At 38.0% G+C, this 237,193-nt stretch overlaps 1 protein-coding gene across 11 annotated transcripts; it reads right to left on the bottom strand.

The window, feature by feature from the left end:
* Positions 1–93,917: 93,917 nt before the first annotated feature.
* ZNF438 (zinc finger protein 438) lies at positions 93,918–231,277 on the bottom strand. 11 transcript variants are annotated; one of them, XM_074193094.1, is made up of 6 exons: positions 231,212–231,277; positions 193,064–193,157; positions 121,989–122,056; positions 115,087–115,174; positions 98,439–100,290; positions 93,918–97,787 (listed from the first exon to the last, which is right to left on the bottom strand). In XM_074193094.1, the coding sequence occupies exons 4-6, from the start codon at positions 115,103–115,105 to the stop codon at positions 97,169–97,171; spliced, it is 2,490 nt and encodes an 829-aa protein (XP_074049195.1). In that variant the 5' UTR covers positions 115,106–115,174; positions 121,989–122,056; positions 193,064–193,157; positions 231,212–231,277; the 3' UTR covers positions 93,918–97,168. The 11 variants fall into 11 exon arrangements, 9 of the variants coding, with proteins under 9 accessions (XP_074049195.1, XP_074049187.1, XP_074049191.1 ...); XM_074193086.1 differs by lacking the exon at positions 115,087–115,174 and adding an exon at positions 142,711–142,957; XM_074193090.1 differs by lacking the exon at positions 115,087–115,174 and adding an exon at positions 165,533–165,613.
* Positions 231,278–237,193: the final 5,916 nt, after the last annotated feature.

Consider the following 237,193-nt stretch of genomic DNA (forward strand, 5'->3'; position numbering starts at 1 on the left):
AAGGCATTGGGATTAAGAAGGACCGGGAATGGGAATAAGAAGGCAAGGGGACAGGAAGAATGATAGGGGAGGGGACAAAGGGAGTGTGGGGGAGGGGAAAGAGGAAATGATGGGGAGTCACTGGGATGCTGGGGAAGGAAAAGGGAAAGTGAAAGGGAGGAGACAGAATGGTGGGAGAGGGGAATGGGGAGTGATGGAAAGGGACAGGGAATGATGGAGAAGAAAGGAAAAGGATGAATGAATCCTGGAAGCAGAAAGAGCATATTCAGAATCCCAGAAGGTCATGGAGAAGACAGATTAGACTTTCAGATTTATCCAGGTAAATGTATTCTAAATCTGGGATCCATGAAAATTGATTGGTTTTGTTTTGTTTTGAGCATTCTCTCCTCTCTCTCTCTCTCTCTCTCTCTCTCTCTCTCTCAAATTCAATAGAATTGATCTCCTTTGTAATGTAATATGTTTTATTTCATGCATTTAAAATCATCATTCTGAGAAGGGCTCAAAAGCTTTACCAGACTGTCAAGCAGGACCGTGCCACCCATGCCAACCCCCTCCCCCTTCCTGATCTAGGGCCTGGGAAGGGATGGAAATTTGACCCCTGAGGTTAGTTTCTCAAACCTTGACCCTGGGTGCTTATGTTGCCCTCAGGAACCATTTTTTTCACACGTACTTTCAAGCTCCCATCTCCCATCGTCACCTGCAGGGAAACACACCAGGGCCAAGTTGGCATGTGGGGCCCTGTGGGCACTGCCTACTGAACCCCACAGTCCCCCTCTGCTCAACTCGAGCCCCAGCTTGCAGTTTGGGCCTCCCCCCCCACACACACACTTGCCTTTTTTTTCTTCCCTGGGAAGAAAAGAACCCTTGTTTCAGGCCACATAAAGGAGTAGGTGTTAGGTAGAAGACAAGATGTGAATGTTAATTGAGGCTGAGCCCAGAAACCGGCTGTCTGAACAGCCCAGCGGGAATGATCTCCCCCCACCCAAGGAGCATTGGAGCGGGCGGGGAGAGCTCTTTGTGCTCTGGGCAGGAGAGGGTACAACAAATCACCGGCTGGTGCAGCCCAGCCCCGGCAGCCAATCATGGGGCGGAATACCAATGGGCTCTGCAGGCCCACCTGGCCGCCCTCTCCCTCCTCGGAGGGGCCAGGATGCTCCGCACCGCTCCGGCTTCTGCGCAGGCGGCTGGGCCAGCTTCGGGCCTGGACCAGCTTCGGGCCTGGGCCAGCTTCGGGCTTGGCCCAGCCCGGGGCCCGGGCCCGGGCCAGCAGGATGCTACGCAGCGCGGAGCATATGTTACGCATTGTGCAAACGTCGCAACAGACGCCTGAGCCTGGACCAGCAGGTCCTGCCCAAGTATTTTAACCATCTGTTTTTACTTAGCTGTTTTTGAGCAAATTATGTTTATTATGTTAATTTATTTTACTGTCAACAACACCAAATGACACAGTTGCTGCTAAACACCATCATTATAGATCGCGTTCTGGCATATTACCAGCAGGTTGTTTGGTTGGGGATTTTTTTTTTATTGCGACTGGAATAAATGCATATTAAAATGTTAATTTGTTTAAAATCCAGTTCAGAATGGGAAATGCATCTGCAGAGAGCTGAAACAATCCAGCGACGCTTGCTATCAGAATTCTCTCCTGACCTAGGCAACAGCCAGGCCAAAGGATCGCTAGCCACATAAACAACCTGCTCTTCTGGAGAGCTCTGCCCTGACAGCCCAGGATTAAGAATACAGCGCTTTCTAGCGCAACCCTGGACTTTCCTTTCAAACATAAGCCAGCACATAAAACCCACCTTTTCTCCAAATGGACTATCTTAGAGGCCTAAGCTACTTCAGTAGATGGTACAGTGGAAAGACTGGTCCTAAAATCAGGACTTGAGTTCAAATCTGACCACACATACCTACTAGCTGTCTGATCTTGGGCAAGTCACATAATTCCGCCTTGCATCCAAAGTCATCTCCAGCCATCCTGATTTATATTTGATTACTGGATCCAGATAGCTCTGGAGAAGAAAGTGAGGTTGATAACTTAGGAGGGCACCCCTCACTTAAATCCAAGTCATGTACTTGTCATGGCATCACTTCTCCAAAGTCATGGTCTTCTTTGATAATGAGGGAAACAAAAAATTACTTCAGTGGTTGAATTTTCAATTGGCTCCTTTACTGATCCACCCTTCACACTGCTGCCAAATGGATTTTCCCAAAACATGGAGGACAGCTAGGTGGCTCAATGGATAGAATGCTGGCCTTGGTGTCAGGAGGATAGGAGTCTGGACACAGACAACTGACACTCACTAGCTATGCGACTTTGGGCAAGTCACTTAACCCTGAATGCCTTACATTCCAGGCCATCTCCAGCCATCCTGATTCAGGAAGAGAAGTCATTTTGACTCCAGATCTGGCATTCTACCCACTGTGTCACCTAGCTGCTATAATGCGCACACATACACACACACACACACACACACACACACACAGACACTGATGTGTGTATATGTATATATTATTCATATTTAAATATATACATTCATAAAATTATGTATATATATATATATATATACATACATACTGTTAGCCTTCTATTTCTTTAGGGCTAGGAGAACAGCACCCCCACAATTTGGAAAATCTATGTAATATTTTTTGGTCCTCCCTTTGTATCAGAGAAGAAGTCTAAATTATTATGGTAGTAAAAGATAAAATATTTATATTGCATGATAATATATATATATATATTATGCATTTCTGAGTTTCTAAACTTCTTCTGTGTTGTCTACCATCCTTTGTGCTCCATCTGTGGCTTCCACAAAACTCCCCTCAAATTCTCATTTAATTTCTTATAGTGCATTGCAACATATCAAATTTTTGTCCTTCATTTTCAAAGAAGACCTGAAAACTGTAACCAAATGTGGACTTGGGTCAGGAAAACAATTTCTAACATTTTCCTATTTTAATAGAAATAAAGAAAATAAAGAAAAGTTCTAAGTTTATTGAAAGCTGAGTGTCTGAATATATCTTCCACCATTCCTCAAAACAACAAACATCAGAAACATATTTTGGTGTCAAGTACAATAATGACATACAACTATTTGGAAGAAATTTGCAAAGAAGACCATGACATCAAAGAGGTGATGCCATGACAAGAATTTGAATTGGAGTTGAGTGAGGGAGAGGCTGTGCTAAGTCACTACACTCCCTCACTCAACTCCAATTCAAATACATATGCTAAGTCAGTGGTCTCACTTTCTCCTCCAGAGCCATCTGAATCCAGTAGCCAGATATGAATCAGAATGACTGGAGATGACCCAGGATGCAAGGCAAACAGGGTTAAGTGTCTTGCCCAAACTCACATAGCTAGTAAGAGTCAAGGGTCTGAAGCCAGATTTGAAATCCTGTCCTCCTGACTCTAAGGCCAGTGTTATAGAGAAAGTGGCAATGTGGAAGGGATAAGTGTACACACTTACATATGTTCTTTCTATGACAGGGTTTAGCACTAGAAGGGCCCTTAGCAAGAAGTTCAATGAGAAAACTGAGGCTTCTAGAGGTTGTGACTTGCTTGGGATCATACAAACTTGGTAAATGATCCAGGAAGAATCAAAACTCAGATGTTGCCCTAATAACCAGTTCTGGTGAGCAGACCCTAATCCCCCTCCCCCCCACCCTTGTCTCATCTGTTAGAACATGAACAGTTTTTGATTAGTAGTTTTTTCACTCATCATCATTTCCTTCCCAGTACCTAGGACAGAGTCTTGCCCATAGAGAAGGATTAATAGATTTTTTAATTATTGATTTCATCTTTATAACAACCCTGTAAATTAATGTGTTATTTTAACTCCATTTTACGGATGAGGAAACTGAGACTGAGAGAGGTTATAAGACTTGATATATAAATATCTAAACTCAGTTTCCTGGTGCCTAGGCTGGTGGTGTATTTATTATGCTGATTTTCCTGGCATGAATAGAGGGAAAGAAATAGGAAAAGGGAGCTCAGAAAAAGGGAGGGAGGAGATAGAGTAGAGACAGAAAGATAGGAAAGAATAGATCTTCAAGCCTACTAAACAAGTGTATTCATTCCACCATGAAATGTATTCTTCTCCTTTGAATCCTCAATGCAAAATAATTCTTACTCATGAGCCAGGGCTGAGGGATCTCAAAATAGTGCGAAGCAAACTCAAATACTTCATCAGTTAGGTAATGACCAACATGAAGTCAATGGAGAATCCTAGGAGAAAAACAGAAGGGACTCTGAAACATTCCCAGTGTTTCTGTGGGAAGGAACAAGGCTCCTTTCATAGAGCTAGAGGGCCCAGCTGACATGCTGTGACATATCTAATGACCAGTTCCTGGCTGGTGACTAAGGCCACAGTTGTCTGATAAAGTTAAGAGGAACGCTTCCTACGCCAGTACCGGAGTCTGAGCCGGCGACCACAGCCACTGGCAAACCCAGGCGAGTCTGCTTGTTGGACTGACTGCTCCAGTCTAGTTTTAGGGAGTGGGTCCTTCAGCTAAAGAGTGAAGGAATGGGGCGGCTAGGTGGCGTAGTGGATAGAGCACTGGCCCTGGAGTCAGGAGTACCTGGGTTCAAATCCGGTCTCAGACACTTGATAATTGCCTAGCTGTGTGGCCTTGGGCAAGCCACTTAACCCCATTTGCCTTGCAAAAACCGAAAAAAAAAAAGAGTGAAGGAATTCAAATCTGAGGGGGGAACCTTTATCCCAATCACTTGTTCTCTAAGCTCTGCTAGATAAACCACAATGCTGGTGGACATTTGTTTCCCAGTGTGAGGACAGGGAAGGATAAAGACAGTAATGGGAAGGCTAGAATCCTGGTGGATGTGTCTCAGACGTTGTGGATCTTTGGGAAATGAAAACTCAAGTGTGAGCTGAAGGCCCCCCCCCAAGCAGTAGTCTAAATTTGTGTGCCCCCCTCCCCAGCTAGAATTTGCAAAGAACTCTCACCCTCAGGCTATGACCTCATAGAAAGGCCCAACTTTTACCCTTCAGAACTGCTCTGGTTACAAGGAAGCTTGGTCCCCAATATATAGTAGACTGAGTCTTTGTGGTGACAAATATCAGGCTTGCCTACCAGTAGGGGGTATGGGAGTTAGGTCAATGTGCAATTTCCCAATTGTCATCTGTGATTAATGTGAAATCTAATAGTTTCAAAATCATAACACATAGAAGTGAGTGTGAGGATGGAAATGGGGTGCCTATTTAATTCTACTCTTTGCCTGTTGTCCAGACAAACCCCACTATAGATGATCTTGTGGGCCATACTGTCTATAGGGTTTTTGACAAGTAAAATGGGAGTGGTTTTGCCATTTCCTTCAGGTAAATAGAGACTAAATGACTTGACCAGGGCCTCACACTCAGTCCTCACAGCTTAGTGAGGGTCAGATTTGAACTCAGACCTTCCTGACTCTAGATCCAGTACTCTATCCACTGAAGATAAGCTGGCAAGAGAAGCTACCAGACACTCAGGTCCTTTCTCAAGCTACATTGCCAAGCATTCCAACATTACTACAGAGAGCACAGGGTTGGTTGTGTTGTTAGAATGCCAGACATTAACTTGCCAAAAAAACTATTTTATGGAGAACTCACACAGTGCAAGGGGCTCAGAAGAAGCAATACCGAGACACCCTGAAGGTCTCATCGAAGAACTTTAGAACTGACTATACAGGACCCAGCTTGGGTCCTGTACACTGGCACGAGATTGCCAAGCATGACATGCCCTCATCAATGAGGTTGCTGCGCTCTATGAGGAAGGCAAAATGGAAGCAGCTTAAAGAAATGTGACATCTGTAAATTTAGAGTACCCACCCCAGGTATTCCCATGGATTATTTGTGCCCAACCTGCAGCAGAGCATTCCAAGCTCCTATAGGTCTGATCAGCCACATTCAGACACACTGTAATCTGTCTCATAGTGATGGCATTTTGGTCTTCATTGATAATGAAGAACAAGAGCCAACCAACCAACTCCTTGTCTGTTAGCAACATCTGGCTAATGGGGAAGATGTTGCTAACAGACAATGAGTTGGTTGGTTGGTAAAAAAAAAAAGGGAGCCCAGATGGAAGGAAACCAAGAGGCTCAAATTTGGAAGATGAAAAAGATTCTATTTGAGTTTCATGCTAGAAGGAATGTGCTGGAGGTGGAAGTGGTATCAGACCTTCGCTCTCATCAGGGGCTTTTTCCTCTGAAGAAACTGGAGTGCAATGTCCAGCTAGAATTTGTGAATTACTCATCCAGCTTTAAACAAAAACAGGAATTGTTTCAGACCAACCCAAACTGAGTGAATGGGTTTAGATGAGAGACAGATAGACAGGCAAACTGACAGTGACAGGGAAAATACAGAGAAAGGGAGTCAGGGAAAGAATAAGAGAGATAAAGACACATAGAAATATATAGAGAGAAATGGATCCAAAGAGAGAAATAGAGAAAAAACAGAGGAGAGAAAAAGTCAGAGACAGGACAAGAGAGTCAAAGAAAAACGCAGAATTACAGAGAGTGAGCATATAGAGACCAGAGGCCAAAGACCTTCTGGAAAGGAGGGAGGGAGGAGGAATATGCATAACTGAACACAGAACCTTTAACCCTAAGGGGAGAATTCTTGTGAGGAACAGGCCAAATGTGTTATTCATCCAAGGCCTCAGGCTAAGACTAGAACTTCATAAGTTCATGGCAAGGGAGAAGAAGGAACTAAAGTGAAATGAAGAGGGAGGAGGGAATGGAGAAATTGAGGTTTCCAGAACCAGAACTAAGGGCTAGAGGAGCAAATTCTCAGATGACTGAAATACTGAAATCTTTGCCAATCAAATTCATTCCCTCGAGTCTGAGGTAACATAAATGGACTGAGTGTGAGGAATGATCTAAGAGAAACAAGCCAGAAAGGACATATAGAAGAGTGGGGATTGCTGGAAAAAACCATGTGAAGCTAGAATGTTCCTGAGTTTGTTAAGTATATCCTGCTGTACAGGACTCAAAAGTCCTCAACAGGATGGTCAGTCTTAGATGGGTTGCAGTTAGCACCATAGAAAGGAGCATCTGCATGTGGATCCATGTTTTAAAATATTTAGGATGCTGTTTTGAGGGATGGAGGAGGAGGCATTTTGAAAATTTGATTTCTTCACCCACAGGTGAACTGGATTTGAGAGATACAATCCAAACATAGTATCTAAAAATTCTTAGGGGCTACTGGCAAGTCTAAGTGGAATTTGTGACCCCATTTAGCAGGTCCTGGTATGTGGAATTAGATTTTCTTGGAAATCACTTGCTGTGCCTTTCCACCCCTCTTCCCAGTCTAAGTATTCAAAGTCTTCATGTCCTTTGAAATTCTCTAGCCCCTGACTCAAAACTTTATCTCAGGAGCCAATCTAATAAATTCAATAAATGAATGCTGGATGAGGCTTAAATTGTGATCCTTTCCAGGGATATTTACTTTTAACTGAAAATTAAGCCTTAAGGTGAAAAATGAAACAATAATTCTGGGTTTCTTAATCTCTTTGTGTGTGTCACTTAGACAATCTGTTGAAGTCTATAAATGCCTTCTTAAAAACAATGTTTGTAAGTTCATAAAAAAGTATAGGAATACAAAGAAAATCAATTATATCAAAATTATCTTTAAAAGTTCAGATTCCCCCAGTTGAAGAAATTCTATTTTAATTAAAGAATTTTAGGCATCATGAATCCAGTGGAACATACACACACATACATATGCATACACACACATACACATACACATACATGCTTTAGAAACCTGTATGCACAAACATCCACATAACTAGCATTTGATTGTTTTGCTCATGCATAGGGATGCACATGCATTATTGATGGAATGTATGATTTTAATTTTTAATTAATTAATTTTAAATTTAATTAAATTTAATTAATTTTACTCATCTTTATGTTGTTGTTATTGTTTTGTAGAATAGTGGGATTAAGTGACTTGACCAAGGTCACACAGTTGGCAAATATCAAATGAGACCAGATTTGAATTCAGGTCCTTCTGCCTCCAGAGCTGGAGCTCTGCCCCCCACTACCATCTTTGAAAACTATACAAAGTAGATGCTTTATGAGCAGGATGTGCTGGTTAATGTTTCTAGCTCTCTGGAGAGAAAAAAAATGGGTGTAGGATATACTTTTAAGTTTAATCTGAATTGTTAACATTTTCTTTCTCACTTTTAGTCTAGACAATCAAAACAAGAAATCAAACCCTGGTTTGTAGCTTTTGTTGTTTTCTAATATTAAAATATTCAATGGAAATTTAACAATCAGTTGACATCTTCAGCACAAGGAATGTCATCTCTGAGTTCAGGCAACAGTCATATAATGGAATGTGGGCTGAACTAGGCAACAAACAGTCAGTTGATCATTCAACAAATTATTAAATTATTCCTATGCCCTAGGAGATCTGAGATCTGAATCTAACTCTGAGACTATAGAAAATCATCTTGCTTCTGTTGGTTTCAGTTGGCCTCTCTAAAATGAAAGGTTTGGAATGGAATAGATGATCTATACAATCCATTCTACCATTCTACAAAACACTTTTTTGTTGTGTCTAACTTTACTTAAAAGTTATAGTTTTGGGGGGGGGGAGGGAAGTAAGATTGGGGGAAAAATTGTAAAACTCAAATAAAATATTTAATAAAAAGTTATAGTTTTATTATTCCCTAATAAAGTAATATCCTCAATAAAGTGATATATCATTGGCACAATTCTAAAATGGAGACAATGTGAAGTAGTTGAAAGGGTCCTGGAAGTAGAATTAAAGTTTCCAATAGTAGTTTTGATATTGCACTATGTGACCTTGAGCCATTTATTTAAGCACTCTGGACCTCAGTTTCCTGATCTGTAAAATGGGGGGGGGAATGAATTAAATGTCCTCAAAAGTTCTTTCCAACTCTAAAGTCCTATGGGGATGATTTTTCAGTCATGATTAGGGTCATGATTTAGATAGAGGAATAAAAGGAGAAAAATCTTGGCTGGAATTAGAACTGGAAAAAAAGAAGAGTGGGAAGTTAAGGAGGATATATGGCAGAAATAATTAGATAATACTGTAGAGATGGTGCTGAGCTGGAATTTATAAAGACTTGGGTTTAAATCCTGACTCAGATGTGTCCTAACTATGCTACTCTGATAGACTCAGGCAAATCTATCAACCTCAGTTTCCAAATTTGTAAAATGAAGGGATTTGAACTTAATAATACCCTCTGAGGTCTCATCAAGTTCTAATTCTATAATCCAAGAAAGTCTGTATAAGATTGAATAAGTAGAGTCATTACTAGTAAAAAAAGGAATATATGAATTTCACAATATCTCTCATGAGGGAAGGGAAATAGGGTCAAAGAAGTAATGTTGGGTTGGATAGTTCTCTTGGGTGACCACAAGATGGCGTCTTTAGGCAAGGACAGTTGGGTGGTTCCTTTTTCCATGGCATAGAGTGGGGATGAGCAGGGACAACTACTCTTCAAAAATTCATATCTAAGGAATGTTTAGAATTCATATGTTTGTAAGCGAGAAGGTGGTTATACTTTGGTGGTTGGACTCAAGGAGCAGGATATGGAATCTCTTCTCTTTAGCCTCAAAGATTTAAATTAAACCATTCAAATATCCCACAATGCTATCTCTCTGTCTCTGACTGTGTGTGGGTGGGTGTAGGATGGGATGACTGAGAATTTATAAGAGAGGGGAATGGATACCAAATTTTGAGTGGTCAGAGAACTTAAGGGAGGAGATGATATTATTTGAAGATGGGGGGGCGCAGATTTTTGTTTTCATAGCAGGGTAGCTTCTGCAACAGATTCTGTTTTCCTCCTTGTACTATGAAACTGTGATCCCTGATAGTTGTTTCTAGCCAAAAAGAAATCAGAAAAACATCCCTTTCTGTTTTTAATTCAGTTTGGTCTCTCTCTCTCAGTCCTCTTGCCCTCATGGTTCTTGGGACATTTCTCCCATCTCCAAATGGGACTCTATTACTCCAGATGTGCAATCTCCCTTTTCCCTCTCACCCTTGGCTTCCTCCTAGGGCCACTCCCCATCCAGGACTTTCTGCATACAGAATGATTACCCTGCATCAGAAAGTAACTGCTGGTTCCCGCATAATAGCTGATCCCTCTGCAAAACACACATTCTGGACAACAAAAATAACTAAAAAATCCCTAGCATTGCAAGCTCTTCTTGCTCCCTCCCTTTAAAAAAATCCAAAGTCAGTATCTTCTCCCGACTGCAGCTGGTTTCCTGTGTAAACTAAAACCATGTGATATTCCATAAATGCTTCCAGCACTAAATTACAGGAAATGAAAACCATCATGGAAAAGGAAAGCTTCAGAATATATTCCCAGATCAGATATCATTACAGCTCCATTTCAATCTGATTACAATTTGGATGCTGGGGAACATACCTGTCTGGTAATTCAAGTGACTGATAATGGTTGATAGAAGGCAGGACCACTCAGACCTAGTGCAAGAGGCCATTCTAAATGGGAATGGGACCAGTGGCCACACCCACAGCAAGGTCTCTAACAGCCCTTTAAGAGTTTCTAATAGGAACAAAAATGAGAAAGGGGGAGTCTTTGGCTATGCCCTCTTCACTGAGGGCAGGTTAAGACCTCTCTACTTTATTAAATTGATAATGGCATCCATATTCATGACACTCAATTAACTATGAATACTTATACTTCCATTCATTCTCCCCTTGGACAGGGAAGCTCAACTGCCCCTCAGAAGGGGCACTGGGGGAGCTGAATCCTTGTCTATGAGAGGGTTTCAGGAGCAGGCTAGGCAGAGCACATGTGTTCAAGAAGAGATGAGTCACTAGAAGCAAATGCACATTCAGGCAATGAGAAATAACTCATCATTTCTTGGAGGGTGAGGGGTGAGGGAGGGGCTTGCAACAAATATTTAGCATATTAGCCACTGACCCAGTTTCTGGTCCCTGTGGCTGTACATGGGAAAGGTATCATTTCTCCAAGAAAAACAAGCCTTTTTTTTTGGGGGGGGGTGGATGTTTCTCTTTTTTTACTAATTTCTTTGGGAACTGCCATTTTATGAAATGTACTTTTACCTTTCATGGGGTGGGAGCAAAGATTTCTGTTTCTGGGATTATGTATATACAGATTCCTATAGTCCCACAAGATGGTTTCAGATTGAAAATATAGTGCCAATATTGTTGCCATAACCCTAGAAAGATAGGATTCTAGGATGCTTGGCCGATGATAGATTTAACTCAGATGTTGTTCAGCAGGCTGAGATATCATCATGTTGACAGATTTAAAAGAGCATTTTAATGATCCTGGAAACTGAGATACATCATAGCAACCCCAAGTTTATACAGGAAACCAAGGCACTGGACAAAGAACAGAAACCACTGTTTCTGACTCCCAGGAGCCTGGCTCCTCCTGGCTCCCACCTCACCCTAGCATATGGAACCTTCCTTTGGTTTGGAGTAACCATAATGCTAAGGAAATTATGACCCTCTAGATGTTCTGCTCTCTCTGCTATGATCTCCAGAACTGTTACCCAGCTCTAAAGCAAGTCAGGAAGACATTTTGAAGAAATTTTTAAACATTCTTTAGAACTTTCCAAATGTCACCAGTGAATATTTGTACGTTTAATCATTTTTTTAAATGATTAATTTCCCTGTTTCTTCCCCTCTGATAGGCAAATGAGGGAAATCTGTTTTCTCCCTGAGACTACTGCATATGAGGCTTGCCACTCTTTAGTATTCTAAAGCATCACCAGGAGAAATGGGGGAAAAAGCCAGCTATTAGAGGATCACTTACAGCAGTACACACATCTTTGCAATCGCTATAACATATGCTCATCTTATATTACTTATAGTTTTCAGTGTGTGTATTGTGAGTAGAGTTCAAAATTGGTTATTTCACAGAATGGCTATACAATCTGGACCCTGCCTGCACAGAGCAGAAACTCATTGCTATTAATGGCATATCATAGCTCCAGAAAATGACTGGTATTTGGTTTTGCGATTTACTTAGAGATGATGTCTATGTGTGTAGAGATGTATGTATATGTATTTATGTCTCTGGTTACATGAACGTATCTTGGTTCTCCAAGATCTTGGATATCTGAAATTTCATATCTTTGTGCATATTAAAATTTTTAGCATAGGTATGACATAGAATTTCAGATCACCAGAAAACAGACTCGGAGGAAGGCACTAGGCATTGCCATGGAATAAGGCTTAGTTCATTTTCCCAGTTGGAAGCTGGGAGGATGGAGCAATGTTTACCAGAGGTCCCCAATCTTAATATGTTCCCCCATACTGGACTGTTTTCCTAGGGACAAGGAGCATCAGTATTTTGTTTTCTCAGTCAGTTTCCTTGGATTTTTAGAGACCTGATTTGAGGTTGGAATATACCTTAGAGAATATTGCTTTGGTCCCTTGGAAAGAATGATGGATTTGGAGTTGGAGGGTATGAATTCAAATTTCATCTCTCCTGCTTATTATCTGTGTGAACTTGGGCAAGTCACTAAATCTCTCTGGGTCTCAGTTTACTTCACTGAAAATTGAGGGGATTAAATTGGTTACCTTGTAGGGTCCCTACCAGCTCTAAAATCTACAATCATTCATGATCTGACCTGATTTCTTCATTTTACACATGAGGAAACTGAGATTCAGGGTAGTTCAGTGACTCGGTCCAGATCTTACAAGACAGAACCAAGATTAGAGCTCAGGTCCTCTGACATCATATCCAGTGAGCTTTTCCCTATACAATCCCCCATCTTGATTTTCCCCATTGCAGTTTTGATATATCTTGAACTGTGGTTCAGAATAAGAAATTAAATGGGAATTTTGGAGGAGGTTAATGGAAGCTGCAGATGCCACAGATACTTAACCCAAATTTCATAATAAAATTCTGTAAACACCCCATAAATGAAAAAATAAAAATATGCAGCCTTCTCTGGTATGAAGCAAGGGTCAAAAACTTTTATGAGAATTTTCCAGATTGCAGGGTCGTCCCTAATCCCTACAATGTGGAAGGGATAACTTTACTATGTGCCTTTAGTAGGAGGCCTCAGATACCTTATCTCCCTGCCTTTCTTTTTCCCTTCTCTCTGCCACAGAGTGAAGACCACTATTAACACAGGACCTACTTTTTCCTTGAATGATTACCTTCTCCATCCTCTGTAGAAGGGATAGGTATAACTAATATATAGACATATTCAAGGGGCCCAGTGGATAGAGTCCTGGACTGATCTTCCTGAATTCAAATCTGATCTCCGACACTTACTGTGTGACCTTGGGCAAGTCACTTAACCCTGTTTGCCTCAGTTTCCTCCTCTGTAAAATGAGCTGGAGAAGGAATTAGCAAACCACTCCAGTACCTTTGCCAAGAAAACTCCAAATGCAGTCACAGAGTCATACTCTGAAATGACTGAACAAAGTTAAACAAGAGAAACACTGAAAATCACGTTACTCCATGCCCATCACCCCCCCCCAAAGGAAGTAGGACAAATGGTTGTAGACTTCCAGGACCTTGATCTTTATAGGTTTGTCTAGCCTCTTCACTCCTCTTCCCCAATCACTCCCAGTTTTAAGGGAATGAATTAGCACCAGAGGCCTATCCTCCTGAGCCACCCCCACACTCATCCTCACCCCAAAGATGCCTGGTCAAAGGTGGGAAAGGAACAGACACAATATGCCTATGGTGAGTCTGCCCTGGTGTTCCTGGATCCCTTCCAGGCCCCAGAGCTTCCTTCCTGAGGTGTTCATCTGCAGAATCAAAGTGGAGACTTTTCTCTGACTTCAGGCAACTGAAAGTGAGAGGTTTTTGGGGGGATTCACCCAGGCAGCTACCTTGAGGACTAGTACATCTGGAAAGGAGGAAGATGTGAACTCTAACACCAAGAAAAAGAAATACAGTAGTAAACTGATCAATGGAAAGCATCTTTTTTCTTTTACCAGAACCAGATGCCTCCATGTACCAGAGAGAAACTGGGGAATGGGAAGGGGGAAGGGAAGGCAAAGGTTAAAAAAATACTCTGTGAATTTTTATTGCCATGCTAGTCAATGGAGTGTAGTTTATAAGTTCAGAACTGCAGCCCCAACCACAGATTGTTCAGGACAGCACAGTTGGGTCTAAAAACAGTGCAGCCAAATGGAAGTTGGGAGCTCCAAGTCCCACCTCTGGGGAAAACTGTGGCCCAGAGGCCGAGTTGTTCCCAAGGTGACAGAGGGGGGCTGGCTTGGGACAGAGTTGGGAGTCCGGTCTCTGGTGCCAGCAGCTGGCTTGGGCTTCTACTGTTACATATGTATAAGTAGAATGCACACAGAGACATCTAAAGAAAACATAGCAAAAAGGAGAGAGAGGATACTGCATAATTAGAATGATCTTGCTTAGCTTCTCCCTCTCATCTTTTTGGAGGGCAAAACTAGTGGGTGAAGAAAAGTACAAAGACTGAGGCACAAATTGATGTGTTGATTGCTTTAGTTAGACTGTTTTCTGGTCCTCTTCTAAATAAAATCTTTGCTACAAGGAATAGCTTGCTGGGGAGAGGTGCAGCCTGAGAGATGTTTGGAAATAGAAATGACAGAAAAGCAAAAGATATCAATAAAAATAAGTCTTAAAAAAATAGCTGTAGGCCACTGTTAGGAAATACATGTGGTCATCTTTTTTTGCTGTTTTTTTTTTTTTTTGTTTTGCAAGGCGATAGGGTTAAGGTGACTTGCCCAAGGCCACACAGCTAGGTAATTATTAAGTGTCTGAGGCCAGATTTGAACTCAGGTATTCCTGACTCCAGGGCCAGGGCTCTATCTACTGTGCCACCTAGCCATGCCTACATGTGGTCATCTGACTGGATATGAGGCTAATTAAACTTTGCCCGAGGGTGGGCAGGTGTAGTAAAAAAGGCCATTGCTTTTGGTCTTTCTCTTTTCTATTAATCTTGTTTGAATTTGAATTTGATGTATTACCAAGGTACTGAGTGCCTTCATTTTCCAAAGGCCCGAAGCCTTAAGTAAAATCTAAATTCCTTAGGCTAGCTGAGAGTCTACAGAATGTCTGACTGAATGGAAAGAAAGAGAGAGAGGAAAGGAGGAGAGAGAGAGAGATACAGAGGAGAAAGATGTGGGGGGGAGAGACAGAGACAGAGATGGGATCGGGGAGAGATGGGGATTGGAGAGAGCATGGAGGGGATGAGGGGAAAGAGAAGGGTCTAACACTCAATCAAGCCATAAGTGGATTTTCCATAGCAAGTGCTTAAATCCCAAGCTGGCTTCCCTATTTATCTGTCCTGCCTTTCCCTACCATCTGTGCTCAGATTTGTGCTCATTTTGATAGTGACCTGTGCAGGAAGATAAATCTAAATAACAGATTTAACCATGTTACAGATTCCAAAATAAAAAAGAAAGTAGGGAGCTTGGGATTATTGACTTCTCTATTAGCATGGATAATCAAGAGTCAAAAAGAGTATAATCACCCATAGTGAATGGAACAGCTCAAGGATCCTATATCTGCATCAATCATTCGGTACTGATATTGTCCACACCTGTCCCCAAATGACTGGAAAAACAAATACCGTAAAAATTCTCTATTAGGCGAAACACTGTTGCCAGGGGCAGTTATATAGAAGCTATGGATCTCAGCTTATCAGTGATATGACATTAATAGTAGAGTTTCATGACATCGTTTGATCATAATGCAAAGAGATCTGATTTTAAGTTGCCCAGCTCTTAGTATTTACAGTTGTAATAGGTTATCAGCTTGATACCACTGATTAATTTTTTTTAATGCATTAGAATATGTAGGATTACAAAGACTTTTCTTTAGATCTTTAGCACTTAGAATAGTGCTTGAACAATAGTAGGTGCTTAATAAATGCTCATTAATTTGGCTTGATAAAAGAAAACAAACATGAAATATAGTTATCCCTCTATGTATAGATTTGCATATATATATGTATTTAAAGGTCATGGACTTCAGATTAAGAACCCCTTAAGAAAAGGGATGGTGGAAGTTCTGGATGAAAATCATTTCTTATGAAGAATGACTGAAGCAACCGGAAGTATAACCTTAAGAAGACCAAAAGGAGATGGAATAGCTATTTTTTTTTTTTTTTAGTTTTTGCAAGGCAATGGGGTTAAGTGGCTTGCTCAAGGCCACATAGCTAGGTAATTTATTAAGTGTTTGAGGTCGGATTTGAACTCAGGTACTCCTGACTCCAAGGCCAGTGCTCTATCCACTATGCCACATAGCTGCCCCCTGGAATAGCTATTTTTAAAAGCTTGAAAGATTATCTTTTTCTGTCTTTCTTCAGGGGTAGAATTATGAGAGAGAAGTTAGAGAAAAATATTTCAGTTAAACTAAAAATTTCTCAATAATTTTATTATCTAACTGTAGAAACAACTATTTTATAAAGTAGTGAATTCCTTGTCAACACTGAATTTTTGTTAAAGCTACTTTGTCTTTTTATTTTAACCCACAGCTCAAAGGCCATTTGAATTCTCATTTCTAGAAATTGATTACTCGATGTTCCTCCCTTGTGAGGGATAGACTCAATCAGAACTCAAAAAAGAAGAGAGATCCTGGTCTTCAGGCATGAGCTTCAAGAAAGAAGAAAGGAGTTCCCTAGTCTCTTCAGGTTCCTGAAGGGAGAGAAAGAATAGAGAAAGACGCCCTTATATAAACGAGTTGTCACCTTGATCAAGTCCTTATCCTCAGTTTCACAAACTAAACTTCAGGGAACTTTTCTTTGAGCGAGTTCAGTGAACCTCTCTTGGTTCAGCTAAGATAGCTCACTTCCAAGAGGAGAGAATTCATTCACTCTGGGTGTTGTCTGGTATATTCTTATCTATACACTTTTTCTGATATCTGTGTATTCACAGTAAAAGTGGATTTAGTGGAAAGGGAATAAAGCCTTGATTATAGAGCTTTCCCTGTTAAGGAATAGTGATCAGAAGCTCAGTTTGAACCTAAAAATTATTTCTCCCCACCAGACTAACTATTTAGGGGAGCAGAGAGAGAGAGTTATCATTCTTGCCTGGCACCTTTTTTTTTTGAGTGGAGCAGAGTGACCAGACTCTGGTACCAGTTTCTTCTGCCCTTCTCTCCTGGCACTTGGAGAAAGGTAGCAAAGAAGATTCTAGAAATATCTGTTCATACCTTCCTGTGAGCCCTGTGTGGACACACCTACCTGAGCAAAACATACCACATCCAGTCACAGAAATCTTGATTCTTTTTTTTTTTAGGTTTTTGCAAGGCAAATGGGGTTAAATGGCTTGCCCAAGGCCACACAGCTAGGCAATTAAGTGTCTGAGGTCGGATTTGAACTCAGGTACTCCTGACTCCAGGGCCGGTGCTCTATCCACTGTACCACCTAGCCACCCCTCAATTTTTTTAACAAGATTTAGAAATTTCTTTTTTATTCAAAGAAAGATTTTATTTATTTTGAGTTTTACAATTTTTCCCCTATTCTTGCTTCCCTTTCTTTAAAAAAAAATTTTAAACATTTTTATTTAAAGTTTTGAGTTTCAATCCCATCTCTCCTCTCCCCCAGCCAGAGATAGTAAGCAATCAGATGTAGGTTATACATATGGAATTATGCAAAATGTTTCAATATTAGTCATTTCTGTACAAGAAGATTCATATTAAAAATGAAATAAAGTAAAAAAATAGCATGCTTTGGTCTGTATTCAATCAATATCGGTTCTTTCTCTTCATCATTAGTCCTTTGGGATTGTCTTGGATCATTGTATTGCTGAGAATAGCTAAGTCATTCACAGCTCTCCATTATACAATATTGCTGTTACTGTGCACAATGTTTTTCTGATTCTTTCACCAGATTGCAAATTCTTTAAAGGCAGAGATCATATCTTGTGTCTCATTATATTTTAAACACTTAGTATAGGGAATCAATCATCAGAAACATTTAATAAATGTTTGTTGCTTCTAATGATGTATGCACAGCAAACCTATTTTCAACACCTACAATCTCATCTTAGCTCAGGAACAATTACACTGGAACAAAGGGAATGTTTCTTGGTTTTGAATCAATACTAGGTAAACTCAAGTAAGAAGCCCAGGGCTCGATTGGAAAGATACTGGGAACTCTTGTATAAGAAAACTATAGACCATACACTTATTTATATGGACAAAGCAAAACTGAAGGCAGTAACCCTAAGACTGGGAAAGTATTCTCATCTTAACTCCTGGAATGCCTTCTTCACAAATCCAAATGTTTTCTTCAAGTTTCTGTAAAAACCCCACTTCCTTCCCAGAGTTTTCCTTTTTTTTAATGCAAAATCCAATTAATCTCTCCTTTCTCTGGATTTCTACACTGCTTATAATAAATAATATTTTCTAGCTCTTTATGTCTTGTCTTATACTAGTCTCTAGTTGCTTTACCTCTTTTTCTCAATTGGCTTTCTCAAAGTTTTTCAAAGGCAATGGATTATTTTCTGAATCAGTAGAAAGTATGATAGTCATTGGATACAGAGTTGGTGTTTAATTTGTTAATTTGGAAGTAAACATGAAATAGTTTACCTAACTCTAAATCTTGTGGGATTACTGGAATAAGGCAGAAGTCAATCTAAAAGTTAAGTCTAGGGGGTCAAATGCAGCTGTAAATATAAAAATAATTCTTAACTTTTTTGGGGGGGCGGTTTGCAAGGCAATGGGGTTAAGTGACTTGCCTAAGGTCACAGAGCTAGATAATCATTAAGTCTGAGGTCAAATTTGAACTCAGGTCCTCCTGACTCCAGGACTGGTGCTCTATCTACTGTGTCACCAAGCTGGCACAGTAATTCTAAACTCTTGCTATGCCAAAGGAGGCAGGGACATTTGACCAATCATAGTCAGCTGACTCCTACCATACAGGGTTGTTTCATTGACATGTTTTATCTATGATACATTAAAATTTTCAGCTATAGCATTGTGGCAAACACTTATAATGCATATGGGACTCATTTAAGATAGGTCATAAAGCACTAAAATTGGGCTTAGATTGAACTGGAATTTTGCAAGTAAATATGAGGTAAAAAGGGAAACTTTTCAAACCCTTGCATGGTACCTGTGGCCTCTGGCCGCTCCTGTCTGCTGGCTTCATTTTCTATGCAAATCACTGGGGATCAAAATGAAGAACATGGATGGACCTGGAGCCAGGAAGATCTGGGTTCTAATTCCATCTGAGCCACTATTTTAACTGAGTGATTCTGGACAAATCACTTCACCTCTCTTTTGAAATCCTTAGATTATTTTTAAATTGCAAAATTGGGATAACGATACCTGTTACATTTATCTCACAAGATTGTGTTAAGGACCAAATGATTAAATACAGATGAAGGGTATTCAGACCTTAAAATCCTAAATGAATGTTAGTTATCGCCATCATCAGTATTATGATGATGACATTTATAATGATGGTGAAAATGATAATGATGATGATGGTGATAATGTTGATGATGTCCTCTCCACTTCAGGGAGGCTCTTTAGCACAAGGAGCTACCTCCTTTTGGATCAAACAGAATCAAGTTGATCCTGAGGGTGGGCTTGACCCAGGCTTTTCTGTCACTCTCCTGGCTTGTTGCCCCCCTCCCCCATCCAGATCCCAGAATGAATCCGGGGGGAAAATCTCTAATACAAGATTTAGATATGGTTCTTGTATAGCATCTCCTCCAAAAAAGGACTAACAAGGTTGCTTTTACAAGTGATAAACATGGTACATTATAGGTATCAGGGATAGGATGGCAGTTTATTTCCTTGACCACTGAAAGTATTTGACATAAAACATTCATAAGAATACGTGAAAAGTACAAAAAATGTAAAATATCTCATTTGACTCATTGTATTAATTATATTCCTCCCCTCATTTCTCCCTTCCCCCCATGGGGGAAAGTTAAATGAGTATTTTACATTTACCTAGGCATTCACTTGACTAAGGATTGAGGGTCTCCTAGGCAAGTCCCATGTTTTTGCTGCGATATTATTGTAGTCACCATTGCCACTAGGAGGGAGAGGAAAGGAGATATGAAAATTACTAGGCTTAGCAGTGAATAGAGTACTGGACCTGGAATAAGGAAGACCCGAGGTAAACCACTTTGGTCCTCCTTATTTTCCTCTACTGTAAAATGAGACTGGGGGGGGGGGTAATAACAGCACCTATCTCCCAGATTGTTATGAGAAGCAAATGTGAGATATTTGTAAAGTGCTTAACACAGTGTTTGCAAATAGTAAATGTTTAATAACTCTATTTCTCTCTCCCCATACATATCTTTTACCTGTCTTTCTGGAAATATAGGGAGAGAAAACAGTAAGTTCATCCAAAAAAGAGGCAAGGCCCAAAGGAAAATCATAATTCTATTTTTATTTTGTTTGTTTTTTAGAGGCAATGGGGTTGAGTGACTTGCCCAGGGTCACACAGCTAGGCAATTATTACCCGTCTGAGGCTGGATTTGAACTCTGGTCCTCTTGACTCCAGGGCCATTGCTCTATCTACTGCACCACCTAGCTGCCCCTAATTCTATCTCTTTTAAAGACTTCCAAAGGAAAAGATTGACTCTGACTCTATCGCCAATATGATGACACAATCTCTTAGTCATGGGGACACATGGAGACTGATCAGAATTGCCATTTCCCCCTTGAAGTACATATTCTTTAGAACTGAACTGGGGTTCCTGTTCACCTTTTAGGGAAAAGGCCACTTTTTGAATTCATGAAGTGCATTGGGAGAGAGAGATTCAATTGGTTAAGGGTTCTCTGATCAACCCCCTATTCAAATGATCATGATTACTATTACTACTAAAGGTCCAGTGGCACTGATAGTCAACTTATATCCCTTCTTCTGCCAGGAACAACCTCTGACTCAACATGGGAAATGGAATTGATCATCTTACTTGAACAAAACATCCACAAATTATTCTCCCCATCCCCATCCCCCCCCACCTTCCTCTGCCCAACTCGCCAAGACAAATTCAAGGTTCCATCCAAAATTTTAAATGAGGAGAGAAATAAGTGTTGTGTTAACTTAATGCATCACCGAAGACGAGGGTTGAATGTGCTGACCAAATTTATTCTAATAACTTGGAGGAGAAAATCCATATTGCAAATCACTTCACTTCAGTTTGGCTGTGTAAGAACTATTTATTCCACAAGAACTGCAGTGTGTTCATCATTTTCATTCTCCTTGAAGCCCCATGAAATGGCACAGGGAAGAATTAAGAAACTTTTTCCCCCAGTCATAAAAGGAGGCCAGGAGGGAATGAGTAGAGACATTGGAATTCTGTTAAAAATGACTTATTCAGAATGAGCCTCTTGGGCATTACATCTAAATGAACTCCATGTTTGGCAACATTTACCATCGGTCTTCTCCTCCTCCCAGGGAAAGGGAAGAATCTTACAAAGACAGGAGTTCTTGAGCTCTAAAGAATGGATACGATTTGAATAGGAAGGAAGGGAAGAAGGAAGGAAAGAAAGAAAAAGGAGAGGGGGAGAGAGGAAGGGAGAGAGGAAGAGGGGGAAGGAAGCAAGTTAGGCAGAAAGATTGGGAGAAATGAAGAAAGAAAAAAAGAGAAGAAAGGAAAGAAGATAGGGAAGGAGGAAGGGAGGGAGGAAAAAAGGAAGGTAGGCAGAAAAGAAAGAATGGGAGAAAGGAAGAAAGAAAAAGAGAAGGAAGGAAAGAAGAGAGTGAGGATAAGAAAAGAGGGAAGGAGAAAGGGAGGATGATGTATAGTGTTTTCCTGGGTCAGCAAAGAGGCAGTTCAGAGTAGAACAGAAGGTAAATGCTTCAGAGAGATGATTAGATGTCAAGATTAGAAGAGCTAAAGATGAGTCTTCCTAATTTCAGGCTGGGCAATCTAGCCACTGAACCACCTAGCTGCCTCCATACCTACTTACTAAACAGGGTTATTGTAATTATCTAATGTAGTAATAATGGATGTGAAAGTTCTTTGGTTCTACCACACAATAGAGATGTTATCATACACACACACTTGCAGTGCCATCTATCTAAGCCACCACACAGGAACAACTTTGAAGTAGGAGAAGTAATGAATCTCGGAAGATGATAGAGGACATGAGGTCAGATCTCTCTTCCTCTCTTTTTAATAAAGGAGTAAATGGGGAGTTTCAAGAAAACTTCCTTGTATTTTTTGTTTTCTCTCTCTAAAACATCACATTTTATGCCAGCTTGCTCCAGAGCTCTTTTCAACCCAGAAACCTATTTTGGGTTGAGTGGTTTTTTTCAGGGCTCTAAGAAGTGAGTTTACATGCCATGATCAGCTCCAGGCTCCACACACTCAGTAGAGACTGCACTGAGTTTAATGTGCCAATTCAGAAAGTCAGAGAACACCCATGCATGAAGAATTGGACTACCAATAATAGAGAATTATTGAGTCAACCTAGATTCAAAGCAAAGTCTGTAACTTGTGTGGGGTGACAGGGGCTTTGCTCCAGAAAAAAAGCCAACAGTAGACCTGGGGTCTGCTTCCACCGCAATTTCATAGACAAGCAACACCCTCATACCCTACCGTCATTTTCCCCTGGTGTAAAAGTTCCTTCTTACTGTTCTTGCTACAGAGAATGTTCTAGAAGAACATTCATTTCAGGGAAATCCAAAAGGCAGTATTGCTGTTCAGACTGTCTGCCCCCAGATTAACTTCAATGAGAAACCAACTGCATGAACTGCAACTGGTGTTTGGATAAGTGAGGATTATGTCCATTGAAGTCTTTCTCTCCTTACAGGGAGGAGTGGGGGTGGGAGGGGGCAAGTGTTCATTTAATCAGTGTGCTATGTATATGGATATACCTCCAGATGTCACAAAATTGCTAAGAGAAGCAGAGAAAACACGACAGAAAGAGAATTGCAGGGACTTAGTCAGTTTTTCAGCTCTAATTGAATAGAATGCTTTCTCCAACACCACTGATGAAGGTTTCCCTATTAAGAAGAGAGAACTTGATTTTTTTTCCCATTTTACTGGGAAGAATTAATTTTTAACCCTCTACCATCTAGTGAAAGTAACTTGGGGAGGCTTCTTATTAAATAAATCCAGAGACAGTTTACAATTATGATGCTTTTGGCCACTTGGGGTCCCTGGACTTTCCTGGTGAAATTTTAGGGACTCTCCTTCCCCTCCCCCCTATATAATACCTAGTTAGAAATTTCAAAATTAGAAATTTATTCTTTAAAAAACTTCCTCCTATCTTTATTTTTTCTAATTAACAAGAATTTATTATTCTCTCCATTCTTCCTACTTTCAAACATCAAAAAAGGAAAACCTTCAAAGAAATATATATATCATCCAATAAAGCAAATACCCATATTGGTCAAGTCCAACATTTCATGTCTCCACTGGCAGAAGAGAGGTAACATGATTTATCTTTAGTCCTCTGAAATCGTGACCAGAGTTTTAAAGTTATGGCATTTGTCACAGTTGTGCTTTCTAATTGTTGTCATTATATAGATTATCCTCTTGCCTCTGCTCAAACAGGGAAACTGCCTGCATTCATAGAAATCTTCCCAGTTTCCTATAGAACTTGTCCATTGTGTCATTTCTTATAGTTCAATAATATTCCATTACATTCATGCATCATTACTTATTTACCATTTTAGCCATTTCCCAAATGTTGAACAGTTTTTTTAGTTTCCAGTTTTTCCTACTATAAAAAGAACTTCTAGAAATATTTTTGTATATATGGGTCCTTTTGCTTTTTTCTTTAGAGATTCATTTTCAGTTCAGCCTTAATTTCTAGGCAAAAATGCAAAATAATTGCTGAGAGAGACACCATATATTTAGTTTAATCCATCATGTTCATCTTTATGGAAATTAATTTGTAATATCCTTAACTGAGGGCATTTGATAAAGATAGGGAGCAGGGCAGAATTTGAGTGTACTAAGTGCCTGAGATGGAGCAGAATGAAGATGTGGGGAGTTATAAGAAGTCAGGTTATTTCCCACAATTAGAATTCCTTTGTTTTAAGGTAAAAAATGATTACAATACAAGGAAACCCTATCAAAGAAAATAGATTTTCTTCTCAATCAATAAATAAAAAGTCTTTATTAAAATTTTCATTAATAACCAGAATGGCATATTTCTTTAAGTTTCATCAATGTCTTTTTTTTTAATATCACTGTCTTCTTCTAACCCCTGTCCTAGATAGTCTTTCTTTGTAATAAAGAAAAACTGACCAATAAATGGGGTCTTCTCTGATAGCATATGCAGTATATTATACTTGGAATCTCACACTAAGAAGAATGAGATGTGTTTCACCTTTTATTCTCTGGGAATCCGATCAGTCTTTGTTATTCAACTGTTTAATTATCTTTTCCATATTATTTCCTTTCACATTATTGTAAGCATTGTTCCCTTGGTTAGCTTTACTTTGCTCTTTATCAGTTCATACAAATCTTCTCATATCTCTTTGAATTCCTCCTATCACAAATGGATTTTTCTGAGTGTTTTAGCATATGGCATTAAAGTTTTACTTTTAATTTTGTTGCATGCGAGTTCCTTTCATCAAGCAGTAAGTTAAAACTACATTTTCTTTTTTTTCCAGTTAGATGGTAGCAAATTATAATTTCAAAACTGTAAATATGGAATAAAATGGAAGCTCCTTGAGGATAAAGACTGTTTCTTTTTTATCTTTGTATACAGGTGCCTAATTCACAATAGATAATTCATAAATATTTTTGATTGATTGCTGATACTTGTAAATAATTTTTTAAAACTCTATAAGTTATGCAAATTTGTGGTATTATCATAGTCATTTCTACCTTTCACAGTGTCCTTAATGCCATCATTTCATTTATGATTTCTTTCTTTTATCATAGGCACCCTTGATGCTAATCTTATCCAACTTCCACCCACATTAGACTATTATATTTATGGCAGAGGGCCCAACTTCTATTTTTGCCTTGGGTCACACCTTCATGGTAATGGTCTTATTCAGAGAGGAGAAAATTCCTGATGGAGATGTAGTATAAACATTACAGTCCATGAAGGCATGCATCATTAACCAGAAAAGTCAGATTGGAGTGGAGCAAGTAGATGGAGAAATGGTAGCAAGAATGATTACAATATGAAAATATCATCCTAATACATTATCATGAATAATAACATAGTTTTTAAGAAAAGTGATTTACATGTCTACACAGAAGGAAGAAATTAGAGCTCAAATCCCATTTGGCACATTGAGAAACATATAAAAGGTACCAAAAGTCTTGAAGCTCCTTACAGGTGATGGAAGAGTCCAAGAGTATAACTGAAACCTCTTGCCCACTGAACTGGCACAACAATTTTGATTCAACTACAATATTTCCCATGATTAAAAATACACCATGAGTTAATGGGAAATCATGAAGGACAGGGTGGATTCTGAAGTTGGTGTGTAGTTTTTCTTCAACAAAAGGGCAATAATAAACTGAGTATGCTTTATTTAGCTATCATTTCATTGATAGGGTACTATTTGAGCCTGGAAAGACTGTAACCTCTTTGTGCTTTAATGTATTGATTTTGAGATGTTTTAAAAAATGAAATTGAGGCCTCTGATCTTATTGGCATAAGGAGTTTCTGATATGAAAATTTCTGCCACTAATGTAGACTATTCATTACTTAGTGTTACAGAATTGCAAGGGAACATGGAAAGTTTATATTTGCCTAGATTCACATAGCTAATATGTATTATAAGCAAGACTTGAACCCCAGGGTTCCTATCTTTGAGTCTGATCTTATGTTACTTTTCTTTGGGAATTTCTAAGGTTGAAAAATTTATCATTCTGAGACAAAGCTGGTGATGAACCTTTTAGAATATCAGTAGGTTGGTCCTCAGACAAGTCAAACAAAGTTATCTCTGAGTCCATAATCAAACTCCCTTTATGCTTAGTATAACTTGGCAGAATTTGCTCTCTATTGGTAGGCTTGATATAGTCTTTGTGAACCCTTTGTGACCATATTAGATAAGGTGGAGGATGACTCTTTAAAATAAGAAAAAACAGGTACTCAATTACAAATAAAACTGTAGAACTAAATTTGCTCCTCAGTAATGCAATAGGCAGGTAGGTGGCATAGTGGATAGAGTACCTGACCTGGAGTCAGGAAAAACTTATCAAATATGGTCTCAGACACATTCTAGCTATGTGATCCTGACCAAGTCACTTCACTCTGTTTCTCCTCAGTTTCCTCTTCTATAAAATGAACCGGAGAAGGAAATGGTAATCTACTACAATAATTTTGTCAAGAAACCCCCTAAATGGGATCACAAAGAGTTGGATACAACTGAAACAACTGAACATCAATAATGGAAGGGTGTCCAAATGGAGGACTTCTAAAATTCTCAACAGCTCCAACATTTGTTATGTCAGATAATATCTAGATTTTCATGAATAACAACCCAGTAGCATAGAAACCAGAAAAACCTGCCAAACAAAACTTTACTATTTCATCACGGGCTAAATATCTTTCTGAAAATTTTTTTAAAAATTCCCATCTTAGGACCCAAGTCAAAGAGCACATCTAGAGTCATATGTCTTGGGTTTAAATCCCACCTCTGAGGCTCATTACTTGAAGAATCCTGAGCAAAATCATAATTCTCTCTAAGTCTCAGATTCCTTATTTTATAAAACAAGGGGCTTAGATTAGATGATTTGTAAAATCCCTCACCACTCAAACTATGGTCATATAATTCTTATTTCAAAACAGATCAGATTTTATTAGAGCAAATATACTTAAAAAACTATATACAAAATATCAACATTTCCAGGTGATTACCTAATTATTTGAAGCCATTTCAATGTCCATCTAAAGTGTCTGTCAAGAGATATGTACTGATGGACTAACTTAATGGGCTACCCACCCAACCACGTCATTGTCTGGAAACAGGCCCAGAACTGAAGAGATTGGTTACTTTTGAGGAAGTGCAGAATACTTTTCATGGTCCCAAGATGCTTCTTGACATGTAAAGCTATCTTTCCAACCTCAATATTCTCTCCATAAGACTAAATGTCAACAAATTCTGGAACTCCATAACCTCCAAGAGGATGAAAACTGGACAGAGGGATGCATCCTGAGTAAAAGATACTATCCAAGAAGTATCATCAGGAAAGAAGGTGGATCAATCATCCAGTAAAAGGGAGGAATAACAAATGGACAACTCAAGTTCTGCTCTGCCTTACATGGAATATTTAAAAAAAGCCTTAAATGAATCTATTCAGTATGTTGGAAAGATCCTCTATGGAGAATCCATGGGAAGACATGGATAAGAATTCTGAGACAGGAAATGGATGTGTTGGGCTCTGTATCAACAGAGATTGGACTCAACCTTAAATATCCCCTTAAATATCCATGACTGAATTCTGGTGCAACCAACAATGAGTATGGATAGATGCTTACAATTAAAATGGAATCTAACTCATATGAACATTTATTTTAACCCACTAGTACCATAGAGGTGCCATGAAATTTAACCTAGAAAAAGGATAACACTCTGTCTCTGTCTCTGTCTCTCTCTTTCTATCTGTTGATCTGTCTCTCTGTCTCTGTTTCTCAGAATTGGGGACTGATTTAGCTATCTTTAATCAAGATCAGAGCAGATATCTGGGCACCTAAATTTGAGTGAATTCTACACCACAATAATAATAATAATAATAACCAGTGTTGAAGCAGAAACCTTGGTGTGTGGAGCTAGGAATAGAAGGCAGAAAACCAAACCTGTTATTTCATCAGCTAAGGAGTTCCCACTGAGGATCTTCCTCTACCAGTGCAATTTGCCACATTCTCTGAAGCTTTTAGTCTTAGAGAGTTCCCCTATGGAACCCAGAATCAAACCCAGGTTTTCATTCTTTTGTATTTTCCTGGCCTACACTGTTGCTCAACAAAGTCCATATCAGTGCAATATAGCAGGATAACACTACTGATTTGTTTTCCTCATACTTTCTGGGAGCTCCCTTCAGTTCTAAGGATAGGTCCTCCAGAGAAGCTGACTAGGTTCAAGGTTCTCCGTAGCTATATAACCACTAAAATAGGTCAGGAATTATTGCCAATGGGTTTTCTGGAGGTCACAATAAGTACAGAACAAAGGCTAGATTCTCCCTGATTCTTCTTCTTCTTATAAATTATATTATCCCCCTATTAATCACCAAAGTGCACAGGGACTCAGGATAGCTTTTTTTGTTGTTGTTTTGTTGTGTCTTTTTTTTGAAAGACATTAGGGTTAAATGTCTTAACTGAGGTCACACAGCTAAGTAAGTATATTAAGTATCTGAGGCTGGATTTGAATTCAGATTCTCCTAACTCTAGGGCTTGTGATCTATCCATTGTACTACTTAGCTGCCCCTGGGTCTTCTTTCTTATCTTACTTTCTTCTTATCTTCCCTCTTGTCTTCTTTTTTTCCTTTCTTCCTACATTCCTTTTTTTTTCTTTTTAAATTTCCTAATTTCAAGAGCCTTTTCATTTCCCATGTAGATGAATGGGTAGAGGGACAAAAAAGTCCAGGATGCCAGGGTCCTTGTCTGTCCTTCTTAGCCAAATTCCTAGACCTTCTATGTGAATATAGCCAGAACAGTTCATCCCTATATTTATATTTATATTTATACATTTATATACTCACCTCTCCTTGTTCATATTGCTATCTCTCATGGTCTGAATCCCTCTATAACAATGTTTTTGGGGGGTAAATGAAGGTCTCTTCTGGTATTGCTGAATTCTTCCAAATCACTGAATATAAGAGAAATGCAAAGTAAAATAATGCTGGTATCACTTCATTCCATACCAGTTTGCAAAATACAAAAAAATGATGGTAATGAATGATCAGTGATGGAAGGACAGAGGGAAGACAGGCATACTACTTGTAAAATGACAGAATTGTGAGGTTTTAGTCATTTTACACTCTGGTGTGACCCTCTGACCCAGAACTCCCACTACTGAACACATAACTTGAGGAATTCCAGAACAGAAACAAAAGTCCAATATGTCCCAGTTTATTTATAGAAGTATCCCTTGTGTAGCAAAGCACTGGAAACAATGTCTGCCCCTATTTATTAGAGAATGGTTTTTGGTTGTTTTATTTTGTTTTGTTTTGCTTTTGGACTTTGATTTATGAAGGGGCAGCTAGGTGATCCAATAGATAGATCTATTGTCAATAGATAATAATGTCAAATCCACTCCAGTATTTTTGCCAAGAAAACCCCAACTAGGGTCACAAAGAGTGGGATGTGACTAAAAAAAAAACCTGAACAACAAACAGTATATGAATGGAATAAAATAGTATGATGAAATTAAGAAATGATAAATGTGAGGGATTCAAGAAAATATGGGAAGATCTGTATGAACTGAACCAGAAAAAAAATTCAGCAGAACCAAGAGAATAATATGCACAAACACTACCACAATAAATGAAAACACCACTAAAAGAAAGCACTGAGGAATGGAAAAATCAGTAAAAGCCCCAAAGAGGAGATAATGAAGCCAGACCTCCTCTTTCTCAGTGGAAGGATACAGGACTTTTAGTATTATATTGTAGATGCCTGTTCTAATGTATGCTATGTAGATGTTGATTGTTTTAACTTTTTTTTCCTTTTATAAGGGAGAGTCCATTCTGGCAGTAGGATTGGAAATTACTGTAATGCTAAAGACAAAAGGCACCAATGAGATGGTTTTTAAATACCTTGAAGACGTGAGATTTGGTATTCGTGGGACCTTTAGTGACTGAATGGCCATGACTGTCCACAATCCCAAATTCTGGAGTGACACCAGAACCACTGGAAAGGGTTAAAGGGAAAACAATTTTTGGAGGAACTTTGAAAGGCTTCTACATCTATGCATTAAACAGAGACAACAGGTAATTGTGCAAACTACTGTCTCTTAATTGGTATGTGAAAAGAGGGAGGGAGAAATCCAGTCCTCAAATTAAAGTCAATAATACACTGAGAACTTAATTTGTGGTTTTATAGTCACACTAATCTTTGTTCCCTCTAAAGCCATCGACTTAACATGATCATCTGCAGAGCCAATGCACAGTTGCTCGTCTAGGCAGCAAACTTGTAAACCCAGAATCTGGACTGTTTCCATAACAGCTTTGTAACATCTCCCACCGAAAGGGCGTCTTGATGGACTGCAATGAAGCCAACTGGCCATTGCAGTGTTTTGTGTCAAAAATCTGCTTATTCAAAGCTTCAGACAGCTCGCCCCATAAATCAGACCAGTTACAATGTTTTGTTTTCATTAACATCTCCATATTCCAGATTGACACAATAAATTCTAGTGGTTGTTAAGAGCTGTTCGGGGGCTTTGTATCCTGTGGCTTTCACAGTGTTTTCTCCCCTGCTGTTCTGCTCCTGGGGATGCATTGTCATCCATGAAAGCCACAGGGGTTCCTTTGGAAGCTGAACCCCTTGGATTAAATTTGTGGAGTGGGCTTGAAGGAGGGGTAGGAGGGAGGCTAACATTTTTCAAGGGTAAAAAATACAAGTTGAGTTTTTTCCTTGTCCCTGGTGGTTATGCTTGCATATGCTATCAAACAAAGAGAAGATGCACAATTTTTAAAGTTGTTCTTTTAAATCCTGATTCAAAAAGAAGGAGAGGAAATGTGAGCCCTGGCTGGGATCCCTTTACTCTAAAGCCCAATATCCAGGAACCTTAAGATTTGGAACTCGAACTCTGACATGTTCCAGATAAGTGAACTGAGTCCCAGAGAAGTTAGGGAGCTTGCCTCTAGTTAGAGATCTGGAGACTGAACTAGGGTCCTCTGGCTCCAAACTCAGAGTTTCGAGGGGCATGGATCTTAGGGGTAGAGCTGGAAGGGACCCTAGAGGCCATGAAGAGCAATGCCCTCAATTTACAGGTGAGGAAACTGAGTCTTAGAGAGATGGCGTAATTTGTCTAGGATCACACAGGAGTAAGTGGTAGAGTGAATATTTGAATCCAGGACCTCTGATAACAGAACTCCTGTGTGATTTCTTTTCACTTCACCATGTTCTCCTGAGTTCAAGTAGGACCTAGATCTGTGCACAAAGTCACCTCATCTCTTTGTCCCTCAGTTTCCAGATCTATAAAAAGGACTAAATAATCATGAAGGTCCTATCCAAATTTTATGATTCATGCTTCTATGATTCATGTTAAATAAGACTCATGTATTTTGGCATGCATCAAGATGAACAAAATCGGAACAACTAATTGAAAAGTGAAAAATGCAGATAGCTTTAGCACTTGGAGTCACATATAGATGAACAAGAAAATATCTACATTTGGCCTATTTTGAAGGGCTTCAGGTTAGTATTTTTACCAAATTCAAATGAACTGCCTCATGCACAACAGAAACAGATTGGTTGTTGTCCTTTGTTCTCAAAGAGCATCAAAATGGTATCACCATGTTGGGGTCAAAGTATAGTATGTTCACTTGTGGCTGAAGAGACCAATATGAGCTCAGAAGGCTCCACCACGGTTAAGGAACAAACAATCCTTATAAATAAAAATAAAGAGAGATTAAAAGAAGCTGTAAGAATCTCTTTAAGAGAGGGCAGGTAGGTAGTTCAGTGTGTAGAGCACTGTCCTGGATTCAGGAGGACCTGAATTCAAATCCAACCTCAGAAACCTAATACTTTGCTGTATGACCTTGGGCAAGTTACTTAACCCCATTGCCTTGCAAAAAGAAAAGAAAAAAAGAATCTCTTAAAGAATTTCACACTTTTTTTTAACATTTCTTATAAAAAGCTTTGAGTTCCAAATTCTATTCCTTCCTTTCTTTTTCTCCTCTCCCCTCCCTAAAATGCCAAACAATCAGAATATATTATACATGTATAATCATATAAAATATTTCAATATTAGTCATTCTTTATAAGAAGACTCAAATAAAAAAATAATGAAAGTACAAAATAACATGTTTGAGTCTATATTCAAATAATATCAGTTTTTTTTTCCCCTGGGACTATCTCTCATGAGTCTATTGGGATTGTCTTTGATGATCGTATTGCTGAGTATAATTATCATTCACAGTTCTTCCTTGAAGGACATAGTTGTTACAATGTAGACCATTCTCCAGGTTCTGCCCACTTCACTTTGCATCATTTACGTCTTTCCAAGTTTTTCTGAAATCATCCTGCATGTCTTTTTTATAGCACAATAATATTCCATTATACTTTAATGTAAAAGTTCTTTTTGTAATTTTAAAATTTTATTTAAAGCAACAGAGTCAAGTGACTTACCCAAGGTCACACAACTAGGCAATTATTAAGTGTCTGATGTCACATCTGAACTCAAGTCCTCCTGACTCCAGGGCTGGTGCTCTATCTACTGTGCCACCTGGCTGTCCCAAATGCAGAAATTCTTAACCTTTTTTGATCATGTATTCCTCTGCCAAGGTAGTGAAGCTTATAGTCCTTAGAATAATCACTTACTACCTACATTCATTGAACATATGTTTTTGAATAAAATACTAAATTTCAGTTAGAAGTTTGCAAAAATAAAGATCTAGTGTTTTCTACAGTCAAGTTCACAAATCACCTGAAATCTCTTAGTAGATCCATTTGGTGTCCGTGGACCTCAGTTAAAAAAAAAATGCTCCTGCTTCATTGTTCTTCATGTTAGTAAAATAACTGAGTCAAACTGACTATGAGAAATAAACTAGGATAGTTTCCTTTAATCTTACAGATCTTAATCTTTCCCTTTATATCATACAGATTCTTAACTGCCTTGTTATTTTATTTGTAACTACCTTGTATCACTATCACTTTAAAGATCACTGGCATCATTACAATTAATCATAGAATTGTAGATATGAGGATACAGGGCAAAGAAATGGGACTCCTTTAACACCTATTTGTTGTTAAGGAACTCTCAGAGGAGAGGAGGGGTAGATCTCTTTATCTTGGGACATTTAGTCAAAACTTTAGGGTACAAAGTAAGCTAGGAAAAAGAAAACTCCAACTCTCCAATGCAATTAATTTTCCCAGTGTCTGCTATTATCTGCATAACCTCCTACTGTATTTTCATTGACTTGAATATCATAAAAGTGAGCAAAAATTGCCCCACAAATCTTCTGAACCATCTGTGTCATCAATATTATGTTGCTTCAAGAAGGATTTTACATTTCAATATCTTCTCCCTCCCAGCATCCCATTGTACCTCCTGACTGTGACAATGCATCCAACAGGTCTCTAGTATTGGTCAGGCATACACAGCCTGCAATCTGAATCAGATTAAAATGTAATTGGGAAATGCATAACAAAATAAATAAATATTAATATGTAGTTTTCTAAGTCAATATGAAGGCAGTTAGATGGCAAAGTAGATAGAGGTGAGGGACTGGAGTCAGGAAGACTCATCTTCAGGGATTCAAATCTAACCTCAGACACTAGCTGTGTGACCTTGGGCAAGTCACTAAATCCTCTTTGCCCCAGTTTCCTCATTTGTAAAATGAGTTGGAGAAGAAAATGGCAAACCATTCCAGTATCCTTACCAAGAAAACCCCACCAAGTTTCATGAAGAGTTGGACACAACTGAAATGGTCAACCATTTCAACAAGTCAGTATGAAGCCTGTAGGGATCCTTAAGAGAGTTTGACACCATTGTCTAAAGGCTCAGGAAAGCATCCTAGCCTTTTCCCAACTGACACTTAGTACCAACTTTTTTGAATTTCTTTAGGTCAGCAGGATAGATATTCCTTCAGACAGCTTCCCATAGCACCTAGGGGAGCCAGAATCCCCACTTGTATGGTTGTACACTAGGGAGGAAAAATGTTTGTGGTATCACTTTGGCAATGATCTCAACTAGCACACCTGAGAATTATGAAAAGTAATAATTATTTTACTGCTGTTTTTTTCTGTAGTTATAGGGATTCTAGCAAGTTGACTTTATTAATTCTGTAGCATTGGCAATCTTTAACATGACGTCCTTTCCTTGGGGAACCTCAGTAATTGTTGGCTGACAAGGTCAACAAGCAAAGTACACAATGCACCACCACATCTCACAACTACAACAGCTTTCACTTTTAAGAGAGGTATGATCCTTCCACCTATTTACTTCAGTAAATAAAGGCCCAACCTACAGTGAGCATGTCCTTCATGACTCAGGCCAGTCGAGGTTGAAAGATGAGCAAAGAATCATCCATGGGCAATTCTCACATTGTTTATGAGAGTTTAAAATACTTGATTCATGTCCCAATAGCCTCTAGCTTGGGTGGCAAAGCCAAGTGACAGGAGATAAGGTTTTAATAAAAAAAAAACCCTCAAGACAGTTACATTGTGCAGATGCAAACAATTGGGGATCGGTTTTCCCAGATTTCCTTTTTGAGCCCATAAAGAAAATAAAACACCCATGTGGGAAATCCAAGCTGGAGTGTGCTGTTCTTAACATTTTTGTATTCAAATTAGGGATGAAAATCTAATCACTTTGGGCCAAGTATTGAAATTTTTATGATGTTCTGAAGACAAGATATTTATCATTCATTTTATCCTCACATTTCTTTCATCAAAATCAAATCACTGGTTATTGCCCAACTTTCTCTGAAGCAAATTGTCCCAGAATCTGTCCCTAGCGGAGGCAAATGGTTAAAATAACAGGTGGCCTATGGGATTTAACTTTAATTAACCATTCTAGGCAGTCAGGAATTAGCTTTCAATTTTGGCCCTAACCAAAGCTCCAATTTAATTGAAGCCACATTATGAATATCCTTCCCCTCTCCTTTTAATCTCGTGTCCTCTTAGTCTTTCTCTGTTATCCCATCAACAGTTTTTCTCATACATGTTAATAAAATGAATCTGAGATCTACACTATAGTTTTATTTCATATGCAGCCTCAGTTCACATTGATTTGGAAAACAGTGTGCTGTAGCAAAACGACCACTGGGTTCTCTTAGGGCCAAAAGAGAAATCTCCGTGTCCTGGCTCTGAGGCTTAATTCCATATGTAAAATGGGAATCATAATATTTATATAATGGATCTCACTGTGAATAATAAATGAAATAATACATGTAAAGCATTTTTTCTCTAAATGATTATATATAGTATATGTAAGCTATCACTAAAATTACTATAGGCATACAGATGGGACATACAGCTGATTTTTCTAACTAGAACATAAGTACTTTACATATTTAATGTAGTGTAACAAATACTACTAAAGCCTCTCTAGGGTTATCCCAGCTGACTTTTCCAGAATCATTGTTCATTGCCCTCTTTCCTTGCTGTTCCCCTAAACAGTATCAATCTCTAGCCTTCTTTCCTTTGCCTCTGCTCTGTCTCTCAAAGGAATGTCCTTCTGCCTTTGCAATACTCGGCTTCTGTTAAAACTCATTTTTATCCCAATTGCCAAAAGAAGCTTCTTTCTATCCCCCTCCAGTTACTCCAGAAAGCACTTTACTTTGCATATTTTTTGTATGAACTTGCGTATTTACATGTTGTTTTTCCCTCACTCCCTAATAAGATATGTCATTGTGGGCTAGGGTTATTCTTGTTGGCATTGGTAGTGGTCCTTGAATCTTTAGAACATAGGGGCAGATGGTGACATAGTGGATAGACTGTGGAGCTTGGAGTCAGGAAAACTCATTTTTCTGAGTTCAGATCTGCCCTCAAATACTTATTAGCTTATGACCCTGGACAAGTTAACCCCCCTTGCCTCAATTTTTTCATCTGTAAAATGAGCTGGAAAAGGAAAATGATGAATCCCTCTAATACCTTTACCAAGAAAACTCAAAAAGGAATCAGAAAGAGGCTGATATTCCTGAATTAAAATACTTAGACCCTAGCACAGTGTCTAAAAGAGTAGAATCTTAAAAAAATGCCTTCTTAATGAATGAAGGCCTGACATGAATCAGAGGAGGGTAGGTTATCTTCCTGGTATATATATATATACATATATATATATATATATATATGTATATATATATATGTTTGTTTATACACACATAAATATGTATATACATATGTGTCTATGTAGACATACATATGTATATTTATACAAAGGCAGGATGAGATAGATTGAACATCTTAAAATGTGTCAAACCAAACAACTGGTATCTACTTCTAAAAATTCATTCAAGATTGATTAAATGACCAGAAGGAAACCAAAAGCATCAGATTACCAAAGTTGGGAGCAAGAAACTGAAGACCCAAGAAACACAGATGGTCCTTCCATTACAGCTGCTCAATGATGGAAGGTAGGGGTTCTAAAAGTATAATGAAATTGTGGGAAGTGAACAGCTTGTTAAGAATGTGCTGTCTGTGAATGGGATTTGGATTTCTAGACCACAACTTATGATACAAAAATCAATGGATCCCTGGTGAGGGATGGATATGATATATCTACTGATAGTTCATGAAATAAGTCTTTAACCTTAGGAATTGAACACATGTAATGAAATTAAATTTAAAAGAATTCAAAGTAAAGTTCTATACTTGGGTTTTTAAAAAAAATCATCTTCATCAATAGAGGATGAGCAAGGCATAGTTGGATAATGGTTCCCATGAAAAGATTTAAGGGCTTAAGTAGGAGTCAACAATGACCTCCTAGATTTAATATTCCAAATGAAGGAAATGATAACCTCCCAATATTGATATATAAAATTTTAGCCAGATTTTGCTTAGAGCTCTGAGTTCAATTTTGGGTTCCAAATTGTAGGAAGAACATTAATAAACTGGAGAGCGAGTATCCAGGGGATGGTGATCAGAAAAAAAAATGAAAGGATTAGAGAGCATGACATATGATAATCATGTGAAGAGAATGGAAAGATACTTCAAGTACACTTGAAACAAGAAAACTTTGAGTGAATAAATATCATAAATTTGTACCTTCAAAACTAGAAGCAATAAATTAAAGCTACAGAGAGAGAGAGAGAGAGAGAGAGAGAGAGAGAGAGAGAGATTGACAATCAGCCCATTCTAAGTAAATATTTCCCAACAATTTGAACTCTCCAAAGATTGAATGGGCTACCTTAAGAAACATGAGAGAGTTAAGAGGTCGTAAAGCAGAGATTGCATTAACACTTGTCAAGAAATTGGAGAGATTTCTATTTAGGAGTAGAGTTTGACTAGCTGACCTCTGAGATCATTTTTTTCCTCTAAATCTATGATCCTGTGATCCTTCTGAGATTTCAGACTTCTGTGACTGCTGTGGGATAAAACTGGAAAGACTAGAGTACAATTTCATTCTGTAGAAAGTATGAATATTTTTGAGTTGGAAAATGGTCAGATCTGGTCATTAGGAATATTGTTTTGGTGAGATTAGAGTCAGAGAGAGTAACTAGATTTGTAGACTGGGTAAGAGGTAATGAGAACATGAACTATGGTGGCGGCAATGTGATTGGACTGATAATGATGAATGCAAAACATGATATGGAGGGGGTTTAGTTTAGTATTGTGAAAACAGAGACAGTTTTAGATTAAGAACTGGGTTCAAATCTCAGTTCTATAAACCATGCAATCTTGGGCAGATCTCTTAATTTCCCCCATTTGTGAAAATGAAAGGTATTGAACTGAATGTTCTCAAAAGTCCCTTCTAGTTCTAAATCTATGATCCTACAGTCAACAAGTCTTGCTAACTGATTAGAGAACTACATTTAACCCCATGATTATAGGTCACAGGGTGCCAGAATCCTGCTGCTGCTGAATAAAGGGCTATGAACAATGATAGTAAATGGAAAGAAACCACCACTGTTCTAAGGCCAACTTGAGGTCTGATAAAGATCTTTGCCCATGACAGAAAGGAAGAAGGGGGCCTTGAGTTCACTAAGTAGATTAACTGCCCTCTTAAATCTTGAGGTGTAGGATTCTAGCTGTCAGCTTTGTCATCTGATCAAGGTTGGAGGATGGGTCTAAGACAAGATGGAGAATGCTGGGCCATTAACAAAATCAACAGAAATCTAGGTGGTTTAATGAGAGAACTGAAAATTTTAATGCTATAGTTTAGGGGAGAAAGCAGTCAGTTTAAAACTAGGATAAAGACACTTTTTAAAAAAAATTATGAGATCTGTGATTTCATTTGTATAGGGTCCAACTTGCCTGCAGTTTTTAGTCTTAGACAATTTTCTGTCTGTGGCTCCGAATGACTGAGTGATTTGCCCATTAACTCATCCTATCAGCTTTTGTAAGAGAAATGATTTAACCCAGGCATTTCTGACTCTAAGGTTGTCCCTCTAGCCCAGGATTTCTTAACCTGGACTCCTCAGACTTTCAAAGAATCTATGGATAGATTTCAGGTGGTCAATGAACTTGGATGGCAAAAAAAAAATTTTTTTTCATTACAATAATTGTGATTTAACATTTCCTTCCATTCTGTGTGTGGGCAACAAATATTATTCTGAGTAGTTCATGGATTTTACCAGCTTGCCAATAGGGTCTTTGACCAAAAAAAAATTAGGAATGCCTCCTCCAGCTACCACATACTACTGCCTCTTGTGCAGACATTGCAATTGAGTATATCTAGAACAATTTTCTGCAGAGGACCATGAGACATTACTCCCAAGGAGTGCAGGAATAGCTCCATATTGGAATATTTGGTTCTAATGGGATGATACACAATTTAAGAAAACTCATTAGGAAATGTTGATGAGGTTATTCAGCTTAGAAAAGAGAAAAAAGCTCAAGATAGATGAAAACTGGTCTTCATTTTGTTCTAATCCAAGAGGTAGTGATCAGGTTCTCTTTACCTTGGATTCTCAAGGAGTCTAATTTGAGGCTTTTGTGTTTGTGTTTGGTATAAGGATCACTTGGTTGTTGTTGTTTGTCCTTCATTCTTTTTTTTTTAGGTTTGTTTTTTTTTTTTTGCAATGCAAATGGGGTTAAGTGGCTTGCCCAAAGCTAGGTAATTATTAAGTCTGAGGCTAGATTTGAACTCAGGTACTCCTGACTCCAGGGCTGGTGCTCTATACACTGCACCACCTAGCTGTCCTTGTCCTTCATTCTTGAAAAGTACCAATGATATCACAATGGTGTTATCTATTCTGAGAGGCTAAACCACAATCCTGTTTAGACTGCAAAGCAGAGAAAGATTTTCAAATCATCTCTCTGGAGATCTCTAAAGAGGAGATAAACAGAGGTGGTGGTACCTTGACAATAGTGGCTTTTCTGTATGGACCTAGACCTTGCCCCGATAGGATACTTCTATGCCCATCCCCACTCCACCATGTTCAACCATTAAAATTGTGCTTTCAAGGTACATTAGTGGTGTGGAGGTTGGTGTCACATTTGTTCCACTCCAAAGTAGACTCCCGAGTTTTATTTACCAAAATGTGGTGGTATGATATTACTAAAGCAACTGGTAAAAAGAAAGGGAAAAGAATCACAGGGAATCTTTTTTACATATACTTAGTTTACATTTTACTTATATTTTTTATGTAAAGACACTCTGCTCCCTAACCATCTTCAAACCATGTTCTCAGAGAAATTATGTGACTTGCTCAAGGTCATATACTTAATAAGTTTAGTAGAATTTGAACCCAATCCTGTGATTCTAAATTCAGCATTCTTTCTGTTGTACTGCATTGCTACTCATTTTAAAAAATAAGAGGTATCTTTATCTAAGGCGATTTAAGATTGTGACAAGTCTTCTCAAGATTGTTCTTAGCTCTCTTCCTAAGGGTGATCAACAGAAGCCAAGGGTATAACCTCAGAGCCAGGGGTGAAGTGGAAGGTACTCTACAATTTGTTGATGCTGTTCCATTGTTTTCACATGTCTGACTCTTTGTGACCCCATTTGGAGCTTTCTTGCTAAAGATAAAGGAGTAGTTCGAAATTTTCTTCTCCAGTTCAATTGACTGATGAGGCAAACAGGGTTAAATGAGTTATCCAGGATCATACAGCTAGTAAATATCTTAGGCCAGAGGGGCTCTCAGGTCTTCTTGCCTCCAGGATTTGCACTCTATTCACTATACCACCCATCTGCTCTGGATAAATAGCCAAGTGTTCTATGGGCAGACCAGCTCTGCAGATATCAGGTACTAACTCATACAGTCAGGATGTTTCCTTGATACCTTACATCCAAATGCCTCTTATTAATCCTCTTCCCTTCCAAAACCCCAGCTGCTAAGAGACAGGTGGACGTTCTATGCCCTGAATGTGTAATACCAAGCCCTTCTCCTTGGCAACCCCCCTGCAGTGCCATAGTTTTGAAAGCTGTGGATCTGCTGCCCTACATATCCTCCAGTCACTAGGTCCTGTGCAGAGCTAACAACCTTTGAATTAGTATCAAAGGACCCTCCTGACTTCATTTTCATCCAATTCTTATAAACTCAATTAAAAATCCATTCCGTTGCTCCAAAATGTGATCGTGCTGTGACTGTTAGTGACTGGCTACAGAGAGATGTGCTTATTGTAAAAATAGTCCAGTAAGTGGCTTAAAGTCTTAGAACCAGGGTAGAAGATTCTACTTCCTTATTAGAAGTAGACTTTCCAGGGCAAATCCAAGAGATGGCATAGCACTCCTCTTGCTTGAAAAATAATGCCTTCACTTTAAAATTGAAAAAATCAAGCCACATGATAAACATTGACAAAGATGGGCTATGATGTCTCATTTCATTTCCTAGTTCAGATGATCTGTGAGTAGAAAAGTTAGGTGCCAAATTGGGATTTAGAATCAAAGCATCTAGAATCAAATCAAACCAAAGAATATAAATGTCCCTGCTATTCCAGCAACCACAGGAATGGCTCATATGCATCACCACACTAAGCAGCTCTTCCAAAGCAGTCTTCCTGGACTGGTCCCGTCCTTTGACCTTGACCTCGCAAGCACCATTCAGTTTTTGACTCTTTCATCCTCTGCTGGCAGATTCGAGGTTTGGTTTACGGTCAGGGGTCACTGAATTAATCAAGCTAAACAAGAGCTTTGCTGATGTTTGAGAATTTCTCAGTGTGACCTAATTCTCAGTTGCTGCTTTCCACAAATTTTCCATTTCCCCCCCTGCTGTTGTTTATAAGAGCAAGTCACTAAACTGAGATCAAATGGGTAGCTGAGCCAAGAAACAACAGAAGTTGCAGAGGGTCCTGAAGAGCAAAGGAAATCGGATCTTCGAGCATCCCTGGCACCCTCCCCAGGGTGCCCAAGGTGGCCTGGCAGTAGAGCCCTAGAAGGCTGGTGGGGACCAATCGTCCAATTGCCTGAAGAGTAACTTTAGAGAACATTCACTCAGCATCTGGTCTACATCAAGTAGCTCCATGGAGACGCTTCTTACAGCTGTCCCAGGAGTGCTTATGGACGCCATGATACAGACCTTGGCGTGTGGCCACTTGGACTTGGACTTAAGTGGGTGATGATCTCAGTTGCAGTTGTTCTAAATGCGTGTTGTTTTTTTAGGGGGGAAGGGAGAGAATGATGGAAGACCAAGCAAGCGGAATGGGACTGAGGGTTACCTCATTTGGCTAGGTAATATTTGGCTAGGAATAGATGGGCGAGTTAGCGACCTAAAAAACAATCATATCTATGTACTTTATGTCTTCTAAATTATTTAATATGTTGATCCCTCCATTTGACTATAAGCTCCTTGAGGACAAAGACACTGTGGCTTTTGTCTGTTTCCTCATGCCTTTTGAATGGATGAATAAACTATCCTTCAGTCCTGGAGCATAGGACCCACATTATGTTATCCCCATTTTAGAGATAAAGAAACTGAATTCCAAAGATGTTAACTCATTTGCCCAAGGTAACATAATTGGCTAATATGGTGATCAGAACTAGAATGAGGATCTCATGATTCTTAGTCCAATGCTCTTTAAAAAAATACTGATCTGTTTAGATATTTCCCAATTTTATTCCTCCTAACACTACCTTTTAGAGAGGCATTCTTTATTTACTTAGTTTTAAAGAGCTTATTTATTTTGAGTTTTACAATTTTCCCCCTATTCTTGCTTCCCTCCCCACCCCCCCAGAGAAGGTAGTCTGTTAGTCTTTACATTGTTTCCATGGTATAAGTTGAATGTGATGAATGTGAAATCACATCCTTAAGGAAGAAACATAAAGTATAAGAGATAGCAAAATTACATAATAAGATAACATTTCCCCCCTGAAATTGAAGGTAATAGTCTTTGGTCTTTGTTCAAACTCCACAATTCTTTCTCCAGATAATGATGGCATTCTCCATTGCAGAGAGCCCCAAATTTCCCTGATTGTTGCATTGATAGAACGAACAAGTCCATCAAAGTTTATCATCATTCCCATGTTGCTGTTAGGGTACACAATATTTTTCTGGTTCTGCTAATCTCAGAGAGACATTCTTTGTAATGAAGAATAAAAAAGAAAGGGAAAAAGGTAGACCAGCAAAATTACCAACATATAAACCAAGGTTGACCTTATATACTAAGTTTTATTTCCACAGTCCATTATCTCTACAAAGAAGGGAGAGAATACCTTCTTGTATCTCTTCTTTGGTAATTATACATATTATTCAGTTCATAATTTTGTTGTTCTTTCCATTAGCATTGTTGTAGTTCTTGCATATATTCAGACATTCTTTCTTTTGTACCATATCACCAGAAGACCCACATTCTGAATTTCCACCTCTACTTTCATCATTCAATTGGAAGGAGGAGCTGCATATGGACTAGTTTGTGATTTCACTATGATTTTGAAGCCTCTGGCTTAATGAACATTCTTCTTTTGTCCCTTAATATTCACTATTAGTTTTTTTTTAGGTTTGTTTTTATTTTTGCAAGGAAATGGAGTTAAGTGGCTTGCCCAAGGCCACACAGCTAGGTAACTATTAAGTGTTTGAGGTTGGATTTGCACTCAGGTACTCCTGACTCCAGGGCCAGTACCCTATCCACTGTGCCACCTAGCCGCCCCTTTCACTATTAGTTTTGGGAGGTTTTTTGTTGGTTTTTTGGTTGTTGTTGGTTTTTTTTGATGAGGCAATCAGGGTTTCATGACTTACCCAGGGTCACATAGCTAATAAGATATTCACTATTAGTAAAACAGGAGTAACTAAGAAGTTTTACCCCAACATAAAAATATCAGCCCCTTTTGGGCTATGATGTTCATTTCTCTCTCCTGGGCCAATGGCAAGCCCCATTGGATATGTATCATTAAGTGTATGTCCCTCTCCTATGTAAAAGATAGGAGTTTCCCCAGTAGAGTGGAAGTCTTTCCTTTTGAGGAAGGGGTGTATGCCTTCCTGAAAAGTACCTCAGTATCTTACTCCTGGGAGAGAAGTAGCAATAAAATGAGAATAACGAAACATTATACCCCCCCCCTACCATCACAATCCCAGGAATATGATGTGAGGATGAATGAGGTCATGTCTGTAACATGCTAAGTTCCTAGAGAAAAAAAAAGATATAAAATGTCTTTTATTATCATCATAAACTCATACTTGTTGGTAAATTCCTCTAGGGACTAGCAAGTTGAGTTGAACTTTTGACTTCATTCCAACATTACATATCCGGAAGTAGATGATGGCCTAGATATCATAAGTTGGATGATTGTATTCAAAGAGTTGTCATCAATAACATAACAACTTGGCAACCTTTAGTGATGAGACCTCTGGGGGATTGCCTATGACTCTCCTTTGGTTTCTTTATAAATCTGACTTCTGGGTTGAAGTTGGGAAGGAAGAAACATTCTCAGGTTTTCTGAGGATGCTTCTGATTTTAAAATAAAATTCAAGTTTCCTTTGCCCCAACTATCCAGACGATAGGTTGCATCCCTTGCCTGTCAACTGATTTAAATGACAATCTTACATCGCCATTTAGGAAATTCTGGTGGTTCCCTATTGCTTCTAAGAAGAACTATTTCTAGCTGTCCTTTAAAGCTTCTTCAATGCAAATTTCAATCTTTCCAGACTGATGTCACATTATTACCCCATCGTGCAACCTGTGCTCTGGCTCCCTCCCAGATCTTTGCACAAATTTCTCCTTGCCTGAATTACTATCCCTCCTCACCTTTGCTTATTTCCTTCTGAAATGAACTCATATGCCACCTTTCCCCCAGTACCAAGATTTAGCATTATAACTCCATAGCAGCTGGATTCCTTTCAGTGCATTTTAGAGTCAAATTATTAGTATTTATTTTATATTGAATATATTGTGTATTTACATATATATATATTTGATCATGTTGCATTCTCTTGTATTTACATATTTATGTGCATGTTTTTGTTTTGTGTGTGTGTGTGTGTGTGTGTGTATTTAATCATGTTGCATTCTCTTCCTCCCCCCCAACCCAGTAGAATAAAAGCTTCTTGAGGGCAGGGGCTATCTCATTTTTGTCTTATTTTAAATTTCTCATCATAATATTTAGTACATGATGGACACAATGGATGGATTCTGGTTTAAATCTGGTTTAAATTGAACTGAATCTTTTATCTCACTGTTGAATGAATGAATAAAATGAACAAACATTGAAAGCCTTTATGGAATGAACTTCATGAAGTAAAACCTTCTTTAGAATGTGTAATTTCTTGGTCACTTTGGTGTAAGGGAGAGAACATCAGCCTGGAGTCAGGAGGACCTGAGCCCAAGTTTGGCCTCAAAAAAAAAATGAATACATTCCTCTAATGGAGGATGGAAGCCCACTCCTAGGGAGTCATCAGCCATTCTAGATTGAATTTCTGGCTACAGTAGGATACCCTATTGCAAGTAGAATTTCATTTCTCAGCTCAATAAAATGCGGTGGCTCCCCATTATCCCCAGGAAAACACGTAAATTCCTTGCATTTCCAACCTAAGTCCAATTGGTCTTTCCAGTCTTATTACACTTACATACCTTTGCACACTTTCAAGTTTCATCAACTGATCACCAAGCAGCTCCTTATACAAGACAATCCCATCTTTCATCTCCACACTTTGCACATGCTTATCTCATACCCAGGATATACTCCTTCCTTATTTCTGCCTCTTAGAACTTTCCTTCAAAGTTCTGCTTGTGTGAATTGGTTCAAGCCATTCTGGAAAGCATTTTAGAATTGCTCTTTGACCCAGCTATGCAAGTATTTATGCAAATATTAGGTCAATATTCCCAAAGAGATCATGGAAAGAGGAAAAGGACTCATATGTACTAAACTATTTATAGTTGTATTTTTTCCACAGAACCCAAGAATTATAAATTAAGGGATATCTACCTATAGAGAAATGGCTAAACAAATTATAATATATGAACATTATAGAATATAACTGTGCCATAGAAATGACAAAATGGACAGTTTCAAGGGAAACTGCCAAGACCACTATGATCTGTTGAAGACAAAGCAGAAATAGGAGAACAATAATATCATAGAGGAAAAACAACTTTGAAAAACTTCAGAACCCTGAGCAATGAACTGATAAACCATGGATCAGAAGGTTGAATATGAAACATATGTCATCTCTTGACACAGAGGCAATGAATTTAAAATGGAAAGAGACAGACAGGAAACTATATGGTCAGGTATGACCAATGTGAGAAATTTTTTTCTGGACAATGAATGTTTATAGTGAAGTTTTTATTTGTTGCTCAATGAGGGGAGAAGTGGGTATGGGAGGGACAGATCATTAGAAATGCTGATAAAGTAAATTTTAAAATGTATTTAAAAAAGTAAAAGTTGAGCTCAAATAACTTCCTACATGAATCCTTTCTTGGTCTTTCCAGTTTCTTGTGCCTCTCCTTCAAAAATTCAAATTCTTTTATAAATATTTTGTTTACATTTATTTTGTATGTACTTTATATGCCTACATGTTGTTTCTTCCATAACAATGGTCTTCAAACTGTTTTTTATTGCCCATAGCTCTCTTTTTAAAAGTTTTTAGAGGACCTAACCATAATAAATGTATTTAGAAACTATAGCTTAATATATTATATACATTAGAAAACATGTGAGGACATAATGAATAAAAATGAAATTGACAAAATTTTAAAAATCATTCCATTTTATGTATTAATAGAAGAAAACATTCCTGCTTTCAATAAGATATTAGTGATAGAAGATTTGAGTGAGAACAATATAATTGAATATATATTATCATAGTTGACTTTTTAGCTTAGCACTTTTTTGCTATTGTGATTCCAAGGGCTAAGTTCTAAGTTCAATTCTAAGTTCAGTTTTGGTACTTTTAAAAAAATGACTGTAACATCTGAAAAGATGCCTTGCAAAGATCTGCAGATCCCAATGGTCAGCTGCATTTAATCATGATGTTCATTTTTCCATTCTATCCATCAATTATACCAAGATTTCTGGTGAAATTTTGTTAGTAAATTTCCATCTTCTCTGATGTCAATCATCTTTTCTTTCAAAATACTCAGGTCTCATATTTTTATATGTTTAGCAAATGGGTTTCAGAATCCATTGAAATTTTCCATGTAGAAGAATTTTAAGTAGCTTGAAAAGTCTGTTAAATGAAAACCATAAACCCACTTTATGGGGCATGTGTGTATATGCAATGTATTGTGATATGCTGAAAGCAAATTAATGGATGAGAGTGCCTCTGTTAACCCCCCAATGTGTCAGAAAGTCTAGTTCCCCTTAGAATACCTTGGCTATATGATAGTAGGAAAGTCAGACCAAAGGAGGCTGCCAGTGTTAATTCATATAATAAATATTAATATATCTCAATTTCTTTTGTAAATAAAATTACTAAAAGAAAATTCTTTAGTTAATGTTAGTAAAGCTAAATGTAAACAGAAGTTTTATCATTTTCTTCCCATATCTAGTGGATTGTCTTGTCTTTCCCTCGAAAGACATTTGCCCTTTTTTGGACACCACTGCCTCATAGAATGTAAGCTCCTTGAGGGAAAGGGCTGTTCATTTTTGGCTTTGTATCTCCAATACTTAGAATTGTGTTTGCCCCATAGTAGGTCTTTGTGCATGCTTATTGATTGATTGGTTGCTACTGAGACTCTGACCTTGGAGGCAGACTTTGTTAGCTTGTGGGAAAATGAATTCAATCAACTAAGAGTCATCCTAGGATGGGAAGAAGCAGTGTTGAAAACTTACTTTGAAAGAACTTAAATTAGTAGGCCCTCATCATACTTCCTATGCATAGAGATTCAGCCCTCTTAATTATGACAACCAATCAATTGAACGACTGCCTAGAAAAGGGGACAGGAATAGCTCTCACAAGCTTGAGTCAGCTGGAGAATTCAGTCTTCCCCATGACTCCCCAGGATGACCACACAAAGCTTTCCTTGACCTGTCCTTCCTGGGTTGGTGGAACTAGTCACCTAGCTTTAGGGAAATTGGGTCACTGTCATTCATTCCTGTCAACCTCCAGGAAGGAAAGGGGAAAGGGTAAAATAACAAAGTGGGTATAATTAGTTACCACATTTAGGAAGACAGTGTAGTTGAGTTGTAGGGTGCGAAGGTAGCAATTGCTGCTGCTGAAATCTAATGAAGGATCTAGAATTATTCTTTTAATTTCCTAACATGAAGTCTTCAACTTGGTTTTCAGGAACTTGGGAGTGAACTGAATCTATTTGAACAGTTATTGGCCATTCACTCCAGGAAAAAAAAAACCCATACTCAAGAAATTTGGGGCTGGTTATATTGGCAGAGGGTTTTTGGCTGCAAAGTCAGAAAAGTTTTTTTTACCAAATATGAATTTCATATTTATATATCTTGCTGACTTGGGAGAATCAGCATCTACATTTGGATAACTGGCCTTACAATAACCTCCTTGCTTCCTTATGGAAAATGTTGAGGATATTTTATTTAAAAAAACTTGTTTTTACATGGTCTCAGTAGTCTGTGTTTTTCTCATTGTTTGAAGAGATATTTACAAGCAGACAAAACTTTTGTTTCTGGAGCTCATTACTCCTAGTTACTGACTCTCATGTGAATTCAGAAACTTTTTTCCCCCCTTGATGCATTATAGTTCCTTTTAAGAGTTCTACTATTGCAAGCAGCAGAAGTTGTAATTTGGTGCATTTGGTGAAACTGGCATAAAATTTATTTTTAGCTTGTATATTCAGAATGCAGATGTTAGTGAGGAATCCAAAACCTTGAGCTCCCTGTTTTAGGTTTCCCAAAGCCAGAGAGATTCCCCTTTCATAGAATATATAAGCTATATTTCCCTTAGAAAATTTGATCTTCAAACATTTTGATACTAGGGAAGTGGCCTGACCGGTGGCTTTGAGACTTAGGTGAATGAAAGCTTTAATTCCTAATTTTAGACAGACCAAAAATGGATAACAGAAATAGAACATTGGCATCACCAATCCTAAAAATAACTAAAGGAAGCCCTGCAGTAAGTAAAGGAATTATAAAAAATCATAGCACAGAAATAAGAAAGCATAGAAGGGATGTGTTCTACATTGGTCTAAGGAAAACCCATGGTGATTCTCACCTTTTTCTGGAAGTGACTAGTCCTCTCTTGACTTCAGTGTCTTCATTCATAAAGTCATGAGAATTGACTAGATAATCTTTAAAGTCCCATCTAGTTCTAAAATTTTGTGGTTCTATATTATGCTGATTCATGACAAATTCAGAAATTTCTTTGGAAAGTCCAATTATTCTCAATTCAATTCAGCAAAAAGTAACTAAGACTTATCCAAAATATGGCAGCACTGTTGCTATGTCTGAAAGATATAGAGATGAACAGTGATATGAGCTCTGCCCTCAAAAAATCTTATATTTTACTGGAGTGATATGACATAAATAAGCATAATGTGGGCAGGAACAAAGTAGAAATTGACACAGAGTGATCTAGAAAATTGGAGGAGAAAGAATACATTTTCTGGGATGGAGGGGAGGGGAGAATCAAGGAAGGCTTTATTCATAAAGTGCCAACTGGACTGAGACTTGAAGGAAAAGAGATTTCTGGCTGGCAGAGATGAATGAAGGGAATATTCTGGGCATGGAGGATTGGACCTTCATGAATGCAGGGAGACACAGCAAATTCAGGGAAATGCTAGTAGTCTAATTTGGATAGAATGTAGAATGAATGAAGGCAAAAATGTAAAATAATGTCAGAAAATAGAAGAAACCAGATTGGGGAGGGTCCTTAAATACCAGACTAAGGAGTTTGTAGCTTATCCTAGAAGCAATAATGTTCTACTATGACCATGCCTCAAGAAGATTATTGTGTAAGTGGTAGAGAAGTTGGTTTGGAGAGGGGAGAGTCTCGAGGTCAAAAGACCAATAAGAAGATTCTTAACAATAATTCAAGTAAGAAGGGATATCTGCTTGAATCAGAATAGAGAAAATAGAACAGGTATGAGATGTGAAAATTGAATTGTGAGGACTTATCAATTGATCACTTAAGGCTTACCATACACAATATACAAGTCTTAATTAGTTAATCAATAATTGCCTTTAATTTAGGAAAAAATTTGATATCTTATTGTCTGATTTTGCTATCTCTTATACTTTAGGTTTCTTAAGGATATAATTTCTCTTTCATCACACTCAATTTGTATCAGGGTATACCATGGAAACAATGTAAAGACTGACAAATTGCCTTCTGTGGGGGGTAGGGGTAGGGATGTAAGATTAGGGGGAAAATTATAAAATTCAAAAAATAAAATCTTTATAATTCCAAAAACAATTAGTCAATAAATATTTAGTAAGCACTTCCTCTGAGCCAGATACTGTGCTAAGTGATGGGAATACAAAGAGAAACAAAAGACAATCCCTCCTCTCAAGAAGTTCACAATCTAATTCTAATTAGAGAAGAGTGAGTTATAGTAGTGGGTAGAGAAAGTGGAGGCTACCTTTAGATATGTCAATAGTCTAAATAGTTCATGGGGTGCAGAAGGCAATTTATGCTTATTAAAAATGTTAATTGGATAATTGATTGATAGAGAAAAGTTTGATTTTTTATTCTTTTTTGTCCATGATCTTCAACACATTCTATTAAAGTGGGGGGGGGCAATGTCCAGTTTTCTGGACATATAGGGCCTGTGAAATCATGTAATTTGATGTTGGCAAGGCAGCCACAGTTGGGACTCTAAATTCAATACATCTAGGAGGTTTTTTTAGGGGGTAAATTAATTAAATTTTAACCAAACATAGCAGACTAATTTTTAAATTTTGGAAAAACTGGAAAAAAGTTTCCCATCCCTGTTCTAAAGAGAGAAGAAAAGGAAAAGAAAGGGAAAGTGATAAAGGTACAAACTTTTATTAAGTGCCTACTGTGTGCCAAATTTAGATAAAATATTATTTGTTCTAAAAATGTTTAGAAAGAATTTTAGACAAGAATAAAAATTATTAGTATTTTCAGTTGAACTATAAAGATGGTTTTTATTATGCTTCCACATATCCCATCAAGTAGAAGCTCTTCCTTATAACAAATATGTACAGTCTAGGTAAACAAATCAACACATCAGTCAAATATAAAGATACATTTCTTCTTCTTTATCTCTAATCCATTGCCTCTTTACCAAGAGATGGAAGAAAAGCCTGGTCAGTTCTACATTTTCACCTTCATCCATTCTGCATTCCATCCAAACCTTCACAAGGTCCTTTCTACAACTTCTTCAACTCTGGGATACCAGAATACACTGACTTAGATGAGGAACTTTAAGGCCAAGGCAAACCTTGTTGTAATCATCTTGAGTAATCATCTTCCAAAAATAAGAAGGTTAAGTGAATTGATTAGGACCACCCAACATATATCTGAGGAGGGATTGAACTCAGGTTTTCCTACTGTGCTACAAACTTTGTTTTTAGAAAATGTTATTTCCAAGCAACATTGCTAAACCTCACCAGGGTTGCCCACCACGTACGAACCAAAGGGAAGAGAATGCTACCCAGTGGTAAAGAAAGGATGAATTTCCACCATGTTGTCTATAGCAAGTAGCATGGAACCTCAGGGTCTAAACTGGAACCATGTGTGTGACCTGTATGATTCAAGGCAGCTCACTAAACCTCCCTGTGCTTCAGTTTCCTCATCCATAAAAGGAGAGGGTTGGAATCTGTGGCCTCTCAGGTACCCTCCAGTTCAAAATCTATGATCCTATCATCAGGTCCATGAAAGGAAAACAGCTCGGGCATTCCAATGTTCTCAGCAATAAAGAGAACCTGCTCTAATTTAAATGCCAGCAAGTTCACATGTGGATCATTGGAAAACTCAACCACCATGTGAGTAAAGAAACTGGAAAGAATGTTAGTCTTCCCTGGGATTTCATTTGACAGTTTTCTGGCTCTGTGGACTGGGGCAAGATCATCTCTCATTCTTTTTTTTTTAAAGGAAAAAAAAGGCAACCAACCCAAACCACCCAACCCTCTGAAATAACAGCTCAATGGAAAAAAATGTGCAGCTCAGAAATTACCACAGTCAGTTTTGCAACCTTCTCTCTTTTCAGAGGCGGCACATTTTCTGTAATTGGACAATGTGCTTGTTCCACTTCTTCTCTGCCAGGCAAACATACAGTAAATGGTCAGTTTGGACCATGTAATCTCTTCCCCATAAAGCCGCCGACATCTGTTGCCCAGTTGTTGCGTGGCTGGAACATTAATGTAGCTTCTAATTTCACTCTTTGAGTTCAACATAAAAAAGTTTTTAATGAGTACATGTAATTCATACTTTCCAACTTCAGAAAGCCCTGAAAGAAAACTCTTGGCTTTTGTGACTGACAACTCTGAAATATTAGAGCATTTAAAAAAAAATCCATTTCCTCTCCATTCCCTTTAATACCTTAACTTTAATGTGCTACCATCTTACCTTTCCAATCAAGATTTTCAAACATTAATTTTTATTTATGTTTTAATAGAGTTTGATGTGGGAAGAATATCAGATTTGGAAACTGAGAATCTGGATTCAGATTCTGCCATATGCCATACTAACTACATGACACCAGGAAATTAATTTATGTAAATTGTGGGGTTTGGACTGAATGATTTCTAAATTCCCTTCCAAAATCTACCATCCATCACAAAAATCTGTGATCTGATCAGGGACCCATCCAGTTAATTTTATTTCTCAGGTTAGATGCTAGATTTTAGAAGAGCTCCTGATAAAGTATCTTATGCTATTCTTGTAGAGAGGATGGGGAAATAAGATGCTATTACCAAAAATTGAGTTAAGAATTAGTTACGTGGCCAAACTTGTGCTAATTGTTAATTATTCAATATCATTGTGGCAATAGGTCTTCTGTGGAATACTGCTGGGTTTGGCCTTGTACTGTTTAACATTTTGATCAGTGATGTAGATAGAGGTATGGAAGAGATAGTTAACACACTGGATGAGAGTCAGGCTTCAAAAGAATCTTTAATTGCTAGAGAATTGGCCTGAATTTAATACATTAAATTCATAGGGATAAATGAAAAGTTTTACCCTTGAATATATATATCAATTAAAAAATGGAGAGACATGGTTAGGCATGTTTGTTTCTGAAAAAAAATTCTAAGGATTCTAATAGAATGTGAGTATAATATCAGTCAACAGGTTATATGACAGCCCCCCAAAACCAACATAATTTTGAGTACAACAAGAGGGAGTTTTCAGGAATAAGGCTATGCTCCTAAATGTTTAACAATTTACTCTCTGGCTCTCTTGAACTTCTTTCGAGGTGACTATCACATACCACTGGATGTGATAGTCCCATTGTACTCTGCCCATGCTAAGTTCATCTGTAGGACTGAGTTCCATTCTGGTCACCACAATTTAAGATAGACGTTGTGAGCTAAAGATTGTACAGAAGAGAGCAAAAGAGATAGCTAAGAGCTAAGTGTTTATCACATGAGTTTCTATTGAAGGAAATGGAAATATTTATCCTGAAGAAAGGAAGACCCAGGAGTGTGGATGGGACATGATAGTATTTGAAAGTGGAGGAGGGATTAGACAATGCCAAAAGCAATGCATGGAACTTGTAAAGAGAAAAATTGAGGTTTGCTAACAGGAAAAAATTCCTAACAATTGGAGTTATCCAAAAATGGAATAGGATGCATTGAAATATGGTGGGAACTCCCTCCTTGGGGGGATCTTTCCAAAGAGATCGTGGTGATGATTCCTTACATTTATGGTCTTTTCCAGTTCTCATATTCTATGAACTCATTTGCTATAGCAAGATTATTAAATAAAAGTTGTATGATCTCCCTCTCCCTACACAAACAGAATCAACATTTGGCCATTTATAAACACTTGAAAGTTAGCACTAATTGACTCATAGTGGGACAATTCAGTACTAAAACTTGCTCTCCTATCTATTTATTTTGAAGAAAGATGGAGACAGTAATGGGATATGATCGTTCCATTTAAAATTCACTTTTCCCATTTTGCTTCTGAGTATGGCCTAGAGTCTTTGGACCAAAAATTGTTTGATTCAATTATCAATTGACCTTTTGTTTCAAAGTTTTACTTACATTAACTTTAGGGTTTTGTTGTTTGTCCTTTTGTTGTTATTCTAGGAACATGACTAAGCAGACTAGAGCAGAACTATTCGTTATCTAATTTCCCATTAGCAGGTCTTAGTAACCAGACCCTTGAGTGATTTCAAAAGTTATGCCCTTTCTCTTTGGGGACTTTTTCTATTTAAAGTTTGATGCAGTTTTTAGAGTGATTATGGAGGTCCCAGAATGAACTTTAAAAAAATGTGGCATGTTAACTGCTCTTAAATGCACTGCAGATGTTTGGCAAACCCTCATAGCCTGCATTGCCAAGTGCATTTCTGTCCAACCATAGGAGGGCAATGAGGTGAATTCCAAAGGATGACTAGCTGAAAGGGTTAACATACAAACTGACTTTTTATGGAAGATTAAGGTATCAGTTTCCCTACTTCAGTCTCCAGCAAGGTTAGGAAAAAAGGCTGCTGACTGAACAATTAATTCAATGCAATCCTCTTTTTCTGAGCACCTGTGTCTATTTTTCACTTTTTCTGATTTTTTCTTATAATTATTTATCAATTTATTCATTTACATATATATATATATATAATTTTTTTCATGCAGAACATATTTCCATATTATCATGTTGTGGGGTGGAGGGAAGGACCAAGAAAAATAAAGTGGAAAAAATGTTGCTTCAATCTGTGTTCATAGATCATCTCTCTTGGGAGGTAGATGACATTTTTCACTTTGGACTTGGATCATTGTATGGAACAGAGCAGATAAGTCTTTCACAAGTTTATCATTATAAAATATTGCTGTTCTCTTGGTCAATGTTCTCTTGGTTCTACTCATTTCACTCAACATAAGTTCACCCAAGTTTTCTCAGGTTTTTCCGAAACCATTCTGCTTATTATTTCTTATAGCACACTAGTATTCCATCACAATCACATACCACAGCTTGTTTAACCATTCTCCAACTGATGAGCCTCCCCTCCATTTCTAGATCCTTACTACTACAAAAAGAGCTGCTATAAAAATTTTGTAAATCTAGCTCCTTTTCATTTTCCCTTGATGTTTAAGGTTCTGGTGGCATTCCTGGGTCAATGAGTAGCTACAGTTTTGTAGCCTTTCAGACAGAGTTCCAAATTGTTCTCCAGAATAATTGAACCAGCTCACAACTTCAACAGTACATTAGTATCCTTAATTTTTCTACATCCCCTCCAGATGTTATCATTTTTCTATTTTCATGTTAGCAACTTTGATAATATGAGAGAGTTATGGAATGTGACATGGAAAGAGTAGAAGAAAGGTAACAAATGGAGAAAGAGATAATAGCCCGCAGAGTTAGGAGAGAATCTAATAAATCCAGTTCAATTCCCTTATTTTACAGATGGAGTGAGATGTTGGACTTGCCCCGCCAACCCACATGCACACCAATACACGTCCCAAAATTTGTCTGGCCACACCTCCCTTCTGAGTTCCAGGGGTACCCTTGAGAGATGGGCATTCTCTTCTAATGCCATCAGCTAAAACCTCAATCTGATATGTTTCCCCACTATCAATCACCACCCAATATTTCCTCAGTATCATTGATACCAGGGAATAGTTCTACTAACAGTTTATCCAGTTGATATCTCCTTAATTTTGATAAACAATTTACATAAATTAGTTTGGGATATTTCCTGAGAAAATATAGTGACATTAGATGTACAAACACCTCCCCCCCCCGAACTAAGCAACATTCTTCCCTAAACGACATTGGTTCTTGAGAGTGGGTTTTAAATGAAAATGTTTCTTCTATTAAACTCACTTCTGAATGTAGCATTACCATGCCCTGTAGTCTCTTCCTAGATTGCAGGACACAACATGTTGGCTTCAAGAATCATGTGGGAATGGGTCAGTCGGTGACTGGCTTCACTGGCATTGCTAAAGCAGTTGCAGCAGTCTTTGTCGTTGCTGGACTTCTAAGAGCTCGACCTTTGGAGATCTCACAAGGCCCCGCACCAAGAGAGAAGGCACCTAGAGGAGGCGGCCCCATCCTAGACATCTGTATCCTCTCTTAGCCCTTTGGAGCTCAGGGAATCATCCTTGAACCTCATAGCCAGCAGGAAGGGGGGGAATGATTTTCTCTATTGCAGTCTTTTGTATGCATGCTTATTTATGGCTTAGCAGATAAACAAAAGTTTCTTCTTGGCGTTGTAAAGTCCCAGAATACCTATGGATGATCTGAATGCAGGCAAGACCCATGCCAGCATATCCTAACGGGGCGGGCTCCCCAAGCAGTCCCATAGCTTGGAAGAAGAGAGCGCCTGCTCTCAGGACTGCACCATCATTGGCCAGTTCCCTCATTATACAGAAAAAGGAGTTGAGGACTGAATAGTCAAAGTTACCTGACCAAGATCTTGGCGGGGGGGAGTGAGTGACAGAGCCAAGATGTGAGAGAGAGAAAGATAGAAGGGGGAAAGAAAGAGAACTAGGGAAGAGGGAAGGAAAACAAGAAAAAAGGGAAGGAAGAGAAAGACAAAGGGAAATAGAGAGAGGGAAGGAGAGAAAAGGGAAGAGAAATAAAGAAAAAAGTGAGGGAAGGGAGGGGAGGGAGGAGAGAGAGAGAAAAAGAGGGAATGAGAGCAAAGAAAGAAAAGAGGGAGAGAGAAGGAGAGAGGGGAAAGGAAGAAAGGCTGGGAAGAATAACAAAAATACAGAAACATGAAATCTAAGCCTAACTGATTCCAATCTGGAGCAAAGCTTTTGCCTTTCCATCCATCCATTAAGAGGCTCTGGCCTTGTTTCATACTCTTCATTTTCAAGGTAACACTGGCTCTGTTCCATCTCTCCCTCCTGTGGAGCCCATCCCTGAACTCCCCTTTGTCTGGGCAGCAGAGCCAGTGCTTCTGCCACGTGTGTGACTCTGTGGGTTTCCTCAGGAAGAGCTCTGTATCTCAGAAGGAGCATCAATAATGGAAGGGTTGCTATGCAGCATGCTTCAATTGAACACTAGTGCAAATAGCCATGTATAACATGCAAAACCAAACAGAGGATGAATTATCCCCTGCCCAACCAGCAAGAAATTTAGAAAGCCTCATCCTTGAAACAGTGAATATTTTTTTAATTGAATACATATTTTATGCATTTATACCATAAATACCCTTCAGTCTGTTGATCGGATCTGGAGTTTGGAGGGGTAGGACTGGGAAGTACAGGCAGTCCCCTGGTTTTGGACAGCTTGCATTTCACAGCTTAACCCAGCTACACCTTCCTTCCCTCCTCAACCTCTTTACACACATTTTGGGGGGGGAATGCCTCGGGGAGGCAGTGTGAGGAAGAGGAGGAAGAAGAAAAGGATTCTTCCTAGCTGATGGTATTTCAAAAACTGAGAGGCTAAGTTAATCAACTCAGCCTTTGTCTTGTCGTTATTTAGTCATTTCTATCATATCTGACTCTTTGTGACTCTATTTGTGATTTTCCTGGCAAAGATCCTGGAGTGGTTTGGCATTTCCTTTTCTAGTGCATTTTACAGGTGAGGAAACTGAGGCAAACAGGGTTAAATGACTTGTCTAGGGTCATGCAGTGAGTGTGTGAGGCTGAATTTGAATTCAAGTCTTCCTGACTCCAGGCTCAGTCCTCTCCACTTAGCTGCACAGTCCTCTACCCCCATCTCTGTCCTTAATTAACCACACCAAAGTAACCATCAAGCTGTTGTCCTTCCTTCCCTGCCCAGCTGTCCCATTTTCACTTAAAATCCTATCTCCTAGGATATACTTTTGTCACTTCTTTTTCCCTTAATATCTTTTTATTTTGCATGAAGGGAGAGAGAAGAACAAAGAAAGAAGATGAAAAGGATCATGTCTCTCTTAAAATAATTAGGTACAATTTCTAGAGTCCAATCGATTTGGCTTCAGATAGCTGTGTCAGATCCTTCTCTCTGAACCCTCGCAACTAAAGTCCTGAGTGGTGACTTCAAATATATATGTTTTCTGATGGACCTTTTGTTCATATACCTCTATGCACACATGCACACACACACACACACACACACACACACACACACACCTATTAGAATGAACAATAGCTATGTTTGTGGTGAAGCAATTTATATAAAAGAAGAGTCTCAATTCTAATTTCTTGAACAAGTTTTTTTTTTATTTTTAAGTGCATAGCTTATTCAAATCAGCTCTATGAATCCTTGGATAAATTCTTAGAGAAAGTGAAATTGTTAGTGAATCACTTTAATGTTTAGTATAATTACTATATTTGTTTTAGGTTAGATTTGTATACGCCTGTGTATATTATTTGCTCTCCCCCTTCATCCTTTATTTCTTCACACATATATAGATAAATTTAATATGTGTGTATAATGTACATATATCTCTATAATCTTATTTGATGCTCATAGTAATTCTAGGAAGTCAATAGGATGAATATCTCCATTTTACAGATGAGGACATTGAGGCACAGAGTTATTCAATACCTTATCCAGATCACACATTGACTCTTCTAAAAGGAGCAATAATCTTCCTTTTGCATCCTTTTAATGATGTCATAGCTTTGCTCTGAGAAGAGCCTTGAGTGATCACACATATCTACATAGCCGGTGAAGAGATGAGACCAGTCAGGTGCCCTCCTTAACTATTGCCTTTATAAAAGACTTGAAGATTTTTATGTATGTACAAAGTTTATGTGGAGTTGTTGTTCTGCATTTGTTTTGCTCTGAACCTGATAATTCATCAGCATAGGGAACTCTCATTTTACAAACTTAATCCAGGAAATCACACGAGGAGCTATTTTTTATATTCACATCCTTAGAGTTACCTGGGGGCAAGGACCCCAAGGTCATGGAGAGAATATTGTACTTGAGTTGTAATTCCAATCAAAGGCAGGGCTGGAATCTGGATCCAAGTCTGTCCACTGTGACATATTTCATCTTTTTTAATATGTGTAGTATATAAATAATATATAAATATATAGATATACAATATTCATTTATCTATATAAAATAATAGAGGGAATGATAGAAGAAAATAAAGACCATTGTCTTTGGAGAAATCCCGATCATGATTTGATTCCACCTGGCTGCATGCCCAGACTGATCAATGTAATAACTCTTTTTTTTCTTTCTCTGAGAGTCACCCAACAGACACAAAGAAAACCAAATTCCAAGAATGGAGGAGAACATTAATATTAACACTATAACCTTAGTATGAGGTAATTTGTGTGTTAGAAGCCATGTTCTAAGGCTCTCCCTCACCCAGTAATCTAACTTCACTAAGCTAGATGGGAGAAGTCAGAGACCCCTTTCTCGGGCATCTGGAATGACTAACAGCAGGCCCAGGTAAAGTATGGACATGTGCCCTCATCTATCAAAAACCCTGTCTTGAGGAGAGGCTGATCTACTGCCCCAAGAGCCACCCACCAGGGCCCAACAAAGCTCTTTCATGGAAGGATGACCCCCTCTCCCCCCACCAGGGGATGATGCTGTTGACCTGATCATCTAGGGAACAGATATAAACTCATAGTTGCCCTCAACCCCATGAGGCAGCATCTTGCTTCCCCAGTGAAAGTGCCAGAGAGGAGAAAACAGGACTGAGAAAGTATAAAAACTCATCTAATTCTGAGGTATTCTGCATACTCTGGCACTAACGGCAGAATCTCATCCATATTATTATTGTTGCAACAAATGAAGTGAGAAGATAAGGCGTTTCAGCTGGGTGGCAATGTGGCTCTTCCCAGAGAAGCAAATAAAGGAGTTTCAAGACTTGGATATACTGTTGTCTCCATCCACCATGTCATATTTCACTTTTTGGTGCTTGTAAGGAATATCTGGGAAAGAGCACAAGATTTAGAGTTTTGTGGAGGAAGCAGTTTCAAATCCCACTTCAGGCACATACTTGCAGTTTGCCTGGGTGACTTTGGACAAATCACTTGGTTTACATATCTACAAAGTGAGAAAACTGGATGGTCTCTGATCTCTGATTTTTAAAATTCAACACTTAACAGTTGTGTGATCCTGGGTCAGCCTCAGTTTCTTCATCTGTAAAATGGAATCATAGCTCCTCTCATGGGGTGGTGTAGATCCAATGAGATAATCTGTATAAAGTGTTTTGCCAATCTTATAAGAGTTATATAAATGTTTGCTACCTATAATTATCATTTTGTGGATCCTGAAAGATAATGGTAGCTGTCTGACACCATGCATAATGAAGGATGAAGAATTTGACAAATAAGTTAACAGATACCTTTATAATTGGTATTTCAATGTGAAAATGTGCCCATTAAAATTATATTTGGGATCAAAAATGATAAATATAGGAACTGTATACCCCTGAAAAGTTTCATACAAAACAACTATTTTCTTCTTCAAGAATATCAAGTTGGGGCAGTTAGTGGCATGGTGGATAGAGCACCAGCTCTGGAATCAGGAGGACCTGAATTCAAATCCAGCCTCAGACACTTAATAATTGACTAGCTGTGTGACCTTGGGCAAGTCACTTAACCCCATTGCCTTAAATAAATACATTTTTTTAAAAAAAAGTATATGAACTTATTAGATGTGGGGAGCATCAAAGGCATCATAAAAGATGGAACTGATTATATCTCAATGGACAGGAAATGACTGATTCCACAGTATACAAATGTGTTGTCCATGTAGTCAGATCCTCTGGGAGTTACAGCAAAATTAAGTGTAAACATCAAATTATTAGGTGGCATAGGGAAAGCCTGGCCTGGAGTCAGGAAAACTTCCTGTGTTCAAATCTGGCTTCAGACATTTATTAGCCATGTGACTCTGGCAAGTCTTAACCCTGTTTGCCTCCATTTCTTCATCTATAAAATGAGCTGGGGGCTGGGGGAGGAAATAGTAAACCACTCCAGTATCTTTACCAAGAAAACCCCAAATGGAATCAGATATGACTGAAAATAACTAAACAATAGAGATGAGAAGATATCATGTGTGACTACAGCAATTCCAACCCAATTCAAGAAATAAATAAGTTGTCAACTATTAAAAATGGGGAAAGCACAGAAGTAAAAGATCCTAACTCTCATCCTGAACTGATACAAAAGTCACCATAATAAGAAGGCTGAAAAAACATATTTTCAATCTCTTTGCTTAGAGAACGAAGCAGGTGGCCTAGGACAATAAAGTTTAGAGTAATGGTGGAACCAGCCCATTTGAATTTTACAACCTCATTATCTTATCATTTAATCAGCTCCGAAATTAAACACTTACTGAGCATTTACTGTGTACCCAACACTGACTAGGGGAAGAGTGGAGGAGACATAAGCTACTTCCTGCTTGGTTTTTATCCTCCCCTTTCCCTGGATTCTTGCCTAGTAGGCAAGTAGAGACTGAGGAGGCACCTTTGCCTGTGGGAGATTAGGTGATGCTAAGAGCATTTGGGGGTTGAGTTGCTCCCTTTGCCCATAGAATGAAGGAAGTCCAGCCTGACATTTAAGTTCCTTTACAATTTGGATCTAGCTTGGCTTCCTTCATCTGCTGTGGGTCTCTCTGTTCTAAGCACCATTATGGCTCTCATCTCAGCATCTTTGCTTTAATGGGCCATCGTTCTTAGAATGAGCCCAGACTTCTTGGAATCCGTAGATTCCTTTAGGGATTGTCTCAGGCACAACCCCTTGCTGGAAGCCTTTCCTGAAACCTCTAGTTATCTCCCCTCTCCTCCTCTCCCTCAAATGATAATGTTGACATATATCTATTTACATGTTGGAGACTTCCCTCCTCCCCAGTATAATATAAGCTCTGGAGAACAGTAACTGGTTTGGTTTTTGTCTTTATATTCCCAGATCATACAACAGTAAGTGATTAATAAATGCTTATGCAAATACATGATTATGATGATGATTTGTAGAATCTTTGCCAATCTTTGCTAAAAATGAAGTGGCTGTATACACAGTTGTGCCATCTTTCTGCTCCCACCACAGATTTGGCTTCCCTGTAACCACCTCACCCCTATTCCTCCAACAGCTTCTGCATGAGGGTTGAAGGCTGTCTCCATGTTTTTGTATGATCTCTGTCCCAGAGAACATACCCTGTGCCAGAAAATTGGCCTCAAACATATACCCCGGGAGAAAAGAGGCTTTGGCAATGGATGGAGATCTAGGGGAAAATTTCAAAAGGCCCCAGTGGTCTTTGATAAGCTTAATGAATATTTCAAACTGAGAGGGAAAAAAGCCAACAGGTGGAGTTAGGGATGGACGCTTGCCAAGAGACTGGATCTCAGCCACCAGCAGCTGTGAGTTGGGTAAGTCATACTGCTCTCTGATAGACACACTGTAGGGTATTCTCCCTCAAGGGAGCTTCATTAGGCTAACTGATGCCCCTCCTAGGCAGGGATATCTGGGGAGGGGGAGAGGGAGATTTCCACGGCTACGGGCCATTAGAGCCAAACCTGTACAACCCACTTGAAACGTCCCAAATCCCTCCTTCCTCTCTCTTCTCATGGGAACCTCAGTTTTGTAGGCAATGTCAGCTTGGAGTCCCCTGGCAGACCCTCTTTCCTTGGCCTTTACCAGTGGATTTTCAGAGGTTCAAAATATCTCTCTCAATTCAGTAAAATACAATTCAATATATGTTAACTGAGTCAGTGTGTTGTAGCAGACAGGGCAGCTAGGTGAGGCAGTGAATAAAATGGGACCAGGAGTCAGGAGGACTCATCTTCCTGAGTTCAAATATGGTCTTAGATACTATCTGAGTAAGTCACTTCATTCTTGCTGACTTGGTTTCCTTATCTACAAAATGAACCTGAGAAGAAAATTGCAACCCACTCTGCTATCCTTGCCAAAAAAACACCAAATGGAGTCACAAAGCATTAGATATGACTGAACAACAAAGGGCAATTGATATTGTGAGAGACTGGCAGGAAGGTAGATATGAGTGGTTCTGAGATCATGGGTGAGTCCCTTAACTTCTCTGAGACTCAGTTTCCTCATCTGTAAAGTGAGTTAATAATTCTTATAGTGCTACTTTCCGAGGACTGTTGGAAGGATTAGATAATATGCAGAATTTTCTGCAAACTCTGCCATTTATGAATAATAATAATAATAATGGCTAACATGTATATAGTACTTTTAAGGTTTACAAATTGCTTTACCAATGTTAACTCATTTGATATCCACAACAACCTGTGCACGGATGTGCTCCAATTTTACAGATAAAGAAACTGAGTCACTGAGTTGTTAGGTGACTTGCCCAGAGTGGATCATAGAAGCTGATACTTCTAAGTATCTGAGGCAAAATTTGAACTCAGATCTTTCTCATTTTCTCATTCCATGTCTCTCATTCTATCCACTGCACTGTGTTAAGATCTTCCCAGATACAAAGGACCAGATTGGAAGTGCAAAGATGAACTAAGCCATTATCCTGCTTCCCCGGGAGCTAATGATCTTGGAAGGGGGGAGAAAGACATAGCCCCAAATAAGTGTGGAAGGTAGAATAGGACAGAATGAGGAGAAAGCAGACAAATCAGGAGAAGAGATCACACTTCAAAACCTCCTTAAGCTTCATATCATCAAGTGTTTTGTTTTGTTTTTTTTTTCTCCACAGTGCTCAGGAATGTTTTTCCAAAGTGCTTTTAGAAAATCTGAAGAGGGAGAGACGTGCCATTTGCAGTTGGGAGAGAAAGTTTCTCCTAGAAAAGGGACCCTAGGGTTGGGCCAGGAAAGAAGAGACGGGGGCTGACATATGGGGAAACAGATGGCGTTCGGTTTGGGCACCAGGGCCGAGTTGTATTAACGGCCGGTGGTAGAGGGCGAGGGAGGGATGGGGTCCAGTTACTCCCCCTAGTTGGCCGCACCTCAGAGAAGAAGAGAATGAAATGAAGTGGATCCAGACTTCCAAAGAGGACTTGAAACGGACTTGGGATAATGAACTGGCATTTTATTCTATTATTTATGGTCTGTAGGCAGTTGGTAAGAAATGAGCATTTATTCAACACTATGTAGTGTTCTAGTGATTGGACTAAATGTGGGGGTCACAGAGAAGTTGAAAACATGGCCCCTGCCCTTAAGGAGTTTGTGTTTTAATAGGGGAGGCAACATGCAAACAGCTCTATACATATGTGTGGTGTGTGTGTGTGTGTGTGTGTGTGTGTGTGTGTATGTGAGTGTGTATGCTGGACCTGGAGTCAGGAAGACCTGAGTTCAAATCTGACCTCATATACTTACTAGGTAAGTGATCCTGCACAAGTCATTTAAATCTGTTTGCCTCAGTTTCCTCAGCTGTAAAATGAACTGGAGTGAAAAAATGGCAAAAAAAACCCAAATACTCCAGAATCTTAAAGAAAACCCCAAATCAGGTCATATCTATATCTATCTATATCTATATCTATATCTATATCTATATCTATGTCTATGTCTATGTCTATGTCTATGTCTATATCTATATCTATATCTATCTATGTCTATATCTATATATCTATATCTCTATATACAGAGATATAGAGAGAGATACAGTTACTTGCATGTGATCTCCACAATGGGATGCATATATATATATATATAATATTCTTCATATTATATGTGCTGAGTATGTGTATACACATATTTATAAGTGTATCCATATATGTATCCACACACATATGTATTATGCATATATATATATATATATATATATATATATATATATAATTGTATAAGTGTAAGGTAACAGGGAGAACAAGAAATGTCTCTTGCAGAAGATGGGAATTGAGCTAAGTCTTGAAGGAAGCCAGGGAAGTCTGAAGGCAGGAGTGAGGAGAGAGAGTTTTCCTGGTAGGGGAGAAGATCTAAAAAGCTATGGAATTATTGGGACAAAGAGAGAACTGTATGAGGAACAACAAGTCAGCCAGGGTCACTGAATTAGGGAGTACGGAAAGGAGAGTAAAGCATCAAAAGAATGAAAATCTAGAATGTGATGGGCCTCAGAAGTCAGGCAGAATCCTTTCTGTTTGATCCTGGTGGTCAAGGGGCGCCACTGAGGAGGGAGGCGAGGATCCCACCTAAAAGCTTAGGAAGTTCTCTTTGCCAGGGGCGGGGGTAGAGAGGGAAGGGGAGATATTTTAGGCAGAGAGATCAACCAAACCAATGAAGATTTGGGGACGGGGGATGTTCAGTTCAGGAAGATTATTTTGGCAAGTTGTGGGAAGGATACTTCAGAGTGGGGAGAGAAAGGGCACGAGGAGACCAGTCAGGATGTTATTCTAAATGACTTGCATCCTAATAACCTAATAATTTCTTATTGGTTGATCATCTTTCATGAGGCATTGAGGCTTTAAATGAGTTTTGGGGATAGTATTTGCAGAGGGGATTGTTGGTCAGACATGATTCAGACAAGATAAGCCCAGAGGACTCTCCTTACATCACAATTTCTTGATTCTGTGAGGGAGATGAAGGGACAGATATGAATCATTTTAGGAAGACTGGATCCACAGGACTTATAGATGATGAGGAATGGAAAGGAATGGAAAAGGTTAAGTGTCATCCTCAATTTTTAGTGGGTGGGTAAATGGGAGGACGGAGGAATCAATAATAGAAACTGGGAAACTGGAAAGGGGAAAGTTTGAGGAGGAAACGATGTTCACTTTTGGCCCTAAGTGCCAAGAGGACATTTAGCTGGCATTTGAAATGCGGAGACCTGAGTCCAAGATAATAAATAGATATCATGTTCAATACAGTGATTCTAGACTCGAGCTTTAGAGATTTTTAACTTTCTGTTAAGTTACTACCTTAAGCTTAGTGGCAGCTAGGTAGCTCCATAGTGTGCATAAAGCAACAGACCTGGAGGCAGGGTGACTCTTTGGTTCAAATCTGACCTCACTTAAATCCAATTTACTTGCATCATGGCATCACCTTCCAGATGACATGGACCACTTTGAGAATGAAGGATCAACAACTAGTTATGTCATCCTGGACAAGTCACTTTACCCTGTTTGCCTTAGTTTCCATAACTGTAAAATGGAAGAGAAGGGAATGGCAAACCATTCCAGTGGCTTTGCCAAGAAAAACCCAAATGAGGTCAACAAAGAGTTGTATAAGACTGAAAAACAACTGAAAAATGACCTAACTTCCTTTTAAATCTACAACCTATAAACCATTTCAAATATATCAAATGCATCCAACTTCTGAGTTTTACCATTTGTGTGGTTTTGACCAAGCTCCCTGACCTCCCTTTGCCTCAGTTTCCTCATCTACAAAATGAGGTGGTTGGATGAGATGGTTCATATGGTACCTTCTAGCTCTGGACCTGGGTATTGTCATTGTCATGAGCTTCCTAGAATAAAAGCTTCAAGAGGGTAAAGTCTTAATCTTCCTTCTATCCCCTGCATAAGGGAAGTAATCAATAACTGTCTGTGGAATGGCTGAATTTCAAATACATCATGAATAATCTCATTTACATGCCTCAAAAGTGAAAGTTTTGCCCTTGGCCATTAGTTGAGCTTTAAAAGCACAGGAGGGACACAGAAAAAATCACTTTATATGCATAACTGCCATATATTCAAACCACCAGAGAAGCAAGGAGAATGCAAGCTCATCGCTGTTCTGCTAGCTGGTACAAAAATGGATCCTCATTGTTTGTTAAGCAGAGATCCAATTATGGCATTCCCCTGCCCCCTTCCCCAAAACAGCAGGTACAATAAATAACTTTCTAGATGATATAAATGTGGAAAAAAATGTCAATCCATCCAAGAAGCGTGTCAAAATCTTAGGATTTTAACTAGAAAGTATGCCAGCCTATTTACAATTCCCATTCTTTCTCCTAAATATGTGGTATAAATGTGTACATAAATGCTAAATATTATTATTATTATGATATCTCTAGAATCATAGAATGTTATATATGATCTCTTTATAGATGCATATAATTTTAGAGATAATAACAATGATGATAATATCTAGTCTTTGTATAGAACATTAAAGTTTTCAAAGTACTTTATAAATATTATCTTATTTTATTTTACAACAACCCTGTCACATAAGGTTATTATCCTCATTTTTACACATGAGGAAACTGAGGCAGAATTAAGTGAAAATAATACTAACAATGATAGCTAACATTTGCCATATGATAAGAATTGTAGTAAGCACTTTAGGTAGGTATAATTATTATTACCCCCTTTTATAGATGAGGAAATAGGCAAACAGAAGTTAAATGATTTGTCCAGGGTCTTACAGCTAGTACATGACTGAGACCATATCTGAACTCAGATTCTTGATTCTAAGCCTAGTGTTGTGCCTCCTAGCTACCACTAGTAAAAACAGAAAGAAGCCACTGAAATTTGATGATTAGTGTACATAACTGTGGCAAAGTATGGTTGACATGGTCAGATCTGTATTTCAGGAAGAGAATTTTGGCAGTTGTATGTAGGATGAATTGAAATAGGGAAACTTGAGGAAAGGAGATCAATTATGATGCTTATTGATTACAATAGTTCAAGTGAGAAGAACCTGATCTAGAATGGTGGTTATCTAAATGGAAAACTGATATATATGAGAGATGTTATGAAGGTCACAGAGCCAGGGCTTGGCAAGAGATTGAATTAATGGGATGAGCATGAGTGAAAAATGACCCAGATTTGGACCTTGGGTGATCGGAAGAACAGGGGGATTCTTGACAATAGTGAGAGGTTTGGGACGTTCTGTTTGAGATGCCTGGGTGATATAAATTTGGAGATGTTCAAAAGACAATGGGTGTTCTCTGGACTGGAGCTCAGGAAAGAAGTTATCTGAATTGATAGATCTGCACATTATCTATATAGAGATGACAACTGAACCTGTGAAAGATGATGAGATCACCAAGTGAGATGTTAAAGGATGGAAAGAGAAGAGGACTCAAGAAAGATTATTGGAGGACATCCATTATTAGTGAGTGGGAGCTGAAAGAAGATCCAGCAAAGCAGACAGAGATCAGATAGAATAATTAATTAGGAGAGAACAAATGTCAGGAAAATCTAGCAAAGGGAGAATATCCAGGAGAGGGTCACAGAAAGTATCAAAGACTATGGAGAGAGCAAAAAAAAAGATGAGAATTGAGGAAAATTTGGCAATGATTTGATAACTTTGGAGAGAATAATTCATGTAGAAGTCAAGATACAAAGAGTGCTGAAGTGAGAGAATGAGAGAGGAATTAGAGATCCCAAGGGGAGATGGTCTTCCCAAAGAGTTTAACCAGAAGAAAAGATATTGATAATGAGAATGGTTGGATCAAGTGATGATGATGTTTATCTTTCGTTCTTGAAGAGGACCATGACATCAGGGAAATGATGCCATCCATGACAAGCCTAGGAATTGATTTGAGTGAGGGGGGTGTGTGTGCTAAGTCGCCAGGCTCATTTTCTCCTCCAAGCTATCTGTACAGTGGAAAGAAGAGTCATAGGTATGTTTGCACCATTATGCATCAGGAAAGCAATAAGTGGATAGAGAATGATTGAAGATTAGAGAGCAGGGATGATAGTGAGGACAATTTGCTGAAGAAGATGGAGAGGATTTCGTTAGCTTTGCTTTAATGGCATACAACCTCATGTTCTAAAAATCAGGGGAATGCTAAAGTAGACTTCAAACTATCACTGCGATTCAGTATTATATTGCTTTTAAGATGATCAATAATGAGTATGAAAAAAAGTTTAAAATCATGTAAAGAAAAAAAGAAACTATGCCAACTGTAACATTTTAAAAAATAGATTCATGTATGTATATGTTTAATCAGAGCTTGAAACAATATTTAAAAGTTAATATTTTGCTTAAATATAAAATATATATACATACATATATGTGCATATACATATAAATATAAAGTAGCTTTTTGCAAAGTTAAGTAAATCCTTAATAAAATTCTTTATCTTGCAGAAATTTAAGAAGATTTGAATCTAAGAGGCTGAGCTGTATACAATTCCAAGGCTCTGCAAATGATGCAATGGCCACATGCATATGATAGACAATCTTTTTGGTCTTAGAGATGTGGATGTGCTGATAGTAATCACCATCAACTGCTAGGGGAGTTCAGCTATTGATGTTCCCAGAGGAAGTTAGTCATTAGCAAGTGTGAAGATCACCTCCAGATTGTTTTGTCTCTATGGGTACTGGCCAAATGAGCTATTCCCATTAACATTTATGAAAAAGACCCAAATACCAGATGGGAAAACAAACCCAGAATATTGAGATTGTTAGTAGGGAAAAGATGACCTCACTTCCCCAGGGCTTAAGGGTCACACCAATATGATTTATTTTGCACAGAACTGCTTTTCAACACCAACCTAATGAAAAAGACCAGAGAAAGTGTGTGTTGGTGCAGTGGTGGAAGGAGGCCCCGGGCAGCTTAATTGTTCATTCAAAAGACATTGGACTGTGATTCCATACTGTATTCCTCATTTGGGCCCTGGACCTTTAATTGAAGCCAAGTGCAAACTTGGAGCAGTTTAAATGCTGGTGCTTAAAAAAGGACGACATAATCAGACCTGGAACCAAGAATATTAGGTAGCAGTAGCTTTTAAAGGTACCTGGTTATTTTTTTCTAAATAGTTAATCATGATTATTATATTTTAAATACCTGCTGCCTTCCAGCAGACGGAACTAAGCGCAAATGTGTTAAAAGACATCCAGCTCCTAAACGCCTAATAAGCTACTCAATAAAGTGCTTCCTTTTTTTCCTGGGAAAGCCAATGGGGGATTATACAAGTTACACAAAATTGTTGAACTTAAGGAATACTCACCAAACTAAATCACTGTTCATTCTAGTCTCCGGCTAGCCTTCTGACTAACATGTCACTCTGATATGCTGTTGCCTTAAACTGCGAGTTCAGATCAAGAGATAGTTTGGAATAGTGAAAAGAGTTTGGGATTAGGCATCAGAGGATCCAGGTCCAGATCTCAGTTTGGCTACTTGCTACCCTTTGATCTTGGGCAAGACATTTAATTTCTCTGGGCCTCAGTTTCCTTGAAATTATGTTACGATACCAATATACCAGTAATTCAGTCTTATTGGTCATGGAGGAGAGTATAATTGTGAGGCTCTCATCAAGTTACCGATTTCAGTTTAATGACTAAATGGCTCTCCTAGTTTATTAGGTATTATAAAGAAGGCAATATTATCATAGGAAAGTTAGGTTAGCCAAACTGAAAAGCCTTTAGGTGTCTAGTGATATCATCAATGCAGAACTAATTGAAACTTCCAGTCTCTAATTTAACTCTGTTAAATTCAATACTATTCCTTCAGGCATTGGAGATACAAAGGTAGATAAGATGCAAGTTCTGCCTTCAAGGAGTTTACAATCCTAGAATTTCAGATTTGGAAGAGATATCAAAACTCATCCCATTCAAATCAGATAGGAATCGCCTCCCTAACTTTGCCAACAAGAGCTTATTCAGCCTTCTAATTGTCTTGCTATTGTTTAAGGCAGACCATTCTATATTTGTGGTGGTTGTCCAGTTTTTCAGTCATGTCCAACTCTTCATGACCCCATTTGGGGTTTTCTTGGCAAAGATACTGGAATGGCTTGCCATTTTCTTCTTTAGCTCATCTTTACAGATGAGGAAACTGAGGTATACAAGGTTGAAGAGACTTGCCCAGAGTCACAGTATCTGAAGTCAGATGTGAACTCATTAACATGAGTCTTCCTGACTTCAGAGTCAATGTTCTGCTGCACCACTTAGCTGCCCCAAGTCTGATACATAGGTCCACTAAGTAGAGCTATGGGAAGCTGAAGCCAGGAGTTCTGGAGATGAAAGTGTTCAGTCCACTAGGTCACAATCTTTGGGCCAGGCAATAAGGGAGTTGACTAAAAGTCTACTTGAAGAGCTTTAGGAAGGGAACTTCTGAGAAAGGACATTCTATTTCTTAATAGCTCAAGTTTCCCCTTATAATGACCTGAAATCTACCTCTCTGCAGCCTCCATTCATTGCCTTTATTTCTGCCCTCTGGACCAATTCTTCTTTCATATTAAAATCCTTTTTATATTTGAAGTAGCAATTATATGATATTCATTCCACCATCTCCAGCCCCTAAACTGAACTTCTTTTCTTCAAATTAAATATCTTCAATTTGATCTCCTTGGTAAAGGCTCTAGTCTCCTTTCCACCCTGATCATCCTCTTTTTGATGCCTTCCAGCTTGCCAATGTCTACCAAAAATTTAGCACCCCAAATTGACACATTAATCCAGATTTGTTCCCCTTAGGGCAGTTTACCTCTTGCGCTCTAGAGACAAGGGGGACTGGTTAGGAAGCCATTAAATATCCATCTGAGAAGAGACAGGGACCTAAAACATGAAGAATAATGTAAAAATGTACAAACCATCCTCCTGACCCTTCATGGCCCCTTACTATTTACCATCTGAAATGCATCAGAATCACCCTAGGAAGCAAAAAAGAAGGGCTATGCATTGTTGCAAGAACTCAGACAACTTTCTCTGAGCAGTAAGAACATGGGACCCAAAGTTGAAAGGGGAGCTTTAGATTTGCATGAACTGATGCTGAGCGAAATGAGCAGAACCAGAAGACCATTGTACACCCTAAAAGCAACATGGGGGTGATGATCAACCTTGATGGACTTGCTTATTCCATCAATGCAACAATCAGGGACAATTTTAGGGTATCTGCACTGGAGAATCTGCATCCAAAGAAAGAATTGTGGAGTTTAAGCAAAGACCAAAGACTACTACCTTTAATTGAAAAAAAGTTATCTTATTATGTAATTTTGCTATCTCTTATTTTTTTCTTAGGAATATGATTTCTCTCTCAACACATTCAATTTTGATCAATGTATAGCAAGGAAACAATGTAAAGACTATCAGAATGCCTTTTGTGGGGGGGTGGGGGGAAGAAGTGAGATTGGGGAAAAAATCATAAAATTCAAAAAAAATAAAAATATAACAGAACATAAAAAAGAAAGGGGAGCTTTATATTTGAATAAATCAGAACAGTTCTTGACTTTTTGGGAAGGAACAAAATACTGTAAAGCCTGGAAGAGGAGGAGCATTAGAGAAAGGGATATGTGCCAAAATCACTATCAAAAATGAGTATTTTGAAGGGCACTCCTCAATGTATTATGGTGATTCATTATATCATCCATTTTAAAAGCATGGGAAGAAGCACTGCATTTTCCCCCCCTCCAAACTAGCTCTTGAAGAACAAGTATTTTTCTATGATCAACTCCAAGAATATTATTCTGATTTCTGCAGTTGAACTGTGATCATGCTGGTCAACAGCTTCTCCAGCTTGGGTGCTAAAAATAAGCCATGTCCCTCTAATGCATTCTTGACTGCATTATCTAGGCGTTAACAGTCAAGGAGCATCCAACTAATGCTGTTCTGTTGCCAATGTCTCTCCAATCTGAAAATTGCATTACACATCACAGTTTAAATGACCAGAAGATGGAAGATCAAACAATAAAAGCAATGACATGAGTGCCAACAGCATCTCTTAGGCAGAACCATTGTATCATGGATGAATGAAGGAATGAACTCCCTGGATGTTTAGTTAGCAAACAAATAATGCCTGGACAGATGGCTGGAGAACCAGGTGGGCAGCACTGTAGAGTGGCCTTGGAAGGAATGGCCTCCACAGGGCATGGAGTCCTTTGGTATCACCTTGTCTTGGGGGATAAACTTCTCAGAACGTAAACAGAAAAAGATGAGCAAGAAGGAAGCATGAGATTGCTGAGAAAGGATCCATGCTTAAAGCACAGACATAAATGCTGTGGAGCCTATTTCCTGAAAGACATCCCTTTAATATCAACTGCCCTTCCTCTCACTGCCTTCTACTTATTGCATCCCTAAACATTTTATCTGAGGTGTGGCCTGGATCCTTGGGGAGAGGCAGAGGGACCTTGTATTTGTTCAGTTGTTGGAAACCTTTGTTTACTCTTTAAAAGGGGGCACCCACTATGCTGTTCCAAAAAGCTTTTCCTTGGGGAGCTGGGCTGAAATGACCAGGAACCCTCTTTCCACTAGCTTTCACCTTCAGCATTAATAACAGTACAGTTTTCTATCTGAAATGTCTTTTATAATTGTGTAATTACACACCTCATTTATCCAATTGTTAAGCCAAGAGTCTGATTAAATATTAACAACTGCTTGGTTCTGCTGCTGTCATTAGTTGGAAAGCAACCCTGTAATCTCAGGTAACACATGATAGTAATTATCCTTCACATTCACACTTAGCTGGAAACCCAGCACAATCAATTCAGATAAGGCTGCCCAGCAGAAAATGCCCTACCTTTAAATTCTGTTTTATCTTTAAAGGCCCCAAGCAAGGGACATTTCAGGGCAGTCTACAGTTTTTTTCAGAGTAAACCTGAGTACCATTGTCTAATGAGATGTGTGTGGGTGAGGGGGTTGGGGCAATAATAAGCAGCTGAATGTTACCTCATCTGAGCCCTCCCAACCATAAATCGACCTGGGCTTCAAAAGTCCTAATGAGATTCTCAACCAAAGGGCCATGATGGGGATTTTGTATTATTACAAAGATTTCTCATTTTTGAAAACAGGTTGGAGTTCAATGCACCTTGGCATGTTTTTTTTTTTTGTGCCATTAAATGACTTGCCACAGGTCAAATAGATAGCAAACATCTGAGCTAGGATTTTAATGCAGGCCCTCTGCCTCCAGAGTTGTTGCTCTTTCCACTAATTCACAGGGACCATGGCACTCCCTGATGCTCACCCATCTTGTTTCTCACACTATGGGTTTTTTAGAACCCCAAGGATTGAATCATACCTATTTTACTAAGTGAGAAAGTTGAGCTGGAAAGACCAGGTGATCATGGATCCTAAAATCTACAGAAGAACTATCACCCTCTGGACAATTTCATCTTGTTTGCTGGGGTACATTACCCTGTTTTTTGGACTGGCTCAGGTGTAATACTCATTCAAAATCAATGGGGTCAAATGGAACAAATTATCCTTTAGAACACAAATGAGCTGAGGGAAGAAAAGAGGAAAAAAAAGCTTAGATGCTCAGAAGTGATTCATTGGTCCAGATAGCCCAAGAAAGATCTTATTTGGATGGGACTTGAGAGTTTAAACATGTTTTAGCAAGTATTAAACTGCCTATATCCCTACATATCAAACTCAAACTTCTAAGGAAATTTCTCCTACCTAGCATTAGGAACAGGATACTTTGGGAAATCTTAGAGATAGAAAATCAGAGCTCTGACTGTGAGTTCATTTGTTCTTTGGGCATCACTGATAACCCAGGAGGGCTTTTCCCTTCACCTCACCTTTCCTACTCTATGCTAAGAAATTATATCTTGCCTACTTAAGCTCTCTTGGCTGCTTAAATTGATTCCATTCTTCTTTGCTTGCTGTCCCAGACTCTCATGTGGTTTTTAGTCTTGGTTTGGGCATCCCATTGCTGAGGAAGCCACATTTCTGTGGCTATAATGCACTCAGGAACACTCCAAATTGGGACATCCAAAACAAGAGGAGTAGTTATTATGGGGCCATTTAGTAGAGCTGCTGGTATAGTCTCTTTCCACCCTCAGGCAAAGCTTGGGTGGTCGACCAAAGTTCTAGCAAACCTAAGCAGGAGGTCATCAGGACTGGCCTGGGGAGTGGTTGGCTAGAATGTCTGCTAGTCCGCTATTAGGTTGGAAATAGAAATTAAAATTCCATCAATAGGCAAGTAAAAGAAACCACAGAGGAGCATGGTAGTTCATTCTGAATAACAAACTGGATAGCCATTGGAAAGATATAGCTGACTGGTTTTCAAATCAACTTTCTTCAATATCACCACTTGTTGGGCTTTGGGGAACCATCTAGAAGGACCTAGATGTCATTTTAAAGGTTTATTGAAACAATGATGTATCCAGCTTCTCCAAGTGAGCAAGTGAAGAGTAGACGGATATCAGAAATTTTGCTATCATGAATGGCAAGTTCAAATTAATGGTGAATGATAAATTGCTTAAGATTTTATTATAAGGTCTCCATTCATGTTTCTATTCCTACTCTCTGTGGGCACTGAAGATTCCATTGTTTTCTAGACTTCACAGGGATTAAAATTCTGGCATCTATTTTCAACATTAAAACAAGACCTTTTGAAAATCTGGGAAAGAAAGGCAACAAAAAAGATTCCCCCCTACTCCCCAAAAGAAACCAATCCCCCCCCCACCAAATAAATTCCTTAATGTAGGCAATATCTGCTCACTTTGCTTGCCTGGAAAGAACAGACAGTGCTTTACAGCTTCCCAATCAAATATCCTGAGAGCAAAATGGAGTCAGGAGACTTCTGACAAGTCATCTGCTACATACTAAGGCTGGAATAGGTAGGGTTTGTTTTGTTGATGTTTTGCCACATGAGAACTAGGAAAATATAGATCAAGTGCAATGAAAACCTTACTTTTTCTGGGAAAGAACTCAGACCCCAAGTAGTTTCTCTGTCCACATCAGCAGAGAAGGCATTAGGGTTAACTTTGGTTATGTCTTTTAATAGAAATTTTTGATGCAAGGGCCTCTCCTAGCTCACTTTCCATCTGAGAGTGGATCTGCTCATGGATTTTGTTTCTGTACTTAGCTAAAAGGAGGCAAGTTTTAACTTAGGAAAGTAAGAGAGAAGCCAAACTATCTCAGTGTCTCTGCCTCTGCCTCTCTCCTCTAACATAGGTTGGAAAAGAAGGTATCCTTCAAAGAACTTCCAGGTTAACAATTTGAAGAAGCTTTGCTGTCAGTGCTGGGTCCCCTTTTGTATTAGGCCCAAACCCGCTCTGGGGCTGAGGAAACTGCAGCATGATACCTTATTTTCCCTTCTTGCTGTTCGATTTATGATTTTCCTGTGCTAGTATGTAACCACACAAAGGGAATGATTTTTCACGGCTGACAGTAGGTCTGTGGAGCCCAGAAGGCATTGAGCCCTGGAGACCTGACAAACCTGGTTGAACTATGCCTGAAAAATGTGAGTCATCTAAACACTGCAGAGGAGGAAAGGGGAGGTGGGAATGGATGAGTTTAATTGGTTCTGACTCCAAGAGTTAGATCCTACCTCTCCCTGGAGGGGTGCATTGCAGGAAACCCTGTTCCCAAGTCCAGGCCCCTTCTAAGAGGCCCAAATGAGTCAAGCCTCACAATCATGTGTAATGTTTCCAGGCAGGAAAGAATGAAGACACATAATTATAATATTTTGCAATTGCTAAATTACAAAATGCTCTTGGTGGGCAGTCCAAAAATTAATTACCTTGGTGAAGGCAGTGAGGCCACCTTGGGCATCTTCTTTCAACAAAATAAAAACAAGAGGAACTGACAAAAATGTATAATCAACCGATTCTTTTCTACTGTATTGTAGATATTTCAGAGAAATAAAATCTGGGATAAAGGTGAATGTGAGGCAGCAGGAAACAAACATACAAGCTCTAATTCTTCTTAGGTGACAGATGAAGTGAGCTTAGTGATTGTAATGTATTCTTGCTTCAGAGAAAACACTGAACATTTTTAACGGCAAACTGAATTCAATTAGCAGACCTTGTTGCAAATGGTTCCCAGAGTTGGAGGGCAAGGAGTTCATATTATCTGCCCATTGCAGGATTAGAAGAGAATCAGAGTTTCTGGTTGATATGAATTGGTATAGAAATGGTCTAAAATTGGTTCCCGTGTTTTCCTATCCAGATAAATCTGCCGAGCAGACACACCTAGAGCTGCAGTTGCTAATGTTTTCAATCTCTCACCTTATATAAGCTCTTAATTCATCAGAAAGATGTAAAAATGTTGGAGAACCCACTCTGTGTCAAAAGACAGACTACCAACATCATTGCTTTCTAATGCAAGCAAATCCCAGTGGTAAAGTTCAATTCTAAATTTTTCTCCATTAATAAATCACTATCGGCAATTTTTCCATTTGTCCTGTGCATGCTCCTAGCTGACCTGGTTACAGTTAGTGCCTGTAAGAAACTCAAACACCACCCATTTTCCCCTCTAGCTCTTGAGTGGCTGGGGCAGTGTATCTTGGGGATGCAAGGAGTCTCTTTTGCAGTATGCATGGGTTTGGATCAGTATCCCTGGAATGCATTTGCTGTTCTAGGCACAGCCATTACTTTTTCTCTTCTGCAAAACCATTTGTGTCATGGTTCACATGTTTAATCCCTTTATACAGCAACCTTTGACTTGATAGAAGTCAGTTCAAGGACAGGGGTTTTGATAGAAGGTTGATTTTTTCCCATGTGCACAGTTTTCTACCTCTACATTTGTTGTATTTATCTTTGCAGAAAGTAACAGGGTAAATGGGCCCTTGAGTTGAAGAGAGTGCAATTAGCTTAGAAAAATGGCCCTTGGTGCTGTATACTTAATAGCAGAATCCATTCACACACAACAAAAGACTGATTACTTACAGTGGCCTAATGAATTGACTAAAGTCCTACCATATCTTATTGTGATGTGAAGGTGACCCTGGGATCTCAAAAGATAGCAATGAAGTTTAAGGTAGAGAGCTTTTGAATGAGTACAAGGAATAAAGTTAGACTTGCATGACCTATTATTTATGCAGTCATGCTAATTCTTTGTGATTGCTGCTTCCTTTTCTAGCAGCTCACTAACCACCCCTTTAATAACATGTCTTAGAATTGTACCAGGAATCCAAGTTAAGATCATTATAATTTGCACACTTTATTCCCTTCACTTTTTTTTTGAAAATTGGGAAACATTGGCCTTTCATCAATTATAGAGCCTTTCCCCTTCCTGGTCTCCTCAACCTTTTAGAGGTCATTGATAGTGGTTCAGCAATCACATGTTTCAGCATCCTGGGACATAATTTATCTGGGTTCTCTCTTACTACTATTTTTCTGTTTATCTGGGGTATCAGCTCCCTATTAGACTAACCATATCTGCTTGACTTAGATATAGGTCATTCTTCTTTGTACAGGAAACAGGAGGATTTGAATAATTCTGTCTTCTCCGTTTTCCATTATCACTACCTCATCCCAAGCAATCATCTTAACCCTTTTTGAATCCTCTTCTTTTCCCCAAGCTAAAAAAAAAAATAAAACAAAAAATAACTTTTTCCCCATTTGCTTTCCTTAGCAGTCATCTCAGTTGCCTTGGAACATTCATATTTCCATCAGTATCTTACAGAACAAAGTAATGATTTCATTACAATGTTCTGCTTAGACCATTAAGACGTTGATACTCATTCATCAGATAGCATCAATCATGCTTTTGTAATTATCCTTCCTTAATTCCCTCTTCTATGCATATATAAGGGTCTTATCATCCATGAACCAGCTTTGGGGTCCATACTTTTAATGCACACAATTTAAAAAGAAGATGGGATATTTACAAGATAAGAATAAGAATAGGAGAAAAGTGAAGGTAGAAGAAAGATGAGAAGGAAATAGGAGTACTAGTTAGTCCATGCCAGAACCTGCACAAATTGCAGAATAAATGATAGTCCAAGGCTAGTGAGATACACAAGTTCTCAGGGAGATCAGTTAGGGCATTCTACATTGTAGCTGCTATGCTGGGAGGAGAACAGAAGTGATTAAATAGAGTCTATGTACCTTTCCATGAGGGAAGTGATTTTCCTCACCCATTTGTATTAAGACAGAGTGATTAGTTGAGGACTGAGACTAATTTTCCTGGGAGATGCTTGGAAGTGGTAGTCATTTGGGAATGGGTGCTAAGAGCATTTAATAGGTGATTCAATTCCTTGTAATCGCCTTGGTATTCTGTTTTATAGAATGTTGTTTGCCTTTAATTCTTGTGCCATCTGGCTTCCTATTACAAAAAGATACATTTTGGGAGAAACAGTCAAAGAGAGACTTGTGGGAAGTCCCTGAAGACTGAATCTGATCCATATGAACCTAGAGCCCAATGTCCTGGGACACGCATCTTCTAAGCTGGTTCTACAATGTCATTGAATGTGGTTGGTGAGTTTCCTATTCATTTTATGTTTCTCTCTTTCAACACTTATCCCTTTTCTTCCTTTTTGGAATGGTTTCTCCTTGTGACTTCATCATTTTTCCTGGAGTGATTTCTGGAGAATTTTAGCCCAGGGAACCCTGCCTATTTTTTCCCCTCTGAATGCTTTCAAATCTTCTCCACCACTAACACATACAAATATATTGGGTACACCTTCCTCTCCTCTATCACAAATTCTAAGCTAGAGAGTCACATCCCATCAAAGAGATTTGAGTTAGAATCCTGCTTTAGTCATTTCTGAATTATGTGATTATGAGCAAAGCATTTACTTTTTCAGCACTTTAATTTTCTCACCTACACATTGCTGATAACAATTCTGGGAAAACTAGAAGTTTTTTAATTTAATGTGATCAAAATCACACAGTTTGCTTTTGATGATATTCTCTATCTCTTCCTTGGTCATAAACTGCTCCCCTTTCTGTAGATCTGACAAGTAAACTATTCCTTGTTCTCCTATTTTGCTTATAATATTGTCTTTTATGTCTAAATTCTGCACCCATTGTGATCTAATCTTGATATAGAGTGTGAGAGTTTCTGTCTTGCTTCTAGTTTTCCCCACAGTTTTTAATGGAAGAATGAGCTCTTATCCCAGAAGCTAGACTCTGGGTTTATCAAACAGCAGATTACTGTAATCATTTACCTCTGACTCTTTTCCACCTAAGTCTATTCTACTGATCCACCACTTCTATTTCTAAGCCAGTACCAGACAGTTTTGATGTCTGATGTTTTATAATATAATTTTAGATCTGGTAAGGCTAAGCCGCCTTCTTTTGCATTTTTTAAATTAGATACCTTGATATTCCTGACTTTTTGTTTCTCTGTATGAATTTAGTTACAATTTTTTTCTAGCTCACTAAAGTAATTTTTTGGAAGTTTGGTATGGCATTAAATAAGTAGTTTAATTTAGGTAGAATTGTCATTTTTATTATATTAGCTTGGCCTATCCATGAGCAGTTGATATTTGCCCAATTATTTAGATCTGATTTTATTTGTGTGAAGAAGTGTTTTATAGTTGTTTTCATAGAGTTTCTGAGTCTGCCTTGGCAGTTAGACTCCCAAGTATTTGATCTTTCCTGAAGTTATTTTAAATGGGATTTCTCTAACTCTTGCTGCTATATTTTGCTAGTTATATATATATATATATATATATATATATATATATATATATATATATATATATAAATTCTGAGGATATGGGTTTATTTTATATCCTGCGACTTTGCTAAAGTTGCTAATTGTTTCCAATAATTTTTAGATGATTTTTTTAGAGTTCTCTAGGTATACCATCATGTCATCTGCAAAGAGCATTTTGTTTCTTCCTTCCAAATTCTAATTCCTTCAATTTCTTTTTTCTTCTCTTATTGCTGAAGCTAACATTTCTAATACAATATTGAATAGTAGTTGTGATGACAGGCATCCTTGTTTCACCCTTGATCCTATTGGGAATGCCTCTAGCTTATTCCATTGTATATAATGCTTATTGATGGTTTCAGATAGATACTGCTTATCATTCTACGGAACAATCCATTTATTGCTATGCTTTCTACTGTTTTTATTAGGAACGGTGCTGTATTTTGTGAAAGGCTTTTTCAAAATCTATTGGGATTTCTGTTTGGTCTGTTATTGATATAGTCAATTATACTGACAGTTTTCCTAATAGTGAACCAACTCTGCATTCCTAGAATAAATCCTGCTTTGTTATAGTATATTATCCTAGTGATAATTTGCTATAATCACTTTGCTAAGATTTTATTTAATATTTTTGCCTCTATATTCATTAGGGAAATTGTTTTATAATTTTCTTTCTCTGTTTTGAATCTCTCTGGTTTAGGTAACAGCACCATATTGATGTCATAGAAGGAATTAGGCAGAGTTCTAACTTCACCTATTTTTTCAAATAGTTTATATAGAATTGGAACCAATTGTTCCTTAAATGTTTGATAGAATTCACTTTGAATCCATGTGTTCCTGGAGATTTTTCCTTAGGGAGTTCATTGATGGCTTGTTAATTTCTTTTTCTGAGATAGTATTATTTGGCTATTTAACTTCCTCTTCATTTAACCTGTGCAACTTATATTTTTGTAAATACTCATCCATTTCACTTGAATTATCAAATTTATTGGCATACAGTTGGGCAAAATAGTTCTAAATTATTACTTTATTTCCTCCTCACTTTTTGATACTAGTAATTTGGTTTTCTTCTTTATTTTTTAAATCAAATTAACCAAAAGTTTATCTATTTTATTGTTTTTTTCATAAAACCAATTTGGTTTTATTTATTAGTTAAATAGTTTTCTTGCTTTCAATTTTATTAATTTCTACTTTAATTTTTAGAATTTCTAATTTGGTATATAATTGGGGGGGTTTAATTTTTTTTCTCCAGTTTTTTATTTGCATGTTTAGTTCATGGATTTCCTCTTCATTTTATTCATGTAATCATTGAGAGATATACTATATCCCCTAATAACTGCTTTGGCTGTATCCCATAAATTTTGGTATGTTGTCTCATTATTGTCATTGTCTAGGATGAAATTATTAATTCTATCTGTAATTTGTTGTTTGATCCACTCATTTTTTAAAATGAGGCTATTTTGTTTCCAATTCGTTTTAGGTCTATCTCTCCATGACCCATTATTGCACATGATTTTTATTGCATTATGGTATGAAAATGAAATATTCACTATTTCTGCCTTTCTACATTTGATTTTGAGGTTTTTTTTATACATGGTCAATTTTTGCACAGATGCCACATACTGCAGAAAAAAAGATATATCCCTGTTCAGTTTTCTCACATTCTATTTACCTCCTTAACTTCCTTCTTGTTTATTTTATGGTTAGATTTACCTAATTCAGAGAAAGAGAGGTTGAAGTCTCCCACAAATAGAGTTTTCCTGTCTTTGTCTTCCTATAATTCATTCAGCTTCTTCTCTAAGAATATGGATGCTATAATATTTAGTGCACACATATTTAGTATGGAAATTGCTTCATTGTCTATGTTACCTTTTAGGAGGATATAGTTTCCTTTCTTATCTCTTTTAATGAGATCTATTTTTGCAGCTAGTTCAGGGATTCTTAACCTTTTTTTTATCATAGACCCATCTGGCAGTCTGGTGAAGTCTGTGAACAGTTTCTCAAAAATGTCTCTAATCACTGAAGAAAAAAAAGCTAAAATTCAGTTAAGGTTGGTAAAAATAAAGATGCATTTCTTTCCTCAATAAAATTATTGGCCCCTGGGGAAAGATGTCCATGGTCTCCAGGTTAAGAACCCTTTCCCTAGTTGATTCCTTCATCTTTTAAAGGATGGACTTGTGATTAAAAAGCTAGATGATCTCTAAAGCTCCTAGCTTTAGGATTCTGGGATCCTATAGAATCTATAGTCCTGACACTGTCTCCTAAGCTTTAGAACAATGTCTTTTATTGCCTACAAGTGATGTCCCATTGGCACCTCAAAATGTCTGAAGCAAAGCTCATCTTTTTCCCCAATTCCTGCTCTTCTTTTGTGCTTCTCTGTTCCTTAGAAGTCTATGTTCAAAACCTTGGGATTATCTTTGAATTTTCCTTCTCCCTCACTGATTCTGTCTCCACCACTTCTCCACTCTCTTCCCTCCACTGCTACCACCACTGTATAAGTCCTCATTATCATTCACCTTGACCATAGCAACAACCTTCTAACATGTCTTCTTGCCTCTGTTCATCCTTTCTGTAATCTCTATTTTATCTCACTCTGAGAAAAATCTTCCTGATGATAGATCTGGGCATCTCCCACCAAGCAAAGCTCAAATTCTTTTGCCAGTGTAAGTTCCCTGAACTACAGGTTATTTCACTTTTGTCTTTGTCTCTCCAGCACCTGCACAATGTCACCTAACTCACAATAGATGCTAAATAAATGTTTCCTGAATGATACATACAAGGTCCTCCACAATCTGTCCATAAGGTTGTAAACTCATTGAGACCAGAGACTATCTTTTGTTTCTTTTTGTGTCATCAATGTGTCATCAAGCAGAGTACTTGGCTCAAAACAGGTGCTAAAGAATTCATTATTGATTGACTGATCAACCTCTAAACTAACACATATTCTCTCTCTGTCTCTATCTCTCTCTCTGTCTCTCTCTCTCTCTCCCCCAGCTCCTCCTTCCCTCTCTCCCTCCACCTTTTCCCTTTTACCCTCCCCCTCCTGTTCCCTCTCCTTCCTCCCTGATTCCCTCTCTTCCCCTCTATCTCTCCCCTCCCCCCAATCAAGAATATGTTGATTGAAGTCAACCATGCACAGCACTAAAAGAGTCACCAAATACTCTCTTCGGGATCAGAAAAGGTAATCAAAGGATTCATCTTTGGATAATGATGACAGAATTCAGCATCTCCTGTGTTCTAGGGACAAGGCAGTACTAGACAATGGATGAAGCACTGGACCCAGAGTCCAAATTCTGCTTTAGATACTACCTGGGACTAGTCATTAAATAATCTGAACCTCAGTTTTCTCCTCTCTAAAAGTGCTATCAAAATAACACGTATCTCATAGGATTTTGTTATGATAACATGAGTTAAAAGATTGCAAACTGAAAGCAACTATTTAAATAATAGCTACTGTTGCTGTTGTTATTATTATTATTATTTAGGTTAGTCAATTGAATGCCAGGATTAATAAGTCCTTGATCACTGTTTCTATCCTCATCCAAACAATCAGGTCATTGGCTGTTGCACCAAGTTTCTCACCACTTGTGGTCTCCTGAGATACATGGATTTATTTTATATATTGCTAGGGACTGGGCCCAATTAGTGAAGCTAATAAATAAGATTACTAGACAATAAAAGTTATAATAATAATAATTATAATTATTATTATTACTATGAAGCTGATTCCCCAAAATAAAGAAAGTAGTCTCTTCTGCAAAAAAGAAATTTGCTTTTGGGTCAAACTTATGTGAAGTTTCTTAAATGTAGTTAATACCAACCACTAAATTAACTTTGATATTCATTATCAGTGCCGGTGGTAAGAAAGGAAAATTCAGCAAATTCCATTTAAATTGGGCTGGGGACCCAGCAACCACAAGGTGGGGGATAATGTGGAGAGAAAGGAGAGGGCTCCCCTACTTCTAAGATTTAAGAAGATTTTTTTTAGCCACTGCTGATCCTCCTTACTATATGTCTTATATTAATCACCTACTGAAAGAACTGTCTGTTTAAAACATTTCCTCCTCAGCATTGTTAGACTTGACAGAAAATATGGAGATGATTTAAAAGCTTGCTACTGGATTTATTGGCAGCAATGCCAGATTGCACTTAGTGGGAAATTGGCAGGTATTTGCAATCGATTGGCTGTGATTCAGATTGTGGGCAGGTAGAAATTGTGAAAGGTTTAATTTAAACATCACGACATGGCAGATACCACTGGCTTTACTTAAGACTAATGAGGTCCTCGCAAATAACATCCTAATAACAGCCACCTACTGTAGGCAGCTCCCTTTCCTGAAATACGGTCAAGCCCTCTCCCATCAGGAGGACTAGCTCCTTCATTTTCTACTATATCTGACTTTCCCCAGCAATAATTCACTGGTTTCTTTCCCTGATTATAAGTTTAAGAGAATTTTAGCTTGGAAACATACTTCATCTCTGCTTAGCATGTTGTAATTTACTGTGCCCACTAAAAGACCTTTGTACCAGAATGAATTATTTGGGGAAAGTTATTACACCGACAGCTTTGGGGACCAAGACATTCTTCTCATCCCTAGGATGAAAGCCACTGCAATTCTCTACCTAAAGTCTTCATCTCTTGGAGAAGCCAGCAGACTGCTTACTTTCTGGGCCCTGAGTTCTCTCTTCAAGGCTGTCAACAAAAAGACCAATTAGTGTCCATTATAGTTATGGTTTCTGTGATGTGGAAATTTTCCCAAATGTACTTATATTGAGATGTGCAATTAATCCAAAAGGTTAAACCAAGGTATTTCAGCCTTCTGTAGAAATTATGTATGGTTCTCCCGAGTGTATAGGATGTTCAGGGAGGACTAGTGCCCTTGGGGAGAGGACTTGTCAAACCCTTTTTAGGGTTGTTCACCCATTTTTGGTGTCCATCTGTACTCATCTCTTACTGGAAACCACACTCCAGTAAAGCCATCTTGGCAGATGGGCTAAACCAGATTGAGGGTAATCAATCAATCTCCGATTGGTCAACTAAGCTAGGGGGATATCTACCCCAACCATATGAAGACTTCTCCTGGTGAACTGGGCAGATGAGAACAATTTATTCCAATGAAGCAGATGCTATGGAATACTTAGGGTTTGATTAGACACCAAAGATGCATACAAGGTCATTGCTAGTTCTTTTGACTTTGCTTTGCCATTGGATCTTGATGACTCAGGAAGAGAGAGTGAGGTTGACAACCTTGCACAACTGCCTTAATTAAATCCAATTCACTAGCAGGTCAAGTCATTGCCCAACGTGATGTCTTTGGTCTTCTTCAAAAAAAATGGACAAACAATAAAACAGTACAAAATGGCAAATATGTTTAGAGTTGCTCATCATGCTAACAGAAAAGGAGGCAAAATGAAAAAAAAATCCTCTGCCCTGCCCCTTCTTCAAAGCTTTCATTTAATAATAGCTAATATTTATAGAGTATATGCAAACATGTACTAATGTATATATACATTTAGGTTTGCAAAGTGTTTTGTACATACTATTTCATCTGACCTTCATGACGACCTTAGGGGGAGGAGTTATTCTCATTTTATGGATGAGGAATCAGAGGTTAAAAGGTTAAGCTAGAAAGTATCTGATGCAAGATTTAAATGAAAGTCTTCCTGATTACAGGTCTGGCATACATTTAAAAAGGGTCAGGTACTATCCTTATATTTGAAGGAGAGAACTTAGAAATGGCCGTAATTCTTGAAAGAATCCAAAGCTAGAGGTCCAGAAAGTTGTTCCTCCATCCAAATGAAGCTTTGCTATAAGCCTCACCTTTTTGAGGATGGCCCATCTAAAGTAGTCATGATTTGTTGAATATATTGTTCTCAACATTAAAAATAAGCATTAGGAGCATTATATGGATTTGGGACACTCCTTAGAGGATTGGCAAGGAGTCCAAAAATATTTTTTGGCAACTTGGGTCATATTTAAGCTGCTTTTAAAAAAGTGAAGTCAGGATCATTTTTTCCCTTGGCCAATCATTAAAAATTGAAAAATAAGGACCTCAGAGAAATATATATGAGTATATGAATTATTTAGACTTTACTTTTTAGAAGTTTTGTCTAAATGACAGCCATCTAAAAGGCAGAATTTTCTCTTCACTCCCCCCAATGGTTACTCTCCAGAAATGTGAGGCAATACCAATGAGTTAGATCTGTGAAGGCAGTACATCCCTGGGTTCAATTTCAAGCTCATTCCTTGGAGAGGTGACCTGAGGAGAGAAAAATATTCTGGGCTGGGTCTAACAAATGCAATCTAAACCAGTGAGTCAGATTTGGAAATTAGAAAGCAATGTGTGTGTCATATAATTCAACAAAACAACTTTGTTGATAAGACATGAAACAATATAATTTCTCAAGTTACAATGGATATCTACAGATCAGCTCCACCTTCACAGTCACCATAGCAAACCCACCAGGCTAAAAGAGGAAAATATTCTCAATCACTCTTTGGCTACCAAGCTCCCCTTAGGCTCTGCCAAATAGTCTACTTCTGTCCCCTGTGAAGGACAAGTTAAGCCTACATAAAACAGGTGTGGTTCCTACCATAATAGAGATGTCTTTGAAGGTAAAAATCCTCTTCATTTCATAATATTTAATCATTATTAACAAGGTAGGCAACAGACTTTGCCAAAAGTCAGAGAAAGGTAGAAAAAAAATCAGTGTGGTAAAAAAGCAAAGTGAGTTCTAGAGGCAGACACAGAGGATGTGGGGTCTGAATCCTATTTCTGCTACTTTCTTCCAGTGTGACCTTGATTAAGTGATTATTTTTTCTCTCTGGTTCTTGGTTTCCTCATCTGAAAAAATAAGAATGGGAGATTGGTCACTTAGGAGCTTCATTTGAAGCCCTTTTAGCTCTAAGTCTAGAATTCTGTGGAGCTGGCAGGTGGTAGCATCATCATAATAAGGAGATGGAGGATTTATGAGTGTGTCAGATTAGAATATTATAGATCTGTTTGGCACAGATGTTTCAGTGTTGGGATCCATTCCCCAATCTTGCAATGGGCACTTTTTTTGTTACCCTACCTTCTTCAATATGACAGGAGACGATTCTAAGGTACTCAAGCTTTAGACTCATTCTTGGCAGCCCCAAGTACACTGACTAGGAGGTCTTTTGGTCCTAGCTGCAAATGCTTGGTGCCAATAGGATGCAATGCCCAGGCAATTGTGAAGTGTGACCAAGTCAGCCTTTTTTCCAAAATGAAACGGATAAACATTTAATGTGTGAATTGAAGGTCATGAAAACATCTACCTGACATCAAATATGTTCCCTTTTAGGCCATAAATTCAAATTATAAGAGTCAGTATTTAGATTAAGGCCACTGTTTTTAGGAAGCCCCAGTAAGATGACATGTGGAAGGAGGAATAACACATGAATCCATTAAAACTCTAGCTTGAACATGATCAGAGTAAATAGCATCAAAGGTCACAGCCCTGAAGAAATGTGGTACTATCATAGCGGGTGGGGGAGTCATAAAGACACAAAGCCTGAGATTTTTTCAAAGAACAAATACCTAGAGGTGAATCAGCGAGGGTCTGGACCCAAGGAGAGCCCTGAGCACCTAGAGATGGAGGTTTAAAAACTGGTTTCTCTTAGGTTTCATAATTCCTTTAAAAGAATAATGATGTTTTTTTTAGGTTTTTGCAAGGCAAAGGGGGTTAAGTGGCTTGCCCAAGGCCACACAGCTAGGTAATTATTAAGTGTCTGAGACAAGATTTGAACCCAGGTACTCCTGACTCCAGGGCCAGTGCTTTATCCACTGCACCACCTAGCCTCCCCAATAATGATTTTTGATAGCAGGAAAAATGAGACACAATTTCCTTGCTACCCTTATGGTATAACAAAGTAAATAGATTCCTACCAACAGAAGAGGCTTAAGGATAAATGTTCCTCATTGGATATTACTTGTCTTCCTAATAAATATTTCTCCTCACTCTCACTAAAAGGAATATGCATAAAATTCAAAGAAGTTTAATCATATTCTTGAAATGTGACTTTTTAAGGGTAATTTTGTGGTAAGATTTCAGTTTAATGTGAGGGGAAAAGGACCAAGAATCAGAGTTGTCCAACAATAGAAGAGACACCTCAGGAGGCAATGAGTTCCCTGACAAGGGTGCCAGGGGTGCTCTAGTGTAGATTCAGGCATCTGAGAAGGCTGGACTAGGTGACCTCTAAGGACTCCTCTGACTCCAGAATTGCATGGTTCTGCTCTCTCTGTGGGGTCTCATTGTCCATTTCAAAATAAAACTGGAAGCTCAAATCTGGGGTTCACTTGGGTTGACCATACCTCTGGGCTAATGCAAACTCAAATCCCAAACTTGTGTGCTAGGAAAGGTTAGAATGATGTGCTACTAGAAGCCTTGGAGCTTGCTGTAGGTCAAGCAGGTTTTTAACAGCCAATTATAAGGACTCATAGTCCTGAGCAAACAATAGGACCCACCAAAGGCATGCTAAAGGGAGCAACATCTAATATGTTGCATTTGAAAGTGAACTCGGTGGCATGAATATTCAAAACAACCTCATATTAGCACCTACTCTCCCCAAGGACTAAGGTGATAAAAGAATGTGCCCTCAGGTGTTGGGGAAAAGATTGGTACTTCATTGTTATATATATTTCTAGAAAATATCTTGTGTAAAAGATGATTGTTGTTAATCAGTTAAATGAAATCGGGGTTCTAATCACTAGTGGCTAATATATATATTATATAAAAATATGTATTATTTTGTTTTTGCTTTTGCAAGGCAATGGGGTTAAGTGACTTGCCCAAGGTCACACAGCCAAAATAATTATTAAGTGTCTGAGGCCGGATTTGAATTTAGGTCCTCCTGACTCTAGTGCAAGTGCTTTATTCACGCCATCTAGCTGCCCCCAATAGTGGTTAATATTAAGAAGATCATGCTTGGGTAGGGGCTTGGGCAGATAGCTTTAGAGAATTATTCCATCACCATAGGAGCACTCCTAGAACCTCAAGGGGAATTTGAAGTTAGGAGAGAGTTGAGAACCTAGCCACAATGAATTATGACCCCATTGGCAGAAGTATTAAATAAAACAAAAAGCAATTTTTGGCAAACTATTATTTTGGGTTACAACTTAGAAATGATGTTGTGTCTGGGAAAGATCAGCCCTCATGTTAACAATTGGTAATGTGGACGTTGGAGGATGCTTCATTTCTTTCTTACCCAAAAAAACTTAGGACTGCTGATTCAGAATCAAAAGAATGGAGTCTATGGGGAGGGGGCACAAGGGCATTTTTTCAATTGTCTTGGCTTTAGCTTTTTTCATTTGTAAAATGAAAGATTTGAGTAAATGTCCTCTAACGTTTCTTTTAGCTTGAAACATTTGATGGAGGGGGCTGTTTGGAAGATGATAGACAAAAATTCTATGGCGCAACAGCTGAGTTATTTAACCTATACTGAAATGAAAATAGCTAACTTACATATCTCCCTTTTGACTACAAAAATCTTAGTTTCCATTAAGTAATAATTTTTCTAGTGGGAGGTCCATTGTCAATTCAACAGAGATGTCTTTAGAGAGTAGTCCAACCTCCCCATCTGGAGCGGGGATTCCATCATGCAGGAAACTTGTCTGATGTTGAAACTGCTTCCTCTGGTGCCGAATAGCAACCCCACCTAGACATTAGAGTCTAAGAGAATGGCTTGGAGTCACTGGAAGGTTATGGGACCTTACTCCTGATCACCAAGCTAGTAAGCATTAGAAATGGGATTTGAATCCATCTTCTTGGTTCCAAAGCCAGTGCCATAGCTACTCTGCTACACTTCCTGTTGCAATTGTGAGCTGTGACAGAAATATTTTCATGCTTAAGAGCTATGGAAAATGTGACACATACATCTGGTATGGTCAAAGACATTTTTATTTAAAGACAAGGACAATCTTTGAGAACATTTGCATAGACAGCTCCCCAAATGGTAATGTACTACTCTCCTTGTCAACATTAAAATCAAGGATTGAGCTTGATTCATAGAGCAGATGAGCCTGGAACCTCTAAACAGACATTCATAGTATGCCTGGAAAACTGTGTGTTTACAGTTTAATTGTAGAGCAAACTGTGACCCTTGCCAAAGCTCAGCGGCAATAAATATTTCGGCTCTGAAGGCGGATGCCTGTGTAGGTAGATGCCCTTATTAAAGAACTTAGATAAGTTGGTGATTCTCAAATGCCAATGTTTGTCCTAAGTTAGGGCTGCAAACCTAAATCTTTGCTTGTCCCCTCTGTGATGGAAGAGTGTCACAGTGAGCTCAGTAGAAAAGGATGTTATATGAAAGAAGGAACTAACAAGGCATGACAGCAGTTTGAATGAAGCAGAACGGCCCAGATCTGAATTCTAATAAATAAGGAAAGTGAAGCACTTACTGTCAGCAGTCAAATCAACCAAAGCATAGGAACCCAGAGCATTGCATCTGGAGAAGGAGAGGAGGCCTGGAGCCAGAGAAGGCAATGGAACTCCTCCAGCTTTGATTATTTATGGTGTGTTGATGAAGGAACAACTTTCCATATGAGGTACAGCTTTACCGAGGAACAGGAAAGCTCAGGAGAGGAAAAGGTCCAGGGAAAGGAGAGGACTGAACAGAAAGGATATCTAATGAAAAAATTGCAACTCTTAAAACATGTTTTCTTTTGTCTAAGCATGGGATTTCTTCAACATTAGAAACTGGTGATGTGGAAAGTGGCTTCCATCAAAGAAGATTGGTTTGTCAATGAGTGAAAAAGCATTTTTAAGTGCCTACTGTTTACCAGACACTGGGCTATATACAAAGGCAAAAACCAAAAATATAAAAAATATAAAACAAAACAACCCTAATCCCCCCACTCTCAATGCGCTCAGAGTCTAATGGGGAGGAAACATGAGATAGGCTATGTATGAATTATGTATGTATGTATATATGTATACAGGATAAATAGGAGATAATAAACACAGGAAAGGTGTTAGCATTGGGAAAAGCTTCCTGTACCATTGGGAAATGGTAGCATTTGGGTTGAGACTCGCAGGCAGCTGAGAGAGAATTTCAGACATTAGGGACAACCAAGGATTGTTTTATTCCATATATTAAAAATGTAATAAATAAATTTTTTTAAAAAGGAAATATTTGGAGTCAGGAGATGAAATATTATGTGTAAGGAAGCAGCATGGAGCCAAGGTTAAGAAGGCTAAGGCCTGAAACAGTCCATCATGACTAGCAATTAAGGAATCATTGATAACATGGAAGGGGCAGTTTCAGTTGAAGATATAATTATGGTTTCAGAGTTGTCACGGACCCAGAGAGGTTAAAATATATGCTCTCAGTCACATAACTAGTGTGTGTCTGAGATAGTACTTGATAGGATGGTCTTCTAGGGCCAGTGCTCTTTCCACTGTGCCACCCAGCTGCCCCTTGGTAGCTCTTTTTGTATCGGCAAAAAATTGGAAATTGAGGGGATGCCCATCAATTGGGGAATGGCTGAACAAGTTATGGTATTTGAATGCTTTGGAGTACTCTTGTTTTGTAAAAAATCAAGAGTGGCAAGAACTGATGCTGATTGAAGTGAGAAGAACCAAGAGAGCATTGTACACAACAATAATGTTGAGAGATGATTGACTACGATGGATATAACTCTTCTCAGCAGTTCAGAGATCAAGGACAATTCTTAGACCTATTAATGAAAATGCCATCCATTCCCAGAGAAAGAACTATGGAGTCTGAATGCAGAGCAAAGCATGTTATATTCACTTTAAAAAAACTTCAAACTTCTTTTATGTTTTTCTTTTCTTTCTCATGGTATTGTCTTTCCTCTTAGTTTTAATTCTTCTTTCACAACACGACTATATGTTAGATGTTAATTAACATGTCAATTAGTTATCACTAATCTTATATTTATTACATTATTTATTATAATATAATACTAATTATTAATTTATTATTAATTAGTTAATCAATGATGATTAATATGTTAATATGTTAAACCCAATTATACATGTAGAACTTTTACCAGATTGTTCATCACCATGGGGAGGGGGAAGAGAAGGGAGGATAATAGAAAAATTGGGAGCTCATATATTTGCAAATGGATGAATGTGAAAACTGTCTTTGAATGTAATTGGAAAAATAAAATAAAATTTCAATCGAAAAAATAATTATTTTTATCACACACAACCATTTTAGCATTCCACCTGTTGGTAAAGATCAACCCATTTATGCCATCTCATCCAGTGCCAGTTTCCATCTTGTCTATATTGAGCCTTTACAGATAATTCATTAGTGTGCTGGAGGCCTTCCTCTAGGTCCTTTTTGCACTTCCCAGAAGCCAGTGAAACTTTCAGGCTAACTAGCTATCTATTCTCCCTTGTTTTTGACATATGGTCATTTTCTCTCCTTTTCTGATCCTATATTTCCTCAATTATATCCTCAGGTTCACTCCCTGCTTCTCCATGGTGATGAGTCACTTTTTTCTAGGCTCTTTAACTTATCAGATGGACCTAAGTTTTACCATCTGCCCTCTGTAGAACCATAGGTCCTCTGGGCTTTTTCCATCTACCCTGAAGGGAAAGCTTCCTATATAAGACAAGTTAGGTTTCTTTGAGGTTTTTTTTTTAGGTTTTTTTTTTTTTTGTAAGGCAGTGGGGGTTAAGTGTCTTGCCCAAGGCCACACAGCTAGGTAATTAAGTGTCTGAGGCCGGATTTGAACTCATGGACTCCTGACTCCAGGGTGGGTGCTCTATCCACTGCGCCACCTAGCTGCCCCTCAAGTCATGCTTCTTGAGTAGGGTCTGCCATCTTTTCCTATTTGCGTCCCTGTTAAGTATCATGATGCTTCATACTTAAGAAAGGTTTTCCCATTCATTTAATTTCATTAATTCATTCCTTTACTGCCTCTTGAGCAAAGATCACAGCTGGAAACTTGCTTCTATTCTTGTGTTCACCATCACCAATCCATCACCCTCTGGATCACCTGCAAATGTGTGGTTTTTACAAGATTTGTAACCATATAACATCTCTGAAAGGACATTTCTGTTAAAAAGACAGATTTTTGTACTTGGGAGCCACTTACGTTTCTTTTTTGTTTTGTTTTGTTTTTAGATTTTTGCAAGGAAAATGGGGTTAAGTGGCTTGCCCAAGGCCACATAGCTAGGTAATTGTCTGAGACTGGATTTGAACCCAGGCACTCCTGACCCCAAGGCTGATGCTTTATCCACTATGCCACCTAGCCGCTCCAATTTTCTTTTTTTTTTTAATTTTTAATTTTTTTGGGTTTTTTTTACCACTTAGGTTTCTTAAAAGTATTATACAATTTTCAAAATGCAATTGTGCTCTTTTCCCCTCCCATTTAATTCTGTCCTTCTGTAGTACCTATCCCAAATACACAGTACCCTAAAAATCTTAGTACAAAAATTAGCTTGAATCTGAACTAAGCTTTTTTGGAAATGCTGTATTTGCTTTTCTATTTCTACAGAATTCTTTGCAGTTCTTTAGAATTTTCCATTCATTTAGTTTAATTTTTCCTGTACATGTTATTAGCCTGATCTCTTTTGAATAATCACAAATCTCACTGGAATCCTAGAATGCTCTACTCTGTAGCCTCTAGATGTATACTCGTGGGGCATTTCTTCATGACTAAAGGCATAAATACTGACCCCAATCTTCTGGTCTCTTTTTCTCCCTGAGATATCTTGCAAGATTTATCCTCCAACATTTTAAAGATTGTATTACCTCAGGTACAGATCCTGAGAATACTCAACAAATCATCTGTAGAAGATTGGACCAATCAATGCATCATAGTCTTTCTTTGGTGCAGTGGATAGAGCACTGGCCTTGGAATCAGGACAGGATTTCAAATCCAGCCTCTGACACTCACTAGCTGTATTATCTTGGGAAAGTCACTTAATCTTTCTTGCATCCAGGACCATCTCCAGTTGTTCTGATCCATATCTGGCCATTGGACCCCGAGGGCTCCAGAGGAGAAAGTGAGGTTGATAACTAAGCACAGCACCCCTCACTCAAATCCAAGTCATGTGCTTGTCATGACATCACCCCCCTGATGCTATGGTCTTCTTCAAGAATAAAGGACAAACTTTTTAATATTTCAGGGATACTAGGGCAAGCATTTGGGCTATCTAATGGCCCTCCTCCTTTCCCAATCATAAGTGATGTCCTTATTGGAGATTTTAAAAATGTCTGCCAAGAGTTTAATTTTTTTTTTAATCTACTCGGTCCTAACTATTTCATTCAAATGCCAGACTTCATTAGAAGTTAGCCAAGAAAGTAATGCAATAACTTAGCTTAGCAAATGTAATTGCTTTTTGTTATAGACAGTTTAACAAAGTAGCAAGAGCATTGAACTTGGAGTTAGAATGCTTCAGTCCAAATCCTGGCTGTATTTCTTATTAAAATTATAATGTTGGCAGTCTTTCTAGATGGGCATTCCTTGGTGATACTGGGGTCAATGCCCAGAAGCATGCTAGACCCATTGAACTCAGGGACTGGCTCATTAGAGCCAGATTTAACTGGCCCATAGTCCTGTTCAATTTTATTTTTAACTGAGAAAAAAGCAAATGCTACAAATCAGGATTTGATGTGTTGTTTGGTTGATTATCTAGACAAGAAATGATTGATAAAATGTTAATACTAATAAATATAAACTTGAATGTGGTGAATATATATATGAATATACACACATATATATATATATACATTTTTTTTGCAGAAAGCCTATTGTTTAAACATTTACTAGAACATCCCTGTTAATAACAACTCATCCAAAATTATGTTTTAACTGGAAATGTGGATGTGACACAGGAAAAATGAGGCAGAACAGTTCTTGCTTATAGTCCAATCAGACTGTAAGTCTGAGGAAAGAGGTCTCAGGAAAGAATTATCCCCAAGAAGTTACAGAAGTTTTTGTAGTTATTGTTTATTAATTGTACAAGAATGCTTTAGTTCAAAAAAATGAATTGAGAAAACAGCTTTCTACTTGTTTTACGTAAGAGAAAATAGGTCCAAACCTCTGTCTGAAAACTGACTCCTTCATTGAGTAAGTGTTGGTGGAGCATGGAACAGAGATGATAAGATGTTGTTTCTTCCTTGGGGAGGTGTAGGAAGTCACACCACTTAATCTAATTAGAAGTAGTAGGAAGGAATTCAAGGAAGGTTTTCTTGGGGGGGAAGAAGGGGATTTTTTTTCTCTTCTTGATTCTATTAAATAAGTTCCCCTCTGACTATTCAAGAGAGTAGGAAGTTGGACTGACTCTTTCATCCATCCCAAGTGACTACATGGAAGGCTCTACAGGACCTAAAACAGCCATCAATTGATGACCTATTACCTCTTTCCCTTTTGAAGAAAAATTATTTTAGAGTTTTAGGATTGCCATTAAGTATTAAATTCTCATTATGTAGGATGCATTTTTGAGAGATCAGTAAGTGTATACTGAGATAGGAACTTTTTCTGCTAATTCATGTGCTGGGTAACTTTCACTATACTGTACTTTTTTGTTCACTACTGAGTTAAATAAATTCTCCTATAATTTCTGAGGTCAATAATCCCAAATTAGCAAATGATCCTAAAATCATCAAGTACAGGAGATGGTAGGAGCTGTAGGTATAGAGTTTATTCATGTTATCCTCTTGATAGCAATTGATAGCAGATTCGGACAGGGTCTTCCTCCAAACACTCTCTCTTCCAGCCTTTCAAACAATAGGGCCTTTTCACTTTTCACTTTTTTTTAATGTTTTTGCAAGGCAAATGGGGTTAAGTGACTTGTCCAGGGCCACACAGCTAGGTAATTATTAAGCCAGATTTGAACTCAGGTACTCCTGACTCCAGGGCCAGTGCTCTATCCACTGCGCTACCTAGCCACCCCAACTTTTCACTTTTCCTCAACTCTAAAACAGAATGGTAAAAATATGCTTTCTGTTTACCACTAGGATTACTGGCTGAATAAAATGAGAAAATGTAGGTAAAGGCATTCTCTAAATTCCAAACAGAGGGATTAGATCTCAGAAGAATCTCAGGTGTATCAGGAGTAAATGGATATTATACCCTTCACATCCAATCTGTGTTAGAGATTCTATGAAGATAAAGTTGGTCAATACTGCAAAATTATTTTAAAGAAATGAAAGAGGTCATTTCAAACATTCTGTCATTCCACAACATTTATTTGAGTGCCTTTGTGAAAGGCACCTTGTTAGGCACTATGGGGGAAATACAGATTTGACCAAGACATGACTCCTGCCCTTGACGAGCTTACAGTCTTAAGAGAAATAATGAGGCATGTACACTTTGCAATACATGGCAGGACATGATATGCCTATAAGAGAAGTACAAAATTGCTATGAGAGTCCAGAGGAAAGATCCCTTCTGGTTTGGGAAATCAGGAAAACTTCATGAAGGGTAGCATGTGAGGAGCTGAGTCTTGAGGATGCGAAGGAGCCACAAAATCATGATGTGGAGGCAAATTCTGGGCTATGTTGGGAAAATGATAGGTGGTCAGTTGGATGAGTATAAATGTAGGATTAGAGAATGAGGAGTAGGAAAAGCAGGCTAAGCCAGATTGGTTTCTTATCCCAAATTAAGAGATGGAACCACCCAAGGGTTATGAGCAGAAAAGCAATGATCAGAGTTTGCTTTAGAAAGATTGATTTGGTGGCCATGTGTGAAAAGGAGAAGGACCAGATGTAGGGAGACCAGTTAAAGGCTACTACTGTTGAGGTAAGTTAAGGAGGGCCTACACTTGGCCGGTGGCAGTGGGAATTTAAAGGAAGGGATGGGTACAAAAGCCATTTCAGAGGTAGAATCAACAAGATTTAGTTATAGGGGTGGAGAGAAAGAGGGAGGAAGCAAAGGTGATTAAGGTTTTACAATGGGGTGAGCAGAATCATGCTGGAGTCACTAACAGAAACACAAGAGACAAGAGGTGATGCCGTTTAGGTAAATGGGGAAGTGAGGAAGAGGACAGGTTTTGTTTGAACAGTATTGCCCACACATACAACAGCCATAAGATTATTTTTTTTTAATCCAGAATGGACTAAACTCGAAACATGAACATTTCAGATTCTGCCAGATCATTCCCTAGTTATTAAAAAAAAGGAATTGTACTCATGAATTTGGGGAAGCAACAACAACAACCCGGGCCTGTTAAATTAGCAATACAGTGACATCCCTCCAAGCCACCATTCAAAAAAAGAAGCTAGATTGAGGGACAAGGGAAAGTAACTGAGACACCTAGGTTTCTGGCTTGAACAGTCTGTTTCTTTTCAGGCTATAAATATTTTAGCTCTGCCTGCTTGAAAATAACTTTACCAAGAAAATGGATTTTTTTTATTAGCTGGAGTATTAAAAGAATTTTGATTACTTTGAAGAGAGAACTCTGTACTTATAAGACATGCCAGCAAAGACTCTTCAAGGCAATGAACATTTAAGAAAATAGACGGTAGGTAGCATTAAGGGGAAAAAAAATTGAAGGACTAGATGCATGGAATTTAAATTAGGGCAAATGACAATCTTATTAAATACATTCTCCTAAAGCATATTCAAATAAAGCCAAGGATTTAATACATATCAACACTTATTACCATAAAACCTGGTTCTACTTTTGAGACTGAAATGAAGTTTTCAGTCTAGGAAGTTCTCAGATTTGTCAATCTATATTAATAGAAGGCATTTGTGTGTGTAGCAACATATACATGTTCATACTGCACAGTATATTTTAAGCAGATCTTATAATCTTCCTGATTTTTTAATCCACAGTTGGGTCTTTTATTTATCCTGATAAGGAGTCAAAGACTTTATCATTTAATAAGTGACATTTTACAATAAATCCAAAAATTCTGAGCTGCATTTGTTGTACAGTTTATAAGAAAACAAAATTGTATAAATTTTGCCTTTATTCATAAAAAAACAAAAAAAGTATTTTGACTGGCCCATATTTGTAATTAAGAGACACCAGAATAATATTAAACTCTGTAGGGAAGGGGAGGGCAAAAATTTCCTGCAATGTTTCATCCTCCACAGTGTTTCACTTTTCAGCCTCATTAGAAAATTCAATTACTCCTTGTGAAGATAATGCACTTAAAAGAGCCCAAAGTACAGAAGGGTCTTCACAGTTGTGCTGCTGTTCCCAATGAAGGAAAAGTTCTTCTTTCCTTTCAAGTATCTGTTTACAAAGCAGACAGTTAAAGCCCAAACTTGACCAGAGCTGAATCTTAGACGGCATGGCACCATCTGGGCTTGGCAGAGCCTTTCCTGGTTCACTGGCTCCCGGTGGCACTTCCTCATTCTTTGTTAATATGTCCAGGTTTTTCTGATGGAGAAGATATATCTCTCTTTTGAGCTGTATGGGAAATGCATACAGCTCCTCCTCCAAAGCATCCCTCCTTACCAGGCTTCTCCTTTCACTATGTTGTTTCCAGAAATGAGCGGCTCGCTTCACCACTTCTTCCTGGGTTCCTTTGCTGCCCGGTAAGATTCCTTCCTTCAGTTTCCCTTGAATGTCTTCTCCATGCACATATAATAAATGAAATTTCATCTCAGAAAAAGACTGAGCAGTGACCTGACAGCGGCCACACTTGATGTCCAACTTGACCTCACTGGGTTGTCCTGGGAAGAAGGTCTCCTCGAGGTTCGATTTATTTTCTCTGAAAACAGAAAAAGCAAAGGATCTGTGAGAGGTACTAGTCCAGATTGTGCTTTGCAGCCTGGCTCCCAAAACACCACCACCAACCCTGCAAATGTCCCAAACCCAGCTGATGAGGAGGAAGAATGAGAGCTAAGCAGCCTGTACAAAGCAAAGGATGAGTTTAAAGAGAATGCCTTCTGGCCTCAAGAATGGGTGTTGATCACCTCTGGTTGAGTGTGCTAACTTTCTGAAGTCATTAGTGTCCACCTGGTCAAGTCATACTCCCCTTAATAGATGCCCTATAAGGGGAGTGATTTATGCTATTCTTGTAGTCTGGTACAGTACACAGGATGGGGGCAGGGAATCCTAGAATAAGAGCTAGCCTGGGAGTCAAGACATCCAGTTCAACACCGAACTCTGTAGAACCTCGGGCAAATCATTCAACCTCACTTGCAAGACAGGCCTGTCCAAGCTCATAGTCTGTGACTATAGTCACATTTAAAGAATGTACCAAATGGGACTTGGCTAAACGGACAAGGATTTTATATCAAATCCTACATGGTAGGTGGAGGGGTAGGGAACTACCCAATAGCTATGAAACCTTGGAGATGTTTCTGAAAGCCCTAAATGGCCATTTTCTTTCCCATGTACCACTGCCATCAACACTCACCTCTCTCCTGCTTCTTCTGCTCCTCTTATGCCCATTTCGCGATTCTTTGGCCCTTTGCCCTGTGGCAATTCACCAGAGGAAGGTTCAGTGTTGATCACAACCCTATGCACTTCTTTCAAATGACCAAAATAGACTCTTATGTGACCAAATACTTTTGCACAGAATTCACAATACATAAGCTTCTTGAGACGACTCTCACCGTGATGCAGCTTCATATGGGTGCTGAGACTTCCAGAGTGCACATATGCCTTACGACAGATCCGGCAACTGTACGGCCGTCTGTTTGTATGTGTGTTCATATGGTCCTGGAGATGGTGTTTAAACTGAAAGTGGTGGTTGCAGATGTGGCATTTGTGCCAAGGTTTTTTTATGGCAGAAAAACCATTCTTGCACACAGTACCCGGTTTGGTGGAAGTACTATCACTCTGCTTAGAGATGAGAAACTTATTTGTCAGTGAATTATTTAACAAACTGTCTCGCTCTAAGCCTTCAGGTGATTTGGCCTGTAGAAGAGGGGCAGGGGGAGTCAGTGGAGCCACTGCTTGCATGACAATGACTGGCTTGGGCATAATGTTCCGATACTTTTTCACAGCCCCAGTTTTTCTGTCTCTGAGTTCCTGGGAGTCAGTTTTTACTCTTTCTTTACCATCTCTACATGTGTCAAGGATACACTTTCTCTTCTTTGTCTGAAAAGCCAAAATCTCATCTGGGATCTTTCGTTTTCTTCCTCTTCTCTTTGCTGTTCCACCATTCAATTTCTTTTTGTTGTCAAGTTCTACCTTTGAGGTTGAGCGAAAGGCATCTTCACAGGGCATTGGCTTGGATGCTTGTGTGAGTGAGACAGCAAAGAGCTTCTCAGATGCTTTGTTGGACACATTGAAGGTTTTTGCAAAGGATGCAACTTTGTCACAGTCAGACCTGTGCCAAGAAGAAGCAGGACCCATGACGTTGGTGTGTGGTTTAGTTTTACAGAACATTGCTGCCTTCATTCTGGAATATGGCAGGATGGGAAGTTTACCCTTAGGTGCTGTTGGCATCAGCTGAACTGTATTGCCCAAAATCGCTGGGGACAGAACAGTAATGGCTCTTGCAGAATCAGCTGCTCCTTCTTTGATCTTCTCACCACTGAGGGCCGACTCTCTGGTGACTGTCTTTGTGCCCAGGTCAACTTTTGCTGCACGACCCAGCTCAGCTGAAGTTTCCTTGGGCACCCATGGCTTTGGAATAATAACAGTGTCCCCTGCCTCAGGTTTGTTTGCCAGTGGAGGCCCAGATTCTGCACAGCTGCCTTCATCAAGCAGGGCAGTAACTGTGATTTCAGTTGGCACCTGATCTATTAATATCACATGCTCAGATGAATCAATGTTCGTTTGAAGTTCAGAATGGTTGGCTATTGAAGGGGATGGCTGGGCACATGTTTGTGTATTGGCTGGAACCTTTCTGATTACACTCACAGAAGAGTTTGGAATAGTTTCCACTTCTGGTACCTTCTTATTTCTTGTAGGCTGGTACCGAGGAATGGGCAATTTAAGATTTTTGGGCAATGATAGTTTGGGCTTCTGGATGGGTTGAGTTGTCACTGTTGGGGTAACCTGGGGCAAAGCAACTAGAGAAAAGGTTCCCTCCTGACCAGCAACTTGCATCAGGGCATAGTTTTGTGGTGGCACTACTAGAGGCCTAGAATTTGAGGAGGATATGGGGTGAACTTGATCAGAGAGTGATGGTGATTGATAGGGCAGCACTGGGGATGTTAGGACTTTTGGTGTAATTTTGGGGGCAATAGTCCTAAACTGAATTTTATTTTGTAAAGTTTTCCCAGTCTGTGTTGTCCAAGGAGAGATTTTAGCTTCATCTGTAATGATAATACAAAATGCAAAAATAAAATGTTATTGTATTATATTTATCCAAATTTTGGCAGTTCAAATAAGAACATTAAAAGCAATTCAAAGAAAAATATAATTAAAATGAGATGGTAAATAGATTTCAAAGAAGTGTCAAATCCTCATTTTCACATTTCTCAAATAGTATTCCTCTGGGTTGAGGTTTTAATGCATGAATGGTAGTCAAGACAAGGGAGCTAAGGAATGGAAGCGAAGTTAATAAAGGTTTATTAACAATCAGCTTTACAAAAACAGGCTGTGCAAGCACCCACTTCTTAGCCCAAACCTTTTACAAACAATTTTCCAGATCTACCAAGTCCACATTTTACCTACTGGGTTCATGTCTTCCCTGGCTGCACTTTCCTGTATTGATCAAACACATTAAAATGTAAAGTGACAAAAGTGACAATACCACAGATGCAGGAGCCAGTGACCGGGATTCAGTAGACTGTCACTGAGAACATTCCTCCTCTGTCCCAATGGAGGCTGAACCATTTGGCCGCCTGGCAACATCAGTTGTTTGCACAGTGGAAGATTCTAGATTGAAAGCCAGCCTTGTTTCTACTTCCCCAGGTGACTTGTGAATTTCTCTTGACACCTTTTAAAACTGTTTATGTGAGCTTTTGCAATTAAATCACTAGGTTAGAAAACTGATGTGAATTCTCTCAACCCTATCACCGTTTAAACAGGTTACAAGATACCAAACAATATGCAAAGATAGAAAACATCCCCTAGCTCCTATAGCTCTTAAGATTTAGGGTCATCTAGTGACCAGTTTTTATTCCACTTAAAGGTGGCATGGCATGTATACAGGAAAAATCACTGACCTTTGAAGTCTGATGACTTGATTCCGAATTGTACCTTTTCTAATCTAATCTAAATTTGGGTAAACCTTTCCTAATCTAAATTTGGGTAAATCACTTGGTCATTTTGAGCCTCATTTTTTTTTCATATGTAAAACAGAGATAATACTATGTTAACCCCTTCACAGATTGGTCAATGAGGAAACAGATTTACAAACTGTAAAGTCTTAATGTAATAAGAGATATTGTTATTCTAATAGGTCCTTCCTCAGTCCAATCTCAGGAAGAGAAAAAACTGAGATAAAGACTTGTACCGGGACCCATGATAGCATTTATCCACTGGGTGGAAAGCTGAATTAGGAAGAAGCTTCTCAAAAATCTTTACATAAAGAAAATGTTCTTAGATAAGGAATCCAATCTGTATTTCTAACTCTGGATAGAGTGGACAAGTTTTACATCTTTCTTTCTCGATTGAGGCACTCACCTATTTCTTTCTACAGTTTGATAAATAGAGTGTTAAATAGGCTAGGAACATTTGTCATAGTCTCTACACAGACGACACAGCTATATTTAGCTGGACTATTAGATCGTCTGGACTATCTCAGGTTGCTAGGTGCAATAGGTGACACTGATCTCATGGTATGACTTAGTAAAGGCCTTTTGGAATCTCCAGAAATCAAATATCTGTGATACAAGGGAAATAGGCAAGCAACGCTCACCTGAAACAAATCAGAACTTTTGAGGGAAAGGCTTCTATAATTTAAAAAAAAATGGCTGGGTCACTTCCTCGCCCAAATCTTTCAGTCTTCCAGACCTAGGGATTCCCAGGAACAAAGGGCCTCACTTTGTGACCGAGCTGATTCACGACCTGAGTAATTTCAGAAGGGTAAACCAGATAAAATGTGTGCCTGTGTACCAGGCTCTGGTTTCTTTACTTGGTTATTTTTTTTATTGTTCATCTTTACTTCTTTATTGATATCTTATTTTTTCAATTACATGTTATGAAAGTCTTTCAACCATCATCTACTTGCATTTTTATATGTTATATATTTTTCTACCACTCTCCCTTTCTATCTCCCTCCCCTCGGTGGCAAATAGTCTGGTAAAAGTTGCACATGTACATTTGTGTTTAATATGTTTACACAGTAGTCATTTTGTGCACAAGGAATTTCTCTTAACATGTTTTAAGAGCTCCAGACTACCTTCAGAGTGACTGCTACATAGGACACCAATTTGGGCACACTACTCTTAGGAATTCATGAAAATGTAAACATTTTGCATTGTATCATGGGAACAACTACATTGCCAAGAAGATAGAGCCTTCAGAGAGCTTGCTATGGGTCAGTCCCCACAATGTCACCAGTCCTAACAATCTTAACATGGAACTGATAATGGTCATGTAGCTTTTGCTTGAAAACCTGATTAAAAGAGATTTCTAGAAAAGCTTCCTGGAGCAACCCCATTCTAACTTTGAAAAGTTCTAGCTGTTAGGAAGTCGTTTCCTTACTTGGGGTTAAATCTTCCATTCACTGCTTCGAAATCAACCCAACCCTCTTCCCAGGGAAAGCTCTTCTCTTTTTCAATCTAAACAGCCCTGATTCTTTGGACAAATCCTCCTACCACAGCTTCTCAAGGCCCTTCATCTTCCCATGTTCTTTTCCCTAAAGGAGCAACACACTCTCTAAAATTTGGTATCTAGAGCTGATTCTGGCATTCCATGTCTCCTGATTAAGATCGAGCTCAGCTGAACTCTCCCCTCCATAGTTCTTTACACTCTGCTTCTCCAAATGCAACCAAAGAACATAAAGCTTTTCAAACTGCCACTGCATACTCTTGGTTCATACCGAGCCAGCAGTCTACTAAAACACACAGGCCTTTTTCAGATAAATTGCTTTGTATCCATTCCTCCTCCTTTTGAAGTTAATTTTCTTTTAACCCAAGTGTAAGACTTTTACATTAACCCCCTATTAAATTTCATGTTACAATTAGTCCAACATTTTAGCCTAAGGTATTATTGGATCTTTACCTCTTAATCTAATATTTGAACTATCCCTCCTCACCTTGTAAATTACTTAAAAAGCAGAAATAGCATGCTCATGCCATTTCTGACTGAAAAAAAAAACAAATCAACACTATTGAGCAGTACAGGGTCAATCAGAATATCACTGAGTCCTTTACTAGAAATCCCTTTCTAAGTCATTAATGACTATTAAGGGTAATTATTCTTTAGCCATCTTAAGAAAACTTATCTGTACTATTATATACTATATACATTTTTCCAATTTGTTCACAAAAATCATACCCTGCTGAAATCTAATGAAATTTTATTCATAGCAAACCCAAGTACTCCTAGTGTAATAACTCTATTAAAAAAAAAAAAAGAGGTCGGGGCAGCTAGGTGGCACAGTGGCTAGACCACTGGCCCTGGAGTCAGGAGTACCTGAGTTCAGATCTGGCCTCAGAAACTTAATAATTACCTAACTGTGTGGCCTTGGGCAAGCCACTTAACCCCATTGCCTTGCAAAAACTAAAAAAAAATAAAATAAAATAAAATAAAAAAAGGCCAGTTTGGCACAATTATTCTTTTTTTGTTTTTTTAAGGTTTTTTTTGCAAGGCAAATGGGGTTAAGTGGCTTGCCCAAGGCCACACAGCTAGGTAATTATTAAGTGTCTGAGGCCAGATCTGAACCCAGGTACTCCTGACTCCAAGGCCAGTGCTTTATCCACTGCGCCACCTAGCCACCCCTTATTTCCTTCTCTTTTAAAAAAAAATTTAAAATTTATTTAAGGCAATGGGGTTAAGTGACTTGCCAAAGTCACACAGCTAGGCAATTATTAGGTGTCTGGGGTTGGATTTGAACTCAGGTACTCCTGACTCCAGGGCCAGTGCTCTATTTACTACTGCACCACCTAGCTGCCACTGCCATTTTAGAAATGAGGGAACGGGAGGCAATCAGGAGTAAAGGACTTGCAAGATCACATAGCTACTAGGTGTTTGAGGCCAGATTTGAACTCTGGAAAATGATTCTTCCTGACTGCAGGCTAGGACTCATTTATCAAAATAAATAAAACCACAATACAACACAGATAGTTAATTTGAAGTTCCAATATGTAGCTTGCAGGGATATATTTCTATTTGAGCTAGACACCAATGCTTTATACCACTTCTCTCATATAATTATAATGTATTGTAGCCTACTAGGGGCTAGCACCTGTTAACTGACATCATCATTAGTATTTTGGAAACATATTCCATGACTTGGAGCCACAGAGCACTGCTGGAAGATACTGATGCTAACTAGCTGGGCCTTTGTCTTAGTACCACGTTTGAGATTGTTAAAAGCCCTGCAGAGTTTCCCAAAAGAAATCTGGCTAGCTCTCCTCACACCATTCAATTGTGAACCCACCTTACCATCCACATATAGCATCCAAGAAATCTATATGGGGGACTGGCTTTAGGTCTCTCCTTCCAACTCCTGATCATAGATTGGACAATAGACATATTACTTGGTTTTTTTCTGGGTTTCCTGCATAAAGAGGTAGGCTAAACTTTGGGTTGATTGTGAATTGTATTTAGAAGTTAGCAGCATGTAGGAATTTAATTTTATCTACACAATGTCATCCACAAAAAGAAGTATCTGGAAAAAGTATTTGACAGAGAATTGCTCTTTCAATTGGATTATGTGGTGAATATCCTCCAACACAGAGGCAAATGTTATTGGTAAGGATAGGTCTCCCTGGTTTATATTTTGACCCATAATAATCAGAAGGCTGAACAAAAGTTTTATTGTTTGCTACAACTTTGAAGAGATTTGTACATTTTTATGGGAAACAAGTTGTTACTTATCAACACTTTCTTAATTACTCTTATTAGGAATAAGGTCTCTGTTTCTTCAGAGGTTTTTTCCAGACTCTAAAGCCATCAGTCCTGAAGGCCCGTTTTGCATCCTCTACTTGGTTTTGTCCAGCTGCTCTACCCACCTTTAGTGGAATTTCTACTTTCTCCTGTTACAAGGTTTTTTTGGCAATGGAGAATTATCATTGATAGAGAAATAAATTTTGTCACAAAAATATTTACAGATCCTTTCCATTCGGGAGGAAGACAGTTTATTGTCCTTCCTCTATTTTCATTCTTAATGGCTCTAAGAAAGATGTGGCTTAACTGGTCTCTTTACCAAATGTCTTTTTTTTTTTTTTTTTAGGTTTTTGCAAGGCAATGGGGTTAAGTGGCTTGCCCAAGGCCACGCAGCTAGCTAACTATTAAGTGTCTGAGGCCACATTTGAACTCAGGTCCTCCTGACTCCAGGGCTATCCCTGGGCTATTCACTGTGCCACCTAGCCACCCCCCATGCCCTTTAAGCTTGTTTTTATTTCCCATTTCTCATTATTTTTATGAAGTGATACTGCTTATATAATATTCCACTATCTTTTCCCATAATATTTCACAAATGAGTTCATATTCCAAATTGGATTTGCCTTTTTCCACCAAATCTCACTACTCAGAAAAGAAATTTAGTATTTTTGTTGCCTGAAGTAGTTTTCTTTTACATTTTTATTTTCTTTTACTTTCCTTATTATACTCTTTAGGAAAATGCAAGTCTCAATATCTACATGTACACTTTTACTTATTTCCCATTTTTCAAGATCAACAGCTAATTTAAATTTATCAGGTTAGAATTACTCCAATTGCTTGCCATATCTCATTTTTAATCTTTCATCAAATTTGGATCTTTGTTTTAACAAGTTTATGATGACTATAGAATGCTACTATTTTTTTAAAAAATCCAATATTCAAAACCAACTGCTTTACCCTCTACTAGAATATAAGCAATTTCATTTTTCATACTATTAGTTTGACATATTCAATACTCCTCCAACTCCATTCAGTTTTTTGCTTTTAAAAGAAAGATTTTATTTATTTTGAATTTTACAATTTTTCCCCTAATCTTGGTTCCCTCACCCTCACCCCTCACAGAAGACAGTCTGTCAGTCTTTACATTGTTTCCATGGTATACATTGATCTAAGTTGAATGTGATGAGAGAAAATTATATCTTTAACAAAGAAACATAAAATATAAGAGATAGCAAAATTACTAATAAGATAATTTTTTAAAAATTAAAGGTAACAGTCTTTGGTCTTTGTTTAAATGCCACAATTCTTTGTCTGGATACAGATGGCATTCTCCATTGAAGATACCCCAAAATTGTGCCTGATTGTTGTACTAATGAAATGAACAAGGTTGACCATCACCTCCATGTTGCTGTTAGGGTGTACAATGTTCATCTGGTTGTGCTCATCTTGCCCAGCATCAGTTCATGTAAATCCCTCTCCAGGCTTCCCTGAATTCCCATCCCTTCTGGTTTCTAATAGAACAATAGTATTCCATGACATACATATACCACAGTTTGTTAAGCCATTCCCCAACTGAAGGACATTCAATTAAGTTCCAGTTCTTTACCACCACAAACAGGGCTGCTACAACTATTTTTGTACAAGTGATGTTTTTACCTTTTCATAATCTCTTCAGGGTATAGATCCAGTAGTGATATTGCTGGATCCAAGGGTATGCATGCTTTTGTTGCCCTTTGGGCGTAATTCCAAATTGCTCTCCAGAAAGGTTGGATGAGTTCACAGCTCCACCAACAATGTAATAGTGTCCCAGATTTCCCACATCCCTTCCAATATTGATCATTGCTCTTTCTGATCATATTGTCCAGTCTGTCAACTCCATTCTCTTTTTTTTTAGGCTTTTGCAAGGCAATGGGGTTAAGTGGCTTGCCTAAGGCCACATAGCTAAGTAATTAAGTGTCTGAGGCCGAATTTGAACTCAGTTCCTCCTGACTCCAGGGCTGGTGCTCCATCCACTGCACCACCTAGCTGGCCCTGCCAACTCCATTCTTAAAGAAAATACAATCTAATGATGTGAGGCTATTATATGGTCTCTAAGACTATCATGACCTCTCATCTTTCTTAATCCTGAACCATGGTTACCAAAATATTTTCACTATTTTCTCTTGTGCCCAATATTTTCATTTAAGATAGTAAGCATTAGGGGCAGCTAGGTGGTACAGTGGATAGAGCATTGGCCTTGGAGTCAGGCATACCTGAGTTCAAATCCGGTCTCAGACACTTAATAGTTACCTAGTTGTGTGGCCTTGGGCAAGCCACTTAACTACATTGCCTTGCAAAGAAAAATATTAAGCATTAAAAAAATTTGAAGGGCTAATCAAGTTCTTCATAAAATTTCTCCATTTTCTTTTTAGAAGATTGTATTCAGTGGCACAGCTAGGTGGCACAGTGGCTAGAGCACGGATCCTGGAGTCAGGTACTCCTGAGTTCAAATCCAGCCTCAGACACTTAATAAATGCCAAGCTGCGTGACCTTGGGCAAGTCACAACCCTGTTGCCTTAAATAAATAAAAATAAATTAAAATACAATAAAAAAAAGATTGTATCCAGAATCTTTCCAGTGGGAAAGTGAATTACCTTTTATTCATTTTGTATATGTTTCTATATTATATCTCTCTTAAGAGCATGTTAGTCTCCTTAAGGGCAGGAATTCCCCCCTTGTTTAAGAATTTAACCACAATCTATGGACTCTAACTTGTAAGTTCTCTGAATGCTTTGAATTCTCCTCTCCTTAAATCTAGGGAGTATATCAGACAATGTCCAACTTTTCTATTCTTCTCTATCCCTTTCCCCAAGGTTTTCATTATTTGTACTTTAACAACCAGTTCTTCCTTAATTTGTCTTTTCTTCAGAAAGATTATTTGGCAATTATCTGGTTTTGGATAAAATTGGGGCTTAAATTTCTAGCCAAGAGTTTACCTCATGGACTGATCATTAAGGTACTGGACTTCCAAATGAACATTCAACATGTTTCTGGTCATGAGACTATCTTGGCATCTGCCTTATGAAAACAAGATGATGGATCTCAGAGACCATCCTGAACTAAACAGATGTTGCGCTCCAAACTTCTGCTATGTTAATAGCTTCATTTTAAAGGAGGAGAGAACAGAGAAAACACTATAATAATACAAGTGTCCACAAACTCATTTTATCACAATATTTTAGCAAAACAATAAGAACCTGTATAGTTGTTTCTAATTTTTTAACTGTATATCCCATTAGTAAAGAAACATAAGCATATGCCTTGACTATATTGATATTTACTTTTAAAGAAATATTTAGATAGCACTTTAAGACATACAAAACCCCTGACAAATATCATCTCATTTGATCCTCATTATAACCCTGTGAGGAAGTTCCCCTCCTTTAACATAGATTGGAAACAGCTTCAGAGGCTTCAATAATTGCCCGAGGATGAGCTCTGAAGAGGACTCAAACATGTATCTTCCTGACTCCAAGTGAAGGATGCTGGCCACTGAATGACCCAGAAGCCACAAAATTTATATACAGACACTCCTATACTATTATGTGCATTATAGAACACACAGAAGCAGAAAGTTTTAAAAAAAAGAAGGGGAAATATAAAATATGTATTAATGACACAAATAATGACATATTTCCCTTTAATTAAAATGTTATTAATAATGAAGAATGTGACTGAATGGGGGGTCATGCTTTTTGAAAATATGTTTGGACACTTTGGGATATAACAGTAATGTGATTTGAAATTTGGCTTGCTTGATTTTAAAAGATACCTCATAAATTCATGTAGACTCATCTACCCATAGTGAAAAGGTTTTTGTTGAAATCAATGAGGGCAGTTTGTGGGGCAATAGTCTTAGATTTGGAGTCAAGAATTCTTTTTTTTTTTTTTTTTAGGTTTTTTGCAAGGCAAATGGGGTTAAGTGGCTTGCCCAAGGCCACACAGCTAGGTAATTATTAAGTGTCTGAGATGGGATTTGAACTCAGGTACTCCTGACTCCAGGGCAGGTGGGTGCTTTATCTACTGCACCACCTAGCCACACCCAGAGTCAAGAATTCTTAAGGACACTCATTTAATAGCTGCATAACTCCACAGCTTCTCTTACCCTTTCCTTTATCTATAAAATAAGGAAAGTACCTGCTTTTGGTGAGAGTCAAATGAGAGGAGATGTGCAAAGTGCTTTGTTAATCCTCCAAATGCTATTATATAAATGCCACTATTCTAAGTATTAGTTGTTCTTATACTCTTCAGAAGGTATATATTTTTGTTTTTTAATAAATTGGTTCAACATCTATTGAAGCTCTTCATTTAGATTTTACATAGCTTAGAAAATCATTTTCAAGTTTTTAAAATGTGTGCATAGGAGTTTTTTATATTTTCAGAAACCTAGAAAGACAAGATTAAGTGTCTAGAAGAAGAGAGTAGTGTCAAATGCTGTGGAGTTCAAGGAAAATGTCTGAGAAAAAAGTCATTAGATTTGGAAATTAAGGGATCATTGATAGCTTTAAAACAACAGATTCTGTAAAGAAACAAGGAAAAGAAGGTTATGAATGTGAGAATAAAAAGATACTGGTGTCTTCATCAGAAGTAGGAAAACTCAGAAGGATGGGCCTATGTTGAAAGACAATCTAATGAGATCCGTTGTGGAAACTGGATTCCAACCAGGTCTTCCCATTTTCTATGGCAAACTGAGGGGGTGAACACATTAATGGGATGGGTGGAAGGCTCTCAAATCTACCTGCCATGTATGCCGAGGTTTCTGTCTGCCTTAAAGACTTGACACTCTACACAGAACAGATAGGTTTAAAGCCTGTACAGCCAGAAGAGGTCAGATATTGGAGAGTGTTAAAAGAGAATGGTTGAAAGGGTTATGTAGTTGCATTGAAAATAAGCCATGAAATTGTCTTTCCTGGGTAGGTAAGATTCAACCATCTTCTCACCCTGTGATTGGTTGGTCATTCCTTGAAGTGATGTTATGGACCAACTTGGGCCTCCAAGTTGGATTTTTTGAGATCACTTGTATATATCTAGGACTTATTATTCAACAATTGGCAATCATTTGATAACTCTGAGTATGGCTATAGGATGTGGGAACAGATATATGAAGATATATAAAAAAAACAACAGTTGTCTATCCCACCTCACGCTCATTTTTTAGATAGGGATAAAGAGAGAGGATACATGACTGTCCCAATTGGCACAGATGGGAAGTGGCAGAACTTGGGGCTGATAACTTCAAATTCAACCCACTTTCCACCACGCTATATTTCTCAGTTACAGGACAGAGTAGTTGAAAGGAGGACACTTGCCCCCATTTCTGTGATATAGAAAAAGGGGATGCCCTTGATATGTGTGAGTGTGAACAGGTACACCTACGGCCTTCTGTTTTCCCCACCTGCCCAGTACCTGGTGAAGACTGGTCATTGGTAGCAGAGGAGAAAAAAAATCCACTTAGGCATCAAGTAGCACATTTGTTCAGAACTCCCGAGTGAGTGGTCTTAGCTGCTCTGAGCAGGGCTACAGGTGGGCATTCTTTCCTGTTTGAGAAATAGCCCAGCATCTTGGGATCTTCTATTTTCTGCAGACCTCAAGACTACTGGAGAGGAAGAGGCTCTTCAGGGTCTGGAACACCTAACTTTAAACACCTAACTAAAGGTTTTACTTAGATGTACTTGCTGACTGACTTGGAGGACCCAAAGTTTGGGGCCATAGATTTATGATGGATTTTGAATCTATTTGATCCAAAGCCCTCAGAAATCCCATAAGCTGATCTGAGTTGTCAGCTTCATCTATGGCCATGCACATCTTGTCTGGAGCTACCCTAGGCCCATCCAAGTCATTCTCCAGTTCCCCTGCCAGGTCTGTAGCTGATGCTGGGGATAGGAAGTCTGACCCAACCTCACCCTCATTAGTTCAAAACTAGAAGAGTCCCACCCCTATCCAACCACACTATGTGTCTCCATGGTTAGAAGAGAAGCTCCTTGGAGATGGGCACGGTCTTCACTGTTTTTCTGTATCCCCTTTCCACATTGCAACTTTCCCCATCCCAGTTTTGATATATCATTGTTTGACATATGATATCAAACAGGAATTTGGGAGCTGTTCTGCAAAAGCTATAGCTAACACATGAAGATCATTAAAAAAAGAAAAAGTTTAGGAATTCAGAAATGCATAAAATACTTGGATAATATTATATAATATCATGATAATCCAGATATCTTCCAATGAAGGAAGAGTCAAAAATTTTTACACAGATTTTCCAGATTTGGGGGGCATCATGCCCCTAACCTCTACGTTGTAGGAAGGATAACACTAAATGTTTCCTCCTCCCTCCTTTTTTTTTTAAATAAATCTGTAAACTATTTCAAGGGATTTAAAAAGTACCATCCTTTCTCAAGAGCCTGAAAAATTAATATAATAGCTGACTTTCAAGGACTAAAACTGAAATTCTAATAAGAAAAAATATGAAGTTTGACATAAAAATAATTCTATTAAATTTAATGATGAAATAAAATGGTTAAAGCAACACTGTAATTTCTCAATTGAGTCTTTTTAACTGTCACAAAGTTCTCAGTAATCTAAAAAATGACATAAAAAAATTCTGACCACTAAGGATCAATGATGGGTGGCTCTGAAATAAGCATTTGAAGCAAACTGTCTTTCCTCCCCACTTTCTCTCAATAGAGAGAAACTTTGAAAAATGAAGTAGAAAAGTGAATTGTAAAAACCTTTCCAGTTCTAAAATGCAAAACCACTTCTGAAATTTAGAGGGAAAACAGAAAACAAAAAAATCAAGAAAGCAACTTCCCCCACTAGGCTGGGCTGTGGACTGCCACTACAAAGAAAAATCTCTGATTCAACAATGAAAGGCATTCTAGGGGTCAACAATGACTATCTGGGTGACTCCCAGAGAGGTCATATCACCTCCCAACACAAAAGAGGAGCTAGACTTGGGGATCTTTAAGGGTTCTTTCAGCTCTAAAGTCTTGACCCTATGCTCTCCCCATTTTACAGCTGAGGAAACTAAGGACAAGTGAGGTAAAATACAGTTTTTACTGAGTTCCTTTCCCTTCCAAAGCCAATATGAATTAGCCATATTCTTATGAAATCATTAAGTTGTTTACTTAATTATATAAATATGACTTGAATACCAGTTGCTTCTGGATCCTGACTTTTTTTATTCTTTGATTTCTCAAGTTCCATTCACAAAATACAGAATATAATTTTATTGGAAAGCATTTGTAGATCTGGCTCTTTTTTTGATCAGAAGTAGAAGGGGGAGGGATAAAATTGTTAGCACTAGTTGTTTCACATGAATAATAATAATAATAATAATAATAATAATAATAGACATTTATATAGCATTTTAAAGAGATTTGAAAAGATAATGTGTTATTTCAGTGATCATCATCACCACAACTCCATTTTACTGATAAGGAAACTGAGGCTCATAATCCCAGGATCACATAGTTAAGAATGTCTGAGACAGGATTCAAATTCGCGTCTTCCTACCTCCAGGCCCAGCTTTCTGTCCACTATGAATGAAAGCCATTGAGAGACAAGAAAATTCCACAAATATTGAGCAAGGATCTCCTCTCCAAAACCATCTGCATAAGGCTAGCAAACCTGAGGGTCCCAAAGAATCCCCACCCTCTTCTTCCTCAGCAGGCAGAACCAAGGTGGGCTCTCCCTCCTAGCCCTTTACCCCTTTGGACCCAGGTCCTCAGGTTGGTGGGCTAAAGTTGAGGCTGAGTCAAAGACAGAGTTGACCAGAGGCAAGAAGAGGCACAGCTGCCCTGGCCTTAGAGAGGGTTCCCCAGACAAGAAATCAAAGCACCCTGAGCTAACTTCACTTAGGACTCAAAGGCTAATGTTTTGTTCACTTAAATTTTATAAAACTAAAGGGAAAAAAGTATCCCTCTTGTGTACTGTCATTTCTGTTTTCTCTCTCATTTGCCTACTTCTTATTAAATTCCAACTAGGATTCAAACTAGTTCCCAAGATGGCCTCTGATTAAAACTGACTTCAATTAAAACCCAGAAAGGCCCAGGCTAAAAGAATTATCTTCTCTTCCAAGGAAGCCTAGCATGATTCATGGCCCAACATTTTCTCTCCCCACCTCCCATATTTTGACCTGGAATGGAGGTGGGGGTATTTGGGCAATGAATCATCAAATACCCCACAAAATTAAACAAATTAGATAGTTACATTTATTACCAAAAAAGGCTCCTGCATCCTTTATAGAAGGCTTTCAGAGCCAATTACGTAAGATATTAATAGTAAGGGGAAAAAGGACTAATCCAATAAAATGTAGTTTCTTAAATTTAAATAATCTAATTGGTCTTTTGGGACCCAAGTTATGACTCAAATAAAAAGGTTGAGAACTATAAACTATTATTGTTTTACTGTATTTTAAAGTACATTGAATAATCTGAAGTTTCTTGTTTCCTGTGCCACCTCCCTCCCTCTGCCCAACCTCTCCACCCCCAGCTCCCTATTTTTAAAGTTATTGCATTTTAAAATTCCTAGTTTCTGGGGAAATTTTTTCTTTATTTCAATTGCTCTTGTTCAAATGGAATATAATGAAGCAGCAGAGTTTGACAGGAAGATCCCTGGGCTGTAATGAATGAAAAGCCTTGGGCTTCAAGACTGGCTCATCACCTAGGCAAGCACAGGTAAGGTACTTCACCTTCACCTGTAAAAGGAAGGTGTTGGGTCAATCCTCTCCAAGGTCTTCTCCTGCTCTAACTCATGGTATCAACCTCTGCAACAAAAGGAAGCTAAGGCACATTCAATGGATGGCATGCATTTCTTACACCACCCACAGAGAAGGCAGACAATTTGGATCAGAGGGAGAGCCAGAGGCCATCTAGGTCAACATTGTCATTTTGAAAAAGAGAAAACTGCAGTTTGACAGGCAAGACACCTTAGGCAATCTGCCCGGGGTCCCTCAGGTCCTAAGGGCCAGGTTTAGGATTCAAAAACTAGTTCCTCAAATCAAGATCCGAGGTTCATCCCATCCCACTCTGTTATCTATCCCCAACAACATCCCAGGAACCTACCAACTGCTGACTAGGAGCAAGAGTGACCTATAGAAGAGACAATATACACCAAGACAGACTTTTTAAAAAAAAGAATCCCTTCTAACCTTATTCTATCATTTATAAAAAGTCACATCCAGAACTCCAACTAAACGGAGGAATGGAGAAACCATTGTTAAGACTGTTGACAGTAGCTGCTGTTTGGTTTTCTCAAGGCCTGATACTGTAATAAATGTCTGTATTTGTCCTCATTCCAGCACAAGTTTCCGGGTCTGCCGCCGACTCCGTCCTTTCTCTGTAGGCTTTGCAGATTCAAAAGCACCACCTGCAGAAGTGTTTGGACAATTGTGCAAAGTTCCCAAGACAAGAAACAGGGGGTGGATAATCAAAAACATTACCTTTCGTTTTGCACATTAAAATGAGTTATTCCATCTTGGTCTGTGCTATCACCTTTTACTCCTAAATAACACTTGAAAAAAATTCAGTATCAAATATCACAGGCAAAAGTAGGAGTTTGAGAAAGATGAAAATATAGTTAATGGAGTAAACAGAAATACTTGGGTTTCAGTGTTATAGCCCAGTAACAGAAATATATCCAGACTTAAAAAGTGCACCAAAAAACCTGAACTTCCTGCCATGGTTAAAATACCAGGATCCCGAGGGCAATCTAATACAAATAACAAAGTTTAAAAAACAGATAACCTTGTCCAAATATCTATTTGGAATATATTTTTACTGATGAGTAGCTATTTCAAATACAGGTAGATTTAATTTCATAAAGACGATGGCTGTGAAAAGTTGTGAGGAAAATTAATTTTAAAAAAGATCAAACTAATTTTTGACATAATTTTGGGGAAAGCTGATTTCCCTTCAGTTGGCAGTTATTTGACATTTTAACCTTTAAAGACTTCCTTTTCCAGGCTTCTCAGTTATAGTTAATGGTCCATATGCAAGTTATGGATACTTTTGCAAGATAAGGCATTTCCATGTTCTGTAAAAGTATAAAAATATGGAAATCAACCTCCAACCCACCTGTTTTGTAAGTATTCATTGCTGTACTGAAGGTTTCCTTAAAGAAAGTCCCACGTGTCCAACAATATTCAGAAAAACTCTACCAATGCTGAGACAACAAAAGAAATAACAAAAAGAAAGCAAAATTAAGAACCCGATATTGACTACCATATGCATTTGCTCTGAGAAACTGGTTTTTTGTAAAAATTGCCTAAATTGACTTCACATCATGATTGAACAAAGGCTTCCTTTCTGGAACCATCAAAGCTAGAACAAATAACAAAATCATCAGACAGTCTCAAAGCTGCAGGGAACATTTTAGGTTCCTAGATCTTTTGAATTTTGCCTGGTTAAACTTTTCTTCAAGTCCATCATTGTCCTTCTGATGACCACTGTCCGAGGGACATCTAATCTCACGCCCATATTCTAGAATGGGGAAGACTTAAATATTCAGTCTCTTGGAAGACAGGAACCGTTTATGGGGCTAATTTCTTCTCTCCTCTCTTGGGCAGAGACAAGAGGACAAATTGGGTTAGCAGAAAAGACAAGTCAGCAAGCAACTACAGTATTTCCACAGGCCTTCTTGCTGAGCTGGGACAGGACTTGCATAATGTTGGTGGACTTAGTTGTAGTCTCAATGACTCTTGGGTGACTTCCTCAGGGGGCCACACTCTGAATGGGATTTCCTCAGAGTCATACAGAAGCTACCAGGGTTCATCTGACAGTCCTTTCTGGTGGGAGGCATTCCCTAATTGCCATTCACATCAAATGGTGAATCATGGGGAGACTTTTATAATCCCTACTGCAATTGTAGTTAACACAAATAATACAATGGAACACAGACACTCAAGAAAAACAGAGTGTTTCATTCTCAGTAAATGAAAAAAGACAAAGGAACCTGTTATATGGCACACACAATCTTAAACATAAAACAAAAATAATTTTTCCCTGGAAACTTAGGTGCTTAGGGACCTTGTTGATTTTTTGATTCATTCTTTGTCACTGTATATCTTCAGAAGAGATTTTAAATGTTAAAGAATGTATTCCTGAACATCTCTGTGGTTGATAATAATCTTAAACAAAGAATATTACATCATTTGCAGTGTCACTATGAATGATCTCTTTTTTAGTTTTATGGGATCAAAATCCTTATGTTTATGAAGGTCCTTCATTGGTGAAATAATATTTGAATATGGTCTTGAAAACGAATACTTTATGGTTCTTTAGAATGTAATTTAGGTGAGAGATGGGGCATGTAGCAACTATTTTAGCATACCCTGATCCAACCAATAACCTCAAGTTAATCATGAGAAGCAGGCAGATTATATAATAGTGAATGAGTAAATGAGAACTTTGGATAATGGATATAGTTTGAAAGAATCTAACTAAAGAATAAAACACTGGGAATACCTGTCAAATACCTGTAAAAGATAACAAAGTGATCACAGTGGGGGAAAAAACCACACACACATATACACACAAACTCATGACAGAATTTTAACATTCTAAGTTTTGAATGACTATCATGTTTCCTAGCCAAGTGCCTGAGGTCAGATTCAAACTCCCATCCTCCTGACTCCAAGGCCAGTGCTCTAACCAGTACAGTACTACTGGCTGTGTGACCTTGGGGTTTGCATCCTGGGCCACATCCAGTAGTCCTGATTCCTAACTGGCCAGTGGACCCAGATGGCTCTGGAGGAGAAAGTGAGGCTGGTGACTTATCCCAGCTCCCCCTCACTCAAACCCAGTTCATGTGCTTATCATGGCATCACCTCCCTGATATCATGGTCTTCTTCGAGGATGAAGTACAAACATCATCATCGTGTTGCCTAGAACTTTAGATATTTACAAACATGTAAAAATAAGGGTAAATAACTATCAACTTCTCATCTTCCCCTGAGGCAGATTTCTGACTAAAAGAGCAGTATGATCTTGGACAAGTCACCAAGTTATTTCTCTAAGCTTATTTCCTCTCGAAGAGGGTAATACAAGATTCTTTCCTGTTCTAATATTCTAAAGTCTATCATCTATGCAAAAATCTATTTCTGAATAAAAATAGGAAAGAGAGTTCATAAATTCGAGTCCTGCTCTGTGTTAGTTTCTTCTAGTTTTTCACATTTGTAAAAAACATACCATTTCAGAGTTTCTAATAATTAGCAATTAATCAACAGGACAAAGTGTTGAACATCTAAATTATTAATAAAAATACTAAATTGTAACAACAAACCCTTATCAATCACACTATAACAGCACCAATGCAAGAATACAGATTAACTCATGAAAAGTCTGATAAATCTCAGAAATGTTCAGTGCTTCAGAAAGTTCTGATGAAATTTCATTTTTTAAAAAAAACTCAAGCTGAAATGGATGCTCATAGCGTATTTCAAGCTGCTTATATTCATTATTTTTTCTAAGTATTTCAAAGTATCATCTTAGTAAAACATGAAACATTTCCAAATTAATCCAATTTCTTGTGCATTGTTTTAAGCGTGATTTAAAATGCCATTCAAAATTGATTTTGAAATGTCTTTCCTTATCACCTGAAGCTCTTTGTAGGTTGTCACATAACATACTAGAATTTCTGTTCTAAGACGTTTGCCTAAGTGTTTAAGACTTTGATGCCAATTAATTTAAAGCCAAGAACAATATGTTTGGCTGTACTAAAAACACAAAAAGATTTATGGATTTCTGTTCCTACTGGTATTAGACTTTTACAAACAAATAAAAAAAGACAACTAAGTTACATTTTTGGACAGAGCAATATTCTCAATATCACTGTCAAACCTTTCTGCTTTCAACACTGCTCAACTCATCACACAAACCATCTGCATAAATAAAGATGTAAGCATCTGTTGTATGGCAAATGGTCTCAGGGGCAGATGTTTTTATCCCTGCATTCATGTCACTGGGGTTGGATACATTATTTGAACAGATGTACACAATCTGAAAGTGTTGTGTCCCACAGTGAAATGTCTCCAACTGCTTTCTATCAAAGTACATAAATGATATTTGCACCTGCACTTATGGTAATGATATAAAGGCAGCAGGGGGTTCTGACAAAAGGAGATGTGATGCTATGAAATATATTTACATGGTTAATTGAAGTTTCTGCTGCCAAATGGCTCCACTGACATTGATACATATACTCAGTTTCCATGTCTGGGTGGTATATTTTTTAAAAGTTGCAAAAAATTAGAGTGGTTCAAACAATCCAAACACCTATAACCTTAAACTGATTACCAGAAATATTTTCATCACCTTTGTGTTTTCAATTTATAAAAATGAAAATGACTTAAGATTGAAGTTTTGCTAGCTAAATTATAAGCCTCTACTCATTCTTGTCATTTTAACTTGAGAGTAACTTTCTTTTCAGGGTGCATATTTTTCATTTGGCATTCTGTCAGTACTACAAGCCAACAACATGCAATAGCATTTCATCAAAGCTACAATACTGGAAAATATTCATTTCCGCCATTAAGGTTTTAAGGAAAACCCACTAAAAAATGGTCAATTTATCCTTAGAGTTCATATGAAAATCTTACTCTTCATATAATGGGGTTTAATGGCCTCTTAATGGGATCAAAATTCAAGAATGGCATTTTATTATTTCATGAGAACTTCATATGAAAATTTATGGAAAAATAAATTGATGAGTTTTAAAGAATAATCTCCCCATCACCCTTCCCCACCAAAACAACAACCCAAATCAAAACTATTCATTACCAATGTAGAAATGCCCATTGTCAGGGAAAAATATTAAAAATGTTCATCACTGAATACCAAGATGCAGACAATCTCCTCAAATCTCTACAAAACATTAGTAGTTTCACTATTATATAACCCATACTTTGGATTACAGGAGCACAGATTCAAAGCTGAAAGAAATCCCTCAAAACTCATTTTATAGATGAGGAAACTGAGGCAGTAAGCAGGTAACTTGCCCAAGGTAATATAGGCAGCAAGAGAGGTGACAGCAGAGCTACAGTTCCTTCCTGTACTGTGGTCCCAGTCTTGTGGATCATTATCACAAAGGGTTTTCATCCCACCTAAAATATGCTGAGGTGGCAATGATACACAATTCAAAAGAAGAGAAGGGCAGGCGGCTGGTAAATTCCAGGTATCATTCCAGGTCCAGTCAGTAAACTGAACAATCCTATTTTCATATTAGGTCCATCTTTCTTTGTCATCTGGTCCTCACCATAGCTAAAAATAAAAATGAGTTATCCTCAGTATTCAGTGCTGGCCTCAGTTCATCTTAAACTTCAGTATTCTAAACACCACTCTCACAGGACCATTCCACTCTAGTCATGTTCTGCAATCTGCCCTTGCTTTCTGACTCCTATACTTCAAAATCAAGCTGGTTGATGAAACCTTTGTCAGTCCACATCAGGATCTTTTCTTCCTCCGGATAGTTTCCCCTTTCTTTGACTTTCAGGTCATGGGATCTTAGCTGGCCTGAAACCTCTGTGGTCTGGTCTCCTAAATCTAGAGGGTCAGAGTATTCCCAGCTTTCTCTTCCTCTATCACAAATTCTAATAGAATAACAACTTTATCCCAACATTTCCATGATTTCTACTTCACTAATTTATCTTTGTTGATCAGAACCAGTATGAAAAGAACAGTTATTTCCATTTGTCAATTATTCTGTATTTTGAAAAATGAAATAATAAATCACGTCAACAATTTATCAGCTCAGCTTTGGGCAGCGCAAAAGTGTTAGCGGATGTCTATCGCTACTACATTGTGACTCCATGCTGGGTTGGTGCTCTTTTCCCCAAACTCTTCATCCAATTCTCCCTTGGTGCAGGTGGTCTTTAGCGTCCTCACAGACCACGATCCATCTCTGTTCCCCCATCCCCCAATTTAACACTTAGGCAATGTTCTCTTCATCATGCTCCTGCCTTTGGTTACTAAATTTCCAAACATAAATATATCTTATTATAATCCTAATTCATCATTATCTTTATCTATTGATTTCTTTTGAATAAGAATGATGATGTTCTAGGCTTATGTCCTATCTAATCAAATGTAAGTGATATCTAGGAAGTCAAACTTGTCTCTTCATATCAGGGCATGTAGTAAACTTTATTTTCCATTCTTTATATACTTGTGATTAACTATCTGAAACTACATATTTTATTACTGACTTTTCTTAGAAGTTGTCTTCCATGATTTATTGATTCTCTTTATTAATACACTTCTTTCCAAGTTTTATCTGCTATTCTGTACTATTCGATTTAACAATGATGTTGCAAACTTTGTGCAAATACCCACCCTATCAGCTTTCATTAGTTAAGAGCTCTTCATTGTTATAATTTAAGCTAGTGATGTTAAACTCAAATAAGCATACTGATTTAAAAAAATCATAAATTAATGTTACTTATGTTGTATTTTGTTAAACATTTCCCATTTTCACTTTGACTGCTTTGGTTGCAATTAGAAGGTTTCCCTTGAGTTGGACACCTCACTTTTAGTTCAGGGTTCAGAAATTCAAATCTCATTCTCTATATTCCAAACCAGCTATTCACTCCCCTAATCTTCTGTTCAAGGGACTCAAAATAGAAGCAAAATCATTAGCAAGAATTCATGTAATGAACTTCCTCTCCTAAGCATTAGTTCAATTTCCTCATTTTATAAACAAAATCACAAAAAATGACTTTTCCCCATAGTTAATGGCCAAAATGGGATTAGAATCCTGGTCTCCTGAATCCCAGGTCAGGAGCTGTTCTATCACACTATGGAATAATATATCTTTGTACCATAATGATATAAAATATATTCTGCTTTATTTCTACAAAGTGCTCTTTCATCTACTGCTGCTTTATGCCCTACCCCAAAAAGATTAAAGAAGAGATAAGCTTATATGGACAAAATATTTATAACAGCAATACCTTCTGATATGGCAAAGAATTGGAAGCTATGGAGGGTGCCCATCAGTTATAACAGAATATTACTGTGCCTTAAGAAATATGAAATGATTAAAAAAATCTGAGAAAATTGACAGAAATTGATGCAGAATGTAGTGAGTAAAACCAGGAGAGCAATTTATATGACTGCAAAATGATAAAAAAAAAAAAACTTGGAAAGATTTAAGAACTCAATCAATGCAATGACCAAAGCTTATTTCAGGGGACCAATGCTAGAGAAGTGATGGATCCAAAATAAATAATGAGACATATTTTCAGTTTGATTATGCTGATTTTGTTACAAGGGAAGATTTTTGTTTTGTATTGTTTTAATTTGGGGGATATTTAGAAGGGAGAGGGGAACTAGTAATAACACTAATGTCAAAAAAAGGAAAAAATGGGAAGGGAGGTAGTACTTGAAGAATTTTGTTTTTTAGTTTTTTTTAGTTTTTTTTGTAAGGCAATGGGGTTAAGTGGCTTTCCCAAGGTCACACAGGTAATTATTAAGTGTCTGAAGCTGGATTTGAACTCAGGTTCTCCTGACTCCAGGGCCAGTGCTCTATCCACTGTGCCACCTAATCACCCTGAAGAATTTTTTTCTTTTTAAGCAGAGGAAAAAAGGAAGTTCAGAAAGAGAGAAAAGCAGGACAGATTTGAAACTAATGTGGAATTTGTTTTACATTTTTTAAAATAAAACTTTTTTAAATAATGATTTCTGATTTTATATATAACCTTTTTTGTTCTGTTCCTCTTTACATATGGAAACATCCATGTTTGCTACAAGTATGTCACATTCAGAATAAAAAAAATTTAAAAAGCTACTTTAATTCAATGCAGTTCAAATATTCTCTATATAAGGCACTGTGCTGAATGGGTGGTTGTATAGTGACTAGGATATGATGTTAAAGGAATAAATTTGATGCATTTATAACAATATAATAGTATGTTGATATATACAGCATATAATGTGATATAATTTAATGATTTCGCCATTGCTCCTCACATGTCTTATCTTACCTTGATCTTTTGGAGGTACCAATAAAGAATTCTCCATTGCGTTATCTTTGCCTCTGAAAGTGGTTTTCCTAAGGGGTAAAAAAAGGAAACAAAAAGAAAACAAAACAAACATCATCACAAACATTAGAAAATAATTTAATATTTACTATAAGCATAAAACAGAATTTTCAGGATTTATACATTTTTAAATAAGTAGATGATTATTCCATTGAACAATCCACTTACTTCTCAGTGTATAACCTGGTAACTTTTATCTCCTTTATCTTACTATAAGATATCTCTGATACCTAATGTTTTAATTAAGCTGATTTCTTGATAAATTAGAACTTTTGCACACCAATAATATTATCTACAAAGATACTTTCTGAAACATTAATAATTTATCTATATAATAGTAAAATAATCTGTATAGAGCAACTTCAGCCATTGGAACACAGCTCTAAATCCAGAAATAAATATATATAAGGCCGACTTAACTATTACAAAGCCCATGCATTTTCCTCCAAGGAAGATGCCTTCACTATTTTTATTTTTTAGGTTTTAGTAAGGCAATGAGGGTTAAGTGGCTTGCCCAAGGCCACACAGCTAGGTAATTAAGTGTCTGAGTCTAGATTTGAACTCAGGTCCTCCTGACTCCAGGGCCAGTGCTCTATCCACTGCACCACCTAGCCACCCCAAATACCTTTACTTATTGAGGCTCATTTAACATACAAATATAAGATGACAAAGTTAAGTAGAGTGGAACAGTTGGGAGAAAAGGGAAAATGTTACAAGTATATACAATGAGAACAATGCTATAATAACTGAAAATAGGAGGTGACATACAAAAATATGTTAACTAATAAATATTGTTGTCTAGTATGATTGATAATAGGCAAAGAAAATCTTATACCACTCAGTAACTCCTGATGATAGCATTGCTAGTATAATAATGACAACACTCATTTAAAAAAATGGTTATGGTTAATACGTTCCTTTCAGAAGTGTAGGAATTATATAACATTTCTCATAATTTTCCATTAATAATAGGCTTAAAATATTTTGGAACAGTTCAGAATTTTTTGTTCTGAAAATGCTCAACTTCACTTATTTGGAACATTCACTTACATGAAAAATTTTATTCCTCTACTGTGTCTGGCAAATACAAAACAGAGATCTCCACTCCTTGAGCAATTGGAAGGGGCTGTGCTTCCCCACCCAACTCCCCTCTGGCTGCCAGGCATTGGCCCCCGGGAAGCCACTATGTCACGAGTGTATGATCTCTTGTCCTCAGTGTGAACATTCCCAGAATGTTCTACCTGGTCATAAAGTTTCTTTGGACTTGACCTTCCAGTAACATGGCCTTGGAAATTTGCTGTTATTCTTTTTCTCAATCCTGTAAGAGTTTCCTAGATAAGCAACCCAACCATCAGGAAACACACTTCTCTCCAGACTGAGGAATAGAACTGCAGGCCTGGTGCCACGGGTGACGTCCTACCTTCTGCTTCTCCCCCAGCTGCCCACAGTCTGCAGATAATACAGCTTGACCATCCCTTGGTTGGGGTCCTGCTGAGGGAGAGTGAGCACTGAATACGATTTACAGTTCCCTTTTAAACTTGAAAATCACAGCTACTAGCATGAAGACCACAAGGCTTATGACCAAACGAAAATATTGGTCATCATGCTAATGGGACCCCTGTTAGGATTTGATTGGACAAAGTATATGGAAAGTTCATGCTTTCAATATCTTCATCATTACAAAATATCATTTAAATCAGTCAAGATATGCTAACTGCTAGAGTCTTGACAGGGGTTTTTCAGTTAATGTACTTCCCTTACCCAGACTTCTAAACTTAGCAAGTTAACTTTTTTAAAAAAAGGAATCCTGGAATCTAAAGATTTCTTTTTAAGTTTCATAGTATTAACAATACTTTGGTTCTTTTGTGATCCTGTGATTTAAAGTATGGGGGTGCTCTCTCCAATGAAGAAAAGGCATGATCCATTCTACTGATCCAGCCCATGTGACTCTTGTTCGGGTTCTCCTGGAAATCATCACCCAGGGTGAACCTCATGTACCAGGTCTCCCCGGATGTCTTGGAACAGCATGGATACTAATGAAACAAATGGACTGTCTATCCTTCATGCCATTTTCAATGAACAAAACCCCCTTTTAATGTAATTCCTGAAATGTGCTTATTTTAAAAGAAGGAACCTAAAGGAGAGATATATGACCAGCAGGATGGCCACATAGGGAGACTGAAGAATTCCAAACATTCCAATTAAACAATGAATGGGACCTAGAATTAAATAGTGGGACAGTATAGAACTTAACAGTATATATGGAAACAGCTTATTGAATGAAATGTCTTTTGCACCAGAATGTTCTATTTTCTGAATTTGATGGAAAACAGAATTTATTTTATAAATTTTCCACATACAAAAGGATGGTGCATTAAATAGCTGCTTCTCTCTTGGTGCTTTACAGGCATCACCCAAGCAAAGTCAACACGCCGACACCTTGAGAAATACAATCCTTTGTCAGCATGTAGGCAGCCCTTTGTTCCTGAGCACCATACAAAAGTTCCAGATAATTATAACCTGACTTGCCCCACTTGGATTGCTGCAAAGTGCATTAGCAAGAAAATCTATCAAAAAAGGAAGAAAAATTAAAGAAGGCAGACTGCTCCTGCCATCAATTACAGCTAGAGTGAATGCAGGGTGCTTTATAAATCACTCTTACATGCTTACTTTTAATTTTGGTTAATATACCATATATTTAAACATAGTTGATTAAAAATGAAAATTGAGTGAATTGGTTGCTTGAAGAAAGTGACAGCTTGATGGTGCTGGAAATAGAAATCTTTCATTTATTCCTAGGACAGGGACTGCAGAGGCAGAAGCCAGTCCAACCTCTTTATGCCAGCCTGCCAATGTCCCTAAATATGAGGTATGAAGAAGTAAAAGGAAAATCACTCTCTGCAAACCTAATTCAAGCTTATTATTCCTAGTACTCTTTTCTGTTTTGGACACCAATCACAAGAGACCGCACTGAGACTACAATTTCACTTCAAAATGACTACAAATCAATTCCCCCTTCTAATGTTTTCTCTGTTTTGCACAAATCTATCTACAATCTGTAGACCAGAGGATTTCCACCATCTCTTCCCCACCTGAAACCCTCCTGCATTCTAACAGGTCAACATAGACTTTATTTTTGCCTTGATCCAGGCCACTACCACCCTTACATCTATGTAGACTGTCTCCTGCCTACATGCCAGGTCCCCATTTTGTGCTATGTTCCTCCACTAAAATGTAAGAGCCTTGAAGCCAGGAGTGTCTCACTTCTTATGTTTGTATCCCTAGAAGTATACAGCATATAGGAAGCATTTAATAAATGCTTTATGGATTTATCCATCATCCAAGAAAAAAAATTACATTAGCAGCCCACTGCCAAATCAGAAAAATGCTATGACATGCAAGAATTTTGATTAGAGGATTTGAAAAATGAGAACATTAAATAAAATATGTGACTCAGGGTATCTCTTAATCAGTTCTCTGCTGATAAACTGAAAGCACCTTGCTTCTATTGGGATTACACTGCTGATTAATTTTAAAGTCCTGCAGAAATTTTAAGTTTGAAGACAGCGTAATACATACCCATGTAATAGTTTCTCATATAATTTTTCACTATCTAGTATATTTTTTATTCATTATCAAAATGCATTATTTTGCCTTAATTTTTTAAATTATATGTAAAGATAGTTTTCAACATTCATTTTTTTAAGATTTTGAGTTCAAGTTTTCTCCTTCCCTCCCTTTCCTCTGCTTCTCCAAGAAAGCAAGCAATCTGATAGAAATTACTCATGTATAATCATGTCAAAAATATTTCCATATTAGTCATATTAGTCGTGAAAGAAGAATCAGAACAAAAGGGAAAACCACAAAAAAGAAAAAAATATTTTAAAGTGAAAATAGAATGCTTCAATCTGCATTGAGACTGCAGAGTTCTTTCTTTGGATATGGGTGGCATTTTCCATCATTTGTCCTTTAGAATTGTCTTTGATCATTGCTGAGGAGAGCTAAGTCCATCACAGCTGACCATCACCCAATGCTGCTGTTACTGTGTACAAAGTTCAACTGCTTCTGCTCACTTCACTTTACATCAGATCACGTAAATCTTCCAGGTTTCCCTGAAATCTACCTGCTTATGATTATTCCTCAATTGATAAGCATCCATTTGGTTTCCAATTCTTTGCTACCAGAAAGAGAACTGCTATAAATATTTTTGTTCATGTGGTTCTTCCCTTTTTTTAATGATCTCTTTGCGATACAGACCTAAGAGTGGCAATGCTGGATCAAAGCATCTGCACAGCTTTACAGTCCTTTGAGCATAGTTCTAAACTGCTCTCCAGAATGACTGGATCAGTTCACAGCTCCCCCAACAATTCTAGCATACATTTTGATACATGTTGACATTATCACAGAAATAGATATAGTATTTCTATATTTTCTTCCAATAAATAAATTGGTATTTTGCATCAATACTGTCAAAAAACCTTTACTTTTCAAAACATACATACATACATACATATAACAAGCAAGTATAGGTTAAGAAGGCCAGAGCCAACTTCTGAAGAAAAAAAAATGTCCCTGAATGTGATCCTTAGTGTAAGAAAGCATTGGTAAGTCAAAAGATATAAACAAATAGCTCTGAAAAGAATTGCAAAACTATTTTAAAAAAACTTTATTGAAGAATGCACCAAATAACCAACAAGAAGACTGCAAATCAAAACCAACCTAAGGTTTCACCTCATACCCAGTAAACTGGTAAAGACAAAAATTAGGAAATCAATGATAAAGGGTTACAGGAAAGCAGAGACATGAGTGGATCATTAGTGGAACTTTAAAAATCATTTTGGAAAACTTAGAATTACACAATTAAAATGACTAAGATGTCCATATCCCTTAACCCAGCAATTACATGAGTAGGCATATACCCCAAGTAGATCACTGATAAGAAGAAAGTCCCCATACACAAAAATATTTATAGGAGAATGTTTTTTTGTGAGGTAGCAAAGAACTGAAAACAAAGATGCTCAATGAAGTAGAAATGACTAAAACTCTAAATGTTGTCTACACTGAGACCATGTAAATTCCTTGGAGCTGGCTGTTTAATAGTGGTATGTTGTCTTGGTATCTAAATCCAATCACTGACTCTCCCAAAATATATTTATGTAAATCATGACCTTCAACATACACCATATATGCAATGGTCCTGAAATGCACTTGACAGCATATATGGAAACAGTTTTCATCTTATTGTCTACTTACAGGAAATTGCATCCCTGAAAATCTGTTCATGAAAGGTGATGGGTGAATGTATTCAACCATGGCCATCAGCCTGTCCTTTGAGTTAATTTTTATAAATGTATCAATAACTCTAATAAATCAAGAAAGATGTTATTGGCTATATTTTTAAAATAGCCTATTGCAATTTTGATCCTCATCTTAGAGAATTATTTGAGATGGAAATAAGGATTTGTCACTTTATTTCAAAACCTCATTTTTTGGTAAAGATCAGCTTGACAAAATCAATTAGCATTCTGCATATGTGCTGAATATGGTCAGTTCCCTACCAGTCAACAAATAGTATACTCCAAAACAGTTTTATATAAAGCCACTATGACTTTAGATCCTAATTACCCAGCAGGAACTTGTGAGGATTTCTTCAATATTTTATGCCAACAAAAGCAACTGATCAGAAATTTTGAGTAGCAATGACTATGTGAAAGCAGGATTAATGAGCAACCAGTTAGTAAAATGGTCACAGGTTCATTCAAACATCTAGTTCAAATAGTTAATATTGGTATAGTACCTTAAATTTTGGAAATTAAGTCTCTGACATTCCCCTCAGAATATACTACTAAGAATATTTTGGACTCTAGTATCTAAACAGCAATGACCCAAGGAGTTTTAAGAAAGATCCTGAAAGACTATTTTTCAAAAATCCCTATTGTCAACATATAAAGCCTCAGCATTTGTTTAAAAGTATCTTGTGGGGGTGGCTAGGTGGCAATGCTAAGAAAAGGCTAGGTGTAATTCTTGAAACAATTAGATATATGTGTGTTCAGAAGGTCACTAGATGATAATTGTATAAGAGTAGCTAAGGTGGCACAGTGGATAGAGCACTGGCCCTGGAGTCAGGAGGACCTGAGTTCAAATCCAACCTCAGATACTTAATAATTACCTAGCTGTGTGGCCTTGGGCAAGCCACTTAACCCCCATTGCCTTGCAAAAAAAAAAAAGAAAAAGAAAAAAAGAAGAAATTAAAAGTATCTTGTGAGAGAGAATCTATCTCTTATCTGGGTCTCCTTCAATCTTCAGTCACTCTGAGAAATGCCAGCAAGTTTTTCCTCATATCAAGACCAAATCTGCCTCTCTTCAATTTAATATCATATACCTAATGATACTTGAGGGTACAAGCTGATTTTTCTTAGAACTTGATTTCTTTTTATCTAAATAATCTGAACTGTATACATGTTTTTAGATGGTGTATCCTATCCTAAAAAGTAGACCTAGATTTAGGTGTTATTCCAGGGGAACCACTTCATGAAGCACGCATTTTCAAGTTTCTTTGCTGATTCTTTCCAATTTATCCTATGTATAACTTATTTGTATTTAATTGCATGTTGTCTCCCTCATTGGATTATATGATCTTTCATCTTTCTTTGTAAGCCCAATGTTTAGTACAGTGGGTGCTTAATAAATACTTATTGACTGGTTGAGGTCCTGGCTCTGAGATTTTTCAGATATATCAATATTGATCTGAGTTTGACTATGTAGAGAGAAGAAAGATCTGGGAAGCACTTAACAAAACATATTTTATTTTTGTTAATAATTAGTGTCAAATTGTGCAGCTCAATTATTTGAAATTTCTTTTCTGAATTTATTATCTCAAACACATCATTCTAGAGACTTACTGGCATTTAATTCAAATGCACTTATTATTAGTTCAATATTCTAAATTTGAGAGAGTCTTCAGAAAGGGCCATTTTCATAGACGGCTCAAGGCCAAAGGAATTTCTAAAAGCTGAAGTGAGATTGAAACAAGTGCATTATCTTCTGCTGACACCATATCTTTGAATAAATGTTACACATTTTAAAAATCTGCTGACACTTCTAAAAAAACTTCAGTTGAGAGGTAATTCTTAGTTCAGAATCATATTTTCTTCATTTTGAAAATTGAAAGAATAATTTTTAAGCAAGTTGATTTTTCTATATATTCAAATTTGGGATATACATTTTTTATAAATCACTAGTAGTTCTAAAAATAAGTATTGGTAGTAACTTCACAAATATAAAAATAATGAAATAGAAAAAAACACCACTTCATATGCCTACATAACCAATATATTAGTATCTATTTGCCAGATTACAAGTTTACTCCTTTAAGCACCCAAACTTTAAAAACGTTAACTATTTATTCCTCTCTAAATTCTAATCTTTCTAACCCAATTTCTTCCAGATGATTAAATAGCATCTCATGAGTGTTAATGATTACATTGTGCTATAATTCAGTGATGAATTCAGAAACCACTGAGGTATGTACACTAAATAAGTTCAGCCTGCTATGCTTGTTAGTTCTTGAGTCTGCTTTTTTTAATTTCTTTTCTGCTCTCAGTGTCAACCTGTCAGCATGATGGCCTCTGACAGCTTCATTCTTTAATTTGATATTTCTAATGGACTGAGAAATTTCATAACTAAGCGTATTAGAATTATATGTCAAATAACTGCATTTCGGCTATGATTAATTCAACCCAACAATTATTAAGAACCCAATAGGCACACATCACTTAGGGGTAGTTAGGTGGCAGAGTGGAGAGAGTGCTGGGTTTTAAGTCAGGAAACCCAAGTTCAAATCTAGCTTCAGAAACTTACCAGCTGGGTCGACTGTGGACAAATCATTTAACCTCCTTCGGTCTCAGTTTCTCTATCAATAAAATGGGAGTAATAGTACCTGCCTTTCAGGACCACTGAAAGGATCAAATGAGATAATATTTGAGAAGTGCTAGATCCTACAAAAATATTAGTGGGGGGGGGAGCCAAGATGGCGACATGAAGGGATCAAGTCTTAGGAGTTCTCTGATAAAAACTCATAAACTAAGGACTCTAACTAAACTTTCGAGAGACAGAACCCACAAAGGGACCCAGTGAGGCAGTTCTCCTACTCAAGGTAACCTGGAAAAGAACAGAAAGGCTCTGCTCCCTGGGGCCGGAGGGGTGGCCTGCCAGAGGGGTGGCCCGCCAGAGCCAAAGAACTTCAGCTTCCCGGAGGCAGCCCCAGGGCGCTGGTAGCCTCAGCTCACAGCAGCGGGGGAGTCTCCTGAGCTGCACCTCGGGGAGCACCAGCACAAAGTGGGGGAACAGCGGGGGACCTTTGCCAGAACGAGCACGTGGAGCCCAGCCCTCAGGGCACACAGCTAGCAGCTTGGTCTTTGGGCAGCCCAGACAGGGAAACAGAAGCAGGTGGAGCTGGTAAGCAGGAGCCCCCAGGGCATGAGCCCATTGAGCTGAGGGGAGTGAGGAGAGACTGCAGAGCTCTGTCCTCTGCCTCTGGAACAGGACTCTGGGGCTCTGACCACATTCAGATCCTGATCCCAGTCTAGTCCCCCCATAGAACAGCAGGGCCCCCCCCCCACCTCAGCCCCATGGGAGAGGGGGGCGCCTATGGTCATTCACAGACCAGGAGGGAGGACAGAACCTCACACACTGAGACCCTTGTGGGAGTGTCCCAAAAGCTCAGGAAGCACCCCCAAAAACAGGCTTAGGCTGGGAAAATGAACAAACAAGAGGAAGACCATTGAGAAATATTTTGCAAATGAGCCCAAGAAGGATCAAAATACCCAGTCTGAAGATGAGGAAGCACAAGCTCCTGCATCTAAAGACTCCAAGAAAAACAGAAATTGAGCTCAGGCTATGATAGAGCTCAAAAAAGACTTTGAAAATCAAATGAGGGAGTTAGAAGAAAAACTAGGAAAAGAAAGGAGAGAGATGCAGGAAAAACATGAAAATGAAGTCAGTAGCTTAGTCAAGGAAATCCAAAAAAATGCTGAAGAAAATAGCATGCTAAAAACCAGCTTAGGTCAAATGGATAAAACAGTTCAAAAAGTTATTGAGGAGAAGAATGCTTTAAAAAGCAAAATTGGCCAGATGGAAAAAGAGATAAGAAAACTCTCTGAGGAGAATAAATCCTTCAGACAAAGAATAGAATTCAGGGAGATTGATGAATTTACCAGAAATCAGGAATCAATACTTCAAAACCAAAAATATGAAAAATTAGAAGAAAATGTGAAATATCTCATTGAAAAAACAACTGATATGGAAAACAGACTTAGGAAAGATAATTTGAAAATTATTGGAATACCTGAAAGTCATGATCAGGAAAAGAGCCTTGACATCATTTTCAAAGAACTACTACAGGAAAATTGCCCTGATATCCTAGAAGCAGAGGGCAAAATAGAAATGGAGAGAATCCACTGATCCTCCCCCCCCCAAGAAAGAGATCCCAAAAAACCAACCCCTAGGAATATTATAGCCAAGTTCCAGAACTCCCAAGTCAAAGAGAAAATATTACAAGCAGCCAGAAAGACACAGTTCAAATATCGTGGAGCTGCAGTCAGGATCACACAGGACTTAGCAGCAGCTACATTGGAAGCTCGAAGGGCTTGGAATACAATATACTGGAAGGCAAAAGAGCTTAGAATGCAGTCAAGAATGAACTACCCAGCAAGGCTGAATGTCCTCTTCCAGGGAAAAAGATGGACTTTCAATGAACCAGGGGAATTTCAAAGGTTCCTTTTGGAATGGCCAGAGCTGAACAGAAGGTTTGATCTTCAGATACAAGACTCAGGTGAAGCATGGAGATTGGAGGAGAGGGGGGAAATATGAGGGACTTAATGAGGATGAACTGCATGTATAGAAAAATGATACTGATAATATTCATATAAACCATCTCAGTTAATAGAGCAGGTAGAGGGAGCTTTTATAGTTGAAGCACAGGAGAAAGCTGAATTAGAAGATAAAATATGGTGTAAAAATGGAGTCAATAAGAAAAAAAGGGAAATGGAATGGGAGAAAGAAAAAGGAGAGGGGGAATAGTCCAAGATATTTCACATAAGATTTTTTTTATTACAATGAGCTATTGCAATGATATGGAAGGGGGAAGGCAAGGGGGAATGAGGGAACCTTTGCTCTCATCAGAGGTGGCTAGGAGAGGAAACAGCAAATATACTCAATGGGGTATAGACATCTGGAGTAAGAAGGAGGGGGGAGCAGGGGGAAGGGGTGGGGATGTGAATAAAGGAGGAGAGGATGGACCATGGGGGGACAGTGGTCAGATAGAACACATTTTCTTTTTTACTTCTTGCAAGGGGCTGGGATTGGATGGCCTGCCCAGGACCATAGGGCCAGGTGGATTCTGGGCCTAAGGGGTGGTATGGGGGCTCAGGGTTTCTTGGCTCCAGGACCAGGGATCTGTCTGCTGTGCCACTCAGCAACCCTACAGCAGGGTCAGAGTGAAAGGAGAGAGAAAATATAGTACATGGTAGCGGAGAAATAAGAAAGGAGGGAGTTGCGATCAGCAATGGCAATGTTGGAAAAATATGGAAGTAACTTTTGTGATGGACTTATCATAAAGAATGTGATCCACTCACGACAGAGTTGATGGTGTTGTAACAAAGACTGAAACACATTTTTTGTTATTATTATTTGGGGGAGGGTGCAGGGCAAGTGGGGCTGGGTGGCCTACCTGGGGCCACATAGCAGGGGGATCATTGGGTGTCTGGGGCCGGATTCGGGCCCAGGTGCTCCTGGTTCAAGGACCAATGCTCTGTCTGCCACCCAGCCACCCCTACTATTATTACTATTTTATTTTATTTTGGGTCTTTTTTTTTCCTTCTTTTTGGTTTTTGCAGGGCAGTGGGGATCGGGTGGCTTGCATGTCACATGGCTGGGTGATTGTTGGGTTTACGAGGCTGGATGTGGACTCGGGGGCTCGTGGCTCCAGGGATGGTGCTTCGTCCATTGCACCACCTGGCCATACCTACAATTATGACTATTATTTTTTTATTTTAAATTTTTTCTCTCCCCTTTACTTTTTTTGCCCAAGCAAATCTATCTATATTCAAGGGGGGAGGGGTATTTTGTTTACTTGTAAACAAGTATATTTTATTAATGTAAAGAAAAACATTTGTACAAAATGAGAATAAAAAATAAATTAAAAAAATATTAGCAGTAGTTGTTGATATGTAGACTTTTATGAGAAATGAGTTTAAATAAGATAAATTAACTTTACTATATAAGATAGCAGACTAAGACGATATGAGAGCTATACCTATAATCATAATATAAAATAACACCTAACACACATAAGCACAGACAATTTTGTCCTTCAAGGTGGGATGGAGAAGAGTATTATTGATTAGATAGGGCCAAGGAAGGGTTCATAGAGGTGGCATCTGGAATTAGGCTCTGAAGAACAAGTTAGAAAGGTTGGGGTAGGGGGTCACAGGCATGGGAAACACTGGGGCTGTAGAATCCAAAACTAACTTCATTTTTGTTTGGTTTCTTTGCATTTTGTGATTGTCTTCTTGTTCATAAATCATGTACTTATGAGAAAATCACGAAGTTGAGACAATTCTGAGGAACTGGACAAATGGGGGGGTAACCACAAAATGTTTCATACACAACATAAAATGTTCCAGGATGTTCTGGCAATAACTACAAAATTTGTCCAACTCTGGCAATCAGAAGAGAGCAATCCCATGTTACTCCAGATTGTGGAAGCTTGAGTGGCTCTTCATTAGGGACAGTCGGAGGGGTGTTAATAACATGATTTGTTATGTAACCGCTAGCCTGTCTAATAAATTGATACACTTGGATTTAATTGCCTCAGTCTTTATCAATTTCATTCCCACAACTTGGCAAGCAGAAGGGACCCAAGCCCCCAAGACAGCATCTTAGAAGACCTTAGAGCTCACTAAAGGACTCTCTGCAGTCCAGAAGCTGGACTCCTCCTAGACCTCAATCTCAATTCACGTGAGCTAAGTTAAGCCTTCCACATTGTTGCTGGCCCCCACATTTGTGGGGGAACAAGACATCTAAGGAAGGACCTTAAGGGAGAAATGGGATCTAGTGCCTTGGATAGGTAGGAGAATCCCTCTGTAGCTAGGGGAATCACTTCTACAGGTGGTGGTGCTTCTGTAGAAAAAGTATGAGTCTGGTAGTATAGAATACCAAAAGGAATTCCCTTAAAGTAATTTCTCATGTCCTGGAATCAAGGAAAGCTCAGGTATGACTTAAAAAGTACACTATTTAATAGCAAAGGATTCAACTAATGAATTATTCTGGCCTAAATTTGGCTCTTTTTGACTATGATATATTAAAGAAATTGAGACTGGCTATTGAACAACCCCCCACCTCTACCAAATGAACTACTACTGGTTTGCCGGGATAACTGTCTAAAGGGTCATGCCCGCTACTCCTGTTTGCCAAATGAAAGGTTTTGAGATTGCCTTTAGAACATTGTGTTGGGGCAGCTAGGTGACACAGTGGATACAGCACTGGCCCTGAAATCAGAAGGACCTGAGTTCAAATCCAACCTCAGATACTTATTACTGAGCTGTGTGACCTTGGACAAGTCACTTAACCCTATACCTTAAATAAAAAAAAATTTTTAAAAAGAAAATTGTATATACCACATGCCTCTTATGGAAATATGTTGAACACAACTGTACATATACAACCTACATCAAATTGTTTGCTGCCATTGGGGAAGGGGGTTAGAAGGAAAAGTGGTAGGAAAAATGCAAAACCCAAAAGCATGCAAAAGAATAATGATGACAACTATCTTTGCATGTAATTAGAAAAAATGGAGTCATTAAAAACAACTTTTGAAAAATTATAGGAACTGACTTTTTTTTATTAAAGGAAAAACTTTGTTGGCAAGTGTATCTGTGTATCTGTTTTTTCATATTTCCTGTGTAACTTCTTCCTGTAGCCCAATAAGCCAAAGAATGTTTCTAAGGTGCTTTCAAAGACTTCAAGACTCTTTGTCTTTTTAACTGATCAAGATGGAAGAGCAAACAAGAGATTCAAATAAGGAGGAAGTGATTGTTGCACATAGTTTGCAGAAATCTATAGCATTATGAATAAAATATGTGATTGAAATGTAAATTTTCAACTATAAATTTCCAAATTGAAGTTTGAATTTTTTTTTTTTCAGAAAAGGGGAACTGAAGGTTTTTTAAAGGTAGTATCAGTGAGCCACTTGAAAAGTAAGTAACATTTCATTTGGGAGAAAGTTTTACATTGCCACTGTGTTTTATTCTGAGTAATGTAACAGAATGTAGTTGTTTAAGCAAACATTTGTAAGCCTTTTAGAACCCCAAAAGTTAACAGTATTGCAATTAAATGGTATTGAGTAATAAAAACTTGTGCTAAATTTTTAGGGGGGAAAATCAGTACAATAAAGAAAGGATGAATAAAAGATTTGAGATTTTTGAAAAGGGAGATTTGAGAAAGTGATTTTGGTCCCACTGAGATCAGAAAATTTGGAAAACTTTTATAGAAATGTCCATCAGAAATTTTAGACAGGCAGCATTCTATTGAATTTATGAAATTTTCCAAAAAAAACTCTTAGAAGTAAAAATTATAGCATAAACTGGGTATTAAATTAATTGTGACTACTAACACTATCTTTGAAAGGGTAAAATCCAACCCCAGGGTCTCCCAAGAACCAAGGTACAGGGGATGGAAGTGTTAGGTTGAAGGTGCAGAGAAAAATTTAGATAATTTATATGCCTTTGGGAAAGATAAGTTATGCAATCGGATCAGACTGTTTTAAAACTATTGTCTAAATGTTTCTTTTTAATTTTTTAAAAGATTTTATTTATTTTGAGTTTCACAATTTTTTCCCAATCTTACTTCCCTTCCCCCACCCCCCCACAGAAGGCAATTTTCCAGTCTTTACATTGTTTCCATGGTATACATTAATCCAAATTGAATATGATGAGAGACAAATCATATCCTTAAGGAAGAAACATAAAGTATAAGAGATAACAAGATCAGACAATAAGATATCAGTGTTTTTTTTTTCTAAATTAAAGGCAATAGTTCTTGGTCTTTGCTCACACTCCATAGTTGTTTCTCTGGATACGGATGGTATTCTCCATCGCAGACAGCCCCAAATTCTCCTTGATTGTTGCACTGATGGAATGATCGAGTCCATCAAGGTTGAACATCACTCCCATGTTGTTGTTAGGGTGTACAGTGTTTTTCTGGTTCTGCTCATCTCACTCAACATCAGTACATGCAAATCCCTCCAGGCTTCCCTGAATTCCCGTCCCTCCTGGTTTCTAACAGAACAATAGTGTTCCATATATTGTCTAAATATTTCTAATAGATTGAAAGGCGTTTAATAGGTTTTATTAACAAATTTTCAAAATTGGGATACAATTTTTAAATATAAAAGTGCATTAATAATTATAATGAACTTCTTATGTCTATTATTAACAGGATTAGAACCATGAGGTCTGAACTGGCTGTTACCACATGAATTAATTATTGGAAAACCAAATTTAGAAGGTTGGTATTAAACTGTATTGTCTTGTTACTGGTAGATTTTAGCAGAGTTGCCTGGGAGGTGATGAGAATGATTTAGAGGAAGATCTGCCTCTCTGGTTCCAAGTCACTGGCAAAGCTTCGAGATTTTCTAAGAAGAATCCCATCACAAAGCTGCTCTGAGAATGAGCCCTATTCCAGAATTTCCAAGGGAAGATGTTTCCAGAGACTGCACAGAATTATCAAAATGAGATGTATGGGTTGAACATTGGGAGGGGGTTACTAGGAGATTTGGGGTTATTTTTAATGATTGGTATTGTTTTGCTTCAGCTTTCTGTTTCATGGTATGTAAATTTCCTGAGTTTCCTTGGTTCAGATAATATGTAAAGAGTTCATATTAGATTGAGCCTGTAAAGAAAGAACTTAAAACTTTTATAGGTAAATTATGCTCTGAAACTCATTTAAAGTGGTGTACTTTCCCTTGCTTTATTTTATTTGCAAAGCATACCAAAAGGAGAATTTCACCTTTTTGAAGATGCTGTTTGATCACCCTCCCATAAAAGTAAAACCATTCTACAGCAGTGAAAGATATGTCTGTTGCCATTTCCCCCCTTTTGATTCATTTTAATTTTTTCCCCAATACATGCAAAGATAGTTTTCACTATTCATCCTTTTGCAAGTTTTTAAGTTTCACATTTTTCTACCTTCCTTTCTTCCCTCCCCCTTTTTCCACAACAGTGAATAATCTGATATGGATTTTATATGTACAAATGTGTTCAACATATTTCCATATAGCCATGTTGTAAAAGAGGTATGAGAACTGGGGGGGGGGGGAGAATATGAAAATATAAGCTAGAAAGAAAAAAAGCATAAAAGAAATTTTTAAAAGCAAACATTCATATTCCATAGGTTTTTTTTTTTTTCTGAATGTGAATGGCATTTTCCAAATAGGTCTCTCAGGATTGTCCTTGATCAATGAACAGCTGAGAGGAGCTGCATCTGTCATAGTTGAGGTTGACACTCATATTGCCAGAGCTAGCTTAGTATTTGGGAGGCTCTGAGGGAAAATGTGGGAGAGAAGAGGTCTTTGACCCCAAACTGAAGGTCTCCAGAGTCATTGTGTTGACCTCATTGCTATATGCCTGTGAAACCTGGACAATCTACCAGTGCCAGGTTAGGAAAATGAATCCTTCCATTTAAATTGTCTTAGGAAGATTCTGAAGACCACCTGGCAGAAGATAACAGACAATGATGTCCTTTCTCAAGCTAAACTGCCAAGCATTCCAACATTACTACAGAGAGCAAACTACAATAAGCTAGATATATTTTAGAATGCCAGACATACACTTGTCAAAAAGACTATTCTATGAAGAATATAATTGTCACACAGGGCAAATGCTCTCAAGGGGGTCAGAAGAAAGACACTGGGATACCCTGGAGGTGTCTCTTAAGAACTTTTAAGAGTTGCTAGACACTGGCACAGGACTGCCCAGCATGGCATGCCCTCATCAGTGAGGGGAATGTGCTCTATGAGGAAGGCAGAACGGAAGCAGCTCAAAGAAAACATGAATCTCACAATATTGATATTAACATGTACAGGGTTCTCCTGGTTCTGCCTGCTTCACTCAGCATCTGCATCTTGCAAGCCTTTCCAGGCTTTTCTGAAGTCTGGCCACTCATGATTTCTCACAAAACAATAGGACTCCATAACATTCATATACTATAACTTGTTCAGTCATCCTCCCGTTGATGTGTGTGTCCTATCAATTTCCAATTCTTTGTCTTCTACAAAAATTTTTGCACATATGAGTCTTTCCCTCTTTTTTTGTGATCCCTTTGGGATACAGAACTAGTGGTAGAGTTGCTGAATCAAAGGGTCTGCTCAGTTGTACTGCTCTCTGGGCATAGCTCGAAGCTGCTCTCCAGAATGGGTGGATCGGTCCACAACTCCACCAACAGTGCATTACTGCCCCTGTTTTCCCACATCTGCTCCAAACATCGATAATTTTCCTTTTTTTTCATCTTTGTCAATCTGATAGGTGTGAGGTGGTACCTCAGAGTAGTTTGAATTTATATTTTTCTAATCAATAGATTTGGAGCATTTTTTTTCAAGACCAGATATATACATATATATACACATATATATATATATACATACATAGATATAGAGATGGAGATAGATAGCTTTAATTTCTTCATCTGAAAACTGACTTTTCATGCCCTTTGATCATTTCTCAATTGGAGAATGGCTTGTCTTTTTATAAATTTGACTCAGTTCTCTATTTTAGAAATGAATTCTTTATCAATCCTGAAATGAGTGAAAATTATGAAAAATTGAAAAAGAACAGCTTTACACAAGAACAGCTTCTTTCTAATTTTGGCTGCATTGCTTTCATTTGTGCGAACCCTTTTTAATTTAATGTGGTCAGACTTATCCATTTTGAAATTTATAATGTTTATCCTCTCTTTTGCTTGGTCATAAACTTCCTGTTTCATAGATTTGACAGACATATTGTTCCTTGCTCTCCTAATTGGTTTATGGTATCACCCTTTATGTTTAAATCCTGTACCTATTTCAATCATATCTAGGTGTAAAGTGTTGCTTTATTTTAATACTATCATCCAGTACTTCTCTTTCCACAGTTAATCTTGGGGGTGAACAATTAATTGTCTTTTGACTTAATGTTAGATACTTGTTATACCAAAACTTGGTCAAAATAAATCTTTAATAATCGGATAGTTCAAAATTGATTTTGAATATACAATAAATCTTATGCAATTGATGTTGGAAAAGTTATCCATAGACAATAGATTTCCTAAGGATTAAAGGAGAGAATTGCAGAATCCCAAACTAACTCCATTTTGTTTGGTTCCTTCCATTTTGTATGCTTGCTATAAAGTTTTCTTTGCTGTAAATCATGTAATTATGGGAAATTAAAATATTGAGACAATTCTAAGAAATTGGGATAATGGGGACTGACCACAAAATGTTCCATACATTTTTAGGTATGTTTTTTTCTAACAACCACAAAACGTTCCAGGATGTTCTAGAAATAACCACAAAATTTGTCAAACTCTGACCAGAGGAGAGCACTGCCATGTTACTCAAGATTGTGCAAGTTGAATGGTTCCTCTTTATTGACTATTAGAATGCTATGATAACTGCCAAATGGGGTCTTTACATCCACTAGGGGCCTCAGACCTGATTTGCTATTTAACTAACTGCTAGCCTTGCTAACAAATTGATATGCTCCAATTTAACTGCCCCTTTATCAATTCCATTCCCAATAGAAGGAAGAAAAGGGAAATAAGTCAGTTTAACCATAACACATACTTTGTGGAAAAGAACGGTATGAGAATAAGGATAGAAAGACAGCAAACTGTAGCATGCTAAATAGTCTGACCTGTACATTAACCAGGCAAAAAGGAAGACAGGTAAGTCCCACTTGGTCACTGTTTGGGCTCTGACTGACTCAAGAGTGAATGTAAATAGCATTTGTTTCTGCTTTGCCCAGAAATCCTGAGGGTCTTCCCCTCCCAGATTGATTTGTTGGGGTTTTTTATTAGGTAAAAGGGGTTTTTTTTGTTTCATTTCTTACCAAACATTTATCCCCGAATAAATGTTACCTCAGTCAAATTGAAACATGGTAAAGCTAAGCTTAAAAAAAAGATCAAGGTCTCCCACTGCCATCTCCAGTGGTCCTGATCTAAATCTTGCCATTGGACCCAGACGGCTCCAAAGAGAAAATGAAGCTGGTGACTTTGCACAGCTCCCTCACTGCAATCCAAATCACTTCCAAGTTATGGCATCACCTCCCTGAAGTCATGGTCTTCTTTGAGAACTAAGGACAAACAAGAGCCACTGTGAATAGTCTAGCATTGCCCCACCCTTTTCCCTTTTCTTCTTTTCTCCTCTTCTCTCCTCTCACCTACTTTAGTCCACACTAGAGTATTTGTTCTACCAATGTTTGGGTTCAGAGTGAATGTAAATAGCAATTGTTTCTGGTTTGGTCAGAAACCCAGACCCCTCTCAGATTGACTGGTTGGTTGGTTGATTTTACTATGCAAAAGAGGCTATTCTTTGATTCATTTCTTTCTTTTCTGCCTTATTCACTGAATGGGCATTGTCTCAGTCAAGCTGAGGCCTGTTAAAACCTTAGCTTAAAAAGCCAAGGTCTCCTACTGCATCCTTCAAGAAATGAAGAACTGGGGCAGATAAGTGGAACAGCACCGGCCCTGGAGGCCTAACATCCTGCCTCAGATACTCAATGCTTACTTAGCTATGTGACTTTGGGCAAGTCACTTAACCCCATTACCTTACCAAAAAAAAAAAAAAAATGAAGGACAAACAACAACACGGGCAGAGGTGCTGTTCAATGAACAAAATGCAAGAGTGTTTAGTACATATATTCTCTGCTCTCATTTTGGCTTCTCAGTCATTTTCTGCATATGTCCTGACTATCTAGAAAAGGCTTTCTAGATAGCAAAACAAGATTATTATATAGGGTTCTGAAATAAGTAGTCTTAGGGATATGAAAACTGTAGTACAGCCAATTACCTTAATAACTGTGGACGTTTTGAAGGAATGTTCTATAAAGTACTTAAGCACATGCCGATTTTATTGCTTTCTAATTACTTCATGTATCTTAAGTTCCTCTTTAATTAGATGGCAAATTACTTGAAGGCAAGTTCTACATCTTATACTGAATAGCCGACAGTGCCCATCTTGGTATGGAGCACACAGAACTGCAAGAAAGCTCTTTGGCTGCAACTGTGGAAATTACTTAACGCCACAACAAGCATCTGTTCAGTGCCTACCTTGGAGGAGGCATCATCCGGGGGCTGTGACTTAATACCAAGGTCTCAAGAAGCCAGAGACAACATGGAGGGCCCCAAGCAATACTAACCACTGTACAACGGGGGCCAGGGCCGGAGTACAAGGCTGGGCTTTGAGAAAAGGCCACTGCAGGAGCACTGGACACTGAGGGGAGAGCTATTTCAGCTGACTGATGGGGCTGGAAACCCTCTGGCAGGGACTTTAAAGTCCAGTGACAGAGAAGAAGCAGAGGCAATAAGTTCAGATAGCTTTCAAGGAGCTGGCCTAAGAAAGGAAGGAAAGTTCAGGTCAATGGCTAGCAGGGATGGAAGATTCCAGGGAAGGGTTTTGAGCAGGCAGAAAACTTGAACATGCTTTTTGTTTTTTTTGTAGAGAGCAGGCAAAGATTCATTAGAGAGGGAAAGATTAAATATTGGGAGGAAAGGAGTGACCGTGGGACACCCCAGGAGGATGGGGGATATGGGAGAGCATCATATTGCTATATCCATCATAGGGTTGCCCCAGAAATTTGCATTGCCAATAAAGACTGAGAGTTGTTAGAAGTTGAAAGATCTCAGGATCATTTTATGAGCCTGCAGAGTTCACAGATTAAAACTTTTTTTTCTGAAGAGACAGCTAGCTGCTTCTAAGCCACCTGAGGATGGGGGAAGAATAAATGGACTAGAGCAGGTGTCTGGGAGGAAGAGAGAAAGGAGAAACAGTCCAAAGAGCTGGCTCAACCTGGGGCCAGTGCGGCCACATGGGACAGAGGCCATGGTTCTCCAGCACCAAGGCTGGAAGCATAGGGTCCTAGCTTAGAGAAAGAGAGAGGAGAGGAGAGGAAAAACAGACTTCTCTTTTGGGTCCTCACACATAAATGCATTTCCACAGTGGGATGGGCAAGGGTGGCACTTGGAGTGTGATTTAGCACCTGGCTCCAGGTATTCTCCAAGATGCCTGCCACAGGAGGTGGTCCTACAAGGAGAGGCCAAGACAGCATTCACTGTGCATGAGCCACCAAGGACACACCAATCTTTCCTGTCCCAAAGTACGTGACCTTTAAGCCCAATACATCATTTTCTGTGGAAGACAACTGCCGTGCCTATATCATCAAGCTTGGCCAAGGTCCAAGTGAACCTCAAGAGGAATTGAATCCCTGCATCAATATGGCCACTTCAATTCCCACCAGGCTTCACTGTACTATGCACGACCAATAAAGCTCCTACTGTTCTAAGTTTCAAACAGATTCATCAAATTTGTAAAATTAAAGTTTCAACAATTTCTAGGGCTCTCTACTAAGGTGCAAACCTGATCCCTCTCTGTGGACCCAGAAGCCAGGAGGAGCTCTTGGGGTCATCATGGAGGCTGATCAGGAGAAGGCAGCACTGGGGGCCGGCTGCTTGGCTCCCCATTCATGAAGATAGCCAAGAAGGTCGGTCTGCCTTCTGTCTGAGCCTTCCCGGCCCCAGCCCAGAACCTTGCAGCCAGGAGAGGACTGCAGTCTGCGATGGCACAGCCAGCATCCACAGAGCAATGTACAACATCTTCTGAGGCCCTAAAATAATGAGCATGAGGGCTATGATTAGTCTTTTAAAGATTATTTTTTTACTTAAAGCAATATTTGATGTTCACTTCATGTACATTTTACCACGGGGGACTAATAATAATGATTCAGGGCAGAAAATTAGCAAAACAAAGCAATGAAAGCTCTAGGAGATTGAAATCTTTTCTGGCTCTTCTTTATGCTCTTACAAAATTGTAGAACACAGAGGTGTCAGGACAAGAAAGTCCTGAGACAAAGGTACCCAGGTAAAGCCAATGCAAAGCAAGGCCATAAGGGTAGAATTCTGAATTTTAGGGTTCAGGAAGGCCTGCTCAGTCTTAGAGAGCTGCTTGGGACATTCAAAGTTAAATGTCTGGCCTCAGACTGTCAGGGGCACACTTGAATCCAGGTCTTCCTGACCCTCAGGTACCCCTCCTATGCCCCATTGATTCTCATTTTGAAATCAAGGCAAGGAATTTTTGTTTTCCTAGTCAAAAGGATTGTTTTATTGCTGTGATTTATGGCTGCAATTTCATCTTATCTACTTTGGAGACGTATCTTAGTTCTAATACTATTCAAGATGTTGGCCCTTTGTGTCCTGTTGATTTTGTAGATTATACTCCCAGTCGGATCCCACTGTCGTCTAAGAGTTTTGCTGGAACATTTCAGTCTGTACTAGGGCAACATTTTATTAAGCTAGGAGTGAGGGAGAGGAATTACTGGAGGACTTCTAAGGGTAGGCAAATAGCCCTGAAATTTGTTGATTGATTTGAGAAGAATTGAGTCTATAGATAAGAAATAAGATCCATCTTCTTAGTAAGAGATTAGAATCATGGATTTTGTAACTTTAAAAAACATAGTTCAAGGACTTAGCTGCTTCACGCTGTGTTCTTTGTACATGTTTCAGCAGTGGAGCACTTAAGCAGAACCAAGGGGAGCCTGGAGAACTCTTTCTAAATAGTATGATTTTTTTTCAGCATTACTCATAAATCAAAAAGCTTTAAAATGGTGTTTCTTGGTTAAAAGGCCTAATTATATTTCAGTTGAATCCATAAAGAGGAACATTTTTAGGCATATCTCCAAAGGACTCCTCCAGGGACTATTGTTTTGTCTATATAGGATATACAGAGATAAAACATTTGCAAATAAGGTCTAGCTGGAGTAGTTGAGATAGCTTCCTGGGTTATGATTTCCTAGCTAGTGACCTTATTTAGGCGCCATTATTCTAGGAGACTTTGGGACCATTCTCTGATCTGAAGAACACAAAGAACCATAGAGTTGAAAAGGGACCACAAACAAAAGTCAAGGAGGAAGAGGAGAATGACATTTGTGTGGCACTTTAGATTGGCAAAACACATTTCAAATTTCATCTCACTTGAATCTCACAGCAACCCAGAAGTGCTATATCATTCTGATTTAACAGATGGAGAAACTGAAGCAGAGAGGTTGAGTTACTTGCACAGGGTCACACTGTAAATGTCTGAAGCAGGATTCAAACACGGGTCTTTCTACCAGAGATACTGTGGAATAAGTGTGGTGTTGAAAAATCAGCTAAAGAATACAAATTTTAAAATTAATGAATTAAATCAATCAGTTTTGAATATTCCAATAGACAATTCTACTGTTGGTAATAAATTCAATTTTAGGACCCCATAAAATAATACCATGAGGACTGAGTAACTATGATTAATTTGTTCCTTTAAAGTTTATTGATAATAATAATCCAATAACTTTTTCAGAAGATACAAGTCTTTTTTTCACTTAATAAAAAGCAATATGAAATACAGCAAGGGAAAAAAGATCAAAAGGTTTATCATTCATGTAACCAGACAGACAGTATGATTCAAGTTGCCCTGTTATTCCCAAATTGGAAAAGAACCAGAGAAAGGCTGCTAGATTGGGTAGATGCCTACAGAATAAAATGAGAAAGGCATGGAAAAGAAAACTGCAGAGAACTGGCTACAAGAAGCATAGAGTAAATATCCTAAAATGCACTCAAGCCCTGAAACATGGTACAAGTCATTTGTTTCATTTCAATCAAGTCTGGCTGGCACCAGTAGAATTGGATTTATTTATTAATGGTGGCTTATTCTATTTCTCCCGCCTTTGCTTACTTCCTTCGGTGTGTCCTGGCTCTTGTACAGACATGCCTTGGAGCACGGGGAGAGCATGATCTTAATGCTGTTTTGGACTCTGGATTCCCTTCCCACTCATCTCTCCAGCTACTGTCAGATCCAACAACAGTTTGGATTTTCTCACTACCTGACAATCACTTTAACTCCTGATGCTTAAAGGGCACTTTGTCTATCTCTAATCATCCTCCCATTTCAATCTATTCAAAAATGTTGCCACCACTACTTCCCAGAAAGTCAGGGCACTGTTCTCTTTGACTCCCCTCCTTCCCTATATACAAAACTAAAAATTTGTGTTTGAAGATTAATTAATTTATAATTTAATATATAAAATTAGATTTACAATTATTATCCCTTTGGTGTTCCTCTCCTCCTTTTCTTCAGGACTAAATTCTTCCATGCTTTTTACATCCTGCACAGAATCCTACACAGCATCCTGCCTATAGTACTTGCTCCTTGTGTGACGTGGAGACAAGTCATTCCACCTCCCTGGATCAGTTTACTCATCTGTAAACAGTCTAGTAGTCTTTGAGGGGCTTTCCGATCCTCGTCTATGATCATTCCTCAATTTATGAGCTGTGCCTACTGACTCTGACTTAGTAAGAGTGGACATGGTGGCTGGGTTTTTGGTCTTTTGTCAGGACCTTGGTGGGAGAGAAAGAGCTGACCTTAGAGCCTGGAAAACCTGGATTCAAGTCTAGTCTCTATCACACACTACCTGTGTGACTCTGGGGGGAGGTTTTTACCTTCTCACTGTCCCAGCTGCAGTTTCTTATCAGATGGTATTTCTCAAAAGGAATGTCACTATTCTGAAGAAGCTGGAGTAGACATAATTTCTAAAAATCACTATCTAAAAGTTTTTGATATTCTTAATTAAAATTATTTCTAGTTTTCTAATTGGAATTATGACCTGTATCTGGCATAGTCTCACAATGCCCTGACATAAGGAGAAAGCTCAAGATCCAGATCTCAAGGACTTCTGGAACAATGATTCAAGAGAACGATCACAGACAGGCTAGAAAGGAGTGAGGAAAAGTCATCAGAGGAGCTTAGCAACAAGAGGCCATGCTAGAGAGGGACCAGGAAAAGGAAGTTTGTGACAGCACTACACAACACAGTCTGTTATCAGCTGCCACATTGCGTACTTACTATGAAGATTATATGCCAAATTGGCTTCCTGAATGAAAAAGACAAGCTAGATAAAAATATGAATAAAACAAAATAAAATTCTAAACTCCTTCACGAATTAGTCTTTAAAAATCCAGTGTTTCTAAAGAACCAGATCATGTAAGGAGCCTACAGTTTTAGTGATATGGGCACCAATACCAATCATTACCCCTGCAGACCTCAGTAGACTGTCTTCAATAGGCTTTTTCACCAAATGTTTGACCAAGTTATTGACTTTCTGGTGATGAGCTTCTGCACACTGATAGGCTGGTCATTAGATGATAGACACAGGGTCCATGCTCTATATTTTTTTTCTGATCTACTAGTACCCTAGTACCTATAAAAACTTGAACTCTGCTGACATAGATTCAAGATCAGGGTCACTTCCATATGATGATGAGGTAGGAATTGGTGGGAATACATGCACAATATAAAAGATAATTTCATAAAGAAAAAAATGGTGACTCTTTTTCTAAGTATAAAATGGGTGTCTTGATCAAGGCTCTACCAGCTGAGGATTAAGTGAACCCAATTAACCTAATTTCTACTTGTCCATACTAAGTGGTTTATTTTAGATGTTACATTATTTCACAAAATCCTTTAGGGTACAACATAGAAAACCATAAACAGGCTGTAAAGGTTGTGACATTAATTTTGCTGTCATTCTCATGCCTTAAGTAGGCATCAAAAACTAAAAATCATGTCCTCTGGGAAAGAAGGCAAATCTGAAACTAATTATGGTTCTTATTATCGTAATACTATTAAATTAAACACTATGACCCTAGCTGAATTTCTTTTGGTATCTTTTGTTAATGAACAAAGCTTCTCAAATAAGATGACTGTGCCTTCAAATATAGAGAAAAACAACTCATCAGAGGACTACTGGAACAAGAGTAGTGTGACTCCTACACCTAAATTTTCACTCATCTAAAGCTTAACTGGAAAATTCAACATAATAATCAGCACATGAGGAAATACTTTGCATTTGTTGCTGCATTGGCTACCCAGCTTTGAGTAAGCAAAGAAACTGAAGCTGAAAGACTTCAGTGGGTGCTGCAGCTAAAGACTTCTGCTTTTTTAGGAAAACCTTCTGACTTCTTTTCTTAATTTGAGCATCAGCCAATTCCTAAAGCAGGATCAGTTTCTCTCCTGCTTGATTCGATGGAAAAGAATGATTATTTAAATTACTTATTGACTCTTAAGGAAAATTTAAAACATCTTTCCTTGGTTTCTCAATTTCAGCTTCTCAAAACTCAAACTGCTTTGGGTGTTTGGATGATAAAATGGCTGAATGATTTTCTGTGAGCAGAATCTCCTCCTAGAGGGGAGTGGATAAAGCTGGCTGACCCGGTGCATAAGGAGCCTTTACATATGTGTGTGCACACGCATCCACACACTCATTATCTAGAGCACTGAACACTGAAGAGTAGGAGGAAAGTTAGTCTGGCTTTGTTATTTTTCTTATAGGTGAAAAGCAAAGAGCTGGGAAACTCAGCTCATTGTAAAGGATGGGGAAGAAGAAAAAGGAAAAGAAAAAGGAGGGTAGGAAAGAACAGGGAAAAAAAGGATATTTGAATAATAATAAGTGTCCATTAAAAAAGAAGAAATATCACCTAAAAAAACACTCAACAAGACATATTTAACAAACAAAACCATTAAAAGAATTGGGTGTTTTTTTTTTTTAAATGGACTTTAAAGAAAACAACATGAGAGACAGCGCCTAGTGGACCGCAGTCTACCACACTTTGCCCACACTTACAAAGCTAGGATCATCAGGGGTAATACTTGAACCCAAGTTCAAATAGAAATGATTTTGATGCCTTCTCTTTCTAGTACCAGCTCATCCACAAAATTAAGATTTTGCCAATTCAACTACTCTGGTCTAAATAAAATTTCCATACTTTTTTTTTTGGCAAGGCAAAATGGGATTAAAGTGACTTGCCCAGGGTCACACAGCTAGGTAATTATTAAGTGTCTTAGGCAAGATTTGAACTCAGGTCCTCCTGACTCCAGGGCCACTGCTCTATCCACTGTGCCACCTAAGCTGCTCCTTAAAATTTTCATTTAAGTTTTATTCCTGTCTTTCAATTTCATTTTGGAATTTTTAACTCAACAAAGATTATCTGTGGCAGCAGCTGAGTCAGTAAGGTGTGAACCATTGGAGAAAAGGATGAAGAAGAAGGCAGCAAGCTTACACTTTTGGTCATTACACTTTGGGCATTGTCAGAAATACGGTGGTGGCAGCCTAATCAGTTAGGGAGCTCCCCCAGACTCCAGACTGTCAACACAATCTTGAAGATGAACCGGCTTGTCTACCTTGGTTTCCTCTAGACCCTTGTCATTCCATCTGGTCAACACAACAGAGAAACAGGAGGTGACAGGGGACCCACTGGCTTTGTTTGCATGTTTACTCAAGTTACCATGAGTATCTCCAAGTGTCCAGAGCTAGGCAAAAGTATCCCGATTAATGCTGTCCTATCCTTCTGCCTTTGGGGAAATTCTGTACCAGAGGACATAGGAGGAGAAAGAGAGCCCAGTGACTTTGCACAACCCTCCCTCACGTAAATCCAATTCACCTGTAAGTCATGGAATCACCTTTCTAGTGCCACTGGATCTCTTCTTCAAGAACTAAGGTCAAACAACAACTGCCACCTGAGCACCCTCTGGGAGGCAGAAGTAAGTTCAGAGCTCAGGGCAAGAATCTGAGTCTGTTTAGGGTAGCCTCAGACATCACTAGGACTTTCCTGAATGAATTTCTAACACAAAATCAGAGAAGTCTGACCTAGTCAATCTCTAGGATCCAGCAAGAGGCTATGGCCTTATGAGATTATGCCCTAAGAGAAATGAACCTGTGTAAGACTGAGGTTTGTATTCAACAGACATTTTTAAGGGCCAACTGGAAGAGGCTGTGCTAACTCTAGCTTCTGGAGGGAAACAAGACTCAGGTAAGAGAAGGTCCCGGTAATCGCAGAGCTAATAATCTAGCACAGGTATTAGTCCAACTCAGACAATCCTTAGGGTACAAGAGAATAAGAAAGAAGCTCTAGAATGAAGATGAAGAAGAATTGAGCTGAAGCTGCACTGTGTAGGAGAAAATATGAAAAGTCAAGGGCACTGTGGGATTTTAAACTGTTCTGGATTTGGGGAATCCAACATCCTTACAGATATTACATATCATGAAATTTGAAATTAAAATACCAATAGAAAATCTTAAGGAAAATTCATTTTCTCATTTTAGTATATATTCTGAGATATTGATATTACAAAATCAATACTGTTGGAATTAATTTTTATTTTTTATTGATTTTTATGTTGGGGTATTAAGCATTGATTTAAATGATCTTTACTTCCTAGGTGAAATGTAGACTTTTAAGACTTTCATATTCAGACTTCAGTGAGTTTCTATATCTATATCTATGTATCTATATTGAATCTATATCAATCTAATCTATCTATATATATATATTTTTTTTAAAAAGAGGAGGGTAACAATTTCTATCTTACTAAATATTTTTTAAAGACTTCTAGTTTAAACTCATTTTCTATTGAAAATACAAATATCAAAAAAGAAAATACAAATATCTTTATTTCTCACATTTCAATTAAAGAATTATTCATTGATTTCTCTCCAACATCAGTTGTTTTTTCCCCTCTAATACAAGTTTCAGAATGGGCATTGTATTTGACACCAAAAAAAATATGTATATCATACCCTGAATGCAGAATGTTTTGATACTAATGTCCAACTACCAAGTAATATCACTCAAGGAGAATGGGATTTACATTAGTGGAAGGGCATTTTAAGCCTAAAAAAAAAAAAAGTTGAAATCCCTTCTTCCTCATTCTCAACTGATGTTTTCACATTCACGTTAAATCCAAATAGGTAACAAATAGAGCCTCATGGCTTATAAAAATGGGTCCAGAATATTCTTCCTATAGGCTTAAATATCACAAAAGAACAGGTGCTCTCAAACTCAGGTGAGAAATTTTCTAGAGTTAACCTGAATCCCATAAGAATTATGTATTCATCTTCAAAAATAATCTACATGCTATCATTTTTTAAGTAGCATTTTTCTCCTCAGTGCTATTTACTTACAACTAACTGGTATCCATCATTTTGGTAAGCAATCTGGAATTATGCCCAAAGACTTATAAAATTGTGTATACTTTTTGACCAAGCAGTATCACTATTAGGTCTATTTCCCAAGGTGATTACAGAAAAAGGAAAAGAACTTATATATTCTAAAATATTTATAGCAACTCTCTTTGTGATGAGGAACTGGAAATTGAGGGGATGCCCATTAATTGGTGAATGACTAAACAAGCTGTGGTGTATGACTGTAATGAAATACTACTGTGTTGTAAGAAATGATGAGCTGACTGCTTCTAAAAAAAACATAAAAAGACTTCACGAAATAATGAAAAGTGAGTAGAACCAAGAGAATGTTGTCTACACTCAGAGCAATACTGTTCTAAAAATAATTATGAACAACCAAGTTATTCTGAGTATTACAAATATGCAAATCAACTATAAAGGACTTACCTCCAGAAAAAGAACTGATAAATAAAAGTATGCATTGTATGGTTTTACATATATTTATACATCTATGTGAAATGGTGGCTTTCTCTAGGGTGGGGTGGGGAGAGAGGGAGAAAATTCAGAATTTAAAATGTAAGAAAAAAAGTTAAATTTAATTTAAAAAATTATTTGATATGACAAACTAAAATATATCTTCCCAGAACAAAAAAGCAAAATCCTACAGCATTTTGAATATTGCACAAATCTGGCATTATTATACACCCAACAGTGTGTACTACACAAGCTACACAAGTAGCTTCTGATTAGGAGGATATCAAACAGAATAATTTGTTAAATTGAGCATATCATGATTGAAAATACAGCTTATTAACTGACTGATTTAGAAACTTATTTTTAGAATTATTCTAAACAAAAGTAAGCAACCTAAAAAATTCTATTGAGTAAAAACATTTGGTCACAGATTCAGAGATTTGATTGCCAAAACTAAGGAGACTATGAGGGCTTTCAAAGGTGGGATCTTTTTTTTCAGGTCTCATATTTCTTCATCAAGGAGAAGACAGTTAAAGCATGGTACTCCCTCTAAAAGAAGTTTATGAACTGGCAAGACCTTGGCCTTAAGAGTCCAATGTAACTGTCCCAAATAAAATCTTAAAATTCAAAGTATTTACATTTCAAGGAAAAAAATGTAAATATTTAAGAAAATTAAAATAATTAAATGATGCCTGATTTATACTTTTGTAACTTTTTATTTTTATTTTTATTTTTTAGGTTTTTGCAAAGCAAATGGGGTTAAGTGGCTTGCCCAAGGCCACAACAGCTAGGTAATTATTAAGTGTCTGAGGCCAGATTTGAACTCAGGTACTTTTGACTCCAGGGCCGGTGCTCTATCCACTGTGCCACTTAGCTGCCCCCCTTTTTATTTTTTTTACAAAAGACTATAGTTAATGTAAGATTTTGTAGCTTATTTTTAATAAAATAATTTCTAAAGCTATGAACTCTTTCACTGATCAAAAACTTTTAGTTTAGTCAGCAAAAGTTTTCATGGTTTTCATTGTTTTTTAAAAAATATGGTTATAGTCAATATATATTATTCTACCTGTCTTTCTTTGCATCATGGATTTTGGAGTTTTCAGTGTTGTTGATTTCTAAGATGAGAAATCCTTTGCCATAAATATGTTCTTGTGCAGAAATGTACATTGTGATAATTCTTGAGAAAAATGCTGACCTTAAAACAAAAATATTTTCTGGATCCAAATTAAAGTAATATACTTTCTCATAAGAGATTATAACTGTTGATATTCATTTAAATGATTTGTCAACCTCGTTTCTTTTTATTTAAGTTCCCTCAGGCCTAGAATTCTTATTTTTAATACAATCTAGAAATCAATAGCTTTTATAAATGTATGCCATTTTCCCAGTCTGTAAAACACAAACCATAAAGAATTAGCAATATGCAAGATATCTCTCTCTTAATTCAATCAAATCACAAGTCCAAATAAGTGGTTTTATTTTCCATGACTATTTCTAAAATAGAGCCTTTCTAGCTCTAAAACACTCAGATCTGGTATAATTAAATAGTGATTTCTTTACTGTCACCAGTCTAAATGTAAAGTCAACAGTAATCAATGGGCCTTCAGAAATAATTTGGAATACCAAAATAGGAATGTTTACTTGGTATCCCAGTTGAACAAAACACAAGCCAAGAATGTTGTACCAGTTTCAGGTCTCAGTTGGATTAAGAAAATAACAAAGGCTGATACTGAATTCATGTCAGGTAGTCTCTGAATCATGATTACTTGCTACAAAGCCATTTTGGGGTTAAGGACACATCAACCATATTTCCATTCTCATTATTTTTTTTCATAGTAAGGTAACCTGTGATGAAAAACAGATGATCCCCATACAACAAGAAACATACACTTTCTAAAAAAGGAATTAAGAGTTATGCAGATTAGAGCAAAAGCAGCTCTAAGAAGGAAATTCTGCCTTACAACTTGCTATGCATTGATAAGTATCTTTGATACCAAACTTGCTGGAGATCATATTGTCTCTGCCCACCAATCAGTAAAACAGCTCTGTGTAAGAGAGATAGCAAGACACAGACAGATGGACAATCAATAAAGAATATTTATTAAATACTATGTGGATGCCTTGATGGGGGAGGAACCCTTTACATTAGATTAGAATAAAATATATCCCCTTACATTACTGATTCTTATAATTGAGTTTGCAAAGAAAATGTTGGGATGATTTTAAACTGCAGACCTTTTTTATACATTAATTTGTGATGAAAAGAATATTTTAAAATCTTGGTTATACTGGTTAAACTGAATGCTATAAAGATTTTTAAATACATTAATTTTATATATTTTGTGATATAAAGAATATTTAAAAATCTTGTTTATTCTAGTCAAACTGTATGCTTTACAGTTTTAAACCAAAGTAATCTTCTTAGGATGAATTCTAAAAGATCATCTTAACTCTTATTAAAAATATGAATTAAATAATTTTCAAAACTAACAGTGGAAAAAAGGCAGCATCTTTCTCAAAGTCAAAAACACATTTTTACTGTACAATGATAATTAGCTAAGTGCATCCCTTTCTCTCTCATGTCACAATATGGGAAACACAGGGCTGTGAGAAGCAGGATAATCATGTCTGACCACTCATGAACAACAATCCTCAATTCTATGTCCTGTCAATGGTCCTCCAAGTCTATGCTTCAACAACAATCCTACTTTAGGTATCTCTAATTCGTGTTAGACTTTGGTCAAGTCTAAGTATGCTTTTCTCCTTAACTTCTAACCACTGCTCCCAGGACCGGCTCCTGGGGTACAGTTGAACAATCTAATTTATTGAAGCAGCCTCGATGCTTCCCCCAATCCTTTCTCATGAAGGTTGAAGAAACTTTGTTCCTTCAAAGAATGTCTTTATGACCCCAAAGTTCTTCACTTTCATCCTCCTCAGGATGCAATTTGCTTAGCAAAGTCCTTAAAATGAGACACCTGGAAATGACCATAAAACTCAGACATGGCCTTGCCCATCTCAGTGTCCTAGTCTTCCTACTTCCTGAAGTCCCAGGACTTGGGTCTCTCTATGAAGTCTAACAGAACATTAGTTTTTTGACTGCTGCCTTACACTGTTGCTTCTTTGGGGGCTAAAAACTAAGACTCTCAAGTCTTTTTGATGTTCTTGATGACAGTACAATCATGTCTATCATATTGATTGTGCATTAATTTGTGATTTTAGATACATCTTCTAAATTTTATCATATTACATTTAACCCAACTTTTAGGCACTGCCTGTTGTTTTTTGGATCCTATCATGAAATGTGTTATCCCATTTTATCACCTCCAAATTTAGTAAATATGACCTCTATTCCTTAAAGAAAGGTGTGTGTGTGTGTGTGTATGTATATATATAATATATATATATATACATACACACACACATATATATATATGTGTGTGTGTGTGTGTGTGTATATATTAAGATATTAGAATCACAGGGCTAAATTCAGGAACCTGGGGTGATTTACTCAAGAATTCCTTCCAGGATGACAATGATCTCCTCCTAGTTCTGTTTTTAAAATATTACATTTTTTCCCAAATACATATCAAAATAGGTGGTTTGTTTTTGGGGGTATTTTTTGCTTCCCAATCTGCCCCCCCTTGCTATCAGCTTCATCTCATCCTCTAATCTTTCTCTCCTCCTACTTCCATACAGGGTAAGAGAGACTTCCATACCCAACCGAGTGTGTATGTCATTCCCTCTGTGATTTTCCAAGAGAGTTAGATTCATGCTTTGTTCTTCACCTGCCCTATCTTCCCTTCTACTATAATGGCTCTTTTGCAACTCTTATAAGAGAAAAATTTCTCCATTCTAGCTCTTATCAGCACAGTTTTCCTTGATAATTTCTTGGCATAAAATATCTAGGCTCTTTTTTTTTGATCATGGCTTTCAGGAAAGCCAATATTTCTTAAATTATCTATTTTTCCAGGTCAATTGGTTTTTCTCATGAGATATTTCATATTTTTTCATTCTTTTATTTTTTTATTGTTTCTTCATATCTCATGGAGTTATTAACTTCCACTTGTTCAATTCTAATTTTAAGGTATTATTTTTTTCAGTTTTTTGGTGACTTCTTTAACAAGTTGTTGTCTCTTTTCCCCAAGATTTTCTTGTATAGGTCTCATTTTTTTTCTTCTTTCTTATCAGATTTTCAAAATCCTTTTTGAACTCTATGGAATTCTTTTTGGGCCTGAAACCAATTCACATTGTTCTCTGAAATTTTATATGCAGCTATTTTGACATGGTTGTTTTCTGAGTTTGTGTTTTGATTTTCCCTTCACGATAGTAACTGTCTTTACTTATGTTTTTTTTGTTGTGTTGTTATCATTGTTGAGTCATTTTCCTAGCCTATTTTTTGACTTTTAACTTTCAGGTTGAGCACTGGTACAAGTTTCAGGTTTTTCTTGTCACTGTTTTCAGAGTTAGATATGTAAGTCTCTTAGTTTTCAGTTCTTCTAAGGTGAAATGATCCAAAGAGATGTGTGGTCACTGCTTTCCTGGTCTATGCTCTGGATTGCGAGCGATCACCAGCACTCCTCTCCATCCTGGAGTTGTGACAAGAATCTCTGCTCCTGCTGGTCCTCCTCCACAACCCTGAGACTATGACATGGAACTGAGTATGGACAACAGAGTTGTCCACAATCAGAGTTCTGATCCCAGTGCCAACAAAGGGGCTCCTGTAATCTCCTTATGTACAGTTGACCATCTGTGGGTTGAAAGCTCCTGGGCTGGACTGCACTCCACTCTCACCCCCATGAAACAGATCTTTCTTCCCAACCTTAGGTTGAAATATTGTTTCACTCCATCCTTTTGCTGGTTCTGTCACTCCAGAATTCATTTTGAGGCATTATTTTAATACTCTTTGGAAAGGCACAGTGAAGAAACCTAGAGTGCAGAAGATCCAAGTTCAAATCCAGCTCAAGACAGTTACCAACTATGTGATCCCAGATTCAAAGCATTTAGTCTCTGCCTCAATTGCAATTCTTGAATTGCAAAATTGAAATAATTTTATTCCTATAGTCTTGGCACATCACAAATATTTAATGTCAATTTCTTTCCTTCCTGATGTGTATGTATGCATAGACACATGTAGGGGTGTGTGTGTGTGTGTGTATGTATTTATCACTGCCCTATGGCATAGGTGGTCCCAGAGTATAGACTGAGACACACACACACACACACATACACGTATATGTATATACATGTCTTTTCCTCCTCCCCTCCCTTGTTTTTTGCTTGTTTTTCCTTTTTGTGGGACAATGGGGTTAAGTGACTTACTCAAGGTTACACAACTAGTAGGTACCAAGTGTTTGAGGTCATACTTGAACTCAGGACCTCCTGACTCCACAGCTGGAACTCTTTCCATTGCACCACCTAGTTGCCCCTACACATGTCAATCTGTATCCTGGAACCATCACTTCTGTGTCAGGAGGTCGGCAGCATGTCTCATCATTGGGTTTTGGCCTAAACAACACAAGGGTGGTCTTGCCCCTGACCGGACCTCCAGTTCAATGCTGCTGGTCTCAGTCACTGACAACCTGCAGGGAACTGAAGGCTCCCTTTTGGTCTGGTCATTCTGCCCTAGCTCTGCCCAGTTTCAGACTGGAAAGGAAATTGATTCCTATTTTTCTCTGATGTGGTCAGAGTCACCCAACTGCTGCTCACTTGGATGTTTGTTGAGGTCCTCTTCCTCTCCCCCAGGCACAGATCCCCTCCCCAATTTTGATCTCATCTGCTTTGAAATGTGAATGACAGAGCTGCCAGTCCCCAACAATTCCTGCTCCCTCTCTGTACATCTTCTAATGCTAATCTAGGTTGAAAAAATGGCTCACAGATTTTATAACCAATTTTCCAATCACAACTTGTTCGGGTGCCCTGATCTAGATCTTTCTGAGTAGTCATGAAGGAGAGCTAGGCTTTGCTGCTTCCTCCTAGTCTCTGACATTGATCTCTTAATAGCTACATGCCCTGTATCTTGACATTCGTTCTAAACTGGCAGGTTGGGGGTCCAACATCTAATCAAAAGATGATGAGAAAATATTCACCCTCCCCTGAAAAATTCAGCAATTTTACAATTAACTAGGAATTCTCCCTGCTGTGTCTCCTCCTAAAGCTGGTTATGCAAGTCTCGGTCTCCTCCTATCTTTATTTCTGTTGTGAGCATCATTGTCCTTCTAGTTTCTCAAGCTTTCAATCTCCTTGTTATCCTAATCTCTTCACTCAAAAGAAACGGTTCTTTTTAAAGTTAATAAAAATATTTTCACCATCAACTATAATGGCACTATTTTAATCCTTATTCTCCTTGACTTTTTTGCTGCATTACAGATTTTTGACCACTCTCTCTTCCTGGATATTACTCTCCTTTTGAGGCTGCCAAAAACAATATGTCAACTATAAAAATTCTCATATCTGAATACGTAAATTTGGATGCAGAATTTCCCAAGTTGTTTTAAAAAAACCTTAAGTGTTTCAGTGGGTTTTGAACCCATTTATTAAAATCATAAAAGTATAATACTTTCCAATTAGTTTGTAAAAACAACTAATTGACATCAGGGAACACAGAAATTTACTAGCCAAATTTCAACCACAATCATTCTATAATTAGCAGATGGGACTGAAAATGATTATCATGATTTAGTAAGCAGAATCAATGGATGCAATTCTTCCATTTTATTTTCTGAATCTTTTCAGTTAAAACAACTTAAAACTAAGCATTGAAATAAACTTAATTCAGAATAAGACCTTCAAACTGGTATATCTCAAAATGTTGCAACCAAGATTTTCCAAAATAATGAAGCATATTCGATCACATTGCTTTCACTAAAAAAATAATGCTGTTTATAGTGAGCAAAAGATTTTCTGTAATATTAAGAAAATATTGTTTAATTTTGAGCTTACTTTTTAATGCTTTTTTATGTTTTGTGTTTTATGATGTACTTTATAATTGCAACAAATAATTTACAAATAAGGAAATATACATGTACTAGTTGTATGTGTCAAACATTTTTTCTGATACAGATGTTTGATCAAAAGCATTTGGAAGGGGCAGCTAGGTGGCTCAGTGGATAGAGCACCAGTCCTGGAGTCAGAAGTACTGAGTTCAAATCCAACCTCAGACACTTAATAATTACCTAGCTATGTGGCCTTGAGCAAGCCACTTAACCCCATTTATTTTACAAAAAAAAACTAAAAAAAAAGCATTTGGAAAATACTCGAAGACTGAAAAGACTGAACATCATCAACAACAAAAACCAAAAGCAAAGTTTTCCATCTTTTAGTCAAAGACAGCAAGAAATCCTTTCTAAGATTTGACTAAAGTCAAAGTCAAAAAAAATCTATAGCACTCCTATTATCTATCATTGTAGAAACCCTGTCGAAAAATGAAATTATGTTAGTCTATAATAAACTGGTCCTGATGGTCCCATGCTATTCTTTATTATCACCATTTCTTTTTTCTGTCTTCTAATCATTTCTTTTAATAATGTATTCTAAAATTTTGCCAGATGTCAAAGTCAAGCTCACTGGCTTTGCAAGACCCTACCTTCTCCCCCACCCCTTCTTCCAAATTGGGAAATTTATCCTTCTCTAGTGGTAGATACCTACCTGTTCTTCAAAGTCTATCACTGACAATGGCTGAGGAATCTCATTTGCCAACAGATATGACCAAGGCATAGGATTAAAAGCTAAGGTTGCTCTACATAGTACCAAAGGAACTCACTGCTTGATTCATTCACTGCAGACTGAGAAACTTTGAGGGAAAAGAAGAATTAAGTAAAGCACCTATTACACATCCAAACCGTTTGAATGAACAAACTCAATTCAGTAGCCCACACAGACATCTTCAAAGTCTGAACTTAAAAGAAATCAAGTTCAATATTCTAAACAGTCAGCTCTAATTGCCTTTGGTTTGAAATTTTTTAAATGAACAAAGGATTTCCCTTCAATATTTTCCCTCACTAACAGTTCTCCCCTGGACTTGGCTCCAGAGAAGAATCAAAGTGGGTATGAAGGCCAGTTCACTTCTACCAGTGGAGATAAAGGGGACCCTTTAAGTCATCCTATTTAAAACTGCCCTCATGAAAAAGATGCATTGATCCATCTATTTAATATGAATGCAACAGCTCTGCCTTACAGACTACAAATCTTCCTCACAGAGGTTATGGGAGGACTGAGAAATGAATAAATGTTGTAAAACACTTTGCAAACAAAAAAGTAACAAGTGCAAAATGAAAATAAATGTTATTTCAGATAGCTAGCTAATACTGAAATTGTTTGCTCAAGAATTTTCTGAAGGGGAATAAAAGGATTCTACCTTCTCATGTTATAGAAATAAATTTTAGGATTAAGTAAATTCATTTATAACATACAATATGGCAAATGGAATCCAATGCAATAAATAACCTTAAGTATATATTATGAACCATACTCAGAAATTATCACTTTATTATGGTGACATGCAAAACATTTTTTCTAATTAGTGTTCAAATTTTTTTCATATGAATTTCATGATTCTATGAAGAAAATGAGCCTATTGGGCAAAATGCATAGTTCACATATATCTATTTTTAAGCTGAATTTTTAAATTACACAAAAAATCTCATTGCTCAATATTATTGTGAAGATATTTTAAATTACCCTGCCGCAAGATCCACAGGCTGAAACAGGAGAACATTTTACTGTGTAAAACAGTGGGATTGAGAAGACCCAGGATGGGACTTAAGCACTAGTTCTCAGGCTTTCTAAGTTGATAAAAATAACAAGAATAAAGAGCCATTGGATTTTGCACCCAAAGCATCACCACCTGCCCAGAAGCTGCTACTAAAATATGGCGAAACCCACTTCAGAGACAGGGAGGGTGCATGGCTCTTGTATCCTACAGGAGGGAGTCTTTCCGACCTACTTCCCCCACCCAGCAGCCCCCAAGCCAAGCATCGCAACCTGAGATGGGAAGTTGGCTTCCAAGGATGCTGAAAACCTCGTTCTTCAGAAGAGAACACTTGAGTTAAATGGCAAAAAGGAGTTTCTGCAGCATCCACCTTCACTTCTTCTCCTTGTCCACAATCCCTCTCATCACTCCCTATCTTCCCACTCCTTGCTGCCCCTAGGGCCAGGGTCTCAGAGGCAAAGCAGAACCCAGTGGCCTCCTGGTCATCATCTCCAGGCCAGTCAGAGGGGCAGTGGTCAGGCAGCTCCTCCCAGTGTCCTGGGTCCACCCTCCCCCGAGCACAGGCCTTGACAGCTGGACAGCAAGGACAAAGGAGAGCACGGGACAGGGTAGCAAGGCTGCCCCTGGGCCCCCACAGTGGGGAAGCAACAGGCCTCTAGAGAGGTGAAGAAACTGTGGTGTGACTCAGCCACAAGAGCCCAGGAACAACTGGGGCCAAATGATGAGGGGAGTGTGTGTGTCTGTGCGCCTGTGTCTGTGTCTCTAGGTGTGTCTGCGTTTGTGTCACTGTCTGTGTCTCTGTGTGTCTGTCAGTGTCTGTGTGTTTGTCAGTGTCTGTGTGTTTGTCTGCGTCTGTCTGTGTGTCAGTGTCTCCGTATGTGTCTGTCTGTGGGTGTCTCTCTATGTCTGTGCTACATATAATTTTCAATATCATTATTTCCTTTTCAATCTGTGGACATTATTCTAAACATTTAGCAACATATTCTGAGAAGGCCTATCCACAGACTTTACCCATCTCCTGCTGGAGAAACCTGAGTCAAAACCCAGGGTTGAAATCCCCTCACCCTAGGCAGCCTGTGGCCCAGGGCCTTCAGCCAAAGGTTTTCTGTCACCCAGTACAGCGTGAGCTCTACACTAGCCACGTCACACTGCTGGACCACTCCCCAGGGAGGCTGGAGCCAGAATCCAAATGTGACTTGGCGAAGCTTACCCAAATGAACAACAAAACAATGCCACATAGGTAACACAGCCACAGGGATCTGTTTCTCCTTGAGCTGACACCACCGCCCCTCCATCTGGTTGTCCTTTGGCCCTTAGTTTCCTTTTGTGTAAAACAAAGGGAGTGGGTCAGTAGATGGAGCTTGGTCACTAAGTTCATGCCTGGGCCCTGCCATTGACTACCTTTGTGACCTTAAAGAAATCACATTAACCTCTCTGAGCCTTTGTCTCCTCATCTATAAAAAGGAAGGCAATGAACTATATAGTTGACCTCACCTCCAGGGATCCCTTGAGTTTTCAATGATGTGATTTTATGAGTCAATAATTTCTAAGATAACTCCAATGTTATACAACAGACAGTTGTTCAATTAATGTTAGTTACATACACAAAATGGATCTGGAACATCTATACAGTCTTATTCTGTCTCAAATGAGAATTCTTGGGCATACAAACATTTTTTCAATCACTGTATTAAAACTGGTACCCAATAAATTAATTTTTACATATCAATTATTTGTTTCATGCTTTATGACAAGAAATCTGACACCATTGTCAATTCCAGATGGATCTGAAAAAACAAAATAATCCTCGAAAGAGAACATAAAATGGAGGTCTATATAACAAAATTAATGGAAATATAAATATTGTCTATAAAAAAATCTAGTTAAAAAAATTAAAAGTAAAGTGAATACCAATTTTAGTAATGACAGTTTCAGTAAGCAAGGCAGAAAAAAATCATCTATCTTTAAATGAACAACTTTTTAAAAATGATACCTATATCATCAGAGAATCACAAGGCAAAAAATATCCTAAAAAATCCCAATGTTGTATTTTTAAAATGAAAAGCCATGATCAACTTTAATGAAACATGAAACACAAATAAAACAAATAAACTCATTCTTCTTTTAATTATGATCTCAATATGTCACACAAGAACTCTTTCATCAGAAAAGAAAAAAAAATGTTACTTAGTCATTCTTTTAAAAAGCAAGAAACACCATATGAAATCATTGTCTCTGCATGATTCAAGTTTCCTAGTAGATGTAGTTTTCACCAAGATCTGAGGGTAAGGGCAGAATATCCAATTTGCCCGATGCACACATCACCATTCAGTCAAATGTATGCTCTCTTGGTTTATGCACAAAGTATGATAGAAATCAATGTCATGAACCCCAACCTCCAAGAGCTCCTGATCAATAGAAGAAAAACAAAGTCAACTAGCATTTTTGAAGCTCCTACTACAATGAGGAGCTGTGCCAAGGGTTGAGGAGGCAAAGAAATGAAGCATGGTCTCTAGGCCAGGAGGTCCTGGTCTCGCCCAGAGACCTACAAATGCCACAGAAAGGATAAATTAGAGGAGATGCCCAGAGGGAAGGTAGGCAAGGCTTCTTGGAGAAGGCCTGACTTAATCTGAATGAGGAGATGGAGAGGAGGGTATCTGACAGGTACCATGGGCCCTGGCCAGGGGTGGGGGGGTGGGGTGGAGAGCAGAGTATTCCAGCAGAGCGAAAAAGCAGGGAAAACCAGGAAGCAGCAGGTAGGTCATGAAAGGCTACACTGATCCTGAAAGTTGCAGACCCGAGGCACCAGTGTTAACTAAAGAGGGTGACGCGAGTGGATGATGGACACAAGTGAAGGAAGCCGGGAGAAGATCCCACAGTCTGCTGCAAGATTCTAGAAGGGAGATGGAGAGACCCTAACCAGTGGTGGCATATACAAACAGATATTCAGAAGAGAAAATGTAAAAGATTTGTCAACTACCAGGACATGAGGAGTGGAGAGGGAGCACACAGGGTTTGAGAATGGGGATGACAAGGAGGGTGGTGGTGTCTTCACTAGAAAGAGAAGTTTGAATGGGAGAGGGTCAGAGATTTGGGGAAAAGAAAAGAAAAGGAAAGGAAAAACTACCCAGGAAACAAAAAATAAAACAGAACGAATGATTATAGGTCTACCAAGGCGTTCTGAAAGAGATGGCTACTGAGTGTAACTAGGGAGATCTATGCTTTTAAAGTGAGGATTCTTAAGAAATATATTTCAAATATGTTTTGCATGACTGCACATGTATAACCTCCATCAGATTGCTTCAGGAAGAGTAAGGAAAAGGAGGGAGGGAGAGAATTTGAAACTCAAAATTTTAAAAGATATATGTTAAAAATTGTTTTTATCTAAAATCATATAAATAAAAACATTTCAAACTTTTCACAACGTATCTGCCAACAACCTGTTCTCTATCTGTCATAGAACTTTTCACACTGGCCACTTAGAGGATCACAGCTTTAGAGCTATCAGAGCCCAACTCCCTCATTTTACAGTAGGAGAAACCATATTTGTGCGACCTCAGTGGCGAACTCCTTTTTCTCCTCTTCACTACCCACTCCTTGCCTTCTCTAAATTCTTAGCAAAAAAAGCTACTGGCATTGAATGCACAAGCAAATATTCCTGAAAATGCTTTCATCTTCTTACATTGCTTTAAAAGGTTAAAAGCAACTACCAAAAGATTTCCTATTTCATATGATTTAGGAAAAAATACTCAATTTCCAGGATTAGATCACTGAATTTTACTTGGACTACCCATGACAGAAAGCTGACAGAATGAAAAGGGCAGAAAACAGTTAAACCTGCCAGAGCATCTGAACATCATAGTCCATTTCTCATTCCCTTATAAATAGTTTAAATATATTTAGTTAAATAAACAAGGCTACATGTAATAAGAATAGGAGATCCTCGGGTAATAATAGGCCACAAGTATGGAGGACAAGAATTAAATAAACATACTGTAGCAGTGTTCTGGACACAAACCAAGGAGCTGCCTTGCATTTATCAGTTGTTGGCCTCTACCCCAACCCTGCCAGTTGTTAGCAGAATGAGCTATTATTAGGAAAGAGAGTGACATTTTTCCACTGAAAATGTTTTCACGATACAGCTGGGTATTCATCCAGACTGAGCATGTGATAAGGCAGATTGACCCTATCCAAAAAGCTAAAAGGATCTTGAGTTTAATCTGTATTTCTAATTAATAGATTCACATTAACATGGTATCTTCAAGAGCTTTTAACATTGATATTATGCCAGTTTCTATTTATATCAATATAAGGCCAGAAATAAAAATTCAAAGTAGAGCTAAATATGTACTTAAAAGTCTGAGATCATATATATATGTATATGTGTGTGTGTGTGTGTGTGTGTGTGTGTGTGTGTGTGTGTGTGTATATATATATATATATATATATATATATATATATATATATATATATATGAATCCAAGGGGAAAAAATCCTTCTTTGGTGCCATAAAAGAGATTATTTATGTAGAATTTATAGGACAAAGTTCTTCTACTTGTTTTTGCCCTGGTGCTTTCCACCCTCAGGAACTTGAACCCTATCATCCCAATAGGTTTATTGTTGATGCCATAATTCTTTATAGAGTAAATGAAATATCGTAAATCACCTGATGTCCTTTCAACTTAGATTTTATATTTCATGGCTTTAAAGCTGGGGGGTGAGGGGAGATGCAAAAGAAAAGATTATGCTTTGAACCTCTACATAATTTAGGATGGAAAATAAATCTGTGAAATGCCATTTAGCACCCTAACTTCCACACCTACACCTAAATTAGTATAATCTCTTAGATCATTCTGAAGAGATTTCAGGTAAGTGCTGTGGTTTCTCTTACAAAATAATGCAGAGCACTTGGCCCTTCCTGTGATAAATGAAGTAATAAGCCTCTGGAACTGCCATTGTGTATATTTAAGTACCTCCAGTGAGTCTGCCAGCCTGCTGGATACCTACACTATGAATCTATTATTGAGCATCCAAAAAAGAATACTTATGGTGGAAAAAAGGTTGAGTGCCTGCCCTTTGAGTTTTAAACCAAAGATCTAGGCTTGTTAGAGCTACAAAGCTCAACCTACACTTTATGGTAACCTAATTTAATGAAAAATATTCCTGGGTCTATTTGAAAATAGTGAGGCAAAATCCTATTGTAACTAAATGTCTGAAGCACCTTTACAGTGAAGCTAGTAGTGAGTTCTGCTTAGTGGTTCACAAGCTGACCCTGATTATTCTGATCACAGATACATTTGACCATGAAGCTGATGATAAAGTAATGATAATCATAGGCTTTAAATCAAACACGCTGATTTCAAATCACAAAATAATGGATCTAGACAATATCTCAAGAAGTTATATCTACCAACCCCAGGTCTGAACCACCCTAGGACTTGGCAAAGTGTGGCCTTGCTTGACAATGGATCTGCCAGTGACAGATGATGCAAATGATCAGATAGGAAATATAAGATACAAAAGGGGAAGAATATTCAAAAAGAAAGTTCTAAAGATGGCTCAGTTGGGGTTTTGGTAGACCATATTTTGCCGAATACAAATGAAATTGAGCAATTGCTATCAAACTAAAAAACTGGGAAATTCAAGGAATTGAAAGGTTCTGAAAAGATCTGAGAAGTTGCATCAGGGATAAACTTTGTAAAAATAAATAAGATATACTACAAGGATCACCTAGACAGTTATACCTAGTAAGGGCAATGGTGTAGGGAGAAGTCAAAGTAAATTTAATTCATCAACATTTCAATTAAATGGGAATCAGAATGGGGAGGGAGGTTGGGGTTCTGGTTGGATTATGACTTCCCTCAATGTAGGATACATAAAGGAAGAGGTCACAGATTGCATAACTTAAGGGGTTGCTGAGGAGAAGCTGAAGTGGGAGAGCTGAGGTAAGCATTGGTGAAGAGGATGGGTTATAAATTACCTTTCTGCCCTCTGATTGGCTGATCACATACCTTGAGGGATCTACTTTGGAGATTAGATGCCTGGGTGCTCATCTTAACTTGGATCCATTGGGGTTAGGTAGCCTTCGTGGCCTGAAATAGAAGGCAAGTACAAAAAAGGAAGTCCCAAAGAGAGCTCCGATAGATGGGAGGTATGTGTCTAGGAGACGGGTCAGATAAAACTCACACCCAGGATGAAGGCCACACCAAGCTAGTGATCCAGTGGAGCTCAAAAGCTGAAGAAATCACATGGCAGGACAGATAGATCCCTGTCCATCTCAGCTGGGAGAGCAGGGGAAAGAAGTAAAACTGAAGAAAGGAGTGCTGAGCAAGGAGAGAGGTTCAAAACAAAAAGTGTTTTGAAATCTAAAACCAATGCTTCTACTTTATCCAAAGTTGCACAAGGGGGCACTACTATGAATTCTATCACTTGATCCTCAGTTATAGGATATTTTTACTGAAGTTACAGAATTAGGGTATGAAAAGTAAATGATCATTAGGTGCATGGCTCCCTCTAGCATTGGGGTGACTAGTAAGTGGCTCTTTAGTATCCCCAAGAGCAGGATTTGCTTCTCTCTCTCTCTCTCTCTCTCTCTGGCAAGTCCTCAGTTGACATTCACTGCTTTTGTAAGCAGCTGTCAGGACAAGGATTAACTCATATAATTTTAAAGCCAGAAGGAAAATGAGAAAGTATTTAATCTGAACTCTCATTTGGTAGATGAATAAAATGAGACTTTGCCGAGTGGCAGGACTTGGTCAAGGTCCTAGTGCCACTTCATGGCCAAGTAAGACAAAAACCCAAGCCAGGTTAGGTGGTGACTAGAAGCCATTCTTTTTTTTTCACCTGACTCAATACCAGTGAAATGCAATGAATCCTTTAAAGGGATCCCACATTTAAGGGAATCCCTATTAGAGTATTCAGACTTGCTTTTAATAGCAAGAACAGTATTTTGAAAAAGCACTGTTAGCAAGGTGGCATTAGAGAAATTCTGGCCTTTACCACTTCTTGATCTTTAGATTTTTCTTGATTCACAAGACTCTAGGGGACAGGAAACAAGTTTTCTAAAAAGGTAAAGAGATATAGTACTTCCCATGCAACTTTCTTAGGCAACTATGGGAACTGATCCACCCCAAAATAGGAAACTACCCCCCAATAATCAGAGGGAGTTTGTTCTAGTTATTTTTTTTTTTAGGATTTTGCAAGGCAAATGGGGTTAAGTGGCTTGCCCAAGACCACACAGCTAGGTAATTATTAAGTGTCTGAGACCGGATTTGAACCCAGGTACTCCTGACTCCAGGGCCGGTGCTTTAACCACTGCACCACCTAGCTACCCCGTTCTAGATTTTTAAAAAGTACAAGTGGGACAAAAATGTATCTTTTGGGAAAATGCAACAGGCTCATAAAAACTGCTTGGAAGTTAATAAAGAATAAGAGATGCGAAGTAGTTGCTAATTCTATTCAGCTAGATAACTCCCTAAGAGCTGTAGTGGCTTCTGTTTTCATTGGACATTTGGCAGGAAGTAGCTAAGTGAGATTTAATGGCAGTTGAGCCAGCTAGCTGGCCCTTAAAAGAAGAGGAGGAAAGACTGCAATAAACCCTGGTTCAAGAGCAAAGGCCAACCCGGCAGGTCCCCACTGCCAGTCTCCAAAGCCACCAACAAGAATCAAAAAGGACTGAGGAGAAGCCACTGTGGTCCAGACCATCACGTCAACGTTGTGGGGTTTCTAAGGAACATTTAAGACAAAGCATTTGTCACTTAGGCAATTGCAGATTTTGTCATTATTGGGGGTAGGACTCATCCTACCCAGCATTCTCCTGTATTTACGCAACCATTGTGTTGGACTCCTTGCTTCTTCATCATCATCAGCCAGGTCTTAGTCTATAGTGCTGGATCCATTTTGGGCTATTCTTTGAAATGAAGAATTGAAAGACTGCTTATTGTTTTAAAAACCTACATCTGAAAATATGGAGTTTGAATGCAGACCACAGCATATTATGTTCGATTTTAAAAATGTGTTTTATGTTTATTTCCCCCTCATGGTTTTTTTTTTCTTTTTGTTCTGATTCTTCTTTCACAATGTGATTAATATGGACATATGCATAACATACTTTTACATGTACAATCTATATTGGATTACTCTCTAGGGGAAGCAGAAGGGAAGGGAGAAAAATGTGGAACTCAAAACTTTACCAAAAAAAATGATTGTTGAAAAAACTATCTTAACACATAGTTGAAAAAAAGAAATAAATTTATTTAAAACAAAAACAAAAAACCTACACCTGAATTGCTGTTGGTGACAAATAAAGCCCAAGGAACTCCAGGTTGGGGAGCTCTTTTGAATCTCTGCTATTACATATTTCAGAAGTAAGGGGTCCTTGTACTTGACTAATTTGATATTCCCCATTAATTCTATGTGATCCATTGTGGTGAATATGGCAGCAGATTTCTTATCTTGTGTTCAGTTTGAAGAGTCACATTTTTTGGAAGAATTCAGAAGAAGCAGAGTATCCAGAACTGAGATGTTAAAGGGACTAGACACTTTGATACTGACCAGTTAAAGAAACAGAAGATATTTAGGTTAGTTTTTGGCCTTCAAATAAAGGGCTGTCAGACAAAAGGAGAATATCTTATTTTGCTTGGCCTCAGAGGACAGAAATAGAAGCAAAAGGCAGAAGATGACCAAAACCCCAATGACAGTGAGCCCAGGATTGCCAAGCTCCCCAGTTGAGGGAAGACAGTCCCTCACTTGTTAGGGTTTCTTTCCAGCAAGCTGTACTGCCCTCTGCCTTGCTGCCTTTCCTTCAGCCTCATGGGTAAACCTCCTTCTCTGCAAATTAGAAAATAAGTTCCTTAAGAAAAGAAAGGGTCGGGACATCTGGCCTAGCTGGCAAAGAGAAGTCAGGAACTTTGTTAAGCTCTCCTGGGTTTCCCTCAGAAACGACATGAATCAAGCATCTTGAGAGATTTTGGAGTGGCAGAACCCACCCAAGAACAGAATGGAACATCTTCCAGAAATAATCTGTCACAGGGTGACATGGCTGTGTCCAGGGCAGAGACCAGAGACTCATAGCTCCAAAAATGGGGCAAGGTGGGGACTACGCTCTGGTCCTCAGCTTTTGTAGCTTGGGCTGTGTGGTGGGTGGGTTGAGAGAGCTCCAGCATGGGTGCCCTGGACCCTCATTCAGCTGGCATCTGGCCCGGACTTCCTCATGAAGATGTAGAGCCCCTGGTGTTCCCAGCAAGGAGGGCCTGGCGTTCCCTAACATATAGCCCGGAGACAGCCCCAGGTAATCCCACCGTTCCCAACCTAGGGAAGGAGGCAGCCGACATCCCCAGTGTTCACTATTCAGAGAGCCTCTGGTGCCTTTTAAGAGTCAATCCACTGAGCAACCCCCAGAGTAATATCCACAGAGCCAGGCCCATAAGTTTCTCATCACTGAAGGTAACAAATCTTAAAATGAATAAGAAAGGCAGAGAAAAGCATGCTTTATTGAAAATTACCTTGGAGATAAGGATGGACAAAACACTATTTCAGAAAAGGAGGGAAGAAGCACTACATGTGAAACTTCAGAAGAGAACATGAATTAGTCTCCAGCCCAGAAAGACTTCTTAGAAGAGTTCAGAAAGGGTTTGAAAAATAAAATGGAAAATGGGGGAAGAAATGCAGAGACAATTAATATCTTGCAACCACAAGTGACAGAAGAAAATAAATCCTCTAAAAATACCCCAAATACTACAAAATTGAGCAAATTGGAAAAGATAATAGCTCCTTTAAAAACAGAATTGACCAAATGGAGAAGGAAAAACAAAACTAACTGAAGAAAATAACTCCTTGAAGAATAGGCTGAGACTAGTGAAAGCTAATGACTCCATGAGACAACAAGAATATATTAAACAAAATTTTAAAAAATGAAAGAAATAGAAGTAAATGTAAAATACCTCATGGTAAAACACCTGACCTGGAAAACAGATCCAGGACAGATAATTTAAGAATTATTTGACCACCCAAAGGACATAGCAAAAAAAAGAGTCTGGATAGCATTCTTCAGGAAACTGTTAAGGAAAACTGACCTACTATCCTACAACCAGAGAACAAATAGCTATTTAAAGAATTCACCCATCACCTATTGAAAGGGACTCCAAAATTAAAATGCCAAGGAGTATTGCAGGCAAATTCCAGACTTATCAGGTCAAGGAGAAAATCCTGAAAGTGGCCAGAAAGAAACAATTCAAATACCAAGGAGCCACAGTCAGGATTATACAAGATCTGGCTCCATCAACATTAAAGGATCAAAGGGACAGGAATATGATATTCTGGAGGGCAACTACTCAACTACTCAGCAAAATTAAATATATTCTTTCAGGGGAAAAGATGGCTTTTAAATTTTCCTGATGAAAACACCTGAAAATATGATTTGATTTCCAAACAGAAAACTCAAGAGATACATGAAAAGATAAACAGGGAAAAAGAAAAAGACTGCTATTTCAATAAGATTAAACTTGCTATATCCCTGCATAGAGGAAGAATCTCATAAATCTTGAGAATCATAACTCCATTAGAGGGAATATACTTAAGGTATGGACGTAAGTTGATTTAGATAGACTGATTTGAAAAAAATTAAGATATTAAAAAAGGGGGGATTGTAATGAGATTAGAGAAAGGGAGAGTGGAGTAAATTATATCACACAAAAGTATTTTATAATTCTCAGTCAAACCCTAATTTATGTCTCTCATCATGGCTGTACCTCAAATTTTTAAAGGCACATCTAGAAACATCCTTAATTATAGTTATATAGAGATTTTCATGGGGTGAATATAATGTCTCAAGTTGGGTAGAGCTAGGATGGGAAATTTCCTTGGAGAAGATAAATCTTCCAAAAGATTTTTATTTTAGAGTTACAGGAAAATACAATGCCCAAGAAAAATTATAATAAAACTGATATCTGATAAACCTCTGATAAACCACAATACAAGATATCACCAAAAATGTGTTATCCCAAATTAATATGTGTAAACATTAGGTCAATTCAAATGAAATCCTAAAAAACGTATTTTACTTTAGTGACCAAGATATATAACTTCCATTTTTATTTCTTACATTCTTATATTTTGTATTTCTTACATTTTTATTTCCTATATCTCTGTTAGAATCTGTAATAATTTATGAAATAGTTCTCCCTTTTTGTATTTATTTATTATTTCCTTATAACCAAACAAGGAATTAGTTCCCGTAAAAGGCTGAAAAGTAGACATATTCAGGATTCGCATTCATTTAAAGGTTTTTTCATCCCTCACTTTTCTAATTTCATTTAGATGCATAATTTATTTTTTGCTAATTTTTGTTAGATTTATCCAAGTGTGAAAGAAATAGCCTGTAATTACAACTATTCTCAATTAGTTTTTCTTTTTAGTACCAATATATTAATGCCATTTGATGCATATATTTTCCTTAATATTTATACCCAATTGGTTTTTGTATCTGCCCCATCTCTTGATCATTTTCTATTATTTAAAGCAAAATGTGAGGTTATCAACTTGGAAGTTATGCTCAAAGGAGTACAAAGGAAAGCCAGACAGCAGAAGAGAGAGGAAATATGGGATACAGGAGTTAAACTTTACTTCAAGAAAATGATTACTATCATCACCAAGGATAACCAAGAAGCTAGGAAACTGAGGGAAACAAAGTGACTGACTGATGGTTAAAAGAAAAAACCCACAGGGAGATGATTTGTATGCTCTTACAGACTAAATATAACTGCAGGAATGTTTCATTTGCCAGGTCTTCTCAAGTACAACATATTAAAAAGAAAAGATATTTCCAAATAACTGACATACTTTATTTGAAACCTTCTTGAGGGAGTTCTCTCTAAAATGTATTGCAGAGGTCATGCCTTATTAAACAGAGTACACTGAAAAGAATTTAACTTTGTCTTGATGGTCCAGGGGCATCACCAGAACAGTAATAATTGCACAATGCTGTAATAAAGTGATGACTCTCAGGACTATTGAGATGTGGACGGCTGTCTGCCCCTCCACTAATGGTCCATGACGACCATCAGTTTAATTTTACATAAAATTTTAAGCCACTGGATTCTCACTTGAGTGTGGCTCCATGTCACTAGGAAATAAATGCACAGAGTATAGAACAACAGTTTTCCTCTCCCCTCAAAACCCATCTCCGTTACCCGGTGTCCCAATGGGGCTGAAGCTGTCCCAAGTCTGGCCTCCAGCAAAGTAGGGCTATGGCCCAGTAGCCAGACAAAGAGCCAGTCTGGGAGACCAGAGGCCCCAGGTCAAGCTTCTGATACTTCCTAGAGGGAGGCTCTGGGGAGGCCTCTTCACTTCCAGGGGTCCCAGGCCTCTCTAGACTCAAGCGCAGGCACTGGATGATCTATACTGAAAGAGGGAATTTCTGCACCTGATTTTTTTGTCAAAGAAATCATAGCTTTGGACTAAAAACAAATCATAATTTTATATAATTATTTCAACACTGACACTCACTTATTCCAAATACAGCAAGAGACAAACTATACTTTGGGGAGCTGTGTTCCTTCACAACTTGCTTAAGTTCATCCAGTTCTTTCACTCACTCCCTATTAGACCTTCATTGCCCTTCTACCTGTTTTTATTTTTGGATGGCAATGATTACATCGTGCCTTATTAATACTTGCACCATCCATCTTTGTCCCGTATTTATAGTATGTCACCTCCTCCCAAGCCATTGGCCAGGTATTCATTTGGAACATGCTCAATCATTGAGGCAATTTTCCTGGGAGTTCTTAGCCACCATTTTCCTGAGGTGGTTATTCATTTAGCATATACCCAATCCCTGGGGAAATTTCCATACAAGTCCTTATTTCCCACCTTCTTGCCATCTTTAATAATTCATTCTGCAGAGCCTCAAGTTCACTGGAAGAAACGGACTCCCACATTCTGCATTTTAATCTCTAGACTCCGTGTCTCCTGTCTGGCTACAGCTGTTCATCATTTATTTCAATCCCATTCTTGAATCACCTCCTGTCTCCTATAGCTTTTTTTTTTGCCAGCTGCGCTTACTGAGCAGGAATCCTAAAGATATTTATTTGTTTGTACCTCGAGGGCCCATAAGGATTAATTTATCTACTTAAATCTCTCTGTGTTTTAGTAAGAGATGGCATTAAGGGCCATTTTCAGAATCCCTACACACTAGGCTGCAACTCAAACAGTCCCAGCACCTTCAGTCCCTGGACTGGAGCCAATAGACCCCTCATGATACCTTCAGGGGAGGTAGCAGGACACAGCTCAAGAAGAAGTGCCGGACTGTGAGTTGGGAAACCTGAGTTCAAATCCCATCTGTGACACTCTCTGGCTGTGTAGCCCAGGGCAAATCATTTCATTTCTCTAAACTGGTGGGTTCCTTTATAAATCAGGGGTTGTTCTACAGTGCTACTTTTAAAGTGATATGGATACCCCATTATCATTATCTATTTTTCACTCGATTTCTACCTAATGTAAGATGTTCTTCTACTCATGCGGTAGAACTCAACAATTTCCAAGTGGGAAGCAACCGTATTTCCTGGTGCCTATACTCATATATAGTCTTATGAGACTATATCAAATGAGCTAAACTGAATAACTTTCGATAGCCCAATGGAAAAACAAAAATCCATCATCTCAGGGTCAGGACTTTCAGCTTAAAATGGTCTATTTCTATGAAATAGCAAAACCTAATTTTAAATAAAGAATTATGGTGTTTACCAATTCATTCTACCATAAAACTCCTTTTGGTTACAAAAATCTCGGGACAGTAACTCACTCCAAACCAGATTTCAAAAGCCAGATTTTTAGAATTATGTCACTGAACATCTCTGGTCTTTAGCTTCCTCAAGTGTGAAATGAGAGCTCTCCTGGAAGGTCCCTAAGATCTCTTCCAGCACTTATCTATGGCACCATGAATTCCTCTTACCTTACTGTATATGCCACTAAGGAAAATAGATTTAATTTTCCCAAAAAAATATTAACCTCAGTGCAACAGTGGACAGTAGAGACAAGAAGCCTAACTCTGATAATTACTATGGGATCACAGGATTGCCACTTAAGTTCTGATTTTTAAAATATCGTAAGCCTTTCCTACAAAGTTAGAGACCAAATGGTAAACTCCAAGTAGAGTAAGAGTTGCCAAGATCCCACCCTCAAAAGTCACAATTCCTTGACATTCATACAGGCACTCAAACATTAAAATTGAACATGGCAGATGTTTAACAAATGTGGAGTGAACAAAAGGTCTTGATTCTGCATATTTATAAGGTGACACTTTATATAAATCATCTCGTTTATCTCACCACCACCCTGAGTGAACTGAGAAATGAGGCAGGCAGGAAAGGTCCTGAGAGGGAAGTTGACTTACCCTGGTCCATAGGCGGACTGGGGAAGGGTTGCTGCAGCTTGACCCAAGCCTCTTTACACCTCAAGGGACAGATTCCTTCCAGGCCCTCTAGTTGAGGGCTTTTATTTAAGGCAATCAGAATAAGAATAAACAGCTCCTTAGCAGCAAGAGATTTACAGAACTCTTTAGCACAAACTGCCTCATCTGCATCTCCCTATTTTTCAGACTCAGAGAGGTTCAAGGATTTGTCTGGTCATACAGCTAGGAAGTTTCTAAATATTCCAATGTGGATCTTCCTGACTCCAAGTGCCACCCTCTATCCAGAGATGTTTAACTAGGAGTCCTTCCTTTCCAATTTGATCATTTAGAGAATCAGTTTGGCTCCATCACCTCTACTGGAAAATCTCAGAGGGATAGGAAGGCAATAATTTCACCTTCATATGCAAAAGACAAATTAGCAGTAATAATACCAATATTTTACATCAATCTGAGATATGCAGTCTTGGCTTCATCATTGGGCGATGACGGTCTGCTGAGGACACTCTCCAGGACCAGGTCCTAATCGCTAATCAAGGTGACTCCATGGCAGTGAGTAGCTGAGATGCACCAGAAGTCTCTGGCCCACGAACAGACTTCAGGGCATCGTAGGAGCGCTTTGGACGGTTGCTAGCAGCATAAAACTCAATTTCATCCATCTTCTTACTGAGCTGCACATTATTTTTGATGAAGTTAAATGCTGTCTCTTTAGAGAGGGACAAACTGTCCTGCTGCAAACCCTGAGGCATTTTCAGTTTCTTTCACTTAGCAGCTTCTAAATGTCCCTGTCACTTTTGTCAAACCAATCCTGATGTTTGTGGGTGCCGAGGTCCCCTGAGTAGATGCAATTTACCAAGTTCCTGAAGGCAGCCCCCTCCTTTTCTACTCCCCTGACTCAGCTTTCCCTCTCACTTGGAAAAGCCCTCCAATCTGCTGTCCATTGAGTCTCCTGATAATGGTCTTCCCTCGGGGGCCTCAGTTTTTGTTGAATACATGTGTTTAGCCTGGAAAGGAGGAGTCTGTGACTGGCTCAGCACTCTGAGCCACACAACCCCCTAGTCTCTCCCAACCCATCTATCTCTTCTCCCTTATTAAATGCTAGTATTTGCTGTGAGGGTGCATCTCTGGCAAGGTCTACCTAGAGGACAAAGGGGATGCATTAGGAGCTTCAAAGCATTGCTGAAGCACTTGGGAAGGCTCCAAAAAATTTTATGGGAGAGAAAAGGGAACAGCTTGCTGACCAAACTGAAAATCTAAAGCCACTGTGTTGAACTCATTGCTGTATGCCTAGGCAGCCTGGACAGAATACTAGCACCAAGTCAGGAAACTGAACTGTTTCCATTTGAATTATCTTCAATCTGAAGACTACCGGGCCACATAAGGTACCAGATACTGAGGTCGTTTCCCGAGGGCAATTCCATTGGTTTGGCCATGTAGACCAAACGATAAATGCACATTGATCTAAAAACCTTTTTTTTACAGAGAACTTGTACAAGGCAAGCACTCACACAAAGGTCAAAGAAGCAGAAGGAGGATACTCTCAGGGTTTCACTGAGGAACTTTAGTATTTATTGTGAGACATGGAGGACCCTGGCATAGAACCTCAAAGAAGGCACTATACTCCTTGAACTAAATAGAACTGCAGAAGCACAAAGGAAATGTGAGATGTGAAAATCTAGAGACTTCTCCAAACCCAAAGTTCAAGAGACTCTATACCATCCTGTGGTAGAGCTTCTGAGTTCATAGTGGACTAAACAGCCACAGTCACAGTGTGGCCTGACCCAATATCATGCTGTCACCGGTCCTCTGAGTGTGAAGGACAAAGAACAACAACAATATGGATTACTAACATACTTAGGTAAATAGTCTGGAGTCTTTCAATTTTCAAGCTTTGAAACAATTCTCAGATTCTCTTAGATTGCATAGTCTCAAATGATGGAAAGAATGAGGAATTAATGAAGGGGATCAAGGAGAGATGTAATGTTTCCAGCACCAGATGGCTGGTACACTTTAGCAGGGATCAGCCTTGCTGTACCTAGTTCCCTTTTATCCTACCAAAGTGAGCTGGTAAATATTTTTATATGTGGAGAATTGTGGAATTTTATAGTTAAAAGAGACTTTGTAATCACCCAAACCAATCCTCTAATTTTAATAAGAAGAATAACAGCATTTGACATTCATATAGAGCCTTACGGTTTATAAATAGCATACATTTTCTCATTTGGTCTTCACAGTCATCCTGTAAAGTTAGTTAGAATAGTATTCTCATCCCCATTTTTCAGATAAGGAAACCCAAAACTTATCTATCCTCACAAAGTTCTCTCATTTTTCTAAGTCCAGAGATCTTTCTACTATAACAAGCTGGCTCCAATATGTAATATTCAATGATTAGATCTAAAAATGAGTTAACCCTATACAAATCCAAGTAAATATTCAAATTGTACAGTTGCTATTTTAAAGCATTACATTTTTCATGACATTTTTTTTTAAAGAGCTGTAATTTACTACAACATAAAAGACAAATTCACTGGTTTAGAACCTAGAGTCAAAAGTCCTACTTTTTTAAAACTGTCTAGACCTATAGAATGTCATGATTAAAAGAAGCTTCAGAGGTCATTTAGTCCAGCTTATATCTGAATAAGAATCCTTTTATAGTAGTGCCTGACAACTGGTAAAGGTTTTGAATGAAGACCAGGAGAGACCAATAATTGCTCAGGTAGCCCCTCCTACATATGGATATATTCAAATTATTTGTAAATGTTTCCTTATGAAAGACCTGCTCCTGGAGTTTCAAAAATTGAGAGCATTTCTAAATAACAAAAACATAATCCAAGAAGCAAAAATATAAAGGGAAATCCCATTCCAAATAACTACCAAAAATTTAAAATATCTGGATCCACCTACCAGAATTCATAAAATCTTTAATTTCAAAGGGTTTCTTAAAAGAACAAAAAAGGACAATTTAAATAGCTAGAGGAGTATTCAGTGCTTGTGGTTGGGCTGAATCACAATAACAAAAATGACAACACTATCAAAGTTAATTTAGGGTTTAAAAACCAATCAAATTATCAAAAGAATACTTTTCAGAAATAAAATCACAAAATTCATTGGAAAAGTAATAAAGACTATCAAGAGAAATAGAAGAGGTAAGGGATGAAAGGGGGAAAGCACTTCCAGACCTCCAACTATATTATAAAGCAGCAATCTTCCAAACCATTTGCTACTGGGAGGAAAAAAGACAGGGAAAATCCAAAACAATGGAATCCTTCACTTTCCATGTGCAGCTCTGCTGATCCACAGAACAAAGTGGCTGTCCTAGGATAAGCTGATCACTATAGATCTTATCACCATGCTGCTTAACTGGGTTTAGAACACTCAAACTCTATACCACTTCTCTGGGATGCCCTCTTTTGCCCTCTTTTTACAAGCCTGGAGGGCGAGCCCTCAACTCCACCCAAAGTCTTCCTTTATAGAAGGCAGAACTTGAACTCGCCAGCTCATGCCACTTTCCAGTTGCAGTGCTGCCTGGTTTCCAGCCCCTCAGAAAAAAAGATGAACCCAAAGTAATCACTCCCTTTTGCCATCCCCCTTTTCTTTTAATAGCAGAGGCTGTTTTTCTTTTTTTTAATTTGGTACTCCCAATACTTAGAATGTCTGACACATAATAAAAGTTTACCAAATTGAAAGTAAATCAATGATCCAGTGCTTAATTAAGCAAAAAATACAAGTCACTTAGGAAAAACTTCCTATTTGATTAAAACAGTCATGAAAGTTGGAAAAACTCTGACAAACAGATTAGAGTAGAACAATACAACATGGAAAAGTCATAGAGCTTATTATCTCTAAAATGATGGGAAAAAACTAGACAAAACCATGAAGTTTTGCAAACTTTAAAATTTTATATAAATGTTGATTATTTCCTGGCTTAGTTGGTTTGGAGATGGTTATGGAAGTCCCAAATACTCTGGTCTCCCTAGGTTCTCAAGGTAATCTGTTCTAATCCTTCAGTGGGATTAAGATGGCTATGCCCATTATCAAGTATGACCCAAGACATACTCAGAGTTACACCAGTTTACTAGTTACAACAGTTACTCTAGTTTACTAAAAACTGGAACAGACCTTTCCTCACATTCTAGTCCAGAGGACAAATATAGGGTGGGGAAATAACACTAGAGGAATTTTCACATAGGACTCCCCAGGCAACCACTAATTTTGCAATAAAAATTTCAAATTTTAATCAAACAAAGGTGATAATGCCAAATTTTTGAGAACTCCACTTCTAAACTGATATACATATTCTAAATTTTTAAACTGAGAAATGTACAAAGAGAATTTAGATTTAGCCTTGAGTAAATATGTTCTTTCAATAGAGTAAAATACACTTTCTGATACACAACTACTTCTTGACAATGAATACTCTCAACTAAATTGGGAGTATTTGAAGAAAAGTTATGAGTATTTTTAATATGTCCATATTTCTGGGTTGCAAATAGCAAAGAGAATCTATTTTTGGTTGAGCTGACTTCCTTCCTACCTTATCAATATTTCAAATATTTACATAGGAGTAGATATCCATTAGCAAGAGCAAAAAAAAGGATGAAAAAGTCTTATAGCACTGAGCTAAATATTATTGATGACGTTAATTTTCTCAACAAGTTTACAACTGCTTTACCAGGTTCAAAGTAACTGAAAAGTGAAACTTTTCTCTAAACTCAGGCAACCTAAAGTCCTTAAAGAAAGCTGGTCATTTTCCAAGTGATTAAAATGTTCTCATTTTGAGTCATGGTGGAAAAGAATCCATCACTAACAAAACCAATGAGTCATAGTTGGATGCCAGTCCATCTCTGATCAAGCAAGCCACCATCAAGAAAGCTTGCACTACATTGAGAAGGGCTTTCAAAAAAAAAAGTGCCATGAATTCCCTAAAAATAACTACCTTTAAGGTCTCACTTAACCTTCCAGTTTAATGCCTAGAAATTGAAATATATATTTAGAAGAATAAGAAAGTAATCTGCCTTTTATCTCCTAAAATCACTGCTGCTCTTGTTAGTCTAATTTTGTTATATAAATTTGTATATCCATATGTAAAAAGAATCTGCATCTTGATTAGTGAACAGGTACATTCATCTACTTCCCTATTAAATTATAAGAACAACATAACACAAAATTATCCAAATATAAGAATTTTCTGTTAAATTAATCTAATCAAGACTTTTTTTTCTGTTAAGCAAATTCTTTTTAGTTGCAATATAAATAAACAATTTATCTCATGATTTCCTTTAAAATGTGAAAGCCACATTAGACAGATCCATCAACTGGCAAGTATTTATTAAGCACCTCCAATGGACTGGTCAACCCAGTGACTAACCCAGTGTGGACACAAAAACTAACAGACACATGGAGCTTCTAGTATGATGGAGGGAAAGTAAACATACTAGTTTACTTGAGTTGTATCTGAAAAGTAGAGGCAAAGCTTCTGCCTCCAAAAGGAAGAAGGGGCCTCTTCCCAAGTCTCCTTATCCAGGTCCTCTCTGAAGCCTTCAACTCTGTGGAGCACTGACTTCACTGCCCTAGGCTCTTCACTTCTCTCCTGGTTCTCCTATTGGACTGCTTTTCCTTCAGGGCCTCTTCTCTTCTTCCACTATACTTACTTCACGTGCTGATCTCATCAACTCCCATGGGTTTCCTTATCACCTTTATGCTAATGTTCCTCATATCTACCTTTCCTGCCCAATCTCTCTACTGACCTCCAATCTCACATTTCTAACTCATTTCAGATATACTGAACTGGACTTCTAATAGGCATCTTAAACTCAGTAAGTCAAAGATAGAACTCATTATCTTTCCCCCAAAACTTTGCCTGCCCTGCCTTCCCTATAACCTCAAAGGGCACCCACTCATCACTATCTCTCAGCCTCAGTGTCCAAGCTAGTGCCAAGGCCTGGCCATTTCCCCTTTGTACCACCTCTCAACTGTGCCCCTTTCTCTCCTCCAACAGCCCACTGCCTCCCAGTGGATCTGCGAGCCTCAAGTCTTTCCCCATTCTAATCCATCCTCATTCAGCTACTGAAGTGATCATCCTAAAGCTTAGGTCCAATCAAGTCATCCCCACAAAACTCCAGTGGCTCCTATTGCCTTCAGCAACAAATATAACACATTCTGTTTGGCATTCAAAATCCATTATCAAGGTTTCTCCTTCTTTTCCAGTCTCCTTACACTTTATCCCCCACCATATACTCATGGATCCAGTGACACAGACCTCCTCTTGTGACTGTCTTCCATATCTGGAATAGTTTCCCTCTTCCATTCTGGCTTCCTTTAAGTCCCAATTAAAATTCTTTATTCTACAGGAAGACTTCCTGAACCCCTCTTAGTTCCAGGGTTTTACTTCTTTTATTTCTTCTTGATCTAGTAGATGGTTGACTGTGTATGTATTTGTTTGCAGGATGACTCTGTAAGCTCCTCTAGGGCAAGGACTTTTCTCTTTCCTTTTTTTGGTATCCTCAGTGCTTGGGACACAGCAGATGCCTAATAAATGAGGGTATTTCAGGCCCTGGAGAGGGCCAGTGCAAAGGTACAAAGAAGGGAACTTCGTTGGGTGAAGAACAAAGGTTGGCAGAAGAGGGTGGAAAGGTAAATTGGGACCAGACTGTGAAGGGCTTTTAAAAGGAAAGAATATTTATCATCAGAATGATCATTCAGATACTGTAAAGTACTTCTTTTCAAAAAGGTACTTGAGACCTTATTCCCCCCCCTTATTGAATTAAAGACAGAATCATAAATAAGAAAATCAGGATTCTTTGAAAGTAATCACAGGATTCAACTTGGAATAACTGCCATCCTTTTCTTAGCCACATTGAATAGCTCATTTTTAAAATAACCCATTTAAAGGCAAATTGTGCTATATGCAATTGTTTCTGAGAGATGCTTTATATACTATCTGACCACTAGGCAAACCAATGATCTGCAAAAATAACTTGGCAATATTTTCTACTTTCCTGTCTACAGGAAATTAGAGTACAATGAACTTGGGAATTCAGTTCTCTTTCCTCCCAAGCCTATGTAGAATTGTGCTTTCATTAAAATTACTTTTTAATAAACATTAACATTTTTAGGTAATTGACCTGGGCTAAACAAAAGAATACTGTTTAGTACCTTCAGTGATCTCCTTTGTATGACCAGTGACCATGTGCTGTGTGTGTGTGTGTGTGTGTGTGTGTGTGTGTGTGTGTGTATAGATCCAAAACATGATGATGAATGATTCAATTAAGTAAGTCAACAAATACTTATTAAATAGTTATAATGTTCAAGGTGTATGCTAAGAGCTGGAAATGCAAACAAAAAATTAAATAGTCCTAGATTTTTCAAAATAAAAGTTAGCTTGAAATTGAGAAGGCTTAAAAAGGAATATATTCACTATCCTCAGATATTCGAAGAACTATCATATGGAAGAGGAATTGAGTTTATTCTGCTTAGCTCCACAGGACAGAACTAGTGGCAGCAGGTAAAAGTTATAAGGAAAGAAAAATCAGAACTGTGATCCAACAGAATGGTTTGTCTTTGGCAGAGATGACTCTCATGCCACAGATCTGTTAGTCCACACTAGATGACCACTTGGTTGGCTGTGATTGAAACTTCTTCTTGTGTTAGTGAGCCTGGATGACCGCCAAAGGCTCTTCTACACAGGATAAGTAGTCAATATGGCAGATCAGAAGCAAGTCACCTAAACTCAATCCCAACATTCCCCTCCAAACAATTTTAAAATAATGCCTAAAATCATATTTTGAAGTGGTAGAGTCAACAAAAGATCAGGGTGAGATATTTTTCTAGACTAAGAAAACTGAGGAGATCAGTAGAAGTTGGTCTCCCTGGGACTGAGACCCATCCATAGACCACATACATGGTTTCAGCAAGAGTAGCCAAAGCAACAGAAGGTAAGGGGATTGCAGGGGCTCCTTTGATGGAAATGGGAACCACTGGCACTAACTGGCAACTGTATTGCCTAGATGCAGTTCTGGGTCACAGTTCCAGGGAGGAGAGGGTAATGAGAAGTTGGTCACAAAGTAGTAAGGGCCCTGGCCACCATTCCAAGGCCAAGAGGAGCACCAGTGCTTACAACAAAAGGGAGTAGGACTGGGTCTATACCCTGAAGAGATGATGAAAAACGGTAAAAACATCACTTGTACAAAAATATTCAGAGCAGCCCTGTTTGTGGTGGCAAAGAATTGGAAATCATGTGAATGTCCTTCAATTGAGGAATGGCTTAGCAAACTGTGGTGTATGTATGTCATGGAACACTATTGTTCTATTAGAAACCAGGAGGGATGAGAATTCAGGGAAGCCTGGAGGGATTTGCATGAACTGAGGCTGAGTGAGATGAGCAGAACCAGAAAAACACTGTACACTCTAACAGCAACATGGGGGTGATGATCAACCTCGATGGACTTGCTCATTCCATCAGTGCAACAATCAGGGACAATTTTGGGCTGTCTGCAATGGAGAATGTCACCTGTATCCAGATAAAGAGCCATGGAGTTTGAACAAAGTTCAAGGACTATTCCCTTTAATTTAGGGGAAAAAAAAACAGATATCTTATTGTCTGATCTTTTTATCTCTTATACTTTTTGTTTCTTCCTTAAGGATATGATTTCTCTCTCATCACACTCAATTTGGATCAATGTACACAATGTGAAAACAAAGTAAAGACCGACAGATTGCTTTCTGTGGGGGGAGGGAAGTAAGATTGGGGGAAAAATTGTAAAACTCAAATAAAATATTTAATAAAAGAAAAAAAAAGGGAGTGGGAGCACAGACCAGAAGAACAGTGACTACACCTTACCCCAGATCACACAACTACCCTGTAAGCCAAAAACTTTCAGACCCCCCCCCCCAAACTACCTCTGAAAAATGCAGCACCAAAAAACCTGAAGTTCGGGACAGTCTCCCCACTCCAAAGTGAGCAATGTCAAATTTTAACATAAAATTTCAAGTCAAGAAATAGGTTGGAAAAATGGGCAAACAATAAAAATGAATTTAACCATAAAAAAAAAATACTACAGTGGCAGGGAAGACCAAGACATAAACTCTGAAGAAGACAATGATGTGAAAACAGCTACAAAGGAAGCCTCCAAGAAAAAATCTAACTAGACCCAAGTCAATAATTCCTAGGAAAGTTAAAGAGATAAAAAGAGTGGTAGGGAAAAAGTTGGAATGAAAAATGTGATGCAAGAAAAAAAGAAAATTAACAGCTTGGTTAAAAAAAGGCACAAAAAATACTAAATAAAACATCTTAAAAAACAGAATTGGCCTACTGATAAAAGAGGCACAAAAATCCACTCCTTAAAAGAGCAGAATTGGACAAATGGAAAGCTAGAAAATCTCACTGAAGAAAATAATTCCTTAAGAGTTAAAACTGGGAAAGTGGAAGATAATGACTTCATGAAAAATTAAAAAAACTATAAAATAAAGTCTAAAGAATGAAAAAATAGAAGGAAAGTATGAAATATCTTATTAGAAAAACAACTAAACTGGAAAATAGATCCAGGAAAGATCATTTAAGAATTATTAGCCTTCTTTAAAGCCATGATCAAATAAAGAGCCTATACATTATATTTCAAGAAATTATCAAAGGAACACTTCCCTGATATGATAGATCCAAAAAGTAAAATGGAAATTGAAAGAATCCATTGAAAACTTTCTGAAAAAGATTCCCAAAATGAATAATATCCCAGAAATAATATAGCCAAATTCCAGAGTTCCCAGGTCAAAGAGAAAACACTTCAAGTTGCTAGAAAGAAATAATTCAAAGATTCAAAAATTCCATTATACAAGAAAACAGCTTCTACATTAAAGGATCAAAGGTTTGGCATATAATAATCCTGAGGGCAAAGGAGCTAAGATTTTTATGGTTAAATTCTTTACATAAAATCCTTCAGGGGAAAAACGGACATATAATGAAATCGAGAACCTTCAAGCATTCCTGATAAGAAGACCAGAGTTGAATAGAAAATATGACAAACAAAAGACTCAAGAGAAACATAAAAAGGTAAACATAAAATAGTAATCAATCATAAGAGTCTCAATGAAGTTAAACTGTTTATATTCCTCCTAAGAACTTTATCATACATAGGCAGAGAGAATGAATGTGAATCAATTATGTTGGAAAGGACAGGCAGAATGCAGAAATTTTTTTCACATAAAAGAAATATATAAAGAAAAGCTTTTATAGTAGAAAATAAAGTAGTGGAGGGAGGAAGCTTGACAGGCAATGCTTGAACCTCAGTCCCATTGGAATTGGTTCACAGAACTGTTTGTATATAGAAATGTAAAAGGAAAATAAGAGGGGAAGAAAAAAGGGAGAAGGGGAATGATAAAAGAGCAGACAAATTGAAGGAGTCAGTGGTTAGAAGTAAAATGGACTTTTGAGAAGGGACAGGATAAAAGGAAAGAGACAAAAAGAAACAGAAGAAAACATGATGGAAGGGAAAATATAGTTAGCAATCATAATTCTGAATGTGAATGGGATGAGCTAACCCATAAAATGGAAGCAGAAGGTTGAAATGAGAATTCAACAATATGTTGTTTACAAGAGACACATCTGAAAAAGAAAGACACATACAGTTGAAATAAAAGACTGGAGCAAAATCTATTATTCTTCAGTTGAAATAAAAAAAAAACAGAGGTGGCAAATATGATCTCCAACAAAGCAAAAGCAAAAATATATTTAATTAAAAGGGATAATCAGGTGTTAACAGAATTTCACCAAGTCAGTCCTGAATCTGGGAGTGATGAAAAGGAGCAGGTCAGAGACAGGGTTCCATAATCTAGTCATGGCTTAATTAGCTTCAGAGTGAAGAACACTGGAATTCTCTTGAGAGGAACTCCCTTTGCTGCACTAAAATCAGAGATTATATACATAAAGCACATGTGGAAAAGGAGAGGGAAGGAGGATCACACACAATGCAATCATTTCTAAGGCTTCCACAGGTTTTCCTGCAAGCCCAAACCAGAATGACAATACATGCCACACAGTTGTTGGGAACAATTCTTCTCAAGTCTTGGGGGGGGGGGGGGGCATGATTGCTCACAGGGTACAGAATCAGAGTTCTGAATGGGAATAAGTTTTACAGTTTGTGACTTGCTTCCATTAACACACAAAGGCAGGGAGAGCACAAGAATGTAGTGATTATAAGATTGTTGTTAAGGTGATGGATCTTTTCAAGTTACGCTGTGATTCTCTGACTCCCAAGTCAGTCTATTTGTGAAATGAGATTCCTAAAAACTAAATTATTAGTATATTCATTACATATATCCTATCAATTCAATATAAAAATCATAAATTTCCCTTCACCCAGGGAAATTAAATTTTGCAAAATGGTATCTTAGACAAAGAAAATCAAAAAACCTTGTATCAAGTTTCCCAAATTTATACTAATAAAAATAAGAACCACTAACAAATGGAAAAAGGATAAAAACAGGCAGTTTTCCAAAGAAGAAATCTAAGCTATATATAGTTACATGAAAAAATGATCTAGATCACTACTAATTAGAGAAATGCAAATTGAAGCAACTGTAAGATAACACCTCACAACCATCAAAAATGATAAATACTAGAGGGAATAAGGGGAAAATGGGTGCAATAATGAACCGCTGGTGGAGTAGTGAGCTGTTCTACATTCTGGAGACCAATTTAGAACTAGGCCTAAAGGACCACAAAATTGTGCATATTCTTAGCTCAAAAATACCATTGTTAGTTCTGTATTTATTCCAAAGAATTTTTTTTAAAAAAGGACTTTATATGTACAAAAACATTTATAGTAACACTTTCTGTGTTGGTGTCAAAGAATTAAAAATCAAGAGGATGTTCTTCAAATGGGGAAGGATATAACAAGTTGAAGTATATGTTGTGATGGAGGACTATTGATTGTGCTTAGGAAAAAGATATGGGTTGCTTCAGAAAAAACATGGCAAGAGGTATCTGAACTGATGCAAAGTGAAATGAGACCAATCATTGTACTCAGTAACAGCAATGTTGTAATAGTGATCAACTCTAAAAGACTTGGCTATTCTGATCAATACAATAACCCAAGACAATTTCAAAGGATTCAAGATGAAAAAATGCTAACTACCTGTAGAGAGAGAACTGACAAAATGAGTACAAATTGAAGTACAATTTTCTCACTTTGTTTTGCTTACTTGTAATGAAAAAAAGGTTAAGATGGAAATGTCTTGCATGATTTCACATGTATAATTGGTATCATATTGCTTACCTTCCTAATGGGTAGGGGAAGGGTGGGAGGAAGGGAGAGAATTTGGAGCTCAAAATTTAAAAAGAATGCTAAAAATAAAAATAATAATTTTGGGGGATTTAAAGAAAAAGAAACGAATATAAGTCTTTTGATACCAGTGATTAGCCTTGTTTTTCATATTTATATTCCCAGTAAGCACTTAAATGCTTTTTTATTTATTCAAAATAAAAGAATCTTCTATACTGATAATGACAATTCTTGCTCAATTCTTTTTTTATTATATGAATATTTTATTTGTTTTCCAATTATATACAATAGTAGTTTCTACACCTATCATTTTTTGTATGAATTTTACAATTTTCCCCCACCCTCCCTTCCCTCCCCTTTCCCTCACAGAAGTGAATCTGATCATCTTTACATTGTTTCCATGCATTGATCAAAATTGAATGTGTTGAGAGAAAAACATATCCTTGAAGAAGAAACAAAATATTAGAGATAGCAAAATTATGTAGTTCATAAGACAATTTAAAAATGAATTCTTTCTCATTTCAATGGCATAACATTGACTTTAAAAAATTCTAAGAATCTACCAAACATTTAAGGAACAATTGGTTCCAATCCTATATAAACTCTTTGGAAAAATAGGGAAAGATGGAACTCTGCCTAACTCTTTCTATGAAACCAATATGGTACTGTTACCTAAACCAGGAAGAGTTAAAACAGAGAAAGAAAATTATAGACCTATTTCTCTGATGAATATAGATGCAAAAATCCTAAATAAAATCTTAGCAAAACGATTACAACAAGTCATCACTAGAATAATACATTAAGATCAAGTAGGATTTATTCCAGGAATGCAGGGTTGGTTCAATATTAGGAAAACTGTTAGTATACTCAATTATATCAACAACAAACCTATCAGAAATCATATGATCATATCAATAGATGCCGAAAAAGCTTTTGACAAAATACAGCATCCATTCCCATTAAAAACACTAGAGAGTGTAGGAATAAATGGACTGTTCCTTAAAATAATTAGCAGTATCTATTTGAAACCATCAACAAGCATTATATTCAATGGGGAGACTAGAGGTATTCCCAATAAGATCGGGGTGAAACAAGGGTGCCCATTATCACCACTACTATTCAATATTGTATTAGAAATGTTAGCATCAGCAATTAGAGAAGAAAAAGAAATTGAAGCAATTAGATTGGGAAGGAAGAGACAAAACTCTCACTCTTTGCAGATGACATGATGATCTACCTAGAGAATCACAAGAAATCATCCAAAAAACTACTGGAAACAATTAGCAATTTTAGCAAAGTTGCAGGTTATAAAATAAACCCTCATAAATCCTCAACTTTTCTATATATGTCTAGCAAGATACAGCAGGAAGAGCTAGAAAGAGAAATCCCATTCAAAGTAACCTCAAAGAATATAAAATATTTGGGAGTCTATTTGCCAAGACAGACTCAGAATCTTTTTGAAAACAATTATAAAACACTTCTCATACAAATTAAATCAGATTTAAATAACTGGGCAAATATCAGCTGCTCATGGATAGGTAGAGCTAATATAATAAAAATGACAATTCTACCAAAACTAAACTATCTGTTTAATGCCCTACCAATCAAAATTCCAAAAAATTACTTTAATGAGTTAGAAAAAATTGTAAGTAAATTCATATGGAGAAATAAAAAGTCAAGAATTGCCAGGAGCTTAATGAAAAAAAAGTGCGAAAGAAGGTGGCTTAGCCCTACCTGATCTAAAATTATATTATGAAGCATCAGTCATCAAAACTGTTTGGTACTGGCTAAGAAATAGAGTGGTAGACCAGTGGAATAGACTAGGTGTACAAGCAGGAGATGATTATAGTAATCTGCTGTTTGATAAACCCAAAGAGTCCAGCCATTGGGATAAAAAACCCCCTCTTTGATAAAAATTGCTGGGATAATTGGAAGTTAGTATGGAAGAAACTTAGATTAGACCAACACCTCACACCCTTTAACCAAGATAAGATCCAAGTGGTTACAGGACTTAGACATAAAAAACAATACTATAAGCAAATTAGAAGATTAAGGACTAGTCTACCTGTCAGAGCTATGGAAAGGGGAGCAGTTTATGACTAAGGAAGAGCTGGAGAACATCACCAAAAACCAATTAGATGATTTCGATTACATTAAAAAGCTTTTGCACAGATAAAACCAATGTATCCAAGATCAAAAGAAATGTAGTAAATTGGGAAACAATCTTTACAACTAATGATTCTGACAAAGGACTCATTTCTAAAATATACAAAGAACTGAGTCATATTTTTAAAACAAAAATCCATTCCCCAACTGACAAATGGTCAAAGGATATGCAAAGGCAATTTACATATGAGGAGATCAAAGCAATCCATAGCCATATGAAAAAATGCTCTAAATCATTAATTATTAGAGAAATGCAAATTAAAGCTTCTCTGAGGTACCACCTCACACCACTCTGATTGGCCAATATGACCAGGAAGGATAATGATCATTGTTGGAAGGGTTGTGGGAAATCTGGGACACTATTGCACTGTTGGTGGAGCTGTGAACTCATCCAACCCTTCTGGAGAGCTATTTGGAACTACGCCCAAAGGGCAACAAAAATGTGCATACCTTTTGACCCAGCAATACCACTACTGGGTCTATACCCTGAAGAGATGACGAAAAAGGGTAAAAACATTACTTGTACAAAAATATTTATAGCAGCCCTGTTTGTGATGGCAAAGAATTGGAAATCAAGTAAATGTCCTTCAATTGGGGAATGGCTTAGCAAACTGTGGTACATGTATGTCATGGAACACTATTGTTCTATTAGAAACAGGAGGGACGGGATTTCAGGGAAGCTTGGAGGGATTTGCATGAACTGATGCTGAGTGAGATGAGCAGAACCAGAAAAACACTGTACACCCTAACAGCAACATAGGGGTGATGTTCAACCTTGAAGGACTCGCTCATTCCATCAGTGCAACAATCGGGAACAATTTTGGGCTGTCTGCAAAGGAGAGTGCCATCTGTATCCAGATAAGGAGCTGTGGAGTTTGAACAAAGTGCATGGACTATTCCCTTTAATTTAGAAAAAAACAGTTATCTTATTGTCTGATCTTGTTACCTCTTAGACTTCTCTTCTCTTCTTTAAGGATATGATTTCTCTCTCATCACACCCAATTTGGATCAAGGTACAACATGGAAACAAAGTAAAGACTGACAGAGTGCTTTCCATGGGGGGGTGGGGGCAGGGAAGCAAAATTGGGGGGAAAATTGTAAACCTCAAATAATATCTTTAATAAAAATAAATTTTAAAAAAATCTAAGAAACTGGGGCAGCTATATGGCACAGTGGACAGAGCACCGGCCCTGGAGTCAAGAGAACCTGAGTTCAAATTCGGGTTCATAAACTTAATAATTACCTAGCTGTGTGTCCTTGGGCAAGTCACTTAACCCCACTGCCTTGCAGCAAAAACAAACAAAAAAAAAACCAAATCTTGGAAACATATTTAATTCTATCTTGTTTTCATCATAAAATATTTATCAAAATGTTTAATTAGTGAAATAAAATTATATTCTACTTTTCCCAGAAGTAGAGAAAAATGTAGAATTAAAAAAAATCTTTCTTTTGCAACAAGTTACTCATATTCTACAGAGAATATAAACGAATTAGAAAACTTGGAATAATTTCATAAAGCAGCTTAAAATGGTTTGCCAATTACATGGGCAAAAAAAAAAGAGAGAGAAAGATCCCCAAAATCTACTCTTTTAGATTCATACTATTTTCGTTCAAATGTATTTTACAAAAAGAAAAAAGATAATCTTTATCATTGGGATTCATTCAACTAGGAATTCATTAAACTGGGATTCAGCAAATTCTAAAATCCATGGAGCTGATTTGACAATGGTTTGGCTGCTAAATCTGACTTTTAAAACAACTGTTGTATTTTTTTCCCTTTAAGAGATTTCTTCTGGGACTGCTACACATAGGAATCAGCTTTTTAGTCTCTCTTACACAGGAAGAAGGAAAGATTTCTATCCTTAAAACAGGAGGCTCGCCCACATGATCACCTGGGACAAACTTGGCCACAGCAAGCAGGCTACAAGGTTATAGGAGCCTGGGAATGTTTAACATCAAGAAAGTAATTACAGCCCAGCAAGATCAGAGGGAATTACACAGGAAATGTGAACAGTAACCCTTTCATGCCAAAAATCCCATGAAAAATGGAGCCCTGCTGCTGCCAAACTATGTGATTACGCAAATCAATTGCATGAAAAGTGCAAATGGAAAAAAAAATGGTGTGTGTATATACATACATATATATTATAAGCCTATAAAATCATAATGATGTGTTAAAATCATGCTGCAAGAAAAGAGTCTTTGGTCTTTTCCATTGCCATGTATACCCTGTATAACTGAGTTACCTCAAAGAGCCAAGAACAGATGAAATCTGAAGGAATTGTCCAATCCCACACAAGGGAAAAAGAACAGATGCTGGCATTCTCATCAGAGGTACGGAACATGGTTCATCTGAAGCTGACCAAATAAATAAATCTCCACCCTAGATGGTGGTCAAACATCTTGTTCCTATTCAGTCTGTAGGGAAAACATTCCTTCCAGAATAAATTCTATGTTATCTAACTAAAAATGCACACTCCCTCTTTATCTACTCCATATAAAATCACCTTCTATAATCTGAAACAATAGTCTGAACTTTGTAAAAAAAAATAAGATCAAGTGCTTTTTTATGTATTTAGAAAAAAAATCAATCCTCAGAAGCTAAAGGAAAGCCGAGTAGGCAGCCTGCAACTGGATCAGGTTACAAAGGCTTCTAAGTGTCCATTTGGAGAAAGAGTAGAGCGCAGGTCGAATTCTTCCTTATGGACCCCTGGGAGGGATTTCCATCAAGCAAGTTGCTACTATGAGACCTGTCATTGGGGAAAAGGGAACATTTCTCAGCATCGATCAACAGACAATTCTCTAAGAAATTAATTTCACATACATACACAGACACATGAGGGCAGAGCTAAGAAAGTCCGAGAAATGAAGACAACAAACTCCTTGTGTCACTTCAAAAACTGATTAACCCTCAAACAAAACAACTGGTAGCTGCCAAGGCTAAACCTCCAAATGGGCATTGCCTATGCCCTGATCAAAAAAAAAATCAGATCAAAAAAGGAAAGAAAGGACACTTAGAAGCCAAGAGTCAGAAGGGATTGTCCAAGGCAAGAGGATCCAACTGGAATATGACCAAGAATCTCTTCTACTTCTTCAGGGCCTGTGCTTCAGGACTGCTGAGAGAAGGAAAATCCAGCACTCCGCCATGAGTCCATCCCCCTCTGGTCCTCTCTAAGGGAGGGAGCTTCTCCATAGCACAATATACACACACTAACATTGTCTACTTATTTTTTTTAACACTATCTACTTCTTAAAGGTGGTGCCCAGAACTGAACATGATGCTCTGAATGAAGCTGACAAGGGTCCAACCTCCTCTGTCCTGGACCTCACTCTGTCAATAGAGGAGCTGGGAAGAGAGAGGGAGGGAGGGAGGGAGGGAGGGAGGGAGGGAGGGAGGGAGGGAGATGAGCTGCCCCATCACCCGTGGCTCAACATAGTTTGCAGGCTATGTCCAGTCACATCATCTCTACCTAAACATTTGAAGTTGAGTTTTTTTCAAAACCAACAGTAGAACGTTTCATTTTTTTCCCACAATTAAATTTCATCTTATCTATTTTGTTCCATCATCCAAGCCTGTCAAGAATTTTTTTAAGCTTGATTCTATTAACCAATGTGTGTTAGCAATACCTCTTAGCAACCAGTAATCAAAAGTTTAGCATCCAAGTTATTGGCAAAATGTTAAACAGCCCAGAGCTAAAGACTATTCCCTTGAGTACATCACTAGAGAACTCCCTACAAGCCAAAATTAATCCGTTTATAGCAACATAACAAACAAATCCTAAATTATAAAAAATCACTTAAAAATATTAATTCTGGTAAGGATTCTACAATATATTAAAAGTACTGGTATCAATGTATTTCTAAAGATGGCAAAAACCTGTAACACAGCTACAGAGTACCAATATAATTTCTGAAGTTTATATGGTATGAGATGAAAAACAGGTGTTGATTTTTAAAATGGGTGACAGAAAGGTTTGGCCTAGTATTACATGACTTACATACTTTCAAGCAAATGAGATAATTTAAGATCTAAGGGAATACACATCAAGATGGTGAGAAAAGAGAGGAAAGAGATTGTTTTAAAAAAGTAAAGGAGGGGCAGCTAGGTGGCATAGTGGATAAAGCAGTGGAATCAGGAGTACCTGGGTTCAAATCTGGTCTTAGACACTTAATAATTACCTAGCTGTGTGGCCTTGGGCAAGCCACTTAACCTCATTTGCCTTGCCAAAAAAAAAACCCTAAAAAAAATAAAGGAAAATAAGAAACTAGGAATCTAAGAAAAAAATTAACAAATAGCAAAGTATAGCTATACATAGCTGAAGAGTAACCAAGTGGTGCTAACTGGTAAAAAGATCTTCTTAGAGATTCATAATGAACAATATACCCTACTGTTCCTAATAGCTAAGGAAGAATACTAACTTCCCACCTACCTGGTGAAAAGATAACAACAGAGTGGCTCCAGAGCCCAACAACTTCATCTTTAATCTATTGGTGACTCTTATTGGTATGAAACTGAAAATGACAGCCTTATGAATCACTGCTTTCCATCATCCAGGAATGATGGTATGTTATATACATTTCCAATAATGAGCAACTGGCATGGATTCTTTAATGTAAAAGAAGGAAAGTGACTTCAACGGAATTTATGCTCATAAAGTCTAAATTATGTGAACTTTACAAAAGTAGGTCATACTTACTATAAGCCAGCTTTGGCCATTCTTCTTAGTTCACAATCCTGATTTCAATCTTCTTCCTTTCAAGTGGCATAGTACAAGACTCAAGGAAGTTGAGCTGTGGAGCAAGAAGGCAACATTCATTAGTCTCAAAGAAGGCATAAATCCTTCTCCCATGCTAAGATTATCTGGAGGAAGCAATAAAGCACATCTAGAGCCCAGGTTTCTCGATGACTATTCCTATACTGGCCTTTACACCCTAGCTATAGCACTAACTATAGTGAGTTGTCCCTCATTAACTAGATGTGAGGACCAATAAGAGAGGCGAGGCAGGTCAGATCTTAAGAGCTAGACAGTCTGCAAAATCAAGTTGCCTAAGAAGCTTTCCCCTGGGTATCTACCTGGGAATGTGTGATGTAGCCCAAGTGTATAAGAGGGATCCCTGGACTGACAGATAATGGGGAGGGGGGGAAGGAGTGGTAGTTACACCCCTCCCCCAGAATACTACATGGCTAGAGACATCCCACAACTAAAGAGTCTAAGCAGCTGTTACTGATAAAATATCTTGGAAAAAAAAGAACTCTGTAAGTGATAAAGACAACTCTCACTTTTAAGTGCTTTAAGGTTTAAAAAGTTTTCTTCACACTCTGCAAAGTAAGTAGTATAAATATTATCTTATTTTCCATATAGGAAAACTAAAGTTCAGTGAGGTTGTAACTTTCCATGGTCCCATGTCTAGCAGTAGTAATGAAGATTGGAATTTAATTTTTCTTCTTCAATTGCTGCTTTTTGGAAAGTCAGTAACTTATAAGTAAAATAAAGCTATTGGGATATTTCATTTGTCAAGAATTCAGGCGTCCTATATTTTGCCATTGCTACATTAAAAGATAATAATTGTTCATATGTTTAGAATGGGAAGAGTGGTACAACATCGAAATGAATTCATTGCAATAAATAAGCAGACCAGATGAAAGATTATGTTTCAGAATAATCCACTATGATGAATATCATGAAATCAAGTGACATTACTTCAAATATTCCATGCTAAAATTCCGTTTGTAATGCAGAAATGCAAATATAATCCAACTTTATATAATAACTAGAGTTTAATAACTTTCTGACTAATTCACAAGCTAAAAGATCCTCAGGTATTAAAGCAAAGCTCACATAAGATGTAAGAAATTTTTATATTTTCATATCCTACAAATGATAATTTTTCTTTTTGGTCAAAAAGAAACAAGTCAACTTTGATTTATTTAAGTTGAAAAAATAAATCCACAAATAATCCAAAAGCATAAGTACAGGCCAACATCATACACCATATACCTAGACAAGGTCAAAATGGATACATGACTTGGACATAAAGGATGATATCAAAAACAAATTGGAGAGTAAAGAAGTTTATCTATTAGATCTATGGAAAAAGGAAGATCATGACCAAACAAGAGATAGAGAACATTACAAGATACAAAATGGATAATTTTGATTATATAAACTTAAAGGGGTTTTTTTGCATAAACAAAACCAATCAGGAAAGCAGAAAGCTAGGAAATAATCTTTTCAGCAAGGGTCTCTGAAAAAGGCCACATTTCTCAAAAATTTAGAGAACTGAGTCAAATTTATAATAAGAATACAAGTCATTCCTCAATTGATAAAAGGTCAAAAATATCAACAGACTAGTTTTCAGATGAAGAAATCAAAGCTATCTATAATCACACACACACACACACAAAACTGTATCACTACTAAAGAAAAAGCACTTTAAAACCACTCTTGATTAACCCTTTCACACTTATCAGATTAGCTAAGGTGACAGAAAAGGAATAATAATGTTAGAGGAGCTATGAGAAAACTGGGATACTAATGCACTGTTAGTGGAGTTGTGAACTGACCCAACCATTCCAAAGAGCAATTTGGAACTATAGGAAAGGATATATTTGCACAAAATAAAAATATTTAAAGCAACTTTTTGTGGTGACAAAGAATTAGAAATTGAAGGAATGCCCATCCTTTGGAAAATGGTGGTATATGAGTATAATAGAATAATGTGCTAAAAGAAATGACAAGCAGGATGATTGTTAAATGTCAAAAGACATTTAACACAAACTGATACAAAAGTGAAATGAGCAGAGGAGTACACAGTAACAGCCACACTGAAGATCGACTTCCAAGAAGTTGGAATTGAAGCCAATTACAAATGATTCAGGATGAAAAATACTATTCATGGAGCAGCTAGATGCACTGGCCCTGGAGTCAGGAGGACCTGAGTTCAAAAATGGGCTCAGACACTTAATAATTAACTAGCTGTGTGACCTTGGGCAAGTCACTTAATACCATTGCCTTAAATGAATAAATTTTTTTTAAAAAGGAAGAAAATAAGCAGACCAGACAAAAGATTATGTTTCAGAAAAATCCACTATGATGAATATCATAAAATCAAGTGACGTTACTTCAAATATTCCATGATAAAATTCCAATGTTTGTAATTCAGAAATGCAAACTATATAATACAACTTAAGAACCAATAAAGTGTAAATGCAGATTGAAATACATTATTTTCCATTTTTTCATGTTTTTTTCTTTTGATCTGTGTCTTCTTTCACAACATGACTACTATGGAAATATGTTTTGAATGAGTATACATATTTCATTTATATCAATTTTCTTACTGTCTCAGGAAGGGAAGAAGAAAACTCAGAACTCAACTTTTTTTTAAAATGAATGTCAAGTGGGGTCGGGGGAGTGAAGCAAGATTGGGGAAAAATTGTAAAACTCAAAATAAGTAAAATCTTTCAAAAAACAAAAATAAAATGAATGTCAAGAACAATTAGGTGGCAGAGTGGATAGAGCACCAGCCCTGGAGTTGGGAAACCTTGGTTCAAATCCAGCTTCAATAATTGCCTAGTCATGTGACCTTGGGCAAGTCACTTATCACCAGTGCCTAAAATAAATTAAAAATAAATTTAAAAAAAGTAAAATAAAATGATTATCAAAACTGGGTAGAAGACAAAAAAGCAATAGGGTATGCTCCGTCAAGAGTTTTCATAGAAAACTGCTCTGTCAAGAGTTTTCATAGAAATGAAATTTTATTTAATAGAAGGGAAAAGAAGAACTAAAAGCTTAGGCTGATACTCAGCTAAGCCAGATGATTTCCAAAACACTCATAAATGAAATTGGAAGAAAAACAACAAATAAATAAAACTGGAACACATCTGTCAATGTTTCTATAGTAATTTATTTTCATAACTATTGGCAGTGTTAAAAACTCTGAAAAAGGAAGGAAATTGGAGAAGTGAAGAATATTACTTTTTAAAAAAGTGACCAAGATGAACATCAATAAATACTAACTCTGATACTGCCTTATACCCCTGATACTTTTTATACCCCTATCAAAAATATCCTCTTAAAAAACATAAGGAAAAATAGGAAAACAGGCTTTTACAAATAGTTTTCCACAGTAGACCAGATTTTTATTTATAGTCGAACAAGTGACCAAAAGATTTACTAAACACAAACTCCCACTGGATATGTTAATCACAGACTATAAAAAAGTTTCAGATTCAATATCAGAAAAGTCAAGTTCTTCTCCAACAAGGTTTCTTTTGTGCATATGACAAAGTCACAGAAGGCTCCTTGAAGAAAGCACCCACAGATCTAACTTTGTTCCCTGCTTCTCCAACTCTCAATATGAAGAGAAGCATAAAAATGTGCTTGTTAAAGGCATCTGCCAATGTCACAGATGTCGTCCTGGGGAAAGTTCCAAGGAAAGAAAGGTTCCTGGGGAAAGACAGAGTCCTCCAGATGTTCCTGTTTGCAGATGGCATTGTACTGATTTCGTCAAGTCCCAGAATTTCTCTACAACAAAACCCAAGAGATAGGTCTAATTATAGTCTAGTGACTTTGTCCTACCAAGCCTGTTTCTTAAGTTATCATATAAGATCAAGATGGTTTGTCGGGTCCCCTCTGGCCCTAAGTTTATAATCCACCAGGACAAATATACAAGGAGGAAACTCCTTTATGTAGTCTATACCACACTAATACAGTTGTTCAACTCTTCATTTTCCTCTGTAGTTCTGCTTGCTTTGAGCCCCATCCAGGATAAACTAAACACCTGAAATCTCATCCACTCCTTCCCACCTCTCCTCTGACTGGAGGGCTACAAGGTGGAACACTTTAGAGAAGACTAGTTCATTTTCCATCCACAATTCTGCTTTCTTTTAACTCCAGGGTTGGGTCTTCATGTAAGGCATCCCCTGGTGTCCTCCCGTGCCCCTTGCTTTCCAAATTCCTTGTGTGGCTTGTCTTTTTCAATGAATTGTGAACAGCTTGAGGGACACAAGTAAGAAAGATGGTCTGCGGCGGCTAGGTGGCGCAGTGGATGGAGCACTGGCCTTGGAGTCAGGAGTACCTGAATTCAAATCCGGCCTCAGACACTTAATAATTACCTAGCTGTGTGGCCTTGGGCAAGCCACTTAACCCCATTGCCTTGCAAAAAACTAAAAGAAACACAAACAAACAAAAAAGATGGTCTGCCCAGTAGGCTCATGACAAATGAATTGTTGGACCCTTAACATAAAGATGTCATCTTGGTCTTCTTCAGTAACAAAGGACAAGAACCAACTAATCATTAATTTAGGATTATTCTTTTTTATGTGTAAAACTTTTATCTTCCCAGACAAATATAAAGTCAAAGGCAGGGACAATATCCTTTTTCCTTTCCAGATTACAGTGATATATAAATTGTACATATTTCAAGGGAAAAGTGGTAAATGCCCAATGGAACTAAGTTAAAATGTCTTTGATGTCCATTGTGTGAAAATATCTAAAAGCACCAAGGAAACTATTTACAGAAATCCTAGTACTGTCAGTGAATTGTTTTATATAACTTGTCATCTATATTTTCATCCTTTGTTGTTGTTCTTTATAGTTGTTTTTCAGTCATAACTGACCCTTCATAACCCTATTTAGGATTCTTGGCAAAGACACTGGAGTAATTTGCCATTTCCTTCTCCAGCTCATTTTTACAGATGTGGAAACTGGAAACTGAGGCAAAGAGGGTTAAGTGATCTGTCCAAGGTCATATTGCCAGTAAGTGTCCCTTGCTTAGTTAGAATTCAGGTATTTCCAAATATAAGGTTTTCATGCATCTGAGGTAAATGTGCATGTATGTTAAAATGACATCTCAATGTACAATTGGGTTCTTAGGGTCTCTCCAATTTTTAATCATATTGCTTATTTCTAGGGCACTGATATGAGATGACAGCTCTACTGGTCAACAGGTCTACTGGATGACTAAGTTATTTATAATTCTTCATCCCCTTGGAAGTGAACTAATAACATTTATCAAAGGGGATATAACCAGATAAAATGGCACACTATTAAAAAAAAGTAACTATAAAATCAGTTATACAAAGAACATAGGAAAAACCTTCAGCCATTCTCAATAGTTTGTAACCAGCAATTTGCCAAATATAATACAGCCCACTCCATTGTATTCTGAACCTGTCTATCTGCAGTGGGTATCCCAGACATATTTAGTGCTGTGATAATTCAACAGACTAGCCATCCAAATAATGGGCATTTTTCATTCTTTTTTTTTTTCCTGAATGGATTTTTAGGCCAGAGCTCTCACTAAGGAGGCACTGGAGATTTCATTTGGGAAAATTCAAAATGTGCCTTTAGTGAGCTCAAGCTTCTCACCAGCACAAAACCCATCTTTTTTAATACAAATGTTCTCTTGGAATCCCTTATGGTTATGTATTTTGGAACAGCACCATCTCTGAATGATCAAAGCTGCAGATGACCAAAAGGGCAATGGAGATAATAAGCAAGGATTACATAGGAGAATGTATGGAGGGGCAGTGATTTGAATGAGGAAATGAATGGATGAGATCACAGATCCACTGAAATATTTAAACATGATCACAGATAGATAACTTATATACTTACAGATGAATTACTAAAAATTTCCTTCTGATTGTCCAGTATGTATAAATTAATATAATTACTAGAAAATAACATCCATACAAAGCACATGAGCAAGATGGTAAAATGCACTGCATTTACTAAACAAACTTTTGCATATTTCTAAGTTCAAAGGAGTTGAACAAAAATAGCTATATTTCAAAGATCTACATCACATTTCTACAAACTGGATCACTTAAATGTTATAAAATATTAAAAATGTGTAATCAAAAAAAATAGGCTTGCATGACTTCTATTACCAGATAATTTCCAGGATGAAAACTGCAGAGAGGACACACATCATTACTTTGGTATAAAGGGACTTAGCATGTTCCCCAAGCTCCTGGACACCCAAGAACTAATTATTTTCCACAAACATCTGAAGGAGCTCACTGGGAACCAAGCTCCAAGTAAGTGCTGGGGAACAACTAATGAGGAGATCTCTGGCTTCGTTAAACAAGGAAAATAAAATTTCCCTTCCTCTACTCCAAAATTAAAATGTCATTGACATTTTTGGGCAGCGGTGGGAGGGGTGTAACCTGCAACTTCAGATTAGCCTCTCTGCTAAAAGCCCCAGACCAGGTAAGGGTCTGAGATCAGCAAAGAGCTGTGGAGTTTCCCAGAAGTTTCCCTAATGTGGTAACCTGGGGCAAATCAACTGGAAGAGCAAGGGGATTACTTTTTGTCTTGGTCCCCCAGGGTTCTCAGCATGCTGTAGATTTTCTTGGAACCTGTACTTCTAAAGGTCAGCTTCTCTAAAAGGTGAATCTGGGATGCTAAGATTATTCCACTCCAGCCTGGACTACAATTCTGATTTTTCTAAGACTACTCCACCATCATAATGGCATGAGAATATACAAATCCTTGATAGCTACAATACTTTTGCACATAAAGCCAATCCATAATATTCTTCAAATAACTATAGAATTTGCAAAATTGGAAGGGATTTTAGAGACTATCTATTCCAAAACCTTATCTAAAAAGTCTCAGCAACATCCCTGACAGGTAATATTTCAGCTTTCCTTTGAAGATCTCAAGTGATGTAGAACTCATTTCTTCCAGTGGTTACCCATTCTATTTTTGGAAAACTCTCGTTATTAGGGAGTTTTTTTTTCCTTTTATTGAACCTGAAATACGGCTCCTGAAACTTTTATCCATTGCTCCTAATTCTGTCCCTTCAGGGTCAAGCAGAACAAATCTAATCCCCTCTTTTTTTTCCTTTTTAACAAGTCTTCCAAATACCCAAGGATATCATGATTCCCTTAAGTCTTCTCCAGGTCCCAATCATACCCACTTTCTTTAGGATTACCTCACATAGCAAATTTTTTAGTTTCTTACTACTATTCTTGATGAATTCTTGTTTGCCAGAATAAATTGAATGCAATATAAAAGATTTGCCAGAGCAAATATGTGTTGTTGATTTTGTTGAATAGTCTATGGCATGTTATGGCTTATATAAGGTCTACTGTATTGATGGGTCAGTATGTATCACCACTTTGATCAACTATGTGAACAAAAGAGGGACTAAAATAGTTAATTCTCCAGTTTATGAAAAGAGAATTGGGTTGACTGTTTACATATATATATATATATATATATATTATATATATATGTATATATATATATATATGTATATACTTTGGTGAAAATTTTCATTTTGATTTGGCATTCTCTAAATTGAAGACACTCTCAGCTAGGAATCTGTCACCCTTTGTCATTAGTCACTACAAAAGATCAGGTGGAAAGAAATTTATCCTCTAATTACTGTCCTTCAGTTCATAACTTTTGTCTAACTTCCCCTTCTTTTTTTAGCAATATGGTTTTTATTTTAATTCCAATGGCTTCCTTCTATTGGTTATTTCCTCTTTATCCTGTATATCATATAAATTATTTACTTTGTTATCTCCATCAAGGGATTACAAGCTCCCTGAGGACAAAGATTGTCTTTAACACAGTGTCTGGCACATGGTAGATATTTAATGAATATTGACTGATTGATTACCTTGGTCTCCTCCTGTCCTAATCAGAAAATCAGTTTAAGTGCAATCTAGTCTTGACTATAGTGTGAAGCACTGAACTAAAGTAACTTGCAGTTTTAACTTCCAATTTAACATTAGTTTACAAGTATTCCTGCCTCTTTCAGATCCTTCCTGTCATCATTCTCTTTTCCACTTTGCAGCTCCTTCTTGAGGTCACTCTTCTTCTAATCAATGACTTCATCTCTAGGTCTAGCCTGGAGGGAATCTTTCTTTGAGAATTAAGTTATTTCCAAAGAGTCACTTGGCACAAGGGTAATGTTGGGAAATAGAGAACAATCTACACACTGAAGGGAGGAAACCATCTCAGGAGGGAGTGAAAAAAAATGAATGCCCAAAACGTGTATGAAAAATGCTGGTTTATGTTAAGACCCAAGTTAGTGACAAATAAAGCAAATTCTTTAAGATTTCACAGGAGGAAAATCAAGGTGTGCCTCATCAAAGACATAGGAAGCATCTTTTCCCATCTGAACTAAGTTCAAGTTCAACCCCTTTTGTCAAACAGGGCAGTTTTGGGTACCTTCACAATGACCCACTGTGAGGTGAACCCTTGGCAAACAGAGAGGTAAGAACAAGGAGTGGTCAGAGAGCACAGAAGGAAAGTACAATGATGTTTTTTTCCTAAGCTCAAATTTGAAAGCTGGGTACTATTATAATACTAATCTGGAGAGAAAGTGGGGCAGTAAGACACATTAAAACAAATCATATGAAATGCAACACGTTTATTTTGATATTAAAAAAGTTTTAAACTTCACTAACAATCTATCATTAGCTCATAATTTTGCCATGATTTCAACAAGCTGATAGACAAGTCATGTATGGCATCCAGGAACCTGAAAACATTGGTTTGATTGTACAAAATAAGTTGGATTTTGATTTGATCATAATTTATTGGTTTCCAGAAAGACAAAAACAAATAGGTCATATATGGAAAGTTAAACTTCTTTTCTCAATATCGCATAGTTTTGATTCTCATTTGTGGTTGAAACCTATAAATGAATTTAACTATTTTCAAAAGCTGAAAATTTTCAATAGAATCAAAATATTAAGAATTCAGTTATACTATAATTTGACTTTAAGATTGTTAAGGCATGCCCTCTAGCTGATAGAAGCAAAGTAAACAAACAGTTTTCATCTTTAAAATTATACATGTCTATTATTTAGGGAGCAAAATAATATTTCTCAAAGACAAAGGACTATTTGATATTATTAACAATACATGAAGAAATATTCCACAGGATTGTTTAACTTTCATTCTTGAAGAACATAATATCAGGAGGTGATTCCATGACAAGGACATGGTTTGGATTTGAATGAGGGAAGGTTGTGCTAAGTCACCAGACTCACTTTCTCCTCCAGAGGCATCTGGGACCAGTGGCTAGATATGGATCAAGACAACTAGAGATAACCCTGGAGACAAGGGATTTGCCCAAGGTCACACTTCTTGACTCCAAGGCTAAAGCTCTATCCTCTATACCACCCAGCTGCATAACTAAAATTTCATCCATTAGATGACATTTAATTTTTTTTTCTTATTTTACCCATTTTGCAAAGAAGTTTGTTTGGTTCTTCACCTTTTTTTTTTTGCATCATAAACGCCTCCTATTCCTTTGATATAGTGAAGCCTAGATAACCCCTTCTTAGAATAGTATTTTAGATGTATAAAGCATACCAATTATAATTTTTTTAATGTTTTTTCAAATTTTTGGAAAGTGGAGCAAAGATGGCAAAGTAAAGATAGTGATTCACCTGAGTTCTTCTAAATTCCACTCCAAACATTAAAATAATGTGACTAAAGAAATTCCAAAGTGACAGAGCCAAAAAAAAAAAAAGGTCAGGATGAAACAATTATCCAGTCAAAGATAGCTGAGGTCAGCAGAAATCTGTCTCCCTGGTGAAGCCCAGTTCAGTAAGGGCTTCACTGGGCAAGCCCAACCCCAGCAGCAGTGGCACAGACCTCAGGGGCTCTAGGTCCACCACAAGTAAGGGCATCAGAAAATGCTAGCACTGGTTGCAGGCCTCTGTGGCATCATCCATACATGGTCCTGGGTTCCAGCCCCATGGGTGGGGAGGAGAAGGAGGGAAAGGGGGAGGGGAGGAGGAAGAGGAGGAGGGGGAAGAGGGGAGGAGGGGGAGGAAGGAGGGGAGGGGGAGGAAGGAGGGGAGGGGGAGGAAGGAGGGGAGGGGGAGGAGGAAGAGGAGAAGAGGGGGAAGAGGGGAGGAGGGGGAGGAGGAAGAGAAGGAGGGGAAGAGGGGAGGAGGGGAGGAGGAAGGGGAGAAGAGGGGGAGGAAGAGGAAGGGTAAGAGGAGAGAGGGGAAGAAGGAGGAGAAGGGGGAGGAGAGGGAGGAAGAGAGAGGAGGAAGGGAAGAGGAAGGGGAGGAAGAGGGGGAGCCCAGATCCGGTCCCAGATCTTGTGGTCCCTTACAGACCAAGGCCCTGGCCAGAGTGCATGGACCATGGTTCTCCTTGAAACACACCACTCTGGAGGACCTGAAACTTCAGAACCTCAGAGCTAGCTCTGAGCATAGTAGGACACATACATATACACAAACACACACACACACACACACACACACACACACACACACAACCAAACCAAACCAAACCCTGGGAGCATCCAAGCCGGGGGGAGAAGCCTAGCAGTAAGAGTTGGCAGACCCCCATGCAAGCCAGAAGCTGGAGGAGCAGAGAAGGCAGGTCTTATGGTAAGGGAGGGGCTGAGGTGAAGAGCAGAGTTTAAATCCTAGAAATTATGCGGAGAACAAGGCAGGGATCCAGTCCAGAGGGGCCAGACTTATGAGGAGCTAAGAGAGATCCAAAGAACATCTCAGACACACACCTGCCCTCTGGTCCTAGTCTAGGAGGGAACCTTAGGTAAATATCCTCATGAAATTTCTCCCCCTAAGCCTCTGGCCTCCTACCTGTGATCTATAACAGGTCTATAGCCATCACTTATTGAGAGTCCTTGTTTGCTTCTACCTCTTCTATGGTCTTTAGTAATCATTTTCTCAAAGTCATGAAATCTTAGGTCAAATATCTTATTTTCCAAATGAGAAAATTCCATAACTTGTCCAAGGTTAATTTACAGCATAACCAAGACCAGAATCTGGGTATATAACTCAGTCCATCATATTACCCTTCTATTCTCCTGGATGCCAACTGTAACCCTGTTCACTTGATTCTTCAAGCATTTCTCTTCTTTTCCCTCCTTCCCTCAAATCTGAGTTCTATTTCTGAAGCTCTGCCTTACTAGTCTCCATTTCTACATTTCTGCCAAACAATAATCCTAATTTTAAAAGAACATCATCAAAACCCACATTTGCATCAACAAACATAGTCTACTCATCTGCAAGTCAAGGAAATAACTTGTAAAAGCTGTTGAAGTGAGTAGATCCAGGAAAACAGTTTAAACAGTAAAAAAAAAAATTTGAAAGAAAAATGGAATGACTTAAGAATTCCAATGGATGCAATGAATCCAATGGATGCAACTAGCAATTTGGAAGACCAATGATGAAGCATGATGTACAAAATAAAACAAACATTTTTGGAAATGGCAAATAGACAGATTAGATTTGCTTGACTATGCTTATTATAAGAATAATGGTTTTTTTCGATCCAGGGGAGACAATTTAAAAATTATTGGGCTACCTGAAAGTCATGACCAAAAAAAAAAGAGCCTAGATTCATTTTTCAAGAAATTCTCCAGCAAAATTGCCCTGATATATTAGAAGTATAGGGTAAAGTACAAACTGAGGGAGACCACTGATCACTTCCTGAAATTCCAAAATAAAAACTCCTAGGAATATTATAGCCAAATACCAGAACTCCAAAGTCAAGGAGAAAATATTACAAGCAATCATAAAGAAACAATTCAAATATTGTAGCACTACAGTTGGGCTCATAGGGCTTGGAATATGATATTCTGGAAGGCTAAAGAGCTTGGATTACAACTGAGAATCAACTACCCAGCAAAACTGAACAATCTCTTTCAGGGGAAAGATGGACATTCAATGAAATAGAGTACTTTCTAACTTTCCTGTTGGAATGACTAGAGCTGAACTAAAAGTCTGATCTCCAAGTACAGGACTCAGGTGAACCATAGAGAGGGTGGATGGGAAAGGCAAATGATGAGCGACTTAATGATGCTGAGCTGCATGCATTCCTGCATAGGAATAAGATACTGATAACTCCTATGAACCTTCTCATTCATTAGAGCAGTTAGAAAGAGTAAATGCAGACAAGGCACAGGAAGGAGCTAAACATAATGGTATAAATAATAAAGTTAAAACAATGGAGTCAATGGGCAAGAAAGGAATGTACTAGGAGAAAGGAAAAGGAGAAGTAGAATGGGCTAAGATATTTCACATAAAAGAGGCAAAAAAAAAAGCTTCTGCAATGGCATGGAGGAGGAGGAAGATGGGAGGGAATGAGTGAGCCTTCATTCTTATCCATAGTGGCTCAGAGAGGGGCTACAATATATACACTCAATAGGGTATAGAAATCTCTTACCCTAGAGGAAAATAAAAGAGGAAAGGGATAGGAGAAGGGGGATGGGAGATGGAGGATGAGGGAGGGGCAACATAGATGATAGAAGAAAGGGAAGATCTTGGGAGAGGGTAGTCAAATACAAAACACTTTTTTTGAGGAGGGGTGGGGTAAAAGGAGAGAGAGAGAATAGAATAAATTGGGACAGAGAAATAAGAGGGAAGGAAATACAGCTAGCAATAGTGACTGTGGGAAAAACATATTTAAGCAACTTCTCTGATGGACTTATGATAAAGAATACGATCAATTCCAGATTGAAGCATACTTTTTCCCCCCTCTCACTTTATATTTCTTGAAGTTCCTCTGTCGGGGGGGGGGGGGGGAGATTATGTTTACTTTTACAAAAAGACTATCATAGTAATGTGAAAATAAATAAAAATTTTAAAAAGGCATAGTGCTTTTCTTTGTTTTTTTTTTTTAATTTGGAGGAGAGAGTGTTGGGAAAGGGAAAGCAAATATTAAAGTTACTCCAAAAAAGAAAAAAAAGTCACTGAAACCTATTTTTAAAATTCACATAAGAGAACAGAAGGTTCTGAAGAAAACAGAGAAAAGCAGAATAGCTTTGAGAATTGCATGTTATATTATGCAATTTTTTTTAAAAAAAGAAGTTATGTGTAATAATTAGGCATTTTCACATATAATCCTCCTTTCTGTTCTACTTTATATGTGGTAATGTTCTTTTTTTGGTATTGGTTAAGTTCTGAATAAAAAAAAAATTAAGTGAAGACAATAAAATTATACATCAAATAAGGAAATAAAGATCTCTTTACATCCAGTACCAACAGCTTTAATCTCTTCAGTAATAGGGACTGGGATTATAAACATGCCCCAAACCTGGCTTTGAATGAAGCCTTTGGGATGACAGGGCACCAAAATCATAAAAGCAAAGAATTTTAGAACTAGAAGAAAGCCTGGCATTCATCTTAGTCTAATACCATTATTTTCAAATATTGAATAAAGGGACTTAGAAAAGTAAATGAGTCGGCAAAGTGGACCACAAAAATGGCAGTAGCCAACAGACATATTCTTTTTTTCCTAAGTACAAAGTAAACAACTTTAGCTTTAAAGTTATGATTTTTCAAATTCATAAATTACTTAAAAACCAAAGATAAAGGAAATACTATGCAACAAAATAAATATATCAATATAACCAGAACCATTGGTTCTAGCAGGAATGAGTAAAATAGACTTAAATCTTAATATATTCAGCATTTAGACTGGAACATTTCTATTTTATTAAGTTATCTGTCATTAATGTGCTGTCCTTGTGCATTGTTACATAGATCAAATATTTTAAGCTCCCGAGTATACCCCTGAAACACTGCTGTGTAAATGCTTTAAATTATATATTAAGAAACATGTTTTCAAATAAAAAATTTTGCCTTTTAAAAGAATTCATTGACAGAAAAATTGTTAATCTTGTGCAACTCATATCCAAGAAAAAGAAGGACAAAAGAGTATAAATGGCTGCAAACTATAGATTACTGCACTTTTTTATTGAAATTACTAAAGTGGATAAAAAACATCAAATATTCTATCGCAAAGCAATGATTTTAACCTCATATTTCTACCTAGCATGCATTTAAATTATGTTAGATTAGTAAAACATAAAAATTTACTGATGTCTTATGAAAACTTAAAATGTAGAAATATGTCTATTTTTAAAATCATTATAAAAGAAACAATAAACTCAACCTATGAAGCACCAAACATTCCAAGAAGCTAGTGGGTGGAAGAGAAGGGGGACATCCTAAATCTGAAGCCTTCTCTTCAAAGTTCTCCTAAGATCACACATGCTTCCTCCAGGAAGCTTTTCCAGATTCCCTAAAACAATGCTGGGGTATTTTACCTGATCTTCAATATCCTCATCATGCTCTTTCTTCTATCATAGAAACTGCTTTGCTGCTGTCTTTAAGCCAAGAACTCTGGACCCATGATAGGCCCTTAGTGACTGCTTGTTGACTGATTAAAAGCAGAAACTGTGACAATTTTATTTTTTTATCCACAGTTCTGAGCATAGTCCCCAGCATCCCAAAAGAGCTTGTGAAGTGAACAGAAGCGACAATGACTGAGCTAAGACTAGACAAGGCTTTCCCCAGGAAGAGAAGGAGTGTGTTTCAGGTTCGGAGAAGCTGGAGCAACCCAAAGGGTAGAAGGAGGCCCTGACAGAACTGGGGAAGAACCACTCAACTGGGTTAAGCCAGAATGGAGAGTGCAAGGAAAGTAATGCAGAAAGGTCAAGTTTCAAGGCCAAGTTGAAGTGTGACAATATCACATTGAAAGTTTGGTGTTAAACAGTTAATTTAATTTTACTCCAATACTTGGAGGCCTATGTTTTGAGAAGAGTACACCCTTGACCAGCAACTGATCTTTGAGAACAGCCAACTAAGTAGTGATCCTCTCTTGAACTACGCTAGTCTGTTTCTTAGACAACACCCAAATATTACAACTAAGTCCTTTCCACCTTCATACAAATTTTCAACTTGGAAATAGATGAATTCAATTGTTTAAAATGTGTTAAATGGAGGTGCTGAGGACACAAAGACAAAAACAAAACTTTATATTCTAGGAACTTATATTAAGAAGTATAATTTCATGATCCATGTATTTATTGTATGATAAGGCTTCATTAGTTAGTTTTAAGATATAACATATAACATAGATAGTATCGGATTTACTGTTCATGAAAATGAGTCCTGATTAATTAAAACTCTCACATCTTGCTATTCCATCCAGGTTTCCTATTTTGAGACCAAGCTGGTCTTAGCTTGTAGTTTCAAAATAGACTAAGCTGCTTATTCCATGACCAGGCTACTTCATGTTGCTTCAATAATTATACACATATAAGCCAATGAGAAATTCAGGTTTTGTCAATCACATGGAATTAGGAATGACTACAGTTCTAAAGTTACAAATCAACCTATTTTCCTATGCCTCTTATACCCCTATACCACTAAAAACTATGAAAATGTATTAATATCAGATAGTAAGTATTCTACCATGAATGTCTTTAGCTACTGAGGATCCAGTGACCCATTTTCTTGGCAACTGCTAACTTTGTTTATAAATTGAATGTATTCAGAACTTTTTGCCTCAGTTTGTCTTTATTACAGATTTTTATTATGATATTAAATTCATTTGGGGGTGAAGAGGAAAAAATTCAACAAGTACACAAGCAAATTCAAAGTAATTTCAAGAAAGACAAAGTGCTAACAGTTGAACAGATCATTTAGGATCTCATTTAGGTGAATAGCACCTGAGCTAGTCTCTGAATTCTGGGCTTTATCAACTTAGATTTTTGTAAAAACATGGAAAGTGGAAGCACAGGTAAGTGATGGAGAAAGAATTAAAAAGTACAGTCCTTTTCCTTTTTCTCTTAGAACAAGACAAGAGTAACCAATAAACAAAAGGGAAATAATGAAATGTACCTTTGGAAAATTTAGGGCTGAAAGAATTATAGGACTAGATTGAAACATTAAAAAATATACAAATGCCTCAGCACCACATAGTACCTTTCCTCTCCCTTCCCCCCAGAAAGTGTTAAACATAAACCTTAAACATATCATTTGCAGATCATAATGCAATAAATATAGCAATTAATAAGGCAGCAAAATATATAGATCTACATGAAGACAATAATGAGGACATCCTACATAAGGAGTGAATCAAAGGATGTCAAAAAACAAATAGTAAATATATGAAAGAGAATGATAAATGGTAAAACAGCATACCAAAATTTACGAGATTGAGCTAAAGCAGTCCTCAGAGGAAAAATTATATTTCTGATAACATTAACAAAATGGAGGGGGGAAGAGGCTAATAAAAGTTTAAAAATTAGAACTTCAAACTCAAAATAAGGACCTGATTAAATTAATACACAATAAAAAAAAAAAGATCCAGGAATTTGTGTTTATATACTGATTGTCCTGTTTTCAGGTCTTATAGTTTGAATAGAACTCTTAAGCATCTATGTTGGAGGGGCATATCAAGTTAAATCTAAAATGGTGAAACTACAATTAATCTTCACAGAATGGACAATTTTATAACACTAAGCCATCTATCTAAATTTAAGAGTGTAAAAGTACTTCTGGCAGGACAAAGAATCGCATGATCACATGAACTTGAGGTCTCACTGTGAACTACCTTTACTGATTTAACAGAAAAGTCTGGAATTCAAAATATTTCTCAGAAAACAAAGAGATCTCTTATTAAAAGTCCATAATGTGGTTGATAAATAGCCGTATTTTCTAAATAGTACAGGAAAATTGAATATTAACCTAATTTAGCTGCCACCAAGGGGATTTCTACTGTCCACTATAATGCTACTTTCAAAAAAACCTCTCTAAAGTCATTCTCAAAGTTCTACTTTCATTAGAAACTTTAGCATACCTATTTGGTAGCAGGTTAAGCAAAAAATGGACTTAAAAGTCTTTTATCCCCCTTCTTTTTCTCCTTCTTGTACAGTCAACTGTATGTCACATTGAAACTACTATATAAAGTTCTTTGATTTAATTCAATGATATGTCATTTTATTATGCAAAGAAAAAACATAATAGCTAATATTTATTTACTGCTTTAAAGTTTGCAAAATGTTTTACATATACCATATATTACTTGATCTAATCAGATTTACTAAAGGTTTGGGGGACTGCAGATAATAAAAGTACAAAAACTATAAAGGTAGACATAAGTAATTTATCATGATTATATAAATACATATTTGTAAAGAATAATATTAGTGGGTTAGATTAAATCTATAAAGTTCCTTCCAGTTCTAAAATTTCTATACCTTTATGATTGTATAACAAGTAGTAATGACCATCCTTATCCAAACTGTTTGAGCAAGCGAGGCTTCTAGCTCCTATTGCTATTTACCTTTTACATTTCACTTAGATTTAAGCAGTGAAATCAACAGAAACTCTGACTTTCTATTTACACTTTGAAACTGGGTTTCACTTTTCATAGTCTCATAATTTATTACACTGTATTGAGTTTACAGAAGGAATGCTTAAATTTTTAAACAAAAGCAATTCATTTAAAATGTTTATTATCATAAATTTTAATGAGTTTTTAAAAGATACAAGAAAAAAGATCAACACTTCAATGAGGACCTTGAAAGCAGTCACAAAAGAATGATTTTAGCAGAGATAAGAATAAACATTAATATAATGCTTATTCCCTATTTTACAATGAGTCTATTTCAAAAGTTCATTTTTTAAATCAATATTTGGGACTTAAAATATTTTTTCCATAAAAACAATATTATAAATAATGAGTTCCCATACCAACATACAAAAAGGGTCACAAGGGATAAGAAACCTGACCAAAGTCAGAGGCAGGAAGCACAAGAGACCGAAGCTTCACCAGATCCTCTGACACCCCCCCCCCCCCCAGGTCAGGATTCTTTCCCTTGTACCATGCTGTCACCATACCTAAACACCATTTATGATGTTTCTAATTCCTGTGCCTTGCTCCAAGAAAAAAAGAAAGGCCTCAATACTTTGAGGTCTCATAATCTACCTGATAACTTTCTTATATCTGTATAAGGGAAAGCAACTCTAGGTTTATATAAAGAGAAGGTGAAGCTAAGTCAAACTCACAGGTGATTCTAAGTTAGGAGAACTACCTTTCAGGGTTTCAGAAAATAAGGCTTTTTGCCCAGTTTCTTGGTAAGGAGTATATCCCTACAAAAAAAAAAAGGATTACTTGATCACCAGCTCTTCAAGCATACTCTTTTTTTGTTTTTTGTAAGGCAATGGGAAAGTTAGGTGGCTTGCCCGAGGTCACACAACTAGGTATTTATTAAGTGTCTGAGGCCAAATTTGAACTCAGGTCCTCCTGACTCCAGTGCTGGTGCTGTATCCAGCTAGTTGCCCCCCCCAAGCATAATCTCACTTCACCATGTGATGTCCACCCTATGAAACAAAGAAACTCTACTAGAGGGTTCTAGAGGCCACTTCAGTTCTAAGTCCTATGAAATAAGGAACAAGACATAGCAAGAACCTGAGTGTAGGGAATAAGTTTGTTTACTGATTTTACCTGAAACATGGGATTATCAAAAGGCAAATTTATTATGAAACACAAAGAAATTTTTTTAATATCAAACATGCAACAAGACACTAAAATGACACTAGTGAAAAGGACTACCTTTTGTTAAACATTGTAAATGAGGGTAATTTCTCAAGAAACCAGTGCCTGGCACTGAATACAATACCTGAAGCCATCTCTATCACTACTATACAAGTCTCTGGGGCAAGCTATTTGCAAACTCACCTATTCCCTCCTTCTGTCCAGGTGGTCTGTAGTATAGACTCCAATAACATATAAGTGCTTCTGTTTTAGCATCTGATCTTCATCCAAATGCTCTCTTTTGTTGCCTCACATGGGTATATCTTCTCAATAGAAAATCTACTCTTCATTCCATCATCACTACTTTTACTAATTCTATTTCTTGATGATATACCTTTGAAATAATATTCTAGTCATGGGGTCTCTCATCCTACTAATTTCTAGTAATAACTGTGTGGTCAAATACCTGTGATAATCCCTTTAATGTGACTCACATATTTAAAAAGGTAAACAAGAAAAAAATCAGAATATGATTTACTTTGGACTCCAAAACCTTTGGAGATGGCCTTGGACCCCATATCCCAATAGGGATAGTTCAAAATAAGAGACCTGAATCTTGCACATTATATATCAGGGCTAGTTTTGAGTTGAAATATCCTTTATAAGTTCATCAATTAACTTCAATAAACATTTATGTGCAAGAGCCCTGGACCTGGTATAGGAGGAGTATGTTTTACATTAAAGGAAGGTGAGGGGGAAGAGGATAAATGACCATTGACAATGCACTTGCTTGGCTTTGAGTTAAAGGTTTTTACAAATTATATCTCACTGGATCCTCACATCATCCCCATTTTACCATCAGTCAGACAGCTAGGAAGTGCATAGGTCAGATCTGGCCTCCCTAACTACAGGCCAGGGCACAGGAGCAGCACTAGCTGCTCCACATAAAATGACACACACTTACATGTAAAATTCACAGACATATACACAGTATGCATATGTGATATATGTGTTTATGTATGCATATATATATGTATGTGTATATACATATATATGTATATCTATATATTTGAAGTCAGTTGTGGAGATAGAACCAACAGAACTTGGCTTCTAATTGGAGGTGAGGGAGGGAAAGAACAATTCTAAGCCTACAGATTTGGAAGGTTAGGGATGCTTTCAACAAAACAATCAGGATTTAGAAGAGGGTTGGCTTAGAGAGGTGAAAGGTTCCGTGTTTTGGATAGACTGCATGTGAAATGCTAAAGAAATATATAAATTGATATATGTGAAGGAAGCAGATTTGAGAACTAGAGCAAGAAAAAAATTAGAACTGGACATAAATGATGAGATAAATGTACAAGAGATTGGGTGACTACCTCCTTCCAAGACAAAGGCTAGAAGGATCTTCAGGCCAGGAAGAAGGAAACAGATGATGATTTAGTAAAGGAGACTAAGAAATAGTAGAACCAGGAGAGAGCCCTATTATTAAAGCCAAAGGAGAGGAGAATATATGAGGCAGTGTGGGAGTTGTTGATGACAAGAGTTACAGAAGGTTAAAAAAATGAGACCTGGGGAAAAAGGGGAAAAGGTTTAGCCATTAAGAAATAATCACTGGAAACCTTGGAATAATCACAACAGTAGGACCAAAAGCCAGACTGATAGGAAGGGGCTGAGAATGAAGAGTACCAAAGAAAGTGGAGGCGATGAGTACAGATGGCTTTTTTTCTAGGACTCTGTGAGCATACAAGGGAGGTGAATTATAGAATCAGCGTTGGAATTGATCTGACAAATTATCTAGTTTGGTCAATACCTAAACAAGGAACCCCTTCTACAAAGACAAAAAAAAATATGTAGGCAATAGTAATTAGGAAAACTTGAAGATGGGGAAATAATCAATTAGCCAAGCACATGAGATGGGATCAAAGTCATGAAAGAGACTGGCCTAAGCCATTGCCCAACTCTTCATTGGGAACTGAGAGATGGAAGGATCATGTAGACTAGTTTTAAGTACAGAATTAGGAAGAAGATCAAGTTCAGGATGTAAGACTTCAATTTTTCTAGCAAAACAAGAATACCTAAGGTCTCCTTCCAAAAAAGGCAGAGGAAAAAGGTTTGAAAAAAAATGGATATAAAATTGACATTTTATTTTAATTTTAGTTTTAGTTTTAGTCAAGCTAGATTTAATATTCTCTTTAAATTTCTCTTGGCTTTGCTTTGGAAGGGAGGCAGTCACCCAGTCTTTCTCCCTAGTCTCTACCTTGGTAGGCCCACCCATTACCCACTTTCCAGAGAAATAATTGCAGCAACTGCAGTCCCCTGAAGACTATTCCCATTACCTAAAGATCTTTGTTTTTGTGACATGACAACCACATCATGGGGATTAAGGGAGTTTCAGAAAGGGAGCTTCAAATGATATAATCTCAATTCTGACAATGTCATCAATAGTCAAGAGATTTGGCTGTCACCCTGCTGATTGTTATAAAAGATCCTATCAGCCTTCAGTAAAGGTTTCTAGCATAACTGAGGTAGTCACTGACCCTCTGTATTAATAAACTGATAATGCTTGGAACTTTGTGACTCAGTTTACTTTGATTTTAATCAATCAAGACAACAAAAGGTTTGTGAAAGTCATTGTAGGAAAGACCATTATCAATTAGGAAAGAATAAAAGAACTGCCACAAGTCAGAAAGTCTAGTTGTGATCAGGTAACAATCTGTATTGTACCCAATCAGCTTGACTGTGTGACATCTTCCACCAGTTTTCAGCAGTAGGAATAGAAAAGGCAAATGGGGAGATCACAAAAGATACAGGATTTGAAGAATGGCAAATATTTAAGGGTAGAGGACAGGATTGCAAATGAAGGAAGATGAGGTCAGAGCAGTTGGGCTGCTGACCTGGGCAATGAAGAGTTGTGGAGGGAGTACCTAGAGTTCTAATGAAAATAGGTTTATATTAAAAATAGGTTTATAAAGAAGAAAGCAAAAGGGGAAAGAACTATAATCAAAAAGAAGTTCAGAGTTTTGGATCTCAGAGGCAGCAGACTAAAGGGCAATGGCTAGGTCAAGTAATGACCATGCCTGTGAGTGCCTGGGGTGGAGTGAAAGAAAAGATGACTAGATAAGAGAGTGATGAACTAGAAGGTCGGAGGGCTTCAGGAGACCTCATCAGGTATACAGCAGGCTCCTAGTATCAGGGAGTTGGGATAGAGAGAGGATAATATCCACCTAGGTAATGGACTCATGAGAAAGGAAAGAGACTGGGGAGCCAGGACCCAAATGCCAAAATGGTCCTGGCTGAGATGATACAGATACATCTCAGGATGTATCTCTAGGAAAGAATGGTTGCTATTGCTAAGAGAATACAGAGGTCCTGGAAGTGGTGAAAAGAAGAACAGAGTATGCCTATTACCTCTCCTGGACTAGTGCGTGGGGGGCGGGGGGGGACTGGGAATAAGAGAAGTTTCATCCACTAATCAGAATAGAGTCAAGGACAACTATTTGGGGGTGGTGAAGAAGGAACCAAATTTCCATGAGAATAAGAAAGTAGAAGTAGTATAGGAGGAAAAGGTCTGAAATGAAATGAAACAGCAAGAAATGTGAAAATATAGTCTGTCTCATTCTTACAATCCTAAGGTGATTTCATATACAAGTACAGCATCAGGTTTTACAGTTTACACTGCAGCCTATGCAAACAATTTTATAAACCTCAGTTTATTCACTATGGTACCAAAAGCATCATGAAAATGGAAGGGAGAGCAGGATGAGGACTCGGCAGGAGGGAGGTCTGAAGGTGTAAGGAAATGCAATCAGGAAGTAAAAGGAGCTTTTCTGACTCAGCACTCAGTGCTTAATCACAGGGATTAGGGAAGAGAAACTGCTGCTATGGTTGGAGCCTTGGAGTCCCTTTCAAAGAAGACCAATGGCATTACACTAAGGGAGTCAAGTGTATCCATCTGTGGCCCATCACTGGTCAGGCACAAACAGTCCACGTGAACATCTGGGATGGAGATGTCTCTAGAGTGGGGTATCTCCCGTTTCCTTCAGGCAGCTGAGATTCTGCTTGTTCTTAGAGCAAAGCGCCTTACTTGATGTGGGCATGCCAAGCTGGGCAGTCCTGGGTCAGCAACTACCACACCTCACAAATGACAATCACATTCTTCAGAAAGATCTGGATAGTGGTTCTTTGTCAAAAAGATCAGTATTGGGGCTACAGGGCCACCAGCCCACTGAAGCTGCAGTATATCTGGAGGCTTGGCAGGTCAGCTTGAGAGAGGACCTCAGGTATTTAATGCCTGATCTTGCCAGGTGATCTTTAGAATCTTCCTGGGATAATTCAAATGGAAGTGGTTCAGTTTCCTGGCATGGTGCTGGTAGACCGTCCAGGTTTCCCAGGCATACATCCATGAGGTCAGCAGAAGGACTCTTGGAGACCTTCATTTGATGGGAAGCCTATTATCTCTTCTCTCCCACACTTTCAGAGCCTCCCAAATGCTGACTAGTTGTGGCAATGTTATCATCCATATGAGTATCCCAGAATTAGCTAGCCAGAAAGCAAAGAAACACCATGGACGGGGGCTTCGCCCCTGAAGGGTTCTAGGATGAAGACAGGTGGGATCAAACACCAAGGAAGGAGAATGGGTCCATCATCTTGGCCCTAACAGCAGTTGACAGTCCTCCAACACTGGCTCAGTCTAACTATTTGTGTCTTTTAAGTCTCAGAGGAGGAAGTGGGTTCCAGGAGCCACCTTTCCTAATACAATACCCCTAGATATTTGTGTGCTTTTCCCCCGAAATGACCTGGCATTATTTCCATCCTCATGTGTGTAAGGTATCACAAGCTACTTGAAGCAAGAGAGATTTCATTTTGTCTTTTTATCCCCAGAGCCTAGAGAAATGCACTTTTGTTAATTCAAAATTGAACTTGTACTTTCTTCTTTGATCTTGACAGTAGGATTAAGGAAAGTCAGATAAGAATTGCACATGGTGAGTGGGTAGGGAATGGTTTCAATCTGTAATGTGCAGGAAGAAGCCTCTCTGAGAGGTCATCTTTGATTTTGATTGTCAAAATCACATGACTAGGACACTAAAGAAAGACATTTGGACCAGTAACAAAATACAGTAAAAATATTTCATATTCCTATAAAGGCTACTTATCACATAAAAGTGCTTCAGAGGATACATAAATATAGCTTCACCACTAGGTAACACCCACATAAAAGACAGAAGGTGTCAAACAAAAGGTACTTATTGAGGAAGGAAATGTGGGTTAAGGATACAAACATACCAACTTCTTACTCTTACAAAAACTGTCATAAGGTGATCTCATACACAAAGATAGGCTATGCTGTTAAATTTACATTTTCATCCTATGTAGAAAACTATACAAACCTCAGTCTACCTATTATGGCCTGCTAAGATATAAACAACTGCCCTCTGAATTTCCCTTGAAAAAATTTTATATTTTTTCTTTTCATAACACTTTTGTTTCTGAACATATTACTCCCTTCCTCCACAATCCAGTCACCTCTCTTTTGGCAGAGATTGTAAGAGTGGAAAAAAGGAGCTCAATGAAACTCGACAACAAAACAACTCAGACTGACAGCTTAGGCAATGTTTCACAGCCACAGTCCCCCATTTCTTCAAAGAAAGGAGAGGAGGAAATTTTTCCAACTGTCACAAGGGTCAGGCTTGGTTATTGTAAGTATGGAACCTCCCTTGAAATTATTTCAACAGAAAATTCAGAAAATCAAAAAACAACCTATTATTCTGGGTTATAACTAAAAAATATCCCTTTTGCATTTCTTCAGTAAATTGTTCATATACCAGTATCTCTTTATTTCATTCTGGAAAACAAACTCCAATATTCTGAAGATAGAAATTTAACTATAGAGATAGAACAGATTTTGTTAAAAAGTCTCGCCCATGAATTACTCATATTAAAACTTGCTCTTACATCGTCATTTATAAAACTAACTCCATGAATGTTATAATCATTAAACTTTTTCAAATGATGCTAAGATATGCATAATATATGGACTAGTCATATGCTTCAAGGAGCATACCCAACAAAAACAAATTCCAAATTTTTAGCTCAACTGTATATCACTAGACTAAGAGACTAATAGACTAATTCTGACATATCCATGACATAGCATTAAATCCTCCCAGAAAAAAAGAAAAATAGGAACATAAAAGTAATACTGCTTGCACCTGAATGTTTCAGGCATTAAAATATTACCTTTGTAACTACATATAAAAATCCTTGAAGCTGCCTGGGTCACATAGAAAGAATGTTCACGAAATATTATAGCATAAAATCATCAGATCTATAGGTAAAAAAAAATACATGACAGTCACTGTAGTCATAGTTTTAAATCTTCACACAAAAAACAAAGTCAAAAGTAAACTCTATTAGCATAACCCCTAATGTTAATGTGCTTGACACAAATACAATAAATATAAAGGTTGCTCTGGAAACTAACATTTTTCTTCATGGAGGTAAGGAAAAATATTTTTACATTACACTACAGTTGAATTAATTGCTTCAAATTCCATTATTCTGACAAGCATTGAAAGATGGTAACAGCATTTAAATCTCTGGCATACTATATCAGCATTTCTTTCCAATCTCAAATAACATCTCATAATACTCTTTTCCCAAATCAGGATTTTAGTGATTAAATGGAATTTTCCTCCCACAAAGCAAAAATATACAATTTAGCAAAATGGTACAAAAGTACAATTTTCTAGAAAGTAAGTTTATTTAAAATATTATATTAGAATATGTCCTTTTTAATCGGACACTGGGGCTTTGGTTGGTCCTGACAGTTTATCTGGAACTATATTATCATTTTAATCTTTGTAATGGCAGTTGGGAACAATAATTCAGCTTTATGCAAGCTTAAAACCCTCCTCTTTTAAATCAAATCACAATTCCTCTGGCTTGATACAACACTGTATGAGCTAAAGTATAATTTTTCTTCATCCCTGGAGTTTTCTTCTTGTCGCTCAGTCATGTCCAATTCTTTGTCACTCAGTCCTGTCCCTGAGGTTTCCTTGGCAAAGACAAGTGGTTTGTTGGTGGTATGCCATTTCCTTCTCCAGGAAATTAAGGCAGAGGTTAAGTGACTTGCCCACGGTCACACAGTTAGTCAACGCCGGCACCTCAAGCCTTAGATCTTCACTAAAAATGCCATGCTATAACAAACAATTCAATAAAACAGTTTAATAGTCAATTAAATGTTGAGACACAGATGCAGTCCCTGCCTTCAAGAAGCTTACAGTCTAGGTTAGAATGACAACCAATCAACCAACCAACAAGCACTGACCACACACCTCACATTGTTCTAGGCTCTAGAGATCAAGGGAGAAAAGTGAGTTGAAAAACAAATAATCTTATAATTAAGAAAACTATGAATCCTATAAGAAGACTCAAACAACCTTAACATAGAGTTTTAAGGAGTAAAGGATTATTTCCAAATAGTGACATCAGGAAAAAAAAAAAAACATCATGAAGATGGTGGCCCCCTAAGCCTCGAAGGAAAGGAAGGATGTCACGTGATGGTGAGGGGAGAGGATGGGAGAGTTGGTGGGATAGAGGGGGCAGGAAGAATCTACTACAAGTATGAGCAATTGCACTTTCTAAGGCAGGAAAGGGTTGAATTCATATGAGGCTGGCATTCCTTAGGAAGCATACTGCCCAGTTATGAAGATCCTCCAGGCCATCATGAGAAGTTTTTAAATGTATCCAGTCATCATGTGACAATGGTCCAATTACTTAACCAGAGTTCTCCAAGAAACTCTGTATGATAAAAATGTGCAGATTAGCAACTGACCTGCACTGAAATTTTCTCACTAGGAAACACTAAAGCAATTAAATCACAGGTGTAACTAAGGAAACAGGGGAGGGGAGTAAGGGAGAAAGGAAAGAGAGAAGGAAGGGGGAGGAAAGGTTATAGGTAGTGAGCTAGGTATAAGAATACAAATAAACAAGACAGATCCTGCCCTCAATAATGGTAAGTTAGGATTTATTTAATTGAGAATGAATTTTATACCTAACAACCAAAAGCACTATAAAGTAGAAAGAGAGTAAAACAATTTTTGGTGTTCCAAGTTATCCAAGAGAGTGGTTAATGAAGCACTTATAAAACTCAATTGATTAGTTCTCTATCAACACTTCTATTGTCAAATAATTAGTTTTCTCCAACTGTCAACAAAATACCTTTACATTTAAATGTTAATGCCAAATGGTCAGACATTAAAAAAAAATACTCAATCTTAAAATACTACCTGGAGAACAGAGGGCTACTATAAGAATCAGAAGATAAAAATTGTCTGGTCTAACATTCATGAGAGTAAATTTCTTAATTTTTCAGTTTCCAAATCTCTAAAATTGAGTTAAAAACATTTGCATTGATCTTAATTTACCATAAGAACATTATGATAAAGTTATAAAATTATTATGAATTATTTAGAATAGGGAAAAAAGTTATCTTTCTAAATACAGATGGAAACAAACTAAACTAGATCTAAAATTAGGGTTATATAGAGAAAAGTTTCTAATTTTTAGTTTGCAAAAATGTATCCAACAAAAGCAGGGGGGAAGGAAATGCATGTGTTGAAAAATTGCAAAGTCTAACATTAAATAAATAAAAATTAGAGAACAAACTCAGTTTTAATTTGGAAATTGTGATATCTCACAAATATAGCAGAGGAAAAGAAGGTATTATAGTCAGCACTGGTAACTGAAATACCCACATCAATGAAATAACAGAACCATCTACATAAATAAATAAATCTAAAGTAATAGGCCTGTAGATTGATTAGAATTACGGAAGAAAAAAGAATGGAAAGATATAACTACTTACTCGCCATGTGACTGCAGGCAAATCACTTCAGGCCTCCATTCTTCCATTGTTGAACATGAAAGTTGTACTCTATCACTTCTAAGATGATTTGCAGCTCTAAATCTTATGCTATGAATTCTCTTTCACTTGGTTATCAAATTGACAAAATTGCCAATCATTTATTATACAACCCCTAGCAAATCACTTATCCTAAATCTTAGTTTTCTTATCTGAGAGATGGATATAATACTAACAGTATTACTTATCATACATAGAAAAATTCTTTTAAAGCAGTAAATGACTCTTCAAGGCAGTTTTTCTTATTATTCTTATTATTATTCAGTATTATTCCAGAGATGGCTAGATCCCAAGGTAATACAACTGATCAAGTTTTGTATTTCATACTGATGCCCATTTAGTTAGAGCATAAATTTTATGTCTAACAACCGAGAGAAAAATTAAAAGAGAATACTGTAAAAATATTGGTAACTTGAATTATCCCAAGATAGTGATCTAAATGAAAAAAAAATAGTGATTTTATGTTTAAATACTCCCTTCTCTATACTCTGCAAGGTCTTCATCAGGTGCTATGGTCAAATTAATCTATCACCTGGAGAGCAATCTTCTGTAGTGAGTGATCTGAACTAAGCTGGTCATTGAGTCACATAACCTATCACTTGGGTTTATATTCAATTTGAGAAATATTAACAAATACTTATTAAATTCCTACTGTGTGCACAGTATTACAAACGATGGTAGGAATACAGATTTAAATAAAACAGCATTGGGGCGGCTAGATGGCATAGTGGATAAAGCACCAGTCTTGGAGTCAGGAGTACCTGGGTTCAAATCCGGTCTCAGACACTTAATAATTACCTAGCTGTGTGGCCTTGGGCAAGCCACTTAACCCCGTTTGCCTTGCAAAAAAAACAAAAACCTAAAAAAAAAAACAGCACACTCCATCCCCTCAAGAGATGTATAATTTAACTTTTCTTTTTTTTGGGGGGGGGTGAAAAAAAATGAAAAAGAAAAATTAAGGAAGGTTTCCTGGCTAAAGAAACTGGTCTCTGAGGGAAATGAAGGATGTCATCAGGAAAAAAATGTCAATAGAATGCATTATAGACCAGATTATAAGAGAGGGCAGGAGAGAACAGAGCAACTAGGTGGCTCAATGGATAAAGCTCCTGGTCCTGGAGTCAAAGAATCACCTTCCTGAGTTCAAATCTGTCCTCAGACATTTCATCCTATTTGCCTCAATTGCACATCAACAGAATGATGTGGGGAAGGAAATGGTCAACCACTTCAGTATCTTTGTCAAGAAAACCAAAAATGGGGTCATCAAGACTGAAACAACTAAACAACAACAGAAAGAGGAGCAGGAGATGGTGTTGGGGACATACGTTGAGGAGATAGTCAAGCAAGTAAATTTAGCTAGATTCTTGGAAACTGAGGCAGACTGGATCAAAACAAGCCTATAAACAAAGTCTTATAGAAGATTCCAAATGATAACCATAATACCTTCTTTTCCTGTGCCATATTTGTGAGATGTCACAATTTCCAATTTAAGTTCTCTAATTTTTATTTATGTTAGACTTTGCAATTTTCAACGTATATGCATTTATCACAATAGCCAATGTAAAGACACTATTTTTTCGCTAGAGAGAGATGTGACTATTTCAGGGGTATGGTAAAGAATGTACTGAAGGGAGAGTCAATTAGCCAGGTAAGAAGTCATAAGGGCCTAAATGGAACTGTGGCAATGTTAATGGAGATGAAAGGAAGGCCATGCAACAGAAGTTGAATCAACAGACTGGAGAAGGGGGGAAAGGGCAAGGAAGCAAGGGAGTGGATAGAGTTTTCAAGACCAGAGGACTGGAAAGACAATCTTAGTGGAAACAGAGATGCTAGGAGCAAGATGAGTTTTGAAGAAAATGATGTGTTCGATTTTGGACATGTAGTTTGAGAGATTGCAGCATGATATATACATTATATCCAACAGGAAATCAGAAATTTGGGCTCAATGTCCTGAAGTATTAGGGCTGAATAGAAAGCTTTTCAAGTCATCACCACTGATGCAGCAAATAAATTCATGGTTTGGATGAGATTGCCAAAGAAATGAAAAATAGAGAAAAGATCAAAGATAGAGCCATGGGAAAAAAAGATGAACCATTAAAGAAGCAATAAGACAAGAAGGAAGATCTGAAAATATCAGTTTCCAAAAAGAGTCAAAGAAGCTCAAGGATGAAAGGGCCTTCAGGGGCCAGTCTACTCCAACCTGTACAAATCCTCCCTACAACATACCCAACTAATGGTCAAGTACAGTTTGCTTGAAGACTGCTAATGAGAGGAAATGCAGAGTACAAAGCAAAACCACCGTGATTGGCTGCGCCATATGCTGCCAAAAGGTCGAGTAGGATAAAATCTAAGAGAAGATTTTGGATTTAGTAGTTAAGAGCGTACTTGACCTTAGAGTTTTTATGTTCACAGACTTGAGGAGTGAGTAGATGAACACAGAAGAACACAGATTGAATATTCCTCATTCAATAAGTTTAACATTGCAGGGGAAAGGTACCTTAGTTGAAGTAATAACTCAATACATAGTGTTTTATAGTTTACAAACTGTTTTTAGATTATTGCTTGAGGCAACAGAGGGACTGTGTGAAGGACATCTTTTTTCAAGCTAGGAAGTATCTAAAATAAATTTATATTGGCACAGTAGGATCCAAAAAGAGGGAGAATTGAAGATAAGAAGGGTGATGGCTGATGGCACAAGGCTTTGGAAAAGAAAGGGATACCTGGAAGGGATGGGAGAAGAGCCATAAATGGAAAAGGTAGCCCTTGGTAAATAAGATGGGTTTAGAAACTTATTAGCTATGTGACCCTGGGAAAGTTACATAACCCATATTTTCCTCAGTTCTTCATCTGTAAAATGGGGACACACTGGAGAAGGAAATGGCAAACCAGTATCTTTGTCAAGAAAGATCCAAGGACAAATCCAAGGGTTCACAAGGAGTCAGACCAGACTGAGCAACAACAACCTTGGCAAAGAGGACCACCTCATCTTATGAGAGGAGAGGAAAGGTATGGAAGAGGAAAAATGATGAATTCCCTCAATCTTTCCAGTAAAGTAGAATATGTGAGAGAAGGGGAAACTGTAATTAGCTCTTGAGCAAGGTTTAAAACAGCAGCTATGCAGAGTGTGACAAAAAAGTCAATAAGAGAGGAAGAAAAAAGATTATTGTTCAGCAGTTAGGGCACAGTTGAAATTAAATACCATGAATTTGTAGCCAAACTGGTCAGCACAGCTGTCAGGCCCTCCAGCAGAACAGAAGGGAGGATGCAGGAGAAAGGTGAGGCCTCTCAGCTGGGTATTAGCAAGGTAAGGAGAGCAGACAACAGAGGAATGCAGTGCACTTAGTGAAATGCTGAGCTCCAGGGTCAAAGTTGGGAAGGGAGGAAAGTAAAAACAGTAATCAGGGTCAGAGGATATGACGGGGTCAAAGGAGAGGTTCACAAAAGCAAGGAGGTAAAAGGAAAAAAGAGATGAAAAAGGAAGCCTTTTCTAGATTCAGATCTGAAAATTAGAGCAGCAAAGTATCGATGAGGTCAATGATGTGAGCACCCACGTGGATGGCTGAGGGGCAGTGTGGAAATGGAGGAAAACAAGAACTGAAGAGAGAGAGACAGATGGATGAGCAATCAGAATGTTTTAAAGATCGTCTACTATGCTGGGGGAGGGGGAGGAGAAGAAGGATGCTGTCTTGAAGGTAACTCAGATGTCATGAATCAGAAGGTCGGGCAAGACATGGATAAGAGTGATGAAAGATGATGGAGGAAGGTGCTATGGTGGGGAAGGAAATCAAAGAAACTCTGCAATCACATGCTTGTAGTATTACAAGGTAAAATGCATGTATGAAATATTATATTCATTTAACAGTAAAAATAGCCAAAGACTGCAAAACTGTTGCATTAACTTATAACTGTTCAATAAAGTAGAACATCAAAATTGAAAGAGACCTCAGTGGACTCAAGCTCCAAGCCCCATAGTTTATGACTGAGGACTCCATGTTCAGAAAAGTGAAATGACTTACCCAAGGTCATAGGATTAGCTAATCAGGCAGAGCCTCTCCACTTGAACTTTTGAGCAAAAATTTTATTTAATCAAAAAAACAACAAACAAAACCACTAACTACCTACTTGCCCAATGCCAGACACTGAGCTGTCTCCCTACTTTCAAGAAGCACAAATTCTATTGGAGGAAACCACAGTGCCTTCAAGTCCTGTACGGTGCATCTCCAGAGAAAAGTTGGCAGCAGTGTTCTCCTTCCTGCCCAAGCACCGTGTTGACCCACTCTCGGCTTCAGGGTGCATGCAGAGGATGCCCAGAAGAGAGGAATCCTCCCACAGAAGGTTAAAGGGGAGAGCAGAGAGAAGAGCATCAACACAATACTGTGCCACCAAGTAAAGAAGGTGTTAGTGAACAGGCACGTGAAGAATGTCCTGATGGTCTGGAGCTGGTAAGGGTAAGGCAACTGCAGAGAGCGCCAACTCCCAGTAGAGACTGATAAGTGATGGAGGCAGAGGACGGAGATCTGGAAGTCAGGAGGCCAACTGGCTACCCCCATGGGGCCAGGGAGCGCGGGGTAGAAGAAGCAGCCAGCAGAGAACACAGCAAGGGCAGGGCTGTGACTCCAGGGGCCAGCCAGCCTCCAACTATGCTGAAGGGGAAGACAGCAAGGCTTCAAGAGTCTGGTCATCACGGGACAGAGAATCTCTGAAGTCCTTGTGGCTGGGGAGGCCCTTTCAGAGTTCATGCCAGCTTCCTCTTGTGAATCCAGGGTCAACTCCAATGCCAAGAAGAAGTGTCCCCACAGAACTCTGATGAACATTAACAATTATTCTCCAAATAAGGACTGAACTGAATTAGCTATTTCCCATCAAAACTAAAGGCACTAAGTATTTACCACAACAAACCAAAGAGAAACCAAATGTGTGATTGAAAAGTATTCAAATTATCAATTCTTCATACAATATGCCAACTTCTACATGTTATTTTAATATGCTATATGTTTATCTTGCTCAGCACTCAAGAACCCCAATAAAGGTCTAAAATCATCAGCGCAAGACAAAGAAATATTCCTTTAGGAGAAAAAAATTACTTAAGGAAAAATTATAACATTCATAATAGAATTAGTGACAAAACAAAATTTTAGTCTCTCCAAAAATTATTCCTTTTGAGCATTCATTTGGGGTGGGAGTTTTATTAACTTTGTTCACTCAAGTTTTAGTCTTAACCCAGATTGACTAATCTGATAAAGTTTTATGAGTGTTTGATTTTTACAATCATTTTTGAATCACACGAAACTGATTAAAAGATTTTCTGTTTCAAAACAAAACTACAGCTAACTGAAACACAACTAGATTCTAATCTTTAGGGTTTTAATGTATATTAAATAAAATCAAATATTTATTGAGAAGTTACTGTCTGCCAACACCCTATTAGGCATATCATCCTTTAAAGAAACAGCATATCCTTGGGTGCTAAAATATTTTTAAAATAAAATACAAGAGGGTTAAGAATGGGAACTAAACTTGTAAATCCACTTGTATAGAGAAATATTCCCTTTGCCAATGTAAATCAGCACCTTCTCTGCAACTTAAATCATAGAAAACTGCCTGGAGCAGAGGTGTCAAAAGGAGGGCAATTGCCCTATGTTGAGGCAACATTCCTAATGCGGCTCAAACCAGACTATGATATAATTGAGAAATATTTAACAAAATAAATAAAAATACAATAGGCTATAGATAATGTTAACATGCAAGGACACTTATGTACAGTTTAGTGGCCCCGATTTTCACTGGAGTTTGACGAGTGGCCTAGGGCATTGAGAAATTAAATCATTTGTCACACAGCCAGTAGGGATCAGAGGCACAATTTGAATCCAGATCGTCCTAGCCTGAGGTCTGCTCTCTGTGCCATACTTTGAAATAACTGACCTAAATTAACCTAAAAACTTTGATTCATTCTATTCTCTCAGGTCATCTCTTACACTATGGTTTCATTAGCCTTCATACTCAGTCCTGATTCCATGGTTTGCCACTTTAATGTTTCACTATTATACTAAAAACCTTTATCCTATTCTCTGGCACTCTTCCTGATAATCTTCATAAAGCAACCCAAAGTATCTTTTTTCTTTACTTCTGTCTCAGATCACTAGAGGCAAAAAAAAAAAAAATCACAAAATTGGGTTGATTCTACCCACATTTATGATATTACATATTGTTATCTGATGTCTAAATGGTAAATAAATAAAATACAGCTAAAAGTTTGGGGTTGAAAAAAAAAGAAACCTTCCCTCTACCCAATCTATTTTTTTTAATAAATGTAAAAATCCAGACTACTTCCAAAATTATCTATCAATTTCCAAATTAAAATAGCTATCCTAGAAGATAGCAAATTTGGGAATACCTATAATAAGATTTTAAAGTACAAAAGCCCTTTGAAAGTAATTAATGCCTTTTTTGCATCCAGGTTTGCTCCCCAAATCTTTATACGTTTACAAACACAAGAAATATTATTACTCTAACCAAGATATTTATTATGTGGGTACCTTTAAACAAAAGAGTTAATCATCCTAAGGAAATATTTCAAATATGATGCAATGCATAAAAGTTAGTTGTGATGTATTTAATTAAACTCATGAAGATGAAAGTATGAACATGAATGTTTCACATGCTAATGTCCAAAGCATGAAAAAAGTAATGAAATTATTAAAAAAAAAATTTGGTCTAATAGTGGGCATTGTTAATCAATCAAAAATATTTTAAGTCTAGGGGAAACAACTTTGTACAAAGAAGCTAGATACAGGATAATTAAGAAATGATTAGCATAGGGAAGGCACCAGAAGTAAGAAGGGTTGGAGGATTCCAGCAAAAGAAAAGATTTTATTTTATTTTATTTTTTTAGATTTTTGTGAGGCAAATGGTGTTAAGTGGCTTGCCCAAGGCCACACAGCTAGGTAATTTATTAGGTGTCTGAGGTCAGATTTGAACTTGGGTACTCCTGACTCCAGGGCTGGTGCTCTATCCACTAAGCCACCTAGCCTCCCAAAAGAGAAGATTTTAAAGAAAGCCAGGGAGGTCAGTAGTTGAAAGAGAAAGCATGGAACAGCCAGGGAGTCAGAGTCACTGGTTCAAAAGAGTAAAGGGTATAAGAGGAAGACTGGAATGCTGAACAGAACTTTTTGTATTTGCTCCTAGAAGCAAGAAGAAGCCACTCAAGTTTACCGAGTAGGGTGAGACGTGATTGGATCTGTAATTTAGGAAAATCACCTTAGCTGCTGAATGAAGATGGATCAGAGCTGGGAGAGGCAAGGCGGGACACCTCACCGGCTGCTGTTGCAATTTCAGACACGAAGTAATGACAGCCTGCCCTAGTGGTAACAGTCACAGTATAAGAAACAGGGTGCATGCAAGAGACATTGCAAAGGGGGGGTGAGATAGTGAGATGTCCAGAGTGAGTCCTAGGTTAAGAGTCTGAGGAACTGGGAGAATGGTATTGCACTCAACACTACTAGGGAAAATGAGAGAAGAGGGTGAAGAGCAGAAGAGAATGAATATCTCATATTGAGTGTATGATATCTACAGATAGATGATCTGAAATGTCTAAAGGTTAATGGAGATGTAAGTGAAGATGATAAAGAGAGTGGGGATTAGATGATCGCCAAGTGAAGTAGTACAGAGGGAGAAGAGAGGAGGGCCCAGGATAGACCATCTATAGAGGGCCAGATCTGGAAGACAAAATGATCCGAGAAGTCAAGGAGAATGAGGACTGAGGAAAGGTCATTGGATTTGGAAACTAAGAGATCGTCGGTCATTTTAAAGAGGAGTTGGCAGAGTAAAGCTGGAAGCCGGATTGGAAGGGGCTGAAAAGAGAGAAGAGAAAGTGATGGCTTTTTTTAAGGAGTTCAACTACAAAGGACCCAAGAGATAGAGGATGTTATCACTGGGGATGGAAGGATCACATGAGGGTTTTTTCAGAATGGGGAAAAGGTTTGTAGGTAGTATGGGATGAGTCAGCATAATGAGAGGCTCAAATGAGTAACACAGGTAGGGATTACAGAGGGGCGATTTGTAGGAAGAGAAGGGATGGAATGAGAGGGCTTGAACAGGCAGAGGGTTAGCCTTGGTATGAAGGCCACTTCCTCAAGTGAGATCAGGGTGGAAGAGAGTGGTAGAGGCATGCGAGTATTAGGAGATGCAGAAGAAGAAGAATGCAGCAAATGGGCTTCATTTTTTCTGTAAAATATGAGGCAAGGATCTCAACTGAGAGGATGAAAGAAGGGATGAAAAAGTCTGGAGGGGTTGCTTTGAAAACTGGGCTAGTAAGGTGATTAGGGAGGTATGGTAGGTTTGCCCAGGCTGAGGTTCTGACACAAATGTGGTCTCAGGATGGTTGCAGAATTTTCTTCTTCACTCAAAACATATGTAGAACAAAGGTGATGAATGGTGGGAGTAACCCAAGGTGGAGGCTTGGCTGAGAATAAGAGTCCATACAATAAGTGGGGGAGAAGGAGGTTAAGGAGAGAGGAGGACAGATGATAGATATAGAAATACTCAGTATTGTTCCATTGTAATGTCAAAATTTAAAACATCTATTGATAAGCTGAGAAGTATCCAGACAAGATCAAATAGGACAGTGTATAAAATGCTAAAGTTCTGAGTTGCTATATTTATCAGAATTACTATCATTTGGTAAAATGTTGGCATCTCCAGATATAGCAAAATAATCAAGTTTATCCAGAGATTCTTTCATGAAATCCTTAACTAAAAGATGCTATTCCCAAACTCTTTCTGAGCTACAATTGTGGGAAAAAAAAATTTCAAATCTTTTCTACTCATCTACTTTTTTCTACTTACCTCTTCTACCATGACCCTCTCCCTTCTCTAGGGCATGCAAGTGAATTCTTCAAAATAACTTCAAGCCCAAAGTTAAAAGGCAGCATGGAAATGCTAACAGCTTTTCCTTGGAAAGCTTGCTCTAAACAAGAATTTGGCCTAGTTTTTATTCTCTTGGGCTTCTCCTGCTGTTCAAAGAAGGACTAAGCACTCCCTTCAGTCCAGAGCCTGCATCTTCTTTTTTCCCACTCCCTACCTGGGCTTGGGCCCAGCAATGTCAGGCCTATACTCCAACTCCATCGGGGCAACAAAGGGAAAAAAGTAAAGGAAAAAAGTTCTGCTCTGAGCATCAGCCTCAGCCCCAGCTGCACATCTGTTGAGACACACTGGGGGCAACTGAGGACAGAAGACCAGAGGCTGCGCCTCCATTTCCTGAACACGCACAGAGGGAGAGCCAGCACAGGACCCAAACTCTGATGCACCAAATAAATACACATACAAATGTGTATGTTCTTGAGTCACAGACACACACATGCTTATCCAAAAAGTCAAGTACCGCATGACTCCAAGATATTAAAAAGCAAGAACCTGTTATAATGTCAACACAATAAAAAGAGGACCCACAAAGGTCCAAGCGGAGCAGCTGATGGAAAATCTAGAGTGGGCTGGAAAAGGCCGAGTCCTCCTTTTGGGCAAGCTTTGGGAGGACTCAACTGCCCCTCCCCCACATAGGTGAGGTCTCCCTGTCCCCTTGGTGGCATGCCATGAACCAGACCTTGGGACCGGCTGGTGCTCCTGACCCATTTTTCCACTTCCTCTGGTACGTCGCCGTTCATCCTGGTATTCCCGGGGACATAGCATCAGGCCTGATGTCTGACAAATGTTTGAAAAGTGACTAAGCACTGGGAATACAAGGACAATGAGTATGATGGAACAAATTCTACTCTGTGGGAGCATGATACATAGAGCAGGAAAATGGACTTAAGTCTAAGAAGTAAATTCCCGGCTCAACCGCAGGTGTTGACCTTGGGCAAGTCACTGGGGTCCTCACTTCGGAGAAATGGGAGTAAGGAAGCTTACACAAATAAAGGCTAGGTGTTACTTGCTTTCAGAGCTTTTTTTTCTGACAAAAGCACAGCTATACACGGTTGGCTTCATGAACACGCCAAGTACCGAAATAACCATTATCCGGCGGGCGAGGAGTACTGCAAGCATTGCGCGCCTCCTTTTCTTAATGCCACGAGCGTGCCCGGAATGGGCCACCTGGCCCCGGTCTGGGAAGAGGCTGTGCGGCTCAAATCCCGCCTTCCCCAGGAACCCCGGGGCTAGCCCCCCGGGTCTGCCGGCGAATGCTCGGTGCGGTGTCCGTGATTTGGGGGTGTCTCGGGGAGGGGGCGCTCCTCCCGCTCCCCATGCTTTCCCGGGGGGCGGCCCCGACCCTGCGCGCCTCGGAGGCCGCCCTGAAGGGGCCCGGGCCAGGGCCTCGTGGGGCGCCACGGCCCGCCGAAGCCGCCTCGCCCACATGGCAGCGGCGCCAGCTAGGCCGGGCGTGGCCCGGAGGGGGGCGGCCGCGCTCCACCCCATCTTTTGGCGCGGAAGGGGCGGGGCCGGCGGGGAGCCCCCCGGGGCGCCCTCCCCGCGCTCCGGAGGTGAAGGCCCTCGGCCCCTCACATCCGGGGCCCCCGGCGCCGGCCCCGCGGCTCCCCTTCCTCCCCCCCGCCCCGCCTCCCCGGCGCCCCCCGGGACGAGCCGCGAGCCTGGCCCCCTCGGCGCGCGCCCCGGCAGACAGAGCCGCCGGGGCGCGGGGAACTTACAGCCTCCTACTGCGTGCGCAGCCCGGCGGGGTGACGTCACGCAGCCCCGGCGTCCGCGACGTCAGACCGCGGGGGGCGGGGCGCCGGCCCGGCCCCGCCCCGGGGCACCGCCCACTTCCGTGCGCAGGCGCGGCGTGGCCCCGGCGCCCCGCGGAATCGGAGGGGACGGCCGATGGCTTCCCGGGTGTGGGCCTTCGGGCTGAGCCGGGGAGGGGAGCGGGTGCGGGCTGGAGGGGCCGCCGGGGACTTTGGCTCTTTCGCTCACGTGCCTGTAAAAGTTCTCCACGTGCCGTGACGTCAGGCTCCTCCCAGCCCCCCCCCCCGGCCACACCCATCCGGTCTGAGCCAGCCTCGAGGTCGCTCCCGGCCTAGCCCCGCCCCCCGCGGCTCCTCCCACCCCGCTTCTGCCCCGCCCCGGCCTCCTGGTCACGCGGCCTCCTCGGGCTCCGGAGCTGACCCTGCCCCACCCACCTCGCTCACTTCCTCCTCCTTCCCCTTAACCTTGACCATGAACTTGTTTTCTTTCAACTATTTTAACAACTACATTTCTGCCTCCTCGACCTCCTTTGCCTGCCTGTGTCACTTTATTTTATGCATTTAAAAGCACAATTCTGGGAGGAGGTCCGGAGGCTTCCCCGGATTGACCCCAAGGGCCTGGTTCAGAACAGGTGGAGACCCCCTTCCCCTCCCCCTCACCGTCCCATCCCCCCACTCCAACCTTAAGTTTTAGCCAGCTCGCATGATCCCCCCACCCCCATCCGGGACCCTGACCGGGAATCTCTGCAGAAAGGGGACTTTAAGGAAATAAGAGGCTCAAGAGTGACCCAGTGGGGGAGGGGAGGCGGCCACGCCCTCGCAAGCTTCTGGAGAAATTGCTTTCTCTCTCCTCCCTGGGACTGGACCAGAGGAGAGTTCTAGAAAATCAAATGACCATCAGCAAAGAGGATCGGGTTTAGGACTGTGTGAAATAGGGAGGAAAAAAGTGGTTATGTCCAGCTTGTCCATAGAACTGCAGTTTCATGACATTTGTACCACATCATGGAAATGCTTTATTCCAGAAATTAAAAATAAAAGAAATTTTAAAAACTAAATGGGGGAAGATGGCTCAGCAGAGATCCTTCCCTATTCGTTCCAAGGCTCCTGACTTGAAGTTTTTCTGACTTCCTTGGCATTTACAGACAAATTCCTAAATTGTTATGGCAACCACATTTGACCAGTTTTGCATTTACATATTCAGGATCTACCAGGTTCTGCAGTGAAGAACAAAACTAATACAATTAGTGCAAATTAGGATTTTTCCATTGCAAAGGAGATTGGTGGTAAAGGATGGGATTTTGGTTTGTGGAAAACAGTTTTAAAATTTAAAAACATTTAAAGAAACTTTATTAGCATTTTTTTAGGCTGAAAATGTGGTTGCATCCTCAAATTATTCTAAAAGCACAATGATAACATATTTAAGCCATAAGACTCTGCTTTTCTATCAATGGTGACCATATCTTCTTCTAAAAGAGATAACATAACTGATAAATTTCTCTCAAACAGTTTTACTGAATTCTAGTCAAACTCATAGTCCTCTTTGTATGGGACTCATCTTTCTATAGCACTAAATAGGGTTAAGGAAGCTAAAAAGGGTTGAGAGAGAGAGAGAGAGAGAGAGAGAGAATTGCCTTGCCATACTTTGTTCACCTGGCAGTTTTGGGGAGTTTGGTTTTTGTTTGTGTCAGGAGAAAAGTGGGCTGGAGAAGAGGTGAGACATTCCATATAAAGGGAAGTTCTAGTCAGTGCACTAGGGATTGTCACCCACAGTATGGTTCTAGCTTCTTCCAGCTCTTGGTTCCATCAAGGCCATCATCATTGCTCTCTAGCAAGCTCCTATGCAGGTTTCTCCCCAGAAGGATGTACAGGAATGTTTCATAGAATGGGTAGTCTCCAGACCAGTAAGGATTCTCAACCAGAACAAATTTTCTAGCTTCTCTCAATTTTACTAGCGCCAACAGAGGCCAGTCTTCTGACAGCCCTAATAGGAGGAGGAGATACAGATTTTCATACAATGCCATGTCTACCCTGATCCATGAAAGTACCTTCTTTTAGTCTGCCTAGGTCAAAGCTGGCACCTTTCTTTACAGGCAAACCACACAATCTGCTACCTCCTGCAGAGATAGGGTCACAATGTTGATATAAAAATGGGTAGATTCTCCAGTTTTCTTGAGGCACAGGGGCATTTGTTCTCAGAAGGAAAGGATTGAGGAGACTTTCAGGATGAGAAGACTGGGACACATTTCAAATTTGCAGATTCTTTTGGTAGTTCAATGGTCCTGGGCTACAAAGCTGTATCAACTACAGCAACCTGAAGAGAAAAAAAAAATTTCTATCCCAAAGATTCCTTCTAATGACATGGGAACCTGTCAGATGAATCAGCTACCAGTAGATGCTGCTTAGCCTGTGGGTTGTGGTACTCAAAGGTAGAACTGGTCCAAGAGCTGCAGGTCAGGACAGTGATGACTTGATGGCCCAAGCAGGCCCAGTCTCAAGTATCTGAGAGGGCCCATGCACCCATCTACCTCCACTGGCATCTTGATGACATTCTCAGGGATGTGATTATTTAGACAAATAGGAAAGAATTCATATGTTTATATAATGACAATTTTGGATAAGCCTAGACCACTTAAAGTGGTATTTCCCATGTAGTAGACTCTTGTGGACCTGTGTCTAGGAGGCTGGTGGCCACACATACACCTTCATTCATAGCAGATAATATCATCCAACTAACATCCCACCATCTATAGGAAACTTTGCCCAAAAATTCTTAATGCTAGTGCCTTTCTATGATTTATTTCTGGCATATAGGTTGTGGCATATTTTTCACGAATATATCTTGTTTGTGCATATTTATTTTCTCCTCTATTATATAATGAGTTCTTTGAGTGCTGCAATTGCCATTTGCCTTTCTTTGGATTCCCATAACTTGCACAACGTTGATACATAACCAATGTTTATTAACTGATTGCTTCCTTCTTTCACTTCCATGTCATCTGTCCCCGAGATAGGGGTCTGGCATTTGAGCCTTTTCTTTAAACCTTTTCAGTACTAAATATCCCACACCAGACCTTCTCATCTACACACGTCCCCCACTAAAAATAAAACAAGACAAGAAACCTAAATCAATGGTCATAGTGAAGTAAAAATCATGGTGAATAGAAAATTGGGGAGCAGAAATTAGACCCCTAAAATACAGCATATGATATAGACATAGAATCTCTAGGCAAAATACTATGGAAATTATCTACTCATAGTCATGGCTTTGTCAGGTCAATTGGAAGAGGGGAAAAGAGAAATTACCTCCTTCTCTGTCCTCATCCCAGAAGAAATTCCCTCTCAGATGTATCTTCCAACTTAACCATGTTGACCCTCAGAGGACAGATCTTTGGTCTGTAACTAAACCTTTATCACCTTAGTAGGAGCTAAAAAGTTTGGCATTTTTCTATATTCGTCAATTCATCTAAGCAAGATCACATTGATGCTATGATGATCTTTCATGAAATGTTTGAGTAAGGAGACAAAGATTAAACTTTAAAAGCAGTATGTATTTCCCTTCTTTCTTTGTTGCATTTCTGATTCTATAGTTTTAAAAACTATTCTTAAAGAATTGATCTTAAAGAGGACACTTCAGTGATTTTTAAAGATAGCAATGCTATAGGTACTTTTCCTCAGTAATTCATATACCATTGTATTTTGATGAGAAAATAAGTAAATAGTTCAATAGTTGTCAATGTTCTCTTGAATCTTTGATTATTACTTCAACTTCCTTTTTCATTAATGAGATTTTTTTCTAATTCTTGGTATATTTCTTTCTTCTAAATACCTTTCAAACTGATCTCTCAATATCTTTACAACTTTGTTACCTCAATATGAATTTCCTTTCTGTACCTTTGGTACAATGTAATTATTCTTCCCATCTTTGTTCTAACTGCTATATTATTTTTATTGATGAAAAAGAGACTCAGAAAAGACTTGTCTATGGTCATCTAGTAAGTGTCAGAAGCAGAATTTGAATCTAAATCTTCCTCACTCCTGGTCTAGCAATTTGTCTATGCTACACTAAAACATTCTATTATATTTAGCATTTTATTTAATATATATATATTTGAATTATAAAATTCATTATAAGAAAAAAAGAAATAAGCTTTCTGACATCCACATGTTGGCTTGCAGGAGACAAAATGATGATAATTCCTTATGGTAACCAAACAAAGTCCTCTGTATTTTTAAAGTAGCAATACAAAGTGGCAAGTATGCTTCTTTGGTATATATAGTCAAAAAGACATGAATTCAAATGTTATCCATGATACTGACTATGGGAAATGGGGTAAATTACTTAATTGTTATATTATTTGATTTACCTACTAAATTATAAAATCATATTTGTATAATAAAGCTCCCTGGGACATTGATAAGGTAGGCTTATAAGATGTGAGAGAAGGTAAAAATAATGAAATAGTATTCATTATTCATAATGCCAGTGTGGAAAAAATTAGTATCTAAATTTAAAACTCTTCCTCAGGACGCCAACAACTTCTGAAAATTTGTTTCACCATTTATAAAATTGATGATATTTTCCAAACTTAATCCTAAAGTTTGTTCAAGCTTCCTTCCACTTACATTTAGAGAGGTCATGAATGTATTCTTCTTATTCACTGTAAGAATTCTAGACAGAAAGAGGCCCGTTTCAATCTAAAGATAATTTTCTCCCTCTTCCCTGCAAATATTTCTTGAACCCTACCAGTATCACATCTTTTCTCTTGAATTTTCTCCAATTTCCATTTGAACTGCTTTCCTATCTTTAGAATTCCAAATAAAAAGCATTAAATTCTTTAAAATAGGTTACTTTAAATTTTCAATCTAAGGAAGTATTGGGGAATTTCTAAATGAAAAAGGAGTTGACTCTCCTGAAATATTTCCCCTACCAACAAGTCAACAAATCGAGAGATCAAATAAAGTGAGTAGTCAAACTGGAAGGAGGAGAGATTTGTTTACCTACTAAAGAAGAATGGTCATTGGTAGCACTTCTAGCTTTCTAGGGTACAAATTTGATTTATCTAGCTCCTCAGGCCTTCTTAGAGGATACGACCAATCATTTGCATTCTATGTCAGGTATTATTTAAAAAAATCAATGAGATATTAAATTCTTATATTTAGGAGAGTTGTTACTGAAATCTTCAATGTAGCCTAAATCTGGTGGTCACAAAACCATTGTCTCAAAATGGAAAGTCCCAAAGTACTTAGCCAAGATTAACTGAGGTGAGAAAGGGATCTGTCAGTATGTTACATTTTAAATAGAGATTCTTAGTCATATAAAACATTTCTAAAAAGGCATTTTTCTCTCTATATAGTTCTCTCTCCAAATTGCAAATTGCTTTGAATTTAATAATCTCTCAATCCTAGAGAGGTGCTACCTTAAAAATCCTAGTGGGAAAGTAAGGGGTTTTTTTTCTTTCAAGTTTTTGAGATATGCCTCTTTAAGGACTATTTCAACAAGAAATGCCATAGAGGCCATAAATGAAAAAATGAAAGTAGTATTCAATGAGATTCCTTTTACTCTGTAGGTATGAATATGTAGGACACAGTTTATCTATTTCATAATAATTTATACTCAAACACATTTGGTGTTCTGCATATTTCCTTGTGCTTACATTGAGCAAATAGGGCTCAGCAATAATAATACCAACAACAATAAATCCAGGGCATGAACTTCAAGCTAAAATGGGTTTTTAACCTCAGGCTCAGTTCCTCTAAAAGCGCTGTTGTATATGACTGTAGAAAAAAATAATAAAAGCACTGACACAAAGGAATACTGAATTATTTGGTTTGCAGAAAATGTAAAATTTGCTAAAGACTCATTTTTCTATTTCTTCCCTAGAGGCATTTTTCAAAACCTTTCTTCTTCATAGTATAAAGTGTCAAATGGAAATTATAGCAGTTAAT

This window comes from Macrotis lagotis, chromosome 7 (genome assembly GCF_037893015.1).
Source record: "Macrotis lagotis isolate mMagLag1 chromosome 7, bilby.v1.9.chrom.fasta, whole genome shotgun sequence".
NCBI lineage: Eukaryota > Metazoa > Chordata > Mammalia > Peramelemorphia > Peramelidae > Macrotis > Macrotis lagotis.

What these genes read in the sequence shown, in the direction of transcription:
- ZNF438 (XM_074193086.1), bottom strand. Translation starts at nt 142,814, where the DNA reads ATGGGGAGCCAAGCAGCCGGCCCCCAGTGCTGCCTTCTCCTGATCAGC. An exon ending in GGTACCTCCAAAAGATCAAG is followed by an intron (nt 100,291 to 121,988) that starts GTAAGATAAGAC and finishes TTATCATTACAG; the next exon opens with ATGAAGCTAAAATCTCTCCT. An exon ending in GCAGAAGAAGCAGGAGAGAG is followed by an intron (nt 97,788 to 98,438) that starts GTGAGTGTTGAT and finishes TTCTGTTTTCAG; the next exon opens with AGAAAATAAATCGAACCTCG.